The 232,503-nt window shown below is 44.2% G+C and overlaps 14 protein-coding genes and 1 non-coding gene across 20 annotated transcripts; 11 read left to right on the forward strand and 4 right to left on the reverse strand.

Annotated features, from left to right (window-relative positions):
• Positions 1-1,470: 1,470 nt before the first annotated feature.
• On the reverse strand, positions 1,471-61,912 carry usp43b (ubiquitin specific peptidase 43b). Of its 2 annotated transcripts, none has more exons than XM_028985472.1 (15): positions 61,195-61,912; positions 53,606-53,737; positions 36,260-36,363; positions 30,803-30,895; positions 27,214-27,349; positions 26,310-26,454; positions 24,510-24,675; positions 20,999-21,110; positions 18,019-18,122; positions 15,317-15,394; positions 14,813-14,942; positions 5,709-6,075; positions 3,748-3,906; positions 2,847-2,972; positions 1,471-2,698 (listed from the first exon to the last, which is right to left on the reverse strand). In XM_028985472.1, exons 1-15 carry the CDS (start codon positions 61,702-61,704, stop codon positions 1,584-1,586), a joined length of 3,477 nt encoding a protein of 1,158 aa, XP_028841305.1. In that variant the 5' UTR covers positions 61,705-61,912; the 3' UTR covers positions 1,471-1,583. The 2 variants fall into 2 exon arrangements, with proteins under 2 accessions (XP_028841305.1, XP_028841304.1); XM_028985471.1 differs by having other exon boundaries at positions 53,594-53,737.
• trnas-acu (transfer RNA serine (anticodon ACU)) lies at positions 50,036-50,117 on the forward strand. The gene has a single exon. It is a non-coding gene; the product is annotated as a tRNA-Ser (tRNA).
• Positions 61,913-88,164: 26,252 nt separating the features above from the next.
• On the reverse strand, positions 88,165-122,964 carry ntn1b (netrin 1b). Of its 4 annotated transcripts, none has more exons than XM_028986445.1 (7): positions 122,849-122,964; positions 121,397-122,431; positions 104,538-104,726; positions 100,192-100,341; positions 98,536-98,589; positions 95,537-95,611; positions 88,165-89,991 (listed from the first exon to the last, which is right to left on the reverse strand). In XM_028986445.1, the coding sequence occupies exons 2-7, from the start codon at positions 122,409-122,411 to the stop codon at positions 89,669-89,671; spliced, it is 1,806 nt and encodes a 601-aa protein (XP_028842278.1). In that variant the 5' UTR covers positions 122,412-122,431; positions 122,849-122,964; the 3' UTR covers positions 88,165-89,668. The 4 variants fall into 4 exon arrangements, with proteins under 4 accessions (XP_028842278.1, XP_028842275.1, XP_028842276.1 ...); XM_028986442.1 differs by having other exon boundaries at positions 122,809-122,949; XM_028986443.1 differs by having other exon boundaries at positions 122,881-122,932.
• Positions 122,965-124,825: 1,861 nt separating this feature from the next.
• Positions 124,826-134,601, forward strand: pik3r6b (phosphoinositide-3-kinase, regulatory subunit 6b). Its single transcript, XM_028987059.1, has 20 exons — positions 124,826-124,986; positions 126,372-126,474; positions 126,582-126,686; positions 126,769-126,860; positions 127,076-127,144; positions 127,334-127,466; positions 127,778-127,847; positions 127,952-128,135; positions 128,311-128,455; positions 128,617-128,703; positions 129,401-129,800; positions 130,121-130,220; positions 131,942-132,061; positions 132,758-132,868; positions 132,956-133,058; positions 133,146-133,213; positions 133,311-133,401; positions 133,676-133,728; positions 133,947-134,053; positions 134,122-134,601. The coding sequence occupies exons 2-20, from the start codon at positions 126,462-126,464 to the stop codon at positions 134,270-134,272; spliced, it is 2,202 nt and encodes a 733-aa protein (XP_028842892.1). The 5' UTR covers positions 124,826-124,986; positions 126,372-126,461; the 3' UTR covers positions 134,273-134,601.
• Positions 134,602-135,133: 532 nt separating this feature from the next.
• mfsd6l (major facilitator superfamily domain containing 6-like) lies at positions 135,134-138,074 on the forward strand. The gene is made up of 2 exons (XM_028986623.1): positions 135,134-135,242; positions 135,695-138,074. The coding sequence occupies exon 2, from the start codon at positions 135,715-135,717 to the stop codon at positions 137,509-137,511; it is 1,797 nt and encodes a 598-aa protein (XP_028842456.1). The 5' UTR covers positions 135,134-135,242; positions 135,695-135,714; the 3' UTR covers positions 137,512-138,074.
• LOC114794213 (uncharacterized protein C16orf45) lies at positions 137,763-146,321 on the forward strand. Its single transcript, XM_028986624.1, has 7 exons — positions 137,763-137,891; positions 138,365-138,532; positions 142,290-142,410; positions 144,046-144,119; positions 144,452-144,566; positions 145,744-145,814; positions 146,073-146,321. The coding sequence occupies exons 2-7, from the start codon at positions 138,496-138,498 to the stop codon at positions 146,189-146,191; spliced, it is 537 nt and encodes a 178-aa protein (XP_028842457.1). The 5' UTR covers positions 137,763-137,891; positions 138,365-138,495; the 3' UTR covers positions 146,192-146,321.
• Positions 146,322-151,663: 5,342 nt separating this feature from the next.
• Positions 151,664-158,088, forward strand: tom1 (target of myb1 membrane trafficking protein). Of its 2 annotated transcripts, XM_028987551.1 has the most exons (16): positions 151,664-151,801; positions 152,878-152,962; positions 153,043-153,121; positions 153,473-153,616; positions 154,112-154,237; positions 154,438-154,560; positions 154,652-154,768; positions 155,082-155,215; positions 155,341-155,380; positions 155,472-155,604; positions 155,690-155,726; positions 156,057-156,132; positions 156,396-156,464; positions 156,910-156,969; positions 157,223-157,262; positions 157,346-158,088. In XM_028987551.1, exons 1-16 carry the CDS (start codon positions 151,750-151,752, stop codon positions 157,435-157,437), a joined length of 1,407 nt encoding a protein of 468 aa, XP_028843384.1. In that variant the 5' UTR covers positions 151,664-151,749; the 3' UTR covers positions 157,438-158,088. The 2 variants fall into 2 exon arrangements, with proteins under 2 accessions (XP_028843384.1, XP_028843385.1); XM_028987552.1 differs by lacking the exon at positions 156,396-156,464.
• Positions 158,089-158,546: 458 nt separating this feature from the next.
• gcat (glycine C-acetyltransferase) lies at positions 158,547-162,950 on the forward strand. Its single transcript, XM_028987553.1, has 9 exons — positions 158,547-158,865; positions 159,308-159,438; positions 159,556-159,657; positions 159,790-159,936; positions 161,430-161,584; positions 161,846-161,928; positions 162,029-162,200; positions 162,356-162,477; positions 162,550-162,950. Exons 1-9 carry the CDS (start codon positions 158,646-158,648, stop codon positions 162,699-162,701), a joined length of 1,284 nt encoding a protein of 427 aa, XP_028843386.1. The 5' UTR covers positions 158,547-158,645; the 3' UTR covers positions 162,702-162,950.
• A 674-nt stretch (positions 162,951-163,624) lies between these two features.
• Positions 163,625-169,021, forward strand: mcm5 (minichromosome maintenance complex component 5). Its single transcript, XM_028986976.1, has 16 exons — positions 163,625-163,926; positions 164,094-164,220; positions 164,310-164,438; positions 164,519-164,691; positions 164,794-164,949; positions 165,033-165,202; positions 166,112-166,283; positions 166,385-166,496; positions 166,585-166,728; positions 167,223-167,288; positions 167,379-167,555; positions 167,637-167,749; positions 167,885-168,013; positions 168,167-168,309; positions 168,412-168,539; positions 168,646-169,021. The coding sequence occupies exons 1-16, from the start codon at positions 163,757-163,759 to the stop codon at positions 168,745-168,747; spliced, it is 2,211 nt and encodes a 736-aa protein (XP_028842809.1). The 5' UTR covers positions 163,625-163,756; the 3' UTR covers positions 168,748-169,021.
• A 255-nt stretch (positions 169,022-169,276) lies between these two features.
• hmox1a (heme oxygenase 1a) lies at positions 169,277-172,337 on the reverse strand. The gene is made up of 7 exons (XM_028985687.1): positions 171,824-172,337; positions 171,692-171,743; positions 171,428-171,539; positions 170,895-171,110; positions 170,292-170,564; positions 169,974-170,010; positions 169,277-169,882 (listed from the first exon to the last, which is right to left on the reverse strand). The coding sequence occupies exons 2-7, from the start codon at positions 171,739-171,741 to the stop codon at positions 169,758-169,760; spliced, it is 813 nt and encodes a 270-aa protein (XP_028841520.1). The 5' UTR covers positions 171,742-171,743; positions 171,824-172,337; the 3' UTR covers positions 169,277-169,757.
• Positions 172,338-172,564: 227 nt separating this feature from the next.
• foxred2 (FAD-dependent oxidoreductase domain containing 2) lies at positions 172,565-177,211 on the forward strand. Its single transcript, XM_028985683.1, has 10 exons — positions 172,565-172,703; positions 173,110-173,338; positions 173,413-173,724; positions 173,830-174,081; positions 174,749-175,045; positions 175,255-175,421; positions 175,509-175,674; positions 175,779-176,005; positions 176,101-176,271; positions 176,355-177,211. Exons 2-10 carry the CDS (start codon positions 173,115-173,117, stop codon positions 176,585-176,587), a joined length of 2,049 nt encoding a protein of 682 aa, XP_028841516.1. The 5' UTR covers positions 172,565-172,703; positions 173,110-173,114; the 3' UTR covers positions 176,588-177,211.
• Positions 177,212-177,350: 139 nt separating this feature from the next.
• ankrd54 (ankyrin repeat domain 54) lies at positions 177,351-182,803 on the forward strand. The gene is made up of 8 exons (XM_028985685.1): positions 177,351-178,038; positions 179,355-179,402; positions 179,497-179,595; positions 179,712-179,783; positions 180,523-180,570; positions 180,911-181,035; positions 182,133-182,240; positions 182,497-182,803. Exons 1-8 carry the CDS (start codon positions 177,675-177,677, stop codon positions 182,569-182,571), a joined length of 939 nt encoding a protein of 312 aa, XP_028841518.1. The 5' UTR covers positions 177,351-177,674; the 3' UTR covers positions 182,572-182,803.
• Positions 182,804-182,878: 75 nt separating this feature from the next.
• Positions 182,879-188,872, forward strand: hmgxb4a (HMG box domain containing 4a). The gene is given in 14 exon segments (XM_028985684.1): positions 182,879-182,958; positions 183,829-183,875; positions 183,960-184,069; positions 184,277-184,355; positions 184,590-185,052; positions 185,054-185,247; positions 185,347-185,553; positions 186,291-186,469; positions 186,553-186,634; positions 186,930-186,994; positions 187,143-187,254; positions 187,659-187,831; positions 188,311-188,433; positions 188,528-188,872. Coding segments are annotated over 13 exon segments (1,869 nt in total). The 5' UTR covers positions 182,879-182,958; positions 183,829-183,838; the 3' UTR covers positions 188,573-188,872.
• A 1,589-nt stretch (positions 188,873-190,461) lies between these two features.
• Positions 190,462-194,534, forward strand: LOC114794512 (GTPase IMAP family member 4). Its single transcript, XM_028987116.1, has 6 exons — positions 190,462-190,852; positions 191,078-191,194; positions 191,447-191,554; positions 191,947-192,006; positions 192,487-192,647; positions 193,356-194,534. Exons 3-6 carry the CDS (start codon positions 191,470-191,472, stop codon positions 194,208-194,210), a joined length of 1,161 nt encoding a protein of 386 aa, XP_028842949.1. The 5' UTR covers positions 190,462-190,852; positions 191,078-191,194; positions 191,447-191,469; the 3' UTR covers positions 194,211-194,534.
• A 17,192-nt stretch (positions 194,535-211,726) lies between these two features.
• On the reverse strand, positions 211,727-212,643 carry foxd7 (forkhead box D7). The gene has a single exon (XM_028987247.1). It carries the CDS (start codon positions 212,487-212,489, stop codon positions 211,815-211,817), a length of 675 nt encoding a protein of 224 aa, XP_028843080.1. The 5' UTR covers positions 212,490-212,643; the 3' UTR covers positions 211,727-211,814.
• Positions 212,644-232,503: the final 19,860 nt, after the last annotated feature.

Raw genomic sequence — 232,503 nt, forward strand, 5'->3', positions numbered from 1 at the left:
CTATGCGTGCTGATTTCAGCCTCCCGTTTTCTCCAGGACAACACATCAGGCCGACTTTTTAATGATGGACGATTCCGCAGGAACATTAAACACTACATCACATGACATGGGCTCTGCGGCGGAGGCCTGATATCACAGATCTGAGATCTATTTTTTAAAAGCGTTCGATTCTGGGGTGGACCGAGCCCCTCCCTGCCCACAAAAGTGAAGCGCCGAAGAATAATTGTCACACGCACATGCATGTGGTCCTGCTAGACCTATGCCGGCTGTTTAAACTGATTCCTGCATCAAGCATTGCAGGCAATCGAAGCAACCAGAACTTCACAGCAATTTCCCATGGTTCTGCTGCACTCCGATACGGGAAATCATCCCATGCAAATGCCAAGGCTCCCAGTTTTATTTCACATGTTTGTGTCAATGTGGTTTATTTCAGGTTAATGCGTGGGCGAAATGTGCTGGTAAATATAAAGAGTCGTCAAATTGCGACGTGTCGAATTGCTTCGGCTGAAATGTCAGGCAAAGAATTTCATGAAATCTGCAAGAAATAATTAAGCGGCAAACTACACAGGACTGTAAAATGCATCCCTTATGGACAAGCTGAGAGAGAAAGACACCGAGAAGAGAGACCTGCTCTTACTTAACCAGCCTAATTAAATATTGGAAACAGTACACATCAGAACAGACTGTTCAGATTTAGATTTTTGGAATGATCGGCACATCTTACTAGTTCTCGTTCCAGTTACTGGATACGGTGTGACACACACACGGTGTGACACACACACGGTGTGACACAATGCGCTCAGAGGCACATTTTGGAGGGTGTGGAGCACCTCAAATTGCCAGATAAATTGCTCCATACTGGAAGTGTGCTTCTACTAAGTGTGCTTGTCTCAGGAATTTGAGTGTGACTGTGAGTGTGTTGAATGCAAAAGTATAAATGAAGACAGATAAGTACACAACTTGTGTGGAGGTTTTAAAAAAGTCATGTTGTGACCCAGTAACATTATTAATTCATTTAGTTTTCTCTCTGTGCGCTTGTAAATAATGTATTCATATCTATATTATCTGCATATTAGTGTTCTTTAAGAAACCTTCAAGCATTAAACAGACATGCACAATTCAGTGTAATTGAGTGTGAAAGATTGTAGAATATGACCATGTATTTACGAACATTCTTTTTTTAACCAAAACTTATGGACCTTTTGAATTATTAAAAATAAAACGAGAGAGTGAGAAATTTCAGTAGTACCTGAAATGTGAACCATGATAACATTATGAATGGCCATGAACTGGTACCACAGTTCATCACTTCTTCTGGAACTGGTTCGACTCAAGTTCAAATTCTGCATAGCACATTACAGACATGAAAAAAAAAGGTCCGGCTCACTGATAACACAATGGAGTAAGACTTGCTCACTCAGGCCAACAATGGACTCTAGAACATTCAGAACAACTAGAAAGGCACTTGCACAAGTTAACAAAAGGAATATATTCCGATTTCTTCAGACGGTGATTCCAGTTATGCTCATAAAAGCATCCCCATCATCGACCCTTGCAGCAGTATAGAGAAAGCAAGCTGTAGGTCAGAAGCAGGACTCAGGCACTCTCCTGGGCCTGCCCAGGGAGGTGGTGCTGTAGCGTACCCGCTGAAGGGTGGCAAAGGATGGCTTGTCCACCATCAAAGGGCCGAACGGCCCGTTCTTCTGCAGCGAAGCTGCGCGGCGAAGACTCGTATCCATCTTGCCCTGAATGCTGGAGGAGCTGTGGGCCCGCTTGATGTCAGTAGGTGACGTGGGGTTTACATCACCGTGGCACTCCTTGCCATTGAAAACCAGCTTGGTGTGCCTCGTCTTGGACAAGTTCTCTAGTGCTCCACCCAGGGTACCATTGGAGAGCATCAGTCTGGCAGATGAACCTCCATTGGAGAGTTTGTGCTTTGAGATGGACTCCCTAGCCGCCCGCTGCTTCTCACTTTCTTGGATTTGGTCCTTCACTAGAATGCCGGCTTTCAGGGACAGTGACACTGAACTATCCCGCAGGCCCTTTGTCTCCCCCCCTGTTGTCCTGGTCCATTCTTCTGGTACTGGAACTGGCCTGTCCATCTCTCCAGCCTTGGGCACTGTTGGAAGTGTGAGTTGGACCCTGGCCCTTTTTAGAGCGGAGTCCCTGCTGGGTGGCACAATAGGGGAACTGACAGGGTTCGCTGGGCTAGAGCTGGAATCGATCCCAAAAGAGGCATCCTGGACTGTCCTGCTTCCTGATTTGGAGCCCTTCCAAGGCCTATCTTCCTGATTTATACTTCCACCTCTGGGTGGCTCAGACAGCCTACGACACTGGCCTTCAGGCACCCTGGGGGAACCAGGCGTCTCATTTCCAGACTTTTCGGAACACCTCAAGCTAGGGGAGTTTGCCGTCTCTCCTTTCTTGGCCAGAAGCTGGGCCTTGGCCGTGGAAGGACTAGACACCAGGGTGATGATGGGCTCGTTGCTGCACGGGGGCCGGCGGCCAGATTCAAGATATTCCACCAACTCGCCAGGCTTGGCTCCAGATGCCACTGGCTTGTGACAGTCCTTGGATCTAAAGGACCATTGGAGGGGAAAAACTCTGGCCAAGCTCTCCTTGGACGCTTTGGGAGGAGAGCGCAGGCTCACACTTCGACCCTGGGTACCTCTGACAAACGGCCTGGTCTCAAAGCCATCTGGAGTTGTGACAAACAAGAGTTTAGAACGTCTGAACAGGCACATAAACTGCATTGTTATCTGGTATCATTTGTTCATCTGAAATAAACTGGCCCGTCTTTTTACATTCGGAACCAGAAATTTAAAAAAGATCCTGCATCAAGTCACCTGTGTCTCCTTGAACTGGCTGAAAGACGGGTGCTGTAACTGCCAATGGTGCCATGGGACTCAGAGAGGGACTGTCCCCTGTCAGACGAATAAGCCAGTGGTCTGAGATGGAAGAGCTGGTGGAGCCTGCAAAAAGAGGCAGAGAAAGGCGATGAGAGACATTGCTGTCCACAATTTCCACGAGATTCAAGTAGGTTTATTGTCAGTACAGCAGTATACAGCGTCTTGAAATGCTTTTTCACACAGACCCCACCATAGTGCGATCACAAAAGAAATATACAGAATCTAAAAAATATTTTACATTACGCATGAATTTAAGAAAAATCTGAATGCACTGAATGGTGCCACCCACTGTTTAGTTCCTGTTATTGCAAAGTGGAAAAAAAAGTGAAAGTGAAGTGGTTGTGAAACACAGCATAGCAAACGGTGCACACAACAAAACGTGTCCTCGGCATTCAACCCATTACCTGTGGTGAGCAGTGGGCAGCCACTAAAGGCGCCTGGGGATAGGTGCGGGGACAATGCTTTGCTCAGTGGTACCTCGGTGGCACCTTGGCAGTTCGGGGTTTCGAACCGGCAACCTTCAGATTATGGGGCCGCTTCCTTACCCGCTTGGACAACCACTGCCTATATGGCTCGTTAAAACATAAGACGGCTGAAATCTGGACAGCAACAGCATTTGCAATTCCTGCAGTGCCCTTGCCCAGCATGATGGTGTTTTAGACCAAACAAGTTACCATTTGGAACCCCTGCTGAACTTTCCATTTGAGCTGCTCCGGTGTGGTGCCGGTGAGTTTTTATCTTGAAGAGGTTTGGAAAGATATTGATTTTTTAATCTAGTGAGGAGTTGAGAGGGGGATTTAGCAAAATAAATAAATAAAAGCAAATGAAGTGTGCAAACCTCTGAGTGAGCAGCTGGCTGACCAGGCTGGAATGGTGTTTCGTCTCTGGTAGAAGAGGATGTACGCCCCCCTTGTGCACACCTCACTCTCAGCCACTGATTCCACATTGCTGTCATCGTAGCTGTACCACTGTCCATCCACAGAGTTCCTGCAGTAAGCTGTGTAAACAAAAGAACCCAAGGGTGTGTGTGTATTTAAATATATACAAATATATATATATTTATATTACTAATTTGTAAGCATACAAATATATGCTTACAAATTTATAATTGACCCATAATAATGCTACTAATAATTCTCTCTCTCTCTCTCTCTCTCTCTCTCTCTCTCTCTCTCTCTCTCTCTCTCTCTCTCTCTCTCTCTCTCTCTCTCTCTCTCTCTATATATATATATATATATATATATATATATATATATATATATATATATATATGATGATGATGATGATATGTTTTGCAGAAAAGCAACATCAGAATGAAGGGTGAATTTAAAGATACAACACAAAGAGAAGGAAAAACTGGCCTCTACTGACTCAAAAGAGGAAAGCACAACCTTGAAAGCATAAAAAGATGAAAAGAATCATAACCCCATCCACACAACTTTAATTTTACACTAACCTTCCCAATTTAATAGTTCCACAAAGCAAACCACTGGAACTTAGATAGCAATTACATTTTCTGTCATAGACTTCTTGTGATGCCTTGAATTTTGCAGCTCTGGGGCACTGAATCAATACTTGTGAGATGCCTGTGAGATGGGAGCAGGGCACGGAAGAGAAGATTTATTCAGAATGCCACAGAGCATTCAGGGACCCGCTGGTAAAAAGGGCAGAGAGTTCAAGGAAAACAAACCACAGGTAACGCAATCCAGGGACCCGAAGTTCAAAATGTAGGGTATACACAGCAGAGGGCCAATCCAAATAAAACAGAAAAATACTTCAACCATCTGAAGCATAGGCAATCCTATAGAAAATGTTTAGGAGGTTCAGGAAGGCAGGCAGCATGGACAATCACGAAGAAGAAACCTGAGAGCTGTCAGGAGTCTCCCTTTGAAACTGGTAGTAGCCTAGTGGGTAACACACTCGCCTATGAACCAGAAGACCCAGGTTCAAATCCCACTTACTACCATTGTGTCCCTGAGCAAGACACTTAACCCTAAATTGCTCCAGGGAGACTGTCCCTGTAACTACTGATTGTAAGTCGCTCTGGATAAGGGCGTCTGATAAATGCTGTAAATGTAAAAATGTATGTAAATGTTTGCCACCTAAATCCACGAAGGGAAGTTTCCTTGTGCCCCCTGCTGGGAAGGTGGTGAACTTCTTAGCTGTGCCATGACCAGATGGCTAAAATCACATTTCGATCTGTTCCTAACTCCCTACCATGTGATGCCACAACAGCAAATCTGATCTACAAAATGACGTTTTACAAAATAGCCTGGCAGCCTTGGAAGCTGGCGTCCATCCTGTTGGACTATGGCAGCGGAACCTCTGGTTGCCATAGGTCAACCTGGAGACTGTAACACTGATGACTGCAACTTTCTATACAACTTCCAGAGAGCTCGGATCAAACATTTCAGATTGATGCAGATAAGACAGGAATGGTATTTCTGCTATGCAGATGGTCTCAAGGACACCATCAAAAACACAAAACTCGCAATAGATTTTAGAGGAAACCTGGCCAGTATGAAGGAAGACAGAGATATAACTTGTGCTTCTTTACATTAACATTTATGCCATTTATTAGACGTCCCTGTCTAGAGCAACTTACAATCAGTAGATACAGGGACAGTCCCCCCCTGGAGACACTCAGGGTTAAGCGTCTTGCTCAGGGACGCAATGGTAGTTAGCAGGATTTGAACCCGGGTCTTCTGGTTCATAGGCAAGTGTGTTACCCACTAGGCTACTATCACTTCTTCAATAATATTACAGATTAATGATGATCTATAGAATAGGACCTCTGACCTGTATAGTGACCGCCGTGCATGCCTCCATGATGGTTGCAGACGGCGTACAGGTCATACAGGAAGTCCTCTGTGGGGTGGGGCGCCACGCCAGGGGGTGAGGATCGCTGCGCCTGCGGTAGAAGCTGCTGCTGCTGCAGATTGCGTCGGCGGACGGCGTGGTGGCGCTTCACCACGTGGGGAGCCATGTCCAGAGCGGTCAGTGGGAAGCGCACCAGTGTAGAGAGCTTGTTGCGGTGCTCGCCCACCTGGCGGAAGCGCTTGAGGTGCAGGATGAGGATGTCGGGCAGCGTCCACAGGCTCATCTGCACCGTGCCCTGCTGAAGCTGCTGGCAGTGTGGGCACTTCCACGCATCATCCGGTGCCAGCTGCAAACACAAACTTATTATTTTATTACATTTATCATACAAAAAGTTCATTATACACTACATTTACATTTACAGCATTTATCAGACGCCCTTATCCAGAGCGACTTACAATCAGTAGTTACAGGGACAGTCCCCCCCTGGAGCAACTCAGGGTTAAGTGTCTTGCTCAGGGACACAATGGTAGTAAGTGGGATTCGAACCCGGGTCTTCTGGTTCATAGGCGAAGGTCTCACCCACTAGGCTACTACCACCCTATATACCACCTTGATACAATGATATAATGACAAAGCAATATAATACAGAAATAATATTGCGCTTTGAACTGGCATCGCTATAACTTATTTCTGCAATTAACCCTGGACATGTTTGGATATTCTGGGAATGTGGTATAGTGTTTATAGCCTAGATCCATGTAGAAGCGTGTCCCCAAAAAGAGCTTTAACAGCCTTCCAATTACAATGCATACTGCACTTATACTGTGTCAATTAACCTACTGTCAATGTGTCACCATTTTGTTTGTCATCCAAGCCAGACGGGTGCGGTTGTTCACTCAGTACGAATTCGAATAAGTTTTGCCTTGCCGGCGAGTTCCTCGCCAAAAGTTCCTGCTACATTACAGTGTTTGCTAGTAAAACTTCATCACGCTCAGGCAGATTGTTGGATTGTGGTCCACAGACGAAGGGCCACACAGAGCTGTCTGGACGGAGGCAGGGTCAGCGGAGTGAAAAGGTGACGGCCGAGAGGGGTTATTATCCGAACGTCTGGCTCACTGTGAGCGCCTCATTACCGGCTGCACAGCGCGGCAGGCCAGTCGTCGTTGTGACTGTGTGCCCTGGAGGCTCAGCTCACTGGGTTTTATCTTCTAGCTGAAGACGGTCCACTCGAAGAGACTGAAGCCACGGTCTCCATCAAAAGAAATGAGTAGAATAAAGCAATGTGAAAAGATACTACGCATAAAAAAATGTGTGTACTTAATCCTTTGTAATTACCACAAAATAATAACAGACACTGCTGCGGTGAGCGAACTCAAAAGCCAGGTCATTATGTTGCAGGAGCCCAACTCTTCACAGTTAAGCTTTACCACAAAAGGCAACATAATGAAGAGCGGTGAATGCTTAGAGCAAAGCCAAGATAAGCACTAATCAGAATTAAAAGGTAAAAACCCTTCAGAACACAGTAAGTGCCCTGATGGAGTCTGCAGTCGTATTTAATTATTTCTCAATTTTTTTCCCAGTTCATCTTTTATATGGCTATGATTAATATTTTAATTCTACCAATTCTTTCAGAGAGTCCTGGCACAGTAAAATGACAACTTGTTTCCATGGCAACCAGGTTCTCGGTGATATGTTGTTGGTGAAGGCTTTGAGAATAAGTTATTTCTTAGCCAGTGTTTAAAAGCCTGAACCTAGGTCACCCGCCACATTCTTGGTTGCTCATACAAATTCTATATTATAATCTCAGAATCAGAGCGGGTGCTGAACTCACAAAAAATGTGGAAAAAAATTGCCAAAAGAACAGTCAACAGTCAGAACAGTGGTCCCTTCAACTACCCCATATTCGGGATACAGACCTAAAACTTTCTGGAAAGACAGCATTTCACAGCAGATCACCAGCAAAAAACTACACACAATGAAATGGTATTAGTTACCATGTTTAAATAGTATGCAATTGCTAACCTAAAAAATGTTTAACATAGATACATGCCTTCTTACTGAAGCAAATTCATTGTCAAGTAGTTACACTTGTTTTGTCTGAACCACTGCAAAAACAGCATATTCCCTCTGTACTGTAACACATGTGCATGCATGCTCCGGGAATTCTGAGCTTCACTAACCGGCAGAGAAACAGATGGATGAAGCGTCTTTGTTGTCATGTTTCCCCGTGGACCGCCAAGCAGAAGCCCAGCATTAGCATCAACAATTCCACCAGCCGGAGTAAACTGTTGTCAACCAACCAGGAACACGCAAGTTGATGGAACAAGTATACAAAGAAGGCAGAGTGATGCAAGGTAACTCGCGTCAAGGCCACTACTGGCACTGAGAGCAACACTTCACACTAAATGTGGGCCTTGTTTGCTAATGTAAGGTAAAAGGCATCCTCAGGATTTACAGTACTGTACAAAAGTCTGTATAAGCCAGTGAAAGTAAAGCCACTTCTGTCACGCACAGATCAAATATTAAAGGATCGTAAATTCCAACATATAATCCGCTACTTTTTTCACACATTTTGACACCAATATTAATTTATGGATTATTACAGGCTAACTAGCTTCCTGCCACCAACACATTTAACCTCATCATGTCAGACCAATGAAATTACCAAACAGGTCCAACTGGACCAATGCAACTGTTTCGGCAAACTCAGTCACACTTAACTGTTCAGATCAGCCATTTTGCACTTCGTGCACAGACCCTCATCATGAAAAAGACACAAAGAAATGCATATGTTGCGACCTTCAAGTTAAAAGCGATCTGGTTGGCTGCCAGAGAAGGAAATAGAGTGTCTGCACGTGCGCTCAAGTGCACAGGAGAACGATGATGATAGTGATCATTGATTTTTGCTTTTCCTAAATTTTTGCAGAGAACGTGTGTGACGAAGTAATGACATACCTTCAAGCTGTTCAATTACGATACTGAAGAAGACAACTCTAGTACTGTTAAAAAACCATTTGCAGTATTTATATAGTGGTGGATATTACCGGCATCTATTAAATTAAAAGCTTTTAAAAATCTTGCTCCTTTAATATCTCATGTTTCAACGAGGATACCAGCGGGTTTAGACCAGTGCGGCTTATTCAGCTACAATTTCTTTTTTCTTTTAAAAATGATTAGGTGCGGCCTATATTTAGGTGCACTCTATAGTCAAGAATTTACGGTACCTATATTGTAGAGTCTACTTTTTTTCATGATATCCTGTTGAGCAGCAATGCAATATTGTTCTCCATCGGTAGACTTTTGCTTGTAGTTTATTAGTTTATAGAGTTTGGAGAAAACATCCCCCAGTCCTTCTAGCAACATCTCTACATATCAGCATAGGGCTGGGGAAAACATCGATTTCATCGATTTATAGATTTTGTAGTTTAAAACTATTTTTATTTTGCAAACTCGAGTTTTTTGCCACAATAGTTTTTTCGGACTTTCGGACTATTGTAGCACAATATGAGCCAGGCCCCGCCCCTCGTAACACAGTCAAAACAACATGGCAGCATGTAGCAGAGAACTACTTCCAAAGAAAGGCGAGATATGTTGTCCCCAGTCGCAAGTATTTCGCCGATGTAGCGCTGCCTCACCTGTTCAATACAACTCGGGAAAAGATCCGCAGTGAGCTGGAGGAGATGCAGTTTTACTCAGCCACAACGGACCTGAAAATTTAAGCTACTGTGAAGCTGTTGCACTTTTGCTTAAACCTGGGTTAAAGCTTGAAATTGCCTCATTTACTTTTTGTTTTGGGATTCTACGCATTTTAACTCTTGAGGACATAGCGATAAAGTTGCACTTTTGACACTATATCTGATGTCTGCAGCCATTTTTTAAGTGCATTGGGGGAAAAAAATCGAAAATCAAATCGAAACTCGATACTTCCTTTTTTCAACATTATTAATTTTTAAAATCACTACTATTTGTGGGTTTTACAATTTTAGAGAGTCCCTTCCACAACATTTTCAGAGTTGCTGTTAGGACGAGGAAAAGCCTTTTTCAATACTGACTAAAACGTTTGCGCAGTACTGTACACGAAATATAAAACAAAGTTCAACACAGGGTGGTAGTGAACTAGTGGGTAACACTCTCCAGAAGACCCCAAAGACCACTCACTACTGTTGTGTCCATGAACAAGACAAATAACTCTGCAGATGTGGAACGGCTTGCCGGTCAGTGTTCAGGACTCAGACAGTCTCAGTGTTTAAATCTAAACTGAAAACACATCTGTTTTCTCTGGCCTTCTGTTAAAGTCCCAGACACAGTGTCAATTATTAACTCCACTTTATCACACAGTCCCCCAGTTAAGCACAGACAGTGTTAAATGCACCTTAGTTAGGGTACCGGGCCACTGTAGCACTAATATACCACTATAACCACATATTTCAGCATCAGTCGTACAATGCCACTGTCTGCCGCTGCTTCTGTTTGTTTTCTCCAAGATACTAAATCAAGCACACAGAAGAGAAGAGGAAGATAAATCTCGGTTCCTGGCAACAGCTAAATGAGGACTAACCAGAGGGTCACCACAGCCACCACCATCGTAACTAAAGCTTCAGGGATTTTCAAATGGACCAGTAGCATCATAATGGTCACATATTGTACACCATGACAATGAACTACATTTTGGACCTCTACAACTATAGGCCTTTTTCTCTTGTTGGACAATCACAAACCCTGCACTGACACCACTTGCAGGCTCACTCTACCATGGAAGGGCGTCCCTCTCTGTATTACTCCTTCTTCCTTACTTTTTTTTCCCTCTCTTCTAGAAGAAAATTTCTAGAGTTTTTCATTGGGTGGGGGGTGTCAACTGTAGGGCCTGTCAAAGCCCACTGAGACATACTGTATGTGATTTTGGGCTATATAACAAATAAATTGTTGTTGTTGTTGCTCCAGGGGGACTGTCCCTGGAAGGTGCTCTTGATGAATATTGATGGATCCAGGTTCAAAATCACCAATTTGTTCAATGATCTGAAACGATTAAATGTGATTAACATGGACAAAAGTAAGATATCAGAGAGGGGCAAACACTTTTTCACACAACTGTACAGAGAGAGATAAGGAAGACTGGAATTTACTTAATCAAGAATGTAAAAGTAGATATCCGAAAGGGTCCAAGTCCACGTGGAGGCAGTAATGAGAACACCTTGATCTCTTCACTTTGTTCTGACCTATTTTTTGCTTTAGACAGTGTCCAAAAATTTCATAAAATTCGAATTTAACGCTTTTCGGTCAGATAGGGCTTCAAGATACAACATTCTTCGCCATCTATGGTGAGAGTTTTCCATCATCACTTCTTTCAGCCCTTGCCAATATGACTCTTTCAGAATAATATCTTTCACAGTGTAAATTGAATGTGTGGTTGGGTAAAAAAATGCCCCAGTGTCTTGGTCCTAGCATGCAGTGAAGTGAATAATCGCTATTACAGGACAGCGGACTCCATGCCTGGAATACACATTAGTGCATCTCATCTCATTAGGAGTCCGGCCACTGCTCAGGGCAGAATGGAGGATGAAGATTAAAGAACGCAATTTAAAACATTCAATTCACGCATACTCACTCACACACATACACACGCCAGATACATAAAACACAAAAACAGGACTCAACTCTTCAGCAAATGAAACTGAGCAGTTCAACTGATCAAATGAGGCTGCTCAATTATGAATTCACTCTGGTGTTCTTGTCATTAAGCCAAAAAGTCCTCCTACATGTTTGTGCCGTTGATGATTTTCAAACCTGACAAATTGTCGAAGGAATGGCAGAAAACTAAGACAAATGGTTGCATACATTATAGAAAAATACAAGCATTTGCAATTAAGATAAAGACTTGGGCCACAGTGGAATCATTATTTCTGTTCCCATGGAATGACAGCTATAATGACGTCTAGCTTTATGTCTTGCTCGCAATTATCTGAATTCACATGACATCCAGCTAGACAACCAGGGGTATGACACGTCTCCCTTGTTCCGTCTTCCCTTACTTTGCTGGTGTCTTCTCAGCTCCACCTCAAAAAGCTAGCACTTGGCACGGACTGGGTAGCAGCCTAGTGACACCTCAATCAAGAACAGGGCTCAAGGCCCCAAGAGAGCAAGCCAAAGGCAACGGTGGCAAAAGAAGAATCTTGTGAAGAACCAAGGGGAAGCCATTGCATATAAAGGTTACTGCAGTCCAGTTGTGAATCATGATTCAGTGTTGAGGTCGTATATTACAGATCCGGTCGATGACTATCAGAGGGGATCGGCACATGGCTTTTAAGGGGCTAAGCAGGGTCAGAAATGACACGTGATCACTCTGCCCAGGATGCTCTCCAGAAGAGATATACCACCCACCTACCATCCCTGAGCAAGACACTTCCAAGAGGGGACTGTCCCTGTTACAACAATGAAAGAAAGGCAAAAAGTCTTATAAATGTATACATAAGTGGACATACAGGGAGGAAACATAAGAAACTGCATTCTGAAATGATGAAGAAAATGAAAACATAAGATTCAGTTAAATAATAAAAAATAATCATAAGGCAAAGCGAATTGTAGTATCAAGGCTGAACACATGTATAAATCTTTGTAAAAAAAAAAAAATCTCTCCCAGTGGACAATGAAACCCATGCTACCTTTATTATTCCAGTGAGAACGTGATCATCCTGCTGAAGGTCAGTATTTTGCATCCTGCTGAATATCAACAAAGCTCTGAAGGCAACATTTTGTAAAGCAACTGAGCAATGGCAATTCAAATCTGTGGTCTGAGCATACACAGCTCATTTAAGGATTATCAGTATGCTATAGACAGTCCCTCTAGTTCTTGCGGTTTTGCAATCACATCAATTTCCACAAAATCAGCAATTTACTGCAGATTTTGTTGAAGCCGTAAATTTTCGATGCTAGTGCTGCACGATTAATCTAATCGCAATCGCGATGTCAGTCTGTGCGATTCCATGAACGCAAAAAGTTGCGATTTAAATGATTAGTACATGGATTGGATTGGCAACATATCCGATCCATTCTCTCATTCTCTCAAAGTTTGCGAGTCTCACTTCAGTCGGATGTGATGTATTTGGTCACATGACTTTCGATTCGGACACATATGGTTAGACGCCGCATGACGCGCTGCATCGTACGTCAACGTCGCCGCCATATTGCGATAGGCTCTGCTGTGGAGTGAAGCATATACATGTCTATGGAGAGAAGTGTATAAAAATGCTTCACTCTTGTGCTGCTTGGGGCTGTACAAACCGCTGTATGCTCCAAACCAGATCCCGGGGATTACATTTCATAGGTAAGCCTGGACAATTGTTTTTAATATATTTGGCCATTATAAAATCCCCGTTTTATAAGTCTTAACCTTAGCTAAGATAGGCTAAGCTAGCGAAGCTATGCATTCCTGTGTTCAAGTCAGCCTCCAAACAACGTTTTGGCTAAACGTAGGCATTAACTATTTAGACTGTTCTTAGCTGTTTAGTTAACTTTTCTCAAACTTTGAAGGTTTCCTAAAGAAATTCACCTCTGTTTACAAATCTTAACCTTAGCTAAGCTAGCAAAGCTATGCATCCCTGAGTTCAAGTCAACCTCCAAACAACGTTTTGGTTAAACGTAAGAACTATAATACAGGATTTTATAATGGCCAAATATAATCAAAACAGTTGTTTAGCCTTACCAGGGTTTGTCGTTCGACAGTAATGTAAAAGAGTTTTTTGTGATTTATTTAATTTTGTAGAATATTGTATTTTGAAAGCACTGGGCATTTCAGGTTATAAGTAGTTTGTATGTTTATCATATCGCAATCGCATATCGCAATATTGATCTCAATAATCGCAATATGTCTTTTTCCCCAAATCGTGCAGCCCTATTCGATGCTATTGTAGAATTTTTTAAAACCAAAAATCCTTCACGTACAGTCACAACTGTTCGAAAACAGCTGTTGGTGTCAGTACTTCCCATGTACAACAACATTGCTGTTGTTGTTGTAGAGTGGTAGTAGTGGTAACACAATCGCCTATAAACCAGAAGACACAGGTCCACTTACTATTTACTACTTACTACCATTGTGTCCCTGCGCAAGACACTTAACCCTAAAGTGCTCCACGGGGACTGTCCCTGTAACTACTGATTGTAAGTTGCTCTGGTTAAGGGGGTCTGATAAATGCTGTAAATGTAAACGCTGTGATACAGTGTGTGATACACACTGAAATGAGACAATGTCTCTCCAGGTCCATGGTGCAATAACAAGACAAACATGGAACATGACACGAGGTGCTGACAGGACATAACACAGTACAAAAAGAACACAATACTATAATTAATGAATGAATAATAAATAAATAATAGCCATCATGAAGAAAAGTGACACGGTCTCATTTATGGTGACCAGACGTTCTCTTTTTGAGACCCGTAAATTGAACTATTTGGGCGATGCATCTGTCTGCATGTCAATTATGTTCTTCTCTCACTCATTTAGCTTCTTACTAAGCCTATGTAGACCTTGGATGGGGTTTGCCAAGGGAAATCACGAAATCCTGGGGGGACTGTATAGAGTTAATTATTAAAACTTGTTATAGAAGTAATGATTTAAAGGCAAGGGGTTCAGTGAACCTGATGGCGTAGCTGACAATAAATATCATAAGTACACAATATATATTGGACATGTTCCATCTCGCAAAAAAATGCCATTGAAGCGCTGCTAAAAAGCCATTCAAATGTCCCAAATGTGTACATTCAAAATTATGTGAGACATAGCATGTGGGTTGTGTTCAATTAAAGAACTGATAATCTGCGGCAGTGAGCATTGTCCCGAGACTTTGAGACCCGAGACTACAGCCAAGACTTTGGCAATGTTCACTAACACAGTGCCAGGTGGTAATAAAAGTGAAGCAAACGGAAGGGAAGAGTGGAGTTTGCATGCTGCGATACAAGTGGGAGTGTGACAGGCGAAGGTTAGAAAATCGGAAAAATTGGCTGCTCCCTTTTCAAAATTTGTACCTACATATTTCTGTGCAAGGATGCATGGACAAGGGTGGTGTGTGTTGGGAGGGATAGCGCACCTGTTCCTCTTTGGTGTAGAGCTGGAAACACTCGTCCAGTGTGCAGCTGTACTGCTGGACATGCTGCTGCTGCTGGAGACGAACGCTTTCAGCATCCTTCACCACTTCCTCCTGGATGTTGCCAAAGAGACTACAGCGGGGACACACACACATATACCCACACACTCACCCACTGTGTACTGTCTATGCATGATTATATAAACGTAATTACATTCATCAGGACTGGCACTAAACATAACCCTACAATTTCATTTTCCAAATATCCCCATAAGGTTGTGTATTTGTTATGCAAACACAGTGGGACATTTGTGCCCACACACACACACACTCGTATGCACAAGCCAAAACAGTTTAAGATGCGAAATTAATGTTCCACTAAATGCAATTAGGCAAGCGGCGCTGTGGACTGCATCGTTCCGCTATTCCGGCGCTCGGGGGAAACGGGTTCTTTGTGCGCGGACGACAGGTGAGCGCAGTAATTAGTCTGGGAGAGGCCTGACTCACCAGCTTTTGATCCTGTCTTCCCACTCAACAACCAGCTTCACATGTGGGGCACCCCCTGACCCGCACATCCGGAGTGCCCTGCCAACACACACACAAAACCTGTTACAGCTAACTAGGCTTACAATATTTGGCCCCCTTTTCCTGTATTAATTTCCCAAATAATTTACATAAATTAAAAAATCCTGTCATTCTTATGCAAGAAAATTGTATAATTATAAAGTAGACTTATTTAAATGGCTGTCAATACATAAAAAATGTCTAATTAATCACACATTTTGCAATGAAAAAAGTCTGAAAAAGTGCAGAAGTGCTAATTTTGACACACTTATTATGGTGGGCAGTGGTAGCCTTGCGGGTAAGGAAGCAGACCCTATATAATCTATAATCAAATTATAGTTAACTATAATAGTGGGGCAGACACATGATTTGTACAGTCGCCGGTTCAAATACTAGGGATAATAGGGTGGTAGTAGCCTAGTGGGTAACACACTCGCCTATGAACCAGAAGACCCAGGTTCAAATCCCACTTACTACCATTGTGTCCCTGAGCAAGACACTTAACCCTAAATTGCTCCAGGGGGACTGTCCCTGTAACTACTTATTGTAAGTCGCTCTGGATAAGGGCGTCTGATAAATGCTCTAAATGTAAATGTAAAATACTGAACTGCCAAGGTCCCACTGAGCAATGGTACAGCTGCCACACACTGTACACACTTTCACTGCTCACTAAGGGTGATGCGTTAAAAGCAAATGACACATTTGGTTGTGTGCACCGTGTGCTGTGCTGCAGTGTTTGTCACAATGACATATCACTTTCATTACTGGCAATGTTACACAGAGTGCATGTCTTGGTTTTTGATATCTACTTCTGTCACTGGACACATCATTGTCACAAATTGTTAGTTCCTTATATAAAACAAGTCCAGCGTCCAGATTCCTATATGTTTGCTCGTCCTGTAGTTTCAATAACTGTTTTTTGCTCAAGCACCTGCGCCTGGGTCCTCCCCTTCCTTGGTGCTGTGACAGAAAGGCAGACATGCGGTGCAGGCAGCAGCAGTGTCTAGAAGCATCCACAAGGTGTCACGGTGGAATAAGGAACGTCCCAAGAAAGGCCACGCCCATCTCAGCCCTCATTAAAGATACTCATCAACAACATACCGCCAGAGAAAAGATAACGGCGGAGGCAACGTGCACTCAAATTCCAAAATAACAAAAGTGCCAATGTGTGAATTGCACTTCTGTCGCTCTCAATTTATTATTTGATCTCAGCGCTTCTTCTTCCGCAGGCGTCTATTAGCATAATGAGGATCTGTTTCTTCATGCAGCTTACTTACGTTTTTTTTTTTTTTTTTATTCTAACATTTTCTTGTAATCTAATCTTGCAATGATAATATAAACAGACTGGCTTGGAGGAGAACAAGATAAAACCTGCAACAGTCACAATCCTCCCTTGATTATCTTCCCCACGGGATGCTCCAAGGCCTTTGCACACATTCTGATGTTTTTAAATGAGAAATTGTGAGTTTTCAGCAAAAACAGCAAAACCTAGCAACCGATATAATTTAAGCTTATCTTCACTGACTGCAGTGCTGCATATGCAATCTGCACTTGAATCGGCAACATAAAAAAAGCAGTGAAATAACAGCATCAGAGACACTGGTCATATGACAGGACCAACCCCTTTGAATGGCTTTTGTATGATAGCCTTGAAAAAATTGCAATAGTGTATTTTGACCCTTTTGGTGGTGTGCAATGTGAATGGACAGGTTTAATTAGGCCCCTGATCAATTTTAACTGGGTTTGGATGAGCTTTTGTTCCTCAATACTCTACAGATTTGAATCAAGATGTTCAGAAACATTTGAGAGAGGAGTTTGGTCAAACAGAACAATGCAATATGTGTTAACAGACATGGAATGACTACCACAGAATTCAGTTTTTGTTTCCCTCCTAGTTTGAAAGGAGTTTTATATGCTCAATGCCCGGATGTTGGTTTTTGCCCCTTGGCCCTCCTTTATTTTGAATTCCATACTGCAAAGGCTGTTGTTGTACCTGTGACATTTGTTCTCATGCGGTGTGATAAGAAGTGAATCCCAAGGAATATGAGAAAAGAGTACAGTCACACAGACACTATGAATAAGTATATGTTTTGGTGCTAGCATATGGTAAATCACATTGGATTCCCGAAAATCAAATTTAGTTCAGAAGTGGTTCTCGCTTACATTATTCATGTTATTCAGCTATTTCTGCTCTTGTGTGAGACACAGGACACAGATCAGTATGCCGCCATACAGAGTCATACAGAGTCAGGTGCAGTAAGCAGCCATGAATAATGTAGTCTAAGGTCCGACCAAGAGAGGACCTGGATTCTGGGAGACCGGGAAAAAAATTGAGCATGAAGATGCACTTCCCGCTTGCCTTAATTCTGTAGAGTGAATGGGCTTTTCTCTCCAACTGCAGGAATTTAAGCTCGTTTCAGCTTTTTTTAAGCTCTTCACGCTGCTCAGCAGAATGGCAATTAGGCTTTTAAGAGCACAGGCACATGCATAACCTTCTCATTCACAAGGCACAATCAGCACCAACGTAAAATGCATAATTCTGCCACCTCGCTGCTAGGCAAATGAGAATTTCCGCTGGCTTCATAAAAGAATTGCTCTTGGGGGGAAAAAAAAAAATCATAAATAAAGCGTGAACCGGTTCTTACCGATCCACGGCAGGGTGGTAGAGTGGCCGGCTGTCCTGCGGGGAAAGATAACTGCAGGACACCGATCCACCAACCACACGGATCCGGAACAGCACTCTGGCATTCTGTACAGCAGACAGGAGAAGAAAAATAAGAGTTGATAAAAAAAAGATTTTATGGGATGTAACCTTAATACATCAGCATGGAATTTTAACAATAGTTTTGACACCAATGTCGATATTAATATTAATAATGATAATATTTTGATGTGAAGTTTAATGTCAGGATTTAAGAGACCCCAAAAAGGGGGCAATATGAAGTCTATTTGCCTTATTATTATTCAATTGACAACCTCACAACTCTTTAGCATGTTCACAATAAGAAAGGTCGTTTTATGACACTCAATACGAATAAGAATTTGAAAAAAAGGTGGTAGTAGCCTAGTGGCTAACACACTCGCCTATGAACCAGAAGACCCAGGTTCAAATCCTGCTAACTACCATTGTGTCCCTGAGCAAGACACTTAACCCTAAGTTGCTCCAGGGGGGGACTGTCCCTGTAACTACTGATTGTAAGTCGCTCTGGATAAGGGCGTCTGATAAATGCTGTAAATGTAAATGAAAACAAATTATATTTATTCATAAACCTTTGTTCCAATTATCAATGCAATGCAATGTATTAACCCAAAAGTTACAAAATATTCTGCAAATCGGTAACTAGCTTGTTACTGTTTTCAATCAGGTTCTGTGAAAAACACTGCAATAAATAACCTCTGCCAGTTCCGGGTACAGCAGACACTAAACAAGCTCTTGAGACCAAAAAAATGTATGACATGTTTTTTATTGCTTCTCAGATTAATGATGATAACTGCTCTTATTGCATAACTTTTCCAATAAATCTAATTTTCTTTCACACTTTCATGTTTTTGCATTTGTTCTCCTGTTTTGATACTGATATTTTACCAGAGGACAGGAGGCTCTTTCTAAAATGAAGAGATGGTAAACATCTTTTTTGACCTAAACATATTTTCAAAGCTTTGAAATGAAAAGCTTTTAAAGTTTAATTTGGCTCAAAAATTAGGAAAAAAAAAAAAACAATAAAAAAGAGGGATTCCCACAGAGATCACAGAGTGAAAGCTGACTACTGTTGCTGAAATAAAGTGGGTGGAACAGAGAGAAGCTCTCAGTTAAATGGTCTGGAATATACTAACAGAGATTTCAGTGGCGCTTGTTACGGATGCACATTTGTTTAGAAAATCTAAAGAAATGACTGCTCCCTTGGGACAGCAAAGAACCACGAGACTGAATTAGTGCATCACAACGCAGGGAAACATGTTAATTTGGCGTCTGCTCCTACAAACCCTGTCAGGTGTGCTACAGACGTGTTCCAGCTGGGGGCGCCACAGACCAAGGACAGTGACATGGTTACCTTAGGGTGCCTGGGGTAGCCTAAACTCATAGGTGTTCAAAGAAATGCACAATCGACAAGAAAAAACACAATGCACAAATTGATGTTAAAACATCTCAGTGAGAAAAGTTGAAAGGTCAAAGATTTACTGCTGATTGTCAGTTTTTGGGGGGTGTACACTGCAGGTCTCTGGGTTTACCCTTGAATGTCCTTTTCATAATTTTATTATATGATTATGATCTTTAATTGTAATTAATGCTTGAATAGGTGAAAGGGTGTTATTTATAAACTTTGCTGTAATTTTACAGTTGTTCTTTTAATGAAACTCGTACATAAGCTCACACCTTCATTAACTGATGCTACACTTCATCAGACAGCAGGCTGTATCTGATTTTTTGTTATAAGGTTTCTGTTATGTACGCAAGTCACTGGATTTCCAGTGTGGAGAACGAAAGGTTTTAAAACATTTTATCTTGATTTTTCATCTGCAGAACTCCAGAACAGGCTCTGTGCGGATTAACTCCTGAAATTAAAAAAAAAATACAAAAACCGCAAATGTGTGCATTCCTGATGCAGGTTCTCTCTATGAAACAAAAACCGGGCTTACTGTGCTCTTTTATAAAGGCACAGTCTGTCCCTGGTGTCACAACAGCTACAAACCAGCGGGAATGTGGTGATGAATGGCTTTGTGCCACCGCTGCACACCTGTGGAAGCACAGGAGTAAAAAAATAAAAAATAAAAAATCGAGGGCAGGACAATTAATGGTTCCTGTGGCATAATCCCAGTCGGCACAATGTTGTTTAATTAAGAAAAAACTGACAACTGGCAGCTCCAAGAGCGCCTCTGAACAAACAACGTGTCTGCTTGCATTATAAAGCTGCCTGCACTTGCCTTATCGTGGTCTTCTTACAGTTCTCCCTCTCATTCGATCTCATTTCAGCCAGCGCTCATTTTCCACCCTATAGGCCGCACGCCTTCCAATAAAAAAAGCTAATATGAGGCACGGCACCAATGCCAGTGCTGTTGACATGCTAATTAAACCGTCGTTTCTCAGTGATTAACTGCTTGCCACTCTGCCAACACGACACGCAGAAAGAAAAGGAGGCAAGAGGAGCTGGGCAGACATGCGGCAGATGCATCATCAGCATGATAACATTTGGATATTATGCCAGTGTGCACAGTGACTGTCACCAAAAGAGAAGCGGAATACTATTACTTATATGATATTATGGCAGCTCACTAAAAATACGGAAAAAAAAAAAAAACGTTTAAACATTGAACGTTTTTTTAGCAAAATGCTGTCTTCTGTTTAAAACCACGAGATGGATGCATTTAGGGTAGATTAATTTAATCAAAAGTACATTTTGAGCATTTTTACAAACTTCAGTGAGAGCAAGATGCTAAACTTACACTTTAGGGCTTAAAGTAGAATTTTGGTTAACACTTTAAACCACAATTAATCACTCTATATTGCTTCTACTGCTCTATGTTCTTTCTCCACTTGTACCAATGTTCCATCCTAATAGAAAAAGACCATAGATTATAGTAACTGCAGCATTTGCTGTCGTGAGATCATCCCTCAGTGAGCCGTACCTGGGGCTGTGCCCCATTGATCATCAGGTAGTAAAGTTTACTCAGGACACTCTGCTGCAGCTCCTCCCACGACACCGATCTGTCTTCCCTCATCAGGAAAGGGGGTCCAAACCTAGAGAAAGATAGCAGATATTGTGGTGTTGGCTGTTTGGTGCATCTCTAGGTCACAAGCTTCACATTACAGCTCCATGTCCATAATTTATCATTATGCTAATACCACTGACATGACATGTTATTCATGCCAGCAGTCAAAAATCATATTGATGGTATGATTCTTAATTTAATTCATTACAAGGACTGCAAATCATCTCAGTACAGTTGTAGGACCCAAACTAAAGAGAGGAAACACAAAAGGAAACAAACACTAAATGCATTAAACAAAAGGAAACTAATTTCACATTTATGGCATTTGTCAGACTCCCTTATTCAGAGTAACTTACAATCAGTAGTTAAAGGGACAGTGCCACTGGAGCAACTCAGAATTAAGTGTCTTGCTCAGGGACACAATGATACACAGCAAGTGCAGCACACAATGCACACAACCAAATATGTCCTCTGCATTTAACCCGTCACCCTTACTGAGCAGTGTGAAGCCATGAAAGGCACAAGGGGAGCAGTTTGTGGGGACGGTACTTTGCCGAAGGGGACCTCAGTGGCAACCCTTTATTTGCGAGTCAACTTCCTTAGTCGCTAGGTCGCTGCAAATTCTGTGACGTTAGATACATTTGATGACACTATGCCACGGCAATGGGCATCCATTACAATGGGCTGCACCCCGACAAAATAAAATGCTCAACCTCTAGGGGGAGCCCAAGTCATGTTTTACTAAATGAATAGTTTAATTAGTAATTAATTAAAAAAAAGGTAAATGAGATTAAATAAATGAAATTGAAATGTAGGCTTTCTATCAGAGACAGTGCAGCTTTAAGTTTTCTCAGAAGAACACCTGAGCATAAAGGTGTTTTTTGTTTTCTCCAAGCTTTGATTTTCTGAAAGCTTGATTTTCTAGGGCGCTCGGCATTGTGTATTATTCTCTTTCTGTCTTTCACACACACAAATAAAAGAAAAAATATTAGACGTCAAGCAGAACTATGTATCATTGTTCCTCAGCCCTTGGAGCAGTTTTACGTCATCACCTTACAAGATAAGCAGAACTTTAATGCTTGTGGGCCAGAGTTCACACAGTGCGCTCCCACGCACCAACTTCTATAGGACCTCCTGAATCCTGAAGCAACCTTCAGCTGTTCCAGGGCTATGACTTTCCGTATGGTCTTTTCTGTGCATCAATGGAAGAAAGGTGATTTCAAGTGGGCTTTATTATTATCATTTCAGCTACATAAATGTTAAAGATTATCTAGTGAAACTAAGCAACCTTTTTCTGGAACCTGGTGCTACATGTAACATGTCTGATGGCCTGTGGGATGAAGCCGTTGCACAGTCTGGCAGTGCGGGCCCGAAAGCCTTGGGACCATTTTCAAGATGATAGGAGGGTGAAGATTGCATGTGAGGGGTGTGTAGAGTCATTCACAATGCTTATTTCCTTATTGTCCAGGAGGGTGAGGGTCAGATGCAGTGTGGTGGTGATTGCATCGTCTGTGGATGATAGGCTAATTGAAGTTGGTCCAGGGGTGTCCACATATGTGGGTCCATGTGTTTCATGACAAGCCTCTCGAAGCACTTCATGATGATGGGTGTAAGTGCAATGGAACAGTAGTCATTGAGACATGAATTATTCAGCACAGGCACAATGGTGGTGGCCTTGAGACACATTGGACACCAATTGCCCACTTTTGTCATTAGATCATAGCAAAGCAAAAAAAAAAAAAAAACTTCAGTGGAAGTTTTTGGTTTCATTTGAAGTAGATGAAAGTGTCAGAGGGAGCACTTTTGTGTGACCTTGAAGCCAAAGGGACCGAATGAGTCGTTTCAATAGAAGCTGTGAGCGGAATGCCCCCAAATGCTTTCTTTTTTCTTCCTTCTTATGAAGCCAAAGGCAGAGATTGAAGGTTACGTAAGAGTATGCGCGCTAACAAAGGGTGGCGGGAAGAGCTAAATACTCCACAGCTGCAGGGACCCCGGCAGCAAAATGCTCAGTCACAGTACAACACCTCCACAAGCTACTGATCATTAAGTCATTAAAAGTCCATTAAAGTCAGGGATCTGGGGCCTGCCAGGGATGAGCCATCAATCAGCCACTCCTGCTGACCGGGGCCTGATGTAGCGCTCTCCGAGCAGGACAGAACTCTAACTTCACATCATGGCAGAAGCTAACGTGCGGAGACAGGGGGGGGTGGCGAAGTAGCGATAAAAGTGCATCACACCTGTTGGACGGCGTTCGCACAGCGACAGCTAATAAATGTCCATGATCACCAGCATCTCATCGCCAGGCCTGTCAGCATCAATCATGCCCGCATTTTGATTTATTAGTCATGGGTGAGGTGAGTATCGCTAAAAATGAAATATCTTCTGCACCCAAATGAATCTAGATGAGTTTTTTTTTTATGGGTACGCTTCAGGGATGGGGAAGAATGGCTGGTTTAGAGTCACATTTTTCAACTTTTTAACGTATTAAAATGCTGGTTTGTGAGCAAGGTGGTAAGCGTGAAGAGGCAGATGCTGTTGTCAAAGCTGTCCTCATGCCTGTGCTGTCTGGAGATTCATCTCTCGCCTGACTCGGTAGAATAGAGATTAGCCATGCTCTTTTCTATACAAATTGAGTGTTTTTGTCATAAGGAAAACGTTATGCAACTAGTCTGCGGGCCAAACGTAAAATGACGGCCATTCACACATTTCTGATCGCTCCTCACTACCCCGAGAGTCACTGATGGGATCATCACTGATGGGATCATCACTGTGCTCAGTCTCTGGAGAGGCCGGCAGAGGACGCAATCATCGTTTTGCAGCACCAAGCATCTCCCACATGAGATTGGATTTCTCCCCTCAGCGGCAGTCATTCCGCTGCGTAAGATGACCGTCTGATCTCTCCAACCCATCCAAACATATAGCCAGGTCTCAAAATAACCTAGGTGATAACATATGCTGAGGCCAGTGCATATGTTCTGGATTGTGATCAATTGATCTCTCCATCTGTCCTGGATCCTAATGTATATTTTTTGCACACATTTCTTTTTATGACACCACCAGAGGCACAATGAAACATTAAAGGCTTCCTAAACAGCAAGGGAACATTTACGCATCTACCAAAATAAGTTCTGTACCAGGGACTAAAAAAACTAAAGCCTTCACACAGATAAAACCACGTTTATTTCTTGGACACTTCATAGTCGACCCCTAACGTGTAACCTTAGACCTTTTCAGAAATTAAAGAGATCCTGACACAAAAATGGAAATAGTAACTTTTCTTTTTTCATTGTTACCAGCATTTAGCTTTTGTTCCCTTTTGTTCTCTCATTCTAAAAAAAACAGTGTAACAAAAGCATCTAGAAGTCTTTATCAGGGAGAAGTCTAATGTTTCCATCGTACTGCAGAATGCTACTTTCCAAGCAGTCACCTGACAGCTTGCTGACCAGTTCCCGACGCGTTGCAGACCAGGAGCAGGATCTTCACCGGAACGCCATGGTTCAGGAACTCTGATGAGTGTGCGCCTGAGGCCAGTAACCTTTGACCTTCAGGGCCAGAAGTGGAGTAAGGGGAAGAAGGAAGACTGTGGTGGTATCCTGCGACAAAAGTGGATGAAATGTAAGAAAATGTAAGAAAACGAAATGACCACGAGACAGATGTTCCACAGACATTTTAAACACGGATTTTGGAAATGGCTCAGTAAATATCTTCACAGCACCTGCTCATAGATGTGTGAAGCAGATGGGAACAGGCAGCCCAGCGCGGCAGCCTGCCGACTGTCCCAGCACGACATCTCGCATCATACCAGCTTGCAAACAATTGACGTTAGCAGGGTGCCACCCCTTTCTAATCCACGAGACGGACCATGAGCAAGCGAAAAGGCTTGGGCTCGTTCCCCGCTGCAAGAGATGCCACCTCCACTGGTGGGCATACAGAAGGTGGCATTAAAGCGGCACGCTACCGCCGCAGCCTCGTGGGTTTACTGTGATAAATCATGCAGTGGAATTAAGCTTGATGAGCAAAGATGGGCACGTATTAGATCCTTGGAGGGTGTCGCTACTGTTCCCTGAAAGCCTCCACGTTTCATTAAGCTCCTGTGTTTGTGTCTGAGGTGTCATTAATCACTGCCAACAGGCTAATGCTATGCTGCCGCCACAGCCGCCGCTCTAGCTACGTTCATCTGGTCTGGGGTCAGCTCCCACCCACGGTTTTCTGAACCTTAAGAATTTCAGCATGCACAGAGACTGACTCCAGATCAGCCACACCACAAGAACTGGATAAATCATAAATCAATCATAAAGACAATCTTAACTTTAAGAACTGAACTTTTTCTTTGTGAAATGTGCCTTTTAGTGTTGATGGCTTGACAATTAAACTCTTGATTGAATCAAAACTTCTCCTAAATTAACTGAGTTCCATGTCTTATGTATTATTCATAATTAGTGGTGCATTGTAGGGCTTCACCACCACTCTTAGCCCGCAGGTAACACTGCATGTGACAGAAAAGCTTTTCATTTAACACCTTTAGGACCATGAAATTAGGTTCTACCTTCCTATTTAGTACAAAATAAAACACCTGTTTGCACAGAGGAATTAAAGGGTGAGGAATTATGTGTCAGCAGGTTGGAATGGGGACAGACAAAGCTAATAATGGATACTTGTGCGCACTGACACAGAATTACTGTATGTCCTTTTCCAGAACATTCTGTTCCATCCAGTTGATAAAAGGTGCAGATTTAAGCCAAAACACAAGTGAATAAGCATCACATATAAAGAATCTTTAGCATTCATTACCAGCATTTTATTAATGCAGTACCTAACATGGGAACAAAAACATGAATGGGTGTTCAGGGGTTATGAAACAAATGTGGCAAAATGGACTGACCTGTTTCAGATTGCATTTTATGAATTTATTTTGTTCATAAGGGTCACTGTCTTTGAAAACAAAAGCTCTTTAGGGCAGACAAGGACAGGGACATTTAAGGACAGGGACACTGTCCTCAGCTTACAGAAGTATTGCAGCATCTTCATTTTCTCACGTTGATGTAAAAATATCTCTCAACAGATTTTCCCATTTAATGTGTCAGAAACTGAGAAGAGCTCCAAATAACCATTCGATGGGCTTCCTTATTTTTTGTTTGCAGAAACGTTATCTGACTAATTCCTGTTAAGTGCACTCAGTAGTCCGTGTTCATTAAACTCACATTGTGATGAGAGAACATGACGTTACCTGAGATTCTAGCAGATCCTCCCCTAATGTACAAGGGCGAGGCCTGGAAGGCATAGATTGTGTCATTCTCAGCAATGCTGGTCAGATCATCCTCGTCAAAGAAGGAGCGCTGAAAGCCACACTTGTAAATCTCGGCCAGAATCACCTGCAGGGCGGAAAGGAGAGTTTAGTGGGGGGAAATGAGAAAATCTGTGCCACAAATGCACTCTGGGACAGCACGCAGACCAAAAATAATCATTAGTAAAGTGGTCCTTTTCAAAATAGACTCTCCCATTTTCGCATCAACTTGCTAGGGCAATTTAAAAGAGAGCTCTGGCAGGCCTGCGATTAGCCAGCCTGATGGAATGTCACATGGCTGTCTCACAAGGACACACGTCCCACGGGGAGGCAGCCCCAGACCCCAGACGTTTGCCCCTAAACACAAGTAAAAAAAGACCAGGGGTCTGTTATCACACAGATAACAAGAGAACCAACTTCTCCTACATAAGGCTGAACTTCTGGCTGAAATATTAAGTGTCGCTAGCCTTTATTACGTTAACTTAATCACATGGATTTCAATTCAATTTAACGTTTCAAACAAAATGTATCATAGTTTAAAGAGAATCATTTAATTATGTATAAATAATGGGTTTAGTTTGGATTCAATGCTTAATTACATTTAATAAAAATCACATTAATAAACTTGTTTCTTAATAAAAAATGTTTTTAAAAAATCAAGCTGAGCTGACTTAAGATGTATGGTCTGAAATAATGCAAAGGAATTTTGATTTGCCGAAAAACACGTCGAACATAAAAATCCAAAACATAATCCAAACAAAATTCAAAACATAATTTTGTTGTGTAGGAATGTGACAAATGAAGAATATTTAGTGACGTAGAAGTGCACGAAGTGTGTAAATGACACCTGATCCGGTGAGATCTGCCCTTCATCTGCCACCAGCCGGCGCAGGGTCGCCAGAGAGCCGAAGAGCGGCACTGCCAGGCCGATCCGCAGGTATCGCTGGCCTTTAGTGCTGAAGACCAGAGTCACGCAAACAGGTCTTTTCACAGAGAGAAGGGGAATAAAAAGAAAATAATTCATTTCCATTCATTTCAATGTAACATGACGTAAAGCTACGTCAGTGATACACATCCCCATTAGTCCTTAAGAAATAACATATTTACTACCAAGGAAGACACTTCGAACCGAAAGGATTTGGCTAGATAAGGTGAGAAGGAAAAAAATCTATAGGCTTAGCATCAAATGGTAAATAGTTAAAAATTCCATTCTATTGATGCAACATATGAGATTCAATGGAGCCCCCCATCCCATCCAAACAGGTTCAATGCTGACACTGACAGGACAGCTGGGACATAATAGTTTTAGGTGTGTGGAACTGACAGTCTTCAGTTTTATTAACACTAGCGGCCTGGAGGACTAGTCGTAAACTGTGCCAGTAAGAAAATAGCTGCCCATGGAGTGTCCTGAGGGTGGGAGTCAGTTCCAGTTGACAATTAGACATAGTGAGATTTTTTTTTTCATTACCTTCATTCTAAGTTCAAAGTTTTGATCAAACCTGACAGATATGAGAGCAACACATATCGTCCTCAGAACTTTGCAGACATTTAAATCAACAATAGCAGCCATATTTTCCCTGCACATAACACTTCATTTCATTTTTAATTCAGAGCAAATCCATTTTTTGTCCATATCAAACAGGCCTACTTTGCATTTAAATAAGCCTTCATTAAAAGATGCTTGTGGCTTGCAGAAATCCCCTCACTGCTCACTGTCACAGATCAAGGCCATGCTTACGTCAGCTGTTATTATCTATCTTATTTGGATAACTTGACAAGGAGGGTCACGGTTCACATGAAGGTCAGCTGTTGACACAAAGCCCTTCTGTTCCCAATGTATGGTCTTGTCTGTTAGCTTCGGGATATGAACTCCCCTGACTTTAATAAATTTAGTGTGGGAGAGACAGCAACCTGACAAAGAAATCGACTGAACTGGACTGTGGAGAATTGATAGGCATCACTGCAAGGTAAACGAAATGAAAAAAAGAATTCAGAACAAGAGAAGCAGTGTCCGGTTATAGAAAGTAAAAAAAAAAAAAAAAAAAAACTACCGGACGGCGGTTAATCAGTCTTCATCTGTTAGGGGAGGAGAACTAACTCGGACTAATTATCCTCATTGGTTCCATTCTGGCAATCGCTAGATAACAAGGCAACACACCAAATGCCTTAAGCTCTGTGTCTCAAGTGTATTTGTGGGACTCACTTATCTTGTTTGTGTTTATTTCCCATGCCTTGTCAAACGTTTGTGTGCATTATTTATTCCCCTACGGAATTCTGCAAATTCACCTAAAACTGTGAAACAAGACCGATCCAAATAAATTTGCATGGATTTATGCTCTGTTAATTTTGGTTCACACTCATATCGAAAGCCAGATTTCATTCTGTCCAAGAACCGTGGGTGAAAATGACTCTACGTCCAAAAACAGAGGATTTGTGGCATCGTCCAGGCCAGAGATTCACTCCCAGCCGGCAAATCACCTTGAGAGTCAGGTTAATTTTGTTGGGTTGTCTGGTTTTCTGGACAGAACCAAAGCGAGTGGGTGGAAGTGACGCCGTGCCAGGCACACCGTGGTATGACCATGAGAACGTGGGAGGAGCCAGCTGCACATTCCATGACACCCAGGGCCAAGAATATGAGGAGAGTTGTGGGGCATCTCAGAGAGGCATTAAATCACCCACTCTAATTAAGAAGCTAATCTCTTCAGCTCAGGAGGACAGTGGAAAAGCTCTTACTCATTCACACATTCAGACCTGGCTATTAACCGCTTGGGCTCTCAATAGGAAGTGCTTAACTTCTTGCTATATATTTAAAGTTACATAAAGCATGAGCTGAAGGTCTCACAATGTGAAGTAGGCATGCATCTTTGCGATAACAGTTAGTGGTGTTGAAATGAATCTCCTAATTGATGCATCCTGATGAAGATGGTGACGATTATGCATCAAAACAGTGTAGAACTTAAATCAATTAAATCATAATTACATGATTTTCTGGAGGCTTGTAGAACTTCTAGTCAAATGCAGTGCGTGAATGTACTGTGTCTGCCAGATCTGAGTACAGTGGTGCTCCAGATAGGAATTCGGCCTTGTCCACACGGACATTTGAAATGAATGCCCTCTGAATGGCATTTTTGGCTGCGTATGATTGCCGTTTTGTTGTTTAACGTTTGTTGGGATTTCGGCAAAAATTTGATGCCATCTGAACATGCGGCTGACTGAATGCCCGTGTGGTGTTTCAGACGTCGATGTGAATGAGGCTTTAACTCTCATCTCACTGACGTATTTGATGGGATGCATTTTGACGCATCAATAATTGAGGCATTGATTATCAGAAACGAATCAAATCCTGAGGCCAGTGAAGGTTCACATCTCTATTAAGAAACAGCTTACAACATACATAATCAATGCAGGACAACAAGGATGTCTTTCTGCTGCACTTATGAAGGTTCCTGTTCACTCGCCTAATGAGCCTAATGATGGGCATCTGTGAGTGATCAAGACCCAACACTCATGCGAATAGGGGCCAGCTGGGTGAGCCCAGTAGCACCGGGGCATCACACCATATTTTGGAGCAGTTAATCTTGGCCAGCTTTGTTGAATGATTTTTTCTATTTTTGCTTTTTCATTCTTTGTAAAAATGTCTTTCATTTACCACCTTTCCTGCAGAATCCACAACAATCATAATGGTGTACAGAGGGTACCCATTTACTGCCAAAACTGCTATTAAAACATTTTGTCATTGGCCTTCTGGTAGCATGGAGAGCCCTTTGACAAGTCTCCTTGTCTTATTATGCACTCTGCAGGGACATCCTGATCTTTGCAATGTCTTAGTGGTGCCACATTTTATTCCTCCTTCCCTATGACATCTTTAATTAAAAATATTTGTCAGTCTCATGTTGGACCATCAACCAAAAAACAAAAACACTGGGAATGAAGACAAAAACTGTTTTTTTTGGCCCAGCTTTAATAAACCCACCTGAGAGTCAGTATTTCAGAACATGCAAACGATTGCCCTTTTAATAATGAAATAAAACTTATTCAAAAATATTCTTGTTCAACAGATTAATATTAATATTAAAGAATTTAATATTAAAAAATATTATTCTGTTCAGGTTTCAGCTCTGAGTCATGTAAAGTTTCCATTAAAACTATGTAATCAGGACCTATATTTGAGAGTGAACTCAAGCCAACTAACCCAACTAATTGTGTAAATATGGATGTTTTGATGTAGCAGTGGTAGTTAAAATAGTAGAAGCCTAGTGGGAAAGACACTCACCTATGAACCACAAGACCACAAAGTCACAGGTTCAAACCATTGTGTCCCTGAGCTAGAGACTTAACCCTGAGTGTCTCCAAGGGGACTCTCCCTGTAACTACTGACTGTAAGTAACTCTGGATAAGGACGTCTCATAAATGGTAAAAAAGTAAATGTAACTCACCTGGTCTGTCGGAGCGGAATGGGCAATGAGATGCAGAGAAAAGGGTCAAAAGTGTTGCTTTGTTTATGGCAGTGAGGGCAGGTCAAGGATGATCTTGAAAAAGACAGAAATATAAGAAGCAAAAACACAATCAGTGAACGATTTAGCCCGTTGGAAAAACCATACATTCAATATAGCAAAAAAATTAAAGAGTACTTTCTTGTCTTAAAACATAACACAATTAACGAAAGGGAAAGACACTGGGGTGGGCTCCAACAGAGAGAGGTGGGAAAAGCCACAGGGATGGCTGACTCCAGTTAGTGGAAACAATTTGCATTCAGACAGTTTCCACTTTATTGCATCATTTTGTCAAAGCCAATGGTCTCTACTCTCTGTGATTGAAGGGGGCGCCTGCGGTCACACTAATCCAGGCAGCGGAAAGACAATCCTGTTCATTTAAAAAAATGGCCTGACGAATGGAACATTGAAGGCTTTTAGGCTCCACAGGGAACTAATTTCACCCACTTGGTACATAAAGGAAAACAGACAGCTCCTGGTCAAAAGGATCATAAAAACTCCTTTTCTGACAAAATGGCCCAAACTTAGTTCATATTAAATTTTTATTTATTTGTTTGTTTGTTTATTTATTTCTCATTCGTGAATTCTCTTTGATTAAATTGATTAAGCATGTTATGTGATTTGAACATTACACAAACAACGTCGTTTCCTATTCGCGAACACTGATGTTGATGGTGATGCTGAAATCCATGGACTTCCCCTTCCTGTCCTGTGTCTCTCAATATATTACATGACTGGACTTCACTGTGATGACTGCCTGTACTGGGATCTCATACCATCACATGGATGTTATTTACCCTGTAATTAAGTAGTACCAAATATATTTAGATAGGATGCACAACGTTATATTTAGAAATTCTTTGAAGATTAGCCTTTCATTCGTACTCTTTAACAAGAAATAAGGCTCTAGCAGAGCTAGAGACAGTCCTGTTGAAGAGAGAGATAGAGAAGGTATATTCAACTTAAGACAGATCACACTGTGTCTATATACCCTGTCCTCAAAAAAAGTCGTCTCTTATTTTTCCTAAAAAGATACCTTCTAGTTCTATACAACATGTCAACAGACATGTAAATGTACCACATTAATAGAAAGGATAGTGTTACATTTATATGAAAACACAATGGCAACTCTGAGACTCAAAATCTCTTAAGTGTCTTTATATGACACTTAATACCAAAGTAAAAAACAAGATTTATGAAAAAAATAAATCCCAAGGCAAATTTTTGCCTTTAATGTTTCCTCTGTTGTTCCTCGTTCCTTCCTATATTAAAATTAATTTGTTTCCATTCTCGTAACCATACATTTTTTATATTCAATGACTCAACCACTTTCAGACCTAAAGCATCCTAAATATAATTTCATACTAAGTGCGTGATGCCAAGTTTCAATTCTTCATTCGGAGTCTTTGCAGGTCTCAGCAAAGGGGTGATGTCTGTAATACGTGATGATACAGAAGCCTTGACTGCCCTGTTCACAGTGACTCTCAATTCTAGGTTAGTATCCTGTGTTACAACAGTGTGAAAAAGGCAAAACTGTGCACCAAAGTCGTTTTTTTTTATAAAAAATACATTAATATATCATTATTACCTGTAAGTTTAAAGAAATCTTTGAAAACTGCACTATAATTCATGCCCACAATGAGTGCACGTAAACTTCTGACCTTATTTTATTCTACCCAGTTGTGTTCTTTGCTGCATTTGTGAATAACAGCATTGAATTCACTCACACTGATGCTTTTCTCTGGCAGGGCTGACAGAATACACAATGAACCGGCATTTCTGTATTTAACATTTTAAAGAATGCATTATGTGCTTAATAATGCCAGAGCTGAGTGTGCACAACAAATAACTAATATTGCAACGCAAAGAGCAGCGCTTTCTCAATGCCGCAGTGTATTTACAGAGCTTATTTGAACCCGTGTGAAGTGATACGGAGTGGCACTCTGATAACCGTGGAAACCACCACCATCAGAATGATGATGCTTTGTCCTGTCAGCTCCGGTGAACGCACTGCACCAGTGAACTCGACTGATCCAATGCAACGGGACAAAAAGAATAGTCGCAAAGTTCAGTAACAACTGAGTCAGAGATTATTGACATGCTCTTCACAATATACTCTCCTCAATATATTCGACTTAAGCACCAGTCCAGATGAAGGTGTCACTTACGCGTCCTCGCCACGCTGTAAATGTTTTGTTGTCTTGTCATGCATACATCCACAAATAAACAGAAAATCTGCCACAAAGAAACACTTTGCATAAAATGCTAATTGTGTCCTTATAAAAGGCACACGGATGGGGGGACAATTTATATTCCAAGCAGGAATGCAATGAATCATGATTTCTGTGTCCCTCCACTAGCTGCTCGGGCAGTCGCTATGGTTCAGCCCCCAGCCCACCCCCGTCCCTTTTCCAGGCACACAGACATGCATATAAATATGAGCAGATGCATGATGCCAAAGGCATGCAAGAGCAAAAGTAAGTATACCCTACAAGCACCTCCATGACTGCCCACCACAGCTTCCGCTCCTCAGGAACTAGCCAGTTACATTTCTGGAGATCCTGGGCATCCTGGGCATCTAGCCCTTGCTGTGTTTGGCATCATGCTGTTAAGAAACACTTTGATTGGCCAATCAGAAATGGTCATTCTGCTGTATCCTTTGATGGAATTTTAAAAACTCCAAGAATTGATTAAATAGAAAAAAAATTATCATTTTGCAGACTGGAGTGTTTAACATGCAGAGAGGTTCTGTCCTAAGCAATGAGCCTCTCCATGCCCAGATAGAGAATTGGTGAGACTTTGTTCCTTGGAAAAGGGCAGAATACCCAAAGAAGTCTTTTTGGTGTAAGGAACCTTCAAGGGAACCCATGACACAAACACTAGGTTAGCAATAGATAGGGACATGAGACATGAGAGGTGTCTACAGAGAAGACGGGAAGATGTTCACAGAAAATGGTGATACACAGCAGAACAGCACACGGTGCTGTATTTAACCCATCCTCTGCATTTAACCCATCACCCTGAGTGAGCAGTGGGCAGTGTGTGGGGATGGTGCTTTGCTCAGTGGCACCTTGGTGGATCGGGATTTGAACCGGCAACCTTCTGGCCGCCAGGCCACCACTGCCAATGAATGAAGACACTGTAAATGGCCAACAACCCCCTCATGAAACTAAATTTACAGAAAATCAAGAAATGCCATTCGTATAGAAAGAGGGTAGGCTATAAATGGAAGTCCTGAAGTCTCCAAGCTGGTAACAGCAGGTACCTCAGATGTGGACAGCAGTCCAGCTGTCAGCTGCTCCATTTTATACCAGGAAGCGCTTTTGACTTCACTCATCACTCTCTGAGCTCCTCAGCGACTCTGATCTCCATTTCAGAGCGTGCCAGATAATGGTGGCACTTGTGAGCTCCGGATTTTAAAAAGCCAATCCAGCAGGCGAAGGATCCCTGTTGTTTTATTTGCAAGGCTCCAACAGTCACCAGCTGATACTTGGTTTAGGGCCCAGAGCACAAACGAACTTGTAGAAATCTCCGCAACATCGGGGAGGAGAGCTGAGCTTTTATACTATAAATAGAGTCCATTTAGGGTATTTTAGGGCACTTATTTTAAGGCTAAGCGGCCCAGCACAAAATTTATGGACCCTGGTCTTATACACATCACTCAATTACCTCTAAAATATTTTTAATCCACGACACCTCAAATTAAAGAACGGTTTTCCCACAAGAACATCAACAAACATCACCCTTGCTCTCCATGTGTGTCATCACTCACACACACTCCCTGTTTAGGGAGTTAAGGACATCATTACAACGGAGAGGCTTTCCTGGTTAAGGAGAAGCTACCACCCTACCAACCAATTAAACATATATACCCACTAACCTATTAAACACACACACACATATGTATGTATGAATATAGACAGTTATATACACACATATATGTATATACATGTATATGCGTAATAAATGTTCAAATAGCAATTACAGCTGAAAGCAATAAATGGAACAATGACCTTCTAAGAGTGCCAGAGTGAGATAACTCTCACTTCCAGTGGATATGGATGAACTCATTTTCATCAATTTTCATTCGTTCTCATCTGGGAAGCTGTCAGTGTGGCCCTTCTTTAGCATTTAAGCAGGCAGAAAATAGTCCCATTGGAGTGAGTAACTTTATTATTGTTTGATGCATGATTGAAAGGCTGGGGGTTCCAACGAACGATTATCACAGGTCCTAGTTCTGTACGTTGCCTCTATTACACAGACAAGTACACAGGGGATCACTGGCTTAATATATGGGGAATCTGAAGAAAAATGTCAACACCACAATCATGTTGCTGTGTTCCACAAACCATACTCAAACGCTTTTTGCAGTATGGCAGGGTTCATTATCCTACAGAAAGATGGCAATGTCCTCAGAAAATGTGGTGTACTGATCTGACCCAATATTGAGGGTTAGTGGTAGATGTCAAAATATCAAGAATTGAGGATGCATGGTTTCCCAGCAGAACATCCCCCAAAGCATCACACTGCTGATGGTTTGCCGTCTTCCCATAGTGCATCTTGGTGCCATGTTTTCTCCAGGTAACAGACTCACACACAGCCAACCATTCATAGTTGCTGGTCGCCTTTTGGTTTGTCCTGACCACTGGACCAGGGATTCCCCACAAGAGTAGCAGTTTTGGAGATGCTATGAGCCATGATGTCTTACCAACACATCAACTTCAAAGACTCAGTGTTCACATCCCACCAACTGATAGGTGCCACTCTATCCAGAAAACCAACGGTATTCACTTCAGCTGTCGGTAGTCATAGTGTTATGGATGATCAGAGAATTTAAAGCCACTGTGCTGCACCTATAATTTGGCTAAAAATCTTTGAGTGACTTTTAAATCTGTTCTATTAACCAACTATCAAACAAGTCCCTTACACTGAGCCATATTCTCCAATTACAAACAAAAGAGCCATCATTTGACCCTACCTATTGCTTTGGCATTAATATTGTAATTAGCATAATTTGTCATTTTAATGAGAATATCACAATGAAGAAAACATTTTAAAGACATTTTAAAGGCCAAGACGAGGGCGTGAACTTCAATTGAACTTCCACACAGGAAGCCTGGTTAGAGGACATATCATCTTGATACAGAAAGTAATTAACTTTTCGGCAACACAAAACATAGCTGCCACATAAATGGCACCAATTACATGAAAATCATCAATCATGAGATAGCCCTGACCGTTTGCATATAAAACATCTTGAGTTATACCAACGAAAGAACAGCTTTATCCGTCTGCCTTTCAGGAAACCTTCAAGATGTTCCATTTCAGACTTGTCCATTTTACACAATAAAACAGCTCATCTGTACACAAGCAAAATTAAGATGTGTGGATGGGACTAACTTGTACTGGGCCTGGAAGTGTTCCTGGACAAAGCTGTGGTGTATTCCAGCCTGGTGTTGGCCTCCTGAATCAAGGATGGTTGACTCCTCGGTTCCCAGAATTGCCTAGAAAAACCAACAGACAATCATAAGCGCACTTGAAACTGCACAGTTATACTGAGAAAAAGCACAGGTTCTTTTCTTGTTTCTTGTTTTTTCCTCTTGAAAAATGTCTGAACATTGTGTCAACTCTGCTAACTCCAACACCTCCTAGTTAACCTTGGACAAAGCTGGAAGCAAAAAAAGGTTTAAACTGACCGCTAAAACATCCCAAGGTCAAAAAACATGTGTGATAGCAAAGAGACACAGCAGGGACGACGTACAAAAGGACACAATGTTGTCTCTGCGCCATTATACTGCATTTATTCAGCTGGACCAAGGGCGGCAAATGCAAAACAGCCTCTGCGTTCTTCCCGCAGACGACAATTAGAAGCTAGCGTAGAAAAAAGCAAATGCTGAGGGAAACAGTTAGATGTCGGAAAAAAAAAACCCAGAATGTTACACATTTACAGTGAGCCTTCGACTAAACAAACACTGCGAGGTAAAATGGAAAAGAGCTGTCAGCTTCAGGCACACAATAACCACGCAACTCAGCAATTATCGCCACTTTCACACACCTACTTACATGGTCTGCCAAACAAAACAAGTGACAATGTTGAAAACCTTCAAGATGTAACTTGGTACATCTGGTAACTTGGTAACTTGAAAGCATGTTGTAAGTCGCTCTGGATAAGGGCATTTGCCAAATGCCATTACATGTAAATGTAAATGAAAAGTTTTTTGATGTTTTATCTCTGTCATGTCATTTTTATCAACTGAAGAACAGTTATAATCGGTTTTATAGTAAAGGCGTATCAGTATGTTGATATCAGGAACAGGAACCGTATGAACAGTCATTTTAACCACATGAAGACTAATATACTGCTTCTAGAATACACAATTTTGACCAGAATACTCTATAAAAAGGTGATGTGTCCAAAAGGAACAATGAGAAAGTGTAAAGCTCTGGGTGACAACGATAAGATTCTGCTGCTAGATGCCTGTCATGGGGGTTGTTCCCAGTATGCTTTGGACGGTGCATACCAATCTACAACACTACAAACTGGTTTCACACCAAGCCCTTACTCCACTGAAAACAACAGAGCCATGACACCTCACCCATAGACCAAAGGCAGAAGGTGCCCTGAAATCATGTAGCACCTACCTAAAGATAGTTACAGACCACATATACATCTCAATGTCAAAGAGATTTCCTGACAGCAGTAGTCTTTCTCAGCAGGAAAATGTGCAACGCTGAAAAAGTTGTAGAGCATTCGGGAGCATTGCAAAAGCCTCAAGGTGTTGACTTGTCCCCCATCTTCCCTAGAATTCAATACAACCGAGCATCTGTGGGACGTGCTGGGAAAACAAGGCTGATCCGTAGAGGCACCACCACATACCTCACTGGTCTTAAAGGATTTGCTGCAAGTTTCTTGGTTCCAGATACCACAGGACACCTTCAGGGGTCTCATGGAGTCCATGCCTCGATGCTCCAGAAAGGCTTTCATAACAAGGAAGGCCTAAAGAATATAAAGCTGCTTTTTTCACGTTGTGGCTATTCAATGTATGAACATCTATACATTTTCTTTAAAGACACGAACATGACAGTTGTGACATAATCGGTTGTTTGTCGTAGTATGGACCGAGCTATCAGATATCTCATACGGTGATGGATTTCTCACACAAAAAAGGCCAAAGACCTACATGTCTCTGCTCATTACAACTCTGACCACAGCTTTCACCTTTTTGGTTCCTGTTCTGATACCGGCCCCCTTTCGTTCCCAGGCTAGCAGGATCTGAGGCGTGAAATCTTCACTAAAGGAAGGTTTTTGATTTCTGCCACAAAGCTGTGGGAAAGCAACGGTCCCGCTATGACCGACCACTGTGCCTCTTGTATGGAAGCCGTTTCTGTGTACCTGCACCAGAGAGGGACTGAAACATGACTCCCTCGTGAAAGTCCTGAAACAGGCAGGGGAATGTTTTCTCTCACTCTCACTCTTTCCCTCCCACTCTAAGGCTCTTGTCCTCTTTCCTTGTCTTATTGTCTGGCATGTGAACATTGCCATTCTCTTGTTCTCATTGTGTTATAATTAGCGGCTTCATTCACATTCCGTCTCCTCTGAAGCCTTGCTGAGTTTTTACTAGAAACTACTAACATTACTAACTTTAATATTATACATTTATATTAAACAGTCTTATAAAACTGGACTCAGAGCACAATTGGCAAACTGCAGGCCAAAGTTTGTTCAGCCCCTTTAGTGCTATAGTGAGAGCAACTACAGGAGGGCTGAGGAATTCCACTGCTATCATTATGAAACGATAAAGGAGGGGTAAAAGTGGTAGACCATTAAGTGTAAGTCTAAGGCTTATCACCACTCGAAATTCCCCTGCTTGAAGCGAGCCAGGCCTGGCTGTCTACCAGCAAGACACAGAACCCTACACAAGGTGGTGGCACTGACTATAATTTATTCACTTCCCAGGGCTCTAGATGGTGACCAAATTTCTCAAAAATCAGAGAAAAAAATTTCTCCATAAACTCCCCGTGGTGTATACAAGAAACGCATATTCAGCCCATGTTGTATTCTAAACCAACCAGAGATCATGAAGAGCAGGACCCGCCACTGATTGGTTGTGTGTGTGTGTACACTGATTTCTGTACGTGTGAAAGTGCGAGTGCTTCAGTTTTTAATCAGAGGATTTAATAAGAGGTTTATAACGAGTCCTTAAAAGTTAGATCAAGTCAAGCGTGACCTTGACTTTAATCAATGTTTTCTCTAATAAATAGCAAGATTCATAAGAATTCAAAGGAATGGATGGAGCAAAATAAAAGTACAAGAACCATGTTAAAACCACAAAAAGTACACTACTAATTTAATATCCGAATATTTGACGTTGTTGGTTTGATATTATTCTCTGTTGCGTCTTTTCCACGTTATTCTAACAGTCTCTCACTAACCTAGCCCAGTTCAAAGAGAGAGAAGAATACAAGGATACGAAAAGTACCACAGTGTGGCTGTCAAGTGGGCTGATTTCCCCTCTGACAACAAGAGAGCCCCTGTTGTCTAGATATTAAAATAGAAATAGAAAATGGGCCGTTTCAGGGATTTTTTTCAAGCTGTTTTATTTATTTCTCAATACAGCACCACCTGTGACACAGCTGCCATTTTTAATAGCTGAAGTGATATAGAAGTGATATGATATAGATATTTTTAGGGAAAAAAGCTTACTGTGTGCTGACCTTAAACGATTAGCTGAGGGAGGAATGAAATGTTTTAAATGTAATAAAAAATGCTTCCAATGAGCATCCAATCACGTCCTCTGAACAGTTGAGGGTCTGGAAAGAGCGAAGCAAAATAGTTCACGGTGTCGCTTGAACGATAATGCAACAATCAATTAATCACGCCGTCCACTATCATACTCAAACAAATTCCACCGAGACCATGGTTACAGATTGGGTGATGTTTGACATTGTCCATGACATCACAGCATGGTGCCGGCGGCGCCCACCCTGCAGTTGAGGACACAGGAGTTTAAATTGTAGATCATTTTCTCTTTAGCGATCTGAATCTTTTTTATTATCTGTAGCACTGAATTTGTGTGTTTGACTGAGGTTGATTTACTAACCAAACTGTTTCTAAACCAACAATAATAAAATGTTTAATTGTACACACTGATGCAAGGACAGTGGCTTTTACCCACTCAGATCATGAGTGGGACACGATTGGTGGAAGGACAGAGATTCTGGAAGAGGACAGAGCCTCTCAGTTTCCAAAAGGAAAACAAATCACAGCAGGGAGCAGCTTCTGGGCCACCCAACGGGAGCGTCCCCTCTAAATAACCGGGGCAGCTGAGATGGGACGGCCATGCATGATGAAGCTGGGAAAGAAGGCAACGCCTACAAATTTCCCTGCTTCGCTGTGACTTGGACATGAACGCCCACAACAGCTTCGTCATTTTCATCAGTGAATATACATCCCATGTAATTACATTAATATTATAATTCCTAATGTTTGAATCATTTTGCACTGAATGTATAAACCAAGTGCCCAAGTCCATGGAGGAAAACATAAAAATTAATGCCTCCTTCACAGGTCGTTATTTCCTCATAGTGCATGAAATGCCCTTAGGCTAATGAAATAAATATCTATGCCTGAGACATTCTTGGTATATGAACATCATCAAATTTAATAGCGCCACTGTGTGTAAAAGCAAGGGGTGGTCTCCGAAACGGCTCCACTGCGAATAATTCAGACGCCCGCCGTAGACAAATGATGGAGCTCTGGAGAGGCCTGACCTGTCGTGACGAAATAGATGGCCACGTCGGGCGAGAGGACAAAGAAAAGCCCGCTGGACGAATGGCCCGCTAGGGCGCACAGAGACAGGAAGCAAGAGAGGGCGCCGACACTACTGCCAGACGCTAAGCTGAAGAATAATGGACTATCTGCTCACGGGCCGTGCTAAAAATAATTGCTGGTGCAGAAGTAATTGCAGGATGTTCCTGACTCACGGTGGCTACCGAGCTGCCGGGTCAAGGTCAGACAAAGGCGAGTCCTACACTGTTAATGACCACATTTCAAATAAAACAAGATTTGTCCACTTTACACCACATAAACAGTCGGCATATAATTAACAGTTAATATGATTCTATTACAGGGGAGACGTAAAATGTAATGAGCCTGAGCATATATGGATTTACACTCTGTGTAATGTGGGCTACACTGCTGCATCCCCTGTATGTTCGGCCTGAAACCTTGTTATTTTGAAGATGAGGCACCCAAAAAGAGTTTAAAAATTGTTCATGTGCACTCCCTACACACCTGAAAATAAAAAGTGCATCGCTCCTGAGTTCGAGCGTCTGGCCTGCCGTGTGTCTACGTTTGAAACATTCAAAAAAATCTAATTGCGTACATGCGTACACAAAAACGTGTGCAATCTGAGCAAACCCTAAAACTCCTTCGCATTGTTGTCTAGCTAGGATGAATTTCCACATTTATGGAACGTTTGAATGTGTCCATTTTGACAGCCCTACAGATTTTATGACATCACTATAACAAACCGATTACAAACCCATGCCAAGGCAGCCAATCAGGAATGCTCCAAACTGAGACTTTGTCATACCCATTCCAAAGTGAGACTTTGTCATAGGGGCAGTGGTGGCCTAACGGTTAAAGAAGCGACCAATAATCAGAAGGTTGCCGGTTCGAAACCCGGTGTGCCAAAATAGGTGAAGTGATTGTGATACACAGCAGCACAGCACACGGTGCACAAAGTGAAATTTGTCCTCTGCATTTAACCCATCACCCTTGGTGAGCAGGGATCGGGATTCGAACCGACAACCATCTGATTACTGGGCTGCTTAGGTGCCCCTGAGGTGACCAGTGTCCCCACACAGTGCTCCCCGGGTGCCTGTCATATACTTTATTAATCCTTCGGGATTAATAAAGTACAACCAAAAAAAAAAAAAACTAATCTGTGGGAGATTCTTGCGTTGTGTTCGGCAATTTGTCAAGGAAAAAGGATACCCGCCTCACTTGTCCCTTAATCTGTCACACACAGCGAGTGGGAGGGAGGGGGGTGCACAGTGTGCCACCGGTCTCAAAGAGAGTTACGCAAATAAGATTACTTTGCTGGATAAGCTGGTTCTTTTTTTATTATTCCATTAAACCATATAAAAAGCAGAATCTAGTCTCAGTCAGCCCAGTCTTTTATTGGACAGATCACATCTGCAGGGCAGCAGTGACGATCAAACATTTCCATTTAATAAAAATCTATGACCGCAAAAATCTATGGTACATTTTGCTCTTTCGTCTTCTTTCTCTCCCTCTGTTCTGTAGATCTGTCTTGATTAGGGGCCAAACAACAGAGGAGATTAAAAAAAGGACCAACTGGGTGAGTTATCTGGCATCTCACTCATCATGTCTGAGCGCTCGGCTGGCCATGGGTGAGGTGACTCGGCTGGGCAGACAGTGCCGGTGGACGCTCTGTGTGTGGGGCGACGGGGACGTCTGGGTGGCTTTTGTCTTGCATTCGAAATTGGAATATAGCGACTGGAGACTGGTGGAGTTTAAACGACCTGTTAAATGGGTTAAGCGGACCATTAGGCTTTCCTGTCTTTCGCTTGCAGGGGCAGCCAATCAGAAAGAAGGGTGGTTATCTTTACTTTTCACATCTTTAACTGTCAGGATTGCCTGCAGCTGAGCTCCACACCGGAATCCAATTCTGACGCCCCATAAATGCCGGAAGTTTCCGCCCGTTCGGGGTCGCTGGCATTTTCGTGAACTCTATGCACGAACTTGACCTTGTTTAGTGTTATGTGTTTTGAGTTCTGGCAATCGGCACACGCCTACGGGTTTGTTTATGTTCTTTATTTAAGTTTAAATCGTTTTCGGCCACCGCGCCAGTCTTTATTTGTATTTCTTTGTTTGTTAATAAAAACCCCTTCCCAGTATGTCAGACCTCTGCGCTTCCTTCCCCCGTAAGTCCGTAGTCGTGACAGAATGCCAGCGACCCACCCAAAAGCGCAGAGGTGGAAAGCAGAGGAGAAGAAACGCCGCGAAGGACGCAGCCCGGCGCGGAGAACGCGGACACCAGGGGAGAGACGCGCCGCCCGTTCTGGTGGAGCGTTTTCTCCCCGAGAAGCCGTGGTACGCGGCGCCGCGTGATGACGTCACCCCCGGGAAACTCCGCGAAACCCGGAAGCGACAACGTCGGCGGGTGAGTGGGCGGAGCGATGACGTTGGCGTCGGCAGCAGCGAGGAAGTGACGTGGGCAGCGAGCGCAGAAGATGCGACCCCCACGATCTTCGCCATGTCGAGCCAAGAACTCTGCGCTCTGCTGGCAAGGCTCCCCGTGGACTGGGACGACACGGACGACGACGAGAGCACGGGAGACGAGAGTTGGGCTCCGCCCATCGCGCCAGTCTGCGATCGTCGCAAGGTCCGTGGGGACCCACGTCACTTCCAGGGGGGTGAGAAGCAGCAACAACGGCGCCGTTCCTCCAGCGAGGAGGTGGGCAGCCTCCAGCCCGAATGGCCAGAGTACTGCCCATGGGAGCTTATCGCGCCATGGGTCCAGGATGTCCGCAGGGTGGACGACCCTCGGAGTCACCGGTGGGAGGACACGGATGACGAAAGCGATGATGACGTGGATTTTCGGTGGGCGGTCGGTGCCGGGATGGCTCCGCCCAGCGTGCGCGTCCGAGATCATCGCGGCGTCCGTGAGGACCCATGTGACTTCCGGGGGTACGAGGTTGACACGGACGACGACCAGGATGACGCCGTTTGGGCAGTCGGTGCCGGGATGGCTCCGCCCATTGCGCCCATCCAGGATCGTCACGAGGTCCGTGGAGACCCACGTCCCTCCCAGCAGTGTGAGGAAAGCTGGTGGAAGAGGGCGACGGGAGGTCGCCAGCCAGCAACTGCGCTGCCGGGACTGCCTCGCAGGGAATCCTCCATTCCTGCTCCAGTCGCCGACCCGCCTTCCCTCTGCCCGGACGTTCCCCAGCGAAATGGCAGCGCAGCACCAGCGTCCACACCTGCTGGAGAAGACGTCCACCCCCCTCCACACCACACACCTACCACCATCTCCAGCGACGTGCCCAGCCCCGTGTGGGACAGCCCAATTGTCCCGGGACCCTTCAGTGGGGCAGCAGACACAGACGAGATCACTACCATCCTCACGTGTCTGACTGGATCAGCATGGGGCTGGAGCACAACCCTCTGGCAGCAGGGAGAGACAGACAGGAGTTTTCGGGACTTCCAACAGAGACTGAGGGCGGAGTTTGATCGGCCTGAGCCAGGGATCGAACTCTGCCCCTCCACCACATCCAGTGCCAGTCAGGATCCGGGGCAAGAAGACCCAGCACTGGTGGGCGACGAGAAGGTCGCTCCTCCCGAGATCCTGGCTGTGCCCCCTGAGGAGGTCCCGGAGAGCCCAGAGAGGGAGCCAGACGACCCTCTCTTCTGTCTGTCTCTGTCTGTGTGTGTCTGTGTGGCATATGTGTCCGTATGTCGCCCCCACTTCCCCTCTTTGTGTCCACCAGATGGCGACCCAGCCGCGGAGCCGAACCCCAGGGAGGAGGTTCCTGACCCGAATGTGCTGGTCCAAGGCGAGGTGGACAAGCCCCAAGGTACCCCTAAGTCCAGCCGGGGGGGGTGCTCCCCCAAAGAATTTTTTGGGGGGGTGCAGTTCGGGTTGGGGACTCCTCCTGAGGGGAGGGGAGGTGGGGAAGCGATGGAGCTGGGTCCTCCGGTAGCCAGTGAGGAGGGCGGGCCAGGCATGGGCCTGCGTCTGCCTCCAGAGGGGTGGAGCGCCATAGAGCCCCCGGGTAGGCATGAGGACCCAGCTGGGACAGGCAGGAAGAGGGCCTGCTTGTCCCAACGGACGCAGAAGGGGCTAGCCGGATGGTCTGGCAATGCCCCCCCCCTTGGCACCAGGGCCGTGCAGCGAGAGGGGCTGCATAGTCCCAGAAGGCACCAGCCTGGGGTGCCTGAAACAGTCGCCGGAGACTCTGGGACAATCTCCCTGCGCGGTGCAGGGGGTGACACAAGACGTGTCAGAGGGGACGTGTGGAGACAGGGCCCACACGTACCCAGATGGATCGGCCCTGATTATTGTGTGCAGGTACGGGAGTCCGGGGCCGCCATGCGGGACCACGCCGGGGAGCCAGGCCGAGGGTCCGGGGCCACCATGCGGGACCACGCCGGGGAGCCAGGCCGAGGGTCCGGGGCCACCATGCGGGACCACGCCGGGGAGCCAGGCCGAGGTTCCGGGGCCGCCATGCGGGACCACGCCGGGGAGCCAGGCCGAGGGTCCGGGGCCGCCATGCGGGACCACGCCGGGGAGCCAGGCCGAGGGTCCGGGGCCGCCAAGCGGGACCACGCCGGGGAGCCAGGCCGAGGGTCCGGGGCCGCCAAGCGGGACCACGCCGGGGAGCCAGGCCGAGGGTCCGGGGCCGCCAAGCGGGACCACGCCGGGGAGCCAGGCCGAGGGTCCGGGGCCGCCAAGCGGGACCACGCCGGGGAGCCAGGCCGAGGGTCCGGGGCCGCCAAGCGGGACCACGCCGGGGAGCCAGGCCGAGGCACCGGGGCCGCCAAGCGGGACCACGCCGGGGAGCCAGCCCGAGGCACCGGGGCCGCCAAGCGGGACCACGCCGGGGAGCCAGCCCGAGGCACCGGGGCCGCCAAGCGGGACCACGCCGGGGAGCCAGCCCGAGGGACCGGGGCCGCCACGCCTGACCACGCCGGGGAGCCAGCCCGAGGGACCGGGGCCGCCACGCCTGACCACGCCGGGGAGCCAGCCCGAGGGACCTGGGCCGCCACGCCTGACCACGCCGGGGAGCCAGCCCGAGGGACCCGGTCCTCCAAGGGGAGGATACAGCAGGGCAGGAGCCCTGTGGTTGCCGCCGTCCGCCCCGCCGCCTCCACTGATGGTACTGTTGGGGCTCCGAGGACGTAGCCCTTGGAGGGGGGGCTCTGTCAGGATTGCCTGCAGCTGAGCTCCACACCGGAATCCAATTCTGACGCCCCATAAATGCCGGAAGTTTCCGCCCGTTCGGGGTCGCTGGCATTTTCGTGAACTCTATGCACGAACTTGACCTTGTTTAGTGTTATGTGTTTTGAGTTCTGGCAATCGCCACATGCCTACGGGTTTGTTTATGTTCTTTATTTAAGTTTAAATCGTTTTCGGCCACCGCGCCAGTCTTTATTTGTATTTCTTTGTTTGTTAATAAAAACCCCTTCCCAACATGTCAAACCTCTGCGCTTCCTTCCCCCGTAAGTCCGTAGTCGTGACATTAACGTTCACATTTCTTTTCTTTTCAGTGCCTATTTGTACCATCATATATATTTAACATATTTTCGAAAGCTATTCCTAGCCTTGCCCACTTTTATGTCTGGAATATGACAAGTTAATCATTTTATACGATATTGTGTTGTACAGTTTGTAACCATCCCTTTGTTCAGTAAATCATTTTCTACTCTATGTTTAGATGGGTACAGACAGGGGGAGAACCTTCTATGCCAATTGGTTTGTGAGGTGCATGGAATTGCTATAGAAATGGTCTCAGTAGCCTCTCCCGCAGAAAAGTTAAACACAGCAATTCTGATGCAAGCCACTGACTGCAAGGCCCCACTGCTGGTGAGTCTCCGGCTTATAGTCCTGCTACTGTGAGCGCTTTATTGCTGTTTCTATGGCAATGCTGGCAGCCTGGAAAGAAAGACCAAGAGAGACGGAGAACAGCGGGCTGTGGAGAACCATTCAACCAACAACCAAAAAAACTTTGAATCCTCTGAGTAGTACAGGCTTGGTGGAAATGAAAGGTCTTATGCCATGACAATTCTCTGTAACCTTGGTCCTGCAGCATCTGTTTGCTTGAGTCAATGAAAAATGTGTGAATATGCTCTGAGTTATTAGACAAACATATCAACGAAGACACTGAAAGAGAATTTTTTGGCACCACCTGATTGTGACCCCATTTTTCAATTTGAACTTTTGACAAAAAAAAATGAATATGGTCGTTAAAAAATATTTATACAGCAGAATATTGTGATATTTTACGTTGTGATATTGTATCGATACAGTGAAAGGGACATCAAATATCAATTTGAATACAAATTCAGTCAAGAATTAATTTTTTTTGGCTGAATTATTAATGTAATGTGATCCACACAGATCGTACAAGCATCTTGTATTTCAGCTCTGTTTTTACATTTTCATTTAACTGTACAATATCGCAATAGGTACAGTATCACAATATATCATAATATATAATATATATAAATAACCCCTCCTCGGGACAATGACATGGTCGCATCACCTGCACAAAACCATGCCTACTTGCAGCATGAGGCATTCGTTTTGGACAAGAGCACAGAGCACTTTTGTTTGCAATGGAGTTAATGGAGTTTAATGGAGTTTAAAGGTTTAAAATGAATCAAGCCTTCAATCTGTCAATAATCCAGGTTTAGTAATGCATGTTAATGCCCAATCAAATTATATACCACAATATATACTGTCTACCGTCTATGGTTAAGCTCATATCGCAATATGAATTTGTTTCCATATCGCACAGCAATACTAGGAGGCTCAAATCCAATATTCCACGAAAATTAAACAACCACACACGCCAGCAGCACCTAATCTCCTGATACTCCTGTTGCAGCAACAGAAAAAAAAGGTCAAATAAGAACAAAAACAAAAATCCCAGCCCGGAGCTCTATTCTTCTGAACTTCTGTTTTCCACTTGGGTGGCTCCAAACCACAGGAAGCCATTGCCTTGTACAGAGCAGCACTTGATCAAAGGAGAGGAAGCGGAAACACAGCAACAATAGACGTGCCCTACGCCCCCAACGCCGGACTAAATGCTCCCACAGCCAATCAGGTTGTGTGACTACACTATGGCCGCGGGTAACCAAAGAACATACCTCCTAGGAAGCTCCAAATTCACCACGTAGAAGGAGACCATTTTCTAGTAAATGAGGCAGTTTCATGATATTAATTATTCACTACGTTGTGCATTATACATTTATAAACCTTTTGAAATGCTTTAGATAGTTTTAGTTAGATTTTTTCCACCATTCTTGATTTTTTATGCAGTTTCGTTTAGACTAGGCTTAGGCTATGTTATCTGTCGGATTTTGGACTTAGGACAAAAGCGAACGCTTGTATTGTTGACAGGATTTTGAAAGGAAAGCCTCTGATTCCTTAGGTGACAAAGAAAGAACAGTGACAAGGAACACAGCCAGACACAAACAATGCAACCTGCCCAGAGACTGGTTATGACAAACTTTGTGATCTCAGAAGGCCAGAAAAGCACAAAGAAAAGACCAGAAGGTCAGTTCAGAGGCATGCGAGCCGGTATCTGAGCTAGGCTGGGAAGACACTATGAATAAAAAAGTAGTTTGAACTTTAGTTTATTTATGCACAATCAGAACACACAGACGTAGCACTTCCTGCAACATTAGTAAAAGTGTCATTTATTGTTTACTGAATGAGGGCAGTTTATTGCATTTTCAAATAATTATGACAAATAAATCATCTGTCTTAGGGCTGCACGATTTGGGGAAAAAGACATATTGCGATTATTGAGATCAATATTGCGATATGCGATTGCGATATGATAAAGGACACTTGCTTGTATATCAATGAAAAGTCGCATACTAATAGTGAAATGTTTAATTTCAAAGTGAAACATCCAAACTACTTATAACAACCTGAAATGCTCAAAGCTTTCAAAATACAATATTCTACAAAATTAAATAAATCACAAAAAACTATTTTACATTACTGTCGAACGACAAACCCTGGTAAGGCTAAACTGATATTTGGCCATTATAAAATCCTGTATTATAGTTCTTACGTTGTTTGGAGGCTGACTTGAACACAGGAATGCATAGCTTCGCTAGCTTAGCCTAGCTTAGCTAAGGTCAAGACTTATAAAACGGGATTTTATAATGGCCAAATATATTCCAAACAATTGTCCAGCCTTACCAATGAAATGTAATCCCCGGGATCTGGTTTGGAGCGTACAGCGGTTTGTACAGTCCCAAGCAGCACAAGAGTGAGGCATTTTTATCCACAGCAGAGCCTATCGCAATATGGCGGCGGCGTTGACGTACGATGCAGCGCGTCATGCGGCGTCTAACCATATGTCTCCGAATCGAAAGTCATGTGACCAAACACATCACATCCTACTGAAGTGAGACTTAAGTCAGCTCGTAAACTTTGAGAGAATGAGAGAATGGATCGGATATGTTGCCGATCCAATCCATGTACTAATAATTTAAATCGCAGCTTTTTGCATTCATGTAGTCGCACAGACTGACATTGCGATTATGACTGCGATTAGATTAATCGTGCAGCACTACTCTGTCTGTACATGTTAATCTAGCACTCTTCATATCAAATATCTTGCATATTACGTTGTCCAAAATGCTATAATAAAGAAGGCTCACTTTCTTCCATACCTCAATTACCACGTCTATAAATTACAGTTGATGTCTCCCAAAAAAAAAAAACTGTCAGACTGACAGGGGCAGCAGCAGAAGGCACCAAGAAATTTATTTAAAATATTTAATTTCATCACATTTTGCTAACCAATTTTTCATTGCGGTAGTTTCCTAACCTCCGAAAACAGCGAAGATGAATATTTCTGAAATTACTTTACTCATAACCAAAATGAGGCATCTCTTCACAATGGCTTTCATTAAACAGCAATTTGATGCCTTTCCCGCGCAGTGAAATATAAATCAAATTGCCGTCACATGACTCCCAAGTTTTCACTCTTCAGATGCCATTCATTGGCCAATGCAGCACAGCCCTGCAAAAGGGGTTTCTCGCTTCTACCCAGCTACCCGAACAAAGCGCGTCTTTCTTCACACGCCTCACAAAAGAGCGCATTCATCACGCCGCGAGACGCTCCCAGCAACTCTGTCTCCCGAGTGAGGCATGTTGCACTCTCCGAGAGAGAGCTGAAGACGTACAGGGCCTCCGTGGCTGCCTGAATCTGCATGTGAGAAAGAGGAGCACCTCTTCTAATTGCTAGTTTATTCCTAGGAATAGCAAGCAGTTTTTCGTATAATCAATGATTACACATTTAAGCTAATTCTCTAGCACAATGGCAGCGTGCTCACTGAAAAATGCACACAATAACAGTGGCACAATAGAGTAACTCGGGCTGAATGTGCGCATGCTGCAGCCAGACGAGGTGGCCGAGTGGTTAAGACGATGGACTACTAATCCATTGTCCTCTGCACGTGTGGGTTCGAATCCCATCCTCGTTGTCCCCTGCGTTTTTCGGGTATCATTTGGCTGAAATGCCATCAAAGAGTTCTAAAATAGTGTCTCTGAATGGTTGCTGGGCACAGATTTGGGCACTCAGTAAAAATGTATTGAAGAGGTTAATAGGTCAAATTCAAGCACTATTGGTTGAAACGCCATTCATGTCAATGTTTTGTCACCGATATAGCTCAATGATGTCGTTATCATGTCCCGGCCACAGATGGCCTTGGCCACTAGGGGGTCGCCAATGGACACATACTTGAACATGATGTGTCATGTTGACCTGCTTTCATTTATGCCATTTAGCAACCTGTTCAGAGGATGGCATTTAGCAATAGGTACATGGACAGTCCCCCTGGAGGGTTAAGTGTCTTGCTCAGGGACACAATGGTAGTAAGTGGGATTTGAACCAGGGATTTTGTTGTCTGGTTCATGGACGAGTGTGTTACCCACTAGGTTACTTCCACCCATTCACCTATTCCTAATTTCCTCCCCTTTTTAAATACATTTAAATGCGTCGTGTCTTGTGTTCATGTTTATGTTCTCCTGCTTCCTGGCATTCTACCTTCATAAGTTCACAAGTTCCCTTTTCAAATTCAAATTCAAATTTTATTTGTCACGTACACAGTCATACACGGTATGATATGCAGTGAAATGCTTTTGCGACTACTATAGACCACAATATTGCAGGTATTCAAGTGGGACAATCATCGCTAATAAATTTAATTTCCCTAGTTCCACCTATAGCATAAACAACACATAGTAGATACATTTTGAGATTTCATATCGGTGAATTCCTCTTGCCATTATTCCCCATTAGTTCCCACTGGAATTGAAGAGCTACAAGGCGCGTAAATACAAATGCAAAGCAGTTAGAATGTGGTGGCCATTATTTGGCAGTGACATCACAAGTTTAAGATATGAGTCTTCCTGTTAAGAAGATTTTGACTGATTTTAAAGTTTAATAGATTAGGCGTCCAATAACACCCCCTCTTGCAATCTTTTGTCACAGTAATGCATTGTGTTGTGATGCTACACTCCAAAAGAACATGTGTAAGTGTTTCTGAGACTACAGCATGACAGGAGAGGAGTATATCAGAGCTGGAGAAATGGCTTGTGTGTTAAATCCGATTAGGAAGGTCCAGTGGCAAAGAAGAAGAAGGCTGACTTTCCCTCCCTTGGATTTTGAGCACTGGTCTATCAGACCACATGTTTTCATGCTGATAAAAAAAATAATATCCATGGCAACGCTTGTGTCGGCTCTCTCCCTCTGTGGCTGCTTCACAAGAGGGGGCTGGCTTCACATTAGAGACAACTGTTGGGGAGTCCTGGACAGAGGAATCACACTCTGTTTGTGCGTGTGTGTATGTGTGTGTGTGTGTTTGTGTGTGTATGTATGTTAGTTTGTGGTGCCAAATAACCTCCCAATGTTATCTATATTAGGTGTGTAAAACATTTATAATATACAGTTCATATGATGATATTACATGTGTGTTTATATCAAGGATTTTATAGTTTATGCTGGTTTACACTAAATTGCCTAACTGGTTTTAATTCAACAAGAAATGACCTGAGTGATTTGGCCTGCATTCTGTGAGGCTGGACCCGTCAGTTTTGCTCTGGCATTTGTCATATAAGCGTGACTTTTCTATGAGTGTGTCACTAGGCCACGATGACAGAGGGCCGCTTCCCAACTGATGTTATCTATGTGAGGTGAGGACAGACACCGGCCTAAAATAAACACCACTTTTGACCTTGAATTTTTTTGTCTGGTTGGAATTGCTGAGCTGACGTCTCTTCGTTGCGTATATAATCTGACAGACTGGCAACGATTTCATAGTTATAAGCATTTTATGGGATTTTTATGGTATCCTTTGAAAGCAAAATGTTTACTCAGTGTTTCAATTATTACCATATTGAAACCAATATGTAGAGTTCTCTGACATAAAATCTCTTTTGGTACAAAGAACCACATACCATGGCTATAAATGAAAAGAGTGCGATTACGAATTGTCTGGTTCGTTCTCATATTTAAAGACAACCTAATTAAACCTTGCTGTCATTTTTGTAGTGGACCTTCGGGCATAACACTAAACGGCTGTACTGATCAGCATTAAATGAGTAGCTGTTTAATTTACCAGTTATTCGCCATTTGGTCTCGTGTCCCCGCACTTCAGATCTCAGCCCTACACAACTGGAGTATTTGCAACGTATGAGTCAAATGAGTCAAGTTTAACTGGCTGTATATTTGTTCTAACGAATGTGAAATGATTTGCTGAAAGGTGAAATATATTTCTTTAGTGATATAGACCACTAAATCCATGTGCATCCACATGTGAATCCATGTGAATTTTATAAATACATGACAAAGTCTGCATCCATATTTGTTGTGTACAGGTTTTTATTTTTTATTTTATTTTCACATAATGTGCTGTCTGTGCTAGTTTTGGGTATTGTGGCTGAAATAAGATACTAGGAGGAGTACGATTGAACCCTCTCATCGAGCACAGCAGCTACCGTCATTACAGCCAGCTATGTGTCAGTAGGGCATCCGATCAAGTCATTAGGTCAGCGCAGGACAAGAAATCAACCGTTCGACTGCACTGTGGTGATACAGAGCCTATGTGAGTCAGAGAAATAACAGTGGTATGTCATAACACACACATGCACACATAAGAAATCATTTTAATAATACATCAAGTTTCCCAACAGCAGCCACAAATAGCGCAGATCAAAGCACCACCCCGGGGGCTGTACGGTTTAAGGCAAGCCGCTGGTGTTTCTGGACCATGTGAAATTATCGCTAAAGGTAAGGGTGCAAGCGCACAAACAATCCTATTCAAAGTGTCCAAGTCAAACGGTTAGCATTAATGCACCCGCATATAACTCAATCTGTACATGATGAATTATATTGAAACCAAAAATATACAAGACTTAAGCTTCAAGCCAGATATATCGAAAGACCTACATATTTTAAATCCAACTGTGATAATCAAGCTAGTAAGAAAGTAAAGTGACTGTCATTGTGATACACTGCAGCACAGCACACAGTGAGCACAACGAAATGTGTCCTCTGCATTTAACCCATCAGTGAGCAGTGGGCAGCCATGAATGGCGCCCGGGGAGCAGTGTGTGGGGACGGCACTTTGCCCAGTGGCACCTCAGAGGCACCTTGGCGGCTGGGGATGCGAACCAGCAGCCTTCCAGTAACGGGTCCGCGTCCTTAACTGCTGGGCCACCACTGCCCCATTTTGCTAGGCTGCTAGAGTTTTGGTAGGTTACGAATGCAGGATTAGTCCCTGTCCAGCACCTCTTCAACATGGCATCAAGAACATCAGCGGAAGAGACGTTTTGCTGAACGTTTTTTTTTTCAACTTAAAGCCTGAGAGCCCTGGACACCTCTGTCTTCTGACCATAAAAAGATGTAATTGTTACACTGCAAACCGTACAAAGATTACACCTCACACAACCCCTTTACCTTTCCACCTACTTTGATCCGGTTGTTGTTGTTTGTGGTGGAGTTGATGTCCTCGTGGACCCGGTCCAGGAGCCAGAGCAGGAATTCCAAGGCATCATGCTGGGAATTTCCCCGGAACTGAGATCCGTACTTGGAGACAGTTGCCTGGAGGGACAAGAAGAAGGTCACAGAGGAAATTCCTGCAGCTTTTAATGTCTGGTTGATCTTGCCTTGTTTCCACCAAGCATATTATTCACATTGCGCTCCCTGTATGACCATGTGCATTATGGTTAAATAAGTAATAAAAGCACAATTGGTTCAAAATTTCAGATACAATGTCAAGATGTGGACATAATTTTTTTGTATTGTATGCTGATTTTTTTATTTCACTAAATATTTGGCTTTATTTAGGCCTTTTGTGTCTGTATGTGTGTTTTTCAAAGCCTATTTCTGCAATAACACCCTCATTTGTGAAATTCCAGTCCAGTCGGCCGAAAACCTTCAGACCTGTTTACCGCACAGCAAAATATAACACAGTTTACCACAGCAACACATACACACACACAAATATAACACTGTTCTCCGAGATCCTCCAACTCCCACTCCCAGACAACAAATAATCCCTTCATAAACACATTAATTAAGTTTATCTTGGAACTGCTTCAGATCATCCCACACATCCCTTAACCCTGATACCAACACCAAAAACCAGGGAGCATGAAAAGACCCGAAAGGATCTGTACTTGAGCTTTGGCGGAGTTTCTACTCCCTCTCAGCCCAAATGCCACAGCATAGGAACATCAAAACTCTCCGCCATCAGGTAAGCCGCCATCAGGAGGATAATCTCTTTCCCACAATACCGCTGTGGGGGGAAATAAATAAATAAATGCATAACCAAGCAGAGCGTCTTCAAAGGCAAGTTCACTCAACTGAACTACGTCCAAGGTCAAACCCTCATCCATAAACAAGGCGCATACTAATTACTTGGACCCTAACAAGAGCTCGGTGTTTCATCACGCCGTTTCAAAGAGCCACAACTGACAGGAGTCTCCTGCAGAGAAAAAAAAGGACCGTGAAAAAATGGCCGGATGTTCTATAAAAGGCAGATAAAGTGTTGTCAGTCGGTGACAGTTTTGACGGCTGAAAAGACACATGACTGAGATTCATTCCTTCAGTTCAAACCATTTTCGGCGGTTTGTCGCGTTCCCGTGCAACATTACAGGGGTCAAATCTAACAACAGAATCATATGAGTCACAAATAAATTAGCCAAGAAGATAAAGTACAATAGAGTCGAGCATGTTTCTGTATTACATAATGAAGAAATCTTCAAAATAACTAAATTGCTTTTCAGGCTGTACGCATTTATCCACCACACATCTTCTTCCAACCCCGAGTGTTGTTCAGAAGTCTTACTTACTACTACTTACTACCGTTGTGTCCCTGAGCAAGACACTTAACCCCGAGTGTCTCCAGGGGGACTGTCGCTTGCTAAACGCCTGTAAATGTAAATGATATATTCCGTCCTCAAAAACTGACTGAAGCAAATTCAATGACCATCTTTAAACCAAAACGGCAAGTCTCGGAGCTTTCCCGTTCCATTGTGTGTGAAAGTAAACCAGCCGAGGCCAGTGGGAGGCTGTCTTGTGGTGGATGATTGATGTTCTGCCCATAGGTCCAGCTGGACAGGTCATGGTAAATAATACTTTTCTCAGCGGCAGGCCCTATTTCAGCCTCACCTCTACTTTTTTCTTCTCACTGAGCTACTCAGGCCTGGAGACAAACCTGACACTGAGCCCAGAGTAAATCTATAGGCCCCCAGACAGCACAGTAAACATGATTTAAGACCTTTTAAATCTGCTCCCACCCATCTGACATTGAGATCTGAGCTTGTCATTCAAAATAAATAGTGCAAGTGACCATTCAGTTCAGTTTTGAGGGTTATAAACATTCTCTACATGATGCACAGGACATTTCCATGAAGTTACTTTATCCCCATAACTAGTGATCAGAACTATGAACAAGCATGACATGTATGTAGTACTTGTCGTCCCTTAATACTGGGTAGTTAGATAAATAAACCAATAAAGACAAATAATGACAAAAGCCATACAACTTGCCATGGGATGTGCGGGACACAGAAAACTAGTCTCACTTGTTAAACTTCCAAAATAAAATTCTGTGAACTCTACAAGCATTCAGACAAAATTATTCCACCAAATATTTCAATGTATAATGGCTGTCAAAACTGTGCAATGCTTTAATTAAGTAATGTTTACGCATTACCAATATATGCAACCAAAATGACAAAGATGGTGTGATGCTCACAACAACAATGTCACTGGCCTAAAAGCAACACAAGTGCTGTTAAGTTAAACATATGAGAGCCAGTTCTGAGAATAATTGATATGAATAACTGAAGTTTGATTGGATTGTTTATGATAATAATTTGCTTTTTGAAATTATTATCGTGAGAGGTAACGTGTTTCAAATGTCTGCAGATTTTTTTTTTATTCTTATTTTCCAGATTAATCGCCCATATGCACAAATATGTTTTGCACATGTACATCAACAAAACAAGGTTTAAAACCAACGTTTGTCCTGCCCTGGTGGGGATGCACTGTGACCAACTCACAATGGAGCTCACGGGGTGGTAGAGAAGGCCTTTCCACACGTCCGAGGCAGTAGAAAATGTTCAAAGTGACACGTTTCACTTTGGCGTCGCTTCAGACCCTCGCCACCCATAATCCCTTTTGAATGGGCACTAGCAGAATGTCCCTCAATGTGCTTCACTTTTTGAATAAGCTGCTGAAAACATTTTTTAAAGATGTTGAATATGACAATGGATGAACGGAGTGAAATTCACAAGCTATTTCAGGTGGCTGAATTCCTATGAGATCCAGTGGTTCGTACCCTGAACCGCCAAGCTGCCACTGAGCAAAGCACCCTGCTCCCCACACACTGTATATACTGAAGTACTTCCATTATTTCAGACAATTGTTAAATCACCAGTTCCAGGCCAGCTTAGGAGATCAACCATTTCATCCCACACATGACTATTGTGACTGCACATTACCTGGCATGTTAATGAATACCCTTTCATGCTCATTTGAACATATTACGGGTCTCATGATGCCACTTGCGCAAGCCGAGGCCTGTCCTCTGAGGAAAATAACAGTACCTGCATCAGATGAGCCCCGCACCGTGTTTTTTAATAAATTGCAGGGTGTTGCCGTTTGTTGTTTATGGCTGGCTTCTGCTGTCTGGTGGAAGGTGGTCATTAGATCCTCCAAAAAAGATCCCACTCAGCTTGCGGTGAATTTACACTCAGTCTCCACTGTGACCCATAAGGTCAGGTTTTGGTAGGACAAGGCCTGGCAGCACATTACACCATGCAGCAGTTTAGACTGTGGCACGCCACACACAGCACATGCTGTGGTGAGTGATGTGAGAACAGTCAACCAGACAGGTGACGCATGGATTAACTGCAACTTGTCAAAACACCCAAAACTGACACTGGGCACCGTGGTCACCCTCCTGATCCTAGCATCATATGGCGTCATAACAGCGCTGGGTCTCTGGGACGTGGACACTCTTGCTCCTGAGGCATGAAGAATGCAGGGCTTTCTTTTGAAAAGTGCCTGTATTTAGCTCCAGTCTGGTGTTTAAAAAGATTCAGGCTGGGAACTGAGTAATTGTGCACTAGGAGTGCGGACGGGCTGCCCGTCCTGTCAAACGTTCCGGAAGCTTTCCAGAATCCGCGCCTGGATTCTGGATGTATGCCTTGTGAAAGAAATTCTGCAAGGTTGCATGGTGCCCAGTTCCACCGCTAACCAAGCACTAATTGTCCAGAAACCAGATGTTGGATAGATGAAATCCACTTTTAATTGGTTCTGAACGATGCCAAATCTTGCATAGACTGATATCTGAGCTGCGGTTCACTGTCTCTATTTCTTTCATTGTTAGAGTTTTACCATAGTAAGTCAGTATGGGTTCCGCTGACACTCAAGTGAGCTAAAATACTGGAATATAAATCCCGTGGTGACTCAGGTTTTGTATTAATTAAAACAGTGCCATGATAGATGGGTTGTCAGCTCTGTACATAAATAATCCAAGGCACCAGAAATACAAAACACTCCCCTGCTCACATCTGAAGCCCAGTTATGGTCAGGATCGGTGAATTTGGTCAAATCTGAAAATTGGCGTGAAAGCACGTAATTGCAGTTCATACCATACCTCGCACATAGCAAACACAACAGAAGAACTACTGTAGCTCAAACTGCTCAAAAAATCTTTTTCTCATAGAAAATGTCAGAACACATCACAGCTCTGTCAGGGTGGCCATGCCTACAATGGGCACAAGAGCATTAGAACTGGACACTGGACAGGATGAATGGAAAATGTCTGGCAGAGTCCATGCCTCCTTAGGTCAGGGCTGTTTGGGCAGCAAAAGGGGACCTACTCAATATATGTATGCAGGTCAAAGATGTCTATGAGACTGCATTGCATTGCAACCTTATAGGTAGGGTTGAAACAATTAGTCAATTTGCCAATAATGCTGGTTATTAAAAAAAGGTTAAAAAAAATGTTGTCGATGCATCATATTGCAAGACCAACTGAATAAATTGAATTTGCAGTGGGGAGGAAACATCACCGCAGTAGCTGTACCGACGTTCCTTTGTAACTGTAATAAACATCAGCACTTTTCTCAGTGGCACCTCAGTGGCACCTTGGCGGACAGGATTCAAACTGGCAACCTTACGATGACAGGGCCGCTTCTTTACCCGCTAGGCCACCACTGGCGTTGTATGTTGCTTATGTAAGCAAATGTGTAAATTTAACAGTAAAAAAAAAAGGTCCAACTACCTCCTCCTCCATGCACACGCGACAGTACCGCATTCATCGCGTATTTGGGGGAAGTTTGCACAAAACAGGATGAGAGAGAGACAGGGAGAGAGAAAGTGTGTATGTGTCGATCACTGCGTAAAGCTAAGAGTGAAATGGCTGAAAGGGAGCCTGGGAGGGCAGTGATAGCCATGGTTTTACACAGTATGTTAATAAATTGTGTATTGTCTCTGGTGTCTTGGTTTCAGTAAGGCAATATCAGAAAATAATATTAAAAATATATTTTAAAATCAAATCATTCGATATGGGAAAGTACATTATGATCATTTTTTGCCATATCACCCAGCCCTACTCTAAGGCAATAGGTTATTTGAACTTCATCTGTTGGATGTAACTTGATTGGACGAGTATTTAAATTTGTTATTGGAACACTGAAAGCACGTGACACACCACAGCACAGCACACAGTGAAATGTGTCCTCTGCTTTTAACCATCACCCTTGGTGAGCAGTGGGTCACCATGAAAGGCGCCCGGGGAGCAGCATGTGGGGACGGCGCTCTGCTCGGTTTCACCTCAGTGGGATTCGGGAACGAAAAAAAAACGAATAAATATCCAAGTGATTAGTCAACTACAAAACTAATCGTTGGCTGTACAATTTTTTGCACTTTGTGTCAGTGCGTAACTCTGTTTAAATATTACACACAGCACCAGGTTCTGGAGAAACGTTGTTTCATGTCGCTCTTTGATTTTGTCCTGTTCTCCTGCATTGCTTCCTATGCTCAGGGATCACTGAGGTCCTTGTAAGGGATCCCCCCATGTGGTCAGACTGCCAACTCAGCACTACAGCCACCTGGTGACCCTGTGACCTCTACCTCTGTGGCAGAGCGTGACAGACACCTTGCCAGAGCCGCCCAGACAGAACAGTCTCAGCAGGCCCGTAGGGACATCTTCGCTTGAGCTCTGCTGATAAGCGGCATAAGCAGCCCTGATAAGGCCCCCGTCCTCTGATGCAAGCATTTCCCACGTCAAAATAAAACGACAAATTTTTATTTTTTCTTAATCAGCGACAGAACACTAGTTTGCTAATGAACTGTCATGCTGCAAAAGCCACGTGTTGGTTTACATTTTTACATTTTATTTAATGACATGAGCGAGAAAGCATTTCCAAACCACCACTGCAACTAAAAAGATCATGAATGATATTAATGTACCTAGAAACAATTTTTTTTTTCCTGTCCCGTTTGCGGGGAGTAGGGGCGCCCTCATTTTGCGAGGTGCTGAAGTTGTCAGTTCCACCTTAAATTCTGCTCAGCAGGCTGCAACTGTCGTGTTGTTCAGCGAGGCTTACCGGCAGGAAGTCTGTTTCAGAAATAAAGAGTGATGGTGATGATCTCTGTGCCCACTCAACATCCTGAACTATGAAATGGTGAGAAGTGTTACCTGTCTGGCCCAAAAAAAAACTACAGCTTAAAAGCACCAGGCTACTGAAATGTGTAAAAATAGGATGTGTGGAAATGGGGGCAGTGGTGGCCTAGCGGTTAAGGAAGCGGCCCCGTAATCAGAAGGTTGCCGGTTCGAATCCCGATCCGACAAGGTGCCACTGAGGTGCCACTGAGCAAAAGCACCGTCCCCACACACTGCTCCCCGGGCGCTTGTCATGATTGTCACGTGATACACAGCAGCATAGCACATGGTGCACACAGTGAAATTTGTCCTCTGCATTTGTCCCCAGCCATGACAGGCGCCTGGGGAGCAGTGTGTGGGGACGGTGCTTTGCTCAGTGGCACCTTGACGGATCGGGATTTGAACTGGCAACCTTCTGATTACGGGGCCGCTTCCTTAACCGCTAGGCCCCCCCTCTGCCCCATGGATTTAAGGTGGAACAAACAATCCGAACGCCGTTGTGTACTCTAAATTGTATCCCACCCATTTCCTTTATAATACCGTCAATCCAAGCTCATTATGTTACAATTAATTTAAAAAATAATAATACAAACCGAATCCGCCACTAAAGTGTCTATTAGTTTACATTGGGGTGATCCTCAGATTGGTAGGGTGGGTGTTGATGCTATAGTGCAAAATTAACACGGATGGTAGATGGGTCAGAAAAGCTCGAAGCCCTGTATACGTTTATCTGGTTAGATTCAGTATAGTTCCAACAAATGATTTTGCAATAAAATGTGTTATTAAATAATTCCTAATATGTGTTTCTGTGTGTGGGGGTGTACGCCTCTGCTTATCTATATATTTATGGCATTCAGCAGACATGGGACGAGTGTCTTGGTAGTAACGGGGCGATTGAACCCGTGACTCTGTGAACTTCTGGTTCACGGGCGGGTGTGTTACCCTCTAGGCCACCAGCACCCCAACTTACTACACGCTCGCCCAAAATGAGGGGGGAATGGTCACAACTGTTTTTCGCAGTTCTCTTGATGAAACAGTCTTGGGGTGCACTTTCTTATACTTTACAAATCCCAAATTGCTTCTCTGCATTTAACCATCACCCTTGGTGAGCAGTGGGCAGCCATGACAGGCGCCCGGGGAGCAGTGTGTGGGGAAGGTGCTCTTTGCTCAGTGGCACCTTGGCGGACCTTCCGATTACCGGGATGCTTCCTTGACCGCTAGGCCACCCACTGCCCGCCAAAATCTTACAAACCTTAGACCACCAGACCACCACGTGTAGGAAACACGACGTCCTTTAAACCCCGAACGTAGTCGCCATGCCTCTGGCCCACGTCCCCTCGCAACTCCGCTCCCCACTGATAAGCCCTGGACGTACCTTGAAGTCCACGGACACCTGGGGGGTGTACTCCAGGGTCCACAGTCCCCGGACCAGACGCGCCAGCCGCTCGGTCACCTCCCCGCCGGCGTCGCGCTTGTCGCGCTTGTAGCGCTCGAGTCCGAGGTACTCGGCCAGCAGGTCGGTGTTGCTCAGGCACTGCACCACGGCGTTCATGAAGCAGGTGTTCCCGTGGTTCTTCAGGCCGAGCACGCCGGGGGTCTTGTCCCCGCAGCCCGGCGGCAGCGTCTCCCTCGCCGCGGCGGAACTTTTCTGGCTCTCCGGGCCCTGGTTGTCCTTCAGGCCGGCCGGGCTGGCGCCGAGGGTGCAGGGCGCGCCGTCCCGGAACCCCCCGTCGTCGTCCTCGGCGTCCGGCGGCTCCGCGTCGCCGACCTGCGCCCAAGTGCCCAAAGTTCGGAAGATCCGGTGCACGAAGCTCCCCACCGACTTCAGGGACTTCTTGCGGAACAGCCTCGCCGCCGCGCCCGGCTTCTTCTTGCCCTTCTCCATGACTCCCTCACCGCGCCGCCGGACTCCGGGGGGGACAGGAGGAGAGCCGTCCGCCCCGCATTCCAGCGCGCTGTCCCCCCGTGTGAGCGACGCGGCGCGACGCGTCCTGTACGCGTGGCCGTCAACCGCGCGCGCGCGCGCCACCGGCTTCCACAAAACGGAGACGCGCGTCGCTACGCGTTCCAGCGTAACGCGCCATTAACGCGGGTCTGCGCGCAGCGTCGAGTCTAATTACGCAACTCCGGAGCGAAGCGCGAAGGCTGCGTGGCGTCACAACGTCGAGGAGCCCCCTGCTGTCTTAACTTATGTCATTGGTAAATTTATTCTAGGGGACCCCATTTATTCATAGTGTATATAATACTCTCTCTCTCTCTCTCTCTCTCTCTCTCTCTCTCTCTCTCTCTCTATATATATATATATATATATATATATATATATATATATATAATTAGTGTTAGACAGATAATTTGTTCTTCTCAGTTTCAAAACTGGCAGGCAACAGAGTTGTAAGGATAAAAATCCGGGTCTGATTAGCCAGGAGCCCCACCCTCAGCCGGTAGATGAAGGAATCTTCCAGCTCGGACCGTCCCCATCTGTGACTGTGACGTGGGCGCCGACACGCACCCCCCCAAAAAAATCACCACCAGCTTGTCACATCCACCCCCCTCCCCCGGCCTGGAACCGGGACCATGGCAATACAAATACAACCCAACCTTCTTCTTTCTCCGAGTCTGCCAGGCAGATACGAGCCAGAGGGTAACGATGTCCTCTGCTGGAATGGGACTGCTCTGCTATTTCTGAAAAGTCACAGTTTGCACTCTTTCTAAAAAAAAAAAAAAAAAAAAAAAAGTGCTATCCCAGCGGTTATATTAAGATCACTTTGCCTGGTTTGGGTGAAATTCATGGCACGTTACTATATTTTTTAGCACGGTATGTTTTATTCATGTAGACAAAAATACAGAACATTCTTTGGCTCAAACCTTCAAAATGCGATGTGCTCAGTATTCACTTCGACTCAACCGCATCTATTCATAAATATACGTGTTTTTTTTTTTTTCTTTCCCCAAACTATCCTGTTTTGATTTTTTTTTGTTCCATGTCCATGGCCATCATCGTTTTTCATCTTTAACAAGGTGGCAGCACCCTGCTGCCGGTCATAAACTGCCTTCCCTTTTTCGCTCACTGACTGAGCCGGAGAGAGACCTTTTCCGTCTCCGAAATGGCAAACCTGTCACACACCCAGCAGGGCCTGGGTGCGTCCTGTCCGAAACTAAGGGATTACAGAGCGGCCGGCCACGGCAGCAGGGCTCTCAGATGAAACAATTCGATTTCCAGACCGCATTGTAGGTGATCATGCTTAAAAAGTGCGACGGCATTTAAAGAACGTGGACCTGCTGCCTGGTGGGGGAGCGGAGGACATCGATCAAAGGCCCAAACGTATGGCTCATGGACGTGCTCGTGCCTCTGAATGATCCATAAGCGTCTCTCGGGCTGCCAGCTGTCTCCTTTTCCTCCACCGTCTTCCGTTTCAATTGTGCTCCTCTGAAGTTATTTTTAGCCCGAGCCCCCACGAAAACGCTGGGTACCTTCGGTCGAAGCGCAGGTGCTCTTCCCCACACCGGCAGTCTTTGTAATCGAGAACAAAACTGGATGACTTTTTTCATGCCTCTGCACAAACACGAACAAACACATTTAAGGGATTTCGTTGGACTCGTCCCCTCTGTGTTTGAAGAATAAAGAGATGAAATACCCAAAGCATGTTGAAAGGCATTTCCTTTTGGCCACCAATAAAGTTGACAGCCAGTTTTAGGTGTGGCGCTCGTGAACAGCGCTAGTTAGAACTTAGCGTACCGACAGACAGGCATTATGGAACCAAAGCTATTAAATAGAAGAGGCCAGGCATTTCCTGGCAGACGTCTTGACAGCATCTGAGCAAAAGTGTATGGGAAGCCATCTGGTTGCCTCCACTGCCGTTTCCCAGCCACTGTGAATGGCATCTTCTAAGGACATCACTGGCAACAGCATTTTCTGGCCCTCACATCTCTCCTTAAATCTTACCAACCAAGGAACCGTAATTGGCACTGGGAGTGCTACGCTAAGTGTCAGGTGGGCCAAGTACTTATGACATGAGAACCAAAGACCATTAATCAAAGAACCAAAGAGAACCAAAGACTATTAACCACACTGCACCTTGTATACTCCGAGCCTCCAGTACTGCTCGCCTGGTCCCTCCATCTCTGAAGGTAAAAGGAAGACATTCATCTAGACTCTTCTCCGTCTTGGCCCCTCGGTGGTGGAATGAACTTCCCCTCGAGGTCAGAACAGCACAGTCACTGAGCACCTTCAAACGGCAGCTCAAGACCTTCCTTTTTAGAGAATATTTAGATTAACCTTCTTATTGTTGAACTTGTGTACAGAATCTACAACAGAGTGAATAAAAAGATTGTATTTGGGGGTCGTAGTGAACCGGAAATGATCTCTTCATCAACGTTGTAAGTCGCTCTGGATAAGGGCATCTGCCAAATGCCATAAATGTAATGTAAATGTAAATTAACATTCATTCAGTGGTGGCCTAGCGGTTTAGGAGGCAGCCTCGTAATCCCGGTCTGCCAAGGTTGCACTGAGCAAAGCACTGTCCCCACACACTGCTCCCCGGGCGCCTGTCATGGCTGCCCACTGCTCACCAAGGGTGATGGTTAAAAGCAGAGGACACATTTCACTGTGTGCTGTGCTGTGTCACAATCATTTCACGTTCACTATTTACAGTTAGAGAAAGCATTTTCTGAGATGTGCACTTTTGAAATACAAACCTGCACATCTGCAGGCTGAAGCAGCCCTGTATTAATGGACGATGGTGTATTATGGTCTGCTTGTACTGTGCTATATTTATATCCTTTTTAGTTATTTATATCCTTGTTAGTTCCAGCCCTGGTGGGCTTCACACAAAAGAGTTCACTGAGGGCCTCACAACAATGACTTGCTAATTATGTTGCTGTCACACATTTGCCACCAGAGAGAACTGTTTGGACAATTGGACAAAATCGATCTGATTATTATATACGTTATGTTCTTTGGTCTCAATCCAGCCACTGGGGACGCATGTGACAGTGTTTTTCTTGGTGCCGGTCCCAAACCCAGTTATGGTTGCATCAGGAAGGGTATCCATACTTTTGCCATGTCAATTGTATGAACAACCACACCAGTTGATCCGCTGTGGTATTTTGATATTGTTTCGTAGTCTTGACAGTGTGTGTGTTCTACATTGCACAATTGACGATTGACTTTCGATTGACTTTTTTTGGGCTTTCTGTCTCTTGGGGCATTGTCCCTTGTGTTTTCTTCACCATAAAAGTAGCTTTACCTTGCACTTGCATTGTGCATTTGTTGTTCTGGTGTTTTTCTTTTTTTTTTTGTGGTCCTCATCCCTGTGCAGCGAGAGATTAGTACGTAATGCGTGTTGCGGGGAAAGGTGCTCCAGCTCAATGCCCAAGAAACATATTAATAATCGAGGACCCATTCCAACTTCCTCACCACAAGCAGTTCACAGTGCACAATGAAGGTCATGCACGAGGTACACATCACACTGGGCAGCGTGACACAGGACAGCAGAAAGTTTTGGAATTGCAATATGTATGAACTAAAGACTCTCGAGTCACACAGTTTCAGATTCATGAGCAGGAGCTCCTCCTGTGGGATAAACAGCCCTGTGTGATAAATGGTTTTGCACAAACTCCTGTTTGGAATAAAATCTGCTCAGCTCAAGAACTTAACTTATTCATGGAAAAGAGATGCAGTCCTCATGCTCATAATTGTAGCGTTAGACCACTAACTTTATCTGCATTATGCATCTCATAAAAGAATTAATAAAAATCATTTTAAAATAGACATTTTGTGTTTCTCCTTTCGTTGTAGAGAAAAGGAGCACAGTTACATCCAGATACCCCCACCTGTCTGTCTCTCTCCTCCCAACATCCTGCTGCAGCTCGTCTCGGGTACAACTGGTGACAGTGACACCCTCGCTGTGGGTGTTGTGCACAGTCAGCATCGGTCTCCATCTCAAGGGTGAATCTGCAAATCCCGCCGCCACTCCAGACTGCCAAAATAATTCCCCTCACTGCTGCACGGACGGTTTTCTACAACCCGAACATTTTAATCGGTCTTTGTTATTTTCACTTTCTAATTCAATTTCATTCTGAGATGGCCACACACGTGTAAACCCTGAATTTCCCTCGGTTAAATTTGTCTGCATGTTATCTCACAGCCACTTATTCCTCAGGTCTGAAATAGAAGAGCATCAGAACAGAACCACCACCAGGGTTACCACCAGTGGCCAATCTTGAGGATGTCTGTGCCAGAAGTCCCAACTGCAGGCAAAGTCTTAGTTCATGACATCTCTTATTATCAGATAGCAGATAGATTCCAGATAGGAGTCTTAATGTTCTTCTCTTCCATCATATAACCACATATTCATTTGTGTCTGCATATTGCATTAATATGTATGATACATGAAATGTGATTTAAGTGTTAAATGACATTTAACACACTATCTTGTCAATGAGCGGAACCTGAGTCTGTAGCTCCCTCTACTGGGAAAGAAATGCCCAGCTTAAAAAAATTCACAGATCTCGCCTTAATAAAAACAGAGTATAGTGGAGAACAAACTAATGTAATGTGAATGATAAGTTCCACATTTTTGGTCAACCTTGCTTGTGATGGTGCCCTTACTTTTTATTGCTACTGTATATCAGTCTCTACATACTATTCAACTGTTGAATACATAATTTTTGAGTGTGTGCATGCAAGGATACATACAAAATGCACATCCGGAACCATACAGAATGATGCGAAGAAGAAAATACAAATTGTACCATAGCAGATCGTTTGCTTTATATATTCACTCTCTGTTGATCGTGTTTTTCACTACGAAAACAGACAACACACTTGGCAAATGTAAAAGTTCAAAGCCCGTCTTAAATTCTGAAACCTTTTTCTGCTATAGTGAGAGGTATAGAAGAACCTTGCTATTTAGATTTACTCTGCACACACTAAGGATAACTTCAAATCAATATACACTATATTTTGGAATACATTTGGAGACAGGTATTGCCTGAACATTTTTTTATTGAAAAATACTTCATAGCTAACTGTGAGATTAGCTGCATGACAATCGAACTTTGCTCCTTGCGTAGCAGCTTGTGACCCCCGTGCTATGTTCCACCATAGCAAAGGTGAAAGGTCATGTGGGGGCAGCGCCACTGCTCTGAATAAACCAGTGTCAGTGGCCCGGTCAGGGTCATAAGCTTCTGAGACCACCCAGCCATGTGTGGGATGTCCATTCATGAACATGTGATCAAGAGGGGGTTACGATGAGTTATGGTTGACAAATGAGGGGACTATAGCTATAAGACCTCCTTTGAGACAGAAGCACTTTGACACCAAACAAAAGAGGCATCTTCACAAGAATTTAAATGGCTCTGCAAGCAGCACCGTCTGTTTGTGACAAACCTCTGTGTGGAATGATGGAGTATGTGACATTTGTGAACCAAAATGCATAGAAACATACTTCACTCAGGCATGACATGAATAGAATAATTCAATACAAAACATTGCATGTTATTGGAAAGCATTATATTTTTTAGCATGTTTTGTTATGCTTTCAATTTGACCAAAACCTATTTAAGATAAAAATCTTTTTTAATTAATAAAATGAAGTATCTAATTTTTTAGAAATGTTTAAGGATAACTGAAAGACTAGAAATGTGGAGCAGCATATATTAAAATTTTTATATTTCTGTAGAAATAACCTATGTTCTCTCTAGAAATCTTCCAGAAGTGTTTTAATTTGTTTTTTTTTTTTCAGTAAAATGGTGTAACATTGCATGTATCAGATTAAAAGTTTCTTATTCTTTCTGATTCTTTAACTTTTGGGGTTTGTTCTTCAAGGCATTCTTTCTAAAAAGTATTTGAAGGACTCTTTCTTATGACCATAGACCATTTTTCTCAGCTCTGTTATTGCCTGAAGAGGGCAGTGTTTTGAAAGAAATCACATATTTGATGGAATTTGACTGCATGTCTGAATTGTTCCCAGGTGATGTTGGTCCTGCGGTGGTCTCTGAGTCAGTGGCCGAAGACTCACATCCTGTAGAGCCTGCAAGAATATGAACCTGTTTTAGGTTCATTCATAAAGACGATGAAGCGAATCATCAACAGCAATCACCTAAAGCAGCCTGTTCCCTTCCCTTGAGCACACTGAGATTATTGGCAATTTAATAAATCATCATGCAGATATGTGTCTTGGGTGAAGACCAAGTGCCTCAAGGCTACAAATCTCAGTGTGAGGTCTGATGTCACTCATGGCTGGGCCATCGCACTTAAGCTTTTCAAGACAGATAAAAGGGGCAAATTCAAGAAACCTTTTTTTCATTGTTTGTCAGAGCTATGGTCAGAGCGCAGCATTACTTCCAGACCGACTCTGATCTTAGATCTGCCTGGCTGCTCAATTGGATTACGGAGGCTCATTAATTGGATACGAAGTTAATCTTCACGTTACCAAATTAAAACAGAGCCGGTGGCCAAGGAAACACCACAGAGTAGAGCAGGCCCTGTATAAATACAGACTACATTGCATTATGTTGTCTTATGCTACGTTACACTGAATTATGTTTTACTATGTTACACTGGATGAAGAATCAAATAAAGTTTGTTTTGCTACGATACTTTAACTATTATCACATTATCGTTATGCTATGATGAGTAAATATTTAATTTAAAAGTTCTTATAAACATGTGATGGTTTTTTTCCACTAAGGTCCGGCATTGTTGCTCATTGAATCAGACACAGATTCACAGCACGCGCATTCAAAATGAATCTCTTTGTGTTTCCTCCGTGATGCTTACAGCCAGATTCGGCCGAGGCTGTTGAAAAGGGAGAGAAACCCACTCGCATGTGACGGTCTCCCTCTTCCTAAACCTCAGATTGGTCTCGTTTGTTCTACTTTATAGTGATGTTGGGTTTAATTTACGCAGACAGCATGTGGTGCAGCTGCAAATAAGAAATTCATTTAAAAGCCGTAACAAGGCTGCCAGCCTCCGAGATGTGGACGGAATTGCAAGGCCTGACCACAAATCCGCAAGTGTACAAGTTGATCATGGCAACAAAACACAGCGGTGCAATAGCCAGACAAACAAAGAAACAAACAGCAACCCAAGCACATGCAATTTTTCACCACATACAGTATACAGTAATCTCAAAATAATCGTTAATCAGCAGGTTAATTGAATAGTCTGACTTTTTGTTTAGGGCTTTCTGGGAAATTCTCAGCTGGACCACATCTCTGACCTGCACATACATGTATGTATAATGCATTTGTAGAACTTGGAGCTATTCCTCATTATGAGGAAGGTAGAGTAGTGCAGCAGGAGAGAATTATTGTGATCATTTTGTATTGCCACACAAGCTCAGAACTGTCCTGCTTTAGGTATTTTTGGACAAATTATTCCACATTTTATAATCTAAAATTATAAATTCTTAATGAAGGACTGTGAAGTAGATGAGAGTTGATGAGCGCTAAATGGAAACATGCACATCAAATTTTAAATCACATGCCCTTTGGTGAGCTCTGTTGAAATTTAGAGTTGTCAGACAAGGCTTAAAATAAATTATTAATATTGCTTTTTTGGTTTTTGTCTGTTGATATAAATAATCGAATTATATATATTTTTTACACGAATAAGTAACACTGTTACAACCTATTAATAATGTTGCCTATCATGACATTGTGACTCATGACTATACAGGACAAAATGTGCAGAGCTCACTCAAGTCTGGACACTTACTGAAAGACTGCTTGGGTTTAGACTGACAGAAAGTGACTCATCAGCACGTCTGGCATGAGGTCTCTCCCATCTGACTCCCTGTCTCAGCGTTGAGGAAACGCATGTGTCAGAGATGACAAACATCTGAGCGTGCCAAAGCCAAAGCCTCGTGCTGCTACGGCAAGGATCGCCCAGACAGGCCGCCCTGACAGTCCTTAAAGGTGACATGTACTTTGTCACTGTTTGTGCTCACTGACAAACACACACAACTCATGATGAGGACCACAATGATAAGTATGTAACAGATGTATAACAGTTGTATGATAATGGATAGACTGAGGGCCGATGTAGACTTTTTGGGGCAATCTCTCAATGAACAATAAAGACTCCTAACATGGTTATTGATTTAGTGGTCATTCTGCATGTTCACTGACCCTCTGTGGATCAGGTTTCTGACCCCTGACCTCAACTTAACCTTAGTAATAAAAGTAAACCATTTTTACACAGAAGTCATTGCCTACGTTATGTAAAGTCATCATGAAAACCAACAAAATCCCTCTTCAATTTCTGTCCTTTAAAAGGACCTTTAAAACAAACTAATATGTAATGAAGCCATTGTATATATTAAAATCCATAGTTTTTGATTATCAATAGATATACTGATACAGTGATAATTACACTGTAATTATTTACATCTATAAAAGACATTCTCAAAGCCACATCCAATCAGATTCTTTTGCCTGTGACCTTTTGACAAGTGCTCCTCTGAATATGTCTGGTGAAGGAACTCAAAACATTCTTCAGCCAGTTCATAATTCAACTTCATGTAGGTTGATTTACTTTCTGGAATTCATGTGTCCCTTAGTCTTTCTGTTATTTTCTTATTCCTATAATAATTATTTTTTGGACACGCCATGCCTTTTCCCTTATACAAAACACACGCCTGGACCGTAACCTTTTTACTTGGGAGGAGGATTGACAAATTTAGCTCCATTCACACGATTTCCTTTTTACAACACGCAGCTTCCATTTCCTCGGTTCGAACTTGTTCACCATGCATTTTTCAACAGTTTCTGGCCAAACATGCTCTGTTTAAAAAGAAAGAAATATGGACTGTTTTAAAATATGAACTTTGTTGCCTGGGTCATATCCCTAACAGCTTACTTGAGCCAAATTACCCAGAACTCTCAGGCCCAAGGTTCATTACTGTGATTGGATTTCTGATCTGTCTTCTGTTCTGTGTCTCTCAGCTTTGAAAATGACTGCAAATTACACAGCTATGTGTCTAATTGTCTTGTATTTATGCCCGTAAACCACAGACTGTGGGCAAAAAATCTGCAGACATGTTCATTGTCATATAAAATTATGGACAGATGTGTCGAGGGTGAGTAAAAAATAAGTCTGGCTGTTAGATGCCTGTGTTTGTTGGTAATCCGTCTTGAGTTCAATCTATTATGTGGTTACAGCACAACAAGTGAAACAAATGATCCTCATACATATTCCTATTTTCAGTCCTTCTCCAAATCCAATTGTCCTTATTCTCCTATAGTCTATAAAATTTAAATTATTATAATGATTATATTGTGTATAATGAGACAAAGCCTCAAGGACGAAATGTCTCAGAGGTGAAGGCAAACCAGGAACAGGCAATGAGGAACACAATGGGTCAAAGCCAGGTGAGACCACCAACGGCAGCTGTTGGCCCAGTCCATGGTACCAGTTGTTCTACAGATTCTTTCTCCACCTACATGGTGAGCATGTGCAAATTCAGAATTCAGAAATTCAGCCGTGCGTCAAGTTTGGACGGTCTGCTTTCAGATAAAGGGGGGAAAAGCCTTTGCCATATTCCATTCCAAAATACAACATTGTATCATCACTTCTCCTGCCATGTATAAAACACTGTAGAACTTTCCAGGAGAATGGTAAAAAAAAAAGCAGTTGCTTTTATTACTAAACCCTTTGTGGCTGCCGAGGCCCATAAATCAGACGGCCTGTATTGGCAGAGCATTCCAGCTTGACCCATGACAGGTCGAACGCTGGATTTATGTGCCGCTGGGCCAGAATCTTCCGGATTACGGCTCCCCTCGATTCTCCCGGGCCTCTGGGATGGATTTAGAAATGCGTGTGGGTGTCAGAGAGCTGCCCTTGCAGGTTGCAGTGCGGCAGGGATGATAACAGCGTTAAGGCGAAAGGCTCCGTGACCATTAGTGAAAAAAGGTGGAATATGTTGGCTTTGACGTAACTTTGACAGCCTGGACAGATAGCCGTAGGAGATGTTAGGAGACCACACAGCCTCCTTGTCAAAGCACTTCACACAAGTACAGAGCAGCTGACAGGGGCGCTTGTGCCAGTGATGTCATCCATGTGTAGCCTTTAGATACAAACCTTCTGTCCGTTTAGTGGCTGTGGCATGAAACTTTAGTTTAGAACATTTATTATGAATTACAAAAGAAAGAAAATATTGCACTGTGGTCTTTCTGGGCATTCGTCCCAGCACGAGATTGGCTGTTGAAAGCTGAATGAAGATGCTGGCCTTCTGAAGCTGAAAAAAGTACCAGGTGAAACTTTACCCGTTCGCGATACCTCTGCAACCTCGTGGCTTTATGCTCACAGGTGCAGGAGCCGGTGTTTCGATTGGTCAGGAGGTCTAAGCAGAACGGAACTGTGGGGGAGAGGAAATGATGGATGAGCGCAGAGCCACCAACTGGAGCTAAATTACAATAAACAAGCCTGCTCGTTGCCAGAGAATTCACAGAGCGAAGGCGTTCTCCACTAATACTGAACATTCCCAGAGCGTTGGGTAATGTAATTCATTTATTCTGTCGCTGGATGCCACCCATTATGAAGAAAATGTAGGACTTTTGGTGAATGCAAAATAAATTTGCCTTAGACAATGTCAAATTATGCTTAAAACGCTGCTGGTACACATTACACAGTATCCAGAAAAACAGTATGTACAGACAGAGCAAGAGAGAGAGAATTTTTCATACCATCAGATCTGTCAGAGGTTGAGGCGGAGCATCCTAAAGAGCCTACAATAAAGCAGACAGCTGTGTTCACAGCATCTCTTGAGACAAGTTTGGTAAATGAGCATGCACAGTGAGTGTACAGTGGGGTACGGATAGTATCCAGACCCCCTTAAATTTCTCACTGTTTGTTGTATTGCAGCCATTTGCTAAAATCATTTAAGTTCTTTTTTCCCTCATTAATGTACACACTGCACCCCATATTGACAGAAAAACACAGAATTGTTGACATTTTTGCTGATTTATTAACAAAGAAAAACTAAAAGTCATTAGTAGAAGCTCCCTTTTGATCTAATACAGCCATGAGTCTTTTTGGGAAAGATGCAACAAGTTTTTCACACCTCGATTTGGGGATCCCCTGTCATTCCTCCTTGCTGACCCTCTCCAGTTCTGGCATTATTGGATGGTGAACGTTGGTGGACAGCCATTTTTAGGTCTCTCCACAGATGCTCAATTGGGTTTAAGTCAGGGCTCTGGCTGGGCCATTTAAGAACAGTCACAGAGTTGTTGTGAAGCCACTCCTTCGTTATTTTAGATGTGTGCTTAGGGCCATTGTCTCGTTAGAAGATAAACCTTCAGCCCAGTCTGAGGTTCTGAGCACTCTGGAAAAAAGGTTTTTGTCCAGGATATCCCTGTTCTTGGCTGCATTAATCATTCCCATGATTTACCAGTCGTGCTGTCCCTGCAGCTGCAAAACACCCAACAGCATGATGCTGCCATCACCATGCTTAACTGTTGGGACTGTATTGGACAGGTGATGAGCAGTACCTGGTTTTCTCCACACATACCGCTTAGAATTAAGGCCAAAAAGTTCTATCTTGGTCACATCAGACCAGAGAATCTTGTTTCTACAAGGAAGACAGGATTCCATCGGGCCACTCAGCCATAAAGCCTGACTTTCTCCCATCTCCCAACCACAGTTATAATAGTTTTGGATTTTTCATTAGTTTTAGTTTTTATTTCGTTTAGATTTTTTTTTTTCAAATTCAGTTAGTTTTAATTAGTTTTTAGAGGCAGATTTACTAGTTTTTATTAGTTTTGATATTTTGAAATTGCTTAGTTTTAGTTTAGTTTTTATTAGTTACAGTGTTAGTTTTAGTTTTTTTTTTTTTTGTAAATTAGGATATTTGTCAGGTGCATGAATCAAAATCACCAGAATAGCCTTATCCATCTTAGCTCCGATAAGGTTATTGACTCTTGCAGCTCCGGGTGTTTTGAATTTTGGTTCGAGTGAAGTGGTGAACTTTTTGAAGGTAATCGAGTCACACAGTCGCGTAGACATTCCAGTCTTAATAAACATATTAACCAATGCTTCTTCTCATTTGTGGTGTTCCTGCGTATTTACTAGCCAGCAGCTACTTGGTCCATTATGGATGCTGTAGTATCACGTTCCTTTCCCATGTTACCTGGCCTGGCTACCGCTTCTCTTTCGGGGGAGGGCGGGCGAGAGGCTAGCTTGTTCAGGTACTCTTGGTTCGCCTTTTTGTGTGAGCTTTTCAAATGGACTTTCAGATTCGTGGGGTTTTTCCCCTTGAGAAGTATTCCACATATTGTATCACCTGCTTCTACAACAAGGCACTTACTTTTATTTTTGCCACTGTCATAATCAAAGAAATCCCAAATAGGACTTTCTTCCGACTTTCGCTGCAGCCATCACGCTAGCCGGCGGCGTCACGGACAGACTATGGACACGTGACGTCACAGACCACGTGTTACCATAATGGTCAAAAACCTGTCTTAAAACTGGCAGCGTGAAGTAAATAGATTTTAATTCAACCCAAAAGGCTTATTACAAAGACGAAAACGAAGTACGTTTTTGCTATAATATTAGTTCGTTTAAGTTCGTTTTGTATACACACAAAACAGTTTCAGTTAGTTTTCGTTTTTTTTTTAACTCTTTATTTCAGTTAACGAAAATGCTTTTTCAATTCTAGTTTTAGTTTTATCGTTCGTTTTCGTTAACTATAATAACCTTGCTCCCAACTGCATCTCTGGAGCTCAGCCACAGTGATCTTTGGGTTCTTATTTACCTCTCTAACCATGGCTTTTCTCCCCCAATAACTCAGTTCTGGTCATCCCAAACGATATCCATTTAAGGCTCTTAGAAACCTTAAGTGCAGCAGAGGTTTTTTTGTAACCTTGGCCAGATCTGCGTCTTGCCACAATTCTGTCTCTGAGCTCTTGAGGCAGTTCCTTTGACCTCATGATTCTCATTTGCTCTGACCTGCACTGTGAGCTGTAAGGTCTTATATATACAGGGGTGTGGCTTTCCTGATCAAGTCCAACCAGTATAATCAAACATAGCTGGACTCAAATGAAGATGTAGAACCATCTCAAGGATGATCAGAAGAAATTGAGAATATATGAGTGTCACAGCAAAGGGTCTGAATACCTAAGACCATGTGATATTTCAGTTTTCTGTCAATATGGGGTGCAGTGTGTACATTAATGAGGAAATAAATGATTTTAGCAAATGGTTTCTGAATACTTTCCATACCCACTGTATATGTAGGGTGGTAGTAGCCTAGTGGGTAACACACTTGCCTATGAACCAGAAGACCCGGGTTCGAATCCCACTAACCACCACTGTGTCCCTGAGCAAGACACTCAACCCTAAATTGCTCCAGGGAGACTGTCCCTGTAATACTGATTGTAAGTCGCTCTGGATAAGGGCGTCTGATAAATGCTGTAAATGTAAATGTAAATGTAAATGTAAATGTCTGAGTGTGCCAGTGTGTGTGATCACTGATTCATGCACCGACTGGAGATTCTGCATGGGCATCACTGGAGTCGGATATCTCTCTGTGTCTACCAGCCTCACTCCTTATTATTGCGGCTTGGAGACACATATTGAATAGGGAAGCTAATCCAGTTTCTCTAATAATTTCTCCAAACCTGCCTAACTACAATGGCTTGTGCTGGTCATGCAAAGGCATCTCATAAACGTCTAGCAATTTAAGATAAGGAGAAACTATGGGTGGTTAAAAAAAAAGTCCCAGAATGAGAGGATCCAGCTTACAGACTGACTTCAATAATAATAATAAAATAATCCCCCAGTGAAAATATATGCACAGTGGAGAGAAGACATAAAGGCTTTCCGAGTGAAGTGCAAATGCATAGATGGCCGTAACGTTGGTGGGTTTGCGGCCTTCGGACACTCCTGGCTGGATATCAAAGTGAGAGGTCAAGGATCAGTAACCCCTAAATGGAGCAGCGATTCACATCTGTACCGCAGATTTTGCCCGGCCACGTTCCTAGACGCTTTCTCGCAACACTCATCCTTGGAGGTGGTGGAACCACTGGTTCATGGAACACAGGGCTGGAGCGTCTCCACACACTCTGTTCTCTTTAAATGGACACAGGTCTGATGCTAAACATGGACGGAATCGTTAACATATTGATTAGCGCATTCGTCGCCAGGCGTTCCCAATTGGCAGAGCATGAGGTTCTCGGCTGGAACAATATCGCCTCCCAGACCTGCTGTGTGTCTTTGCCTGGGTCATAGCCTTTCCCATCATGACCCATTTCACTTCATGGCATATCCCAGGCATCCCTTTCGCTTTAAAATTCAACTCTCGCTCTCCACTCCCATCCATGTCTCACCTTCAGGTTCTGTGTGAGAACGGGCTACGTGGCAGTCGAACAGGAAGGAAGGAGCGAAAGGAAGCAGAGTGCGGCTGACGATGCCTGCTTTTGAAGTGATTCTGAGGGTGGAGAAATCACCTGCCATAAAGAGATCCAGGGCGTGAGTAAGTGGTAAGCTATTTGTTCTGGTCCCGGTGTGGTTATGGGTCTCCCGGGAGGGCCCCCAGCGGGCCGCTCAGGGGTCAGATCTTTGGGATCAGGACGCGCCCCAGCCCGAAGGTGGAACTAATGGGTCCATGTGTGTGCAGTCACTTCTGAGGGCCAGATGCTGAGATGAAGAGAAGGCCTGGAATTTTCACACCGCAGGCCCCAGAGAGAGAGAAAGAAAGGGAGAGAGACACACGCTGACTTTATTGGCAGGTTTACCTACCCACCCTCACGTGCTCATGTTGTCCACGATTGACATTGAAGCATGTGGTCCCTCTCTGTCCACATACACACACTGTTATGGAAATGTTCCTCTTTCTAGGAAACATCCCATTGACTCGTTGGACCAGAGTTGAGAAAGCTTTTATTTTTGTACAAGGATTGTCTAAAGAGGAGCAGGCGGTCTGTAGATTTTAGAAGGCAGCATTGGTAAAGAGAGAGAGTGGAAATTTCCAGTAGGCATCAGCATTTCTTCAAGGTGTTAGTGTTGGTCAACAGGCAAGAGACAAGAGACCCACAAGAGACCTTCAGTGTCCCCTGTCTGCAATGATACAGTTCTCCTTTAAGAAGCAGTTGAAAACCCACTTATTCAGAAAGTATTTCAGACGAATCTAACACTTACACACGCACATGCTCACACACTGCACAAAATTAAACAAAAAAACAACAATCTCAGAGCATGTTCTTTTTTCTGACAAGTTAGGCCTTATCAGGGCACTTAGTTTTGTAAACTCAAAATCTCCTCTTGTAAGTCGCTTTGGATAAAAGCATCTGCTAAGTAAAGTAAAGTAAAGTTCTGATATCTTCATAAGTTCAGACTGGCACAGATACAATTAATGTGACACTCAAAAATGAAAAGATGGTTAAATATGATTAAATGCAGGTTAGCTGAATATAGTGGGATATAATGAGTAAAGGACAATAGTAAATTGATATAAATGAATACTGGACAGCATAAAATAAAATCCCATAACACACACACATGCAAACGTTGCTCCACCAGCAGCTTTCGAGTGCATGTGGTCACTAATGTAGCATGCAATGGTGCAGCATACCAGTAATTCTGGATGTCTATCTATTCCACATGACCAGCCCGTCCCTGACAAACTCACGCACAGACTCCATTACTGTCGTCCTCCAGGATATTACTGACACTTATGAAACTGACATCTTATTTAAGGAGCTTAATGATTTCCATACGTCAATGTGTTGCAGTGGCAGTGCCATAAATCTCTTGTGCAGCTCAAAAAATAAGGGAAAAAAAAAGAAGGTCATTTAATGGCTTGGATTAAAAGGACAATTGTCATTTTACGAAGAGTAGGCTTGAATGTCAGTACCTTCAAAACCCTGCAGGAACATATAGCAGTAAGGATCTTTTCCTAGCAGGACTGCGCAGTACTCCACCTGCGCTGTCATATAAAGAAAAAAATCTTTGCTTTTTATGTGCGTTCTCTACATGTGACAGGTGAAATATCTGGCTTTCTATTTAAGATGGAAACCGTAAGGTGCAAGCGAGGTGTCGGCTCACAGAAAAAAAAAAAAAAAAAAGGTTTATTGGCACCGCACAAGAGCCGGGCACCGTGCCATTTTGGGGCCTTTTCTTTTGTGAGGTTGTCCTGTTAGCTTTCCTTCGACTTGGATATGTATATGTTGGTATTTTTTCATATTCTCTAGGTCAACTTTTCCATTTAAACAAGACTTTGCAGCAGTTTTTGGCAAACACGCCTGGAATTTTGTGATACTGGCCTTTCCATCCCCCTGAACCAGGGTCAACAGTCAGTTTATAAGCGTCGATTAAAATGACTTATAACACTTAACAAGTCTGGAAATTCAGGTCCGGCCGTCACAGAAAACATAGAAAAACCTGTAACGAGCAATCCCCTCTTAAAAAGCATTGTCCAAAGCATCATGCAATTAGATATTTCTTTAAACCACCCCCCCGTCCTCCCCTCAAGCTGTGGGAAGCAACATCTCATGTGAAGCAGCAGTGAAGGTCTGGACATCCCTGCATTCCTGGTCTATTCCGAGTGGAAAGCTGGACTGAGATACTGACACCGCCCTTTCCTATCTCTGTGCATTCCCCCTAGTCGGCTTCCGCAGGTCCAGTGCATGACACTTGTCCCCTGTCATCCAGTCTCTATTGGGAGCCTTCAAGGACTTTGGAAGGCAAGCAGCAACTGATTAAGTCACTGGAAAGGAAAGAAAAGAAAAAAGAAAAACAGAAAGCTTACTAAATCACATATGGATCTATAAAAATACAATATGTGTGTGAAAGAATATTTATGACTTCACGTTCCCGTAAGTGTACAGAACCATGTGTGTGAGTGTGCAGTGTGTGTTTGTCTGATGTGTGTGTAAATGCCAGGCTTCCTGGCCAGAGGGAGGGGAGGGGGGACGCTTCGGTACGAGAAGCTTTGATGAGGAGCGTTGCCTCAGTATTGGCTGACAAAACCTGCCATTTCCCAGACATGTTTATCACACCCTGCCCTCTGTCACAATGGTGAGAAAAAGGAGCCAGGTCCATATGGTAACCATTATTGAGCATCTCTCTCACACGCTTTTACTCTCTGCCTGCTCTCCATTGTTTTCTTTATCCTTTTTTACTATCAGCATATCTCTCACTTTTTTCCCCAGACCGACACACTCTCTCACACACACACACACACACACACACACACAGCATTTTGATGTCTAATGACAGTCCACATATATCATTTAGCCACCATGACCCATTAGTGAAAATCAATAATGGGTGGAACTGTGCTAAAGAAACCATGCTGTCTTATGTATTTTTCTCAAATAATACTGCACTAATCTAATTATACTCTTTATATCGAAATATATATAAAACTAAAATGTAATCACAAATTAACCTCAGACGATTATGAAATTATTGTGTAGGTGTATTTCATAGTGGATGTCTTGAACACCCAGTTACCAAAGGTCAAGGTGCCGAAGCATAGAAACATAACTCCTAAAAATAGAATAAATAACCCCTAATCCTGAGGATTAACAGCACTTTTTCCAGCATCCCCTGTCAGCTCAGTTGTTTTCCTAGCAGCTTTCACCATGTTCTCGTTACAAAAATACAGCCATTGACTGTATGAATTTACATTCCCCATGTTTTACAAGATGTTTAACAAGTGATGACACACGAAACAGCTAAAGTCAAAGTCAAGCTTTCCTGTTTAAAAAGGAGACCGAAGTCTGTCTCCTTTCTTTTGATCTGAACATGTACATTAAAAGTCCAACTCATGACACACTAGGAAGGAGTTTTTTTTTTTTTTGTAAGACCAGTAGCAGCAGCTGAATTTGCTAAAAATCACACCAATCCTACATTCTATACATTCTACTCTTGTATCATATTAAATATAACAGTGGCAATGTACTGGTGTTGTATGACAAATCACACGTTTTGCTACCAACGTGTGTAGCTGATTCAAAAGTGGAAAAAGTTGCTAAAATATGTTATTCATTATTTGTTGCTCATTTTAATAGGTCTCTGTGAATGTATATTTTTTTCTTTCTGAATTCATCGTTTCATCACATTTTCACATAAAAGCTGTTTCTCAAGGCTGCTAATAATCAATGTTTTGTACCTGGCATAAACCAGCTATCCAAGTAGATAAGTGAAAGAGACCGTTGACACGTTGCTGATATGTCGCTTAACCAGAAGGGATATTCACAGCAGCATCGACGTGTAAAAGGTACACTTGATCCCATGAAGATGACGCTGCAAAGGATCGTTGTCATTACTTTGTTGTTCATTGCAACAGTTTTATGTGCATTTGTGGGGTCTTATGTGCATTGTGAAAGAAGGGCCGTAATTATGTGGTTTTTCTGTGTCGTTGTTAAAGGACATAAAGGGCTGTTCTGGATCTGTCTAAAGTGCTACTTTCCTTCCTGCACCTGGCAGAAAATTTTCAATTTTCCTCCTGCAGTTTTCCAGGGCACCTTCGGGTTTGATGTGGCCGGTTCTGGAGCCGTAAGCGTAAGACATTCACGTGGAGCTCCATAAGGGCCAGGGGTCTGGAATTGGACTTCCTCTCCATTGAGCCGGCTGAATGGAACTCTCCCGACCTGGGCCTCCTGCTGTTTTCCTGCCATGATGGAACAGGTTCAGTCCTGCGTGAGCTTTATGGAATGATTGCTTTCACTGCATTTTTTTGCCAGGATACATTTTTGATGTCTGTTACCACTGTCACATGCTGAGCCCATGTCTTCGATGTGTTTCCAAGGTTACGTGTGATGTTTTCAGATGGGTCACGCCATGTGGTGCTGGTGTGCTGTTCCTTCCTGATAATACCCAAACCTTCAATGTTTTGTGTCCTTTCTATCAACTTATCTTGACAAATGACATCAGGACTTATTAAAAATACCTACCTGATTCTCCATTCCTCCGTTTATTCATATAGTCTGATTTTTCCATCAACTTGCATATAGTAAACCCACAGCAAAGCCCTTTGAGCTCCTCAAGACCTACCAGAAAGTCTCAGTGCTAATAAATCATTCCATTTCTTTGTGTGAACTTGTGGTCTGTCCCCCCCGAAACATTTGTCGTAAAAATAGCTATTTAGGTTTCAACGAGAGCCAGCCGTCAAATGGTCTAAAGCTGGTGCTGATGGCTTGACGTCTGCTAGATTAAAAGAGGCACCACCTCCCTTGCCAGTTCCGCATGAAGAATCATTTTCAAAAATATACATATTTTATTAGCAGTGCATCATGTGGCGTCACAGCGCGGATCAATGTAAATAAACCATTCCCCAGTGGCCTGCGCTCGCATTCAGCGCCTCGCCGGCCTGGTGGAGGCTCCACAGGGGAGGGTGACAAAAGCTGAGGGAGAGGGTGATGGTTGAATGTGGGAGCAGGGGCCTTTTTCAGCCAGAACCAGGTCGTGTTTGCTCAGTAAACCCCGAGGCACCAAGTGTGTGTAGCTGCAGGGGAAGTGCCCACATTGTTGGACTGGGAGACCCTGGTGACTCACCCAGCAAGGGGCCCCAAGGCAGTCAGGTTTCGGGGGAACAACGGCAGTGAAGGTCAGCTAATATAGCAGTTAATTCCACTTCCCAGTCCCCATGACACCCAGCGAGGGTTTATTTGAAGATCCCAGACCCCGGAGTCACAGTGCACTTTGTTCGGCCCCTGAGCGGTTCGATGTCTGTGCCAACACTTGAGGATATTAATGTATTCTGATGAAACGGGGGCGATGGGAGAATGGTGTGTGTCTGTGGGTGCGGTGGAAAATTCCGTGGCTCCGAATTGTACTGTTGTTTTCCTTCAAGTTCTCCCATATTTTTGCTTCTCACCATTAAAAGAACAGTCGACTTTTTTTTTTTTTGCAATTACATAAGCCCTTGATTTATTTAATAAAGTAATTGAGGTCAGGGGTTTATGAAGTGTTCCAGAACAAGCATATTATTCATTGTGCACTTATCAGGAGCCCAATAATAATAGTAATGAACAACTACATGTATTAATTAAGCATGTAATTTCATCCCTAGCACGTTGTTCTACTATTGTGAAGGTGAATGGTAGAAATTGACCTGTCATTATCAACAAATTATATTTCATTAGGATTTCTTTTGCACTTGCCTTCCCTGGGGGAATTAAAGGGCAAGACCCTTTATTCTTCACTCATCTGATCTTGGCTGAATAGGTCGGTGGACGTTTAAGGCGTTAATTTATTAGCCGATTGCCATTGCCATTGTTTACCTTGAGGTTGTGAATATGGCTGGGGGGAGGCGATGGAAAGCGGCCTGTGAGCGAGAGAGGCCACTCGCAGTGGTTGAAAAATACATAATACCGCCCTATGCCAAGAGGCTTAATCTCGTATGGAAATGTTAATGAGATGATAGAAGGACCAAACCCCCAAAATGCCTCGCTGTGGACTCTGGGCTACAGCTGAGGGAAGGAATCCCAGCCTTTCTCTAGAGGGCTTCTTCTACACGCACAAGGGGATCCATTGTGCTGATGCCTGGTAAACCCGAAATAAGCGGCAAAAAAATGTGAGAAAGAAAAGAGACGCAGGACAGAAGTGTGAAGAAGTGAAAGAAGGGAGGAAGGGGAGAAAGGAATGATGAGGGTTGCCGGTGTCAAACACTTGGGCTGCTGTGTGGATGTGTGTGTGTGTGTGTGTGTGTGTGCACATCTGTGTGTGAGTGGTACCAGGATAAAGCCCATGATATTAAACACTTCTTTGAGTCTGGTTTTGACTGCAATTCCAAGCCGCAGCCCTTTTTTTTATTACCTTCTACCTTCTGATCCTCCATTTCTTCTGACCTTCTGCCATTTAATGAACAAAGAACATTTTTACCCCCATGATGAATGAAATCCAAGCTGGGACAGGGGTCTGTTGCACTTGGAGGTTTTAGATTAAATTTATCCTTGCAAAAGAGGACTTGCTTAACAATAGTAAGTCACATTCAGATACTGACCCACCATTGCATGAGTAGGCCTGTCGCAATTAGAACACAATAGTGAATATTTCAGCTGACGGTGGGTACTTTTGCATAATTGTTAGAATCACATCTATTCATCTCTATGAACATAGAAATAAAAACAAATGTAATGTTGTTGTAATTTATGGATTAACTTAACTATGTCTTTTCCACATTCTTCGATTTAATTGAGTGAGTGGAAAATCACTGCTTGCACTGCTGTGAATGCGTTTTGGTCTTTAGCCAAATGAGAAGAAGCAATCTATGCAAATATTCAAATGTTCCAAGAATCAATGCAAATTATTAACTTTTCTTCCTACGGTGTATGTTGAGGCTCTGTTGTGGGGACCTTCCTTTATTTGTTCTTGACAACACATTTGGTCTGCTGAGAAGACACTGGTTCTTATTTCATTCAGTGGACTCATGGACAAACAAAACCGTATTTGAGGTGCAGAGCTGGATTGGCGTAGGGTTAATAACACTGAGTGGGAGGCCAAGAGGATTCTGGAAAAAAGGGGAAGGATGAGGTTGAAAAAAAAGAAAACAGCGAGCTTAATAGCATAAAGTTTATTGAGCGAGGAGGCCACTGGACACTGTCCAGCTTCGGTGGCCTTTTGTTTTAATAGCTTGAAAGCACCATGCCGGCTGCAATGAAAACATGGAGATGATTCTTTAATGGAAAAAAAAAGGGGGAAAAAATTAAATGTTAAATTCAGTCGCTTTCACACAGTGCCCCACGGGCAGTGGTGGAAGAAGAAGTGAGAGGGTGCGGGTTGCTGGCAGATATCCGTGTCTCGCTGGGCCCCCCAATGAGAGGGACCCAAGGGAGGTGGTGAAAGCGATAGATGGAGTTTCTCAGGGTTGAGTATCCTCTTCCCTTCCCTCTTTTGGCTAATCCACTTAGCATGTAGAGGGCAGACTAAGGACCACGATTCTAGGGCCAGTTTGCATATTATTAAGGCTAGTTAAGCGATGGAAAGATGGATGGCATGAGGGTGCATTGTGTTGAACCTCAGAGCATAACTGCACAAGGACTCTGTCTTACAGTGTTGTAAACTCCAACAATTCAGTTCATTTAATCCCCACCTTTTGATGGTAAAACTCCCCTCAGTGATTTATTTGCGTTTCGCACCATGCTGGAACCTTGGCCGGTCGGGATTTGAGCCGGCAACCTTCTGATTACGGGGTCGCTTCCTTAACTGCTAGGCCACACTGTGTGTGTGTAAGTGATTGTGTGTGTGTGTGGGGGGTGCAAAATGTTCATAACACCCTCAGTATTACACTATCATCAAACGTGTGTTCCTGCTATTTCGCTTCTTCTCACTTTTTTTGACCCATGTATTACACATGTATTAAAGTCAAAGGTTGAGTTGACACGAGCTTGGACATCCAATCGCTGGCCGGCATGGAGCATACCAGATTTCAAAATTGCAAATGATTGTGGATTCTGGCCACACCCTACTTGGCTAGCTTTGACTGTCTTCACCAATTCCTTGTCTAAATTTCATTGACCTGGTATACATGCTTGCATCATTTATTTTGGTTCACCCCTGTGTGGTCAGTGTGAGTGTTTAGTGTTTCCTGGTGTCGCTGTATGTGTCTTTTGGTTTTTGCTGAGGTCCGTACCATGACATGACTTTAAAATACAAAAGAACCTGCACCCAAGTGCAACATAACACACATTCCTCATTTTTACAAGAGAAGTAGACATAACAAAACCTCTTCACGCTGCACAGACACCGTAGCCCCTCCATACTTGTCTCGGGGCGCCTGGGCTCGCCGGGGTGATTAACGTACAACATGTCAAACTGTGAATAACATGGTTTTTCCTCAGCAGTAAGGGGCCCTCATCACGGCCCCTTTTCCTACAGCAAACTTGATAATGGGACAGTGTCAGTACTCATCACCAGTGAACAGGGAGGATCTGACCACTGGGTCCCTGGGAGGCATTTTAAGTGTTTTACCACAGACATTAATGATACAAAACACACATACAAAAAAGGCCACGGGCAACACCGAACCCGGACACTCAAAAACGTCAAGTCAAGAGTGTCCATGATGAAACTAAGGAATGTGAGCGGTTTTCTACAAAGAACAGTTCTGTGTGTGTGTGTGTGTGTGTGTGTGTGCGTGTCTGCATGTGCACACGTGCATTTTCACTCAAACCATTTTTTCAGGTTCCTTACATTATATTAAACACATGAAATGGCTTTCCTCTATAAATAATTTATAGCCTTAAGATTCTACTTCTAGACATGAGTACATTAAAGGACTGGTGAGTGTGTGTGTGTGTGTGTGTGTGAGAGAGAGGGAAAGAGAGAGCGTGAGAATAGTGTGCATGTGTGATAGGAAGAGGTTAGCACAGGGACCCTGAAAAGGGACAGTGGCGGCGGTGTGGACGGACACATGTGGCATGCAGGGCCCAACCTGTTTCCTGGTGTATCTTTTGAGAGGGTCAGAAGCCGCGGCTTTTAGGAAGCAGTCTGGTGTGTGCTAACAGGAACACAATGGAGGGAGTGTGGCTGGGATAAATGTTTTTGTAAAACATCAGGCTTGTTGCGTGTGGGAGTGGACGCAGGAGTGGAAGTGCATGCAAGTCACACGTCTGCAGTGTGTGTGTGTGTGTGTGTGTGCATGCGTACCTTGCTGTATTCATGTTTATATGTGTGTGCAAGCAGGCATGGATGTGCACATGTGTGCATGCACATAAAGAGATGTGTGCATATGTGGGTTGTGTGTGCATGCATGTACAGGACGCTTGCGTGCACACAGGCGTGTGTTTTTGTGTTTGTGTGAGGTCAGCACCTTGACTAAACATAACCCTGCCTGGTCTCTGGAGCCGTCACCTCGATCACACGTCTTTTTGTTATTCTGGAAAAAAACTAGATTCCCAATTGAAAGGACAATTTAGCCCATATGCATTTCTTGGGAATTTGGCCGGGTGTGTTTGCACAGCTGACATCCAGCGATGACGCATCTCATGTGATGGGACAACATTAATGTGCAATCTGCATGTCCTTCCCTCTCAATCTGTTTTAACCAGTATTTTCGCCATGGTCTTCACGTGTTTCTCATCGCAGGCTAAATGAAAATGAACACGATTTGCGCATTAGGTTTCCATGTGGGCTGACACGCCTTCAAACAGCTTCATTACAATCAATATTCATTACCCTCTCACACCATGTGTGCAGGCCAGCTACATATGCCCACTCTTCCATTTTTAAATCAAATCATATTGTACTGCTCTTTAAGCATGGGCCTAATTTAGTCTACAAAATATTACACGGATTAGCCAAGACGTTATAACCAATAACAAGTGAAGTGAAGTGAATAACACGGATGGCTTTAACACATATTAAATAATTAAATAAGCCCATTATTTCCATACAATGGCACAGGATATATCGGGTTAGTGTTGAAGGACCCCCTACCTGAAAGCAGACATTCTTAACTCAATTAAGGCTCGGTGTGAGAACATCCTGGCAGGTGGCCCTCCGGGGTCGGGACTGGTACAAAAGAGCAAGTGAACAGTTCTTAAGATTGAAAAGTGAAAGTGAAGTAATTGTTATTGTGAAACACTGCAGTACAGCACACTGTGACACAACAAAACGTGTCCTCTGCTTTTAACCATCACCCTTGGTGAGCAGTGGGCAGCCATGACAGGTGCCCGGGGAGCAGTGTGTGGGGACGGTGCTTTGCTCAGTGTTACCTCGGTGGTAACTTGGATTGGCCGCCGACATCTTGGTCCATACCTTGATGTGTTTGAGCTGTTTTGGTGGGCAGATGTTACATTATCTTTACATTGTTAATTTTTGCTATAATATGTCAAATCTATTATTGTTTTTATTGAAAAATTATTTGAAATCGTAATGAATTGGTTAACTGGGTGGGATTGTGTTTTGTCATATCAGAGAGTAATTAAATTGTCTGGAAAGTTGATTAGTTGGTTAATTCACGGCACACAAAAGACATGCAAAAGACATTAATTTTTGGCCTATGTCTGTGTCTCCACGTTTGGATCTATTAATTTATTTATTTCATTTAGCCTCAGACTGACCTCATCCAGTTTTCTATCTTTTCCTATAGCACTCTTTTTCACTCTTTTCATTTTAATAAGGGAACATGCAAAAAATGGAAACCGTTTACTAGAATGTCAGCAATAGAACTTATTGCTTGCTAACGTGATTTAAAAAAGAACAGTCAGTTTTCTGTCATATATCACACCCCTTCCCCCCTGTGTTTTTAAAAGACTGTTTAAAACATATATTTGACATCATCTACCACTATTCCACTATTCCCTGAATGTAAGACCACACCACACCGTCCGGTGTAATTTAAGAGAAAATGTGTTCTGTTTGGGCCAAAATGGTCATTTCAATTAAAATGTTCTTTTTATTTCATTGTTACTGTTTGATTCCAACACTCTGTAACATATATATGTAACATAATGGCACACAGACGAGTATCTTATGCCGGCAAAGTGTGAAGAGGACTTGAAGGTAGTGATGGTATGCAATCCCCCGGGGTTAGCTCAGTTTTAGCGCTCAATTTGATACATAACCTGTGTTTCTTGGAGATACAAAGATGCCAGAAGTGCAGATTTATGTTCTGGTCTGGAGAGCAATTGATGGCATCGCTATCCAAATGTTAGAATTAATTTATGTCTCACAGTGGGTTGAAAAGGTATAAAAATGGCAGGGTTGGAGGCGAGTATGCACTGTGGTGATTTATCTTTTCTCCTGCTACTAAACATTTAGAGATCACATTCCAGTCGCATCCATGGCGGGACACCCTTTCTAAGTATTTGCTCTTGCCGTGCATGCCACCCCTGCTGACCAAATACCAAGGCCCACATTTATAACCGGGGTCAGGTTGCCCAAATTAGATGCTATGGCCCATATGTGGAACAAATATTGGCTCCCCTGGGGACTGGATGGACCCCAAGGATAGCATAAACAAGCTGAGCCTAAAGTGCCAAATATTTACACCAGGCCGGCATGTGTGAGACTGCCCATCCCTGAGCTTCATAAAGTTTAGTGGAGGGTTAAAACAAACGGTGTTTTACGTCTTTCTCTCCATAAGTACCCTTTTCAAGGCATTCATGGTTATAAAACTAGTACAATATCTGTACGTTACACAATTATTAAGCTTTTGGCACCTACTGAATCCATTTATTTATGCCATTTAATACATTTTATCAAATATGACCTGCTGCATGCAATAAATGAATAGCACTCAGTATTTTTCATTAATGTCATTGACTATTCAGTTAAACAACAGGTGCACTGATGCTATTAATGCTAGTACAGAAGTTGTAAAAAACAATGTTAAAAACATACATATTTACATTTACTTTATCTGAAATGTGTATAAAAACAAAACCCAGGAAGTTTCACCGTATTAAATATATTCATTTATGATAACCATAATATATTAGTATGCATTACAGACAATACACAACTCTTTGCACTGGACACAGCTAAAAATTATTTACTGTACAGACCTACTATGAACAAATGACAGGTCATCATCAAATACATCATCTGAACACATACATCTTTTTCCAGACGTGTGGAAAAATGGTCTACATACTTTATGCATTTCAATACAGATTTAACACCATTATAGTGAATATGTAAAAAAAAAGAAGGTTTATCACAAATATTGTGACCATGGTCATGTTGGGATTTAAGGATTTAAGATTGTGTGTGTGTGTCTATGGGTTGGCAGGCAGTTTGTGGAAGTTGCTTTTTATAAACAAGAAAAAAATTAATTTAAAAAATGCAGTTTGTCTCTGTCTATGCTTGTTAGACCATTTGTTAATAGCACGTGTATACAATCTAGTTAATGTCTTACAAAAATAACTATACAACTATACACACAACAAATGAACAGAACATCGTTCTCCCCCCTTTTTTGTTCTTTATAAAAGTACAGACTCATAAAATAGACACTTCAACACTGTGGCTGTGTCCCCAAAAGGAAACAACAAATTCCCAATTTTCAGGCACCAAACCCCTTTTTGTGAAACCTTTGACAATAATGAAACGGAAGGGCGATAGTAAACTGAATCTGCATTTCACACGCCTTGAACTCATCATGTTTTTATCATAAAACTTCATTCCTTGAAAACAAAGAAGCAATCTTTTCTCTTGGTAGAGCACAAAAAAAAAATATATATATATGTGTGTGTTCTTAAGATCAGTGAGGTATCCACGCTGAGGGCCCGCGCGTGTTCATGAACGCGTACAAATCATTAGCATGCTCTGCGATTGGTCACGCGTTTTGTCTCACTCTGGTCGGAGGCCACGCTGTAGGTTTTCTGCCCTCTGAAACAATTACCCCATGTTTTTGGGCCCCTGGCGGCTAGTGGTTTACCATACAGTTTTGCTGTGACTTGGCTTGGGGAAATAGCTGCTACCACTTCACAAGCCCTCTGAACTGACAGCCTTTGTCTCGCTGCTCACAGCGCACTGACAATATAGAGTCATGTTTGACTCTGAAAACTGATACAGTAGCTTCGTTTTTTCTTCTTTTTTTTCTTCTTTTTTTTGGATGCAAAACAGACTGGTAAAATGAAGAACTCCACAGTGAATTAAACACAAAGAAAGTACATACTGCGTATATCAGATTAGGTGCAAAACTCTGCAAATCCACAAGAAAATGAAAAAAAATAATAATAATAATAATTGGACTCCCTTTACAACATTCCTAAAATGATGCTAACAATATTGTCAGTGTGCCTCTACTCAAAGTAGCAGCACTCCAGTTTATTTTTTTCTTTTAAACCCCATAACTACAGATGATGTTGATCCACCTCAAATTCCTTCCCATTCATTCTCGTTTGTTGGTGGTGGTGGATTTTTATTTTTTTCTTACTTCCCTCTTGCCATTCTAGCACTTGCCCCGTTTGTCACGCTGCTGAAACTTCCGGAGCCGGCGCGCCCACAGATCCTTCCATGGGATGAGCAGGCTGCCCTTATCCGCCACCACGCCGCTCTGTCCGCGCGAGTCATCCTCGTCTGAGCCCAGCAGCAGGTACTTCCTGCCGGGTTTGATCTTGGGGCACTTGCAGGCCACGTCTTTGGCTCGTACCCACAGGAGCTGGTCGCCTCGGCGGATACGCTGGCCGCCCTGCTTGTAGACGGACATCACGTTGATTGTGAACTTCCACCATTCACCCGCCTTGTCTCCCTTCAGGACATGGACCTGGACAGCTAGAATTACAGAAAGCATTGTAAGTGCGACGGAAAGGATAATGAGCCTTATTTAAACTGTCTTAAATTGCAGTTAATTTCTACTTTGGATCAAACAGAACTTGAATCCATGTTACATTTCACAAGGCAGCATTTAGAATATAGTTCCCTTTTTAATGAATAATATCCTTGTTTATGCTAATTTTGCCACCCACCAAAAATAAAAATAAAAAAATGATACAGCACGGCTGTTTTTACACATGTTTACATTTATATGTATTGTCAAAGTATTCTGAATACATACATTTGTATGTAATGTAATGGAGACATTTATCACAATGTTTTCAGCCCTCACTACTCCCATCATATCATCAGTCATCACTACACCAAACCTGCTTGGTTAGAAATGATGGTACATTATTAGTATATGTTAATAAGTTATATTATGCTACATTAACCTCTGTTTTTTTCAACTGTACTATTCCAAGTTACTGTTCTGTTCAAAAGTGAAAGTAAGATATAAGTGGAGCTCACTGCAGTCCCAGTGTGCTGATGGCTCTGTCCCACAACAGTTTGTCTTAGAGGAGCATTTCACACCTGTTACAGCTGTCTATTGAAATTGTTCACGTTCCAAACATGAATCGGAACTGCGGGGTACGGACTGTACTGTGGGATAACTGTCACCATGATGGGTTTTTTTTTTGTGGTTATCATTACTCCTAAATTCAACAAACTGTTTCACACCACACTGAAATGAAAAGCTTCACAAATCACTGTACAAATGCATGGCCCTATGGGCCTCATTACATTAAAATATTGTTGCCAAGTATTTTAAACAGGTAATTAGACAAAATCACGGGGCTGTAAAATGTAATAGAGTGCTATGTAGTCTACATTAATCGTTTATCCCATTAACACTGACAGCTCATGCCGTGACTTATTTTGTAATTTGTTATTCCTCGCATTCTGGAACAGTGATCCACAACGTAAGCTATGCCAGTTCATCTACAGTCCGAGGACCGTTCCATGCTTGGGAATGAGCCCTGGCACAGACGGCTTGCTTTTCCCATCTCTCCCCCACTCTCCACCACCCCACCACTGACCTATGACCTCTCTGCATTGTATTGGTTAGCGTGCTTGGTATTGCAACAACTGTTGCCATAGTGCTCCCAGTGCAAAGACAATGAAAGCCCACAGAGAACATTTAAATGTGCCCCTCCCTTCCAAGCGAGACTCTCTGTAATGTTTGACTACAGTGGACGAATCCTTAAAAACTCTTTCCTGTCCTCCACCAACAGCTTTTTAAAGGCATCGGGGTGCAAGATGCAGGATGTTTTTTTACTGAAAAACTAATAAATAATGCCACAGATTGCCATGTTTAAAGGGTGGGGGTCCAGACGGTTCTATGAGCTTGGTGTAGACACAACAGCACTCTGCATTTCATCACATCCATGCTTGCAGAATGTAAACACAATAAGAGGAGAACTGTTCCAGTGGAGTTTTTCAGGATTTCTGCCTCATATTTTCGCTCCCAAACACGTGAGAATCATTTGTAAGAAAAAGAACTTCTTTTTGAATATGCTTAAGCAGATTGAAAGCATCTTTTGTAAGGCACAGCTGTCAGACGGAATTACCATGAGCCAAATCTACCTCAGCCCTGGTCTGAACAGAGGCCATCTTAAAGATCCTGGGAAGCTCACAGCTAGCAGGCCACAATCTCTTTTGTGCCCGAGGTGAAGTGGTCTGGATGTGCTATTAAACACACTATTAAGACGAAGAGAAAGGGATAAATGGCCACTTAATTGACAATTTTTTCTTCTTCTTTTTTTTCTGAAGACCCGGACAACTCATACAAAGAGGTATAATTACCCCTCCTGTGAACGGAAAGCCAAATTGTCCAAAATATGCTTGGAAGCATTCTGTTGTAAAGCCCACGAGAGATGCCCAAGGAAAATGCCATCCCACCTCCAGCCCTGATAGCACCCAGGAATGTTCTGATCTGATTGCACAGAAGAGTGGTGAGCAAAGTCTTTTTTTTTTTTTTTTTGAGCTGAGTAAAGGAAAAGGGGGAATAAAGACAGACAGAGAAAAAAGAGAGAGGCTGTTGGGGCTAAGCATTGAGCACACACAGTCTCACAGGCCCTGCCATTCAGTAACAAAGAGTCCCTGGGCCGGAGCCGACTCGCTCAGCCCCAGGAATAAAGACGGGTGTGTGTGGGGAGATGTGGAGGTGGTGAGGGGGGTTGTAGCCGAGAGTGGAGGCGCGCTATTTATCTTCCCAGCCACAAGAGATCCTTCCAGAAGGATCTTGACGTGTTTTCGACCTTATGAGCTACACTCGGACGGCCCAGCTCCCACTGGCCTCGCCGGTCCAAGAGGAGCGGCGTGAGAATTAGTGAAGGCGCCGCCTCCCTCGTCTTGCTTTCTCTTCTCTCATTGGCTCATTGCGGCCCAGCCACTCAGATCTTGGCCACGAGTTTGGAATCCTCCAGAACAGTATCAGAGTCAGGCAGTCTGATGGGGCTAATACCTAAAAGCACTAACCTGAGATGGCATTTGGTAGATTGGATAAGACTCGCCAGCTCAAGTGGGAGGTTCTGTCAATTTGGACAGAAGCAACTTGAAACATCAAAAGTTGAAAGCCAACGCCCAGTTAAAATATGATCTCATCATGAAGTTGAAGAAAATCATTTGTAACACGATTGAATATAACATAATGTAATGTAACTGTGTGTTCCACGCTTGAACGAATAAACAATAACGTAAGGTGGACAGGAGACAGAAGGCTGGTCAGCTGCTCACAGTGTCTTGAGTGTCGGCGTAATCCTACGCCTGCAGACAGAAAGGGCCTCAACCTCGACAGAAAGGGCCACGGCCTAAAAAGCCAAGCGAGAAAATGAAAGGCGCGGCTTTCATTCTTTGCTGTGGAGTGGACAATGGGGTACATCCGCAAGATCACACAGACACAACGAAAGGAGGAGAAAGAACGAGCGAGAAAGAGAGAATGAGAGAGGGGAGGCAAAAAAAAAGAATGAGGATGAGACGGCTGCCAAGTCTCCCGCTGGTTCCTCTCTTTCTGGGCAGTGTGTTGGGATTTGACCCAAACACAACCCCCGAACAAGCGGGGACTAATCAAATTAGTGCGCCTAATTACAGCTCTGAAGCCTCCTCCCACTGGCACCCCTGCTCCCTGCTGGGCATATCACTGCAGACTGCGGCCTAGCAGAGGGCATAAAGATATAAAGACACGGACGCATGCTAATTTACGCACATGCTGAAACATGGTTATACTAGACAGCTGTGCACACACACACACACACACACAGACACAGAGGCCTTTTTTTCTGATTGTCGTGCTGATTGATGGACTGTCAGTGCAACATTTTGACCCTTTATGCAGGCTATCACCATAGCTACAATAAACAAAGCAGCATATTTCTGCTTTGGGTCATCATGTGCCTGATCAGTGCTGATATAGCATCTGTTCCTGGCCTATAGAACATGAAAGTGGTGAAGATCTGCTGACAGATGTACACAGAGGAGGCTGGACACCATTTTCAAACATAACATGACTGACATGGACAAATAAATCAGTCTTCATCAACACTAGGTGTGTTGGTAACTCTGTTGTGTCAGCTCACCCTGCGATGGGTGCCATTCCTGCCCACGGTTCCCCGGATTGCTGGGATATGTTCCAGCTTGCCCATGAAAAATGTACTAATATCTCCCATCATTATATAGTAGGGGCATCATATGACACCTGATGTGGTCCAGCCTACATCTTCCACAGCAGCATAAGGAGCCATGAGGTATCCCTGCACAAAGACATTTCCCACTGCTGAATACCCCGCAACATACATCCTGTATCTTCCCAGCATAAATAAACTGGAGTTGTGGCTTGGGCCAGCATTTTGAATGAGTGCCTTCATTGTCCTTTAATAAAAAGAAAAATCACCAGGGAGTCCCTGCTGTCCTGGTGGAAAATGAACTAGTGCGGACTGTGGTGTTTCAGATATGTGCCGAGGGCTCTGCTCTCCCATGGTGCAACTCCGAGGTTACTCCACCGCGCAGGAGGACATATGTTATGTGGTTTAAGGGACACTAATGTGCTTGTAGTGTATCTAATACACCATATTACTATGATGAATGGGGCCACAAGAATCCCACGGGCGAGAAAGAGAGTGAGAACATTAAGGCAATTATAATAAACGCTGCAATGAGGTGATAAAACTTTTAAAGCTTGCAAGTGCTGATCAGTAGCTGACGTCTCTCTCATGTTTCACTTCATTTGTTTTAAATAAGAACTTTTGACATTTTGCTCTCATTATTTTAGTGCAAAAAACAGGGTTTATTGTACTAAAATTGTCACAATTTACTAAGAATATTTATATTAAATCAAGTACAGACTATTGTGTACCTGTGTGCAATTTATAACCCCCTAAAAAACACACACAAGCAGAAGTGACGGTGAATTCGCACAGAAGTCTAGGCCCGCAGAGGCTGTGCTGGTCCACAGCCGAGGGGCTTCCCTCGTAATGTGGCCCGTAGCAGCGAGGTGGGAGATGGGAAGCGGGAGGTGGGAGAGTTCTACAAATTGGAGCAGCAGGGGGCTGGCATTGAGGGGAGTTGGCAAAGATCAGAGTCCTGGCTTGCGGACTGTGCTGCGAAACGTCAGGCCCTCCCCTCCGCACGCTCTCTGGGGCTTACGGCAGTCGCACGCTGCGTTAAAGGCCGATACCGTCAGCTCTCACAGTGGCTCCATTACAGAGAGAGGAGTGTCTGTTTTATACTGTTAACCTTGTGAGGTCTTTTCACAGTCCCCACAACATCAAATTATTAGTCCTTTACCAATTGCTGTTTAAAGTAATGATTATGCATAAGTCGGCCTGACGTTTGAATGTTTGGATTTAAGTGCCTGCCAAATGAACGTAATATCATGTAATATAACTGCTCTGTTTAGGGATGCAAAGACTTATACATTTGTGACTGTTAATAATAAAAATATTTCCAATATGAAAATATTAGGATATTTCAGTAAAAATGTCAATGCACTAGCCTGTTTGCACCTATACTGTGAGAAATACAGTAAAAGTTAAACTTCTTGGGGGATTCAGGCTGGGAAGTTCAGGCTGCTCTTCCTCACTAAACCTAAATCATCCCAGACATTTTAAAAAAGGCTTCCCCTTCCTCCACTGACTAGCCGTCCTTTCATGGTCTCAAATTGGGGTTTTCTTGGGCACATTTCCCATAAATGAAGTTTATGTGGGATCATTATTAATCTTCACACAACCAGAGTAAACTACGAGACCAATCAACTTTCCCAACGTTTCTACATCAGTTCTGAAGTGGCTGAATCTCTTGGCACACAATGGAAACCAGCTGTCGCCTCTATCCACTTGGAGCTGTAATTCTGCCTGAAGCCAGGACACTGAGAAGAATCCCACTGAGTCTTTGATGCTGGGACTTCAACCCAGACTCAGCTATTGAGCCTCAGTTAGCACGTGAGACAGCTTTGAGACAGGCAGATAAAAGCTATGGTCCACTGCCGAGATGCACCCTTACTCACCGTAGTCTTTCTTGCAGTACTTCTTCATGTTGATCTTCATTTTGCCCTTAGACGCCTTGCAGTGTGAATCGCAGTCTGCAGGAAGAGAGGAAGAAGGCGAGATCTGTGTTGTAGCTTCAAAAACTGAATTGGACGTACAGTAAATGACTCACGATAGCTTTATTTTACATTACATTACATTTATATTAATAGCGCTAATACTGGCCGGTGCCAAACTTTCTCAACTTCAACCAAAAACACAGTGGTTCAGAACCCCCTGATAAGTAGACATGCCACTGACGTCGCATCATTGACCGCCATGGTTCTGAAAACAAAGTTTGGAAAAGTGGCACAAAAGTTTCGAAGAATACTGAATGGTAGAAAAGCATGTATTGCTGACCATCAGAAAGCAGACAAGAAGGTGGTGGCTGGGTTCTGCCTTTCCCAGACAGATCCAGCTAGCATTAACTTTACCCTCAAACTTTATATATAGCTGTGTAGCACTCTTTAAGATGTTGCAGGTTCATTTCAGCATTTTCTTAACTGCACCATATGGCCTTTGGCATTGTTAAGGTACCACAGTTCTAAGAGAAGACATCTGGATTAGACTTCCAATGCTTCAAACATTTTTCTACATCGTTTTAGAGACCTCCTTCCAAAAAGCATGCCATTGTTGGGCCAATCAGGGCTTACGCTCTAAGCCTGTCAATTCCCCCAGACTCTGTTGGTCCTACCAACCCCCACAGCCAATGGCACCTTACTCAAAATCTCACGCAGGGCCTTGGCAGCGATTGTGTCAGCACTAGGGGTGGAGGGGGTCACTCCAGCTCAAAAGGGTGACTGCTGAAGAGAGTCCAAGAGGCATTAGCGTCAGCAATCCCCCTCTGGATCCAGCTTCCTTCTCAAGTGACAGAAGATCCCCCTTGTACTACCCTGATCCCACTAACCTGGGCCAGTAATGGCTCACTTGGTCGTATGATGAATCACTTTGGAGAGTAGAGTAGCCCATGCCTCTGGCGACTGCTGATTTGACTCAGCGCGCACTAATGTGCCAAGAAGCTTTATCCTTCCCTGAGCTGGCACACACAAGGCCAGCTATAACTTCCCACTAACGTCTTCATCAAGCCTGTTTCTGTTCACAACTGCAGAATGTCCCCTGATGCGTCTAATTACCCGTGATGCAGCGTGATCGAGGCGTGAGTGGGGAATAGACCTTCATTGTCAAGCGATACTGAGAACAACTGCTTTACACTAAATTGTAGTGCAAAAATGTTTCACACTGGCAATAAACGGTGTAAATGGTAATACACAACCATGTATGCAATGCGATTTGACTAAAGGCATGAACATTCAATATGCACAATAAGCAATACAAGCCATCCCATAATATTCCAATATAATCTGAATATTTATATATTCCCATCATTTGTAAATTATATTTATAATTTGTACTGAAAGGGTCTACAGAAGTAGCATACGTGTTGGGATGTCAAAGAGAGGAATTTGTGCGTGTGTGTGTGTGTGTGTGTGGAAGGACCCGAAAGCTAGGGGTGAACCAGGACCTTTCAGCTTATCCTGAATATGGACAAACTTCATTATTTTCCTACAGCCCTTCTGTCCACTCCTTCCCCTTTATGTCCCTTTTCTATTCCATGTGAATAAGGTTGCCCTGGTAACAACAGAAAGAGAAAAAAATTCCCTTCCCCAAAAGTTTGTATTGATTGCTGATGGGGGTTGGGGTGCATGTGTGTACATTTTCTTTCTGGCAATTCCTTTAGAGAGAAATTGGGAGATTAATGGGGCCGTCAACGTTAGGGGTGACAGACGCCCTTACCCAAACTAAATGAGTTTGACAAGTCCATATATTGACACATATATTGACCACGTACCGATTTTCATGCAAAGTGATTAGGCAAAGGGGCCTGGTAAAAAGAGCCCCCCTCACACCTTTGTCTGGCCACGGCCCCCTGAACGCCTCCGTCCTCCCTTCCCTTTGATAACTCTCAGCAGCCATTAGCCCGCCAGTACAAAGCCCTCGGAGGGGTCTGTCAACACCCACAGCCCACCTCATTAAGGGCCGGGGTCCCGCTGTGGGGACAAACGCCTTCATTGTGCAGCCTCTCGAGCAGGCGGCTCAGGGGACCACACCAGAGCAGGGGTGGCTGCGCGTCAGAAGGGAAAGGAAGTTTCCTTTCTTCACGCCTCTCTCCCCCCATTATTTTGACAGCCTCAACGAGAGCAGAGAGGTACAGTATGGCATCTGAATCCATCAGGTCACATGGCAAATTCACCCGCATCGAAAGTACCAAAAATAGTTCCAGCCAACTTTGCCATTCCAAATTTAGCCTCCTGTCATGACGTTCTAATTGATTTGACTAACGCATAAGAATAAGTACATCAAAATGCTTGTGATTTATTACTGAGATAATTAAATTAAATGAGGTCTGATAAAACGGGGACCAGAATAAGTCTGCAGGCCTCTCATGGCACGCTGCGGCTAGCCCCTGCCGTCGGAAACGCACGGATGCAAATGAGCCATGTAATCAGATTATAGGGCCTGGCCCCTCCTGCGACTGGGGCTGGGAGAGAAATGTTCTGAGTGTGAACTGCAATTTGTTGATTAAAACATATGTCTCGGAAAATGACAAATATGATAAATGTTAATAAAATCTTATTAAAATCATTTCATGACAGAATGAATATTGATGCATGTATATGTGTATTTGCCCAATTTTTAAGCATTTTTCATACTAATCTCATTTATATGTCATATAATTTAATGTGAACATTGTGAAATTAGTGGGGAGAAAAATCCACATTTTAGTCAATTTTATGCAGCCTTCATACAGTCACGTTTAATTAGTGCTAATTTTACACGTTTGCATTAATAGCTACACTACAATTGCACTAGACTACTCTAACATCAGTGTTGTAGCTTGTAAAACAAAAATAACAATTTTAAATATGTTAACTACAATTTGGATTTTTATTGGCTTTTTACTGTAAGGAATGCAGCTCACCTGTTGGTTCCTCTGAGCTGCTGTAGGAAGTTGTGGGAGACACCACAGGAATCTCTGGCAAAAAGAGCAGAGCACAACCAATCAGCATGTTGTACAAATTAACCTTTTGGCCCAGTAAATTGTGGCTTCCACTATCAATCACTTATTTTAAGTAGAAAGATCTGCATTTCACAGCACATTACTGCTAGCAAGGCGTTCTCTCTGTTCATGAAAAAAGTCCTCGACATGGTAAAGTATATGACACCAGGGGCCTCAACCTTGTTAAAAAGGCTGCTGGCAAAAGGTCTGGTATCACAAAAATTTAATATCGCGCTATTAACAAAAATACGGAAAGAGAAACCAAATATTTTCCGCTATATCGGCATGACCCCTCTCCCCCTCTAGTTTTTACAGTACATTTGTACCTTTCCCAGCAAAATTAAGGAAATCCAATTCCAGACGGGTTCATGGGTTTCAATTGGTCCGTGTGGCAACGTGCCAAACACAGCAGAGCGATTCCATATCCGCCACAGCTCCGAGTGATTCTCAGATTCATCTTTATTGACAACGTCGTCCGTTATACTGAGCCCAGGACAGTCTGAGCAAGAGGCCATTGTGTCATGGTCACAGTGTCTACCTTATCTGGGGTTGCCAGGAACCCTGGAACAGAGCGCCACCTCCTTCCTTTTCTCTTTGTTTTCTTTTTTTTTGGTCGCATTTGAATTATTATCCCATTGTGTGATCCTGGCATTTTTCATCGAGGACCTGCTGATATTGCCAGCAAACAAATCACCTATCATGCCCCCAGAGGGACTGGGCAGATTTACGGGGCGATAGAGGGGACCAAGGCGCTTATACTGGGCCCACAGAGGGGCGTATCAGTCCTCTGTCCCGTGTTGACTCTAACTCAAGTCAAACAGTGAAACACACATCTAGGGTCATGATGGAACAGAGAAGAAAGAAGCGGAAATGAAGGATCTAGGGCAATAAATATATTGATACAGAATAAAAGAGCTGGGTTCTGTATAGGGATTATAGGGTCTCATTATTTTCTTGCATTTTTAGCTTGCTTACATTTACATTTATGCCATTTATCAGACGCCCTTATCCAGAGTGACTTACAATCAGTATTTACAGGGACAGTCCCCCCCTGGAGCAACTTAGGGTTAAGTGTCTTGCTCAGGGACACAATGGTAGTAAGCGGGATTCGAACCTGGGTCTTCTGGTTCATAGGCGAGTGTGTTACCCACTGGGCTACTACCACCCCTTATACTTAATTTTTTTTAGTATTGTTCCCTTATTATATTATTTTATTTTATTTATTATAATTTGCAACATAGTGCTTCAGGATGCAGACAATGAATGCTGTACTAAACACTTAAAAAAAAAATAACACATTTTTTCAAATCAGGCCTGGCTGTGGGTCAGTCTTGGCCACGCAGACAAAAACCAACGGTTACCATAACCTAACCGTCAAGTTGCCACTGAGGTCCTTGACCAAGGTTCTGCCCATACCCACTGCTCCGCAGGCGCCTTTCATGCTCACTAAGGGTGACGCGTTAAATGCAGAGGACACGTTTCGTCGTGTGTTTTCATCTTTGTCCGTGCTGTGCTTCACTTTCTTTCTTTTGTGGTTGAAAATGTGGGGCGGGGCGGCAGGGAGATTGTGGGCCTTACTGATGCAGGGTGCGATGGGGGAGCGACTCTGCTGGTAGCCCTTGGCGCAGCGGTTGCAGGTGATGCCCGTCACGCCGTCTTTGCAGGGGCACTGGCCTGTGGTCTGGTTACAAGTCTTGCCGGCTGCACCCACCGGGTGGCAATCGCATGCTGCCAGAGGGGAAAGGAGATGAAAGGGTGGAAAGAGAGAGGGCGAGGAAGAGGGAGACAGGGCACAACAGTAGGTAAGGTATCACGTCACAAACACACACGTTATGTAATGATTACAGGCAGATGTGGGGCTAGGAGTAGCCACGGGCAAAGCGGAACAAAAAAAGATGGTCTAAACGGTCAGAGCCTGCGGTACGACCAGCGCGTTGAGAGCGAGACGGGGGGATTTGTCTCACGTTCGAGAGGCGGCACTTCTCCAGATGGCCCCTCGCGATGAGCTTGGAGCGAATGCTGCGACTTAATGAAAATTCCTCGTAACACTCAATAGAGGGAGACGCCAAGACGTCCTGAACCTTCGATTTCTGAAGAACCCTTAAATGACATGCTGCCTCCACCTCCACCCGTACCTGCAGTGTGTGTTTGTCCATAAAGAGCTGTTTTTAATTTATTATCTAATTGAGAGTAAGCGTGCATGATTACTCATATATATACTAATATGTACATTTACGTTTACAGCCAATACATAAGTACAAACGTGTGCGTTCTGCCTTGAAGGCAGAAGTAACGTGAACAGTTCTGATCAAGTAAAAGCCTTTGGCTCAGCCTGCACAGCAAATAAAGCCTTAAAAAATGTTCCCCATTAATGTGTGAGCAGCGCGCACATCAAAGTCCGTCTGCTGAAGCCGTTAGTCAGGAGGATTGCACGTTTAATGTGAGAATTTCGTTTTGCATGCACCTTCTGCCAAGCAGTTACCATAAAGATGTGCGTTTGAAGTCCAGGCCAGGCCGTCTCTATTAACGGCTTGTAGAGGCTTTTTTATGTAGCTGTTGAGTAATATGAAAATTGCTTGAAGTGGTCCAGGGGAGGCAACGATCTTGGGCTATTAGCCGTGCGTCTAATGGCTTCATGAAGATCACTTGGTGAATTAGGAACAACAGGAAAAAAATGATGTTTGCCGAGGCATTTTCCCTTCGTTTGCCATCCAAGAATATTCTAATAAACATGCCTTTTGCAATATTCCTTTGTGCTGAGATAATACATATATCTGTTTTAGCCATTAAATGCAAAAGTAATTTGTCTTGTGGAACAAAAAAAAGTCACACTCTCTTTAATGTTAAATGAAAACCAGTCCTGTAAAACATAAAACAATGAAATTAGCCCAAAATTGTCTGTTTTTCTTTGTTTGGACATTCTCACATTTTCTCACAGTTGCAACAAGTCAATTACCTGATTTTAGCTGCCGAGTCTCTGTCATTGCATGTTTATTAACTTAAAAAAAGACCAGAGTTTAACCAATGAAGTTCATGAAAACAGCAGACGATGAAGAGAAAAGAGGCGAAGACAGGCTCGTCTCTGCTAGTACGCTGGGGAGGCCAGACTTTTGAGAGGCCGGAGGTCTGGGAGCCCAGATCTGGCATGGAAATGTCTCAGATCCCTGTATCTGGCAGGGTGAAGACAAAATCCCTACGAGAAAATTCCACCCCCCTCCTTGGTTCGCTGGTATTTTCCTGTCTTCAAGTGTCCCACACACACCAAGAGTCACCGTGGCTTTGATCGGGAATGAACCACCTCTACGTTGACCTGCGCTGCGTATTATCCTTAGCAACCATCATGCCTGCTTCCCGACCAAGAACTAAAACTCCCACAGAACTTCATTAGGTCCCATCAAGCTGCCAAGCAAACACTTGGCCATGAAATGGGTTCTTCAGGCAGCTGTAGGCGCACAGGCCGCTCACGAGGGCTTAGGAGCTCATTAGCAACTCAGGAGTGATTGCATTGACGCAGCGGCGCCATTAGCTCAGCAGTTGCACACCGCACGCTACCGTGGGCAGCAGCAATCCCGCCACCAGCTTCCCAGAGCGGTGAAGCACTCTTCTGTTCCAGCCGCCCCAACTACATAAAGAACGGTGCCGCGCAGAGCCAGCAGTGGAGAACCATCGTCCATTCTCCCTCGTCACGGCAACGAGGTAGAGGGCCATCGAGAGGCTGAGGGGGAGTTGGACGAGTGGGCACTGAGACCGCGTTGCCACGGAGAAGGCATCGGGGGGGTGGTGGTGGAATAAAACACCGTGCACGGGGAGCCATGTGTTCATCTGGGAAATAAAGCAGGGGCCATTCCGAACCGCTGCTTTTCTAGCTTCAGCGGTGCTCATTACCGTAGTGGAGAACCAAAAACACGCTTTGGGTCTATCTTTGGATCACCGGCATGCTCCCTGTCCAACTCGAGCGATTGGGTAACACCACCGTCCCCTGAGCGGTGTCACAAGGCGGGTGGCTCTGTCACGCGAGGAGCCTGAGGGCAATCGGGCCTTGTTCCCGGGCCTGCGAGATGAAACCTGCGAGTTCGCGGCTCAGGAGCACCTCACTCGGAACACGCCCAAGCACCAATCAGCCGCAAAAGCCACCGGGTTCAGCATGCTAATCTCCCGGCAAGCGGCTCCGCTCACTAACCTGCCCGTATCCTTTCGCCTCTGCTCACAGAACACGCCGAATTTAGTCTCGACAAATGTTTGGCCTGGCAGAGCGGCCGAAACTGGGGCGGCGCCGACGCTTTAAAGCCGTTCGTAACCTCGGCCGAATCCGTCCATTCTTCACGCGGGGAGCAGTGCGACGACAGCCGAGCGGCAGACAGTGTTTGCCATCAATTACTTTTCGAGGTTAAGCCCTCGACAGCTACGGGAATATAATTACCCGTACGTGACCGGCTGGGTTCCGTAATTAGTGTGCGGCATCAGACTCCGCGGATAGATTACGAGCGCGGCGCAGGGATTGTTCCTCCTGGCCGAGGGGGGAGAAAAAAAAACAAAAAAAAACTTGTCACTGCAATGGACGTCCTGCGCCATGATTGGCCCCGGATGAAAAGTGTTGGAGGCCATTCGGGGGGGCAAAGCCAACTGCGACGCTAATGCGGCAGCGGTTTCGGACGACTGCGGTATGCGCAAGCGTCCACCGCTCCTGCTGCCAAACAATGCAGTCATCCCCAGCGACAGATATTATTCTCAAGGTTTTGTTTTCTTTCTCGGTGGTATTTAACGAGGGCCAAAGCGCTTGGGGAAAAGGCGCCTTTCAAGATACGACCCGGAGCTGGCACAGGCGTTACCAGGGTTGTTAGCGACCACTTTTACACCAGATTCCATTGCTGGCCCAAAAAAAGAAAAAACAAAAGGGGAACTCCCATGAGGCTCCTTGTCTCAGCCTCACCAGGAATCAGGTTGATTCATTACAGCTCTCCAAGTTAAGCAAATAAAATGTAATAAAGTGAGTAAGGAGCCTGGCGGCCGGGTCCGTCCTCCCTCTCTGGCTCGAGGTCCGCTCTCAGCGTGAGCCGCACAGACCCGCCGATTACCTTAAAACGGAGGCATCGGACCCGAGACGGCTTTCATTGTTGTGTCGATAGGATGTGGACGGATGCAGACCACGCACCTCGTGGTCAGGTTACACAGTTACACAGTTCTTTCGACTTCATTTTATTTAGTTCCATATGGGTATAGACTTTACGTATTCTGTGAGGCGTGAGTACTGCCCAAGACCATGGTCCCAATCTTTGGAAAAGAATTGCATCTTTAAGCGCCTTTATCATAACATTTTCGTGGTGTTTTATTGTGTCTAATATTAATCGTGTAACTGAAATTATATACATTTTATAAATTGTCTCATTATTGCTCCTGTTTTTCTTTATCACTCCTGGAGAGAACCGCTCCACCTTCAGCGTGCGCCTGCATGTGTTTCACATACTGTTCAGTGCACCGGATCATCCCCCTGTTATCCCCGGCGATCGTCTCATGTTTGTCTGGCTTATCGACTCATCCCGTCAAAAGCTCCTCCAGGGACGCTGAATCCCATCTAGCCAAACACAAACAGCGGCCCAGGTCTTGGATGTGAGAAGACTCCGCAATGGTATCACACTTCCGATCGCAATGTCCTGCTTCACTTTCATTCAGCCCACTGCCTGTGTGTCTAACCTGCTCTATGCATTTTTTACTTATATTTATTCCTACTGCTTTTGTCTTATGTCCTTGACGTGGATAAAAATGTCCTGCTAAATTGAACAAAATGTAATGTGCACTTTTCAAAGGCATATCCATGTGTTCTAGTGAACCACTTGATGAGGATACCTAAGGATCTCAGCAATGTTGAAACGCCCCGAGGCGTTACTTTTAATGTAACTGGACCGACTCGAGCCACATCCTGGTACCTTTGCAAGCCTTCCTGTGAGAAATGGCCTTGGTCATGTCGCGGTAGTATCCCTCCTTGCAGTAGTGGCAGTGCCGGCCGGCCGTGTTGTGGCGGCAGTTGAGGCAGACCCCACCGCTTCTTCTGCCGGACAGTTTGTAGAGCTCCATGTTGAAGCGGCAGCGTCGCGCGTGCAGGTTGCAGTGGCAGGCTGTGGGAGGGCGACGCCCAGACACAAGGAAACATGAGAAAATATGTCATACATGAAAATACACTGCACATCCTTGTCAAACTTGCATTACTCATAGCCTTCAACATGAGTAATTTCTTAAATCATAGATAGAATATAACATCAATTGCTGACCTTTCAACATCATTTACAGTGGAGTGCAGAACACCCCCCATCATAATAACATGCACTTAATGCGTGCCTTTTTTGGGGGGTTTGGTTCGGTTTAACAATTAATAGTCTGCAAATAACCAAAGTACCTGAAGCCAGCTATAATAATAAGCGCGTTTTAATAAACACAGGGGAGTTTGTTATCTCTCCTTCCCGACTGCGCCTGCTTTTCACTGTCTGTTCGAACAGGATTCGGCAGTGGCCTGAAACATGGCTGTTGTTTTAATGATATCACCAGACTGGGGCCTCCGTTTCCCAGGGTTTCATTAAAACACAATAGGTTATTAAAACAGCTGGCTGGAGTGGTGTGTGTGTGTGTGTGTGTGTGTGTGTGTGTGTGTATATGTGTGTCCCCCCTTTCCACCTGCTCCAGGGCTGTGACCTCTGCTGATGTAACTGTGTATTTTTGATTGACAGTTACCGTAATACCATGATTATTGGTTATATGGATGCGTGACTTTTGTTTTAGATTTATATCCACCATATCTATCTACATATCTTGACTTTTATTTTTGCCTGTTTTGACATATACCTATTTTTACCTAAATGACTTCTAATCTGGTTTATATACCATCCAAGATTTTTTGGGTCCAGATGCTGTGTGCCTGCTTGTGAATCCCAAAGTGTTGATCTGTTAATAGCATTTTTTTCCCACAAAACTCTCTCTCTCTCTCTTGCTGTCTGTAGCGGTGTGTGATTACATATCCAGGAAATGCCGGCCCAGACACACAAACACTCGCAGGTGTTTGGCAACCGGCATGATCCCGATCTTATCTCCCACACCTCCAGTCGTTGGGACACTCATCATGTTCCTAACACGTCTCAGGCTTTTTGACCCCGCACACGGTGTGACGTCTCCTCAGGAGAACATTACATTAGTAAGATCAGCTGAACAACATTCGTTTGAATTTACAGGCACTGGCTGTCCCCACTCCCTCCAGAGGATGGCTGTGCTGTCTCACACACACATCACCGGGGACGCCTCTCTTATCGCACCCCTAATGATCACCCCCGCAACAAAGGCTCGAGTTCCGATAAACCCTGTTGAGTGCAGCCACCCTGGAAATGTCCCTTCCGACACCTTCCACGGACACAGCCAGACAGGCACGAGCTTGGTGGTGTGAAACTTTGCACCATTAATAAAATAGACAGTCTGGCGGCAGAAGCTTTCTGCGTTTGTTGTAGGTGTTCAGGTCAGGACGCTCTTGCTGGAGTCTATAATATTTTTTTAGAATTACAGACCAGTCATTTTGCATCGTTTTGCAACACTAATTAAAGCTACTTCATTTTTTAAAATGATGTAGAATCAAAAGCTCTCCACATTTTGGTCATAAGTTATATTTTGTTTCCCATACATTATGGGATGTGTCTCCACTAATGAACGCAATTCCCTGTAGCGCCCGCAGATTAGGGTATTAAAATGTATTTATGATTTTTTATTTCTTATTGTGCATACTTGGAGTCTTACTGACAGTTTAAATTGGCTTCAGTAGTAACAGTTGTACGTCTTCTACAGTAGCTCTGTTTCTGAACGTGCAGGTGTACACATGCATGTGAGTTAAGAACTGCACATGGTGCACAATAAAAAAAAAATACCCCCAAAATGCCAAAAAAAAACAATGAAATGTGATGTTGATAATTTAATGCTCTGCACGTAGCAGGGCAGTAAAAAAAGGGTGATTCCTTAAAGCACCACTTCATTGTAGACACATCATTTCATAATACATTTAGTCCTAAATCACTGAGTATTTTTAAATGATGTAAATGTGATGCATAAAATTATATTGCATCGAGTAATATCATTTCAGACGTAAAGTTTTATGCATTCAATTTAAGCCTTGATGCACCGATAATGGACTCCAGCCTGACGACTGATCAACACTATGTGTGTACATTCTGTCCATTCTGACTTCTATAAACTGAAATTTAGTTCGACCTCACATACTGACGTTTTACTATGGCAGCATATTGATTTCATTCTGCATGTTTAATAGGCAGTTCGCTGAGTTTTCTGTTGTTGTTTCGGTGCATTGCAAAAGCGCAGTGTGACATCACGCTAAGCTACGCTTATAAAGCGAATTATGTTTCAGCAAGAGCAAATAAGCTCAGTAGCTCTTATCCAAAGTGCTCATTAGCGGGCCCACATGACGCTTTCATAACACTTGCGTAACAGTTGCGTGTGGGCGCCGCGTCAGAAACACCCGTTAAGAATTCACTGACAAGTATTATAATCTCGCGCATGATTTTATTTAAAATCAAACACACTCAGAAAGTTATGAGACTCTTTGCCTACACTCTAGACAGGCCAACATCTGGAACCGGAATGCTTTGTGTCCAGCATTTCAATCATAGCAATGAATCGCAATGCAGACCCTGGAGCTTCTCTTAACTCTTGTTTCTTAACAAAGGTCAACTAGATTTGCAGTTCTTACTGAACAGTGACATTGTGTTTTTCTTCATTTGGATGGGGAAAAAAAAATCAAAAATCACCTCTAAATAATTCCAATTACAAATTGGAAGTGTGAATTTAAGGTACCTCCATTTTCCTAAAGGTACGTATCTTTGGCCTTTTCTGGTATACAGTGACCAGTGGTGGCAGTGCAGGCGCCTGTCATGGCTGCCCACTGCTCACTAAGGATGATGGGTTAAATGCAGAGGACACGTTTCCCTGTGTGCACCGTGTGCTGTGCTGCTGTGTATCGCAATGACAATCACTTCACTTCACCATGTCGGTAGCTCTGTAGTGCAGAAACTTTCCCTGAACACACACATTTTTTTTTGCACACTGTACGGTGAAGTGAAATATGTATTGTTTCAATTCGGTGCCAAGACAGTATTTCCCTCCCATGTGAGCAGCTGTTTCATTACTGGGAATTTGGGAGAAAAGGCCTCTTAGCACGAGCCCATTATATCATGGATCTGTTTACAAGCTGCCGCAAAGCTTTTGATGATGGCACGAGGAGAAAAAATGGATTTCCCTCTTTTGGGGGTGGGAAGACTGATTCATCCCATTATTGTCTTTTCTCATGCAAGTCCTCGAGGGAGACGGTCACCGTAAACAAATAAAACTAGGAATAGCCGACTAGGCCTACGTGTGAGTCGGCTGCCTCTGATCAGGCCCAACTCAGAAACGGTCGTAATCTGGAAGTGCTTTCAGAGAAGCACACATTTAAAGCATTAGACACATTATGACGTACGGTGCCGTTGTTTCCATGCTGCTCTCCGGCTGATTTTGCGAATCTGTGGATTTGTTTGAAGTGTTTCCACCCAAAACCTGTACATTTTTCTTACCAGACAGGATGAAAAAAAAAAAAAGAACACTGGTTTTGCACAGTCGAGCCAGAATATTAGCTTGATGAGTCAAGGCAACTTTATACCGTAAAGTTTTTATTAAAACAACGCTTATACAATTACACGGGGCCCTTATAAATTTTGTTTGGAAATAGTTTTGTCATTTATGAATGCATTCTGTTATTCTGTTTTACTGCATTAAATTTAAAAAATCTTCACAATGGTAAAGTAATCCCAGACTTTAAATGACATGTTTGTGAAATGCACCAATAAAGTTTAGAAAAGGTGACAAAGACAGACTAAGAATTAGATGTAGTTTTTTGGGGTTTTTTTTCTCTGTCTCGATTGTATCACTAGAAAAAAAAAAAGATCCATGCATGAGCTACTTAGTTCACCTTTAACCTTTAAAGACCCCACTCTCCAGCCTGCAGAATGCACCCTCTGATTTCGGAAACAGCAGAGGCGCGAGGATAAGCTGAAGATATGGTTCAGGAGAGGGGATCTTTTCTTTTCATTGGTGCTGGTGTCATAACAATGCCTGCAGCCTGCCAAAATCTGACTTGCAGTGTGACAGCCTGGCATTATGTCTGCTAAGCCCCGGGATTTCAGGGGGTCTTACCTGTGTTAGCGTCACCCCAAGGCCGTATTTACTGACAACAAAGGATAATTAATGGCCTCCACTTTCTGAGTGCTACTGGTTGAGCACCTAAAGTGCTTTGCAGTGGAACCATCTTATGCTGTAACACATGAAACACTGTCAGTAAACAATGTTCCAACCCAGAAAAGGGCTTGCTCCATAATTCTGTTCCTAATTCTGTAGTGGTTTTTAATGGGCAATTTACAGCAGGACCGTGTGTGGAAAATGCTGAGCGCCCCTGGTGGCGGCCAAGGGAACCGCGCGTCTGTGAGACGCAACCAGTGAACTCTTGTTTCACTGAAGCAACACATGTCTGGATGGGAAATAGGAAAGGATACCCATTATAAACGGCTAAAATGACTTTTTAAACACACTGATTTCACCATCTATGTTCTGGACACATAAAATGATTGCAAAAATCACTAAAATATCCAAAATCCCTTCGCTGATTTAACATGGCAAGGCATTCTCAGGCCTTACTAATGACTATTAAGTGCCATTGTATCGCCACTAGGAGGAGAGCACATGAGATCGCTTGCCGACAGCAGTTAGCCGGGCAATCAGACCTCCCGGCTCTCCTGTGTGAGCAACGCCTCATAAACTCCCAGTTGCTTGGAGGGGGACTGCGGAGCGGAGCGATACATCTCAACAAACCAGCGGCAGTTCAAACTAGGCTGAACGGGCGTTCCCTGTGCGTTTTTGACATAGCAGCGCTGCCTTGCTGAAAAAAAAAGTGCCACGCTGTTTGGCCAGCGCATTCAAGCCCACCTGTTTGATGCAGGCAACGCTGGTTACTACTGTGCCGCCACATTCAGGCCACAGTCATTATTCCAAAATGTAATTGCACGTTGTTAAGCCAATATACGCTTTCATTTTTAAGAAATGCGTGTGTTTTTTTTCCCAGGGCAAGGCGGTTTGAAATGCCACATCCAATCATGTACAGGCTTTTACTGTTGTTTTTTCTCCTCTTTACAACACCAGAATTATCCTTTCCTTTAGTTTTATCTTATATTGTTTGTGGCATTTCGGATACATTACTGCTTTAACCCTGAGACATTTCAAATTTCGACATTCATGGCTTGGACGTTTGCTGCAAAAAACTATTTTCTTCCACCACTTCCTTTTGTTCATATTATTTTCATTTCAGTCCTATAGGACACTCTATTTAATGACAATTCTAACCTACGCATGAACTATGAGAAAGGAAAAAAAATATACTTTGAAAATTGTATAATTGTGCAATCGCTAATGACCAGAGTTCCACACAGTCACCCAAACCCTGGTAACACAGAGGGCCAACAATAACACTGACCTTAACGTCCTATAAAAAAAATAATGGCCAGCATGTCTCTGGCTATTTATCCTATAGAGCAGGCTCTGGCTCTGAAAATACCTAAACTGAAATGGCATTGGTATAAAATGTTGTCTCCCCCCAACTCTCCACACATCTCCAATGTACATCTGGGAGTGAATATGAAAAAAAGGCCAGAACCTCACAGTGTGCGTAAGCAAGTTCTCTCATGACGGCTCGACGTGGGAGAAGCGTCATCCCATAAAACGCCCAATTAAAACAATGTCAAGCTGGCGTTTTAAAGGGTGGTTAGTATTTTGGGGAGCTTCTTAAGTGGGGAAGCCAATAGCCTGTGAGAAGGTGTTAAGTTCGACCTGTCATAAAGTGGGGAGAACACATTTCCTATTGCTTCCCTTTGAGGAAAGCGCCCTTTTCTGGAACTTTCTGGAACATTCTTAAAACTGTAAGCTTGGTGATCTCAACCATCCCAGAGGTGGCGACACACTTGCTGAGCTGGACAAACAACAGAAGCACCAGTGGGTGAAGTCAGGCACAAACCCGCTCTGGCACTGGAAATTCCAGGTCCTACTGAAGACCGTCTCTGCTCCTGCGTCCAATAACAGGGATACGCCCTTTTGAATCATTTATTGTAACGTGAATAACACACGCCGACAGGCCCCGAAAAGCGAAAACAGAACCCATAAGAGAGCGGTGAACACTTCTTTCGCTGAAGCAACACATGTCCGGATGGGAAATAGGAAAGGGAACCCATTATAAACGGCTAAAATGACTTTTTAAACACACTGATTTCACCATCTATGTTCTGGACACATAAAATGATTGCAAAAATCACTATAATATCCAAAATCCCTTTGCTGATTTAACATGGCAAGGCATTCTCAGGCCTTACTAATGACCGTTAAGTGCCATTGTATCGCCACTAGGAGGAGAGCACATGAGATAAAAAACAATATTGCACGCTTAGATGTAAAACCGCACTGCCGTTACATGCAGAAGATAGAGCCATATCTTCAGACAGTCGGACACAACCAGAAAAAAAAAACAATGAATAGATGTGCGTCTTTCCTGGAAATAAATCACATCCCTGGGGAAAACACTGTCAGGTTTTTCTTTCCAGCAGCATTCCTATCCTCCCATCATCTTCCTTTCTCTCTCTCACTCCAGGGTAACACTGAACCTTGACAGACATGTCCACAGATGTGTGGCCCAGACCTTTCCATTCCCAGCCGGTAGCACTGATGAAAAAGAAAACCTCCCTTATGAAGTTCCATGCTGTAGGTGTCATCACTCAGTGTCACCTCTGGCCTCTGCAAAGGTGGACTTGGTGTCCTTTGGAGGCACTAACAAACCCACTTCGCACGGCTTTTTGGGAAAAGACAGAAGGGTTTCTTTCTTTAATTGGGAAAGATTTTCCTGGGCAGAGAGAGAATGAACAGAAACGGCAGAGGAAAGGAACAGAAGTCAGCAGGCTTCAGTGGAGAGCCAGGTGAAGTCCAGACACTCGTGTTCTCAGGCTTTCCTGGGAGTGGAATGAAGATGAACCCCACTGGCTTTACCCAGGCTAAACAATTAAAACAGACAGACTTTTGACAAGCTTTTGTTCAAGAGAGGAACGAAACACCAGTGTGTGTTCAATCACTGCTCATTTTTAAAAACGACAACAGTTCAAAATTCAAGCAAAACCTTCTTGGAGACACAAACATTACAAGTGACATATTGAGAATGAGGTCTTGAGGCCCAAGGTGGTGCACCCTCAATGTCTTTGCGTGAAACATCATAGGAAAGGTGAGGCCTTCAGAAACCTCCAAAGGGAATAAACAACCAACAGATTAATGGGAAGTGTGCTGAAGTGTGTCGCTTTTGTATGAAATGTCTACGAATAAGGTTAAAAATCATTAACCAACCAGTGTGTTAATTATCTACTTATGATTTTTTTTTTTTTTTAACTTGCCCTGTCTTTGGCACATCAAGATTAATAGCAGAAATGCAGAAATGCCAGTGGAGCATGTTACACTGACTGGTGGGGTCCTGTTTGGCAAACATGGTGGTGATGTGAACGTGCCTACTGTACATTTGTCCAAACATTCATGTTTGTTGCTAAGTACCAACACTCAGCAATCTCAACAGGGCCAAGACGGGAAAGAGGACCTCGGCCAAAAAAACCATGTTATCTCAGTAAACACAACAAGCCCAGCTACTGCCCTTACTTGGTAACAGCATGGCTCCCCGGGACCAGTGCATCCCCAGTCCCAGTAGCGCAACCTCCCTTTAGCACGAACTCGCAGCATAAGCACGGCAACTTTTAAGAGCTACACGGCTCAGGTAATTACATTTCTTGGGGTAATTTCCATTCACACACCTCTTGTGCATGACCTGTTAATTTTACGGGTTTCATTTATGTGCTTCTCTCACCAGGCGCCCCGGCACGGGGAGTCTTCGAGTGCTGCATTTTAGCTTGTGTTTTGCTTGTAGCTGTAATGCAGACGTTGCAAAATTGTTTCTTTAGTGTTTCCAGAGGTGGAAATAAGAGATTAATAATTAGTGACGATGGGATGAAATGGAGAGATGACTCCAACAGGGCATCATCACAGAGGTTGAGTGAACGGGATGCGATGGTGCTCTTTACTCGTTGAGGCACAGGGTCCTGTTCCACTACACGCCCATCCAAAAAAACAAAAAAAACAACATAACAGATATCCTATTGCAGTGCTGATATCCTGAGGAAGTCCATCGGGGTATCTGGATAAATAAACCCTGTGGCATCAAGGAAAATGAAAGAGTAAGGCTAAAAACCCCTGGGACTGGAAACCCATTCCTCACACTGTAACACAAAAACACAACAGTGGAATCTATAAGGGTGTGGGCTGAGCATGTGAGGAAGCCCCGGTACCAGCATCATGGGAAGGAAGTCACACCTGGAGGGTGTATGGGGGTGAAAAGGCCCATATCATCCCAAAAAAAACTACCACCGCCAGTGGGCTCCTAATGTGGAAGGATGCCTGGCATTATGGAGAAAGTTATGGAGTACACATGTCTATGAGTCCCATCAAGTGAAGCCCAAGGTCTTGCGGTCTGTGTATCTCTCAACTTCAGAAGGAAAGGTGGGCCATGAAGTATTTACAAGACCGCTGGGAATGAGAGTCTGGTAGCCTTCATCCTCCAGACCACTCAATCTCTACGTCTGTTATTTATATTCAAGCACATAATCCAGTAAGTGGTCCTTGATTCTCAGAACACCGTTTTTCACAGACGGTAGACGGTGTTTTGGCACAGTTGGAACTCCTTAGAGGAAAGTGTCAAGGCGGCGAGGTGCAGGAACGGACGTTTTGCCCAACTTTGATCAAACAGGGGGTTTAGCACAATTAACATGTGCACACCCCAAAGACAACATTCCACGACGCGACGAGGACATGAGACGACAGGCATACATTTGTCCAATACTACAGCTGGACACAATCAGGGCAATCGGGATCACAACAATGACAATACGAAACTCCTGACCGAACCGCGGACCCCCCTCTCGGAGTCAGAACGCGGGAGAACCTCGAGTTGAACTTTGGTACCGTGATGGTACCATGAGTGCTACAGCTCAAACTGATCTTGAAAATACAAACGGAACGCGCATTTAATATGAAGCCACCTCCGAAATCACTTCACCTTTGGAGTATGGATGTGCATCAGACAGGAGACGCTACCCAATATCGAGTCATGGTAACGAGCAGAAACAGTTGCATGTGGCCACTGTGCCAGACGGCCTCGCCCGCCAAACCTCCTCACCGCAGAATTGCGCCGACCAACAAATCCACGAAACTGGAACAATGCTGGCGCGGCCGTCTGTCTTCTCTACCCGTATTATTCACCTTTGATGAAAATGGAGAAGGAAAAGTTAAACGCGGCAGGGGTTTGATTCAATTAGAAGCTGCTGCGTTCATTAGACGTTGGTGGCATTTGGCAGCAGCCAGGTCTCTTGAGTTGAGCAAAAGGCGAAGAAAGGTGGGGGCTGGAAAAAGATGGCGGAGAAGTACGAGCACATAAATGGACAACGGGCACAGACCTTGCTACCCTTCATTCGTCACCTCAGTCAACTGCTCAATGGGGGGGGGGGGGCTTCTTATTCATGAAAAGTTGTTGAAAATCACAACTTGAGTCTAAATTTCTCTCTAGCAAAATATCGGAGACGGCGTCCTTCCAAATGTCAGAGCACAATATGGGCTGCGCTCCAACATAAAAAAAAAAAAGGAGCGTGTGGTTGGCGGCTTGCTTGCTTCGCGGTGTTTGCGGACTTGAGAGGTTTTTTAATGAGACAGATGGTCAGGACCTACTCCGCCGCTCAGGTATTTGGCACAGGCAGGTGGAGCGTCTCCTTCACAGATGTAGGAGCCTCCGGTGGATTCGGCGGAGGGGATTTGCGGGATATAAGTCTAATAAAGTCTTGACTCCGGTGGATTTGCCTGCTTCTGCTTCGGTGTAGGAAACTTCGAAAAGAACCTTGGTGGGAGCGAGCGCCACCGAATCCCAACCTGTTCCAGTCTGAGCCACCGTAAGCAGGGCTTATGCAGAAGCGTGACTGGGCACCAGGAGAGCATCGATTAAAGTCTAGGGTGATATTGTACTACTTCTGTTTTCACTCGATGCCTAAATTTGAAAGCAAATCTGACATTATCATACTTCCTTGGGTCTTTTGATCCTCCACTTAATTAATTCTGTGGACTGACTTATGGTTTGGCAAGTTGCGAGTGGCTATAAAAGTCACAGCAGACTTCAATGATGATAAAGAGGTCTGTTTCTACACAGATTGCAAGGAAACAAGAGGATTCATGAAACAGGCTCCATGGCAGCCTGTAAATTGCAGTCTCTTTCCATGTATTCAATCATTTTACATTTACATTTACAGAATTTATCAGACGCCCTTATCCAGAGCTACTTACAATCAGTAGTTACAGGGACAGTCCCCCCCTGGAGCACCTTAGGGTTAAGTGTCTTGCTCAGTGATCCCATGTGTCCTCTGCTCATGTGACAGAAAACCAAAGAAATTCTGTGGGTGTTTGGGGTGCTGTAGATGAGCCAGGGCCACCCAGTTGGCCTGCTTTCCATCCCTGACCTCACCCACGGCCAAACGTTCCCCTTTGGTGAGAAGGCAAGTGGGAAAAGAAAATCTCCTCCTCAACAATTAGCCTCCCGCTGGCTGGTGCCGTTCCCGCTGGTAACCATGTTTGGTCACCATTCATCCGACACAGTTGGCTGTTATTAAGCGGGAGCTAATGGGACGGGACGGGGTGGGTGTGCGGGACTGAGGGAGGTCGGGGGGTTCTGTGTCCAGTGGAAGACTGTGGCAGCCAGGCCAAAAAGAAGATTAAAGTCTGCTTTGTATTGTGTTGCAGCGGGCTGTGAAGTGTACAGTCGTGATCCTTGTTTGGATTCAGATTGAATCGGCAAATCCTTTGATGTTGGTTCTTCATTGGCTAACACTGTTTCTAGATTACTGCAAATGAATCATGGCAAGTTGATTCCACCTACCTATAAACACCATTTCAAAGTTACAAAACCAACCAGAACCACTAGAGATGTAATATGTTGTATTTTGAGACACTACCTGCTTCTAGCTGGTCAAGTGGTCATTTCACAGTAACATCACTTTCCATGCAATTTCAACTATGACCATTTACTGTAATATTTCAATGCACTTGAACTGATTCATTCGATACATTCACTTCTATTTTCATGCGAATAGTCAGACAGATAATTACATCCAAAACACACAGTAGGCGAACATGGTCTCGAGCTGCATATGTTGCTTAGCCCAAAAATCACAACGAGGAATATGTAAGTGGCTTTGACTGTGGAATGATTACGGATTGTAATGTCTCACAACTTGCTGATGTCCTGGATTGTGTCTAGACTTCACAGAGAACAGTCCAATCGTCAGGTTTGAGTCTGAAGCAGTGCAACTGAAGGTGATGGGGGAGAAGGTTTGCATGCAGATCTAGTGTGGCCTTCTATGGTTTTAGTGACTCCTGGTGCAGCATCCCATCGACAGGGAACAACAGGGTCTGTGAGCTTGGAGGTAGAATGCTGGGGCGAGGAGCTGAGATGGGGGATTGTGTGGTGATTTATCAGCCCCCTTCTCCAGTCGGTCCCCTGCCGCTGCCCCAAAATACGTCACGCTCACCCAGGGTGGTCCTGTCACCAGGAAAACCATGAGATCTAAGCACAGTGACGGAGGCTGAGCACATATAAAATATACATAGCAACGTCCCAACAAGCAAAAAAAAAGTATTTTAAGGTAAGTGCTTTTCAAAAGAACTAATAACTTTCCCCTCAAATGTTTTGTTTGAGAAGGTTTCTGTACTGAATGAAACTATGACAACCTGTGTACTTTTTTTGTAATAAATCCCCTTGCGTGTGAGACAAGCGTCAAAAAAACGAAAAGATGTGTTTCTTTCTGTGCGTAAAATTTAGGCATTGCATGGTGCTGGATAAGCATTCGCCTTCCATCAGGTCTGTAAGAAAGCTTCAGGACAGATAGCAGAGTCTGATCCCACTTCTCCTTGAGGACGCCAAAGTCCACGAAGAGCCAACAGCTCATTTTCTCTGTGATCAACAGCTCGATTATGTCGTGCAACAGAAGCGGGATGAGATAAGGAGATACACGGATTCGAAGAGAAGGCCCGACACAAGGAGGGCGATCAGCACCCTCCGCAGATTGCAGGCTTTGTCAAAAGCATAAATATCAAGGAGGAAACAACAGCTATGCCAAGCCAAACATGTTCTTCCAAAAACCCAAAGAAAGAAGGACCAGCTCCTCAAACCCCCAACTCCCTTTCTTCCCCATTCCCCCCAAAATGAAAGATATATTATGGCATCGTGCTGCATCTCTGAAAAGACTGAGCAAAGGCTTTTGGCTCACAAATCACGTCTGTCTTGAATTATAACCCAACAAAACAAAATGCCAAAAACATGCAGCGTTTTCCCAGAGGACACGAGATACCACCAAGGCTTGGATTCTCAAAACGCATTCCTCTCTATAGATTTTTCCTTTCTATAGGGATTCTGTTGCTTAAAGTGGCATTAGGGATCAGACATCAGTCTGCTGATTTTTACTGACATACAGTTTACAGCCTGTAGGGACACCGTGTTGATTTAAGAAAAATGCATTAGAAGTAATTCAACTCTAAGGGTACTATTTTCAAACTGGCGCAGAGGTAAGCATGGGGCCTGTTCGCTAGTGTCAAAGGCGTCCTCGTGATTAAAAAAAAATAAAATTATAAAATTATAAATAAAATAATAATAATATTATATATATATATATATATATAAAGTTTAATAACATAGTCTTCAATTATGACTGATGTAGGTATAAATCATTAAGAATGAGGAAGAATGAGGTTTATCCCATGTTTATAAAAACCTTAATTAAAAATAACGTATTACATAAAATTATGGATAGTTAGGTTCTGTTCTAACCTTATACTAGTGAACAATCCCCATGCTCAGGGCAAATTCAAAAACGGCACCCTAAAACCAGTCAAAGGTGTGGACGCAATTCCTCTTTGGTGGTTGTGGAGACTAAGGTGGAGCCATTTTGAAGAATCCAATGCGAAAAAAAAACATATTTAGTTCTTTTTGTATCAGGAGAAAGTGAATATGTTTGATGAATCTGATTTTCAGAGTCGCTTCTTTTTACCTTCATGCTTTGTTCACTATTGTTGTCATCAAAAGCCGCTTCATGAGATGCTCATTAACATGAGTGAATGATAAGAGAGATTATAAACCTTCAGGACTGGTGGAAACCATCGAGAAGGCAAGAGTTTTTTTTTATTTTTACATGTTTTCAGTTTTATTTTATAATGCAAAAAATGCACGACACAAATTAGATGCGAACAAACTTTTTGTAACATTACTTCCTAGTACGTGTAGTACTTTGGCTGCTATTATGTTCCCTCTGAGAACATCTGAATGGCAGTTGCAACGTATTACTGCATAGTGTGATCACTGAAGCAAACTCCACTTTGCCTGAAAGTGTCCTTTAAGCTCTACTGTTCCTCAGTGTCCAGGCACAGGGAGTTAACCAGGGACGATTTGGCAGTTAACGGAACAAGCCAAGTCTGGCAGCTCGTAGCAGCGCCACGCACTTCCCCGTGGGCTTAGCTGCACGCACGCCTAGACCTGAGTGTCTGGCATGGGACTCCCCCGAGGGCCACTGGACGGTGTCTGAATTTCCATGCTGGAGCACTGGTGTCAAATGTGTGTCAAAATGGCTCACTGGCCACAAGGCACCTGCTTCCTATTAAGAGCTCAGAGAAAGGCAGCCTCCCCCCCCCCCCCCCCCCCCCCCCCCCCCCTTTTTTTTTCTGTTTTCCCTTTCACGGGATCGATTTCTTTTCCATTTTGAACCATAACACAGTGACGTTTTCATTTGTGCATTTGCTAAAATTTCATTTCCTGTTTTCCACAAGCAGCAAATTGCCAGAGTTGAATGGCTGCGCATTATGCAATATTCTGCAGGCCATCTGAGGCTGCTGCTTCGTTCCTACCTGATGCTCTAAAATGTTTTGCTCCTCTCTCGTATCTCCTTCGCTTTCATTCCTAGCTTACATACGTATAAATAAATGAACCCAGACTCGGCGAGGCCGAGCGCTGTGTGCTGAGCGGTTGAAATACTCTCAGAAAAAATAAAAAATGACGCCGCCAGTCACGTGCGCCAGGAGCAGAGCAGCCTATAGGAAACACAGATGGTCCACAGACCCGGCCGCCCAGGGACCGAAAAAAGATCAGTCAAATCAGTAGAAACAATACCAGCGGTTTCGGGCTGCAGACCCCCACCAATAAAACGCAAGGCCGCCCAGAGGAGGTCCGGGCCATACGGCGCACAGAGAACGGGGAGGTCTGGGTCGTTCTCCAAAAGCGTGCCTGGGGTTTTTCACCTCGCCAATCGCCATATCTGTTTCGCCGTGTCCGTTTCCCCTTCGGCAGCCATTCGATCAGATCCGATTATTACGTCTCTCGGCCCGCGCCGACGCGCTCCAAATTCATTAGTGTACGCGTGATTTACGAGGGAGCCGTGCGCGGGAGTCACGGGCGTGTTTTTCCAACAAAATCCCGAAGTCAACACACTGTTCTCGGTCAAACAGACTCGGCGGCCAGTAAAACCGCTCCGCTGGGCCGTGACAGTCACACTTACAGTGGCGATAGATGTAATGTGATTTGTTGATTTAGGAAGGTCTTCAATAACATTACATGTCGGAATCTAGCAAGCGTTTTAATGCACGCTCATCCGGCCAATTTCTTGAACAATAAATCCTTTAACAAATTTCTACATGCGTGACGTGCATCCTAAATGCACAGTTGTGTTACGTCGTGCATTTGACTGCTCAGAAATAAGGCACAGACTGCTCAATGCCCCTAGAACGATCAGACGAGACGCGTGAAAAGTTTAAACGCAGTGTTTAAACCTGACCAGTGTGCAGCTGATTGTGCAAGGATTCTCCGAGACTTGGAAATTTGCTCAAGATTATCACTCCATCTGCAAGAGCAACCAGTACTTATTTGGGAATACAAGTCCCAAAGGGACATAAATGTGGGGGGAAACCGTACACCCGCTCCTATTTCAAAGCCGACTTTGCACGGGGCCGGCTGGGAGTTGGGCCAGTTCGCTATTGATATAATCAAATCCCCAGCATAAGCAAGCCGCGTCGAGAGAGAAAAAAGGGGGGGATTAGTGCAACGATGCTTCAGGATTAAACACGTGATGGCCAAAGGAAAACTTTTTTTTTTTTTTTATTTCTCTTTTTTTAATCAGACAGGGAGAGATTTATCAAAGACCAAACTTCAATTTACGAGGAACAATGCAGGAGCGGGTCGTGTCTCCACGCCCCTGGAGCTGTATTGTTTAAGACAATAACGCAAGTCGAGGGGCCACCCTTCATGGCGCGGACTGGACGCGGCGTTGAATATGTGAGGGAATGTCTAACGCAGCCAAGCATTGCAAAAACACACGGAAATGTTTGTGCGCCTTTTGGCATGATTGACACGCGAGGAGGTTTAAAAAAAAAAAACAAAAAGAGATGAATTTCAAAAAATTGCGGCTTCCACCCCCAATTTGACTTGACCCTGCTTGGAAGCTGAGGGTCTTGCATGAATTCCTTCCTACCCCGCCATCCAACCTCAGTCGAGACTGTAATTCTGTCTCCGAGGGCTCCTAGGAGACGTCGATGCTGGACGGAACATGAAGCATGTGCTCGTCCGGTGAGCGTCGGGGGTGTCTCAGGTTCGCCTTGATGCTGCCGTTTCATAACGAAATACACGAGTACAGGAATACGCCTCCGTCAGGAAGGTGGAAAGGGGCGGCGTGCCATTACAGCGCCGAAAGAACCCTCGGTGGTCCATTGGGGGGGTGTTTTTGTGGACGAGAAAGCAGACTTGACAGAGGAGAGACCTCTCAACTGGACTTAAAAAAATATATATTTCTTTAAAGACAGAGGGGGGAAAATCCTGTGGTCTCCCTCAGCACAATGTTGTGCTATTGCAGCTGTGTTGCCATCAGTGACTGGTTTTGGAGACGGATTCTCCAGAAGAATGCCAGTTCAAATGGCTTGTGTGGAGGAGAAAAGAAATTAACAGACAGAAAATAGGACTTTTTTTTTTTAACCAACTTAGCATTCATTTCCACAAGGCCGAACCAGGACGAATTGTAATAATGGATAAATGCTGAAAACAAATAGCAGTCTATAGTTGTACGGTTTTGCGGCTATAGGATTTTTTCGTGCAACTTACTTATCATGTATTAAGTTTTTGGGTTATTTGCACAGTTAAATGTGCGGACCCCCGTAGATGAGCACGGCTCAGGCGCGTAAAAAGGGGACCGCGGGGCGCACGGCGGGGACCGCGACGAACCCGCAGCTCGGATTTGAAACCAACATTTTCCCCAATAAAACCCGATTAAAAAAAAAAAGTTTTATTATTTAAGGCCCTCGCGCGGTTTGCTGCCTCGTTCCGAGTTTCTTTCTTCATAATAAAAAAAAAAAACGCGACTTGTTCGGATCTGATAATAAAGAGGCGCCTGCCACGGGGGGGAAAAGTCCGTCTTGTCCCACAAAACGCCCTTATTAATAATAAAAGTGATAATAATAATAAATTTAGACGGCGCCTTAAATCGCTCGATCGTTAAATTACGCACGACTTCTGGACCCTGGGCCTGCGACACGAGGTCACGCCGAGTCACACCGACGGCGGGTTCCTCACCGACACACTCGTTCGCCTCCCGGGCTGTCGCCCGCTGCCACGGCCGGTCGTAGTGGAACGGCTTGCACCTGTCGCACTCGGGCCCCGCCGTGTGGTGCTTGCACTCGCACACCAAGTGGCCCTCGCGGTCCTTGACGCACTTGGACGCGTGGCCGTTGCACTTGCACCGGCCGCCGACCTGCAGGTCCGACACCGCGTAGAAGTACGAGTCCCTCGCCAGCTCCGAGTCGTCCTCGTTCTCGTCGCCGAACGTGTGCAGGCGGCCGAAGGCGACCTTGATGTCGGTGGCGGTCACCCAGTCCTGCAGCACGGGCGAGTTGTCGAAGTCGTGCGCCGAGGGCCTGCCGTCCAGGGTGCTGAAGGCGATGAGACCCCCGGTGAGCGGGCGCATGTCGGTGTGCGAGTCCGTGCAGATCGCCTCCTGCTCGTTCTGCTTGGTGATGGCCGCCTTGTTCTGGCGGTTGAACATCTTCTTGCACTGCGTCGAGTAGAACTGGAAGGGCACCCAGGACTTGCCGTAGTCCATGGACTTGAAGATCGCCATGGACTCCGGTCGGGGCGAGCAGAACTGCAGGCTCACGTAGGTGACCTCGAACTTCTTGCCCAGGGACAGCGTGAGGGTGACGTTCTGCGGGTACTGCACGTAGGTCTCCGACTGCCAGCACGTCAGGTTGTGCGGGTTGTTGAGGTCGGTCAGGTAGGCGGGCGGGTGCGACTTCTTGGGGTCCTCGGCGTCGCAGGTGCCGCAGTCCCGCGACCGCTCCTCGTCCCTCTCGGCCACCACGCAGTAGCGCGCCGCCGGGCTGCCGCAGGTGCTGGAGGCGCGCACGTCCCTGCCGAACGCCGAGTTGACGAAGTCGGGGATGCACCGCCGGGGGTTGCCGTTCTCGTCGTAGCACGGGTCGGGGGGCGAGGACTGCGCGGCGAACATGCTGACCCCGTAGCCGGCGCGGGCACCTGCCAGCAGCGAGCCGGCCGCCGCCACCGTGACCCAGAGCGCGGTAATCCGTGACATTGCAACGCGCGTCCGCTGCACTGCAGCAGCAGCAGCGTCGCCGCGGAGGGAGAAGGGGGGAAGAGCAGAGGAGAGTCCTTTATTATCACGTTGCACAACTTGGGTGGAAGAAAAGTTTTTTAAAGCATGGTTATACGGAGCTTATAATATTAACCAACAAATAAATAAATAAATAAAAACATGCAGAAAGCGTGCACACAAATATGAACCACGTTTGCAATGCGAGCATTGTGTAAGACTAATAAAGACGTGTAAAAAAAAAAAAAAAGGTGCCCCAGAGCTCGCTACCTTGATTTAAAGTCTTTGTCTGCCAGGGACGGCTACAGCAAATACATTTTAAAAACCCTCACATGCACCAGGCAGCCTCTCTTTAGCAGCAAGTGGGCTACGGTTTTACCTTAAAGGTGGTTTACAGCCTGCTACACGTGAGCTTTTACCTCCCTGCTTCCCCTGTCCCGGCCAGCCTCACCTCTGCTGTCTCCCTCTGCCTCCGTCTCTGTCCCTCACTCTCTCCCTCTCCCTTTCTGCCGCCCTCACTGGCTGAGTGGAAAGTGAGATTCGGTAATTCGGGGGTCACACAGACGAGACGCTTACGGTCGGAGAGGAGGAAACCACGACACCCACCGGTGGTCTGGCGACAGTGCGGATATCTACCTAAATGTAAAAAAAAAAAAAAAAAATTAAAAGTGAAGTGATTGTGATACACTGCAGCACAGCACACGGTGCACGCAACAAATTGTGTCCTCTGCTTTTAACGCATCACCCTTGGTGAGCAGTGGGCAGCCATGACAGGACGGTGCTTTGATCAGTGGCACCTCAGCGGATCGGGATTCATTTTCATTTGCAGCATTTATCAGGCGCCCTTATCCAGAGAGACTTACAATCAGTAACAGGGACAGGGTTAAGTGTCTTGCTCAGGGACACAATGGTAATAAGTGGATCTTTTGGTTCATAGGCAAGTGAGTTACCCACTAGGCTACTACCACCCTGATTCGAACCTGCAACCTTCTGATTAAAAAAAAAAAAGTGAAGTGATTGTCACATGTGATACACAGAAGCACAGCACACGGTGCACACAGTGAAATGTGTCCTCTGTGAACAGTGTGCAGCCATGACAGGCGCCCGGGGAGCAGTGTGTGGGGACGGTACCTTGGCGGATCGGGATTAAAACCGGCAACCTTCTGATTACGGACCCGTTTCCTTAACCACTAGGCCACCACTGCCCCGTAAGGTGAAGTGATTGTCATTGTGAAACACTGCAGCACAGCACACAGTGACACAACGAAATGTGACCTCCACTACTGCCCTATCTATCTATCTATCTATCTATCTATCTATCTATCTATCTGTCTGTCTGTCTGTCTGTCTGTCTGAATATATAATGGATATGATGTCATTTTTGTTGGTAAAAGCAAGTGCCGTGTGATCTGTTATCTATGAGACCGCAAATGAATACATTTATTTACAATCATGATGATGCTTAACTTGCATAGTTGTGATTAACATCTGTCGATGTGGCTAACATCTATCTACAGGTTCTGCCCCAGGGCCAACATATTTTTAAGAAGACTGTACAGACACAGGAGCAGCTTTTATTCAATAAGATATTTTATGGGGGAAAAATAGTGAAACATTATAATTGTTTTTCAGACTTTTTTTTATTAAGTGTTTTGATGCAAATTGCCTATTAAACTGACCAGGTTTAGCAGTTAAAGGTTAACTCAGAGGTTATTAACTGATTGCTAATTGTCTTTTGATCCCGCGAGAGCCGGATAAAAACAAGCAACCTAGCGACACCGTGTGGACACTTGGTGTAACTTCCTCTGACTTTGTTCATGAAAAGCGTGTGACAGTTCTCTGAAGTACAACGCAGGCTTTTTTTTTTTTTTTACAGAAAAGGGGAAGTCCTTTGAAGCCCACTTTTTTTCCTGCTAGCACCATTACGGAAACAGAAGTTATTTTTCAATGAACTGTTTATAACAATGATAGAAACGGAAATGTTCACAACTGCGTGGTACTGTTGACTGTGTTGGCATCTGCACCAAGGATTTCAAGTGTGTTGGCATCCCTGTCAAAAACAGGTCACACTATGAACACAACGGGCACAAAATTATTTATTGACCAATTGTTTATTCTTTGCCATAAGCCACACGTCGGCTAATAAAAAGGTGATGTTTTTTTCTCTCGAATAAATGATCTTGTCACAATGCGGTTACAACAATAAATTCTCTCGAATAAATGATCTGGTTCTCTCGAATGATGGTTACAATGCGGTTACAACATTGACGTGAACCGTGATGGCGTGCTTTTTACTGCAGTGAAATACTAACAGCCAAACAGTCACTTCTCTCCACCCTGGTTTCGGCGTGTTGGTGGGAAAGGGGGTTCTGAGAGTGAACCGGCGGCCCGAGCCACTTCCTCCGTGCCCGTAACTGCGTGCGCTTTCACGCTAAATAACGGCGCGCGCGCGCGCGCGCGCGTCCGAGTGCGTGTGCGCGCGCCCGCGAGGGTGCAGGTGTCCGTCCCGTTCGGCCTCCGGTACTTTTTTCGTCCTTTCCTCGAAGGTCGTGAATCCGTGAGTACAGTCAGCTTTTTTATATTTAATCGAGTTTTTTTTATATTTAAGAGTTGTTTTTATATATATATATATATATATAATTAAAGTGGGGGGTGGAAGTAGGTGGCCACAACGTCACAGGTTCGAACCCATAGGGTGTTAGTAGCCTAGTGGGTAACACACTCGCCTATGAACCCGGGTTCAAATCCCACTTACTACCATTGTGTCCCTGAGCAAGACACTTAACCCTAAGTTGCTCCAGGGGGGGACTGTCCCTGTAACTACTGATTGTAAGTCGCTCTGGATAAGGCCGTCTGATAAATGCCATAAATGTAAATGTGAACCCCCCGACTTGTTCAAAGGGTTTTCTGTTCCTGTAACTACTCAGGTCGATCTGGACAGTTCGTGCTCATGCGCAAATTTCGGTCGTTTCGGTTAAACTCGGGGGGTTCGAACCTGTATTAATCTGTCAGTACAGACCCAGAGCTCCGGTTAAAGTCGTATAAATCAACACGGTGCGAGTTGTTCCTAACGAAACGAAAGTAACACGTCAAGCTGCAGGCTGAGTGAAGGGAGCGGAACACCGCTTTAAAATATCTGCCGCATGCGTCCCTGGTGTATAAAAGGTCGTCAGACTATCTACAGCACATGCTCTTTCTGCAGCTGCTCCCGTGGATGCTCTGGTGTGGATTTGCATGTGCGCGGCGTGTGTGAATAAGTGTGGACGGGTCTCTAGGATTCATGCTTCAGCTGTCGTGGGCGCATGTAAAAATGACTCCCCTCTACCCTCCACCTTCAGAAGTTATACATTTAATGCACGTTTTTACAACACCAGTGCTGTAAAATCACTACTTTTTGACCTATACAGCAAGAAAATGAACCCTCACGACACCTCATAACATCGAGCCACAATAATGTTAGTCGCCACGATAGTGTGCATAACACCAGAATAAAATACCACCGATTAAATGTAGTGGATCAAATGCAACAGGCCCGGCGCTTTGGGCACTTCCTCCCCAGTTAAACCTCACACACAGCAACGCATGAAGAAGTACAAGTTCCCTCTAAAGTTCACGCATGAAAATGAATCCCAGTGCGTTCCCAACGTTAATGTTTCACAAATCCCCTATAAAACGGCACAAATAGGTTTTTGCGTTGCACTTTGTGTAATATACACTGCAGTTTCTGTCAGTGGAGATGTCAACAGATGATAACCTAACCACAACGCTTACATGTGAGAAAGCGACAGTGAGATTTTAACCCTTTATTTCCCTTTCCTATGTAAACGCTCAAATAATTCCAGGTAGCCGTTGTCATTTGTGCCTGCTGCTGCGTTTTGTCTGAAAGTCTATGGCACTACAGTAAAGTTGACTTGTGCGTGTCGTTCTTCTTGCCACGTCAAGCCGCGCAACGCCTTCCCTCACCTCATCAAGCTGTAAAGGCCATATTTCCAACATGTGACTCTTCACCTCCAGCTTCAGAACAAGCCCACCATGCAAGCTGCAGGTACGATGTTGTCATGCCACCAGGATGTGAACGTTTAATGGGCATGAAGTGATGCTCGCACCGTAGAAGACTAATGTAAACTCATGGGAACCTTTTTTTAATGGCAGGCCATGCTGTGTCCTCCGCCATGGAATCGAGCATGTGCCGCACCGTCCTGGCCATGCTCAGAGAACTTGAACCAAGCGGCGACTCGGCCACCGTCACCAGCAGAGGTATGGGGCACGGTTACCGAGGGTATAACATGGTGTGTGTGCTCAGTGGGTTGAGTAGGTCTACTCCTTTTGATCAACGCAGGAATGCTGAGGTGGACGCTGAGCAACAAGGTGGAGAACAGCCCGGCCCTGTGTGTCTCGCTAGTGCGGGTTCTTGTGAAGGAACTGGAGCGGGTCAGTCTGTTTCTACGTGTTGCGTCGTTTCAGGCCATCGTTTTAGCAGTCGTTTCGTGACGTTTATGCAGTTCGGGCATGCCTGCCCCCTGTCTATATTCATTTCTCCCATTTCCTTTTTGAAGCTGAAGTGACGTTATTGCTGCTGCTGCATTCGTAGGGGATTTTAGGTGTGACATTTTAACACCCCGATTTACTTCTGCTTTATCGTTCAGGCCGAGCGATGTGGCTATAAGGCTCACATCATCCCGCTGGTCCACACTCTGGCTTACACAGTCCTCCAGGTCGGGCGTTTATTTGGAGAAATCATTTCCTTGCTATAAAAGTGTTCCTTTATCCACTGCTCCTTGTTTTAGACTGTGCTAGAATTTGATGATGATACGACGTCAGGGCTTGGGTAAACCCGGAGCTGTGTTGCTTCATTTTGCAGGACGGAATGGCACGTAACTGTCTTGTATTTTGTGTCGTGCTAGTCCGTGCATGTGCCGGAGGACCTGACCAAGAGAGTGTATGGCTGCATCAAAAAGCTGCTAATCCTCCCCGAGCCGTACTGCACTGTAGGCCTGCACTACGCCCGACTCATTTCCATGGAAATCACTACACCAGGTGATCAGACGCCTGGGAGATATCTGCAAATGAGTGTTTCCCTCAGCCAGGAGGTTTGAGCACACTGTGCATTTGTGTTTTTCACACTAGTGCACAGCTTGATACGTAAACATCGGCATCTATCAGTATGAAGCACTATGTGATATTCTAAAATGTTCCCACAAGCTGAAAAAAATGGTGAATGAGGACTGCACAAATGTATTTTTTAGGGTCAAAGTAGGTGGATAATAGGTTATCTGTACATTCAAGCTCTACTTCTGTCTTATTCAGCCATAGCTTGATGCGAGGTTTGCTATTTGCCACGTAAACAGGTCTGCACTATCACCGGAGGCTCATCACCGAACACTGTATAAAGAACGACAGCTGGGCCCTTCAGGAAAAGTGAGTCTCGTGCAATCGGCCATGCTAGTGAACAGTGTGGTGCAAGATAACTGTGTTTCCTGACTTGCATGACATGGCAGCTTCATCATTCTCTGTCCTGCCAGGGTCTTTGTATTTGCAGACCCTGCTGTGTTCCCTGAACCACTTTTGGCTGCTGCAAAGGCAGACGTTGAGTTCACCGGCCTGAACTACGACACCAAGGATTTCAAGTGTAAAGCTGTGTTGCACACGCTGCAGGCGATGTTGGGGAGGCAATGTCATGGTCCCAACCTTGCAGAAGCCCTGGAGGTTGGTGTTCTTAGATGTGTCTGGTTTCTGGGTCTGAAACTCAAATGTCAATAATTATATGAGGAGTAAAGTGTTGAGTTGCCATACTGATGTTGGTTTAATATTTTCATATTTAATATTTAGTTTTTTTTTTTTTGTGTGTGTGTGTGTGTTTGTGTCTGTGTGTGCTGAAAAGGTCTGTGGTGAAGATATAAATGGGTACTTCCAGGAAGTGGTGGCCATCACTGAGCAAAGCGCACAGTGTGCCGACCCCAAAAGCAGTAATTGCAGAGCCAGGATGCAACAGATCTACAGTGACATCATGATAGCTGCCAATAAAGGTGGGCTGAAGGTGGGCTCACCTCAGAAATTTGTTGCATTTACTGTTATATTTTCCTCTTGATAGAGTATACTTCATCATCTTTATATACTCACATGGCATATATGCCATATGTACTCCACATCAGTCATTTTTCTTTTGTGTTTTTCTTTTTGTTATTAGACCCATCATCCCAGGGTCCACTATGTGGGGTTCCACTGCCAGGCCCTGGGATTAGTTTCCATAGCTGGACACAAGACGAGGATATTTGTGAGTCTGAACGCATGTTTGCACTGTATCACCATTTTCTGTGGCTTACCTGAACTTCAGTGGTAGTTTGTGGTTTTCCACCACCAGGTTGTTTAAGTCCAGACATATTTCGTGTTTAGTGTTTTTTTGTCCCTTTTGTTGATGTTAGATATTCTGCATAATATTAATTTGTGTTTCAAGTCTATTACACTTAATGAGGCAGTCCCACAGACAGGTCTGCAGTGTATTCTAATACAAACATTTGGTATTCAGTACTGGATTCACGTATGGAGGTTTTAGTTAGAGAATAGAGAAAACACACCTGGTGCAATAAAAAAAAACACATCAGTTTTACATTTACTAAAATGTGGATGTGGATGAGTCAGTAAAAACAAATATAATTGCTGGTTGTAATGTATTATGTCCCATATTTTGGGCAACTTTGGGACTTCCCTTGATGCTTGTCAAATGACAGTCAGTAATAAATAATATTCAGACTGATTTCCAATTTCCAATGCATCCTAAATACATTATTGTCTGTGTTGTAACAAAAGGCATTACTGAATTCGTTATTCAACCATCACTGTTTTGCATAATAATTTTGCCTGGACACAGATTACATTTTTTAGTGTAATTTACAAAAAAACCTATACATTGTATGGCAATATTTCAATAAATAAGCATTGTCTTTTTAAAAGAGGTTCTCCTTGTACATCAGGGAATGAGCTGGCGAACTTCGCCCTGATGATCAGCCCAACTGAGCGCAGCTCACTATGTGCAGATGAGGAAGCGGAGGATCATGAGAGAAAGACCTCTGTCACATCCACCGACAGTGGGATTGAGGGGGACCTGCTTGCGAGTGACTTCAACGGACTCACCCTGGACTCTTCGGGTGTAGCCCTGCCCCTGGAGCACAGGGCCTCCATGGCCTTTCCCCGCTGGACTTGTGTGAGGAGACCAAAGGCTGCTGACAGAATAGCGTTGGTCAGGGAGTCTGTGAGGGGCAGTAATCAAGACCACACCTTTATAACAGAGGGGCAAAATCTCACTGCACATGTGGTGGTGATGGGAGATGACCAAACACTGGGCAGACTCGCCAGGACATTTCATTCAATACGGTATTTATCATGTTTCATATCACTACTGTGTAGCTTTTGAAAGTGTACATGACAAATGGTATTTACTTGGAAATTGCAATAAAAATGCCTTAGATCTTCAGATGTCTGGATAGATCAGATCAGAAGATTGGGTCATTCCAACCTTTATTGCTTGTAGAGTTAAGGCAAACAGTATGTTCTCCTTTGTTTTCCCTGAGCAAAATTAATTGTTTGTATAATACATTGTATTATATCTGAACCTGACATAATGTCTGCAGATTTAGCAGTTATGGACCTTCTGAATGTCTCAAGAATCAAAAATGATATAACTTCCTCTGCAGAAAAAGGGAGACCAGACATATTTTCCTGACAAAAAGACTAAAACTGGAGCTCTATTACATTCCTGTCATAAGTGAGTCTGCTGTGACAACAGCGGTTGAGGTAAATGGCATTTTTTTCTGTCAAAGCTGTCAGTCTGAATGTCATTGATATGATATCTTGCCCACAGTATTTTTCCAGACGGGCAGCACTACACGCTATGTGTGGGCCTTTGCTTACTCATCAAATGTATCTTCTGGATTTACATAAATAGATAAAACAAGAATTTAACATGATCTTTAATCAAATGTAAAGCATAAGGATGTTACACATTTTTATACATTAGTGTGTATAAAAATTTAGCTTGACCCTATCACTATCGACCCTTCCACGTTTTAAGGAGGTCTCCCTGCCTTACGTTTTTTTTTTAAGTTGCTTTGGTGCATTTCTCACAAAAGACTTACAATTTGCATAACAGCAAGTGCATTTCTCAAAACTATTAGTACAAATGGCAAAACATCATGGATGACCAGCAAAAGCAGGGAACCTCTTTAAAATCCTTAGTACAAGTATTTACATTGCTGAGAATGTCAATGTCATCAAAATGCCATGTCCATTCATTGGCCTCAGACATGACAGCCAAGATGTCAAGTCATGTTATCAATATAAAATTGGCACAATACAAACATTTTCTGATGCAAAAATGACAAGGGCAGGAAACATAAAAATAAAAAGCACCGATTACATTTTACATCAGTGGGGTAGTGGTGGCCTAGCGGTTAAGGAAGCAGCCCCGTAATCAGAAGGTTGCCAATCCGCCAAGGTGCCAATGAGGTGCCACTGAGCAAAAGTATCGTCCCCACACACTGCTCCCCAGGCGCCTGTCATGGCTGCCCACTGCTCACCAAGGGTGATTGGTTAGTAGCACATTTTGTTGTGTGCTGTGCTGTGTATCACAATGACAATCATTTCACTTATTTTCAAGACAATAGTCATGTTGCTTTCATAGGTAGTGTTCACTCTGTGAAATGTCTGAACGATCAAGGATATGGTTGTTCTCCACAATTTTGGCAGCACCCTTTGACGTGCTTGAGCCATTGAAAGACCATGATTTCTAACATGGTGTACAACTGTGGCCCTTATTTCATCAGAAACTGGCATATGTGGGACTGCTTGGTGAATTGCTTCTAAGATCTCACACCTGCAGGAACAATGGTTCACCTGAGAGCAATTTCAGGTGGTGCAGGAATCATTAGTATTGTGAATACAAACATAAAAAAGTTTTGTAGAAACCTATAACTTGACAGCCAACGATATCTTGTTGAACACTTTTGACAACAATGACTTACACAATGAAAAAATGACAAGGTTGTATGGAGTGTAAGACTACACAATGCATTTTGATCATCACGAAAGTGAACTGATTGTCACTGTGATACACTGCAGCACAGCATACACATCGAAATGTGTCCTCTGCTTCGGTAACCGGTAACCTTCTGATTACAGGGCCGCTTCCTTAACCACTAGGCCACCACTGCCCATGACATGACACTGCCCATTGCTCATGACCTAAGCAATTGCTGATGCATTGTATAGCTGAGAATTTCACATAAGCATCTGCCTGAGTGAACTAAAGCAACTAAAGAACTAAAGAAATTGCTGTTATGATGTGCACAACTGATAAACCGCTTCTTGACAACCGCTTCTAGATATTTCTAATAGCTAAATTGTTTCTACAACAGGGTTGTAATCCATTTCACCACTTTACTTATGTAGTGTAAACATTCATTTGTTCTTATGTGTTCCCAACATGGATGTAAGAGTAAAACATGTGTTGGTTTTAGGAAAACACATCAACAGAGATGGGGAAAATGACTTTGGCCAGGTTCTTGGGAAACGTTGACCCTTGGTATGACTGCACTGTAAACGGTCTTGGATCCATGGTTCTGAAACTGGCACAGATGGTAATGCTTTGAATGGTCTGTTATTAAATCTGGCCTGAACTGAAATATCCCTTGTTCATCTGTAGTACAGTACAGGCCAAAAGTTTGGACACACCTTCTCATTCAATGTGTTTTCTTTTTTTTTTTCATGACCATTTACGTTGGTAGATTCTCACTGAAGGCATCAAAATTATAAATGAACACATGTGGAGTTATGTACTTAACAAAAAAACTGAAAACATGTTTTATATTCTAGTTTCTTTGCTCTGATTACTGCTTTGCACACTCTTGGCATTCTCTCGATGAGCTTCAAGAGGTCGTCACCTGAAATGGTTTTCCAACAGTCTTGAAAGAGTTTAGCACTTGTTGGCCCCCTTGCCTTCATTCTGCGGTCCAGCTCACCCCAAACTATCTGGATTGGGTTCAGGTCCGGTGACTGTGGAGGCCAGGTCTCCACTTTTTGTTAAGTACATAACTCCACATGTGTTCATTCATAGTTTTGATGCCTTCAGTGAGAATCTACCAATGTAAATGGTCATGAAAATAAAGAAAACACATTGAATGAGAAACTTTTGGCCTGTACTGTATATAAGCCTCATGAACAGGTCTTGGTCACATAGCTGTTTAAATATGAATGATTGGTGACGTGACCCACAGAGTTGTGTTATTAGTCATAACCACTCACACCAGCGGACATACACCTCTGTGTCTTTCCAGCGGCGTAGCTGCAATGATTCGTCGCAGTCCAGTTCCTTCTTGGTTGACATAATTTCATATTATGTTCGAACTGGCTTCCAGCCGGTTCACATACCCATCTACTCTATAAAGGTCAGAGCAATGAGCTGAATGGATGTGGAAATTAGTATCACCAGGTGGCTTCTCTTTACCCTCAGCCTTATTTTATTTTGTGTTAAGATTTCTTTTTCTAGGCTGAGTGCATGCCCTGTAGAAGACCTCTTTGTGTCCCACGTACAAATTGAGTTCAAAATGCATAAAACAGCAACACTGAAATATACAAGTATGTTGCAATGCAATTAAGACTTTATTCAATAAATTGCTTTACTATAACATGGTGTATGTTTTAATGTATCTATGTTTATTTAAGGATCCATTTGTCAAAAGGTGCTAACACAGGAAATAGGTGGACCTGTCATTTCTGTCAATTACAGAAAAGTGAGTTCTTTCTACTTATTGTTGCAGTAAATTCACATTCATTCTACATGCTTAACATATTTTGATATCTTCATCTGTACATTTATGTATGTTTCAGGCTTCTTTGAGCAAGAGAGAGAAAGACGTTGTCATGTCTCTGAGGACGAGGGGCATATGCATTAGTGCAGTGCCCCCCAATGGACAAAAGAGTATGTACATGTCATTTATCTCAAAAGAAAAATTAAAAATGATATTCATGGAATAAAGATGCAACCTAGTTGTGCTAATCAGGACATCTTATTTGAGCTCAGATCTGATTCCTACAAACTAATACCAGAGACAAATAAATGTGGGTGTATTGGAGTGTGTGATGTTGTCAATAAGTCAATATAAGATTTGACTTTATTACTTTATTGACTTCCTGTTCCATTGTTTAACTAAACTGGACAATTCAAGTGAATCTGGTTTCTCTCTTGCTGGCAGATTTTGACAGCCTTTCTGTGCGTTTCAGTGAGATTATTCCAGGAACAAACAGGGTAAGTCACTTTCATAGTCACTACTCATGTTCATATTTTATGGCAAGCACCCACAGAGTAAACGACTTGACCAAATTGTCCCCCTAAAATGGCTTTGACACCGGAATAATAAAGCAACTCTGGAATTTTAAACTAATGCATCAAGTCAAGTCATAAAGCATAATCTCTCGTTCTCCGTTTTACCTTATTTTGCATTTATGTAGTTTTCCTTTTTTTAGATGGACACTATCAGGACAGGCAGCATCAGCATACGAGCTCTAGAGAAACATAACTTCACTCTCTGCCTTGACAAAGACTCACGCAAGACTTTCAAAGATGTCCAAAGGTGAAATACAGCAAAATACCATGCATTAATTTGTTTGACAGTCGTTCATCTATTATTTTTTCCCCCAGAATTGAAATCAGTCAAGCTTTAGATCCTGGGTGCTGTCTGCACAGCTCTAAGTCCAGGCATGTCTTACATGACAAAGAAGCATCTCTGAGCAAGTACATGAGCAAGTCTTTGAAGCTGCCAATCAACACATTCTCAGGGATCATACCGTAAAGATGGAGCTTTTCAGGCAATGTAACTGGAAATAGGTTTATGGACCATGGACCTATGTCATCATGTTCAGTTCAAAAAGCGTTACATGTCCAACAGAACAACATGGACGAGCCCTGATGAACCAATGTGAACAAATGTTGAAACTGAAAGAGTCCTGTTTTTTATTAGATGTTTTACCGTAGTGTGTGTGTGTGTGTGCGTGCAATGGTAACACATTGTTAACATGGTAAATATGTTTTCTTATTACGTTCTTTCATAAATTTACATATGTTTTCTCATATTGCACTTATGTTATATGAACATTTGTTTTATTGTGCATTGAACATAGCTCCAGGTCTTTTTTTTTTTGTTTTACATATTTAAAAGCAGTATTTATAGACTGTGAAAATAAAAGTATATGTGCAGATGTTTAACAATGTTTTCTGCTGTGATGAAAAGTATTGTTTAGAAGTTTAGTTTTAATGTAGAAAGGTCCGTCCACTGAGATGTTTAAATGTATGGAAAATACTGTTATATTAATATAGAAATTTAGAGCAGCCCATTATCACAAACGCGGGTCTACTTCTAACAGGGGAATTGATCATAAAAAATATTTTTGTAATCTCATGAGCTCATGCGTTTTTCCCCATTTAAAGCAATGCAATTTCGAGACGACCCCAAACTTTTTTTGTACGCATATTAAAATATTGTACAGAAATACAGCACCATGCGAGCTTTATACACGTGATGGTTATATTACTCAAATTGGACAGACGTGTTAATGCGTTTTTTTTACAAAGCAAACGAACAAATAGCACACGCGGACGCGCGGCGGGGAACCCCGGACGTGCAGTGACCGCCTGTGTCCGAGGGTGGCGCTAGAGTCCGAAACGTCCCACGTCCGCCGGACTCTGGAGCGAGTTTCCTCACGGGCGACATGAGTGGCGGGTCGCACGACGCGTGAAGGACGCGGCCGGCAACTTCTTCTCAGGTAAAAAAAAAAAAAAAAAAAAAAAAAAAAAAACTTTTCGCGGACTGGCGCCAGAATGGCGTGAAATGACGCGGGCGGCAGGTGCATGCGAGCTGGATAAAGTCGCGGGTGCTTCCCGTCTGGCCGAATTAAAACGCGTCACCGTTTAAACGTAGCTACGTTCCTCTTCGCGCACTTTTTAAAGCAGCATAAACTTAATTTAATACCCGCCGAATGTAGGCCTGTCCACCGTGCAGGAAAGTTTGTCAAGCTTCATTAAGTATTTGCACTTCGTTCTCTGGAAAACGAGAAATAGACACTTGGTTGTGAAAGTATGAACCCGATAAGTCCTGATAAGAATGAATTATTGTTCTGGTGCTGCGTTTCATCTTGCGCTTCTCTTCCTGTTCTAATGTGCTTCCTGTTTATGTTTTTTTTTGTTGTTGTTGTCGTCGTCCTGGTTTTACATGAAGGCTGCGGTGTGACCGCAGCCATGAAGAGGAACCACCAGTGGGACGTGAGGAGCGCCCTGGCCCTGGCTGGAGCGTTCAGCTTCCTGCATTCCTGCTCCCGAGCATGTCTGCTGCCCTTCTTCACCCTGTACCTCAGATACCTGGGCCTCAGTGCCTCCATGGTGGGCGTCGTTATGGGAACCAGGCACCTCATCTGTCTGGTCTGGAACCCCATTTCCTGCCTCTTTGCCAAGCACTACGACAAGCGGCGGGCCGTCATTGTGACGTCCCTAGTCTGCTCGGCTGGGGTTGTCCTGACCATCCTACTTATGCCACCTGCCGGTGGGAAACCTGACACAAGCCACTGTAACGTCACCGAGCTCGAAATCAGCCCCACTGATGGCACCGGTTTATATTTATCAAAAGGCCGCCAAAACGCTGCAGTTTCTCTGTCTCCTGACTTTGTGTCTGCAGGGACCCAGACGCTCAGCCAAAATCGCACAGAGCCTCTTTCTCAGGCCAACACTACAGCCCCTTCCTCACCAACCCGCCAATACGGCATGCAGCACGAAGCCCCGGTCAACCAAACAGGCATCACAGGGGCAGAAGAGGCCAATGGTACTGCCTCCCTGGCAGTGTCACTGAACAGGCGTATCAGGTCCAAGGATCAACAAGCACATTACCCGTTTCTTGAGGGCCTCAACATGATGGATGACCTGCACCAGCTTTTCTTCCTGGTGCTCATCGCGGTCGGACTCTGGGAACTCGTCTCGGCGCCCCTGGAGTGGACGGCCGACGACATGGTCTACGACTACCTGGATTTTGTGGACGCCACGGACCACCACAGCCGGCTGTGGCTGTGGCGACTCCTGGGAGGGGCCTGTGGGGTGATTGGCGCAGGCGTCCTGGTCTCCAGCCTGGACTGCTCCCTGTTCGTCGGAGCCCGAATGCCCAGGAGCGCAGCGCACTTCTTCTCCTACTCCGCCCTGATGCTCCTCGCTCTGCCCGAAGCCGCGTACCTGCCGTCCTACCTTAACCACAAGCGGGAGCGGCGCCGCGGCGCCGGCGAGGCCCTGAAGGCCCTGCAGCTGATCCGGGGCGACGCCCGGGCCCTGCTGTGCGCGGTCACCGCCTTCCTGGCAGGAGCGGCCGGGGCCGCGGCCGAAGACTTCCTCCTGTGGCAGATTCAGGATCGCGGCGGCACGGAGCTGCACATGGGCGTGTCCTTGGGCCTGGCTCTGTGCTCCCAGGTGGCGTTCCCCCCGCTGACGAGGGACGGGCGCATCTCGAGGGTGGTGGGCGCCCACAGCAGGGTGCTGCTGCTGGGCGTGGCGTGCCGGGCCCTCCAGTGCCTGTACTACTCCTTCCTGTGGGCGCCGTGGGCGGCGTTGCCCGCCCAGCTGCTGGACTGCCTCAGCGTGAGCGCGGTCTGGTGGGCCGTGGGGGCGCAGTGCGAGGACGTGGCCACGCCGGGGACGGAGAGGGCCATCGGCAGAGCCTACCAAGCCACGGCGCTACATCTCGGAGCAGCAGTGGGCAGCTTCACGGGGGGCTTCGTGGTCCAGAGGTTCGGGCTGACCGCGCTCTTCCGGGCCGCGGCGGCCGCTCTGCTAGTCTGGTGCCTCGCCCTCGGCCTGCTCCAGTGGAAGATACCGCGGCAAAGGCGGATCAACTACTCCCGTCTCCTGGCAGCGGGTGCCAGCGATGGCAGCGACTCCGAGTCTGAGCAGGAGAGGGACTGGCTGGAGAAAGCCATGGAGAGTGACCAAGGCGGCAACAACAACAACAACAGCACCATCGACAACAAGAACGCTGTAAGGAATATCAGCAGGAGATGACTTTCAAAATTCACAAAAATGAAGGCAAAATTTTTTTTTCCCCATTACATTCATCAGATTTGCTGCAGCAATAATGATTAATTTATTACAGAAAAACGAGAGAGAAAAAAAAATGAGACAGAAACTATTCAGTGTGAGTGTTGTTTTGTCTGGACGAGACCATTCCGGGCCCACTGCAGTGGATGTGACCCGTCAGAATTCGAAACGTTCCTTCGCTGTTCTCCTGCCAGCAACCCTGCATCACATGACATGGCGAAGCCTGGCTCTTCCGTTTGCACAGAGTCGGCACACTGGTCACACCAGTTAGCACGGGAGCGGCTGGACTTTATTTAGATAAGTGGCCGGGTCTGATAATGGGACTGTGGAGTTACTTGCTGAAGGTGAATGGCTTGATTTGGTACTGTGTGGGTGTGTGTGGGTGTTTAACATGAACTGTTAATGCAAAAAAAAAAATTCTGTTCATTTTTTTTTTCTTTCAAAATTGACGTTTTCATTTTTTATAATTTTGATTTGCACAATTTGAGGGTTTATTGCATGCATTCCAATAAAAGTTTTGCACTTGGCAGCTGTAAGATAAGATAAATCTTTATTAGTCCCGCAAGTGGGAAATTGCATTTGTCACAGCAGAAGGTGGATAGAAACAAAAAATAAATATGCATTTATCTACGAGCAGCAAAAAATAATATGTATTTATCTAAGTAAGATGTAAAGAAAAATAGAATAGTCTCGAAAAAAGTCACCGGTACCAAAAAAGTGCGAGCAATGGACCTTGTTTCATGCGTGAAGGCGATGCTGACCAATAATAATTCCTATGATGATGATGATGAGGATGATGATGACAATCCGCTCGAAGCGTCTCGGCAGGTGGCGCCTTTTCGCAGACCGGCGCCCCGGTACCGTGAAGCGCGTTCGGTGCCCGCCGCTCGGAACCGGTCGGAGCGGGCTTTAAAACCGCGGACGCGGCTGGATTCCGGGACCTGCAGCATGGAGAAGGAGCGGAAAGCGCCGACTTCGAACGGAGGTAAAAAAAAAAAAAAAAAAAAAAAAACCCGACGGAGGGATGTTTCACGAACGCGTGACACTTACTAAACCAAGAACCAGTTCGAGTGGGTGTGTTTATGCGCGCTTATTATTATTATTCCAAATATTTCATTCATTTAAATCTACCTACACATCCAAATATTCCACACCATCACACACCTAGTTATATTGACTGAGAGCTTTTCATTGTTTTTAACCACAATTGTGTGTGTGTGTGTGTGTGTTGAGTTTACTGGGCGCCTTAATAATAAACGCATCTATGTTCTGTACAGATGATGATGATGATGATAATGGTTATGTTGACCCGCCATATGGTCTCTCCATTTATTGTCCCCGTGGACGTTACGGACAAACATTTCCTCGCTTTTCTTGTAATTTGGTGAGGCTCATTAGGGAGACATGATTGGGCCAAGAGTGTGGGAGCGTGAGGGATGCACACAACATCGATGACTTGCACGCTGCTGTGTCGTCGTGGAAGTACGAAAAAAGTCCAACTAGCTGCTTGTTAAGTACCAATCGGCTTGATGTTACGGCACGAAGCAGTGGGTGTTCGTTGGGTGACCTCCTCCACAAAAAGGATTCTGCCTGACCTCGTATTCGTGTGAGATATGGCAACTTCTCAGGCGCTGTGATTCAAACGCAGGGCCTGTCACTCAACAGCAATCGTTCTGACAGATCATCTCCTCCCTGAGCCACACAGGGTTTTGGGCTTTTCCTTCAAACAGGAGCTGGGGGTTTATGCTGCATGGACGCAGGGTTAATCCGTGCAGTGCGGTATACCAGCACTGCTGTGCCTTATGAAGTAGCCGGGGAAGCTGGGTAGGTGTCTCTATTAAAGTGGCAGGTGAGAAGAAGTTGCCAGCCGTTCCCGTCCACAGGATTCTCTCTGATCAGCATGCGACGTGATTTAAAATGCGCGAAACGCGGATGAGCCGGGAGTGTTGGATATTTAGTCGGCTTTTTGTCTAGAATCCCTCCTCTTCCATCCTGACAAGGTCAGGCAATTAAACGGCCATCCCCACGCTGCGGGATGAGTCACAGCGCATGGCCCACAACAAAGCGCGAAGAGGAGAGGGGTCTCAGCTCCGTTGTTGTGGAGTCAAGGTCCTCAAGATCCGATGCGTGTAGGAAGGGATTTTAAATCAATGAACCTGCGCACGGTCCGTCAAGGGAAAATAAAAGCATAATTCAATTCATCAATATCATGGTGCGGCGTGAGGTACGAGGCGCCTGCCGAACAAAAAAAACTAACCAAAACCAGCATGAAACACAAGAACCTCTGTGGTCTGGGTAGACAAGTCGTAGCAAAGAGAAGACCCATGAGGCAGACATATATTCAGGTCCTCGTCTTGGGACGGAGAGGAACGTGACCAGGATGGGTTTGGGAAAGGGGTAGTGAGACACACAAATGCTAACAAACTGTACAAAAGTGCATTTATTTACAGTGAAAACAATTATGTACAATTAACCCAAGAGACATTTTTCGCAAATAAAAGACACACAATATGGAGGCACAAGAAAGGGAGGGAAGTATTAGGGGACAACTAACACCACACCGACACCAACAGGACGAGATCTCTCTTTTTATGTGCTGTGGCCGCCAACAAGTCAGCGGTAGGCATGGACATCCTCCCACCAAAGCAGCCTGAAGGAGACACACACACACACACACACACACACAGACAGACACAGGTGGAGGCACATGGCCCGACAACACCGGGATGTAACAATATATACTTTTAAACACATATTACTGTCAAAAGTTCATAGAGTAGGAGCACCAGCGTAATAGGGCAAGGCCAGACACCATGTCTGCTCACTGCACGTTAAAGATGAACAAGAATACAGTTTTTTCCATTTTTAATTATGTCATTACAAATGTTTTTTAACACTTACAAGGCATTATTTTTACGTACAACATTTCCGCATTTCACCTGTAATCACAATCATGAAATATTTCAAAAGTGCAAACATAGTTTAATTTGTCTGTTGTTTTTCATACCAAATATTTCAGTTGCTGTTATCAAAAGAAGTGAAGAACGATAGAAGCCTCTGATAATGCTTTGAACATTTTAAATCCTAACCTACCGAAAAGGAATTATTTAAAAAAAAAGTCTCTCTCTAGTCTGCTGACTCCAGTCTTCTTTCTGAAAGTGTCACCTCAGGCTGTGAATCCATAGGAATGACAGGGCTGTTCCATGCCTAATTAATGGCAGTTTCAGCTTGAACTCAGCTGGACACACAGTCTTCACGTCTTCCTCTTACACGTAGCAAAAAGAAAGTTTTTATAATTCCATGAGATGTTTCTGTTGATTAAAATCGAGACCTGTTTTGTGCGTATAGGTCACATTTATAGAGGTAATTCTGCAAATTTTGTGATGAAACGGTTATTTGCTCAATTACCAGCAAGGATGGCTGAAACTCAGATTTCTCAAAGTGAAGTTATTGACCGGCCTCCCACGTAATCTCAGCACAGAGCTGCTGTCACATTTGTGGGTTCTGAAGTGTGACCCTTTTATATTAAGTCTGGCCTCATTCCCAAATGTACCTGAATCCTTCTGGATCATTCGTGAGCATACAGTGGGTACGGAAAATATTCAGACCCCCTTAAGTTTTTCATTTATATAGCAGCCATTTAAAATCATTTAAGTAAGTTTTTTCTCATTAATGTACACACAGCACACAGACATTTTTGTTAACAAAGAAAAACTGAAACATCACATTGTCCTAAGTAGTCAGACCCTTTGCTCAGTATTTAGTAGAAGCTCCCTTTTGATCTAGTACAGCCAAAAGACCTTTTTGGGAAAGATGCAATACGTTTTTCACACCTGAATTTGGCGATGCCCTGTCATTCCTTCTTGCAGACCATCTCCAGTTCTGGCAGGTTGGATGTAAAAATTGGTGGACAGCCATTTATAGGTCTCTCCAGAGATGCCCAATTAGGTTTAAGTCAGGGCTCTGGCTGGGCCATTGGACAGGCGATGAGCAGTGCCTGGTTTAGAATTAAGGCCAAAAAGTTCTGTCTTGGTCTCATCAGACCAGAGAATCTTATTTCTCACCATCTGGATTCCTTCAGCTGTATGCGGCCTGTCTTGCACTGTGGAGAGGTTTCCGTTGGGCCACTCTGCCATAAAGCCCCAACTGGTGGAGGGCTGCAGTGATGGTTGATGTTCTACAACTTTCTCCCATCTACCAAATGCATCTCTGGAGCTCAGCCACGGTGTTCTTTGAGTTCTTCTTTACCTCTGGAACTGTGATTCCACGAGGAATGAACAAGGCGATTGGCTCAAGCACAGCAACAGATTGGTTCGTTTTAAACAAACACAAACACAGGGGGTGTGGCCTGTGATGATTGCCAAGGTAATTGGGTGTGTGTTGTTGTGCAGGGTATTCAGGGGTGGTGCAGGGCATCAATGAAATCTTGAACTGGCCAACAAATTTCTTGGAAAGGAGTCTTTGTTCTTCCAAAGCGAATGAGATATTGATAAATGCTATTAATATTGTGTTTGTTTATCTTGTGCCATCATGAGACAATTAGTACTAAACTGTGATTAAAATGTATCCTAATCCTGAGTTAATTCATTTGTTTGCTTGTCGCACTTTATTTTGTGTGACATATTTGTATTTGTTCTACATGTTCTACACTAATTTCCCACCAGACAGTGTGTGACGTTTTTTTAGACACAAGAGTCACAGTCTGAGAAGCTTCAGTGACCATGCCCTTCATGTTCTCACAGAGGAGGATGTCATCTCCATGGCCGACTCCACCATCACAGTTGAAGACATCGAAGGGGAGCTTTTCAAAATTGAGCGGATCCGGGACATCCTGGTTCGCCGCGAATCCGAACTTAGATACATGTAAGCTGCTTCACTGCCATACTTTCATATACATACAGTTACCTGAGAAACGCTCCCGGTAGTGACATCTCGCTTTGATGCAGGCTGTCGGTAGGCTGTCTGTTCCATATATGGTGCTTTTGTTTTATTATTGCGATTTTTTTTTATTATTATCATATTCCTAATAAAAATGGATTTAAAAGCCCTAGCTGATAAATCCAGCTTTTCCCATGGTGTTCACAGGCTAACCACGCAGTTTCTTGTTGCTCTTTCCCATGCATGCTAATGCGAGCTTAATTGCACTTAAAGGCCTTTGTTTGTGCAGAGGAGCCTTGCCGTAGAACTAGCTTGTTAACGGCAAAGACAAATCTGAGTGGGAGCAGCTGAGAGTTTTTCAGACGATGGATTCAGCCGAACAGCTGTGTGTGTGTGTGTGTGTGTGTGTGTGAGTTAACAACCAGCCAAGGATTGTGTGTCGTCTCCCCACCGTCTCGCTCATAAATAAATGCCGTTTGAGTCCTTTGTTTTTTTTCCCTCTCTGACCCGCCGTTCCCGCCCAGCATTCCCCGGAGGAATCACCCGCAGCACCTCGAAGCCGGCCTCAGTGTTACACATCTCACGTTGAAAGCGCTTGGCCAGTACTCGGCGGAGTGTGCCCTGAGATAATGATGCCTTTAACTACAGTTTCTCACAGTGTGTGGGGGACATGAGTCTTGCTTTTACTCAACCTTAAACATAATCAGTAAAGCTAATATTTCAGCTCGTATATTGTACAAATGCATTTATTTTTTATAGTCAATTTCTTGCAATGGTCAATTCATGTTCTCAGTCAAAATATGTGTGCAGGTTAGGCTACTAACCTGGGCTACATTTGACCCATATAAATATATGATGTATACAACACATACAACACAACTTGGCGGCCTTCTAGTTAATACACTACTTCTACACTACTACGATTCCATACTACATTTGAAAAGCTGCTGTTTGAGAACTTGTTTGAACACAGTTTGCTGAACCCTGAGTGATTAGTAAATCTGGAGAAAAAGTGTCTGATAAGTGCAGTTAATGTACACATAAATCTCTCATTCAGACAGGTGATTTGGACCATTCTTTGTTGAACCTCATTCCATTATGAGATTCCATAATGAGAGTATTCCATGAGTCTTATTAATGTTTTCATGTGTTCAGACTTAATTTACTTAACTTACTTCAAGGGTAATGGTTTTGATAGCTGAGGTCTGAAAGCACTTCCTGTGAGTTAAAAGTGTCAATACATATACACTCGTGTGTGTGTGTGTGTGTGTGTGTGTGTGTGTGTGTGTGTGTGTGTGTGTGTGTGTGTGTGTGTGTGTGTGTGTGTGTGTGTGTAAATGAGTCACTCTCTAAGACACCTGGCCTGTGTTATTATTGAGCAAACAAAATGACGGCTGATTTGAATGAGATGAATGGGTCAGAGTTCAAGGTATCCTGTGTTCAGAGAAGTACCAAGGCCGTATCGCTGTAAGAAGCTTACACTGGAATCTAGAACTAGAACTCCAGCCAATAGAGCAACACCAAAACTGGAAAAACAAGCTTTTGCAGTGAAAAAATCCATATAGTATAATGATTCTAAAATATTAATATTTAATAAATGGGAGGTTTTTTTTTTGTCAGGATGGATGACATACAGCTGTGTAATGAGATCATCAGACTCAAGAAGGAGCTGCAAAAGTTAGTCACAGTACCAGGTGAGAACGTCTGATCATGTCCGGTTCCTCACTGTAGACGAGCATTTGTTTCACTTATCCAAAAACGCACAATTTCAAATACAATCCAAAATGTAAAGAGCCTTTATTCTCACCACACAAGTGTCATTTTACTGGCAAATTGGTTTTTCCTCCAGTTGAGAGACATTGCAACATATCAGCGCTAAAGTGAAGCATCCATTTTTCAGGTCCTTCTTCAGTTCCCTTGGAAAGGAACTGTTTTCAGGTTTTAATTGCATTTGCCGTATTAGTTTACTTAATTAGATAACCGACTGGCTGCTAACACCAGCCTCACCTTGACCATTCTTTATCAGATACGGACAAGACAAATGAGGATCGTCAAAGGGAGGAGGAGCTGCTCCAGCAGATCCACAAGCTGGTGGAGACACGGGAATTCCTGGTGGACGATGTGGAGTTTGAGCGGCTCAGGCACGTTCTCCGCCCACACCGCCACCCGTCAACATACAGAGGAACAGGCTGTGGAGTAGCCCTCTGGGTCCCCTGCTGTGACATTTGCATCACCCCGTGTCCAGCTGCGATCGTGAAGTGGAAATTGGCCGATTGATTGATGCGATTGGGGGGTTGAGATTAACCAACTCCTCAGAGGTAGTCAGGCTGCAGCTCAGTTCTATGCAGTGGCCGTGTGAAATGGTGAGTCACACACTTAAAGCAGCAGACGCCCCCAAGCACCGGGAAATTTGTCTGCAAATTTGCTCTTCAGAATGCCAGGGGCTGGTGGTAGTGGACAAGGCGGAAGTCCTCGCTTCACATTATTTGTAAGGCTGCTCAATTAAGTGCAGATTTTTTTGATGAAACTGATGAAAGTCACAATTCTAAAAGGTTTGAGAGTGTGTCAGCATCCTTTCTGATCCCAAGGTTTGGGGTTGGTATTCGCTGTTATTTATTGTACTTTGTGATTCAGTTTTATTGGTTATTTTATTATTATTCCTGTAAAACTGGTGAGCTGGTGCCATAGGACCAGGTATATTGGCAGAAAAACGATTTGTCAGTTCAACAATTTGTGCTGGATGCATGTAGTAATTAATAATTAATTATTAACTATGCTCTTTTAATGAGGGTTAAACCATGTTTGCGAAACTACCCCTCTAAAATTGGTCTACTCCTGTGACCAAAACTATAACAAGCCCAGAAAACGTTTCTAAACCGTAATGTCCATCATCATGATAGTCAAAGCATTGAAATATGACTCTTTGCTTGTAAACACACTCATGCACAGTGTCCATGTGAGCCATTCTCCACATGTCTTGGCTTTCTGTGCCTGAATACGCCAGTGAGTGATGCAGCTGACAGCTATTGGAGGTGGGTGGGAACTACTGAAATCCTGTGTGGGGGGCTTTCAATTATTCAAGCTGCATCTGAAAGACAAAGGCCGAAGACCAAAAGATGGCAATTTGTCAGTGTAGTCTTACCTCTTTCCAAGTTGTGCCTCTAGGTGTAAAGTTGCGATCAGTAAAGTATCCATCCATCTATATAAAGTCTATCAAAAATGTAATAAACATAAGGTTTATTGGAATTCAGACTTTTGAACCTCACTGTTAGTGGTTATGGGAATGTTTCATTAATTACACTCATCAATCTTTACCAGGGAGCGGGAGGAGGACAAAGAAATGGCAGAATTCTTAAAGGCCAAATATCCCAAAAGCTCCAAACAAGCAGGTAGGAAGATGCATGGGTCCTTACAGAGCCTCAAACCTGTTTTTTTTTATAAATATCATTCAAACTATAATTCACATTCAATTGTTTAAAAGACAGCTACTGTATGTCATTCACTCAGTCAATGAGGAGCATAATATTCTACACTCATATTTACTTATTCAGCAGAATCAGAATGTCAGACAAAGTGAATCATCTTCTATCCAGGTGTATGTGGTAGTCAAGTGAATTTTTCTCTTCCTGTTTCTCCTGCTCTCCTAGACCCAAAAAAGAAGCAGAGAGCGGCTTCCAGCACTCAGCCGAGCTCCTCTCCTTTCATCACCAAAACCGGATTCGCTCTCCTCAAAGAGTGCTGCAGCTTCACCTGCACCATCATGTAGAAAGACCGATGGGGACAAGAGGAGAGAGACGTGGGGGGTGATGCAGGCTACACTCAGGGAGAGCTCTATAAAATGACTGGAGAAAGAAAAAAAAAAAAAAAACCTCCCTCATTCAATCTTCATTTCACCAGTTGTGTGTGTGAGAAAGTAATGTGGCTCTTACAGCAATTTGAGGAAAGTCAAATAAGGAGCCATGGGACTTGGCATAGAAACCTCACCTAATTTAAAAAGAAGTTATGTATGAAACTTAATAACGGCTTCACAAAAAATATTGAGATAAAAGTAATAGAATTGTATTTCTATAATTATCAATATGCACTCACTGGACACTTTATTAGAGACACATATCCTCCGGTGAAGAGCCTGCAGAATAGCGGGTGTCAGCTACTGATCCCCGGGCATCAAAATAAGTAGCTCTGTATTCATGAAGCCTTTCATACATACCAGCTACAGCAGGAAACAGATTTTTCCTCTCTAGGTCCACAACAAGGGCCCCGTCTGGTGACTGGAGTTGTTCTTAAATGTCTGCTGAGTTGATTGGTAAACTGATGATAAGGGAATAGGTAGGTGGAACCATCAGTTCCCAAACTCAACCCAGCAAACAGCCTAAAAGGGAAACACACGCGCCAAACACAGAGCACCCAAACCACTCTCCGGCCCAAAGGACATAACACCCGTGCACCAGGATTATGTACTCAAAACAATCGGTGTTGCTAGTAAAGAACCTGACAAGTGTATGTATTCCACATTTCCAGAGCAGAACATCCCTGTATAGCACGTGGCTGCGCCGTAGGACGTAAACTGTTCAGTGTCTTCTCCGTAGAAGAGGCCTCTATTTTTCTGACATGTGCAGTGTTGTCATCATCTGAGCTGATTACCACTTTGTCGGATGTGCCCTTGAGTTTTGTGTCTTCACAGGAGCCAACACCAGGCTCTCTGCAGTTTATTTCCTGTAGTGTGGAATTAAATTGCAAGGAATTTTTTTCCATTAAAAAATCTTTAAGCATTTACTCAAACAAATATATAAATGTATAAGGAACAATGATGTTGCACACATATGACGCCCTCACGTATTATTGATTGTGTAAGTGTTGGCTTAAATGTGTGAAGTAATGGTTGCATGCATTCCAGAGCCATAAAGGTTGTCCTATGCTGCTGACTGTCTGACACTACTGTGCCATGTGTAATATTTGTACAAAGTCTTTCTGTATTTGCTGTTTTATTAAATTTGAGTTGCCTGAGTGCATGTGACATGCTTCAAAAGAGCGTGCATCCTTTATGGTTTTCAAATAGTATGGTCTAAATAGTAATTATGTCTACTTTTTCAGTAGACATTGTGACATTGATATTCTAAACCAACACGTTTTCTTCATATGTTGCTGCATATTTTACTGTATTGTTATCCTTCTATTGTCAATTGAAGTTTTACTATAAAAGGCCGCTTTCCCCTGAAGGATAGAATAGGTGTTACATCCCATAAACTGTTACCTCCTGCGGAAGCAGGAGAACTGCAACCTGAATTCCTGACTCCTAATTGCTGTAGTCTTAATTAATTCCACTGAGCGGCTCCGCGAGGTGCTTTTCTCGCTCCCTTGGCCGGGGAGAGCAGTCGATGGTGTTCGTCAGCATGTAGTGATAATTGGAAAGCTGTTTCTCATTTGTTGCAGCATATGTTTTGGGTTGTTTTTTTTAGCGTGGAGGGATGCAGTTGGGTGTGAAGAGCAATCTGCAACCGAGGCAGTGTTGACAGAGCGCCACTGGGTATGGCGCTGTGGAATCTAACCTACAGAATTCCTATGGCAACATTGCCTGTGTCAATTGTCATGACAACAGGGCCGATTCCTCTGCTCTCGCACCGCTGGATCACCTTGTAAGCATGTTCATGATTCTCTCCTGCAGACATACCCCCCCAACCCTCCATTGAACTGAATGGTGACTCATGCTGCTCATTGTGGGAGGGGGAAGGTGATGCACAGTGGAGCTGGGGGAATAGGTGAGAGTTAAAATGCTGCAGTTTTGGCCCACTTCTACTCTACACAGTATTGAAATTCAGGTACATGCATGCACAGTTGGCAAATACTATTCAAATGAATTGCCAAGACATTATGATCATATTTGCACTTCAGTGTAAAAATTGTTTCACAATTTTAAAACAGTCAATAACAGATATATATTACAAGCATCACAATATTTATTGGTCTACAGGAATTCAGACACTCACTCACTTTCCATAAACACTCAGGGTCACGGCTGCCAGAGCCCATCCCGGGACACCGAGCAGAGTAGGGACTCACCCAGGGTGGGGCTCCGGTCCACCACAGGGTGTGCACAAACACACACCATTCACTGACACTCACACCTACGTCAACTCAGCCAGGATCGCCAGATCACCTAGTGCTCATGGACAGGACGGAAACAGTCCGAGACGAAACTCTTGCTCACAACCTTGAAGGTGTGAGTCCACAACGCTAACTGCCGTGCCACCATGCAGTCCACAACAGGAACTACTGTGAAGAATATTGACTTGTCCTGCACTCTTTGATCCCACGTCTAGCCCTTACTCCAGGGCTTTGGATCAATCATCAACACTGCAGTAGCATAGAGTGGAACAGACTTTCTACGTATCTGGGATCAAGTACTTAATTCTCAACCGTCACACCTTCTTGCACTACACAATAATGTTCTATATTGCAAAAATATGCAGCAATGAAAAAAAAAATTATTTGCTGTGAAAAACCACATCCTAAAATAACAGTGGTATGGGTTAAACACTCCAGGACAAGGTGAGTTTTTACTAACAAATTGATTTCACAGTGCGAGACTAACAGTGACAGATTAAGAGCTTCATGCGTCACTGAAGACGCCTCTCCATAATTATTCAAAGCAAATATTTCCCTTAGTCTATAAAGAAAAGCCGCCTATTTTCTCAGACATAAACTCTACCTGACAGTCTACCTGATCTGAAAGTCGGTGTGTCGGTGCAGTGCAGCATTCTCATGTAATATCTGATGTGTTGTATCGGCCGTGTGCATCTTTTTATTAACAGGCTATAGTGGCAAAGATTTCAGATGATCAGACAAATGAAATCTTTTTCATATCCTGTTCTGGGCATGTGTGTGTGTACTGAGGGCATCAAGAGTTTTTCACATACAGTATAGTCTGATTGTGTGTGTTCTTTTATATTTTTACGTTCCTTCTTCATAGCCTCGTTTCTTTATAATGGGGAGCATAACATTCTACATTCAAATTTATAATGAAAAAGAATAAAAATGAGCAATAGTTGCCAATAAAATCATGGATGTACTGTAAATAGTGACATGTTCAAACACCTGAATTGATGAGTGCTCTGTTTGCAAATTATTTTTAAAATATATATACAGTTTTAAATATGGTCTGTAATTAACATGCATTTTTCATCTGCCAATTTGAGAACTAACAAAAAAAGTCTTAAATTCTTTAGAGCATAAAACTTAAAAATCACAAGACTCTGTCCTTGCTGTCCACACAATACAGCTACACATTACAGCTACTGCTGTCTACACATTACAGATTTTAACAACTGGGAGCACTGAGTCAGGAACAGCAGTGTGAAATTTTTTATGTAGATTCACTGTCTTTTCTTAATGGAAAATTAGATCCTAATCCATAGAAAGGTGTTAGCTGTACAAAGTTTTTAAGATTTACACCAGCTTGTAGGGATTTTACGAATGGTCATTAATGTGAAATGTGAAATCATTGTAAAATGTACTATACAAAAAGGTGTATAATAAGCACAGAGCTGAGGAGCTGTGGCAGGTCACTGTCGATGTTCTTCAGGCAGGGAAATGCTCTTGTGGTGTCTGTGTGTCGGCATCACACGCATCCTGATGTCACACCTGAGACATCTCCATCGACCCATGGTCACCTGGTGTGGCACTTTGTCTTGTTTTTGTCACCATCCTTTGGGTTCAACTGTCAGTAGGACCACTGTGATGGCACAGAGCACTAAACCTATTTGCATTGCTCCTTGCAAACAGCTTCATGCATGTGAAATAGAATTAAGCTGAATGGATTTGCCAGTAAAATGTGCTCAGCGAGTTTAAAATGAGAGTAGTCGTCTGCTCTGTTTGTTCAACTCTAAATGACCTACGATCAAGCCACTGGCTCATGATTTTAGTTAAGTTACTTTGCCTTTTATTAAGGGGGGGTAGTGGTAGCATGACTTTAACTTCACTTTATTAGTAATGATCAGGCTTTCAGTTGATTGGTATATCTGGTGTACTTTATAACTGTATGAATCATTGACCTCAGTAAAGATGCAGGCTTCAGTGTGTGTGTCTGTGCCTGTGATAGACTGTTATTATTATGGTACCCTTCTTATGCTAAAAGTGAAAGTGAAGTGAAAGTGAAGTGATTGTCACTTGTGATACACAGCAGCACAGCAAACAGTGCACACAGTGAAATGTGTCCTCTGCATTTAACCCATCACCCTGAGTGAGCAGTGGGCCGCCATGACAGGCGCCCGGGGAGCAGTGTGTGGGGACGGTGCTTTGCTCAGTGGCATCTCAGTGGCACCTTGGCAGATCGGGAATCGAACCGGCAACCTTCTGATTGCGGGGCCACTTCCTTAACCGCTAGGCCACCACTGCCCTAACTTCAAATTAAAAAAGCTCCATGAGCTGCATGAAATATATTAGGATGGTTAAAAAACTGCACACCTTTTCCTGTCTTTAGAAGGACAGTGGGTCCTCACTAAGACCTAAATGCGAAACACACATACACAGACTATGACTCATTGTGACGCATCCCTGGCATTTAATGGCAAAATCCTGAAATTAACTGCTCTATGAGCCCCTCAGAAAGATCACTCCGTGGTTCAGTCCAATGACTATGCAACCTTCTTACTTCATTTGCTTTTCGTGCATGCGTTTCATTTAAAAAGCACAAGTTGTTCTGTTGACTTTACAATTTTACAGTGAAATACTCTTGCAAGCTTGCTTCTATACAATGGAAGTTAAACAGCGTCCTAGTGTGGCAGATGTGTGTAATAACAGTCATATTGCCTGTTTTTACACCTTGGATTCAATACTTTACAGTTTTTAATCTACACAGAAATCAGGATATTAGTAAAGAGAAGGTTGGGGGTAATTATAGGAAAGAGATCGTGTATGCATATAATTTTAGCTTTTTTTTTTAATATACTTAATCAATTCTGAATTAGTTTATATAAACTATAGTTTATACAAACTTTTTGTTGGCTGCAACAATTACTTCCTTAAGACTTTTCTGTATTTATTTAGTTCAGACGTTAACTGTTAATATTATGATGATGAAAAATTTTACAAAAATGAGACAGATGAAAAAAAAAAACATAAAATACGAACAACTAAATACGTGAATATGAATATGTGGTGGAAGGGGATAAACACATACGTGTAGTATAAATGTCATGAACTTGTTGCGTAGGATCGGCGTGTCCCTTTAACAGATGACGTCACCGGGGCTAAGTTGACTCGCTTGCCGCATGAAGCCACTCAGGATCCTCAATAAGGGCTGCGGGCGTTAGGACGAGCAGCGGGATGGACTTTTTAATAGGGAGTCCGTTTTCCACCCCGGTGGGCCAGCGAATAGGTAACCGTAGCATCTTTACACACACTTTACACGACCCGGACCTACGCTTGGTAACCAGTCTGGTCCGCCTAAACTCAGCAGCCCGTTTGGTTTGCAGCCAGCTGTTGCTTGAAAGCGCTTAAAACAATCGTTAATAAAAAATGTTATTGTTTCTCAGCTAAGGCAATGGCGTGGTTGGCTCGAGTGCATCGTAAATTGTTCATAGCACTATAAAACTTGCCGTTTAATTAATTTATTAAGATTGACAGAGCAGTAAACGATTAAGTCGGTATTGGCACATCTTCCAGCCAATCACATTACAGAGGCGGGTTGAAAGCAGGTAATTCCAGCCTTGTGATTGGCCAGATTGGTGCTGTTTTTTGTCTGCAGTGGGCGAAGACTAGCATCTCACTTCCTATACACAGACGGGATCTGACCTAATTCGAAAGTTAAGAAGGGGATTCTATCATTTTAATATTTTAATCTACGTCACAATAACTTACATTTTTGTTTATTAGGATTTAAAAAAAATAAAAGACCATGGATCGGGACAGTTCTACATGCGTCTTGCCACTGTTTCTGCTGTGTGAAAGTGTTCAGTTTTGCTGAAGCAGACCCCCACTTCCACACTGAACACTTTACCCCTCGGTCGGGTGGCATTTCAAATGGCCAAAATAATTTGCCTAAGCGCCAAGGCGGCATCAGCTGCCAGCTGATCAGCTGACATGAATCCAGGGGCCGAGCGAGAGAGATGGCTGTTAATAAGCAGCGAGTGATTTCGTGCGCTGGAACTGCAGTGCAGTGACCTGCCCGTCGGCCCCAGCAACATGCAGAACAGCAGAATGCTCTGTTTGCACTCTTGACGCCCGTGTTGTTACATAAACACTGAGACATGCTCGGTGTCCTTGGGGTGTGTCTGTAACAACTTAATAAATGTCTGTCAGTCATAAGTTTGTTTTTTTTTTCTTCCAGACTGTATTGTGCAGTTGTTAAATGTGCTCACTGTTTCCAATGATATGAAATTCACTCAGTTTGCAGACAGTAGACAGAATTTAAAACTAGCTGATGAATTTGTCTGTGCTGTGGTTTGTTTGTAGAGCATGCCACGAGCGCCGCTCTGCAGTCAGAAGACTGGGCCCTCAATATGGAGATCTGTGACATAGTCAATGAGACGGAGGATGGGTACGTCACCACGCAATGCCACTGGCCTGCACAATGAGCGTTGCTTGTATCCACTGTTTACAATGCATTTTTTGTTGCAGACCTAAAGACGCAGTCAGGGCAATAAAAAGGAAGATTGTGGGAAATCGGGACTTTAAAGAGGTCATGCTGGCACTGACTGTGAGTGTTTCTGTTAAAATGAATATTTTCAGAATGCTGAAAAAGCATTATTTAGTAAAAGTCTTACTGACATCAGCCGTTTTAAATATCCCCATGCTTGAGGTCTTCTAGGTTCCAGAAAAAATGTTAGTGAGTTCTCTCTAAGATACAGAATACATCTAATACAACTATTCCACTCTACATGTATCCCAGAAATTTCCAGCGTTTACGAGTCATTTATGACATGAACAATGTCTGGTATAGATTTTTTTATGCACCTAACAAGTGTTTCCCATCCCAAAAAACAAGGACCCTAAATTTTTGAATGGTAGTGTTTTTTTTTATAGATCTTTTTCCCTTCCTGGGTTCCAGGTACTAGAGGCTTGTGTAAAGAACTGTGGTCACAGGTTCCATGTTCTCGTTTCAACCCGGGAGTTTGTGGAAGGGGTTCTGGTCAAAGCTATTCTGAACAACCCTCCACTGATCGTGCAGGACCGAGTATTAACCCTCATACAGGTTTGTGTTATGTTTTAGAGTTGTATAGTTTTATTATGTAAATTGCGTAGATTTTATTATGCTGTCTGTGAATTCATTCAGTAGTACATTTTAAAAACTACTTATCTCTTTATCTTTATTGTCATTGTAGCAATGAGACATTGTGCAGAAAAATGAAAGAAAAATCAAATGCAATTACTCAATCAAAACTAAAAGAAAAATATGCAATGAAATTATCCAATTAACAGCACAACAATGTTTTTCCACATACGTCATATTACACTTGTTTCTTATCCAATGTTAACTTAGACAGTTCCTGTGTGCTATAGATGTTGTCAGCTCCACATAATGTAAGATAAACGAGTAGTAATACTAACACACATGCTGATTAAAATAAAGCACTAGTACACAGTTTTTGACATTTTAATGTTCGTTCATGCTGCGATACTCTGTTTTTTTAAGACCGATAGTTGCTTGGGTGTGTACCTGTCGTCTGATCCTACGTCTGCTTTTTAGGCGTGGGCCGACGCATTCCGCAGCTCGCCAGCTCTGACAGGCGTGGTCTCTGTGTATGAAGACCTCAGAAGGAAAGGCTTGGAGTTCCCCATGAACAACTTTTCACCCATCCACACTCCAATCCGGGTGTGACATTACTTGATTAGCTTATGAGTTGCCTGTGGAATGTTTTTTGTGAAAGCTGCAGTGCCCCCAATCTGGCAACACAGAATCTCTAATAGTTTACACAAAACTGTAACTTTTTATTAAACAAAATAAAAAGTCAACTTTACAGGGCAATCATTGCTAAGGAACTGCTGCTATTGTTTTTCAAATCTCATCCACAGAGTATTCCAGAGAGCCAGTGTTCCTCTCCTGTTACCGGGTCTTCCACACCTGCCTCTCCTACCCCTCGGCAACCTGTGCCCCCTCAGAACGTGGACGGTCCATTCACACTCTCACCCGACCAGGTTACATATGGCCAGCCATTGTATTAGGCAATGTATTTGTTTAGAATATACTTATCGGAATATATATATCCGATGGTAACTTCTGTCTCAGATGAAGCAGTTGAGGTTGGACCTGTGGTCCATCAGGGGGAACCTGACAGTGATGTCAGACATGATGAATCAGCTGGATCCGAGTTCCACTCAGTCGACAGACAAAGAGCTGCTACAGGTCAATTCTCCTTCCAAGAAAGCTTTTCTGTATTCACCACACATTTGGCTTGTGGCCGTGTCACAGCAGGAAATATTCTTTAATTTCTTCATTTTGAGAACTCTGACACACACCTTTTATTCATTTCATATGAAAGCCCTTTTAACGTTAATGGGGAAAACATAATAATTAATGGAGAAAAGCATATTGAAAGTAAATGGTTTGTTGATAAAGGTAGGAGATATATGACTATTGTGGCTAGAAGGGAATAGTCTCTGTTGCTACATGCTTATTATGTTGTAACTATTATGTCTGCCTTTCATCTCGCCAGTAGCAGTTGTACACGACGTGTAAGGATGTGCAAAATCGTCTCGTCAAGGTGATTCCCAGCCTGAGTGAGGAGAAGCTGATAGGGGAGCTGTTGGCGGCCAATGACGAAATCAACACCACCTTCACTCGATACCACAGGTCTGCCGCAGCGTCTTCGGAAGGCCACTTTCTCGCATGCGGATGGCGTTAGCTCAGCCACGCTGCTAAGTGATGCCCTTACGCTCCCCTTGTGTTCAGAAAGGCTCTTCTTCCCCCTTCTGTAGGTTCGAGCGGCAACTGAAAGCATCGAATTCCACGCTGCAGGTGATTTGTCTAATACTTGCTTGTCCTCAGTAAAACATGCAATCGCCATCTAGCGACTCGACTGAGCTTTTTGTATGTCTTGAAATGCCAGAGTCCAACCTGTGCCAACCTCATAGACCTCAGCACTGATTCCAAGCCCCTCAGCCCGGCAGAGATTACCAGCCAGTGTTCACCTCTCAGACAGTCGGCAATCGGCAGTTTGTCTAATCAGATGGCTGGTCTGAGTAAGACTTTTTTTTTTTTTATGTTAAAGTGAAGCACATGCACACTTTTCTCGTCACTGGAACCTGTCTGTCTGGTCCGCTGCAGGTACGCAAGACTCTGAGAACCATGCAGAACTAAAAAGGTAGAGGCCGTCACACCTCAGAATTCATTCCAAAGACTCCACTTCTACTTTTTCACAGATAAAATATTGAGCACAGATGTAGACATGGAAGAATACTGCTGGAATGCAGACTGTGTGTAAATTAGGATAAATGCTCCTGTTGAGCTTACGTTTCTCAGGTTCTATTTGTGGTTATGATTAATAAAGCCCTGTGCTGTAAATGGAAACCAAATAGTAGTATCTATGCCACAAATTACAGACTAATTGCAGAAGGGCTGGACATCCGTGACCGCAGTGATATTCTTATTCAGCTGCCCGATGCTCAGTCATGTGACCGAATGTGTCTTGCAGTGATCTCCTGGAAAAAGCTGGCAGTGAGGAGGGCCTTGCCCGTGCTTCTGATCAAAGGCAGTACAGTGCAAGAACGGTTAGTGTTTCTAAAGTAACTACTGCTTTTTTTTTTTTTTTTTTTTTTTTTTACATTTGTGTGTCTTTTTTTTTTTTATTATTGTGTGCTAGGCTCAGTGTTCTTTACAACATGCATTTGTTAAAATACAATGTTCTGTAAGTTTTCTGAATAGACTTTTTTTTTATTTATTTAGCTTTGTTAATTCTGTGTTTAATGTCTGCATGCCACTCATGCATCCCTGCCTAACCTCATCCCATGTGATGCATATTTTAAATGTAAAGGACGACAGCCCAGACTCCAGCCCACTCAGCTCCTCCCCCCAGCTTGAATGGATGAAGGAAAAAGGAATGGTGGGTCTGGCTGGCTGGTAATGACTGCGGCCTAATTTGCTGCTTCCGTTCCAGTGAGCTGCTCTGCCTCTAACCTTGATGCTCATTTGCTGACTTTGGTGTTTTTCTTTCTTCCAGCTGAATGAACATCTCCGCTCCCATGGTGTTCATTTGCTTTTCTGATTGCTTGATTGCTTTTGTGAGCTGTACTTTGACAGAACGTGTGCTGGTTGTCTGGTGTTTTGGGCTTGTGCATATATTGAATGAGGTTTTTTTATTTTTTTATTTTTTCTTCTTCTTCAGCATCATTGCATTCAGTGTGTTTTGGGTGGCATTTGATGATCTAAATGCTGCGGTACTTTATGGGACTTATCTCTCACTGAACTGAAATGCAACATTTGGCCTCTGTGTCCTTTTTTTGTGGGGTTTCCAATTTTGTTGTGCATCACTCTCTAATTTCTCTCAGGTTCCTCTGAACCAGGACCACGTGATGGATGACATTGAGAAATGGCTGGAGGTTGATGAGGTATGCCTCTGCCATTCGGCATGAGTATCTGTGAAGTTTGATGTTTTTGCCTACAGGCAAAAATCCACTCGTAGACTTTGCTCATGTAAATGTCATTTCAGCTTCTAGAGATAGTTTGTTTGTTTGTTGGAAGTAGAATCATTTGTAAATTTTTGAGTATTTTATACCCTTTATATGTACTGAATGACAAAAATTCTCTGGTGAAAAAACTGACTACATAGATGAATTGAAAATTGCATTCTTTAATGAACAGGAGGATGACCTGGGAAATGCCGAAGGAGTGACAAGTGAAGGTATTTTTTATTTTTTTTTACTTTTAATGAACAGGGCCAATAGTCGTGTTTTTGACTTTCTTCTTCTTTCCACTCCATTCCAGAATTTGACAAATTCCTGGCAGAGAGGGCAAAAGCCGCTGAGCGCCTCCCATCTGTCAAGGCATCATCCCGAGATCCCAAGTCAAACTACTGATGTTCAGTTCCCCTCCCTTCCACAGCTGATCCTTTAGCCCAGCCGCACTAAACTGGCTGTGATGTCAAACTACTAAAGCTACTTCTGCGTGTAATAGGTCAGTTTCCCATAGTGCACAGAAGCACTTTCACTGTGCAAATGCACTCTTTTTAGACCTTTTTTTCTACAGTGGGTTTATATTAATGCTGTTATTAATACTGAGCACAAGGGTTTTTAAAATACGACTTACTGCTGGCTGCACTATTAATTTTTGTGGTTTCAAGAGGTTCATAGTTACAGAGGTCTGGTTTTTGTATTCTCTTATTTTGCTCAATACACTTTAAAACACTTTCATGATTCTTCCGTAACTGAAGGAAAAGTTGGTGAAAGAGAAATGCTACTTCGTTTTGTATGTTGCAATTAGGGGAGATATGTCCATGAACCCTGCAGAGAGATGAATGGACAACTTATTTATGATTTGATATTTCAGTAATAACATAAGTTGTATTATAATAAAGTGTTGAGTTTAGCCTATTGGTATGTTCGGTAGGTTAGCCTGTTGTAGACTTATGTATTACTCTCATACGAGGGCAAAACTGATTTGAATGAAGTACTTGAAATATGCTATAGGGTGGAGTAACATGCCATGAAACTATTAAAATGTTGAGATCAGGGGCTGCTCAAGAGTGTTTTTGTCTTTTTGTATATTTATATAGACCTTTTGCCCATTAACACATTTTTATATTTGTGATTTAATGACGATAAGTTACTATGCATCATAAAATATGCTTTGTATGTTTATTTTTCGTACAAAATAATATTAAAAGTGGTCAATATGCAGATTCTTCAGATTTAATTTGAATCTTCCCAAAACAAGTAAGAGCATTTGCAATTTCATAATAAATGAGATTGTAGTTGTAGAAGAATAAACACAATATGGCATTTTTGACAGCATTACAGTTCAGTGTGTGCGGATCGTTTCCTCCTGCGGCTCTTTGCCTCCACCATGCGGTACACGCGGTACTTCGTCGCGTCGCTTTACGTGTCTGGAGGAACGTGTGTCAGGATTCTACTTGTCATTGGCCAGCGGGCCACCGCCGACGCCTTTGATTGGTCGGCTCCGTCCCGCCCCTGGACGTTACGTCGGGCGCCTGGACAAGGCCACGCCCCGTGCGTTCAAGCTCGCCTGCGTTGGGAACTTGTGACAGTTGCAAAATTACAGAGGAAACATGGCGCTGAGAGCGGCCGTAACCCGGGCCGGCGGCCCGCTGAGGGCTGCCTTCCCTGCCCGGACCGCGAAGGCGAGTCGGGGCTACGCTGCCGCGGCTCAGGCGCGGTCGGTGCTGGAGAACGAGCTCGCCGCCATCAGGGCTGCGGGCACCTGGAAGGGGGAGAGGGTGATCAAGTCCAAGCAGGGAGCGCACATCCACGTGGACGGCAGCCGCGGCGGTGAGTAGTAGCCTAGTGGGTAACACACTCGCCAATGAACCAGAAGACCCAGGTTCAAATCCCACTTACTACCATTGTGTCCCTGAGCAAGACACTTAATCCTAAATTGCTCCAGGGAGGGGCTGTCCCTGTAACTACTGATTGTAAGTCGCTCTGGATAAGGGCGTCTGATAAATGCTGCAAATGTAAAGCCACACTCCTGATAAAACTCTTTAGTTCTGCCTTCCTGGCCTCTATACCTCCGGACAACTATTCTTCTTTGCACTGCATGCGTTTGTTGTATAACATGTGCTTTGTACCTTTTTTGGGGGTCTCCTGCCCGACCTGTTCTTCCTCAGTTGTTGCTGATGAAGTCGCCATTGTCATGGCGCTCGGTCAGCATATTCGCTTCAGCTCTCTTCCGGATCCTACTTTAGCTTTCCCCTTCTCCTCTTTCATTCAGACATATTGAATTTTTGCGCCAACAACTACCTCGGCCTGTCCAGTCACCCAGAGGTGGTTCAGGCCGGTGTTGATGCCTTGAAGATGTATGGAGCCGGCCTGAGTTCGGTGAGGTTCATCTGTGGAACCCAGGTATGCTGTCAATCCTGCAGCAGTTTTAAAATACAGATAAAGGGAGACTGGAGCAAAAAAGCTGCAAACCTCTATTGACTAAAAACATGATATTTCATTTGTTGTCTGTCTGTGTAGGACATTCACAAGGACTTGGAGCAGAAACTAGCAAAGTTCCATGAGCGAGAGGACTGTATTCTCTATGCCAGCTGCTTCGACGCCAATGCTGGCTTGTTTGAGGTCCCCAACTCTCTTATTGCTTTGGTCCACCCTGTCCACTTCACATTTTACAACACAGTTTTTAAGAAGAGTAACTTTTTTTTTTTTTTTTTTACATAAGTGAATACATAGTCCATGTGTCTCATCCCCCAGGTTCTGCTGGGTCCTGATGATGCAGTTCTCTCAGACGAACTCAACCACGCGTCCATCATTGATGGAATTAGACTGTGCCGGGCAAAGAGGTTCCGTTACAAACACATGGACCTGAATGACTTGGAGGACAAGCTGAAGGAGGCCGAGGTAACCAGCCTGCCATCCCAGCTGCGTAGCCCATTGTGAAACAAAAGGCCTAATATTGTGAATGTTGTAGAGAGTGAACCTGCGGGATCTGGAGATCGCAGCAACGTGATGGTTCAGACTCAGTTTGTCGTCAATCCAAACTCCAAGGCTTTTTGCAGATGCCGTGGGTGTTAACAGTAGCGAGCCAATTTGAATTGAGAGGTTTTGCTGAGGGGAGTTGTTGCACGGAAAGATCAGAATCTCGGTTTTGGATAGGTTGAGTTGGAGGTATCGCTCAGACATCCATGCCGATATGTCTGAGAGACAGGCCGAGATTTTTGTCGCAATAGTGGCATCTTCTGGTGGGAAAGACAAATAGAGCTGGGTGTCATCAGTGTAAGAGTGATAAGAGAAGCCATGTGATTGGATGATCTGTAGCAAGTGTATATTGAGAATAGAAGGGGGGCCAAGGACTGAGCCTTGTGGAACCCCTGTGAGGACCGATGTCTCACCTCCCATGATACCTTGAAACACCTGTTGTGAAGATAAGAGGTGAACCAATTTAGTACGGTTCCTATAACTCCTACATCTGAGAGTGTGGTGAGAAGAATTTCATGATTAAAGCAGCAGATAGATCAAGCACGAAGGTCATCCATCATTGCAAGGAGGGAGGTTTCAGTTGAATGTCCTTTCCTGAAACCAGACTGAAAAGGGTCGAGAAGCTCATGCTCGTGGAGAAATTAAGAAAGTTGAGCCAGGACTGCCCTTTCAAGAATTTTTGAAAGAAAAGGAAGGTAGTGGGTGGTAGCTATCCAATACAGACAGGTTTTAATGTGGGTTTTTTGAGCAGGGGAGCAATGAAAGCAGTGGGAAATGTTCCTGTTGTGAGTGAGGAGTTTAAGACGTGTGTCAGAGCAGATACTATGGTGGGCTGTATGGACTGAAGGAGGTGTGAGGGGATTGGATCCAGGGAGCAGGTGGTTGGGTGACTAGACTGGAGAAGTTTAGACACGTCCGATTCAGAGAGCAGAGTGAAGGAAGACAGTGTTCTGGTTCCAGAGGTAAGGGCGGGATGAGGTCTGGGGTTAGGGGGTGAGAATTATGTTTACAACGGGAATATTTTACCTCCACTTTTGGGAGTCAAAGTTGAGCTTTATTGTCATTGCCAGTACATGTTAGACGGTACATAGTTAAACGAAATAACGTTTCTACGGAACCTGGTGCTACATGTAATATTTGGACAATTAAACAAGGTCACATACTGACATAAAGTGCACATGTGCGACACAGACAAACTGGGCTACATAAGGTGCAAACAGGGGACACAGGCAGTGCAAGAGTAACAGTTAACAAAAAACATGCAGACGACAATGAGACAGACAGCACTAAACTAATTTATCAGCTAACCCGGGGACATAAAATAGCTAGTTAGCAGTGGAAACTATCAGATATCTGTGAATACCGTAGAATGCCTTCTTACGGGTAATACATAAAAAATATTTCATTATCTACAGTCTTCACGTCTGCGGCTGGTTGTCACAGATGGTGTGTTCTCCATGGATGGTGACATAGCTCCGCTCCAGGGCATCTGTGACCTGGCAGAGAAGTATGGTGCCATGGTCTTCATTGATGAGTGCCACGCCACTGGCTTCCTGGGAGCTCGAGGAAGGTGAGACAGGACAGAGATGGAAACAGGACAGTGAGGAGGGAAGACTTTCACCCAAACTAAACCCCGTCCCTGGCTGCCGTTCTACTTGTAAAGAGACTATACAATGAGAAGAAATGGAGAATAGAGATTTTGTTTGTTTTTGACCCATGAGGTTATACCAGCTCAAAAAGGAACGTATAAATATGGCTGGAGCATCTTAAAAACTGTGCAATACATTGCATGTAACACTAATCTTTGACCGTTATTAATATCCATGTGCAGAGGTACTGATGAACTGCTGGGAGTGATGGACAGAGTTCAAATTGTCAACTCAACACTGGGAAAAGCCCTGGGAGGGGCAGCAGGTAGGTGTGTGAGTTCTTTTTTTGAAATTCAGAAGAAATTTTATTAAGAGGAAAAATAAAAACAAGCAAGCATTTATTTATTTATTTTTATTCTTGTCAGGCGGTTACACAGTTGGCCCAAAGCCTTTAATCGAGCTTCTGAGGCAACGGTCCCGTCCCTACCTCTTCTCAAACTCTCTGCCCCCTCCTGTTGTGGGCTCTGCTACTCGTGCTGTGGAGCTCCTCTTGGCATCCAATGAGATTGCTCAGAGCATGGCAGCCAAGACCATGAGGTAGGACTAAGAACGCTGTTGACTTTGGGACCGAACGTGATAAGCTCTTTGTTTAGACTTCTTCTGATATGTATAATGAAATCGACCTTGCTTCTGTGGTCATTCTCAGGTCTTTTACATGCTGTGCTGATGAACTGCCTTAAATCCTTCCCCAGGTTTAGAAATGCCATGACCCAGGCTGGGTTCACTATCTCCGGGGCAGCCCATCCAATCTGCCCTGTGATGCTTGGAGATGCACAACTTGCTTCCCTGATGGCTGACGACATGCTGAATTTTGGTGAGAAAAGTGCAAGTGAAGACCCTGAAAATGAATCTTATTTTACTGACTTCTCGATGTTCTGTGTTTCAGGTGTGTATGTGATCGGATTCTCTTATCCTGTGGTTCCCAAGGGTAAAGCCCGAATTCGGGTTCAGATCTCAGCAGCTCATACAGACCAGGACATTGATCACTGCGTAGATGCCTTCATACAGACCGGCCGGAAACATGGTGTTATCTCTTAATGTTGCACTCGCATACACTATTGCATCATTGTTACGCTGGCAAAAAGGAGCTGAAAAACTGTTACAGATGAGGACATGGCGCTTAATGCAGTTCCTGTTAAATGGAATTAGCTGCAACATAAGAGAGATTTTTAAGGTCGAATTTTGCCCCAGAATTAGGTCAGCATTTAGGTGCGAAAAGAAACAGATTAGTATGCCAAAGGCCAAAGATTGCTCTTTATATGCTTAAATAAATATACTTGTATTAAACTCTTGACTACTTTTTTTTTGCACTCACTCATGGCCAGGTTCAGTTTTGTCACTGTCAACTCAAACTAATGAAGTAAAAAGAAAAATACTATAAAATCTAGACGGTGTAAGGTGGGCAGAAAATTACATTTACTTGTTAAGTAGTGTGGCTGGAGCATTTTGTTTACATTTTTTTTCCTGATCGTAAAGGATGAAAATGCATAATGTCAGTAAAACACATTATGCATTTCCATCCTTTACAATCAGAAAAAAAAAGTGAACAACATATTTGGCTCTTTCTAGCTCAACTGAACACTAACCACCTCAGAACTGGACTGTTTTTTGGCGTTTTGTTTACCCTTAGGCCAATATGGAAAAATACTTAATTTCTGTAGTCAGGCTCATAGGGTTGTGCAAAACTGCAACATGTCAGCAGTAATTCACTCTGCAAACGAGTTAATGTAATATTTTTTAAAAATCTGATTATATTTTTTTAAGTGCCATTAAAACTTGTTTAAGATGGTGGTTGTTGCCTCAACCCACGTGACACAATGTCCTCCTTTCCCGCCACCATAACCCCATAGCGCCTCCCAAGCAGTCACGAGTTCGTCTTCCCGCGAACTGCAGCCAATAGGAACATGAGAACGTCCAGTAGGCGGGGTGTGCGGGAAAGTGACGCAAAGTTTTGCCGCGAAACTTGGAGCGTGGCGGGGTTATTGTTACAGGCAGGAAGGAGCTGTGGGTTCGCGCGCCGATTGTTCGATTTAGAAATAAATCCGATTATTTTTGTTCAGCTGTAGTTTTGAGCAGAGCTGCGTTTGTGCGCCATGTCTGGATTTGACGACCCCGGAGTTTACTTCAGCGACAATTTCGGCGGCGGGGACCCGACCGGGGATGAAGGCGTCCTGAAACGGAGTCAGATAAAGAAGAAGTTCCGTGAATTCCTCAGGCAGTTCAGAGTGGGCACGGATCGTACGGGATTTACGTACAAATACAGGTAGGATTGTTAGTTGAAGTTTCAGAAGAGGGATTTTAATTTTTTAACCAACTATGGTTCCAGATCGTAAACAGGTGACATTCGTGAGATATCTGGTCAATGGCGGTCTTCATTTGTCCTCATGTTGGTACTAGTCACTTCATGTGTAATCCTACGTCCCTGTTTAGAGATGATCTGAAGAGGCATTATACTCTTGGCGAGTACTGGGTCGAGGTTGAGATGGAGGACCTGGCCAGCTTTGACGAGGACCTTTCGGACTGTCTGTACAAGCTGCCGTCAGAGAACCTGCCACTGGTAAATATGTGTGTTTGACTTGTTGCCAGTTGAAGTCGTCTCTGGTTTGGATTGGTTGGTTTGGTATACGTGTGGTTTTCTATTGGCAGTTTGAAGAAGCGGCGCAGGAAGTGGCTGATGAAGTGACCCGCCCTCGGCCTGTTGGGGAGGAGGCGGTCCAGGACATCCAGGTGATGCTGAAGAGTGATGCTCACCCAGCCTCGGTCCGGAGTCTGAAGGTAAATAGCGCTCTTAGCTTGACCCTCCTTAGCTCGGTTTTCCTGATTGTGACCCCCTCGGTGGCGTCTCCCCTCCGCAGTCTGAGCAGGTCTCTCGCCTGGTGAAGATCCCTGGGATCATCATCTCCTCGACGGCCGTGCGTGCGAAGGCCACGCGCGTGTGTCTGCAGTGTCGGGGCTGCCGCAACGTCATCAGCAACATCCCGTTGCCACCCGGGCTGCAGGGATACTCCCTGCCCCGCAAGTGCAACACGTAGGTGTCCCAATTTTTGTCCCAATTCCTGGGTCTCGCTTCTGAAATGATTAGTCCTGGAGAGTATTGAGTAAATGAGGACTGATTTTTTTTGTCCCACAGTGAGCAGGCGGGTAGGGTGAAGTGCCCGGTCGACCCCTTCTTCATAATCCCGGACCGGTGCGTGTGCGTGGACTTCCAGACGCTGCGACTCCAGGAGTCTCCGGATGCCGTGCCTCATGGGGAAATGCCCCGTCACATGCAGCTCTACTGTGACCGGTAGCGACCGGAGGAGCCCGACTCTGAATTGACCGTCACCTTGTGGCAGTGAATGTGTTTTGATCATACGCCTGTGCTCCCAGGTACCTCTGTGATCGCGTGGTGCCCGGGAACAGGGTGACCATCATGGGCATTTATTCCATCAAGAAGGTGATGCAGACCAAAAGCAAGGGCCGCGACAAAGGGGCCGGCGTGGGCATCCGCGCTTCCTACATCCGGGTGGTGGGCATCCAGGTGGATACCGATGGGGCTGGTGAGTGTGACAGTGCTAACGCCATAGGTGTGACGTTCCAAGTGCGAGGAGAACTAGGAGTGGAAGTGATTTGGTGGTGATTAGTACACACAATGGAATGATTTTACTCTGTTTACTGATATAAACCAATCCAAACAGGAAAAATAACTCACACATAAAGTAGCATAAACAACAGATTTTGGATTGTTTCGATGGATAGATAGATAGATGGATGGATGCTTTATTATTCCTAGCAGGAAGTTCACAGTTTCCAGCAGTTTAAACTTAAAAATACACAAAGTTCACACTGGACAGAGAATACATTGCCGACAAAGCAGACATGCTATATCAATATGTTAACATGGAGGAACGGTAAGACACTCCAGTAATGATTCGTTTTCAAAAATGTGGCAAAAAAAAAAAACCTCATAAGTGTGGACCTGCCACAGGTACTCAATAGTACTAATCCTTGATACTGTAAAGACAAGGCGTAAAGAAAACTTTATCCATTCCGTTTCGCCATTCAGAGAGCGGCAGCTCAGATTGTTGGATCTGGAATTTGTCCCCTTATGTTGTCATACAGGGAAAGGTTACCTCCCGGCCAGAGAATTTCACACCCCTCCCCTAAAACAAATAATTGTTTAAAAAAAAAAAAAATGTGGCAAAAAAAACCCACCTCATAAGCGTGTAGCTGCCATAGGTACTTAACAGTTCTAATCCTTGATGCTGATCATTGTTTCCTGAAATATCAAAATCGGCCAACATGGCAACCCTGAGCCCAGTGTCTCGTCTCCTGCATTCTTACTCTCTTCTTTGCTTGTAATTCCAATTAATTGATGATATTGTGGGACAGACACTTGTGTTTTTCTTGGCCTTACTGAGGTCATACGTATTTATGTTTGCCAATTCCTGTCCCTTGTCACCCCGCAGGGCGTAGCGCCTCCGGTTCAGTCTCCCCTCAGGAAGAAGAGGAGCTCCGCAACTTGGCGGCGTCTCCCGACGTCTACGCCTCCCTCGCCCGTTCCCTGGCGCCTTCCATCTACGGCAGCGACGACCTGAAGAAGGCCATCGCCTGTCTGCTGTTCGGAGGTTCCCGCAAGAGGTGAGCATGACTGCAGTGTGGCCGGTTTTGTCCTCTGGCATAGACACGCCAGTCCGAAACGCCGCTATTATTAAACCTGGCTTGCTCCGCGTCTGCTCCAGGCTGCCCGACGGACTGACTCGCAGAGGAGACATCAACCTGCTGATGCTGGGAGACCCAGGAACTGCCAAGTCGCAGCTGCTGAAGTTTGTGGAGAGATGCTCTCCGATTGGAGTAGGGAACCAGCCGCGTCTCTTGGTTACATTCTGACAGCGTCACTCTGGCTGTGATTGATTTGCTTAAAATGGCGTCTGTCTCTCAGGTGTACACCTCCGGTAAGGGCAGCAGTGCGGCCGGTCTGACCGCTTCAGTGTTACGTGACCCGAACACGCGAGGCTTCATCATGGAGGGCGGCGCCATGGTGTTGGCTGATGGCGGGGTGGTGTGCATTGATGAGTTTGATAAGGTAGTATAACTTGTCTTTCATATGTCATGAAAATGGCACTTTGTCAGCTTATTTAACATTAATTCGAGTCCCCCTAGCCTGTCTAGAAATGGTGATAGGTGTTAAGAAAACCTTAGCCATTCTGTTTTGCCATTCAGAGAGCAGCAGCTCTGGAATTTGTCCCCTTATGTCATCATACATGGAAATCCTCCCCTAAAACATTATCTCCATCACCTGTCATAGCTTCCAAACGTGGAGAAATCTCATTGTGGAACTGTGAATTTTGGATAAAGATTTCACATACAATATTAGGGGACAACTAAGACCTATAAAAAAAAAAGGGTTTATTATTATATACTTTCTATGATTGGCCATTGAATGACCTTCAACTGCTTTTTCTCTTCTCTAATTGGTTGAGCTCTTGCAAGGTCAAATCCATGATTGACTTTTACATTTGGAGAATTGTGGTTCTGCGTCAGCACTAAATATTTATTTGACTTCTTTTTTTTAAAAAGATGAGGGAGGATGATAGAGTAGCCATCCACGAAGCTATGGAGCAGCAGACCATCTCCATAGCAAAGGTGGGTTTTCTGTGTACTGTTAAATGCTGAAATGTAAAACTTAATAACTTGTGGATTAAATATTAAACATCTTCCCCGTGGCGTCCTCAGGCTGGCATCACCACCACCCTCAACTCTCGCTGCTCAGTGCTGGCGGCTGCCAACTCTGTGTTTGGCCGCTGGGATGACACCAAGGGCGAGGACAACATTGATTTCATGCCCACCATCTTGTCCCGTTTTGACATGATCTTCATCATTAAGGACCATCACGACCAGCAGAGGGACATGGTGAGGCTCCAGCAAACAAGGGTACAATTTTCATGCAGCTGTTAGTGGCTCACGCTCTGACCCCCCCCGTTCTCTCCCCAGACTCTGGCTCGCCACGTCATGAACGTCCACCTGAGTGCCCAGACTCAGACAGAGGGGGTGGAGGGGGAGATCCCGCTTCACACGCTGAAGAAATACATCGCATATGCACGCACGTATGTGTCTGTAAATCGGTCTTTTGGGTGTTGGCATGGAGGATCTGTTAGGGTTCCCTCTTTGTTTTCCAAAAGGGGCTTCCTTTCTGTTGGCTGTGCCTTTATAAGGACCAGATGACATTTTTTTTTAAACAGGAAGTGTGGCCCACGCCTCTCGGCTGCCGCCGCCGAGAAGCTGAAGAACCGCTACGTGGTGATGAGGAGTGGCGCTCGGGAGCACGAGAGAGAGAGCGACAAGAGAGCCTCCATTCCCATCACAGTCCGGTAACCCCCTTCTTAGCCAGATGCCAGTCAAATAATTTAGTTCTTGTGCCAAACAGAGCTTAGTGTCCAAGTGTGAGTTTGGTGTTTGTTTGTCTGGGTGACCTTTTTGGCTGAGCGGGTTTGGTGTTTTTGTCCACGGTTCCTGCTCTGCAGGCAGCTGGAGGCGGTGGTGCGCATATCAGAGTCGCTGGCCAAGATGAAGTTGCAGGCTGTCGCCGGGGAGGAGGAGGTGGACGAAGCTCTGAGGCTGTTCCAGGTCTCCACGCTGGATGCAGCACTGTCTGGCAGCCTCTCAGGTAATACTTAAGTGTGTGTGTGTGTGTGTGTGTGCTTTTCAAAACCCTTTAATGTGTCCTTACGTATTTGTTGAGTAACATGGACCCTTTTAACTCCCCAAGGGGTTGAAGGCTTCACCTCTCAGGAGGACCAAGAGATGCTGTCTCGCATCGAGAAGCAGATGAAGCGACGCTTCGCCATCGGCTCCCAGGTCTCGGAGCACAGCATCATTCAGGACTTCACAAAACAGGTGAGCCGGAGTTATTGGTCCATTATTCAGGTTCTGCTGTTTTTGGCACTACTAGCTATACCAAATGTTTTTTTTTTCTTTTCTCCTTTTTCTCTGAACCGAGCAGAAGTATCCAGAACACGCCATCCACAAGGTTCTGCACCTCATGATGAGGAGAGGAGAGCTTCAGCATCGAATGCAGAGGAAGGTGCTCTACAGGGTGAAGTAAAAGTGGCCTTCTGCTGCACATGAGCTCAATGCAAGCACTCAACGTTTGAGGCCTCCAGTCCAGAAATGGTCCTGCTAATTTACTTAAACAGCTTGCCCGGCTTTTAAATGGCATAGTCAGGCTCATCTGTGTAAATAGTTTTTTTTGATCTTGCATGCATAAAAGTATTGCAGTTACCCCAAAAAAAGAAGAAATAGTGATGTGATGCCGGTCTTTGCTGGCTGACATAGAGCTGTTAGGCCAATGCAGAAGCCCTTTTCTTGAAGAAAAATGTATGGAGAAAAATATTAATAAAAAAATAAAGGTTGAATTAATTGTTTGTGTTGAAAGACTTTATTTTAGTTAGTTAGTTAACATCTGTTTGCAAAAAATATATATATATATATATATATATATATATATATATATATATATATATATATATATATATATATATATCAGTGTAATTTTCTTTTAACTTATGAACAAGTACAAAGAGTATGAGCAATCAAATATTTACCATTCAAAACTGCAACCAACATGGATGTTAACTAATTTTGGCTAATTGTGCAGGTGAAATTTTACAGAGGATTTCATCAGTTTTGGAGCTGACAAAAGTACAATCTATTTTTGTCAGACATTTTCAATCATTAACAATTAAATAGTTGCAGTTCAAAACTACAGCCAACAACGAGCAAAAAATGTTGAGCATGTGTAGCATATGTTACACAGATTTCTGGTTTTATTGTTATGTTTAGCACTTTTTAAATCGGCACTGTGAGCATTTAGTCGGTTAGCTAGAATGCTAAAGACTTTTTTTTTTTTTTTTTAATAAACTAATTTGAAAAGACATACAGGCTTTCTGATTTCAGTAATGAGAGTACGGTAGAACAATAAAATATTTACAATTAAAAAGTACAGAAAACAAGTATGCGTGTGTTAATGTGGCAAAATTATAAATTTGGCTAATTTCAAGCAGTGGTGTAATTAAAATATAGTACATATGTTACAGCAGAGTTTTTGCAAGTAATTTAAAAAGCATAAATTCCCATTCCAAGTGTTGCTAAAGCCACGCACACCCCCACCGCGAACTGAAAGACTGGAGAGAATCCTGCATTCGGCTTCCGTTCAGAAACGTCCTGGTTCTCTGATGCATCTACCAAGGCAAGAGGAAAGCAGAACAGATTATAGATCTGTTATAATGAATTCCCCGTACTGCTTTACTAAATTTAAACAGGGATTCTTACCTGTGACGCTTAAGATTCTCTGAAGGTCATTAAAGACCTGTATGGAGGAAAATATATACATTTAATGTCTCAAAAAGCCTCGGTTTGATTCAGCCATTTTTTGGTTCTCATTTTGCTGTTTTTTCCCAGTGCACTTAATCCACACTGTTGCTGCATTTCCTGTTCAGTTCAGTCTACCCCAAATTGGTAGTCCCTTTAAATCAATAGTTCATTCAAGTGCTCCAATCTGACACAGTTCCTTGATGTAGGCAACAATAAATTGCTTCAGAATGTAAAGAAAGTTCCAGTTTTGCTTACATAATTCTGTTTCCTTCTCACCTTGATGTTGAGCTCAAAGGCCCTGACCGCCTCCTCCAGCATCTCCTCTCGCTCCTCTTTGCTCAGCTCGATGCTGTTCATCCGGCTCCTGTAGAGCTGCTTAAATCGGTTGGGGCTCGGAACACCAGGGAAGGAGAAGAACGACACGCCTCTGTCGTCCTTCAGCCCCATTGCCTTCTGGGTGATACGGCCTAGGACCTGGCCTCCGGACAGATCGCCCAGGTATCGAGTGTACGCATGGGCGACCAGCAGTTTAGGGTTCTCTTTGCCAATCTGAAGATAAGAGACGTGTGGTGAGAGCTGTGTTAATGAGTTAAGCCTTCTTACCATTCAAGTCTTCATGAACAAAAAGCCATTCTCTCCAATCGTTCTCTTGCTATGCCACCAGACAACATTTCCTTCTGCAATTCATTCTGAAAGTCTCAGGTCTTGACCTTTCTTTTGAATGAACGTTCAAACATGTTAAATAATCCTTCTGGAGTATTGTATAGTGTAGATGTATATTATTTCAATATACATCTACACTATCCACAGGAAAGTGACACACCTTCAATGTTAAAAGTGCACACATACAACTGTTAGCTTTGCCATTGCTCCTCATACCTTTCTCAGCCTTTGAGTGTATATGTGTGTGGCAGCGGGCACAGTGATTCTCTTTTGCCACTCTGGACCAAAGAAATAGCCCAGGTCCCTCTCCAAGGCTTCCAGGCGGGCCAGTTCCTGGGGAAAGTATATCGGCGCCACACCGGGGTGCGAAAGGTTCTTGTCCAGCTCCTCTTCCATAGCCTTGTAGATCTCATACAGAGAGCAGAGCAGGAGCTGCAGGGGCAACGACATTTCAAGTTCTTCTTTCTTAGCAACTTCTTCATAGAAACTACATTTACAGCATTTCTCAGATGCCCTTATCCAGAGAGACTTATAGGAACAGTCCACCTGGAGCAACTTAGGGTTAAGTGTCTTGCTCAGGGACACGATGGTAGAAAGTGGGGTTTGAACCTGGGTCTTCTGGTTCATAGGCGAGTGTGTTACCCTACTAAGACTAAACTCCCTCGGACATTCACAACTGAATGTTGTGCTGCTGCTGTTGAATAGAATGTGCTTCGCGAGGCAGCCTGCCTTTGACTTCAGGACTCTACCTTGTACTGCGGCAGAGTGATCTGTCCTTTCTGGTAGTTCTGCATCAGTGCGGTGTTCTCAGCCCTCACATGACTGTCTTTGGTCGCTGCTTTGATTTGCTCTGACAGATCTCTACAGAAAAAAAAACCACACACACCGTTTCAATGCATCATTAGATCCAGCAAAACTAAATCCTGTGTAAAAAATGTTAAAAAAAAGGTAGAGGTGAAGCATAACGTGAAGTTCCCAGATGAACAGGGGAGATTTTGAGAGCAGGTACTCACTTGTCACTGATACTCGAATCGTCTCTACGACTGCTCTTTGGGGCTGCCATCTCTAAAGTAGAGGAGGAACGTTTTAAATTCAAGGAAGCAACCAAATTCTAAATGTAGTCTTTCGGAATCCAGTTTGCATACCTGAGACTGTGCGCGCTTTTCTGCTGGAGAGTTGTGTGTCGCTTGCGTGCCACTCGAGCTCTCGCCTCAGAATGATTTTGCTCGATGTTCTGACTTATATACCCACATCCTCCTTGCTCCGTGCAGTCAGCAGTGGGAAGTGATGCTGCTGACTCAGCTCCCGAGCTTAACATGACCAAGCACAGTGCACTGAACATGTTGCAAGAGGAATGGTTCTTTTTTTTCCTGGAAAATTGTTCAAATTAATTAGCACAAAACAAACAAACAAATAAATAAAGTGGCTGAAAACACCAAAGAGCAAAGAAAACATGACATGAAAGTTGGACATTTTCGTATTTCTTGCCTGAATTATTCTTCGTCCTATTCTAGAAACATGTTTTCACACCGTCATAGTCAACATGACCACAAGTAACCAATTCCAAATGACCCACGACCCTGCGAATGCTCTCTCGTAACTGTGCTGTCAGAACACCAGAACTTTGTCTAACCGTGAATCAGCAAGAGGAAGTAAGTCAGCAACATCTGAAGAAAAAAAAAACACACATGATGAAACACAACCAACACGCACTGAACGCAATTCATCGCAAATATATCAAGTGTAAAATAATATAATTAATCGTGTGCTGTATTGCATTAAAACGTAACATAACGTGGATATGAGTAATAACAGCGTGTATTTGATGCCGGGTTTGTTTGGCCCCGCCCTCCTCGCCAGGGGACGTCGCTGATTGGCCAGGAGTCGGCGGGTTGTCACCAGCGGTCGTGCAGCGTAACATCAGCGCCAGAGGCACCGCGGTCGAACAAACAATGTAGTTTTACGTCACTTGCCGCCCGGGCTCTTTTTAACCCTCTTTACCGAAGCGCTCGTCACGTGGAAAAGGTAAGCGGTTCGACGCCAAGTGCGCGTTTTTTTTGGTTTGTAGTTGCGTGGATCGTTCAGCTGGTGAAACGGCGGGGTTTCGCCGGAACGTTTCCTTGGAACGCAGCGCGGGACGTGGGGTGACGTTACGATCCAAGATCGAGGAGGACCGCGGGCCTGTTTTATGCAATTGTTTTTGTGGGGTATGATTAAACGAATGCGTTCTTATTAGTGGAACGAGAAAATAAAAGACTTTGCCTGGGTCTGTGCACAGTTCCTGGCTTTGCAGGCTACAATCTTAAAAGTTGCACGCGCTAAAGATTTATCAAATAACCACCAATAAATGCATGCAGTACAGGTAGTCCTTGCAGAGGTGACATGTCATCTGGGGGTCTCTCATTTCCTTCTCATGCATGTCTCTGCTCAGATCCGATGGATCCTGCTGTTGTGCTTGTCGCCATCACCCTGACTGCACTGTTTACACCGATCAGCTGCTCCCCAGAGCATCCCCAAGCACCCAACAGCACGCGTCGCCATGACTACTGCGTCCTGGGAGCAGGGCCCGCGGGCCTGCAGATGGGCCACTTTCTGGCCAAGAGTCACAGGGACTACGTCATCCTGGAGAGAAACTCAGGACCCGGGAGCTTCTTTAACTTGTGTGTAATGAACGATCTCAGATTATACTGATAATGTAGAGAAACCGATAAATAAACCTCGTTTCCTCCCTCAGTTACCCCAGACACAGGAAATTGATCAGCATCAATAAGATCTACACGGGGAGGCAGAACCGGGAGTTCAGCCTGCGCCATGACTGGAACTCGCTGCTGAGTGACAGGCCCGACCTGCTGTTTAAGCGCATCAGTCGCGACTTTTACCCGGATGCTGACGCCTACCCCCGCTACCTAGCTATGTATGTGAAGGAGCTGGACCTGAAGGTCCGTTACGGAGTGGACATCGGCAGTGTCCGGGCTTCGGACCCGGGTGGCTCCTCGGGACGGAGCTACGTTCTGACAGACCAATACGGATCTCAGTATTCCTGTGGGTAAGGGATTTTTAAATGTTGTATCAACAGCCGTATGTATAAAAGGTATGGGTATAAATAATAACAATTAGAATTTCTCTTTATTGTTCTCTCTTGGACGTGAAGGGTCCTTTTGGTCTCCACTGGTCTGTGGGTCCCTCAGCAGGTGCCGTTTGTAGGATCTGACCTGGTGGAAGGTTATGAGTCCATCTCTGTGGATCCTGAGGAATACAGGAACCAGGCAGTTCTGATCCTGGGCAAGGGAAATTCCGCCTTTGAAACAGCACAGAGCATTATGGGTAGGGCAAGCCGCGTCCATCTCTACAGCCCAAACCCGGTGCGGCTGGCCTGGCAGACACACTATGTTGGGGATCTTAGGTATGCAAAATTCACACAATTCTGAAATTCATTACCTTACATTCAAGATTCAAGATTGGTTTATTGTCAGTACAACAGTATACACAGTATACCGTTTATTGAAATAATGTTTCACACAGACCCCCCATAGTGCAATCATTAAAGAAAGGAAGAAAATATATATGTATATAAACACTAAACTATGCTAACTAAAACATTTTAGCAGATTACAAGACATTATTATATAAAATGTTAGGGGTGCGTATTGTCAAGGATCTCACGATACGATACATATATCATGATATATTGTGATACTGTAGATATTGTAATATTCTGTAGTTTATTTAAAAACAGAGCTTATATACAAGATGTGTGTATCACATTATGTTAATATTTCAGCCAAAACAACATAACTCAGAACTGCATTTTGGACTAAATTTGTATACAAAACCATCGATATTTGATGTCCCTGTATGGATACAATATCACCACATAAAATATCACAATATATTGCTGTATCGATATTTTCTAACACCCCTATTAAATGCGTTCATATATTTTTGTTCATTAAAATAATGGCATACATAATGACTAATTGTCCTGTCTCTGTTCTGATTCATTTTCTTGCCTTTCTACACTGGCACTTGGAATGTGCCATGGAATGACCCATATTTTCCATCTCTCACAGGGCAGTGAACAATGAGGTGCTGGACACTTACCAGCTCAAGTCGCTGGACGGGCTGGTGGAAGGGAGGCTCGAGGACATTGCCATTGTGAGACGAGAGGGAGGAAGGAGGAAGGCAAAGCGAGGCCAGCTCTACCTCACCCTGACCGAGCTCCTCAACGAAGGTGCCCGAAACGGAAGCTCAAACGTTTCTGCTCAAAGCCTGCCCGGTTTCCACAGCGACAACTTCTCACTGCGACAACCATACAATCGAGTCATTCGCTGCCTGGGCTTCCACTTCAACTTCTCCATCTTTGACAGGTGTTTCCATTAACAGATTTACTTTTATATTTTAGGTCACCATATTAAGATCTGTCCGGTGACAATCTGGCTAATGTGCTGTCATTCTACTGTTATCTAATGAGCAGTGTCCCGGTCAAATGAATGGAATAAAATTTAAATAATCAGCCCTCAACAAAACACAGTATTATCCCAGGGATGACTAATCCCATCCTGCCCTGTTTTCCTAGCTCTGCTTGCCCACCACGCGGTGGAGGCGCCAGGGGACGTTTGCCAGGGTTGACAGCATGGTATGAGGGTCGGGGCACCCCGAACCTGTTTGTGTTGGGGGCCGCCGCCCACTCGCGGGATTACCGCAGATCTGCTGGAGGATTTATTCATGGTTTTCGTTACACAGGTGACTGAAGAATCTGAATGTAGCCTCCTAGAGGCTCAAGGTTCAGCTTGGCATTGTAAATGAAATACCTGAAGCCTTGTATTTCAGTGCGGGCTGTACATAAGGTTCTGGAGCAGCGTTACCACAGCAGTGCTTGGCCTGCAACGAGACTCCCAACCAGTCAGCTTCTCTCTTGGATCCTAAAGAGGGTGAACGAAGCCTCTGGACCATACCAGATGTTTAGTGTGCTGGGGGATATCATATTGTTACATGGGTAAGAAATGAATTTTTTTAGTTATGGGGTTACTTTGTACATTATATTAAGAGTATAGTGTCAAATAAACAATGCCTTAAATCCCTTTTTTGCTGATTCTTTAGGTCGCACTGTGATTACCTGGAGGAGTTCCCCATCCAGGCCCTGCCTCAGCTAGTAGCTTTGTCAGGTCACAAGGTTCCAAAAAGGGGTCTGCTAATCCTGGTCATGCAGTATGGGCTGAACCTTAACAACACACTGGGGCCAGGTCGGGCTGAGTCAGAGTGGACCAGAGCCTGGAAGTCCAACTTTCTCCATCCGGTTTTGTACTACTATGACGCCTTACCTACAGGTGTGTAGCAGCCATCAAACCCATAAAACCCGTTCATTTGATCTTTATGGCCATGCTGTAACATTAAAATACTGAAAATTTCACTCCTATTACAGACTGGGACATGCACAACCGACCAACGGGCTGGCCGCTGCCACGCCCCAAGGCAGTTCATCACATGGTTGAAGACTTCTTGACAGAGTGGGACCAGCCAATCTCTCATAGCCAGCCCCTGCGGCGCTTTCTGGAACACTGCTTCCACACGGACCTCAGGGCTTTCTTTGCAGGCATGTCTCTTAACGCAACAAATGTTACTGTAATTATTTGCTTTTATTTTTCCAAAACATCTTTTTCCCCCACTTCTTCACAGAATCTTGTTTCCGCTTCTCTCTGACGAGTAGGAATCCTCCACTCTTCTGTCGTCAGGGCTACCTTAAAAGACAGGGCATTGTGGGTAACGGTAAGCTGCGGCAACATGCAAGAGATGCAGGGCTCATGCCTGGACATCAGGACTCGGATGATCTGATAGAAGACACCACGGTGCCTGAATACTTGCCACACCCCGGAGCTGCAGTGGCCTCTGGAGTGCATTATGACCTTTGAGTTTCACTTTGAACTCCCAAAAAATGTCACCGAAGCACATGGCAGCGGGAAGTTCTAAAAATGACACCAGCCAGCAAGCATGGGTGCTAGGCTTTTGGTTGGCTCATTGTTTTTCAAATTTTCAAATAATTAATGGAATAATATGCTACCTGCTATGAACTGCTTAAAATGATTGAAAACACTATTTTAATATATAAATCCACGCATACATAATTCTATGGATATATTTCTTGATGCGAAAAACAGAACCAAAGATGGTGTTTGTGATTTCACTGTATCTTGTCTACCTCTGTTAACCTTTGCCTAAGTGGCCAGCTATTTTTATAAGACTCTTTTGTTGCCATTTTCCATTGTGTTATTTTTTCATGAGCCCTCGCAATCAGTCCATTGTATTTGTATCATACTGATACACAGAACCTTACTGGTAACAGGGACATTATATTGGTATAAATATTGGCAAGTATTTATTTTTTTAATTACTATTTGTTCATCAGGTTGTTTAAATTGTTTTTTTTCCCCCATGATTCTATATTTAAGTGTATTTTGACCAAATCACAGTTATGAATGTGTGTGTTATTTCACGTCATTTACACTGTTTTCTTAATAAATACGACGAACAAGGTTTATTATAACTCTTTTATATGTTGTTTCCCGAAAATCATCGCGTGTGCTCATCGCTGACCTCTGCCATTGGTCAATGAGTATCGTTGGACAGGATTGGTTGATATCGAGTCGCAATTCACAGTCCTATGCAGAAGCGAAGTTTTTTTTTTTTACTGGGCGGGCGTCCGTATCTGAAAACAGGAGACATGTTGGCTCCGATTCAGAAAACCGGTGTTGTTCGTTAAAATGCAGCAGCAGATCCAAAATGGCGTTCGATCAACCTCAGTTTCGTTACTGAGAAATGTTATGGAAATGCAGCGCGCAGGTAGCAGTAGTCAGTGATGCACTGAAGGAAATACTAACGCGGCTATAGAAAAGGGGCGCACAAAATGTAGATTTTATTCGATGTGGAACTATCTTTTTTGTAAAAAAAATACTGGGGGGAAAAAAACAACCTCTTCAGCCAGCCGATGAATTGGTGAAAATGGACGGGTGGAGCCCAATTGTTGCAGCCGCCTCGGACGACGAGCGCTCGAGCTCCGAGGGCGAGTACGTTCTCGGCGGCGGACCACAGAAAGACGGCGAGAAGCGAGAGGACGAGAACGCGGCGGACGCGGGGACCGCCGTGGGGTTCGGCATCTCCGGGCTCGGCGACGCGGCGCTCCGGCTAAACAGAGCCGGACCGGCGGGCGAGCAGGAGCTGCGATACCTGCACTTCCTGTGGGAGCCCGGGCGCGCTGGCTCCGCGGCGGGAGTGACGGGCAGACCGGGCAAGGTGACGGCGAGCAAAGCCAGGCGCCTCGGGAGAGCCCGGAGAAACGCGGGACCCATCGGGAAAGACGTCTACGGTACCGTCGCGCGTCGACCAATCAGCAAAACGTTTTCGTCAAACCACGAGCCGTCCGGTTTGCAGGATCTTTATTAATGACGTGCAGCTATGGCGCCGTTTAGCCATTTAGGACGGGCTTCTTCAGCCGACCTCTGCCTGCGATTCGAGGCTGATCAGAATCTGTTGCTACGTGGCAGAGTTGAAAACCAGGCCTGGAATTGGACTCGACGTCCAGAATGGAAGAACCGGTACCCGGTTCACAGTACCCGGGGCAGTGGTGGCCTGGCGGTTAAGGAAGCGGCCCCCCTCGAATCCCGATCCGCCAAGGTGTCACTGAGGTGCCACTGAGCAAAGCGGCGTCCCCACACACTGCTCCCCGCTCACCAAGGGTGATGGTTAAGAGCAGAGGACACATTTCGTTGTGTCACCGTGTGCTGTGCTGCAGTTTTTACAATGACAATCACTTCACTTTCAAAAGCTTTCCTTTTGGCCGATTTTAGACTAAAGAATAAAGCGACATTAAGACTGAGATTACGCTGTCATGTTTAAGAAAACTTCTCTTAAATGCAGTTTTCTGTACTTCTATGCGGTGCTCTGTGTTGTGAGGCAATATATCAATTGCACAAATATATGAATGCACTGCTTCAAACTGTCTGGGTTGTATCCTGGGGCAGTGGTGGCCTAGCAGTTTAGGAAGCGGCCCCGTAATCAGAAGGTTGCCGGTTCGAATCCCGATTTGTCAAGGTGCCACTGAGCAAAGCAGCGTCCCCACACACTGCTCCCCGGGCGCCTGTCATGGCTGCCCACTGCTCACTCAGGGTGATGGGTTAAATTTGACTGTGTGCACCGTGTGCTGTGCATCACATGTGACAATCACTTTCTTTCTTCTTCTTCAAAGGGAAACGGATTTTGGAATCAGATCTGATCACCTCATCCAATCTCAGTTTTTTGTGTGGGAATTTGGATACATTTGATCCAATAAATCATGAAATTCCTGTTCCCAACAAAAATCTAGTGTTTTTTTTTTTTTTTTTTTAAACCCAACATAAAAGTAAACTGGATTACCAAGGGGTTACAAAATCCCGATTATCCAGATTATCCAACTGGGCCCAGGATATTGATGAAGAATCAGTACATGCAATTTTGAATAGAAATCTAACCAGATTCATTAGAACCCATATATCATCTAGGGAAAGAAATAATTTTGAGAAATGCAGTTGAAAGACTTTTTTTTTTATGCTGAAATTAAATGTTGTAAGGCAGTAAGTTCCAACAGCAGCACTCTTTCTTTTCTTTGTTTTTGTTCATTTTTATTAAAGTTTTTTTCCCCCACAGCTGCAAAGAGACTCAGGGATGCTGCAAATGGAAATGACATCGACACAGGTATGAAACTAAGATCGGTGTTTACTTTCTGTAATGATATGTTCGTGTCAAGCAGCAGGGCGATGATAAATTTGCATGTTTTGGTCGCCTTCAGTTGGTCAACTTCTGCTAGATGACGTTGACCCCTGTGCTGCCGATGACAAGGGGAGGACAGCTCTACACTTCTCTTCCTGTAATGGCAATGAGGGCATAGGTGAGTTTTGGGCCACTTCGTTGCCTTGTTACAAAAAGAAGGCTTCTGGTTATTATGTGTCCTGTAGACTATTAACCCTAACTAGTCATTCTCATGTCTCTCTTTCTGGAAACTAGTACAACTACTATTGAGTTATGGGGCTGACCCCAACCAGAGGGACAGTCTTGGGAACACACCACTGCATCTGGGTAAGTTTTTTTTTTTTTATATATAAAATGCTTGTTCATGTTAAAGGTCTAATGACATGGATTTTTTTCCCACTTTTATATCGGTCTTAGTGGTCCCCTAATACTGTATATTAAGTCTCTTTTTGAAATCCAGCCGTGGTGCAGAATTACAGCCATTTTGAGCCAATCCCACAATGAAATTTCCCATGGACGCGCCATTTCACTGTCTGTAGCTTTAAATGCTAATGAGGAGGAGAGAGGCGGGACAAGGAAGAGAGCAGCCTATAGAGGGGGAATTCACAGAAATAATGTCAACACGCTTTACCAACCACAATGTTTAGCGCAGATAGGAAGTCATGTGAGAGTTTTTTGAGAAAGAGTCTCGCGTGACTGAAACAAAAAATACATTTGTGTTCATTTTTACATCCAATCATTGAGCAACTGCTATGCTTCCAATGTTTTCAAGCCATGACTGTTGGTGGAGTTACTTTTTCAGATGAGGGGTGTGAAATTCTCTGGGCAGGGAAATCATGAGAAATGGGAGGTAACCTTTCCCCTTATGACGTCACAAGGGGATAAATTCCAGATCCAATTGTCTGAGTTGCCGCTCTCTGAACGCTGAAGCAGAATGACTAAAGCACTCTTATCGCCATTTTTTTTCAAAGTGAAATTTTCATGACAGGGGACCTTTAACATGGCACTCCAATCTCACTGCGTTGTAATAATTAATACAGTGATTTTCTCTCAAACAACTTTACAGCTGCCTGCACCAATCACGTGCCTGTGATCACAACGCTCCTAAGGGGAGGTGAGATGCAACTTCCTGTGTTCTTTTGGCAATATGTGATTATCTGAAAATATCATTGTCCATCTGTTAACCTCTAAATTTGCAGATTCTGTTGTGTTCACTTTCTGTCTTTCACTTTTTTTTTTTCCATTTCTCAACTATGCAAATACAAAAAATATATATGTCTGGTGGTACAGCTGTCTTACTGTTTATATCAGGCATTGAACCGTGAGCCCAAAGGTTTTATGTTACACCGTGGGTCATAAAAAGATCCTGCTTTCTTAGCAGCAGCATCTATTTCAAATTTCAGTTTAGTTATTTGATACTTGTGAGCCACTTGTGGTGTGTACTTGTATTTTAGGTGCCCGTGTAGATGCCCTTGACCGTGCTGGAAGGACCCCTCTACATCTGGCTCGCTCCAAACTTAACATTTTACAGGAAGGAGAGTCACGCAGTCTGGAGACACTACGAGGGGAAGTCACACAGGTTGGCTCTTATCATTGGTTATAGTGAAGTGAGTGTCATTGTGCACACAAGGAAATGTGTCCTCTGCCTTCAACCCATTACCGTTGGTGACCAGTGGGCAGCCATGACAGGTGCCCGGAGAGCAGTGTGTGGGGACGGTGCTTTGCTCAGTGGCAGTTCAGAACCGGCAACCTTCTGATTACGGGTCCGCTTCCTTAACCGCTAGGCCACCACTGATCCGTTGGCACGGATCTCACAATACCCATACGTATCGCGAACCTGTACTCTCAAAGTCAAAGTAAACTTTATTGTCATCTCCTCTATATATTGTACAGATATACAGAGAGACAAGAAGACGTGGCTCCAGTTTACACAGTGCAACATAAAAGTAGACAACAAAAAAAGGCACATGGAATACAATATACAAATAAATAAGACACAAAATATATTTTAGCTAAAAATGAAGTGTTAAAAAGTGACCAGTGATATATACATGTTTACCGACTGTGCAAATAAATAACAGTAGTGATAGTACAGTTATTGGTTTCAGTGCAACACGTGTGCATAACTGCAGCAATGAGGTGTAAAGTGCAGAGGTGCAACAGAGTTAGTCCACAGTGCGAGTGTGTGTGGGGGGAAGTATGAGCGCAGGAAGTGTGTTCAAGAGCCTGATGGCTTGTGGAAAGAAGCTATCACGCATCCTGGAGGATCGAGACCTGATGCTGCGGTAGCGTCTGCCGGATGGGAGGAGTGTAAAAAGTCCATGTGTCCATGTATACTGTACATATTGCAATATTCTGCAGTTCACTGAAATATAAAAAAAGAGCTGATATGCAAGATGCTGTGTTCGATCTGTGTGGATCACAATACTTTAATAACTCATCAGAACATAATTTGGTTACAAAAACATTGATATTTAATGTCCCTGTATCGATACAATATGACCACGTAAAATAGCATGTTATATTGCTGTATCGATATTTTCTATACTGATATTTTTCCTAATTGGTTACATTAGTTATTAAATAAACTGAGCTACTTTCCTGCAATCATCAATTTTCAAGACTTACTGAGTGGAATTTTGTACCATTTCCTGTTTTTTTTTGTTCTCTGTGCAGATCATTCAGATGCTTAGGGAGTACTTGAACATTATGGGCCAAAGCGAAGACCGAGAGAGACTTGAACACATCTCCACGCAGTTACAACACACACGCACGAAAGAACAGGTATCTCGCTCACTCACACACTCACGAAACATACACAGAACAATCATTGTTTTTGTTCATTAATTTGTACATCAGTGCACAATTTTTATGTGGGAATAGATATTGACTATGTTTTGGTTTGAAAATGGCTTCTACTTGCTTTGCGTTTGGTCAAATTCTTATTTTGGAGATAACAAACTTCACAGAAGGCGAGCGATACGGCGTGTGTTCATGCTCTACGTGCAATAAAGAAATGTAAAAATCACTTTTCTCCTAGGTGGACGAAGTGACGGATTTACTCGCCAGCTTCACGTCACTTAGCCTACAGATGCAGAATTTAGGGGACAGGTAGAGCTGGCCGAACGGGAGAGCTGCAGACTGTTAATCCCAAACTCCTCAGCCAACGTCCAACTGCCACTGTATCCGTTGCCATTTTTTATTGTGCTGCCTTGCATGTTTTACCCTTTAAATGTTGACTGTAAAACATTAAAAATGAATAATAATAAAAAAGATGTATATAAAACGTCATTTTTGTAAATGGCTGTAACAATCAAATAACTAACTAAAGAAAATACCAAAACAAACGCAACGGATTTGTCCTGTTATTTATCACGTCAGCGCATTTGTGCGGATGAAAGTGGCGCCTTGACGCGGTTCCTCCCCTCGCTACTTCACCCATTGTTGTTGACAGAATTGAAAGATGGCGGCCGCCACCGCGTAACTCCGGGGACCCGCGGAGGTAACGCGAACTCTCCAAACGGGCCGCTCCAGAAACGCGCGTTTCTAGTTTTTTTTTTTTTAAAGCGGCGGGGCTGGAGACGACACGCTTCCTCCCGAAACGCGGCACGACAGCGGCGGCTCGCGTTTAGATTTCGCTGTTTGGCGCGCCGCGGCCTACGAGCGCGCAGGAGCCGCGGGCTGGCGTGCGCGGAGGCGCCCGGGTTCCGGGCGTCTGGGCGGCGGCCGGGCGGGAAGCGCGCCGGTGGATGTGCGGCGGATCAGGGTCCCGCCGGAGGCGAGGGGGTGTGTTTGTGTGTCTTTTTTCGAAAGTAGGCGGGAAATATCCCGTCAGACGCGAGGCCGGACGGCCGCGACGAATCTCGTGGACGTGTCGTGTTTTTTTTTTTTTTTTTTTTACGGTGCCGGGCTGTCTGTGGCATCTGAATTTTAATTAAATCCCTGAGAGCTGCTTAAAAAAAAAAAAAAAAACTTAAGGTTTACTTATTCACGGAACATCAACAGATAACAAAAAATCTATATATTTATCAAGTGTTTTCTAATTTTAGGGTTAGTTTATCGATATTTATACTCTTGCGTGCAATTTGCATGCTCAAGTACCAGCACAGGATACATGTATTGGAAGTTACAGATGTGATAACAATTCAAACAAGATAATCACTGAATTGTAACATTCAAAAATGCAACCGGAAGCCATGCACTTGGCATTCGTCGCAGTGTCTGCACAATGGTAGCATTTCATACAAGTGCAGGCTTTTTAAGGAACCGGTGTCTTCTTGTGTGCATCTTCTTGGCTGCTTTCCAGATAGCATTTAAACCAGATGACCGATGACACACTAACTCTCATTAAACGGCCATGCTTTACCTCCAGAGACAGGAGTATGGCATATGAAGAGGCGAAGAAGAAGGGAGTAATGGGCAAGTATCAGACACTCCCTGCTGGACAAAATCTACGTGCAAGTCAGATGAGTAGAAATTCATGACAATAATTTTGACACGTAGAGGTTTCGGGCATGGAGGGCGACATCGGACTGGTGGCCGGACGAAGTCAGAGGGAGAAGAGGAGGTCGTACAAGGACCTGCTGAGGGAAGAAGAGGAGATCGCCGCGCAGGTGCGAAAGTCTTTAAAGAAAGAGCCTCAGGTAACATTTAGAGGTTGGAGTGTTGGAAGAGATGGAGCGGACGGACACGCCTCCATCGACTCTATCCCCAACCTTATAGCCGTAGCGAGTATTTAGTGTTTACACCTCCACACCACTAAATACCACGTTGGTCTTGTTCTATATGCAAGACTCTCACTGCCTTGGGTCCTGTCTTAGGATTCTGAGCTTTTTATGCTGGGCGGGGACTCGCACAAGAAGAAAAAGCGACACTCGACTGAAGACTACTTTTATAGAGGTAAGCTGTAAAAATTATTTATTTCGAAATATCACTGGTGATAAATTTGAAATTTGACAGATTTATGTGTGACGTACGTGTTCCCACAAGCATTTATAGTCTCCATGGTGTAATGCTGCTATTAAAAGGCTATTAATATATATTTTTTCCTTTTTTTTTTTTTTTTTTTTTTTTTTTTTTTTAGACAAGATCACAAACATCCAAGTAATTTTTATCCCTTGTTTATTTCTCTAGACCACCATGGCTCATCGTCTCACAAGAAGAAGCGGAAGTCGTTGGACCACTCACCCTCCCTGTCCTCCTCGTCCTCCTCACAGCACCATTCATCTCACTCCACCGACACTGCCATGGGCCTCCTCCAGGCCATCACCTCCCCTCTGGCCACAGGCTCAGATCCAAGCCCACACCTGCACAAGAAGCCCTCCTACCCACCTTTCTCTTCTTCCCACTCCTCCAAAGACAGAAAACGAGAGGTGTCTGGTAGTTCTAGCTCGTCCAAAGGTGGCCACCACCCTTTCTCCTCACATTCGCACCGTTCCTCGTCCTCCATGAAGAAGCACACACATTTGCACTCCTCGTCATCCTCCTCTTCCACCAAGTCGTCACTTTTTCATGGTGGAGCTGGAAAAGGGGAGCCCCTCACCCTGCGGGAGGCAGAGGGACTGAAGATGAAGCTCATTCTCTCACCCAAGGAGAAAGACTGCAGAGCTCTCCTCCTCAACTACCACCTCTTCTTCAGGGCTCCTGCAGTCATCAGCATCGTCATCTTTGAAGAAGAGTATGGTGAAGAGTCACAAGGACAGAGAAAGAGGAATGATGCCCAAAGTGCCAAAGAAGAAGCAGCTGATTCGTGAGCTGCTGCCTGTGGTGGGGAAAGAGGTTGAGGTGGAGGGTGAGTTGTTGAAGGCCCGGAGATGGTCTTTGTCTTCGCTATTGTTGCAAGATGAATTTGTTCATCATTTTGGTTCTCATTTTGACCTCAAACTTACAGGACACTATGGTGGCTCCATGGGGCCGGAAAGCTCCTCCTCCGGTGGAGAACTGGAGGCTGGTGAGCTGGTGATTGACGACTCCTACACCCACCTGTCCAAAAAGAAAAAGAAGGAGAAAGAAAAAGACAGGGAGAGGGACAAGGATAAAGGGATGAGGGAGAAGAAGCACAGCAAAGGAGGAAGTGGGAAGAAAGACAAGAAGAAAGGTGAGAGGAGGGAGATTTTTTTTTTACGTCCGTGTAAACAAACTGCTTAATCTGAATGCAGTAGAACCTTGGTGTTGAAAACTGGTGGAACTCGGATCCCCCGTACTGGTGCCAGTGATGAATCCAAGGTTATTATTAATATTTATACACACAGCTGGTGTTTGTTTAAATGCAGTGAATTTATTATTTTTAATATCCTCAGTGTATAACTTGCTTTGTGTTTGGAGTATGTATAGTGGAGTCGACTCTGGAGTTGGTGACAGTCAGTAATATCCAATTGTCAGGGGATGGGCCGTGGGGTGCATTAGCAGACATGCCAGGAATGGCTGAAGATGCAGGCAGTGGGGAGAGGAGATGTGTGAGCGCTGAAAATAGCATGGGAGGGCTGTAGGCAAGGGACAGCAGGCAGGACAGAGATGGCAGGCGGGCAGAGCTGCAGCAGGAGAGAGATGGCAGGCAGGCAGAGCTGCAGCAGGAGAGAGGTGGCAGGCGGGCAGAGCTGCCGCAGGACAGAGATGTCATGTCATTGGGAACCGTTACACCAATATTTATGATAGGCGATCCAATTTATAGCTAGCAAAACAGGCCAATATAGGCATGTGCTACTATATTTTAACGCTGGTCATACTTGGGACAGCCAAATATTATTAGACAAATTTGTGTCTGTGTAAATATTTGTTTGTTTATTTGTACCTTCTTAGTGTGATTTGCAGCTGTAAAAATATTTTTTTTTACAGGCGACTCTTCCAGAAGCCACACCCACTCCCATGGTTCAGCCAATCACAGTAATCGGGGTGCAATGTACAGCATGGCAGCCCCAGTCTCAACCCATCATCATGTCAGTAGTGGTGAAGTGGTGAGTGAGAAGAAAAAAAAGAAGGAAGACAGAGACAGGGACAAGCATGAGAAGGACAAGGTGAGCATGGAGGCAGAAGCTGATTGGGTATCTTGCCTGTCAGCATGGCTCAGCTGTGATTTTCTGTGCTGCCTCTCTTCCAGCCCAAGAAGAAGAACACAACTGCCTATCAGGTCTTCTGTAAAGAGTACAGAGTTAACATCAATGCTGAACAGCCGGGACTGGGTGAGTCTGTATGATCAATATTTCTCATTTAGGGGAGATCATTTGCAGTTATCCAGTTTTTTTTGTTATTGGTCTACAACAAAAACTTTGTCATTTAACGCTCAAATGTCTAAACGAACACTGTATATTCCGTGAGAAACCTGAAATATTGTTAAGTGGCCAAGATGGTACAAGGGTAGATATATGTGTATTATTACATGATATTTGCCGAACCATCTAACCACTGCTTGATTGCTTCTGAATGACACTTTCCTTTGGTGATATTCATGATTTTGACCCTGTGTTGGGTCAACAGTGTTTGGTGAGCTAAGCAAGAAGCTGGCAGAGGTGTGGAAACAGCTACCAGAGAAAGACAAACTGGTCAGTTGCAACTTATCTTTATTTGGGTTCACAACACTTGTAAAATTGTGTTGTGAAGGGAATACAATCCAACAGTGCATTGCTGTATATCAGAATGATACGTATGAGTAGTTACGGTAGTGTGAAGTGCTTTTCTTGCTCTCTGTAGGTGTGGAAGCAGAAAGCTCAGTACCTGCAGCACAAACAAAACAAGGCTGAGGCCACGACCATCAAACGCAAGACCCCCACCACCACCACCACGGAACTGATCAAGAGCAAAGGTGTGTTCGGTAGATGCCCAATCCTGTGATTTTGAAGCAGTTAAATAAGGTCACGCTAAGCATGGTCGGAACGAATAACCACTGTATTAGAAAGTGTTTGCAGTTTGTCATCAGACGCCCTTATCCAGAGCAACTTGCAGTCAGTAGCGACAGGGACAGTCCCCCGGGAGGCACTCAGTTTTAAGTGTCTTGCCCAGGGACCCAATGGTAGTAAGTTCATGTTCATCCGGTTCATAGGCGACTGTGTTATGCACTAGGATACTACCACCCTAAAACATCTGTACTGTATTTCATTTTGTATGAAGCACTTATCCGGTCACTCTAGCCGGTCACAGCGTCTCTTTGACCATTGTAACCAAAGCGTTGAGCTCAAGCAAAAAAACTAATCAAAATCTCTTTTGCAGCGACCAATAAAGGTTTGGTTTTGGCGGGGGGTCTATCCCCGGGGAGGCCGTCTATGGGCTTGGCGCTGTCTCCAGCACGGGTGCCTGAGGTGGAATCTATCGATGCTGCAGCCCACCTGCAACTCCTGGGGGAGTCTCTGTCCCTCATTGGACACCGGCTTCAGGAGACTGAGGTCAGACAGATCATTCTGTACGACTTTGTTTGTTTCTTGTTGGGCAATAATACATTGAAATCCTGCTAAACATTATACATATATAATAATTATTAAGCCCTTGTAGTGGTGCAGTGGTGGCCTAGGGGTTAAGGAAGCGGCCCCGTAATCAGAAGGTTGCCGGTTCAAATCCTGATCCACTGAGGTCCCACTGAGGTCCCACTGAGGTCCCACTGAGGTCCCACTGAGGTGCCACTGAGGTGCCACTGAGCAATGCACCGTCCCCACACACTGCTCACTCAGGGTGATGGGTAAAATGCAGAGGACAAATTTCACTGTGTGCACCGTGTGCTGTGCTGCTGTGTATCACATGTGACAATCACTTCACTTTATAGACTATAAACGCAATAAGTCAGCCAAAAAAACTGAATATTGTAAAGGAATGTAATAGGCCATGTTAAGATGTGCTCTGAGTGTGAGTGACTGTGCTCCTCATTTAGGGTATGGTGGCTGTTTCCGGAAGTTTGTCTGTACTCCTGGACTCCATCTTGTGCGCACTTGGCCCACTCACCTGCCTCACAGCACAGGTGCCTCAGCTGAACGGCTGTCCACGGAACGTGCTGGTGAGTCTGGCTGCCCGAGCACGAATCTGTTGAGTCGGGGTTCGTGTGAAAATGGAGGGGTTAAATAGAAAAGTGTTTTTCTCTTTTGTTTCAGGCCAACACACTGGACAACATTGCCTACATAATGCCTGGACTGTGAAGCCCCTCTTATGCCCTATCTCTTTCTGTCACCTGACCGGAAGCTAGACTGTTGTAAACGTGTGATGAAGGGAACCTTGTGGTTTTGGTAGTCTAGCCTACAAAAAAAAAGAAAAGAAAAAAAAAACATTTCTAGTTTAGACATGTTTTTTAAATACATTTTTTAATTGTTATTTTTTTAAAAGAGATCAAACAAGAGACCTATTTTAGAGAGCACTTTTAACTTGTATGTCTGTCTGTGATGCTCTTTTATTATTTGTTGTCTGGTGTGAATGTGAACATTGTATGAGCGTTTTGGTTTTTTGTGTTTTTTTTTTTTTTTTTTTTTTTACATGAAATGTGGACAGTCAGGGTCCAAGATTTTCAATCTACCGTGATGTACAGTGATGCTATGTATCGGTTTTGATTGTAGTAGCTCTTCATTGTCATTTTGTATGTGTTGTACCTATCATGCAAAAAAAATCTTGTAGAAATGAGCATGTATAAAACATTTTGAAGGTAATTTACAAGAGATTGTGTGATCTGTATCTGCAAAGGATAAAAATCAACTATTGTTTTATGGTACTATTTCCATCTGCAGGCCACACAGTGGCCTCAATGTGGTCTCACACCTCCAAAAATGTGAGTTTGAATACTGGCTTGGACCTTGTCTGGGTGGAGTTTGCATGCTCTACTCGTGTTTGTGTGGTTTTCCACCAGGTTCTCCGGTTTCCACCCGCTGTCCAAAGGCATGTACACTAGGTGGATTGGTGACTCTGAAACAGGCCGTGTGTGTGTGTTTGCTGCCCTGTGGCCAGTGTCTTGGGACTAAGTTGATAAGAATTGTGAGGCAGTGAGTGTTGCTTCCTGCTGGTTTAGAGAAGGTTATTTCTGTTTCACAAAATAAGGAACGTGGTAGATTTTTTTTAATCTTTTTTTTTTTCCATTATTTAGTTGCTTGTGTACAGAAGAAGCTTACATTGGTAGTTCTCCAGGACTACTTCCTGAATAAAAAACAAGTTTCAAATTTATTGTGGTACCCTTTACAGCACAGCACAGCACTGGACTGGACTGATGGTACAGAACAAAGCAAGATCTTCATTTGTGTGTGATTACTTGTGTTATGATTTTGTGTTAAAACCTTTCACAACATTCTTTAGGGCCCCATGACTCAAAACTCAATTATCAAAACAAGTGCAAAAGTAGACATGTTGATTATTTCTAATATACAGTACAGGCCAAAAGTTTGGACACACCTTCTCATTCAATGTATTTTCTTTATTTTCATGACCATTTATTTACATTAGTAGATTCTCACTGAAGGCATCAAAACTCTGAATGAACACGTGGAGTTATGTACTTAACAAAAAAAGGTGAAATAACTGAAAACGTGTTTTATATTCTAGTTTGATTTGCTCTGATTACTGCTTTGCACACTCTTGGCATTCTCTCGATGAGCTTCAAGAGGTCGTCACCTGAAATGCTTTTCCAACAGTCTTGAAGGAGTTCCCAGAGGTGTTTAGCACTTGTTGGCCCCTTTGCCTTCACTCTGCGGTCCAGCTCACCCCAAACTATCTCGATTGGGATCAGGTCTGGTAACTGTGGAGGCCAGGTCCACATAACTCCACATGTGTTCATTCATAGTTTTGATGCCTTCAGTGAGAATCTACCAACGTAAATGGTCATGAAAATAAAGAAAACACAAAAGAATGAGAAAATGTGTACAAACTTTTGGCCTGTACTGTATACAATTTAAATATGTACAAATAGCATCAACCCATGCAAGAAACATATGTATCCTGAAATGAAGCAGAAACAAACCGGCCTGGGGCTCAGCGTGATTGTGATCGGACTCGAAAACATCTGCAGCCACACCCACCAGGGTGACTCTTCTAGCCTAGCCTAGCTTAGCCTAGCCTAGCGGGCCTCCGCTTGACGGCCTGCCAGGGAATTCCTGCAGAACCAGCTGCCCACGCCCGCCACAGACAAGCAGACAGTGGCGGAAGGCGACTGGGATCACGCTCCTTCCCGGGGTGTAACAGAAAGGCTGTGCGTCACGGGGCCACTTCCTGGTTAGTGTTTTTAAGTGGCTGTGCCTGTGAGTTGATGTTTTTGGAGACTCTTTTGCGGTGGGATCTGTGTCTCGCTTTCTGCTTGTCACATGAGAAGAGGAAGAACACAGTCTGGTGTTCTGAAACGGGGAGGAGCCCAAAAAAAGGGAGCGGGGGAGTGATCTCAGCTCACAGTCTGGACAACGACACGCAGCTTGTCAAGCGGCATACGGGTTTACAAGAATAAAGAGGTGAGTTCACAGCTCCATTTTAATGCCATTGTCCACGTATGTCATGAACTGACTGTAATTGAATTGGAGTTGTATGCTCCTATTTGTTTCTGTATATGTGTGTTGTGGGTTAGAATATATGGCAGCCAGACTCTTTCCTGAGACACAAAATGAATAATTCACACATAATTGTCTGGTGCACAAATTCCCCTGATTTGACTCTTCCTGTCTCTGTCTCTGATCCAGGAAACAGCGCCGTGGCTTCGGAACTCCACAGGCCTCCAGACCAAGCGTGAGCGTGGCAGGCCCTGCTCCCCGGGGCTATTTTCCACTCCCTACATACACCCTAGAACCCCTTTGAAGGTAACAGGCCAGGACGACGTGTGATGAATGATGGGCATGGTTGTGCATTATGGCTGTGGCGGTGTCTTCAGTAGTCACAGGGCCAGTTTCCCTGGAGACACTCAGGGTTAAGAGTCTTGCTCAGGGTCACAATGGTAGTAAGTGGGAGTTGAACATGTGACTTTGTGGTCTTCTGGTTCATAGGCTACCGCCATCCTAGAACAGTAGAGAGGTGCAGTCCAAGTTCTAGAATATTTGCATTCACCTTTTCAGGACAGAGCAACTAGGAGGACAGGATGCAAGGAAAGACAGAATATTCCTCACAAGAAGAAATGAAGCAGGAAAGAGGAGAAAAGCATGAAGTAAAAACAGAAAACGGAGGTAATGAAACTGTCTCGTTTTTCTCCGCAAGTAATTGACACTTGATCAAATATAACCTAATATAACTGCTGACTCAGAGAACTTATAAACGCTGTTATAGATGTTTTATCCATTTGATCTCATTCATGTTTACACCCACTTTCATAACAGGTTCAGTGGATGAATTATTTGTAGACTAATGTCAATAATAAATGCTTATAGGCTAAATTGGCAATATACTGGTGTGACCTGGCTCTGTGGACATTGTAAAAGAAGCTAATTCCAAATGTATTTGGAAAATACTCAGGCTCAAATGTTTTAACTTGAACAAAACAGATGCTCATGTACAAACAACAAACGAAATAGAGTTTGTAAGGGCGTTGTAACCCGCAGTGTCTCTGTCTGCCCGCTAGATGGCGACGTTGTTGCGCCGCAGACCATACAGAACCTCAACAGCGATTCTGACCAATCAGGTACGGTTTTATCCGCTCGCAGCAGACGAGAAACGCTTAGTGCGCATCAAGCGCGTAAGGATATGAATCAATTGGATGAAAAGAATTTCCTTGTCATGTCAGTGTAACTGAAATGTAAGCTACAGATAAATGAACGAGAAACGATAAAACAAAACGAAAAAATCGGAGGTAAGGTCCAGTACTCTAGATTTTAATTTAAAGTAATTGCAATAATTATCTATTCTAGCGTGTTTAATAAATCATATTGTTTGTATCATGTAATGTTATGAACTCAGAAACCGAAATTTAAGGCACTAGCTTGAGTGTAGTAGAATAAAACAGTTTTGTAACCGTTATACAATGTTTAAATAAAACTAAAAAAAGATTTAAAACTCAGTAGAACTAAACACTAACTAAAATAACACAAGACCAGAAAATGTCAGTCTAATTTAACATTATGCATGTGCTGCATTGTTTTTAAACGTCTTTTCTCCTGCTCAGTTCCAGAGGTGAGGCTGGTTCTCCTGGGCCAGACAGGGTCGGGGAAGAGCACTGCAGGGAACTGCATTTTGGGATGCGATGCATTCGAGTCCCATGCAAGCGATGGAGTGGCTGTTACACACAAGTGTGAAAAGAAAACTTCAACTGTGGCTGGAAATCAGGTATGATCTTACATACAACATATAGAATCATTATTATTTTTTAAAACAATCATTAATTTCTTCAACAAAATACCCACTTGCAGTCCCTGCCATTTAATGAATATACGGAAGTCTTGCCATTTTACAAATTACCAGAAAAGTTAGTGCCTAAATGCCCCTTTACATGTGAAACTAACTGTAGTTATACATTTAAATACACAGAGAATGTTTTACATTTTTGTTCACATATGAGGCAAGAAATATTTTATTTTCGCTGCCAAAATGTCAGAAAGAACGCACTGTAAATCCACATCTTTTTGTCCAAAAACGTTGAGCTCACTTGAGCTGTCTAATCTGGTGGTTTAAAAAAATCCATTTATAATAATTTACGTTTGGCTGCACAATTACTGTTTGAATTCAGTTCAAGATTTCACTAGACCATTTCCATATGGTTGTCTGTTTCATATCCTTTTTTTTAGTCTCTTTTATCTAGCCTTATTGTAAGGGCTAAGAGGGCATCTTGCTTTCAATTACTGCAAGCCATTTTGACCTAAAATAGACATGAAAAATTACCACAAAAAAACCCCACAGATTCTGTACATTCTGTACATTTACGATGCAATACATTATGAGATTTAATTCTTCATTCTAATCTCTGTCCAGTATTTTAAATATGAAATTTTAGAAAGCGGTAAATATTGCTCTAACAGGGCCCTTTTTTGATTTAAGGTCACTGTGGTAGACACCCCTGATTGGTTTCGTTCGGATGACTCCCCGGAGATGGTACAGCACCAGATCTCCACCTGCAAGGCCCTGCTGACCCCGGGACCCCATGCATTCCTGCTGTGTGTCCCTGTGAACAAGCCTGCCATAGTGGAGCTCCAGGCTTTGGAGGCCCTGAAGGTTGTGTTTGGTGCAAAGGCCGTCAGCCATCACACCCTGGTTCTCTTCACACACGTGGACCAGCTCCCTGAGGGTCAAACTCTGGAGAACTACATAGCTAGCAAGCGCCAGGACCTCTTGGAGGTGACAACAAGGTGTGACGATCGCTACCACTTCCTGGAGAGAGGTAAAGAGGACAAAGACAGGAGGAAGAGTGTGGAGGAGCTACTGGAGAAGGTGGAGAGCATGGTTAGAGAGAGTGGGGTGGAGTTTTATAACTGTCCACCATGCCAGCAGGTTGAAACCCCAACCAGGCTCAGACAAAAAGAAAGAACCAAGGAGGAGCAGACTGAAAAAAGAGCCTCCCTCTCCTCCTCATCCTCCTCTCCCATGCCTGATCACCCAGAAGACACTGTCAATATTACAGAGGAGAGTCCACTGAGCGAGGAGACGGAACTAACTGAGGAAGACCTCAGAGAGGAAGACCTTGCTCCTGCTTCATCCTCGTTCTTCGGGGGCTTGTGGAACTCGACAGTGGGGTGGATAAGATACCTTATCTCGCTGGTCCGAGGCACCACCCTTCTGGGCTCCATCGTCGGGCTGTTTGTCGGGGGACCCCTGGGGGGGATGCTGGGCAGCACCGTTGGCTCAGTAGCCACTGAGGTCGGAAGACGGAAGCACGATGTCAAGAAGAAGCAGTAAATATTCAGAGGCCCAGCTTCTCCAAGCCTCACATGAACTGTCCTCATCCTACCATGCCTTCCGAAGGCCTTAAGTGGCGTGGACACCACAATCACATGATGCTTCTCCAGCACATCAGACCTCCGCAATCCCCCGGCAATCAAACATCAACAAATCTGAACGCAGTTACATTCATTTGCTGATGTATTAAAGCACTTCTAAAATAAAATTAACTTCAGCTCCAACCATCGGTGTACTGGTGGCGTCCTTGTGTTTTTCTTTTGATTTAAATAAAGTACTTTGTTCTATGTGAGTCATGTGATAAAAAGGGTACAAGATACAACAACAGCATTAACAGACAAGCCGGTTTGTCGACACGTCCATGTCAGAGGAACACGGCGACGCCCTCTGAGAGAAGTCAACAAGTTGCTTCTTTTTTTTCTTTTTTTTTAATGTGTGCTTTTTTTAAGCAAATGACTCGGCCCATGAACATGGCCTAACATCTTACTAAAGACCTAAAGATGTAGCAGGGTGAGCGACCCCTCCCAGCGGCATGCTTGTGTGGAACAGAACCTCCATCGCTATGGATTACTCACCACAGTGGTGTGTGCGGGGCTGAGGGAGCCCAGAGAGTCCACTGATGTGGACAACCAGAGACTCCGGAGTTTTTAACGTATTTCAGGAAGCATGACTGGAGGTTGGTCTCCTGGGGTGAAGGGAGTGAACTGAAAGTGTTCGGGAGTCTTCCTTTTTCTGGATTTTCCGGGTGGAGAGTTTTCAGTTCTCCCTGTGCGTGTGAACTCACAAATAAATCTGAGATGAAGCCAACATACAAGTGTGTGCTACAGCATACATTTTTTTTAATGCAAGATAAGACTACTTTGAAGAAGTAGTCTTATCTACTACAGGAAGTATGTTTAGTTACCTTCCTGCCTGCTCTGCACACTATTATCATCGTCATAAGCAGCTTTATGGAATATTAATGTAAGGGAACTCTTTCTGGACTCTTTCTGGAAAAACGTCCCCATTGTCCAAAATAAGGTGTTTTTTTGAGGAGCCATAAGTGAATTGAGGAGAAATTTAAAAATTACATTTATATATTTGTTTAATGCATAAGCTCAGATGTGAGAAAAAAGCATAAATAAATGCTGCATTTTTACTGCATTCAGTACCTTCTTTTTTTTATTGATCAGTTTCTCACACAATCTATACAAGTGTTTGGATGATGTATCTCGATATTCAGTATTGTAAAAAGTATTGTTTTTTTTCGTCCTGCCCTTACTCTGCTATGTTATTATGGGATTGTGTCAAACCCATGTGACTAATTATTACCAATACCGCATGAGTCGAAGTAAAATTATAATGAAGACGCAGGAAAGGTTCACGGTTTTGGACTGTTCTGCTGTCAGTACAGTGAGACGAGTCCGTAGGTGGGTGGTCCACCCCGTTTCGCTGAGATCAAGAGTGAGCGAGCGCATCGGCCCCGCTCTCATGTTTCTAGACCAGAGAGGGGAAGAAGAGAAAGAAGGGAATGCTTGTTGTGTGTGTTAAGGGGAGGACGCCGGCCTGAGGACGAAGAAGGCGCTAACTTGCTCACGGCCTAACATCTGTCCTACAGATGTGGCCCCCAGAGTTGTTTGAAAGTAGGAGGGATGTACGGGGGTGGGGGGGTGATGCAGATCTCAGCGTTTGAAAAATAAAATAAAGTTGGTGCTTAATAGATCTTTATTGTTGCGGATTTCGAGTATGCGGCCGGCCGTGACGGGCCTCAGCATCTTGTCTTAAGACGCGGTGGAGGAATGATGTAGTGGCTCACTTGGCTCCCGTGAATCCGAAGACGGTTTCTAGAGAAAAAAAAAAAAAGAAAAAAATGGAACACCTGTCCAAATATTATTCTGTCCTATTGGACGTGCTTTGGGGAGAGGATAGACTGAAGAATGACGACGTGAGGGAGTGATAAGGAAAAAAACGTAGTAAGTAAAATAGTACCACTGAATGAATATTTCAAAGAATAAACATGACATGTTCTTCCCATCAATTAAAAAGTCAGCGTTAAAGTAGCCAAGCTGGTGAAGAATAGCCTCCATCAGCACCGCCTGCGGGGCTCAGGGCGCTTTCCCAGAAGAACCAAACCACTCGAGTGCCACAGAACCGAGGTGACGACGAACTGATTTGCGTGCCGCAGCCCGGCACTGGCGGACGGCCCATAAAGCAGCCGCCAGTGACCAATCATTAACCCCGCAGCGATAAATTATTCGGCCTTGCCTCTGAGTGAAAATGTTGTTGTAAGGAAGTCTTGTTGCCCATGCCCAGACTGCCAAGATCAAAGCAATGAATTTTCAGAACGATCCTGACCTGATCTTTACTTCTCAGCTGGAAAATGCAAAGGCCAGACGACACACATTTGTCTACTAACGTGCTACTCTGCCGTGCATTTCCCTCTTGAGATCTGATTCATGTCTTTCGCAGAGCATGGTGTAATCATGCAGGGCGTTGCAAATGCCTGATGATGATGGAAAACATGGGACACCATGGTGCCTCCATATTGTCATAGAAAACGTTCTTATATTTCATGAAAAAACAGCAGAAGGAACGACCCCCAACAAACTTAGCAACGCTGTGGAGTGTAATGCTGAAATGTTGCCGGTTCTTTCATGATCCAGCTTGCGTTCAGAAATACTTTCTGCAATGATCAGCCCATCCACCATTAACACGAGGCCTCCATGAATTTTGTCGAAAAAATTTGTCGAATCACCACAACCTTTCAGCAAATTGTCCCACAGACCACAAGAATGGGAGTTGTAAATTGTTTTTCACTTCTGTTGGCAAAATGTTATTTTAATGAATCATTCAAAACAAAGAAAATGAAAAACAAATTTCACCACAAGCCAAAAAAAAAAAAAAACATCCCGGTCAGCAGAAAATATGGATATTTAAATCCACTTGAAAGTGCTCAAAAAAACGGAAAGAAACATCAGTGTAAAATGTCACTTTATGAACACAATATATTTTTATTGCTCAAATTGATAACCTAGCCAGACATTTGCAGCGTTGTAAAGTTTAATCTCCTCGTCTCCTTTGTTTTGAGGCCTCGGCGCGTTGATGTCCAGCACCCAGCCCTGGACGAAGGGCGTGTGAGCGGCCGTCTCATCTTTTTCCTGTTACAGCCATTTTGATTGTTTACTGTGGAGACCTGACCCAGTCCAGCACGGGCCCGGGTCCATGTGTGTGGGTTGGAAGCGACTTGTGAGGACCCCTCCCCCTCTGCCCCATGACAGCTGTTAGTCTTTTACCAAATTAATAAATAATAATGCAAGGAAAGGGGTGCTTGTTTTTTGCGTTGCGACTCACGGCCGGAGCTGTAGGTTTTAACGAGGCCCTGGCAGCGTTTCGCCGCATTAAAAAACGCCGGGCGTTTAGCTTTTCGTTCGGTTTTTTGTGTGCGCGCGAGGCGCGCCAAGTGCATGAGGCAATCGCTCTTTAAAGCCCACTCTTCATTTCTTGTCAAAGATTTGCTTTGTTTGCCTTGAGCTACGGCAGACGGTGTAATGGGCGGCAATCAAGTGTGTTTGTGCAGGTAGTAAAATTAGCCGATAAGAATAATGGCAAGCTTCACAAAACAACAAGGAACTACCGACACGCCGTTAACCAGGCAGGGGTTTGTCAAAACATTGGCAGCTGTAGGAAAAATTCGCCCAGAAAACCGATGCTCCATGAGGCGACGTGTGAAAAAGTCGAACCTACAGCTCTCGTCCGAGATGCAGATGCGAGCTGACGAACACGCGAGCACACGTACGTGCACGCGCCAGACATGAAACGGACCATATTCAGAGATCGTGGTAAATCCGTGCTATGAGCGGGCTGATCTGCGCTGAAGGGATTTATGTTGTGCCTGTCTGTTCTGCATAAACAGTAGTTGAACCCCTGCGACGCGTGCACACACACGCCATCATCACTACTGTCATTATGAGGAACGGCCTGCAGCGTTCATCGAATTGTACGGAGAATTACGCTCGTTCAGTGTTCAAACCACAGAGTACACCGACTCATTCTTTTTTTGAAAACGTAACTCAAATTTTTCAGAAGCAATAAAACCGTAAGGGAAGTACAAAATTGGAATGAAATGTATTTTGCAATTAATTACCGGTTAATTACTAAAGCTTTCTGTAGTGTATAAACGTGTGGGAAACGTGTGGGAAAGAGGCTCAGGCCTCTTCCGTACGCATAAGTTGTCAATGGACACAATTTTCTTTTCCTTTGAATGAGCTGATGTCATGTGACACTGAACTGAATTGTGAGTCAAAAAAAAAATTTAAAAAAATGTTGAACTCTTTGAGCTGAGAGCAAGTACCAGTGAATCAAATTTCTATGCAAACACCCAACAGTTTGCTGGTCCTGTGGTCCCTGCGTGTGAACTTCCCATACAAAGCAGAACACAGCTGAGTTGACATGTTGATTTATTTTAGCCATTAAATACTTAAAACGAATGGCAGTGATTAAGGGCCACGCAGTGGCGCGGAGTTTAGCAACATGACCTCGAGTAGCAACGTGACCTCAGCAATGTAGCAACGTGAAGTGAAAAGTGAAAGTGAAGTGATTGTCATTGTGATGCACAGCACAGCACAGGGTGACGCGACGAAATGTGTCCTCTGCTTTTAACTATCACCCTTGGTGAGCAGTGTGTGGGGACGGTTTGCTCAGTGGCAGCTTGGCGGATCGGCAACCTTCTGATTACGGGGCCGCTTCCTTAACTGCTAGGCCACCACTGCCCCTAAGATTGTGAGTTTGAATCCTGTCTTGGACCTTGTGTGTGCAGAGCCCCATTTTATGCGCATGTATCCTCTGGGGATTGATGAATCTTAATTGACCGTAGGCGTGTGTGTGTGTTAATGGTGTGTCCCTGCCCACCACCCGGTGTCCCAGGATGAGCTCCGGCTGCCATGACCCTGAGTAACAGGACAAAGTGGGTTAAATATAGTTAGTGACTGAGTGAACAGTGATTAATACTTTAACTTTTCTTTAAAATGCTGTAATTAAACGATAATAACAATCAATTAAATTACAAGCATGTTGCTAACCTTTTTGGAACCACTGTGATAAAATTTTCAACATTAAAATAAATTGCCGGTTGGGGATAATCTAGTCAAAGTTACGGTCTAATTCTGCTAATGGTTTCAGAAAACCATATACCATGTGATTTGAAATGTCTTTTTCCACTGGACGAAAAGGTGAATTAAGGATATAAATAAGATTAAGCTCTTTTATTAGCTGAGACCCTTTGTGTTTTAAAGTGTACACTTGTAATTTGACAGCTTTACACAACATGTCTGTGAGTGAACAGCCCTTTAACATCACTCCACTGACAATCTAATCATGTGCGGCTCGTGACACAATAAGAGGACGTGTGACCGCCACCTCCCTTAACATAAAGCTATAAGCCAGATGTTCGCAGGAAAGATGAAGGGGAAAAAAGTCCTGGGGACAGGGTGTTCCTGGCAGATGGTGAAGTGTGTGTCTTTACGTGAGCCTGCTCACACCAGTAAAGGGCTCTTGTGTCCCTTCGCCGGTTCCTCTGAGAACCCGATGAACGATGGAAGCTACATGAGAACCAGGCACACGACAGACACACATGAGACCCTCTGACAAACGCTTGGAAAAAGAACGAAGAAACGAAGTGAACCTGCAGTCGCTGCCGCGGGAGCAGGAGAGGACGTGGGCCTTGCGTTAGTGTATATTTACTTTACAGGGATTGTGGTTTTAACAACTCACTTCCTCCTACTAGCAGGCACGGGGAGTATAATGTTCGAACTAATACCGCCCGACCCCCCACCTCAATTCACTACGGGACCGTTGGCGGGCGCTCAGAACTGGCCCTAATTGATTAATTGTGTGGTTTGCATTAAGTGACATACGCTGCTGGCAGGGAGCGGGTTTGCGGTCAGAAGGGCCCCCTTTGATGGGGGAGGTCTCGTGATGCGTTTGAACGGGTTGAAACTGAAAACCCCTTGTCGGTAAAGGACCCCAAACCCTGTGGCTGCGAGCGTGAGCTCGGGGTCAGCGCGCGTCTCCCATTCCGGCACGGCCGGGGATGCCTTGCCGCCGATAACAGGACGCAGATGCCAGATGCAGGGCTGTCCCACTCCCGGACGGTCCCCGAGCCACATGAATCGGACACAAAGGCGACGAGGCGCTCGCTCTAGCCTCTAACCGTTGTGCCGTCCTGCGGCTGTTGACGGGCTGTCGCTCATTAGCGTGTGTAGCCGAGCGGGTCCATGGCCTGCGTAACCGAGGTGATGGGAGAGTCGGAGATGGCGCATGGCGACGACGCTGAAACTCAGGACCGGGCGGCACAGGGAGTCGTTTTACAGACTCTGTGGCACAGCCAAAGCCCAAATGTGATTTCCTTAGAAGACTGAAATATCGCCGCCTGTTTGGCTTTGGGAACCCAAATAATGACTCAAAGGCAGCATCTTATCGTATCATTTCAAAGGGCCGGACAAACGCAAAACATGCGTGCGCACGACCTTGAGCTCACGAACGCCACAAGGCGTGGCCAAGGCGCTTCCTGGTGATTGCACGCTGGCAGGACGAGCGGCGGTTTGCGGTTCCTGTTCCTGATCACTGTGACACAGTCTGACTAGTGCACGCTGGAAAGCACGGGGTCCCCGTTCAGCAGAGCAGAGGCCCCTGGACGCCTGACGGATGGAAGAGAGCGAGGCGAACACACACCCTTCAATCTGGGCCTGAAATGAAAGGCAAGCCCATTGGTCAGACAGACCTCTGATTTGTTCTGTGGTTCTTTTGAAAGCATGCATCCTGCAAAAGAACAGAAGGATGGAAAGGAGGGAAAAAAATCAAAAACAGAAAGGAAGCGGGAAAAATTAGGATTAAGTGTAGCTTTTGTGAACTGGTTGTAGATAGACTAATGAAAGGATGAGAAAAGATGTTCCATGTCGGATATAGGAAACAGGTTGCATATTAACCAGCAGGGTAAAATTTCCATAGATCCCAGTCTGCATCCCTGTGGTTTTGTCAGGGATTTTATTATCGATTTCCAATGCAGAATAGCTACTACTTTTGCACCATTAATCTTAGAAAAACACTAAAACGGCATCATTGTGTCATTTTTTAATGCCTGTTTTTGTTGGTCTTTGTTGTTAACTAGAATCCTGACACAGTCATTGATATAAGTACTCCAAACTGGCCATCAAAATAATATTCAAGGTCTTAAAAATCCCTTTAGAAGTAAGTCTAGTTCTAGCTCTGAATATAATTTTGCTAGTTCACATTGAAACTAGTTCATACAAACTAGATGCTATTTACTTGCTCATTTTATTAATTTCTAGGCTGCTATAATTTTGCCATGAGTCAAAATTGATGTCAAATGCTCAAAGTTTCACAATAAAATCCTAATCAAACCATTAATATGATCAATTTAAAATGTAATTATCATATATTTAACCTGAGAGATGCACTTTGCCACCTTCTAAACAGCAATCTGCAGCCCAAATATGAAATATTACATAGTGATATATGTAGTCCTATTTGCCGGCCCCTGTATTTTAACTGTATGTGCATGGAGTGCATTAGGTGAAAAGATTATTTTTCTGCTCTCCAGTGCACGTTCAAGGCCATGCATGCAGATTCAATCAGAACTAAGCAGATATTTATTAATTCAAAGCTCGTCCTTCAGCATCCTTTGAGAAAGTGTGTTTCAGATCAGCGGCTTTTCGTTGGAATTATTGTCTGTGGTAATTGGCAGTATGCTTCAGATTAGGTCGTAAAACAAAACAGAAAATAATCTGGTCTTTTCCTGCTCCGTCTGTGAGACGTCCACGGTTTTCCCTGTAGGTACCGAAAAGCCACTGATACTCATTTAAGAAGAAACCAACTGCTGGTTTCAAAAAGTGACTCACTGAACGTCTGGGAGAGGTGAACTGGGTCCGTTCCTGCCAAACGTGCATCTCATTCTCCCAACCTGGAGTGCATTTCCCAAACCTCACGTTAGCAACTTACTTAGTTACTTGAATCCATACCACCGGCAAGTGTTTATATCAAAAGGTGGCAGAAAAAACACAAGATATCCAATCGCCTTTGTGTGGATTGTGGATCCAAACAGAACAACAGAAGACACCCTGTGGTTACTTTGAAGTTGGGCGCTGAGAACAGACCAAAAGGAAAATGGCAAGCGCTGGAGAACTCATGGGCGTCTGCTGCCTGCGGACTCGCAGTGTTACCCCTGACTCACTCTCCCCCGAGAGAGACGGATGGTTTCCAGTCATCGTGTTAAGCCAGTGATGGGCCACTGGTCAGTCTGCTCACGTAAGATAAACACACATACACAAACCAACAATTATTAAAACCTTCTGAAACCAGGAAAAAAATGAGAAAAAAGCTCATTTATTGGGAGGAAACTAAACATTCCCTACCACATCATACTCTTCCTTCTATTTATTCCATTTGAGAGGAATGGGGGGAAGAATACTATTTGTGTGATCGAGAGATCTGTGACCAATATGCTCCCCATATGTCTGACTTAGCTTTCGTCTTTCAACTCAGGGTCATGTTTTTATTTTCAGTGGAGTTTTTGGCTTTTCTCCACTCATCTATTTATCTTTTTCGGCGTATGTGCAGACCCAGGCAAGGCAAGGAAGCCAGCCTGGATGCTGACAGCCATCACTTAGCAGTGATACTATGCATCAATTCATCAACGTCTCGGCAGCATTTGAAAGACTGCCGGCCATGTATGGAGCCGTTTCTCATGACAGACGTACGAAGCGGATGTATAAAACATCAAGTAACACCTTCCTTTGATTGAATCTCGGCCTATTATGTTACTCCATTATTACCATTGGCAGACTCCACCAGACCTTGAAAGTATAACTAACAAAAGTCAAATGTCTGGAAAGGGATATATAGATAAACTCCATGCAAGCTTGTGTCAAAAGTGAGAACGCAGCCAATCTTGGCGGCAATGGAGCGCTGCTGGGTTTTTTAAAAGACTTGGAGATGTTTTATTTATTAATTTCCCCCCTCCCCTACTGATTGGAACAGTCGAGTTCAGACAGGGTGGTCCCTCTTCAAACGAGGGGCTTCTGGGGCCGTCACCGATCATTTCCGACCCTCGCCGCTCCTTCCATCTGCGGCGCGGAGAAAGCGACCTGTCCGAGCAACAAAGGCACCATTGACAGTGACCCTCACGCACCCCCCCGTGCCTCATCACCCTCCCACGCCGCCTCGCCCCTCGATCTCCCATCTCCCCGTGCTCGGGAATGCGGTTCAGGTGCAGGCCGGCCACACTGGTTCCAATTAACGGGGTATAAATTAGCGTGGCTTCTCTCCGCTTCTATCTGAACAGGGTTGTCTCTCCTCTACCTCCCTTCTCCTCCCCGCGACACGTAAATCTGGGCTTTTTGCTGCCCGTGTCAGCGCTGACCTGCTTTCCCCGACCATAATTTTCTAATTTTCTATGGAAATTGGAAGTTACTACGGAAACAGCTAAATTGCATTATTAATAAAACAACACACGCGTACACTATTGACTTTGTGTTCTGCATAACATGTAGCTAAGTAAGGAATATTAAGTTATTTAATATTAATTCAGATGCATTTAAAACTGTAATTGGTTTTATTAATTTATGTATGAAGCTGCGTTTAAATGAATGGTGAATATTTCATCTTATTAAGCGAGTCTTTTTTTTTATTAAATTTTTTTCTAGGTCATCCATAAATGATTGCGTTGCTATTTAAACTGAAACGTGAATTTCACTACTAAAACAACAAACCCCGTGGATTAGTTTTAAGTCTTGAAATTGGAAAATTGAGGTTTACAGAGAAACACGACAATCAATTAACCGAGTTGTCAAGATCCGCTGTCGTTACACGTGGCTCCTGCGGTCTCATTAATTCCGCCATTTCTCGCTGGCCGACGGGGTCACATCTGTTCAAATAAATCCTCCGAGGTGGCATCAGCAGTGAAAACACACTTGGACATGGACACATGGATACGAACACGAGGTAATAGTTCATCCCTCTTCGCGTGTTTTTTTTTAAACGTTTGCATCCCCCGCTCTTGACACCTGCCCCCCGAAATTTAATTCCGACGTCTTTATTTTCCACCGGCGCTCTTGGACAGAAGTTACGGTTGTGACAGGAGCCAAGACTCCATTGCCTTCAGGGGAATTGAGGCTAGCATGGCTCAGCCATGTGCTCTGACTCCCCCAGAGGGAAGGAGAGGTAGGACAGCAACTGAAAAAGAACTTGTCAAATTTGAGATAATACTGCATTTTTCTGTCTATTAAATCTCATGGTAGCCTGTTAACTGCTACATTTTTTTGGCAGCTATAGAACAACCTGGACGATAAAAGAAGCAGAACGTTGTGAACAGGATGACCAGTTTAATGGTAATTGGTTTGTGATATCATTGCCGCGTGCAAGTGCTATTTGAAGATCGGAAATTCCAGTACCGATCACTTGAACAGGCAAACTACAAGTGGGAATTTCAGATTTTTTTTTACGTAGAAACGTGGCGCAAGGCAATAGTTGATGGTAAGATGTGCGTTTTAAAGTGCAAATACATGTAATTAATGTAATTTTAACGCTACACCTTTCAGTGGTGGGGCAGTGGTGGCCAAGCGGTTAAGGAAGTGGCCCCGCAATCAGAAGGTTGCCGTTTCGAGTCCCCATCGGCCAAGGTGGCACTGAGCAAAGCACCGTCCCCACACACTGCTCCCCGGGCACCTGTCATGGCTGCTTTCTGCTCACCAAGGGTGATTGTTAAAGCAGAGGACACTTTTCGTTGTGTGCACCGTGTGCTGTGCTGCAGTGTATCACGGTGACAATCACTACACTTTCACTTCATCTTCTTTCAGGCTCTGTCAAGAGCATGTTGTTTAGCTCAGGTGGTCCATTTTTAATAAAAGGACTGCTTTGTCATTGAAGAAAATCTATACTATAACATTGACCTCACAAATGGGTGGCCAAAACTGTGATATAATCACAGCTGGACACAACAACAGATAAGGAGAGCGCTGAGATACTGATCTCCCCGCTGAACCTGGACAACATGAAGTTGGTCAGTGAGCGTTGTGGTCCAAGCACCAAACTCAGAAGCTCTTGGTGAATGTGTGGAATGCTTCTCCTCCATCCATCTCTGTCACACTCGAGGATGCTTGTTTGATTGGTGGTCGTGATAAGCGCATTAAAACCCACCACACCTGCAGACCCCCCATCAATCATTGCAACATGAAGATCCACTTCCAGCTCCCCCAGACGTCGGAGAACCTACAGAATGAACACGGGAGGCGCTAATATCCCAGCTAATCTGAAATGAACGTGCAGTATTCATGCGATGGGTACAACTGCCTTGTGTCATTCAACAGAACGGCCACTTGACATCCAAACACTGGTCCAGATTTGGCCTATCTGGCAGCAGGTCCTCTATCACGACTTTAATGGCGCACAACAACTGGTAATGCTTTGGGTGCTGTGCATAGATGCCCTCCCAACTTTGGCGCTGCTAACGTCAACACGCCGCGCTCTTCTGTTGTCCCACTCCTCTCAACTACTTCCAGACATCTGACAAGCCCCCGTTTATTCATTGACTTCATTTTGCTTAGCGGGCAGCTTTTACGCTCCCCTTGAGTGATGCAAGGGCTAATGGACAGCTCTGCACTGCGCCTCGTCCATTTTTTTTTCTCCTTCTCCTCTCTCGAACTCTAAACTGTTTCTTAAGTGTTTAAACACTCAAGGTAATGACGCACTGTTGTGCAAGTGGAAAACCATCCTGGTTTTTCAAACAAAGTCTGGGAATCCCTAAAGAGAGTGACTGAGCGGGAGGGTGAAAGGGCGGGTGAAGAAGTGAAAGTGAAGGAGAGACCTGGGGGGAGGTGAGAAACCCCGTTCATCAGAGCTAGAAAAGAGGTCTGCAGCAGAGCCATGACACAACGGGGTCCATAAACCCCGGTTTGCCTGTAAATACTCATCCAGATCTCGTCTCTCCTTCATTCCAGCTCATTCACACACCCCCACGCACAAGCGCACAGTTCCCAGCACTGACTCACACCAAATGGTTCAAATTCTGCCTTTGTAAGCCGTGACAGAGTGCATTTTCACATCAAAGGCTAATTGCTGTGGAGGTTTATGGTTGCTGATATGGCCAAGTGTGTTCATCTATGTCACAATATTTTATATGAAATCAGAGCAGAGGATCATTTCGGCTGTTGTGACTGGGGGTTACTTTTCACCTTAATTTGAAAGCATTGAATAATCAGTCATTTCCGGGTGTGCTACCCAGCACTGTACAAGAGGTAAAAAAGGTACCAGCTGCCCGAATTCTTTTCGTCTTTAAAGGTGTGATTGGATTTAGTTCTTTCACTGCACTTCATATTGTGGTTTCAAAGAAAAAAATGAGAAAAAAAAACGACTTCTCTAACAGCAGCTTTTTCAAATTTGGGTCTTGCAACACTCTGCCAAAATCCGCAAATTACCCCCCTCCAGCAACAGCGAATTAGGAACAATTTTATGTTTGCTATAAAAAAAATTGGGTAAGCGAAAGGACCGGGGGAAAATATAGCTTACAACAGGGACCACCAAGGCAGGCAACACGAGACGAGCAGGCAGCCCGACGGCCTGACAGTTTGGGTGGCGGGGCGATACTTCCACAATCAGCGCCTGGTCCTCACTGTAATCCATTCATTTAGAGGCGGGTGTAGGGTTTCGTCCATGCACTGCATGAAGGCACTGGCTCTGGTACAGGAGCTACACTGTTTACACACTTGCTGCAATGCTTTTAAGCCCCCTTGTCAGTGACGGACCAACTAACAGATGCAGGGGCTTCTAAACATTGAGAAGAAGACTTTTGTGTATAAGTGGGGTCTTAAATTAAGAAGATCTCTCTTGACGACTGGGCTTGTTCTCGATTTAGATCCTGAAGCTCTCCGCTTTGAGTTCTGTATTAAGTTTTCTGCCCCCCTTAACACAAATTGTGGGGTTTGGATAGCATCCTCAAATCCCTGCTGATTGGACCAGTTCTTCTATTTCCAATTCCCCCTTTAAAATTCAGGTCCAAGTTGTTAAATGCCACTGTAGACATTACAGCAAGCAGAAGGAAAACCAAATGCGCTTCAGAGGGTTTATTATATTAGGAAAGGGGGAGAAAGGAACAAGTGAACAAAGATCCAAGTCTTTTCTCGCTATGTGTCTACCAATCCATTTCCAGCCCGTGCAGAGTTGCCATAGCGATGCCCAAGGGTAAAAGCAAAACCCTCCAGCCATGTTTAGATTGAACCGCGAGAGAGCCCTGGTGTGGTCAGGCCGTCTGAACACGGAGCTAGTTTCATTAGGCCCACCACAGTCATAATCACAGAAGTTCAGGGGTCAAACCTGACCTGACTTCAGCATACATGGCCCAGATGCTTAATTGAACTTCCTGCTTCCTTTTTTGATTAAGTGACACCAGCTTCTTTATTTCTTTTTTCGCTCTTTGTCTGACTCAAACAGTGGTTACACGTGCAGTTTTGATGTTACGTCATCCCTTCCTTTTTGGCTCCTTTGCCTCGGACACTGAAATGTCTTACTGTGGTATTTTAGCCCAAGATGGAAGACCCTGGTGTTCTAACCAGGCCTGGCACATGCACTTGCCATTGCCCACCAACATTCGCTCCATCACTCAAAGGCGCCAGCCTTCAACATCGCCGAGGACCAGACTGCGGGCACCACAAGTAGGCATGAGGAAGGCAGCTGGGGGAGATCAGCAGGGGGCTGAAGGAGGGGGTTCTTGTGGGTCACAGCCACATGCCAGCCCTTTGGTATACATCATGCATGCGTAAAAAGGTCGAGAGAATGCTTTGTTGCCTCGCAGATGTTTTAATAGAGCTGATTGAATCCATAACGCCACTTCACTATAATTGTTGGTTGTTCTATGGCGCTTGATTCAACGTAAAAAGAGAACCTTCCACATTTTGAGGAGAAACAGGGATAGCCTTTTTTTCAGAGAATTTAATGCTTTTTAGGAAGCTCAACGTTAGGAACAATCAGAAAATCTTTTTTTTTTTTTCTTCGGTGCCACTCTTCTTTCTCTCTGTCTCTCTCTCTCTGCCCTCCATACCCAGCCCCATATTCCTCTCACCCCCCCCCCCCCCCCCCCCCCCCCCCCCCCCCTTCACAAGGAGCGTAGCTGAGGTGTGAGCTCATTCCCCTTCTGGGTGGTTTTCCTGTTATATGTCACTGTCATGAACTGGCGAGGGAGCTTTTTTGGGTCCCTTTTCCGAAAACACACAGCCGCGCACCGCTCCAGCAGCCCAGACCCCGCACATAAATTCTTGGGCACGAGAGCGAAGGGAGAGCGGCAGACCTGGTCTTCCCCGCTTTTACTGCACCCCGGCTTGATGAAGTGTGCCGCAGTCGCGGAGGAAGGGGAGAGGGGGAAAAAAAAAAAACGAGATTTATAATCAAATAACTGTGAAATGTACAGGGAGGTGGATGGGCAGGGGTATATAGAAAAAAAAGGCCTGTCATGGGGAAGGAATAAAAAAAAACGAGGACCGATAACATCAACTCTCTCGCTACGCTTTTTCGGTGCCGGAGCAGAACCATCACTAGCGAGGCGAGAACTTTGTTCGCAATCAGCACAGGCCTCGGCGAAATCCCTGTGAGGTCCAACATCGCGTGCCACAGGCTTCGCCTGCTCTCCCTCTCATTACGCATCCCTCCCATAGTATATCAGCCTGTCATTGGTCGCGCTGCGTTGGTTAAGCGCGTCTAAGGATGCAAACAGGCACCGTAATTTGAACGCCATTGAGTTCAATTACAAGTCCTTTTCGGCTCCAGGTTGTTTTGAGCCGCCGTCCTGACCTTGCTCCCGTACCCGGGGTTATTGCTGTTTTGCCAGTGTACCGCAGGGCGCCCCGTGCCCTCTGCGGTGACCGGGCATCCACGCCCCGCCGCTGAAAATCCAGGGAGGTGGGGAGTGCCGAGGAACCATTCCGCCGGGTTGCTGCGCTTGGCCAGGCCGTCAGGTGCAGGAGGTCCGAGGGAGTGTGCCGCGCGTCACGGAAACGAGAGGCATTAACCGCTGAACCATATGAACTAAACAGAAACACAAGGCATGGCCGGCCCAGACGTGTCACATAAATACCCTTTCATCAGGCTCAGGGTGCTGTTTAGATGCACGGGCTAGAGAGCTGGACGGTGACGTATTCAATTTTGCGTCTCGGTCCTGTGGCGATTATTATCGCTGAGTGACAAATGACTAATATTAACAAGTAATCCGTCTCGGCCTCGACGATATGGAAACCACATCTTTGGAAAAAAACGCACACCAGTGAGGCGAGAGTGAAAAGGCATGTGTGGCAAGATGGAGCCCAAGTGAAATTAGTGCTGATGATGAAGGCAGCGGAGTGATACAGCGGTAGCTGTGATCTCGACTGACCCTCTTTTTTTATTCCTCAAGTCTGGGTACGTCTTTGTACGTCTGTGTTCGGACAACATCCAGTCTCAGGACATTATAAACAGTCCTGGAACTTTTAAATGGATTTCATAAAATGTTGATGCCACAGCTGCTGTTTCGCGCAAAACAGATCAATTAAATTGTTCGGTTATATCGCCGGCCCTGTTTTTAATATAAAAGGCTGAAACCAGCAACCAGGAATGAAATGAGTCGGAATCCAGAACTTTTCCACAATTGAACTAATATTGCTTCTAACAGGTAAAAAAAGATCTAATAAAACCTAGAGGTTTTCCGGCCTTTTGTGGAGCACTTCGGTGAAGACCATGTCGAGTTAAAGTCGCACGGGAGGCTGATCTGCCGTGCAGGTTTTTGGTATAATGATCAACAGTCCCGCTATAAGCCTCGTTGGCGTAGCGGCTAGTTCCAATTACCAAAGCTCTCATTAATTCCAGCCTATATGCTTGGCCAAATATTCTGGAATTCCATACACACGTCATACCTGCCAACCCATTCATAAATTATGGTTATCCGTCACTAGAGGCCATCAATCAAATGGTTAAATAAGAGAAAATTACATGTGAGACAAATTTTGTGTAGAAGAACGTGTGTGTGTGTGTGAGAGAGTGTATTCATCCCTGGAATCTGAATAACAGAGAATCACAAATTCTACTTTTCACATATCAGACGATATTGGCCTGAAGTTTGGACCCACCCCTGGATAAAAATATAAAACAATGTACTGTTTCTCCATTTTCTTTATAACACTGTTATTAATCAGTACTGTTATGCCTGTCTCACGTTAACAGCTTTACTATAGGGCAGCTAGATGGTGTGTGGGAAAAATAAGGAAGATAACGCTGCTCTTTCAGAATTTTATTCGAGGAAAACAGATGCAAACAGATGGAAGCCACATACGAGTCGCATCAAAATAATTCACTGCATCCTTTCCAGCGATTTGTCCAAACCCTCCCAGCACCTTTTCAAGCATGCCAAGTGAAGGTCAGTGCATGAAAGCCACATGTGATATGTCTTGTTGAACAGCAGCTGAGTCAACTGTAAGTACACACCGTGGAATATTGAAAACAGTCAATTACGTTTGTTTTAATTAATAGTGATGTTTTCTTGCAACATATTTGTGAAAAACGGCGTATCGTGTATTTGGTTTGAAAAAAAAATTGTAGGTTCGTAGGCCGGTGCTGTATTTTTTTCAATTATTTTCAAACAGTATATTTGTAATCGAATATTTACCCCTAATTAAATTCGCTTATTTGCACATCCCTGCTGACAAAATTTTCTCGCGTGGCATAAAGGTTGCTGGAAAAAAAAAGCTTATATAGAAATGTAATTAATTAATAAATTCTCTTATTAAAAAAAAAAAAAGATCAAAAATCAATACATTTTAAAATCCTTGCCTTTAAAAAAGAACCGACAAAGTACAGTTTCCTCCACGCAATTGTTTTCTAAATGAAAGGCAGATGTCAAGTGTGAGATCAGAAACCGTTCGCTCAGGGAGAGAGAGAGAGACGGAGAGAGAGACGGAGAGAGAGACGGAGAGAGAGAGAGGGCGCGGGCGCGCGCGCCGACACGCCAAACGCGCGCGCCCGGCCTGTGTGTGGTCCATCGGCGCACAATCTGAACTCCACCCCGCACAGCTGAAAGCTGAACAAAAAAATACTTTCCTTCCGTCGATCTCATTTTGCATGTGTTGTGTTTTTTTTTATTTTATTTTTATTTTATTTTTTTAATTCAACGCGCCACGCGTGGGATTTTTTTTTTTCAATAATCGCGTTAATCCAATTGCACTCCAGACGTGCAAATTGTCTTAATTGATCAGCCATTAAACCACCGTTATTTTACTGCTATTGACCTCCGTCACAGGGGCCCAGTTATCCCCATCAAAAAATGTATTCCAAACCTAATACATTTTTAAAAAATAAAATCTGTATTTTTGGGTCAAGATAATTCATGGCGACCGGAATAAACGACCGGAATAAACCAGTCATACAAACAAAAACGGTGATTTTCTTTCTAATTCATGTGTAACGGGTGAACTTTTCCCACTCTGCCTCTGACCACCATTTGAAGTTCGTTTTTTTTTTTTTTTTTTTTAACGTGACCGTGGATACCTGAGAATTTCGTCACTACGCGGGAGACAGCGTGGGCTTAAACGTGAAGCCTTAGAAGAAGTCTTTGTCCGCGACGTCCGAGGCGCGCCGCAGGCTCTGCAGGCTGAGGAAGTGCGGGAGCAGCAGCGGGTACCCGGGCTCCATCCCGGGCGAGATGAGCGTGGACAGGGCCGGCAGGACGGGGTGGTGCGGGTGGTGCTGGTGGTGATGGAGGCTCACGGGATACGCCTCCAGGCTGGGCACCCGAAAGTACGCCGAGCCGAAGCGGTACCCGCCGGGCGGGAGGTGCGCGAAGTGCTGCCGCTTGAAGCGCTTCCTCCGCCGCAGGAAGCTGCCGTTCTCGAACATGTCGGACGAGTTGGGGTCCATGGTCCAGTAGTTGCCCTTGCCGGGGTTGCCCGGTTCGCGGGGCATCTTGACGAAGCAGTCGTTGAGGGACAGGTTGTGGCGGATGGAGTTCTGCCACGCCGGGAACTTCTCGCGATAGTAGGCGAAGCGGGCGCTGATGAAGTCGCAGATCTCGCTGAGGGTCAGCCGCTTCTTGGGGCTCTGCAGGATGGCCATGGTGATCAGGGCGATGTAGGAGTACGGGGGCTTCACCAGCGGCGGCTTCGCGCCGCTCCCGGACGCCGCCGCCGGCGGGGCTTCGTCCTCCCCGGTCTCCTTCCCGCCCTCCCCGACCACGTCGATGACAAAGTCGTCCATGGAGTCCGCGTCCAGGGTCATGGCCACCTGCTCCGACAGGTGGGAGGGTCGAGACTATTTCATTCACAAAGTAATATTAATGATAACGACGACGACGACGACGATGATGATGATCAGACGGAACCCTCCCCCGAACCAAGGTAGAGTTAAAAAAAACGCTGAAGCAGATCCTGTCTCGGTGTCCAGCATCTGCAGCAGCTCCGCGCCTCCTCCTCATCTGGAGGAGCCGCCGGTCACGTGGCCCCGTCGGGAGCGGGATCCTCCTCTCCAATCAGAGGTGACCCCCCTCTCCCCCGGGTCAGCGCCTATTAAACAGCGGGGGTAAAGAACGTGATCATTTATTATAACTTTATTCATATTTCCACTGCGTAGGAAATATTATTAAGGTCAACAATTTATTTTTCTCATATCGTGCATTTAAATGGACTTCAGCTCTTGGTCGGATCGAAAAGCCGAGAACGACACCTGGGACGTTTGCGCAACGTTTCGCATATAACCTTTGCGTAACCTTCCACAAACCTAATTTGCGCCGCGGACCCACGAAGGTGGGGAGAGTGCTCTCGGGAGTACAGACTGCGCTTCTCGTGAAAACGCGCCGTGTAATTGAATTGTCCACGCGTGGATGGAAGCGTTTTATTCCCCCCGGAAGATAAAAGCGGGGAGCCTGTTATTATTTTCATCATTTTTTTTTTTTTTTGGGGGGGGGTTGTTTGTTTTTAATGAGGGATCCTTCGTCCGGGATCCCATTTCCTGCCGGTAATCGCGTCGGTACCCGCGGGTGGAGGCCGTGACGTTTTCGCGTGGGTGGGCCACGGTGTACCGGGCGAGAACGAAAATCTGCAGACGATTTCCCAAATCTGCCGCGCATGTCTTCGGATTGGAAACAGGACCGGAATACGTGACTGCGTGCCTGCAATAAAAGAAATATCCTAAAAAGCGGAAAATAATAGAAATTTGCTGATATTCCCATGCATTTTGCGAAGAGTCGAAAAAAAACATTTTCACGTCTCCTGCAATCCAACGAAAGTCACGTGAATATTTTAGTACGTTCTTTATTATACGTAATATAAAAACAACAGGCTGAAACTAACATTTACAAAAAATCACGGTGTTCTTTTATTCTGTATTCACAGTCACGTGTAAAAAATGGTATTTTGGGAACAAATAAAGTGATTTGAAAAGAATCTCACTCAGAAAGTAAATATGAAACTCTTGCATAATATGAAAATTACTTTCTGGATTTTGCATGTTTATTACAGCCGCAGAAATTGAATTTGTCTTCAATGAACTGACGTTCCATTTTTTGAATGAACCTTTTTTTTCTGAACAGAACGGACATCTGTTTGTCATGTCGTGTTTCACAGTTATTGTTCTACCAGTGCCTGAACAAGTCCCAGAATATGGCTGGCTGGCCGCTGCTGACCACCATCCCCATAGCAGCTTCTCAGCACAGACCACGCCATCTTGTGGGCAAAGCGGAAAACGTCACCTGGGTTAAAGGATAAAACGAATATATAGACAGTACCAGGGACCAGGGTCTTAGCCTTAACCACGCACACACACACACACACACACACACACACACAGAAACATAAAACATATAAAAGAAAATTGTACATTAGCATATTGTATTGTAAAACCAGATAAACGTATATGGGGCTTTGACCTTTTCTTGTCAATCTTCCATTGGTGTTAACTTTGCGCTCCAATATCAACACCCATCCTTCCAACCCGATGAACACCACAATGTAAACTTAATCACGTTTTTCAAGTTCCTGCGATTTCGCATGACCCAGGGAAAATTAATTGTGACATAATTAACCCTTGCTGAGAATATTATGAGTGAAATGCGCTTTATTATTTGGAAGCAGCCCTCTCCTTTCGACAGGCGCACTGAGGCCCTCGCGCTCACTTCCTGCATATACGGGTGTGGTAGAATTTAGGAAACACTTTGGTGCAAATTGAAAGCCTGTATTATAATGTCTGGTGCTTTTTATTTTGCGTGCTGGATGTTAGATGCTCGTACTCCTGGCAGGATGCCCGTATGCCCTGGCAGGATGTCTGGGCGGCAGAAAAAAATTGCCGATGCCCGTGATGGCACCGTGGCCAACCGCTCATCGTCCCAGCAGTAACAGCTAAAAGTGTAAAACACAAATAATAATCATAAACATGTGAAAGTGGCAATAATCTGTTGATGTGTAGAGATGTGCTAGAAGAACTGGAGGTCGGTCTCGCCCAACTCTGTGAACTAATGACTGATTTCCTACAAAGCAAAAGTCTACAGATGGAGAACAATGTTGTATTGCTCCTCAGGGAACAATAGGACAGTCTCTTTCTCTACACTGTGTCGTTTTTTTTATATGAAAATAAAGAAATTCTGCAATAAATGGTTAAGGTAAATCAACGTTTGATAGGGTTTTTTTTTCTTATTATTTAATTACAAAATTGCTTGCAGCTTAGTCATTCAGACTGTGTGGTCATTGCTTTCTCACAAAGCGTCAGACTCATGAACAGCACCCACCTTCTCTCAGAATGTTTTAATATAAGTGTGCTGTAAATCTGTTACACCCAGATATAGTGACTGAAACTGTGAAATAATATTACAAGCAGAAAACAGGCTTTACCCCACCATCTGCCATTACACACACTGTACATAATCTTTAAAAATGATTTATAATGCTGGTCACACTTTGATGAGGTGACATTAGTTATAATTAGTTTTTTTTATAAAAACACACCGAAGAGGACAATGATTTTTAGGCCACTACATCTTATTATATATTATTATAAATATATATTATACTTAAATAGTACTCTATATTTTAACTAAAGTTCCTTAAAATAGCAAACAGAATCATGTTTAAGGTTATTGCCTTGAGCTGACTTAGTAACCCTAGATGACCAAAGTGAAGTGACTGTCATTGTGAAACACTGCAGAACCGCACATGGTGACAAAACAAAATGTGTCCTCTGCATTTAACCATCACCCTTAGTGAGCAGTGGGCAGCCATGACAGGCGCCCGGAGAGCAGTGTGTGGGGACAGTGCTTTGCTTAGTGGCACCTCAGTGTCAGTGGCCACTTACTTTACATCTAGGCCACCACTGCCCGCCACTTCAGTTTCAGCATTCTTTGTAAACGCACATGGCCATCCAAATAAAAACTGCGAGTGACCTTGGGCAGGGCCAGCTAGATGCCAGCTAGATGCCATCAGAAGTCAGTATGATCTGGCAACCCAAGCAGGAGTTTTCTTGTAGCAGGGGCGCCATGTCCAGCATAAACTCCTCCCTGCACAAACCCATAGAAAGTTTCATACTACAGTCCAAACCATGCATGTATTTAAACTTATTCTGAAAAGAAAGAGAGCAGGATGGTGTGGTCCCTGAAAAAACTTAAATATACTTCAAAAGTTAACAAAACCGAAGAAAAAAATTGTCAATCACTGCCATAACATTCCAGTCGTTTTTTTTTACGAACTTTAACGAACTTTTCTAGTCCATAAATCTATTTTTCCGGACTTTGCGTCAGGACGTTTAGGTGTATAAAGACAGATTTGTGTCGTAGATCTTGTCGAGACCGACGTTTCGACATATGGCTTGCATCGGTCTGACTTACAGATCAAGGATAATTTTGAACAAAAAAATGTCAGAATGTTTATTTCTTTATTAATTATTATTACAGTACTTTTATAGTACGGCAAGCTGTATATCAGAAATTCGTACGCGTGACGTGTGCTGTTATTTTTATAAAGCGAGCCGAGTGGGCGTGGCCGAGCTATTCCGCTCAAACTACGGCACTTATTTCATCTTCCATGCCTGAACCAAGCAATAATGGACAGACAATTCTTTTTTTTTAATAATATATACGCGTATCTTATTGTAATTCAGTGGGTCCTAAAAGTGCATTTCTATAATACTATAGGCAACTGTATTTTTAAATTGAATTTTTTTTGTGAGACATGTATGCCACCCCAAAATGATCACAGATCCATCCTGGCCGCCCCACTGAAAATGTCCTGACTTTGCCACTGTTGATCACATGCACATGGCAGGTGGAGCAAGCCAGAGATGCCTCGCAGGCTCCTTACACACACACACACACACACACACACACACACACACACACACACACACACACACAGATTAAGAGCTCAGTCTGTGAGATCTTGTGGATTCTTGATATTACTTATACATTACAAGGCTAGAAAAAAGGCGGATTATGTGGACTGCTTTTTATTTCAGGGGGATCCCTCGTCACCCCCACTTTAACCTTACCTTAACCACACATCGATTCGAGAAGGTGTTCACAGACGCAGAATTAAACCTGCAAGTTCTCAACACCTGCCATGGCGTAACTGTTGATGTCACTTCATGAGAGCAATCCATACGGGACAATAATTCTAATCAACGAATAATCTGAATATATAAATTGCAATATAAAATAATGAATAAATCAAATATCTTGAGGTATGTTTGCAAATATGAAAAAAGCTCGGGTAAAATCCTCTGTTCAGCGGTACGCCAGTAGAGTGCGCTGTTGTGCAGGAATTATTTAGTGGCGCTAAAACTGCGATGAAGAATTTGGTCCGTAGGCTGCAGGGTCGTTAAAAATCTGTTCAAATTAGTCGAATTAGTAGACGTAAATGTTTTAAGTTTAAATGTTTTAATTAAAATTTCAGTCCTATCATGGTTTGAAAAATTGTAGAACGCTCCCATCAGTGAAGAACACTGGCTACAGTAAGGTTGTTTAAGGTAGAGTATTTGCGAAACACCCAGCTGTCATTCAAACAGGTTTTCTCTGCAAATCCTTTATCATGACTTAGCACCTTATGACACATGACATGACATACTGACACAGCAGCAGCTGAAACACACACACACACACACACACCTGGCTGGGACTCATGTGGAGTCACCGTTGAGTCACCATTGTATTAAAGGTGGAAATCACTGAATCGTTTCTTAAAACTTTTATTGCAGCATTAAATGTTGTTTTAATAATTATTTAGTATTTTTATACCATGTGGAGGTGGATGTGGCACAGAAACCCCAGTTGAGGGACATATTTTTAAAATAATAGTTGATATTAGAAGATACGGTGGTTCAGAGTAGCCCACCCCAAAGTTCTTTGCTCTAACAGTCATGTCACATTCTAAAAGCAGAACCAGCACTGTCATCACCTTCAGGGGTATTATCGGACGTGGACAGGGAGCATCTGCTCCCTGAAGTCCACAGGGGTCGTGACCTCTGGGGGGCCTAGGAAATGTGAAGGTCAGGCCACAAGTTGTCAGGCCCAATTGTTCCCTCGTCACCAGGCCATGCTCCAGACAACTGCTCCCGTTCCCCTCCCACAGCTGCAGCCCACCCTGTTTCCGTTTCTCACCAGGCAAACACACCTCAGCGCATTCTAGTCAGCAATGTTCCTGACCTGGACTCCTGATTCTGCCCTGTCATGGCCCTGAATTGTTCACTCTGAACCTCTGGGTGGTTCTGCAACAGTTGAGGAGCCTCCACAGTTAGTCCATGTGTGTGTGTGTGTAAACGTTTTACTTTTCTCTTAGAGAGCAACTGTTCTGTATTTAAGTTTTAGTTTTAGTTAGTATAGTTCGTTGAGTGTGTATATACATATCTATTTGTCTATTATGAGTGCACTATGGGGGGGGTCTGTGTGACCTTTTTTGACAAATTGGCCTTGGGCAGTTGATGCTATGAGTAAATTATAGACGTTGACTGTTTAAATTTATACCTTTTATTATTTTATTCCGCTGGGAGTCGTGCCGAATAGTGTTCACACTGCCAATGCCAACTAACTTTTTTTCTTTGTTTGGCTCTTTGATGTCAAAACTCCCAAGGAGCTCATGTCCATTTCCTGAGCGCAGGCCGACTTGGACTGCGGCATTGTGCTATAAATTACGGGTGGCGACTGGGTCTTCTCTCACACCCACTCACAGCACTGGTGGGCAGTCCTGGTGGTCACTCTCTACAGCCGCCTGGGAAACCTATTAGTGGTGGAACGGTTCCAAGCGTAACCCACCACAGTGCTGCCACAAAGCTTTGCAAGAGTGCACCACTGTTTCGACCACTTCCAGCCCACCCATGGCAGGGCTGCTTCTGAATGAACCCTTCTGAAAGTGAACCTGCCCAGTAAGTGAACATGTTCTTTTCAGACTAACAAGAACCCCGCCTTAAAGAGCATTGTGGCAATTGATGGGCAAACGCTCTCTCACACACACGCAAACACATTTTTAACAACAAGACTCACTTCCAGCACATTGTCTCACAGTTCCAGCCATGTCCTCTTCCACCAAGACTGGATTTATCTTATCCAGATAATAAATTGTGTTCTAATATCAAGACGAGATAACCCCCGATATCAAAGTGAACGTGTAAAGTATTTTTGGAGAGTCCACAGATAAGACTACATGGGTCAGATAGGATGCTAGAACACATAAATAACTCAAGCTGTTTTAAGATATGTGAGAGAACCGCTCTAGGCTGTTCACTTGAGTTACTTGGCACTTTCACACACCCTTCAGAAAGCATTGTTCATTTTTTTGCGTGTTTTATTTAATTTTTTTTGCAGCTACATATTTGCTTTTATGAGCAAGCAGTAAATTTGAAGCGGATGTGTGTATAATGGGGGCCGACTGGTTCAGCTCAGGCTTAAGATTTTCCAGGCAAACCATTCCCTGATGGACTGACCAAGGCCACTCTGCTGTGGCTTCAATATACACCCATCAGCCGTAACATTATGACCATTCACCTAATGAAAACTGTGTTTGCGGTATACAAAACACAGAGACATAACCCATATATCTAGCCTATGGTGAATAATAATCCAGGTTCTTTCAGGCCCAGAACTCTTCAAGCAGCTGCCACTCTCACTTTCTCTTGCCTTGAGCTGCTACCATAGATCTCTGCTCTTGGATTAGTACTACATTGTCTTATTCTGTGTGCTTGTGTGTCCAGAGAGGCATTTGTGAGCACTGACCTGCTGACTGATGATGTGCAGGTTCTCACCCGAGACTACTTTCTTTAAAAAAAACAAAAAAAACGACCATTCACAATGCATCCAGAGCACAAAACACACACCAAACCCAGCACACACACACCCAACACGACAGACCAATCATGTGTTCAGCTAAAAGAACCAGCGGACAGGTTCCAGCCTGCTGGTGCAGATTTCCTTTCAATAGTTGCACAACACGACTTTTCTCGGCTTTCCCATGAACCAGAGCTACAGCACCCACAAAGTCCGTGTACAGAGAGGTGCGCCGCCCTCTCACCACAGCTAATACTGCGTAATTGAAAACAGGTTTGGAAGGGATGGCACTGGTGTTTGCGAGTCTGTGTGGGAAAGCTATGAGATATCAGTCACAAGAACCACAGCAGGCTGTATTGGTGTTGCTTCCCAAAGGGTTTCATTATGTAAGGACTCACAGTGATGGTTTCAGCTGGTTTCAACCCTTGGCCAAGTAAAACAACAGAGTTGTATCAGTTGTCAATTTTTTTTTGTGATATATATTCAGATTATCTCTTATCTCACTTCAAGCTTTAATCATTTGCAGATCCTGTGAGTCTGCCCTTTGTCAACAAAAATGAAATGGAGTCGTGTTATGAAGTGGAAATTCAAGCTTTTTGCTTGCTGAACCGGTGGGTGACAACTTTACCTGCCTCAAAGCATATTAATCTGTCTTTGGTTCAAGGTGACACACAATATGACTTCTGTAAACTACACTGTCGGCTCTGAGAATGATAGATGTTTCACTTTTTTTAACAAAAAAAAAATGTGATGAAGTGACATTATGAAATCTATGAAATCTAAATGAAATCTTATGAAATCTAAATGATGAAGTGTAAAATCTGTAACTCATTTTGTAGGCCCGTATCTACATATGTCTATAATAAATGCAGTGTATTATTATTCCAAACATGTTTAATCACATTGCCTCTGGAGATGATGAACTCACCCTCTGGTAGCCAGCAATGAGTTCTCCAAATCAAACATAGGCGAAAAGCACACGAAACAAGCTTAGCTGGTCAGAAGATGTGCCAGTAGCACACAGGCATGAAACTCTATCCAAGGCCTGGAGAGGGGAGCACACACCGCCTGCCCGCACGGGCTGCAGCCTGCTGGGCTGAGGGTCAGATTTATGGGTGTCTTGGGGTGCTGGGATGTGCTCCATGGTCAATGTCTTCATTGTGCTGGGAAAAAAAACACATGTTTCATGATGGCGGCTAGTCTGGGGCTTTGTGGAGCATTTTAAGACATGAGGTGCAAGGATTGGTAAGCATGTGCACATTGACAGATAAGAAAGGATAAACTCTAATCCCCCTTTAGAAATTGAATTCCACTCAAAACATCTGACCACTAAGTAAAGTCACAAAGACCAGCTTATTTGTGTTATTTTCTCATCTTGAATATAAATCTAAGGATATTTTCAGGGTGAGATGTATGAGATTAAAAACACTCACAAATATGAAATATTAATGTTGAGCTGGAGAGCACAACATGTAGTACATGCATAAGGCATGTAACAATATATTGAGCAATCTTGGTGTTGATCTACATTGCTTAGCCTTTCATGTCATGCCTATGATCACAGCAAACCAGACCCATGCTGTTACTGAATTAAATATAAAAAAAAATCTTTTCAGGAAATGTTTTTGTTTCTTCTCTTTCTGCTCTGCCCTTCAGTGGGCCCTGCCCTTCAAGCCCTCGTGCAGACAGTGTTGTGCACACTTTTATTTTACCGTCTAAACCAACTTCAAAGACTTGTGTGGCTGTGATTTTGCATGATCTTTTTTTTCCCTTAATGGTACACCAGCAGAGCCGTGGTTTCAAACAAACCAGACCAGCGTCCTTTTTTTGTTGTGGGTGTCCGTGAGTGCATACAAATGAAGAAACCCACAATTTAAAGCATACTTTGTTGTTGCTCTTGGACTGGGCATCTTGGTCATTTTCCACCATGACCTTCAAATCCACCCCTAGCCAGCTGTCTGACTTTTTTTTTATTTCTGAAAACGTTTGGAAAAGGGTCATTTCATCATGGAATTGCTGAGCATGGTGGAATCTGACGGAAAGACCAGGGAAAGTCGGATCTTGTGGGCTTCTCTGCACTCAAAATCCAAAATATTTTAGAAAGTCACTAAAAGTCATGTGACTTGTGAAATTCTCTCACATCACTTGCGAAGATAATAGTTTTCTTATATCACTGCTAGAAATAAATAATTTGTATCCATCCTAATTATTGCGAGTAGATTGGTGAGTTTAATAATAATAAGAACAGAAAGCTTTTAATCTTGTAAGAGATGGAACACCTCTGTGGTGCACAAGCACTTTTATCAGAAGAGAAATTTACGCAATAAGATAAAGAGAGATGCGTTCTCTTGTTTTAACCAATGAGACACAAGAAGGTCTGAACTCATCACTACATGCTGCAGACACACTGGCTTCTCATCAAGGTCACCTTAATCGGCCTTGCTTACGCAAAACACATATCATCATAAGAACAGTTTCAACCAAGCAATGTGATTTGGATTTAAATAGTTTTTTTTTTACATAAATTTGATTCTCTTGACTTGAAATGTGTTCGTAGTTTTTTTTATGGCCATTTTTTAAAAAGATGTACTGGAATTGTGTTTCCAGAGAAGTAGTAAGGACAGAGACTGGCATCGAGACATAAATATTTGGCTTGTGAGGCTTTGAAAGTATATTTCAGGGTCATTAGAATGTCAGTAGACCAAGAACAGAGGAAAAATCTACACTGTGAAGAAAGACATCATTGAAGAAAGTCATGAAATACCACATGTGCGTAATTTCACCGCAGTTAAGGCCGAAGAGGAATCCTCATTGACAATGAATTTATTCTTCCTTTTGGTAGACAGGGATGGTAGATTAGAGAGTGTACAAACCCTCTGGTCTGGTCCAATTAAACCCACAACATCTTTATACATACTTGAACAGGGTTGAAGAGGGGTGCTAGTAGCCTAGTGGGTAACACACTCGCCTATGAACCAGAAGACCCGGGTTCAAATCGCACTTACTACCATTGTGCAACTGAGCTGGACACTTAACCCTGACTGTCTCCAGGGGCAGACTGATTGTAAGTCACTCTGTATAAGGGCGTCTGATAAATGCTGTAAATGTAAATGAACATCAATTCATTTAACCCTATGTTGTATCATGGGTGGTAGGAGCCTAGTCAGTAATACATTCGTCCATGATCCAAATGACCACAAAGTCATAGGTTCAAACCCCGCTCACTACCACTGTGTCCCTGAGTATGACACCTAACCCTAAGTCCTGGGGCAATTTCCCTGTAGGTCACTCTGGATAAGGGTCCTCATCTGCAAGGTTCATTGGATATGCCCAATGCCCAGTGATGTATTTTATTGCAAAACAACACCTGCTGAAATCATGAAGGCCTTCTTTCCATTAAAGCCTCCTGGGCAGTCTTCAGTAGGCTAGTCATCTAGAGTATATCTAGACTAAGTCCTGCACAATGCATAGTTGACCCGACTAGGGACTCGGTTAACACTGGGGTGCCTCAGTCTGACGCTGTTCTCAGATCATCTGCATCAGCGTGCCCTGAGGAGGTCTAGTCAGGGAAGGGTATCATTTGAGTGTGGAACTCCACCCAAAAGGAGATGAACACAGAGGGCAGGGCTTTGCTTTACACCGCAGGCGGCCTCACTCACCGCAGGGTGCGATGGGACTCCTATAGTTACTCTGGATTTCCAGCACTCAGTCCTATAGGGATGGACGTCTACCCAAAAGGATTCGACAGCCAGCATTTATGTGGGTCTGCATCAAACCTCAAATTTAGCCCCCCTCCACTTGCTCCATAGGGGTTGGCCAAAACCTATACCATAAACCTCTATTCACCAGCATAGTATTTCAGTGCAGCATGATTATATGCTCATTAAAGTGACCTGGACTTTTTCTGACTGAAGTATATGCAGGGTGGGTGTGGATTTGAAGTGTCGTTGAGAAGAGGTCATGGCGGCGTTTCCCACAGACGTTCTATAAACGTCCCTCTGGCTGGTCAGCCTTCTGACACCAGCCCCCGGGCCACAGAAGAACCGCATTCCAGCAAAGGCCACTTAGAGGAGTGCTTCCCTTGCCTCTCTCTCTCTTGGTTCATGCATTTATTTCCTTTGTTGGACAGCATGTTATAAAATATACACATATCTGATGTTTATATGTTCAGTCCATCCACTTTCTAAATGCCATTTGTCTGGAGTGTTGAAGGAAACACATTAGAAAAAGAAAATTCCATCAATTTTAACCTTGGTCTCTTTTATTTCAAATAAAAATGAAACAGTACCCATGAAACAGTATTACTATTCCAAAATGTTAAGCCAATTTAAAGCAAATTTGTATGGACCTCCAGATTTGACAAAAGACAGGTAATCACATGACCACCTTAATCTTGACTGTGCCCAGTCCCTCACACCAGGACTGTACCCCTCACTGACAAGGATCCAGATCTTCTTATGACAGCCTCCCATCACATTCTAAGTGAAGGGAAAGTGAATTGATTGTCATTGTGATACACTGCAGCACAGCACATGGTGCACACAACAAAATGTGTCCTCTGCTTGGTGCTCACCCTTGATATCAAATCAAACATTCCCCAAAATTGTCCATGTTACGTTGCATCAATATGATAAAGACATCAATGATATTCTTTACACAGTGCATGCATATGGCTCCTGCTATTTGACTTGTTTATAAAAACCTCATTAATGTGTTTCTTGTGGGTGCCAGAAGTAGTGACACATCAAGAAAAAAGAACTGGGTGGGTAGTTAGTTCCTCTTCTCCAGGGTACAGATAACTTGATAACACACTGTGTATGTTAGCTAGCCCCGTATGTAGATATTACAAGCATTTTGCTAACACTTTGGTGTTAATAACATCCTTTCAACGTTGAAGTAACAACCTATTTCACCTCTAGCTGGAACTGGCAGATCAGGGATGATTACCTGGAGCTCAGTTTTCAGGAATGCATCCCCCTATAGGCACTCTTGTGCCGACCAGCTATGGCTGTTCACACCAAGGAGTGATGCAATGGATTTATGTGAGGAGTGCAGGATATCGAGATATGCTTGCCCTGCTGTTATTTGCTCTCTTTTCTCTCGCTTTTAATTAAGGCAGGGATGAAACAACAAAAGTAGATGTTCTGTCGGGTGTGGATTAAATGGCTTAGGGGTTAAATCAGCTATGGCCATACCACTTTTTTTTTGCAACTCGTATTGGAATCTGCCTGCTGGGATCAGTTCCACCAACTCTGTGATCCTGGCAAGCGTACAACATTCAATGGTCCCTAAATGAAAGCAAGACGGCTTTTGCAGTTAATAGTTTACGATAATTTCAAAAATTTCCCAGGGAAGGGATGCCAAACACGCTTAGATGGATGTGAGTAATCGCTGGGCCAAGTTGGCGCAGCTCCATGCCTCTTTCCTGATTCTAGTAACACAGCTGCCCACCACATACCCATGACTGCTCTGACGCATTGGCGCACTGCCCATCCAAACATGGTTTATTGCCTCGCCCACCAACCCCCAACCCTTAAACTGGTCATCGTAGGCGACTGTCACGGACGTGGCAGTCCTGAAGTGTTCCTTTCCCTCCCATCCGACATCAGCCTCGGTCGAGTCAAAAGATTGAACACTCAGTGTCCTTGTGTGAGGAAGAAAACAGAGACGTGTCCTCTGCCTCACCCATCATGGGGCAGTAAAGACCCGGGCCTCTCTTACGCTCCTAAGGTTGGATCGGGTTTATATCTCCAGCTGGGGGGTCAGCTTTCCTCAGGGACAATGTGAGGATATGAGTGTTTGATGACAAGCTACGATAAGCGTCCAGGGAAAGAGGGGGAGGTGGGGGCCAAGGCAAAATTTTCCTCTGACGCAGAAGTCTTTTTTTTTTTCGTCCTTTCTCTTGTGCTCTCTCTATCATTTTCACTGTCATGTTTTCTGTCAAAGTTTTTTTGGTCCTGGCTCTTATCCTCTTTACTTGGATGCAATACATTTAATGTATTTGCTGATTCTTCAGCCTTAACCCGAAGCCTAAAATGAACCCTGACGAATGAGCCCTTTACCTTCAGAAGGCACTGTGACCTTAACAATAACCTCTGCAAAAAATCCAGATATGACTGTTCTAACAATGATTAACAACAGCATGTCAAATTATGTCTAAAGTAGAGTCAACATTCAAAAGCTGTCTATTAAAAAACTTGAATTAAAGGCATGTGTGAGAGCGATAGGTGACGCATATCTAGTGACTCATTGTCCCAGCACACATATGAAACTGATGTCATTACTTATTATAGGGTTGTGAGTCAAAAGAGCATAGAGTGTGTTTTCCACGATAGCCACCTATACAACCTAGTGCACAAAACTGCCGTAAAATCCCTCCTACTAACCCTCTACAACAGCTATCACTGTGCCGTATTTTAAAATACTGAACATTCTATGCAAACGAGCCGGTACCTGGTTCTCACAGAAGAGTGTTAGCCAAGTTCCCGGCACAGTGATGAACAGCTGAGTCCACCCCCCTGCCCGGTGCAAACGCGTGGAGCGACTGCAGAGTTCGTCAAGGATACTATTTGTTATGAGCAAACGCATGCATGGCCCCTCAAATGCATTATTATCAACTCCCGAGGTTCCGTGCCCTTAATCTGTCCTCCTGCAACAATGGGGTCCTGGATTCCACCTCTGTCGGTTGGAGACAATTTGGTAGCAATTAAGATAACTCTATCTCACCGTCTAGACCCACAAGCTACAAAGGCGGTGATAGGACTTGTTCGGACATCCAGGTACTTTTGCGACAATGGACTGTGTCTCGCTCTGGAATTCAGCTTGTGAATTCACCAGTTAAGGAGGCAGCAGGCTGATAAGATATTTTGGGTCAACCGTGCTTTGTGTCCAAAGATTACAGATGAACTGGGCCTAAGATTGTAACATGTCCAGATACTGAAACTTTGTTCCATTGCATTGTCATTCAGGTCTGTGGGCTGAAAGTGATGCCACTTGAGGTTTTGAAAGCAGCTTATTTTCGTGTGTTCTTGGGGTGAGGGGCAGGGCTTGATGGAGGACCCAACAGTGTTTGTTGGGGTGGGGTACGGGGGTTGGTGTGGGTGAGCAGTTGACATCTATCTGCTGAACATCACCTCACAGACCCGACATGGGGGAGAGTGGGAATGCGGGAAAGCCCTGTGGGGTCTTTTTTTTCGTGTAGTGGAACACACAGCCATCCGCTCACTTAATTGAACTTTTCCTGTGCGTTTGCAATTTCCTTTTTAGGGTCCTCAGTGTTAAAGGTTTTCCGACCCAATGGTACATTACAAACAATTACAAAAAAAACAAAACACAATTATTATGTCAATGCATGACCACATTCTAATAATAAGTTGATTAAATGATCCACCCACAATCCTCAGCACATGGTATACCTCATGACTCATGACTTTGTCCCATCTGTCTGGAGGTCCACCTGCTGAATCCAGACCACCTCCATTGCCTTTGCAAAACGTGAAATGCAAATAAAATTGAACGATTCATTGAAGTGGAGTTGGGACACAGTCCTTCTCAAACAGAAAGAAAGTCTACAGTTTAACTTTCACATCTCTTAAATGTACAGGAAGCCAGAGGGCCGTGTCAGCTTTTACAAGAAGGCTGCTAGAACATCTGCTGAGAAAGCTAGCAGTGAATGTGAGAATCGAGTATGTGAGTTTGTCCAGGAAACTAAATGGTCAGAAACAGTTCACACACCCTCCAGCGCATCCGTTTCACTTCACATCATGACTTTGCCTCTTACGTTAAATATTCCATGCCACACTATCAAGAACGTTCCATTCAGGAAGTCTGTTTATTTCTCTTTCTCCAAAAAAAAATGACAATGGCTCGGAGTCAAACAGCACATGACAAAATTGGCCCAGTCCAGAAGGAAATAGCCACGTAAAAAAAAAAAACCAACAAGAAGAGGAAGACAATAATCGTTTTGCATCTCCTGCACTTGACTATCAGAAGCAGGCAATTTACTCATTGTGCTGAATATTCCAAACAGTCAAAAAAAATCTAAACAAGAAGTGGCCACCAAACACACACAATCAGACATCAGAAACATATGCAAACTAACAGGATGTTCATATCTGATAAGATTGGAGATGCTTAAACCTTGATAACACCCCATTAGAATAATGGAGAAGTGAGCTGCCTGTCCTTGTGGTAGATGCTGCCACATCCACCCTCTCAGTTGTGTTGCTGTGGAAATATATTTCATTCTTGTGACCCTCTTAGCAACTTGCTGAAGTCCTCATGTCAAAAACCTCAAGTCAACTTAGTCACAACTTTTACAAGCCCAGCATCACATCTGGGGCCCAGAGTCAAACCACAGTGTTGCTCACAAACACACACACACACACACACACACACACAAAACTTGTGCTTGCAAACTGGTAGTCTATTAAAATTGTTTCCTAAAATTCAAGTAAAGTGTGATCTATAACCATGACTGAGTGCTTAGTGACAGTGAATGGGACAAATTTTTACCCCGGTGATCTGTACTTTATTGTGGTGCAGTGACTTGCTTGTGGTGACTGGTGGTGTCTTCGGCTCACCGACACAATGCTTTTTTTTTTTCAAGAACCGCAATGAGGTCAGCTTACGGGGAAAACATTTTCCAGTTCTGTGGCTTCACCGTGCAGAACAAAAATTTCGGCATTATCATTTATTTTTCCTGCAAAATCATATTCCTTCCCCAGGGACGTAAGAAAAGCAAATCCCACCAGTGGCTGATGTCCTGGGAAGAACAACTCCATGACCGGGACCTGATGTGGGGGAACAGCTCTACACGCTCTACATGTCCATGCTGAATAAAAATGTCTGCAAATATAAATGAGTCACTTTCCCACACCAAAAACACAAAGACAGTGAATGCCAGTTTAGAAAACCGACAGGCTTTTGTCTGAGCTTGTTCGTCAGCTCGTCCCATCAGGGCGGATTAGCCTTTGGATTCTACACACGCGTCTGTCGTCTGTCTTTGTGTCCTGCTTTTGGTCATTTCGTCATTGTCCTCATGCTCTTGCAGCCCATGATTCACTGCCGCCGATTGTGGTTCGGTGGCCAGTCACTATGAGTGTGTGTTTGATGGGATGTCTTGGCATGGAGTCGCGGGAAAGAGGTTTGATAGAAAAAAATTCAAGGACAGCTCTCAAAGCGGTCCCAGCTGCCAAACACTTGAGGAGTGATGGAGCGGCTTCATCTTCTACCCAAGATCTACTTCCGCTTCATAAACTTTAAACATGCAAATCTGCAATTTTCCTTACTTATAGTTTCAAAACAGACCCATTATTCTAGTTTCAATTAAGCATATATTATAAGGCACAGAAATGTCACTATTTTAAACTTTTAACTCAAGCAGTTTAACTCAAGCAAAGAAGATTTTCTCTACACTTCTACTTGCTGGAATAATTCTGCACTTTTCCACTGCTGCGCGAGGTAACTGTTCCCTGAGGTGATGTGGCAGCATGTTGATTCAGAGAACTGTGCTCATTTGCATAGAATCATGACTGACACGATAGATCCACAAATGGTTGTGTTAACCCCTTGTTCTGCTAAGAACGTCATTAAGAAAATGCAAATGTATTTTGCACAACTTACTCCCCTTACATTTCCTAATTGCTCCCATGCAAAAATAATCCTCCAAAAAGAGGAAAGGAGAAGCTAGACTGCATATAGTAGTGACACAATGTCCACACCACAATGACTGACAGCACCTCACCAACAGGAAGGAGTACTGTGACATTTTTGACGAAAGACACTTGCAGAGATAAGGATTAAGTAGGTCGTCTGCTATCTATAGCATCAGTGGGAATCTACAGAAGGGTCTTGGGGGGGGGGGGGGGGGGGGGGGGGGGTCAGGGCTGGACTCTGGGGCTTCAGCATCTGCAGGAGGAACAGGAATTGTTTGAGCTGTGTCCATAAGATCCAGGAAGTCCTGTTGGGCTGCATCCAGCCTCGTCTTAAGGGTCACAAGGTCAAAATGTGCAGACTTCACAGAAATAGTCTGGCTGATATGCAAAACATCAAGAACTCTTTTGAAAATTATTTTCAGATGACATTCTGTTGACAATGAGATTGTTCAATAGCTGTAATTATCAATTAACACTTGAATTATACTTAATCATAACAGATCTTACAGGGACACGGCCAACCCATTTCAGAAATTGTATTGTCTGCCGTGTCCAGTTCCAGGTTTTTACCCAGTTGCGGTTGTCATTTGAACAGAAAACGCATTGCCGCTTTAGTTTAAACTGGAAGCTTGCTGTGCTCTGCAATAAATGGCACATTTGTATGTGGGATGCTCCCTCAAGCTTTTGCAGGGATGATGGCTGACAGCCATATGTGCACCATCTACCGCAGAAGTCTGCGGGTCACGGTACACCATGTTAACAGCATACCACTGTCAGAAACAGTTACTTTATTTTACAGATTACCTCTCAAAGCGTATTATGGGACACAGATCTTTTATTGTTTCGGCATTTTGGAGGAAAATCCCCATCATTTCTTCAGACAAAAAGGTTCTACTCACAAACTGTAAAAATGTCCACTGAAAGCACTGGAGCCATAGCCACTGATGCACTACCATAGAAATGATTATTCTGGAATTAACAGACTGGGAACTCGAGTGTCTCCTTGGAAAAATTACTTTATGTGAGTCACATTCAGCAGATGTGGCCAAATGTTGAAGAACCTCAGACATTTGGTCAGGTCTGTCAATAGTGTGACAACCCTGCCTGAGTTCTGGCAGGAGGGTAGGGGGTATGTGCAGGGCATTTCCAGGGATACAATTTCAAACGCGAAGGAGTCTAGACAGGCGTTGGAAAGGAATAAAGGTCTTGTGTGCTTGGTGATATTGTTTGGAGTGAAATAGCTCCCAAATTCTTTCTGCTGCTCGGGAATGTGACCAGCAGGAGTTCAGGAGCTCCTCTAACGTAACCATGTGTGTAGGCTCGTCAACATTACGGGACTCAGAAGAATGAACAGTGTCTTGCCTCACCGGTCAGCAACTGCAAAACACAGCTGCTTCCCATCTTTGTCTCGTCGTCTGCTCGCGCGTGAACGCGCCGGTGCAGAGCAGGACCCGATGGAAGCGGAGTGTTGACCCGTCCCCACAAGACGGGACAGTATAAATAAACCGACTACCTTAAACTTCACCCTCAACTGGGAGCATCATCGTGCACAGTTGTGATGAGACAGGCTTTTGTTCGGGCTACAACCAGGTTTTTCTCACCAGGGAACATGGTGCAAAGTTCCATCCTCTATTTTGCCAGCTATAATACGAATAATATGTTCCAGAGACACAGAGCCTCATTGTGTATTCCAGCTGGTTAGAATGGAACTGAAAGCACTGGTTACGTCCTGTTCCAGGGGCTCATTTGACCGCAGAGTGCTTCGAAAGTGTCTCTACGTTGAGACGTACTAGGCCGTTGTACCATTCCAACGGCAGACGCCATTGTCCAGAGAAATTTGCAGTCAGTTACAGGGACAGTCCCCCTGGAGACACTCAGGATTAAGTGCAATGGTGGGGTTTCGCCCTGTTACTTTGTGGTCTTCTGGTTCATAGGTGAGGGTGTTTTCCACTAGGCGACAAAGACACCATAGGCCCACGATAGGACATGGATGTCTGATGAGGGTCCAAATTCCTGTTGGAAGGCAATATTCTTGTGTTTTGTATTGTAAAAATACACAATAAATGATTTCATAAAGATATATTGACAGTCATAAAAAAGGAACTAAATTAGAAACACAGAAGGATTCAAATGAGCTGGGATCACATTTTGCAGACCAGAAACAAATCTCTTTCATGTGTGATCCAGTTTCTCGGCAGTCGGAGCATAAAGTGCCCTGCCGACACTCTGCAGGAAAACAGAATAGGAAAAATAATAGCTTTGGTTTTTGTCAAGCGCAGAATCAGCCGCCCGCTCTCAGCGTTGCATCTGTAATGATCTGAGAAGAAAAACAACTTTAAATGGGCCGGACTCCCTTGCACGGGTCAACCCGGATTAAAGCGCATGATGGTAATTGTGTGGTTCGCGTACCGCTTTTGGAGACAGCGAGCATAAACGCCGTTCATGCTACGCATTTGCACGGCAAGGTGCCAAACCCAGGAAACTGCTGTCTTGCCGTAAATAATTTCCAGCAGAGTAACTCTCTCTCTCTCTCTCTCTCTCTCTCTCTTTCATGTCCATCACCGCTCTTCACTCGCTATGTTTCTGAGGGCACTGACAGTATTTCTGTACAATTTTGGGAAAGTGTATGCAAATCTGCAATTTTTTTGGAAGTGACAAAGTGGCCGCTGTGCCGGGAGGAAGGTGCAACATGAAAAACCAACAAAACAAATGACAATAACCAGTGCAGGGGGGGCAATGGAACGTGTCCTGTGTAAGGAATGTAATTCACGGCTGTAAATGGCTAATACACGGGTGCGTGAAGCACCACAGGTTGGCAGAGAGCAAAAACAAGCGAGTAAGGCAGGGGAGGCCATTGAAAAGATTTTGACAAGCAAGTACACGCAAACAGGGTGGGAGATGAACATGGGCTCGGCATTCTGGTGGCCTGTGGGGAAAGGCAGGTGGGGCGGGAGGTGCTGCTGTGGTGTTTACCTCCGGGAACGGGTGTGAGGTGCCGGATGAGGATTGCTGCAGTAATGGGGTGAGCAAGAGCTTCTCCACCCCGTCGGTAAAGTGGAGTCTTACGACGCTGCCAGACGAGTCTGGGTGACTTTGTCCGTGACTCAGTGATAGAATGCGGCCTGTAAGATTTACGAAAGGACTGTCGCTGGCAAAAAAAAGCCACACATGCCTGGAGTACGAATGCAGTGAACAGTCCTAACTTGTTGATGAGAAGTCAGGGGTGATATGAGACGGAAGAGAATGATCGCAGCTCAGGCGCTTTTACAGAGACCTTGCCCTCTTTGGCTTTAGGGCACATTCTTCGAGCTTTCCCAGGGAACCCTGTGCCACATGTCGG

The sequence above is a fragment of the Denticeps clupeoides genome, chromosome 7 (assembly GCF_900700375.1).
Source record: "Denticeps clupeoides chromosome 7, fDenClu1.1, whole genome shotgun sequence".
In the NCBI taxonomy this organism is placed as follows: domain Eukaryota; kingdom Metazoa; phylum Chordata; class Actinopteri; order Clupeiformes; family Denticipitidae; genus Denticeps; species Denticeps clupeoides.

Excerpts from the sequence above, each read along its gene's own strand:
- mfsd6l (XM_028986623.1), top strand. The coding sequence starts at position 135,715 with ATGAAGAGGAACCACCAGTGGGACGTGAGGAGCGCCCTGGCCCTGGCT.
- usp43b (XM_028985471.1), bottom strand. The coding sequence starts at position 61,704 with ATGGAGAAGGGCAAGAAGAAGCCGGGCGCGGCGGCGAGGCTGTTCCGC. Across the intron at positions 53,738-61,194 it reads AGGTGTCCGTGGACTTCAAG|GCAACTGTCTCCAAGTACGG; the intron begins GTACGTCCAGGG and ends TTGTCCCTCCAG. Across the intron at positions 2,699-2,846 it reads GCCAGTTCAAGGAGACACAG|ATGGCTTTGAGACCAGGCCG; the intron begins GTGACTTGATGC and ends TCACAACTCCAG.
- ntn1b (XM_028986445.1), bottom strand. The coding sequence starts at position 122,411 with ATGTCACGGATTACCGCGCTCTGGGTCACGGTGGCGGCGGCCGGCTCG. Across the intron at positions 104,727-121,396 it reads GGAGGCGAACGAGTGTGTCG|CCTGCCACTGCAACCTGCAC; the intron begins GTGAGGAACCCG and ends GCCCTCCCACAG. Across the intron at positions 89,992-95,536 it reads GTACTGCAAGAAAGACTACG|CTGTCCAGGTCCATGTCCTG; the intron begins GTGAGTAAGGGT and ends CTGTAATTCTAG.
- hmox1a (XM_028985687.1), bottom strand. The coding sequence starts at position 171,741 with ATGGCAGCCCCAAAGAGCAGTCGTAGAGACGATTCGAGTATCAGTGAC. Across the intron at positions 170,565-170,894 it reads ACACTCAAAGGCTGAGAAAG|ATTGGCAAAGAGAACCCTAA; the intron begins GTATGAGGAGCA and ends TCTTATCTTCAG. Across the intron at positions 169,883-169,973 it reads GAGAATCTTAAGCGTCACAG|ATGCATCAGAGAACCAGGAC; the intron begins GTAAGAATCCCT and ends TTGCCTTGGTAG.
- ankrd54 (XM_028985685.1), top strand. The coding sequence starts at position 177,675 with ATGGACGGGTGGAGCCCAATTGTTGCAGCCGCCTCGGACGACGAGCGC. Across the intron at positions 178,039-179,354 it reads CATCGGGAAAGACGTCTACG|CTGCAAAGAGACTCAGGGAT; the intron begins GTACCGTCGCGC and ends TTTCCCCCACAG. Across the intron at positions 179,403-179,496 it reads TGGAAATGACATCGACACAG|TTGGTCAACTTCTGCTAGAT; the intron begins GTATGAAACTAA and ends GGTCGCCTTCAG.
- gcat (XM_028987553.1), top strand. The coding sequence starts at position 158,646 with ATGGCGCTGAGAGCGGCCGTAACCCGGGCCGGCGGCCCGCTGAGGGCT. Across the intron at positions 158,866-159,307 it reads CGTGGACGGCAGCCGCGGCG|ACATATTGAATTTTTGCGCC; the intron begins GTGAGTAGTAGC and ends TCTTTCATTCAG. Across the intron at positions 159,658-159,789 it reads CCAATGCTGGCTTGTTTGAG|GTTCTGCTGGGTCCTGATGA; the intron begins GTCCCCAACTCT and ends CTCATCCCCCAG.
- LOC114794512 (XM_028987116.1), top strand. The coding sequence starts at position 191,470 with ATGCAAGGAAAGACAGAATATTCCTCACAAGAAGAAATGAAGCAGGAA. Across the intron at positions 192,007-192,486 it reads CAGCGATTCTGACCAATCAG|TTCCAGAGGTGAGGCTGGTT; the intron begins GTACGGTTTTAT and ends TCTCCTGCTCAG. Across the intron at positions 192,648-193,355 it reads CAACTGTGGCTGGAAATCAG|GTCACTGTGGTAGACACCCC; the intron begins GTATGATCTTAC and ends TTTTGATTTAAG.
- tom1 (XM_028987551.1), top strand. The coding sequence starts at position 151,750 with ATGGACTTTTTAATAGGGAGTCCGTTTTCCACCCCGGTGGGCCAGCGA. Across the intron at positions 154,561-154,651 it reads TCACACTCTCACCCGACCAG|ATGAAGCAGTTGAGGTTGGA; the intron begins GTTACATATGGC and ends CTTCTGTCTCAG. Across the intron at positions 156,465-156,909 it reads GGATGAAGGAAAAAGGAATG|GTTCCTCTGAACCAGGACCA; the intron begins GTGGGTCTGGCT and ends AATTTCTCTCAG.
- foxred2 (XM_028985683.1), top strand. The coding sequence starts at position 173,115 with ATGGATCCTGCTGTTGTGCTTGTCGCCATCACCCTGACTGCACTGTTT. Across the intron at positions 173,339-173,412 it reads CCCGGGAGCTTCTTTAACTT|TTACCCCAGACACAGGAAAT; the intron begins GTGTGTAATGAA and ends TTCCTCCCTCAG. Across the intron at positions 176,006-176,100 it reads CTATGACGCCTTACCTACAG|ACTGGGACATGCACAACCGA; the intron begins GTGTGTAGCAGC and ends CTCCTATTACAG.
- mcm5 (XM_028986976.1), top strand. The coding sequence starts at position 163,757 with ATGTCTGGATTTGACGACCCCGGAGTTTACTTCAGCGACAATTTCGGC. Across the intron at positions 164,439-164,518 it reads CCTCGGTCCGGAGTCTGAAG|TCTGAGCAGGTCTCTCGCCT; the intron begins GTAAATAGCGCT and ends TCCCCTCCGCAG. Across the intron at positions 168,310-168,411 it reads ACTGTCTGGCAGCCTCTCAG|GGGTTGAAGGCTTCACCTCT; the intron begins GTAATACTTAAG and ends TAACTCCCCAAG.
- pik3r6b (XM_028987059.1), top strand. Across the intron at positions 132,062-132,757 it reads TTCTGAAACTGGCACAGATG|CGGCGTAGCTGCAATGATTC; the intron begins GTAATGCTTTGA and ends GTGTCTTTCCAG. Across the intron at positions 132,869-132,955 it reads TACCCATCTACTCTATAAAG|ATTTCTTTTTCTAGGCTGAG; the intron begins GTCAGAGCAATG and ends TTTTGTGTTAAG.
- foxd7 (XM_028987247.1), bottom strand. The coding sequence starts at position 212,489 with ATGACCCTGGACGCGGACTCCATGGACGACTTTGTCATCGACGTGGTC.
- LOC114794213 (XM_028986624.1), top strand. The coding sequence starts at position 138,496 with ATGGAGAAGGAGCGGAAAGCGCCGACTTCGAACGGAG. Across the intron at positions 138,533-142,289 it reads AGCGCCGACTTCGAACGGAG|AGGAGGATGTCATCTCCATG; the intron begins GTAAAAAAAAAA and ends ATGTTCTCACAG. Across the intron at positions 145,815-146,072 it reads CAAAAGCTCCAAACAAGCAG|ACCCAAAAAAGAAGCAGAGA; the intron begins GTAGGAAGATGC and ends CTGCTCTCCTAG.